The following is a 285,935-nucleotide window of genomic DNA, read 5'->3' as shown; positions in this document are numbered from 1 at the left end:
AGACCCAAACTTTTCGCGTGGTCCAGCATTGTCCGTCATGTTGTGTTTTCTGTGTCGCTGACTTTTTTGTTTTTTCCGTGTATTACGCGCAACGCACCTGTTCAGTTTGTGTTCCCGATTTCCGGTGGCCATTGCGCAGCACCCGACGCGCAAAGACGCAGGCGCCATTGAAGAGGCAGGCTGAGTTATAAGGCCGCTAGTTTATTAATTTATTCATATATATATATATATATAATATTTGTATGATTATTTATCTGTTTGTTTGTTTGTTTTATTTTATTTTTTGCATTTTACCCCATGGAGTCTTTATTTTTTGTTCCTGTTATATTGATGAACTTACTTGCCTCTGAATAAAGTTTTGGAAAAAAACAAAAAATAAGAGAGCAATTTTATTCATTTTTTTTCCCTTTATCGTTGTTTACGCTTGAAAATAATTGCACCACAGGCCAAAGCTTTACGCAAGAAAACATCCCCGTCCACGCACGCCTCAATATACAAGGTGTACTGGATAGAGGCTGCAAAACACAGTTATTTACACAATCCATTAATGGGTTCTTGTGGATTTTTTTACCCACTGCAATTTCCCCCCAGAGCCCGCCAAATTGCTTGTTTGGTTAACCCAAGTCGGAACAGAATACCAGATTTGTGTTTTTGCGTGCGTCCTTGAAGTGGGCAGGAGTCAGCTGATGAAAAGATGCACCACGCAATCAGGATACAGCGCTTTCTTTGCATGTCAGGTCTCTTTTGTTGTTGTTGTTGTTTTTCTTTACGTGTGCATGTTTTCTATCAGACATAAAAAGGAAAACGAACAAGCATACAGAAGTCCTGATGAAGATCACTGGTTGAGTTTTGTGGTGTCGTAAATAATAACTAAGAATCATCATCCCATTAAAGACAACAGTCAAACTAATTAGAGAAACAAATTGTTAAAATCCGGGTCTTTTGACAGCAGTTTAAACACATACAAATGCTGGAATTTGTCAAATATCTCCTCTCCATCATCGACAAGCATTTTGGTGGTTATGAGCCCGCAGTGGGAGCCCTTAATTATAAGCACTGGGGGTGCGTTGTTGAGAGTATCTGAGTGTTCTAGGGCTCTTGTCGGGTCTAGAGGAGGATAAATCACTCCAGCGGCACTTAGACCTCCCAGAGTGCTTCCTGCATACCTGTAACTCCACCACCACAGCAGGTTTGGGGTCAAAGATTGTAAGGGTTATACACTGAACAAGATGAACAGCAGTAAAACAGATATATTCACGTGCTATCTTGTAAGATATGAGAGCACTAGGAGCTCAATAATCTCAGAGTATCACCCTCCGACGAAGCATTTCTAGTCCACATGTAGAAGTAGTTTGACGGACCTGAAACATCGCAACTCTTTGGGTTTACCTGTGTTGGTCAACTGAGAGCTATGGTCCGTGCCGGTTAATTTTGAATCCGGAACAAAATTAGCCAAGGATGAAATATTACGTGCAAGCTGTGGGGCTGCCATAAATGAAAAGCTGCATCACTGTCGCGGACACAACACAGAGCAATAAGGAACCGCAGAGAGAGCAGTTCATTAAAACATGAATACATGGAGACATAGATGGACACTAATGAAAGAATATTTCATCACCATCGAGGGTTTATAAAAAGGCCCACCACTCGGCCCACCGCGATCGCCTAATCTGGATGTAGGGGATTTGCGCAGAGTAAGATGGACAAGGGAAATTAAGGCAGGCACATTTTACCGGCTCATATTGCGATGATTTGTTAATAAAATGCAAAGAGACAGGCTAGATGTGAAACAGCGACTAAAGCGTGGCCATGATTTAGACTTAATCCGTCATTATCCCGCCTTTGAAGTGACCTCGCTGTGCATGTTCCCACTGTGACCCCCAGAAGCACACTCACAGCTTCTTCATTAGCCGGGATGAAATAGAGCCACAGCATACATGACTTTGATGTCCTGTCCTGCTCAGACATACTGATGCGCACACAAGCACACACACACACAGGACACCTACGCACACGCACTCACTCACACATCACGGATATTTTTTTATCACTGACTACTCTGAGGCAAAACATTATGGTTTTTAATCAATTACGGCTCTCAACTTTGGGCCAGCACATTCATTTCATATGGTAGCAGCAGCTAAGGGACAATATTCCAACTGCGTGCTGAGATTGAAATGAAAGAAATCGTATGGTTAGAGGGTAGACAAAGACTGCAATTTCGTTCAGCTGAACATCCGCGGCCGGATTTACATATGCGCACACAAAAGAGGCCCCATACCGCAGTGATTTCACCGATGTAATTTATATGTACCCAGTGATTTATCGCCCTCGGATCACCGTGTAGAAATCAAGAGCAGATATCCTAAAGAGGTGCACACATGCTGCCAATAAATGATAGCTGTTATAAAAGTTTATCATGGCAATGAAATGGGATGAATGAATCAAAAAAGGCTGCAGGTTGCTATCATGCAAAAAAATGGCGCGCAATCAGGGGTAGTTAGGAGTGTGCAGCAACGCGGCCTCTCGTAGGAAACCAATCAGAAATCTCATATACTGTGAAGTGCGCAGGAGAGCAAGTGGCAAGGAGGCAAAGGAAAGAAGTTTCTGATAAAAAAGAAGCACTCCCGGTGAGGTGATAATTGGTGATAATGCACGTGTAGAAGGCACAACTGTCCAATAAACAACAGGCTAAACGATGACAGAGATTGGTTGTTGCTGGGATACGTTACCAGATCAACAAGTGAAACCATGCATTCAATTCACAACAACAAAAATGGCTGCAAGCAGACAGGGTGTAGGACAGTATTTGTTAATTTCTTCCTGCTAAGTATGGTATGGTTTTTGCAAGTAAGGCGCGAAAGGCAGCTTGAATTTGGAATTTGAGCTGTAAACAGGCAAAGTGCAAACACAATCATTTCATTTGACACAAATACATTACATGCATTAAAGTCTGGGACGAGGGATGACAAAATAAAATCAATACATTCAGAGTCAGCTTTTTATTTGGTTCAGATATTTCCATTAAACAGGTGACAAAGTCCTTATAAAATGCTGGGATTCGCGCCATGCTGTATAAATATCCACATAACTTCAATTTTCCTGTGATATGCTTTCGGAAACTAGAAAATTTAATGTCTACGGATTTGCAGAGATCGCAGAAAGAGTACAGTGTTCCGTTAGGTGGTCCAAAAATCTTCATTTCAGATTAGTCCAGGCCCTGAACTTGGACTGGGCGATTGTTTACTACATTAAAGGGGAACCACTGTTTTTTACAATCTGGACCTTAATTCTGGCATAAAATACGATTGTTTACTCACCCATATAACTTTTGTGTCATTTGTAGTCGTTCGGGAGATATTTAGATCTGCGTATATCCATATAGTGGGAGTGACTGGGGCACCGAAAGGAAGCCTCTAAATAACGCATTATCTGCCGCGAAACTCAATAATTTCACCAATATTTTGTTATCGTACGCTAGTGTGAGGTAGCTGTTATCATCATCCGTGGTCTGTAGGTAAATCTACAGACCACGGATGATGATAACAGGTAATGCTTTATTTAGAGGCTGTGTTTCGGTGCCCCATTCACTCCCACTATATGGATATACGCAGATCTAATTATCTCCCGAACGGCTACAAATTACACAAAAGTTATATGGGTGAGTGAAAAATCATATTTTATGCCAGAGATAAGGTCCAAGTTGTAAAAAACAGTAGCTCCCCTTTAAGCTGCTACTGCACGGGTGGACACAGTGAATATGACACAAGTGAATTTTTACATCAAATCAAGTTACTAAACCAAACAGAAGTTCAACTTTCCATCTTCCATCAGCTTCATTATTGCTCAGGCAAATAAATAACTGAATATCTTAGTTAGAAAATGAGCACATTTAAACTATGCCAGCGTATCTGTAACTAAATATCAAGAAAATAAATTTCTCACGATGTAAATGAACATGTACGTAGAAATAATATAATTGCATACTCAGGCTTTCTACTGACAAAACAGGGATCCTTGGAGAGCAAACCCATCTGTGCATTTGGCGCACGGCCTACTAAAGTCTACGCCCCGACAAAAAAAAAAAAAAAAGTGTGAGCGCCCATGCAGTCAGCTGCACTACACACATGTACGCTGCACGGTGCAGCAGTAGTAGTAGTAGTAGAGTTCTTTCCCCAGGCAATGGCCCGTCAGGCCAGACAAGAGGGCCGGGTGTTAAAGTGTGAGCCGGGTGCATGGAGTAACAACGCAGCCATCTGCCCTGGGAATGCACACATCCATCTTACTAAAGACAGCCAGTCTGGGAACAGATAAAGAAGAGAGAGAGAGAGAGAGAGAGAGAGAGAGAGAGAGAGAGAGAGAAAAGGACACAGTAGAGAAATAAAAAAAATAAAAATGGAAAAGCAAATATGCTGACATATGTACAATATTCACAATGTTGGTGTTTGATATGACAGTAATCCAGACTGATAGGATCATTTAAATCCTGTATAGGCTTAAAAAAAATAAACGTCTGGGGTGGACATTAACACCGCACACATTAACAGAATAATAACAGCTTTAAGCTTTTACCCACTAAAGCAGATAAAAGCATGGTTGAATTACTACAATTCAACACTCTAGACCTCAGGAGAGTAAAAATTCAAAGTTAAGCAGTGTTCTTATATACATAATTCACTAATGTATTCGCAAAACAGAACGTCGCTGCCTTTTATTTTATTAAGCATGACATCAGCGGAGGAGAGGGCGGCAGCGGTAAGTCTGCTCCATAACCATCTGGTTATGACTCAAAACACCGCCATCAGCAATCCGGCTTCAGTGATATCATCGCGCGTTCGCCATTTGTTTTTATTTTTAGACCGTTTCCTCATCCTTGTATAATCACAATATACGGCCCCACTGATGTAGCACTCTTTTACTCTGTCTCCTTTTCTCCCTCTGACTCCACATTACCTTATCACACTGAGAGCTTTTAGCAGCGCTCCCAGCCATTAGCCTCCGACAGAGGGGTAGCTACCAGGCTGGAGCAGAGAGGGAGGGAAAAGTGGCCTCCTGGTGGCTCTGGATGATGTCAGTTGTGAAAAGGTCTTTTTATAACACCACCTGTCCATCTCGTCTGATAGGAGGCTCGGTGCGGGTCTCGGAGCACGTACAGAGCCTCTGTATAAAATGACCTTCGACAATTTTCATTTCACTTAGAGGCACGAGAGCTCATGGACGCTTTTGTCTCATTTGGCCTGTGGCGGGGAAGTGCTGTAAAACTTCTGCAACAGCTGCTGCGTGCCCTTGAGCAAGGCAATGAATCTAATGCACAAAAGCAACCCATTAGCTTGTGATGCAACACAGCTGTAGAGTTACAGCTACCCTGGTTCTTCCATATACTCTTCCGTATACTTGTAATATCTACAGTATATACAGTAGGCTACATCAGCTCTAAGTGCTGTGAGTAAGCTGCTTCTACGCCAATCCATCATTTATAATCACTGCAATTATATCACAGTGTGGGAACAGAATCAGTGCACGCCTTGACGACTTCCTGTGGACCCCCTGACTGAAACGGACCCGAAGCACTTCAAAGCCCCATCCAAAGCAGAATCGTTGATTTACAGTAGCACACGGCGAGAGCAATTGTTCAGCTGCCCACCGAAGCGTTAGAGCCGGTCGGAGTGCCCGCCGCGGAATATGACTGACGTGTTATTGACAGATGACCGGGGCTCCCGTCCTCCACGGGAGACCTCCAAACAAACCGCCGCCGCACACACCGGGGCGATCGCCACATCATTATCAATCAATTATTCACATATTTGTGCCGGGCCCCCGCGAAAAAAAAAAGGCAGCTCGACCGCCTTTCATAAGCGCCAGACCGACATGCATTTTGTAAGAGGCGAAGGGAGGGAGCTCTTCTATTACCCTGCGTTTGATCCCGGCAGTTGAACTAAATTTCGCACTGTCACAGCGTGACACAGAACTCCGATTAAGTGGGTCAGTGATTCTTATTGTCTGCATTACAGCCATTAGCTTTTATGGAGGGATACATCATGCGCAACAGTTCCGTATTTGAAGTAACACGCCGAGGAGCCTGTTTTATTCATTTCGAAAATTTCTTTCGCCGTAAAAACCGAGGTCAACTCCCCTGCACACTAAGTGCATATGAACTGAATACATAACGAGGGGAGGAATATTATTATTGTGTGGGCGTCTCAGTTGTTATGCCGGAGAGGAAGAAGTGGCGCTGGTGCAAGTGCTGTAGTTATACAAGCAGCTGTGCCCAGTGGCTTTGCGAGCACTTGAGGGAGAGCTAGTTTATTATTCCTTGTTTAGTCAGCCTCTCCGGACTTTTTCCTTGAAGTGCTTTGTATGAAGTTTAAAGTAAAGCACTGCGACACTGTGTTTAAAATGAGGTTTGCTTCAATACATACCATCACACGCTTTCCCCCCCTCGTGTTATGCACAAATATGAAAGCTGCGCCTCGAGGTCAACAGCGGCGGCCTTGTGTTCTTCACATCGCCACTAGGAGATGCAATGATCCTCTCTCTACTTTTTTTTTTTTTTTTTTCATCCACTCCAATATCATTAAGTTATTAGCTGATTTCAGTGGATTTAATCAGCATAGTAATTCCTCTCCATGGGAAGATAAGTCTCTCTCAAGAGCAGTTACACCGTCCACTACGCCCGCTGATTAGACACGAGCCCCCCAAAAAATAATTCATCTGAAAACTGCAGAAAAAAAAAAAAATAATAATTTATCAAAAGTGCTTCTCACAAAACCCGCTCAGGACCTTTGCTTCTTAATAATTAAACTCCGCAATTAGGCATCTTACCACGCGCTCAGTGTGAGGCTCCATGCAATATTCATAACCACACATAATTATGCAATATATTCGGTGAAATAAGAGGCCATATATTCACGGTGGGGCTGTCAAGAGGCAAGACATTTTTATTTGCTTTATAACACTGTTTCATCTTATACATGAGCAGCTGGCTTCTGGAGACGGAAGAGAACGAGGACGTCTGGTCCTCGGCAGTCTTGATATTGTAATCTGTGAGTCTGAGATGGAGAGAAGGGGTTTTTTTGGAGACAGGGCAAGGGAGAAAGGATAGGCACTGAATGGTAATGCTCCCACCGCGGGGGGCACTGATATCAAAGTCTCTGGACACAATAAAGACATACCTTAGTGGTATCGTATAGTGGCCGCAGTCAGTATATGATGCAGAAAGACAGAAAAGGCATTAAATTAAAATGGAGTCGAGACAGAGAGTATGATAAATTATACATAATGCTCATCCCGGCATGGTAAAGAACTATATAAAAAAAAAAGAATCATCCCAAAGCCCTTGATGGCGCCTGAAGCAAATAAGCAACAGCAGCAGTCTACAGTGGACACACTGTGGACAAGGTTGGCTTTCATCTTGAGACGCAGTTCAAAGCTATGGGCTATACGCACAGAACAAACCGGCAATCAAAGCTAATGTGTAACTGGGCAGTGGTGCACTTCACAGAGAACTGTCATCTCCAGTGCAGAGGAGATCACACGCAGACGCCTTCGCTCACATCACAATGGCTGATTTTCAACACGCGGCCTTTGGAACTTATTATTTCTCGAACGTGGAGAAAAAGGAGGACTGGGCTCTCGAAGGCGTCTCGTGACATGTGTATGATGAATGAGAAGAAAGGCATACATTCTCCTTTAACTTGACTGTAGTTAACAAAGGCCCTCGTTCTATTTTAGTGATGGATAGCGTTTGCCGGGATAAAAACTCCTGGGCGAACGAAGCGGAGGGAAAATGTACAGTCTGTGTTGTATTATGAGCATTGTAGTGGGCTAACATCCGTGGAAGATGTGACTACTAAAGTCTCATAACTACTGTGGAGCTCTTTGCGGAGGGATTTCGTGAGCACAGTACGTTAGAATAACATGGAACATGCTGTGTTTCCATTTGATTAATGAACGCTACTGTGCTCCATAGAGAGCTCTACTGGTCTGCATTATGTTTTATGCCATTGAGATATTAAATGATACTATTCGCTTGGTACGTACCTTTTCAATGCGACAAGCAGATCATAAAAAGCAACATTAATGTTCCACTTTTTCTGTAAGAAAAAAAAAAAAGACGGGATATAAAGGAAATCCGTTTATGCCTAAACATCCAGCAACAAGCAAGACATAAACACTTATAACAAACATAACCGGTGTGATCTGAGTCGCCGTCGCGTGCTCGTCTGCAAAACAATGACCTTTAGGAACGCGACACAGCTTTACTGCCGATATAATACAGATGTGATTAACATAAATAAGAGTTAAAGTCAAATAGGCGTAAAGGTCGTCACTCAGGACTAGTCTCGGGCCCGCGAGGTGATTTACAGCAGCTTAATTTGACTGTGAGGAGTAATTTATCTGCGACAGAGCAAGCCGCGAAACTCCCCGCACGTCGGGCCGCGCATACAGGCAACAATATGCCACGGCTGCGCCCGTCTCACATCCTCCCAATCAGTCAACATGTTTTACAACTTCTGTCAGAGACCCTTACAGTTCTCATAAATTACGAGGACATCGTGCGTGGTGCCAATAACTTTTGAAGGAGAATCTCGAAGCCGAACTGAATCTGTTTGTATCACTTGCAGTCAAGACGGTGCGCGCCGGGTGAAGCGTACGAAAGAGGAAGGGTGAATACTTTGAAGGTAGGCTCGCTTTTTAGAAAAAGGGGCCTCCTATTTTCACTCGGCTGAAAAATTCCTCTCAAGGATGAAAACCGTCCCAGATACTGACGTTTTGCTGCAAAGCCGGTGGCGGGCAGGTTTGATTCTGTTAGCGATAACTTGCGTTTCCCTTTCACATCCCACTTCCCTCCACTACGCCTCTGAGTCCTCCAGTTATGCTTTGCATCCGTGTCATCCGCAGATCCGCTGTGACAGCTGCAGAGCATGAGGCATGAATGATGCAGAACCATTCATAAACAGCAACAACAATATAATGTGATAGGGACAGAGAGAGGGAAAAAAAATAAAAAATGAGTGTGCGGGTCTCGAGTCGGCAAGCTGTAATGCGTTGTGATTTATTTTTTCGAATGCCCCCTGCAGTGGCCATTGATATTCTGCAGGGACGCCATAGCCAGCGCTGGAGAGCATAAGTCTGCATCTCGGCGTCTACTGCTATCAAAGCGAAGATAATTGAAAGAGAATACATGTGCGTACGCAAAAATCATGGGCAGTTGTAGAAGAGAAACGTTCAATATAAACTGCTGCCTGTTATAGTCGATAACTGCATATGCGCGAACGCATGCGAGTGCGTTTATGTACTTTCTTGATAGCACGGGTGACGCGTGAGTGAGGTAAGGTGCCTGCTGTTAGCGCAGGATGCAGTGATTTTCCTGGTGTCACTCCGACAGAGCCGGCCTCAGATTGAAGGGCAGGCACTGATAACCACCTGCAGGGCTCCGCATCCCGTTCCATTTAGCCTGCATTGGAATTTTCACAAGGGACAATAGCGGATGCTGGGGGAATCACTGAACGGGCCTCACAGCCGAAGCCTATGTTTTGTCGGCAATTAGAATGAAATTGCCTGAACCAAGCGAAAGGCACATTCCCTAACAACGGAGAGTGTAAAGTTTGCATCATTGCTCTGGTTTGGGTTGTTATCCTTTCTCCCCGTAATCAAAAGTTTATAGCACTTATTTTCTTCTTCTCCAGATCAGTAATAACAAGACCATACAATTCTACTTAAAAACAAGAAGCCATGGAGGGAGAAAAAATATATTTCCACTGCAACGTAGTGCATATCCCTCGTATTCTTGTCCAAGTGGTTCCAAATTGCAAACAACATGAGAAATATAAAGAGTGGGGGGAACAATTCCAGGCTCTCAGCATGGCACACCTTGATGTGCAGGTGCCTTTAATACTGGAATAAGTCATCTGAGATTGGAGAGGCAAAAAAAAAAAAAAAAAAACACTCAACCAGATGGTCTCCATAAAGCACGACATAAAGCTCTCCCAGATGTTGAGAGGTATAGTTGCGGATCCGGTGACATGCGATGCGATAGAGGGACTGGTAATGCGGAGTGTATTAGCGGTCTCTTTATGGTTGCATTAGGTGCTGCGGAGGGGAACGCAGGGGCCGCTGCCGCCGGTGCCGCCAGTGAGCTACTACCGGGCTTTACGCTTTGATGAACCTACCCTTGAAAAACCGGGACATCCGTGACCGCATTCTGCCGAGCCCAGAAGACTCCTCCTTCTCTTTAGCCTCCTGGAAAACATAAATCAGTTTCTCATATCATCATCTAGTCACATTCGATGCATATGCACCTCCAATCAGTAAATCTGCCGGCTTTCACCCCTTTCAGTGATATATCAGATTCGTAATACTCTCCCGCATGTGCAGTAAATCTCTGCCAGAGCCTATGTTTCTTAAAATTCAAAGACGAGGCCGCGTGAAGTGAGGAACTTCACTGCTTGAGCACCGGCTCAGTCTGGGGTGTCTCCGTACTGAAAGCTCCAGCGCACTCCAAACCGCTAAACAGTGGTCCATACAGGAAGCCGGGAATAAATTTCCCCAGCTCATTGTCCCCGCTGAGGACTAGCAGAACATCTCCGTCTGATTAATGGCTGTACACTGTCTAATGAACAGTAATTGAATGGTATAATGCAGCAGGTCCTTAAAAGCCCAGAGGAGTCGTCTTCCTCTGCCTGGCTCTCTGGAAAAGCAAGGCGGTGACATTGTCTAGAGTTGATTATGGTTGACCTTGCATGGGTAGACTAAGGCCTTTGAAATGGCTAACCTAAGCTTCGGGGAATAGGAGCATGGAAAAACAGATGAAAGACAAATGAAATGAACTCGCATCGGAAAAGAAAAGGAATGGATCAATGCGGCGGTCAATAACGATTCGATTTTTTATCACCAAATTCTTACGAAGAGGAAGACGATTGATCAAACATCCCTCGTCGCATTGGCATTTCTAACAATATTAATTAAGAAAAAATGCTTAGCTGACTGGTTGATAAATCAGCCGATATTGTTAAATCAAAACAAATGATAGTAGTAAACACAATGCCACGCCGGTGAGCACACATCCACCCTTGTCCGCGTTTTCCTCAAGCCGCACGACATCCGCAACACAGACGGAGCACGGCGTCACGAAATCAATCGGCTCCTTAACGGAGTGCACTCTAAAGGAAAAGCCAACCTTCGCAGGGCCCAACAAAAGTCAGTCAAGTCATTAAAAGAAAAGCTTTGATAAATGTGCATCAAGCTTTAGCCCGTCATTCTTTGTTCTCTACCGCCGAGGCCGCCTGCTTTCACTCTCGGCGGACATCTCCACTTGGCAGAGATGCTGAATCTCGTTATTCTTTATTTGGCCCGGACCGCACAGGTCAATATCGCGCGCGCCACCTCCGCCTCACCGGTGCACTGTCTGTAAATGTATTCGCTATTTAAATCCGATGCAATAAATCATTTAAAGCTTCAGCTGAAAATGTAATCATGTAATTGAATTTGGCCATCAATATCTGCTATATGCGCGCACGTATACAGAGTACACGGGGCATTTCACAAGCACATATGAGCGCCGGAGTGGGAGGAAATCTGTCTGAACTCGGCTCAAAGTATGAGTCATAGCGGCGCAGTTATGTCTCATTATTATTCACAGCCCTTTAAATGATGAGGTTGCCGACAACGAGACAGCGACAGTCTGTTTGGCCTCAAAGGGAAAAGAGGAGAGCAACGCGTGAAAGATGATTAGACTTTAAGTTAGGAGCGTCTCACCTGCAGAACTACTATTTCTGGTCTGACAACAACATTTAAAGATACTGTAATCCCTGATGAAACATGAAGGACTGTGAAACAAACCAACACTCTTATGTCAGTTTGCATTGGCTGGCAAATCAAAAACTGCTTGGCAACGCGTTTGTTGCAAAAAGCAGCTGAGTCCGTGCAGAGATTATTATTATTATTATTATTATTTCCCATTATCTAATGGTCATTCCCTGCAATCCATAGCCAATCTGAATCAGCAACATTCGCGCAAGACAAAAAGCGATAAGTAATGAATTAAGCTATTGATGGGGTCTTTAGCCAAGGTCATAACTGGCCCTCAGAAGTCAATAATTATCCCGATAAGAATATCTTTATTGCAAAAGTGCATACGGCAGCAAAATCATCACCACACCAAAACATTCCCCGATGGTGTAATTGCCACTGCCTGAAATTATAGTTTTCATTAAAACGAAATGTTCGAGGTTATTGATTGCTTAAATAAGACTCAATATCTTCTCATTTCAAAGCCGAATGAAATTGCCGGGAATAGTAATATCACCCAACTATTGTGAGCATTCATCACAGTTACACGGCTTCATATCGCCGTCCCTGGAGGATTATTAGGGCAAAATAAGTGTATTTAAATGAGTGTAATTTCTGGGAACCACAGATCCATGCAAAAACATCTGTATACACAGCTCAGCCCCACTTCATCACCGCGAATGCGCATAATAACCGGAGTAAAGGACAGACATCAAACACAGCCGCATATTTTTATGGGCCTCTGCATATGCATGTTGCTGTGATCTACTGCAGAGTCCCCGCGACTGCGACTGAACTCTCAACAATCACTCCACATACAGTTGTACCTGGGGCGCAGGTGTCTTTATTCCTGCGTCTGCAGTATCAGTACTGCGTCTTGTACCCTTTATTGACTCCCATTGCCCTGCAGAAAAGCTGTGCTGGTAAATACACAACACACAGAGAGAACCACAGAGACAGAACGAAAACAGGTTACACACACATATCAGATGAAAGTACAGTTGCTGGATACAGATCTGTGACCCTCTCACAATTATGGAAATGGTGTTTACTATAATTGCCGGTTGCGCCATTGAACCTTTTTTGTGTCACCTAATCCAAAAGCAAATGAGAAAATTGGACATAATAATAAGCCGAAAACGAAATGGATGTGAAACAGCAACTCCATGAAACTTTTAAAAAAGCATCCTTACTTCCTTCCCGGAAGCTGCACACGGAGACATGTGCAGAGCATCTGAATCATGGAGGGAGGCCTTGCAGAAACTCACAGAACTCCCATCTTCGTACTCCTCTTCAACTATCTTGGCCTCAACCTGCAGGGAGTGGAAAAAAAAACAAACAACAAAAAAAAAAGACCAAAATCCCCTTTGGCTTACACTGTACTCTACCGCAGTATTGATTTTTCAACATTTATATATTTATGTAGCTTGTTCTACTGAGCATTCATGAGCCTTATTCTGAGCAGACAATGTAATTGTGCGGTAGGAGCTGATTCCCAATTCAGTTTGAAGCTGAGAAACACACAAAGGTAAAGTTTGATGCAAGGAAAATGGGAGAGTAGCCTAATGTCTGCAGACATGTTTTCTCATCCAACCCTTCATCAACTTCATCAAGATTTGCTGCAAAGTTCTTATGGACTGTATGCTTATCTACGGCGATATTGTGAAGAATCAATTGTTACTTCCTGACTGATAAACGGGCCGAGCCGTTCAAAGACTGCATGCTAAAGACCTCATCAGGCTGCAGTGCAGCATGGGATTGTGTTTTACCTGATCAATCGGCAGGTCCACCTTCAGCTGGCGGTCTTCCTGCACCTCCGCTGCTCCCGCCATCTCACTCCTTTTGTTTTGTGCATTGAACACGCTGCCCTCTGAGAAAAGTGATTAATCACAATTACCTCATCTGCTGGCAGTCGCCGGCTCATTCTCCTGCACGCTCTCTTTCCCTCTGTACCTCTCCATCCCTCACTGCCCTCCTGTCCTCTCCCTTTTCCTCCCCTGTTCAACTTCACGAGAGATCAATGTTGCTGTCAAGCCATTTATTTATTTAGAGCGGTCCCACAGACGAAAGGGCCACTGAAAGCCACAGCTGCCCTGCCACAAATATGGCCAGCCAGCGTGAACTTTCAGTCCGGGGTTAGATCTCGACAGTGACAGGTTGCTCCTGATGCATGTGGGGAATAGCTCATATGGTAACGTCACACTGTTTCTCCCTTGTAAACAAATTCCCTTTTGTCTGCGGCTGCAAGATCTGATACGGGCCGGAATGTGAATAATGAAACACACAATTGGGCTTGAATCTACTTCAGTTGCCTTAAGTAATTTAATTTAAATAATAGATAGCCTTGCATAGTAGATTAATCACAGTTAAGATAAAGAAACAATGTATAGAAACACACATTTGGTTCCTATGTTTAGCTCAAAGCGGTAATTAGGAAAAGTTGTATTATTATTTTTCAGTCAAGAATGACCTATGGTTATATTTCTCACGTATGATACAAAAAGGGAAAAGTGATCAAAGAAAAGCAGAATCCTTTACCAGATGATGTTGGCCTGTATTAAAACCTCTAAGAGGTGATTCAGTTACAAAAGAAGATGTGAAATGTACCTTTAAACAATGTCCAGGGACGATTGTGGTGTTGTATAAAATTCTGAATTAGAGAAATAATTCCAAAATGTAGGAAGGAAACTTTACTCTGGTCTAAGTAAAAGACGACAGCAGCATGGTAATCCCAACAGGTGAAAGTTAAAAAGTTACTTCTGTTTAACCATGACAGGTCAGTTGTAACATATGAAGGGATGCCATGATTCCAATGGTGACAGTAAGGTTATGGTCAGTATATAGGGTATAGGACTTGTTTTGCAAGTCAAACTTTACTCTGCTGGATCCATTTGACACCACTAGATTATACGCATTTTGCCAGTCTTCAAGCTATAAAAGAGACAAAGTCCCGCCCCTTCAGGTACACACAGTGGTACCTCAGTTTGGAGAAAATATTAATAGAAGTCAATGGCTTGAGACAAATAATGTTTTGACCCTTCAGAATCATGCCATGAATTACAAACACGGTTTTTATTTCATTTTAAAAACTATTTTGCAAGTCAAAAAACACGTCAAAACCAACATGGCTGTCAACTTTTCATCAGAGGTACCATTGACTATCTACTGTATCCATCTACACTATCAATTGGTTATAAAGTCCATCTACTTATGTATCTTCACAGTCTTAAGGCTCATTTAGAGTACTGTAGGACATAGATGCCGTAACCTATGCACGTAACCTACGCTGTTGAAATCCATTTATACCTGTGCCTCGTCAGTCTGGCTCGCTCTGTACAAACACCACACAGGCACTAGTCGGTGCTGTGTATTGTTTGCCAGTCAGATTAATTTTTGTTTCTACTTCCTGCTTCACTTTCAGCAATGGCGACTGAAAGTCTCGCCAATGTTTCGCCAAAGACGAGTCACACAAATGTTTGTATCTCCGAACCTCCTCCTAACCTCTCCTCGATGTGTTCCATCTTTGTTGATCCAACAGTCAGTTAGAAAATTGCGGAGACGGAGATGCATCCGGACATACTAAAGCGGAAATACGCTACTACCAAGCGGTCTGCGTTGCCATGACGTGTGTGCGTAGCATCTGGGCTATCGCTCTAGCAGAAGCCTAGACCGCCTATTATACATCAATCTCTCAGTCTCAGATATGATGATACAATTAAATGGGATCAAAAAATTATTCTCGCCGTCGACGACCATAAATACGTTTTTTCCGTAGTAAAGTCCCATGGCAGCACACAAAGGGGCATTTGTGGTGCAGACCGATTGACATCCTGTGCGGATAAAACTGAATGCTATGGCCATGGTTGGGTATGTGAACGGTCACTTCACTGGTTAAATAGCAAATGCCAAAACTATGTTTCAATGGTAAACCTACAAACTCAACCATTGTCACTGCAACAAATCAAACTTGAGCTGGCTTTAAGTTTTTTCAGCGCCCCAGTGATGCAGGGACGTGACAGCCAATCATCTGTTTGTTTCACCAGCTCCACTTCTACCTCACCAAAATATTTGGTTTGGTTCGTCCGAAAAACGGCAGAAAAAACATATTCGTCTTTCAAGTTAGCCAGTTTCCAGTACTATTTGACTCTGCCCGTTTTGTTTTTTTGCAGACATTGAGAAAAAGAATGCAGCCTGGCAGAGGGTGGCGGTTACAACATAAATGTGCACTCGAGCAACTCTTCAATGACAACTCAGGGACAATGTTGCTTGCCAGGCTTGGACCATTTTATAACTTTGTCACTTGCTGTGTAAACACAGGGTCTTTCCAAATTTTTCTTAGAGAGACAGCGAGACTACATGAAAGCTTTCAAAGCTTTCAAAGCAGTGATGATCAGACAGTACCTAAACACAGTGATGGTTCGTCCAATCACCTGCCAAGAATAGTTTTGAAAGTTCAAGTTTCCAAGGACAGCTTTTCAGATGGTTTCCGTGTAGTAAACTACTGTCGATCAAGCATAACATTATGACCACCTGCCTAATATTGTGTAGGTCTCCCTTGTGCCTCCAAAACATGGGCCTTCTGAGGGTGTCCTGTGGTGTCTGGCAACAGGGTGTTGTTAGTGGGGGGGCTTTTGGGTACTATGGGCCTCTGTGGATCATCCCACAGATACATGATCATTTTGGGATCTAGTGAATTTGGAGGCCAGGTCAACACCTTGCGATGTTTTTCATGTTTTTTTGAGTTGCTCCTAAGTCGTTTTTGTGTGTGTGTCTGTGTCAGGCTGCATCCTGCTGGGGATGGCTGCTGCCATCAAGGAGTGTCATTGCTATGGGGTGGGGGTGCCTGGTCCGGTCTAGGTGGGTGGTACATGTCTAAGTAACATCCACATGAATGCCAGGTCCAAAGATCTCCCAGCAGAACATCGAATTGTGGTTAATGTTATTTACTTCTCCTATCAGTGGTTTCAATTTTGTGGCTGATCGGTGCATGTAAAACCAACTGCCCCGAAACTACTGCATAACTAGATAAAGAAAATCAAAGCCAGAGCTACCACTGATTAATGATATACAGAGTATCCCTTTTAAACTGCTGCATTCTTAAAAAACTAGGCAAGTTTATAGGAATATCTGTCACTTTATGATCCTTTGTCAGCGATGCTTATAATTAATAACTCATTACCATTTTGATTCCCACACCAAGAGAGAGACAGCGCGTTTTGTTTTCCCCTACATAGTTAACAAGGCTTTCTCGACACATATAATCAGCCAGACGGCCCAGTTCAAATCTTTTACAGCTTAGGCCCCCATGGCATGGAGTTTGAAGCCTTGTTCTGTTTAATATTCACGCGAAAGGGCTACTTTCAAAAAGCAGGCAGCTGAGTTTCGTCTGGATTTTAACGTACAAGTCGAGAATCCTAGGAAAGCTCCTTCACCTGCCTAGTGGTGGATTTTATGTATTCCCAACACACACTGGGCTCATGTCTCTTTACAGACGGAGGAATGTACAGTAAAGTGAAATCAACGCCTATACACATGCACCCACACTGTAAACCAGACTAGTCTTCAAAGGGCAACAGGTTTCTTTCTATCACTATAGCAAGAAAGAAGGTGATTCAGGAAAAAAATATGGGGTTGCTGGAGACAGAAAGAAAGAGAAGGAGAGAGAGAGAGAGAGAGAGTGCCCTGCTTACCCCCTGTCGAGAAGAGAACTGGGTTTCTGGACACCTGCCTCTGTTGTTTGGTTCTCTCCTGCTTGCCTGTGTGTTTCTTCATCTGGCCCCTGGCTGTGTGCTCAAGGTCCTCTCTCCAGCCCGTGTGAGCGAACTACTCAGTGAGACAAAAGAGAGGAGAAAGCAGGGGCACACTTTATGGCATATTTCCTCAGATTTGCCCGTGATTCATCACTGACTTTTTTGTTTTGTAAAGAGGAAGAAGGAAAAAAAAAAAAAAACATGACATGGAAAACTTGTTTCTCCTCTCTTTCCGCTTTTTATTTTTTTTATTTTTTACATTTTCCGTTGACCTCAATTTTTCATGAGCTGATATGTTTTGCAGCTCCCCCGTGACTCCTACTGTATTGAATTCATCTGGTTCCAATACATCCCGTGCACAACCTATCAATCACCGGGGAGCGTGGCAAACTAATCATTTATTGATGAAACGGGGCAGCCATGAATTTCTAACTGCATTTGTCTTATTTATCAAGCCAGATCAAACAATGAAAATCCAAACAAGCTTAAAGGGAAAGGGAGGGAGTTGCAGGGAATAACTTATTCCTCGGCAGCAGACAGCAGAAGGTTATTGATGGAGAAGGGGAGGGAGGGGAAAAAAAAAAAGGAGGTCTGGGGCTCTGTTGCGTGGTGGGAGAGCGAAGGAGCGAGAGTGGAAGAGGAGAGGAAGAAAGAGAGGGAGCAGTGGGGAGAGTTCAGTGTGATGTTCAGACAGCAGGGTACACATCTGAATTAATGCTTCCACAAAAGGCAATTTTCTCCTCACCGTCTCCTCATCCTCTCTGTAGGTAGCAAGGTAAGATATGTCTCCCTCACAGAGACTGAGAGACACAGACACACAGAGCGGGTGAGGGAGCAGACTTAATGTTTCTTTTCAGCTACAGTGCTCTTTACTGCAGGATCCCTGGGCTGGCTCGGGGGATAGTGTAGTGATCTCAGGCTTCCACCAGAATACACTTCTAGCAGTGGTGTTTGCAAGCTCACTAACACGGAGTCGGGGGAATAGCAGTGTTGTTTCTTCACTTGTTTGCTTTCTTTAATGCAGAGGCAAAGTCTGTTGGTATTCTTTTTAATTTCTACCGCCGTTTGCGGGGCCGAGGGAGAAAGATAAAGCAACAAAAGAGGAGTGAAGTTTTCTTGGTGCGTTTGCTGAAGGAGAGTTGAAACAGAGTTCACGTCCCAGCGCCGGATCGTCCACGGCCACATGAGATCAAAGCCAAAAAAAAAAAAGAGGAAGATGTGTCACTGTCGCATCGGTAAGCTGTTAATTCCGCAACCTCAACCGATGTGCGAAACAAGTTCTCGACAAAGTTCAGAATCCGAATCCATCTGGCCGATCAAAAATTGAATAGCTTGCTTTTCCGTTGTCGGCGGCAGCGGCGGTGGGATGCAAATAGATGATATTTAAATCAACAAAGCTGAATCAGGGCTGTCTCGCTCGGGGAGGGTGGCGAGGAGGGCGCAGAGGAGGAGAACAGCAGAGGACGAGGAGGGCTGCCGCTGAGCCGGGAGAGCACAGTGCAGCTGGAAACACAGCGGCGGAAAAAGCTGAGGTCATCCAGCCTCTCGTTCTACATTACATATCTACAGTACCATGTCCTGTGGGAGCAGACAACTGTGTGTATCAGGAGGCCCCAGAGAGAGAGAGAGAGAGACGCAGAGAGAAAGAGAGAGTTAGCGTGAAGGGGGCTCAGGGGGGCCCGAGCGGCAAGTAATCTGTGGCCCTCTCAAGTGGCAGGGAACAGGAGTCAACAAGAGGACAGTGTGATATGATAGCCAGGGGAAAAAGGGGGGGGGGGGTCCCAAGCAATTGCACTGACCAGCCTCCGGCCTTAGACAGTGGTATCAGTAGGAGCCACTCCCAGGGCCGGGTCCTGGGTGAGCAGACACGCTGGCAGCAGCAGCAGCGAGGGGGTAAAGTTTTCCTCGAGGCATTGCTGCTTCCTCCAACCAATGAGATCATCCATGAAAAGCGGGGAAGCGGGGAGCAGCGGCAAATCATCACCGATGTCAGCGAGTGCAGCTATTAAAGGTTTAGGCAGCCCTTCAGAGCTCTTTTCACACGGCGCTTTGTGTGAAGTACAGCTCATTATGATTACTATAATGTGAAAGCACGTAGCTTGATGCACACAATTATTCTCTTTTCCTCCTTTTTTTTTTTGGCATTCCCCTCAACCCTATTAATCTTCTCTTTTATGCTATGTCTACCTCAAAAGTTTCTACCTCATCATGTCTGCGAACGCCTAACTCAGCATATACGCTCCGCTTCCAACGGGGGAGCGCGGTGCACGCAGGAGAGCTCCGGCACTACACTCTGCAGAGCCGTCAGTTTAGTCGGTGGCTGCTCCACGCCAGATGTCCCATTCGGCGGTGCACACAGACCAGGACAGGACAGACGCCGTTCCCATGCAGTGAGGTTGCACGAGCAAGGTTACATTTTACGCAGCCTCACTGGGCACCTTTAAAGGGATGTTTTTATAGGCGTTTGAAACCGGACTGCTGTTGTTTTGTGAGGTCAAACTGAAATTAATGATGGACGCGACCCTATAAATGTATGCGTAATCACTGGGCTAAACAGCTGACAGATCAAGACGGAGGGGGGGTAATTTTTGTCACATGTATCTTCCCCCTCTGAAAGGTCCTTATTAACTGGTCACATCGTGTTTACAGATTCATGAGGGATCAGACACAGAGGTAGGGGAAGTAAAATGCGGCAGCATCATGTCTAGTGAATGACTAATACTACAATGAGCTGGTGGATGCAAAACACGCCATACTTCTGTCTCTGTCTCCACCTCATGGTGCCAAGTGAAATGGCAAAGACTGCGGGTCTGTAATGCATCAGTTAAACAAAGTCTGATGTCATTTTCATCTTGCGTTTGATCCCCGGATTTCTGCTAAGATGACGAGACCTTAGAAAAGCACCGGGACTGTAAAGCATTCTAATGTATTACTGATAAATATTCATCTTAAGGTAGTCAACCACAGATGCAGCCAGAGATAAGGGACATTTTTCTCTATCTAAAAAAAAATTGGCATCTGCCACAGCATTGTCATCTTTCATGGTTAGAAAAATCAGATGTCAGACGCATCTCTCCAAGGAGGCCCCCCATCTCCACCTCAACCTGCTGAGTGAGCATGTTCTCATCTCCACCGTGCCGATCCGGCGTTCGTCTCGCGGCCCGCACCGGCGCAATCCTCATATGGATTCAAAGCATTTTACTGTCTACTTAATCACAAAACAAATTGTCCCGGTTCTGGTTTGAATGAGAGATTTTTTCTTCTTTTTTTTTTCTTCTTCTTTTTTTTTTCAGTGAGTGAAGTCCCCCTGGTGCATATGATCTGTCTATGAGGCTCACTGCACTTGATCAAGTGGGCCAGCCTGTCTCTGTGGGGATTACCCATCAAAGTGGAAAGCTACGGTAACTCAATGCCTCCTGCAGACAGTGATTGATGATAGTGCTGTTTCATAACGAATTGCGCCCCCACAACAAGTCTCTCACGTGGGAAATGTTAATTGAAATGCTGTGTGTGCAAAGATACGCTGTTCAACAGTGATTCTGCCGAGGTGTTACAGCAATAAACTAGAGGGAATTTATGGAATAAAATGTTAAGCATGACGGGAGAAAGTGAAACAGCCAGCTGGCAAAGAGCATCCAACTCCAGAAAGCAGCATCAACTCACCACATCCTTTGAATGTCTTTTGTTTCTAATAGCAGGCAGGATGTCCTGGCTGCGGGGAAGGAAAGGGAAAACCAATATTGACAAACACATTTTTCTCTTTTCTGTCCACAACAAAATAAGAATCTAGTGTTTAATTTATACGTACCTTTCGGTGATGTTGTTTTCTCTGACTAAATCCCTGCAAGGGACGCGCTGGTCATATGGGAGAGCTTTAAACTTCTCTGCACCGACTGCAACATAGTGCTGGTTGTTCGCCAGTTCGGAGGGGCCGCAGACAGGCCTTCCATCTAATGTGCAGAGCCTGGAAAATACCGCCATAATGCAACATATAGTGATTGCTTCAACTGTACCTACTGTGAGTGTTTTCAGTGTGGGTCTAATAATGCTTGATTCATCGATTCATGTTTAAAACTCCATTAAAACAGTCTTCCAGTAACAAGAAATTCTAAATGCTGCATGGTTCCTAATTTACTGATATCAGACATTACCTGAAAACGGCGCCAGTGCGTAGACGCACTTTCTCCGTCACCATGGCCAAAACATTTTCCCAGCTCCTAAGAGTGTACTTAGGGATGCGTATCCGAGCTGGGGGCACCAGCACGTCTCCGTTGGTGAAGACACTGTGAAACAAAGATTGCAGAGAAAAAAAAAAACATGTTTCCTCTATTCCCACAACACAGGAGAGAAGATTATTCTTTTTTTTGCATCGCGTCCGGTTCAAAATCAATACTCACTTTATCGTGCAGGACTCGTCGGTAGTTCTCTTCCAGCGAGCAGAAACTATAATTCTGCTGTGGACAACTGGAAGGATCTGGAAGTTTTGCAAAGAATAATGAAGTATTTTTCAGTGTACTAATGATGCGGCTGCTTTGGTCTCAGCATGACCCTTCAGGCTTTTGGTCACATACGAAATGGTACGGCACATAAAAAATAAAAGCTTGAAGTCTTGGGTCAAAAACAGAACAAAACTGGTCTTACCTGTTCTGTTTTCCTGCTCTGTGGTTTCTTGGTTGATATCTCACAGTAGCTAGAAGGCATTAAAACAATCAAGGGCAATTCAAATGAGGTTTCGGGTGCTACATGGAAACATACACCGATCAGGCATAACATTATGACCACCTTCCTAGTTGTGACTCATCAGAAAATGGACATGGGCCTTCTCAGGGTGTCCTATGGTGTCTGACACAAAACACAATGTTATTAGTGGGGGCCTTTTGGTCCTACGGGTTGAGGTGAGGGGCCTCTGTGGATCAGGCTTGTTCCAATGCATCCAACAGATACTTGATCAGTTTGGGATCTTGTGAATTTGGATGCCAGGTCCAAAAGTTTCCCAGCAGAGCATCGAATTGTCATAAGATAGTCAGTGATTTCATATTCTGTCGGTGGTCATAATGTTATGCCTGATCGTGTATCTAGCTCCTGATAGTCCATACAGATATATAGAAGCTATTTCTAGATGTGTTTATTTGAACTAATTCAAATAAAATAGTACAAAACTAGTTTAACAGAAAAAAAGGTAACATTATGCCAACTAGACAGGAGTAATATCGTGTTGGGACGTCCCATTTAACCCCACAGAAAGCAGAGTCTAAAGCAAATGTGGGATATTCATCCTTTAAGCACTTGAGAAGCTGACATATAAGATAGAACCTATTAATTTCCACCCAACAAAAGAAGAAATAAAATCCGAAAACCCTTTAACTGAATAGACCATACAAGCCACAAACGGTGACTCATCCTTGGTAAAAGCCTCCAGTTATATTACAAACCCACACACAGCCAGACCAGACGCACACCTGACAACATGATACTTACTCCAGCTTCTTAAAGTGCTCATTTCCGGCTGCAACATACACACCCCCGTGTTTCAGATCATCAAAATGCTGCACTTTGCTGCCCTGTCCGGGAGTGTACAGCTTCCTGACGGCGCCAAACGGAGCCTCAATCCCTTTGGTCAGAGAGGTCAAAAAGTTGTCAAAGGTCACCACCTGCCTCGTATTCACCACGACCTTCCTCCCGGGGAAGAAAGCATCCCCGTTCCTGTAGACGATTATTGTTTTCGTCGGCGGCAGGTCGCCTCTCCCTGATGTGCTAGGCATGCTCGCGTTAGCTAAAAAACACACACACACACACACGAACAGTGGTGGCGTTTGGTGTCAAAAGTAAATGTGTCACAGGCAGCTGTGGTGAGCCTCCGGAGACGTAACTGGAGATAACATCTGATATGGAAACCAATTCTTCCACATGAGAGGTGTAGCACTTACCCACCGCTGCTCTATGCTGTAGTTTTCTGGGCTCCTTATTTTGTGCAGTAAATGTTTGATTTTAAAGTGTTTCCAGGGCAACCGTTAACACCTTGGAAACGCTTCAGAATCGAACATTCCATTTAATTTGTTGGTTTTGTTTGTTTCTTCTACCTATATTGAAACTTCCCTAGCTTTTAATACACATTTCTTTGTATTATAAGCTGAGCCCTATGATTAAAAGAGCCTTATAGGACCAGTACCACACGAGTTTTGCTTTACAATATAACCACATTACCATTTTTAATTTCCAATGAACGTATTTGACCAAAAGGGTTACAAATCATTATCAACAAGCTTTTTGGTACATGCATATCCAACACAATAAAGTGGGGTACCTAATGTATTGGGTCATCTTCAGCCATGGTTTGGTCCCCTGTTATGGAAATCTATTTCTTTTAGGACAGAATTTAAACATTTGTGGCGTATTTTTTCTATTTTTTGTCATCATATATGCAGATGATGTTATACTATGCATCTCAATGACGTTTTTCAGCCTCTATAGTCTATAAAGTATATTAAAACACATTACAAAAGACAAGAAATACTGTGGAAAGGAAAAAAAAGAAGCTGTTTACTTTTATTTATGTTGTGTTTTATGCTTTATTAGATTTTTTTCCTTTAAATATTAATTGTATCCCCGTGAAAACGCAGGTTCTTCTAATGCAGGCGCAAACTAATACTCATTTCTTTGGCACGGAAAGATATTTCCATTCAGGATATAGAAGTGGATAAAACATCAGACGCGTTGGTGGCCCATATCTCCCATTCGCACGTCCCTTTTCACGACAGATTGCCTCCCCGATCGCTGTTAGACAGAGCTGTCCCAACTGCTCACCACAAAGGTAACCAGAGATTGCGCCAACAATGGCACCTAATTGGTTTATGCCAGACAACTCTTGGTCAATTAAATGCATAATTCATCTCAGCATTAATTATTCATCTCTTAAGGGACTGGTGCTGTGCTTTATTAGGTGAAATGCATCATGCATATTCAAATTCCTCTTCTTAGTGGGTTGCAAAAGGATATCATCTCTGCCAGGATGCCCATCCGAAAAACAATTGCTGTCAGGGCTGCAAGACACCTTCTATTAATCACGCAACCGTAAACCATAGAGGATATTCAAAGAGGAAAATGTCAGACTAATCTACGCTATGTAATGTCTTGTTTTTGTCATTGTCATATCGCTATAATGTGTGATGTGTTGTTGTTGCTTTAAACCCTCTTGGGTTCAGACAATGCTGTCAGTATTAATTTAACAAAGTATAAAAAAAGACCACTATTAGTCTTCAGGATCCGTTCATCCAGACATTTTACTTAAAGTCCAAATAAATATCCTTTAAAAACATCCCAGTTCAAAAAAAATGGCTCCTCCAATTTTACTGGAGGCTGTCATGTCTTTTCAAGCGGAGAACCAGGGGAGAAGCAGTGGGTGATTCCTTTGACACTCTCAAAGGTCAGCGCCACCCAAACTCTCAATGCATTACAGTACAGTATGTAATCACAGTGAGCGCGCAGTGTTTAAAGCTAGACTAGGCCAGAGAGTGAATGTTGAGCAGATGTAAGGTGACTCGGATGTAATTGGGCTGCTCTCTAGATAATACATGAGCCGCAGACTTTGTTCTCCCTTAAGATGCAAAGGACTTTTGCATACTGTAGTGGGACGTCTTTCTTTTTCTTTTCTTTTTTTGTTGTTGTTGGTGGTGGAGGTCGCTTTCTGTTTGGAAATAAAAGCAGGTTTTCAGATTTGTGGCTCGGACTTTTCATGCAGCAGATGTAAAAACAGACTCAGCCCTCTAGTTAGTGCTATATAGAACGAATAGTAGGAAAAGCATAGGTGTAAATAATACATAATAATATGTAGTGATGGCAAAATTTAGAAGTAACACCTTTGCTTTTGTTTACGTGACAATTCAAATAGTGTCCTGTGACAGCAGACACTAGTTTCCTGTCTTGGGGTAAGACATGATCACAGTGCAGTGCTCCTCCACTAGATGGAGACATAATTCCACAGCTGGATTTAACTGCTGCAGCAAATAAGTGCAGCTGTCTCAATAATGTACAGACAACATATTTTAAATTATCTGTGAATTTTTATTAACAGCCACATAATTTATTACATGAATATGAATGTAGAATAAATGCTGGTATTATGTGATTCTGATAAAAAAGCACCCAAAAGCACTCATGCATAATCTACACAGCCTTGTTTGCCAACAGCAATGTTACAGATGTTACTTGGTGGATAGTTTGCATGACACAGCCTTGGCGTGATACTGGAAACGAATGAATCTCAGAATATGAGATTAACGTTGCAAACTGCTAATAAAAGTAAGGTTGTTTGTGAGTTCGGAAAATAAACATCTTGTGAACTCACAAGGAAAAAGAAAAATGGGGAAGAAAAATATACTCGTTTGCACAAGCATGAGCACTTGTGTTGTCATATTTACACATGGAAGATACAATCTGAACAATACTTTTGCTGAATTATTCATTCCTGTAGCTTGTGCCTGAATTCACACGCTGTCTTTGTCAAATTCACAAACAAAATACATGGTGGGATGGCACGCCACGTCAGTCCACTCCCCGGAGGCCACCATCTCGGCGCAGTCCTCGTCGTCGTAGGCGTTGTTGGGCTCCCCTTTTCTCCACCTGCTGAAAGTGGTCATGGGGGAGCGGTCGACGTAGGTGAAAAGGCCCTCGCGGTCGAGGTCATGAATGCCGATGTAGACTCGGCTCAGGCCCGCTTCCGTTATGTACCCCGCTATGGCCGCGTTGGCTCCCTCATCCTTGGGCATGGCCAGGTGCCCTCCCCTCGTCTGACAGTAGGCCTCCGCGTCGGTGTAGCGCTTCTCCTCCTTCACCAACAGATACACCTTACTGTCTGTCTCTTTTACGCCAGCAACAGCTGCGGGGGAGGGCAGTGCTGAAAAATGAGCACTTGTATTTCTATAAATTTCACATTGACATGCCCTCCAAATGCAGTTCTACAAGGATCACGAGCAAAAACGTATACAGATACTAATAGTTTTTCAAAGGATGCAAAGATCATACCATTTTTAATGAATTTTAGTTCAGAAGAAAGCTGGGCCACGAGAATGTCCATTTCTCCGATCATCTTTCTCATTGGTGTGCACTCACATGGAACACCTGATAAGGCAAAAATGTGGGGGATTACCACGAGGTTGATTGAATTAATTTTCAAATTCCGCCAAACGTGTCGGTCTAATCCCGCAGTAATCTGTTTGACAAACCGAATGAGTTTAATATCTCACCTGGCTCTCCGTTAGGGCCCCTCGGACCGGGGTCGCCCATGTCTCCCTTGACCCCTGAGACAGAAACGTAATTATACGTCAACTTTAAAACACACTTTTAATATTTTTTATTAATTAACAAGCTTGTGTGAAGTACGCCTCTGCAGCACCTTTCACTCCACTCGGGCCAACTTTTCCATATCGCCCCATGATGCCTTTCTCTCCTTTGAGCCCAGGCTGGCCTAAAAAAAAAACAGGAATGTACCAGGTATATTTTGTTGCAATCTGTTTTTAATTTGACATAAATCAAAATGATGGATCCGTGTTGTCTCCTTTTTGAGAACCCACTCCACTCCTCATTAAAGTCTTCAGTAAACACGTCCACAGCTCTGGTTTGCACAAAACAGTTCTCCTCCAACCTCTCACCCGAAAGTAAACACTCGTCCATCTCTGGATGGCCCGGCAGTGATGTAACAGCACATTATCAGCACCCAAGAAATGTGATCTTTACCCCAGTTTTTGCTGTGTCGGTCGAGTGGAAGCGATGAGAAATTGAGGAGATGTGGACATTTAAGCTTAAAAGCATATTCTTCATGCAGAAATCTATTTCGAGGAAATGCACAGTTGCTCGCAAAACTAAATAAAATGCCAGTTCTTTGCTGTTTATACAAAAAGTATACCAATCTCTCCTGGAGGGCCGACTCTTCCCGGTCTCCCTGGTGAACCTTTTTGCCCTTTTTCTCCTGGTTCTCCTTTTGCAGAATAAGACAAAAAAAAAAGCATATTTTCCTTTTGTTGTTTTAATCTGTAATGTATTATATATATACATATATATTAAAAAAAAAAAAGCAGGGAGAGAAACATGCCTTTGAGTCCGGGGACAAGGATCTGAACTGTGCACGACTCGTCTGACAGGTGTTGTCCATGTGATGTACATGATAAAGTCATCATCACAGAGATTAGAATCACCGGTAGTAACAGTTTACCTCCTGTCATCCTTCCACATGGGCAGGGTGCTGGCCTATACTGGACAAACAGAATGACAGCATATTAAGAACTATTCACAATACAACTAAAGCTGTATATCCAAAGAAACACAGTGTTTCTGAACTAAAACACCTCCAGAGAAGCTACAAAATTCCTGAGAGAGCACGCCCTGCTGCTCTAAGTCAGCTCTCCGTTTTATCAAGAACTGATTCAGTGCATGTAGCATTTATTTATTCATTTATTATACAAATATCAAATAAAAACTGCAGGTATTACTCTTTTTTTAATACACATTTGAAACCTAAGATCCTAGTTTAACTACTTTAAGGAGGAAACCTATACATATCCTTTCGATATAAAATATTGTTTGACATAAACACACAGAAGCCACATCTTGAATTACATTTCCTGCACATAAACCAAATACATATCCAGTAACACCATAATAGTCTTAGCAATACATGGAACACTGCATGCCAAAACAACACAAACTATGGTTTAAAAGAAAAACATATGCCAAAGTCGTGATCACCTACTTGTAGGAGTATTTCCCAGGCAGAAGTAAAAAGAATTGCCAACTTGCAAAGCTTCACGGGCGCTTCGAGCACTGGTGGTCCTACAGAAACATTTCATGTTCCTCCACAGAATGTGTGTGATAGGACATTTATAAACAGTCCTGCAGATAAGGTCCAAAGCAGTCGGGGCCCCTGCAGATAATTGGCTGGGAAAGCGGCGGAGTGATTGACAGCAGGGGGGGGGGGGGCCCGATAAATACACTGACTTAACTTTATAACGCTATCAGATAATTAGAAGAACAAATTAATCTGCAAAGCCTGTAGTTTAATTTCAGCATTCGTTGTAACAAGTGACTGTAGTATTCCCTGTGCTTCTCTTTGCATGAATTCCTTCGCAAAAGATAAAACGTTTTAAAGTGGGACAGATGCTAAATACTATCTTTTAATAGTATTCTTACTCTCCTTTTGCTTTTAAAATTAACTCGGCTAAATACTGTATGTGTGCTTGCCAGTTCTACAGTTTTGTGTGATTTATTTTAAATTTAAATAATGCCATAATCTCATAGATACCGATACAACAGAGACAAATATTTCAGAGGTAAAAGCACAATTTTTGCCACTTTATTATAACACAATTACTCAGATTACACTGGGTTTATGTGTGTTAAGGGAAACAGCCTTATACTTTGGTGTACAGGAGCTGAATCTACACTACTCATATTTCTTTTCAATGGGAGACTTTTGCTTGATTTTGCATATGACTTTTCCGCCACAGCCGTTTTCCCCAGAGTGCACGGGTTCTTTGTGATGATTCGCTTTTCAGTCCAACCCTTTTGCACACTTTACACTTCTCCTTCTTCGTGTAAGTGATCTGTTTAGTGATTGGTTTGGGATTTGGTTGCAGACACCCAGACATGTTTCTCCACAAAGTGACCACATGAGGGAGCCATTGTCCATGCCAGCACAGGAGTGGACCTCCACATGAACTTAATCTGGACCTTAAATGTAAAATGCATCGTGCGTATCAAGTTTCCTTTCCCATAAACTCACATACCACATGGTCAGCATAATAAAACATCGTTCTGATTATTGTTCAGGGAATGTGCACGCAAAACTGAAATGTGTTTTTTTGTTGTGAATTATTTAGGATGCCTCGCAATTACTAACTTTTAAATTTGTGGACAAAAAAAAAGAAAATGTCGCGTTAGTGTTTACATCCTGTCATCTAGAGTCAAGTAATCAGATATGGTCCAGTGCAGCGTGGGGTATCGCATGTCCTAATTAGATTTAGAAACCCAGTGGCAGCCAGTGTTTCAACTGTGGATTGGGTGTCTCCTTCAAAAATCGCCCCCAAAAGTTTTAGATTACCCAACCTCTGAAATATTCATGGCTCTCAAGGCTGCAGCACTTGCAGTCTTTTTCATTGCAGCCGGTGAAGTATGGGTCAGTTGCTCCCGGGTCGGTCCGGTTTTAAGTTTAGTTTTGTGAAGATGAAAGACAAAATAATGAATTAGTCCACGATTATGCGATGTTAATTATTATTTTTATTGTCTTAAGTGCATGTGATGTATAGTATGTCCTAGCACAATTCTTCCGACCTTGCCCTGTAGTAACCTTTTACTCACAACATGTTAAGAAAAAATCGCCAGATGAATTAAATCCGTTTTATTGTTTACAATACTGAAGAAAAATGTGATTTGAAATGTTATAATTATTATTATTATTATTATTATTTTATTATTTTTTTAAATGGCTCTAGTGCTGCTGATTATTAGAACAGCTACTTGACACGGGATATTACGAGCGACTCCTCAACGCACCTTCAGTGCTTTACTGACGCGCTGACGTCACCGGTGCTCACCGGAGCGCGAGCGACAGCCTGCTTCAACCTCATCCGTCCTGTCCTGCTGCTGGAGGAAGGACCGAGAGAGCCGGACGAGTGGCAGACATACTCCCGTATGAGGGGCTTTAAAGTCAACACTGTTCCCCTGAACGCAAATTTGACTGTCTGAAGTTTACAAGTCGTAAGTTTGACTTCTTCTTCTTCTTTTTTTTTTTTACTTTTTACCAAATAGTACTTTATATTATTTTGCGGCAGTCGTCTGTATATGCTAACTACTACTATTTTGTCTTACATTTATGGGTAAAACTGTCCTGTACAGAAGCCTTACGGTTAATTTCTAAAGAGCTAAGTACCATGACACTCTTGTAATATATGCTCAAGTTGACGATACAAATTCACCTAATTATAAGGGTCTGTAACACCAACCTCTTTTATACTAGAGTGACAACACAATTCCAATTATTTGTATCCTTCATAGAGTTTTGTCATGTTTAAAATGTCCGTACAGGAAAAACAACAAAACAACATGTCTTTTTTTATTTTCTTCAGTTTCTAAACAGTCTTCTATGTTTTTTTTTATTTTTATTTTTTATTTATTTTTTAATCTATATATCTGAATGGCTGTGTACATCTCTCTTCCTGTTGCTCTGTTGTCAACGTCCAGTGTATTTTCCCTGTCCCTCTTGCCCGGTCGAGAACAGGAAGCAGGAGGCAGGAAACAAGAGGCGTGTTTTATTTTTGCATGTCCTGCTTTAACTCTTAAGCCAGTGTCCATCCATGTGTGCCCTGTCTGTGTCGAGGTACTGTGGTTTCGCTGGCGCCCGTCTGATTTGCATCATCTCCTAACTGATCACTGACTTTTATTTGTTTGGCCGGGATTGCACTTGAAGCGTCTCACCTCTCTCTCTCTCTGTCTGGATTAGGGTCAGATACTAAGAGGATTTAATAGGGCTGCAGAGTCAAAGTTGCGCGCGAGGGACTGGTCTCGGTTCCGTCGAGAGCAGTCAGTGACGGCTTTGCTTCCTGATGCAGACTTTTAGGTGGAGGGTCATCCCCTTAAGTGACAGACCAGACCAGATAGTCTGGAATAGCTCACGGCACATTAATCAGTGCTGCATTTTAACAAGATGTGCGGGACTGGCTGTGCAATATAGCAAGCCAACATAGATACCCATGGCAAATAAGAATACATTCCCTGTATGTAATCAAACTCAGAGTGAAGTAAGGAACTGTACAGCTTTGTGGTTATCAGTCATCTAACAAAAACAGTCTGGAGGATTCCCCCTCCCCACCCAGCCTTGATCTCACACTTGCTGAAGATAACAGACTGGAAAAGTAATCTTATCCTCTTTCCTTCTGGTGCTTTTTCCCCTGCTCTTGTTTGCCTCCAGTTCATGCCTGTGTTGAGTAAATTCACCAGTTACAACCCTACGGTTTATATGTTTGATAATCAAATTGGTAGTTGGCTGCAAATTTGCATGTGTAAATAGATACAGAAAGGGCCTTTTCACTCGCCGCCTCCAGATCTAATCAATATATTCTGATTTGTGTATTGACCCAGAAAGATTGCTCAATACATCCTGTCGCTTTAAATATATTCATTAACCAAAGTTCAGGAAGCTTCCGTCTTATTGGATATAATTTTTCTTCTGTGTTATGAATCCAACAGAGAGCTTTTATAAGCCATGAGCCATTAAGCTGTACACTCAGTGAATAGTTTTAGTTCTTTTTGTTCCAGACTTGGCCTTGATGGTGGGTCGGCCCTTTGATAAGTGACATCGTCCCCTTGCTTGTCTGCTGGCCTACTTTGAGAAAAGACGTCTATTGTAAACACGAGACTGTTGCGGTATTAATGGATTGGACACAACAATAAACATCTAAAAACAGGCAATTTGCCTTGACGTGCATACGCTTTCTGAGGCAGCAGTTAAAAAAGTTTTTTTATTTAGTGTAGTAGTCTGTGACTGACAGCGACTTTCTGCGTACTCTGATATACAATGTGTTTTCATTCGAATGGCCTTATCATCTGAGTCTTGTGTTACAACATCCTCCATATGGGACCAAGGGGAATTCGCTTGGCACTGACGCAACAGAAGTCAGTTTGAAGCTCGACACTTGCAAGGAGCTGTCCGTTTGGTTCAAGAACAAAGAGGATACGGAATCGGGAATCAGATATAGAACAATCATTTCCACTGCAGTGTTTGGGAAAGTTGAAACTGCGTCAAAATGATTAATATTATCTGATGATAATACCCAACATAACGCTGAGTCAGTTTACCTGAGTCAGTGTTGTGTCTGCGTCAGCAGTATCCGCCACCTTTCCTCTTTGACATTTGACCTCAATCCTTAAAGCTCATTGGATGCTCCAGCATAACGTCAGCACTTTTGCTCTGAGGAACTTCGAGGCTGTTGGATTAACTGAGGTCAACCGCATGCGCGTTAAAACCCAGGTTTCACATTCGAATGAAGATCAACAGATTCACGCAGAAATGTTCTTCTTGGTTGTAGTCTGCATCTGCCAGACTCCAACTGCTGCTGCCAATGCACTCAACTAGCATTTAAAAGATGGCTGGTTGTGATTTATTTGATTTATCTACACATATCATGCACAAATTACTATACACATGCGCAGACTAACCAGTGGCACACTGTAAACAATAAGTCCAAAATGCGAAAGCTCAATAGAGTTCTCTCATATTTAGCTGTTTCCAATCTGGATTATTTGACCGGACTGTTCAGGTTTCTTGGGGTAGTAAAATCCTCTCTTTCAAGATCAGTAGGAGCAATAAAGAATAAAGAAAGTGAAGCAGACAGGAACAGTTGGTCAGGTTCAAGTCATATAATACAAACGACTAAGGAATGTCTCCACAGATCAGTTTAAAGAGCACTTTATTCTCTTAATTTCCTTTGGGGGTAGTATAAGTCATACTTTGCTATTTTGACGTAGTCCCGTTGTCAAGTTTTGCAAAGACTGTTACAGTTTTAGGGACACATGAACTTACTTCTGTGCAAATAAAGATCAGGTAGACAAGAAAAATACACCACAGTGACCCTAAAAAATTGCCCTCAGAGAGGATTTAAGTTTATTCTTTAAATTCACGATGCTGGCATCAGCTTCTGCGTGTTAGAACCATGATTAAATTTTAGGCAGGAGGGTAGAAGCAGTCTCTGTTTGTTTGAATTACTTAAGCAACAATGCAAAACAGTGTATTGTACTTTGCATATCTATTATAATGCACACACAGTATGTGCTCTCCTTCTGCCTCTCTTCTCCCCACAGTCGCGTGGCCTTGCTGACTGGAGGTGAGCCATGGAGGACGGGAAGCCAGTGTGGGCGCCCCACCCCACCGACGGGTTCCAGCTGGGCATCATCGTTGACATAGGAGCCGACGCGCTCACCATAGAACCGCTGAACCAGAAGGGCAAGGTGGGTCATCACACTCAAACACACAGCTCTGAACTGTATAAAAAAATAACACAAGTGACAGGCCAGGGTAAGACTGATGCTTGTTTCCCTTGGTGGAGTTGTGAATTGCGCATTCACATAATTTGGCTGCTGTTGACGTAAATCCCAGGAGGATCATCGCCATGTATGCAAATACACACATTTATGCGCTCATGAGAAAGATTTTCCTGGAGACACACAATGCAGCGGAATAGTTATAGCATCCTGTAATTTTCAGGCTGTCTGAGTTTAGGTAGAAAAGGCGCCGGTAAGACAATGTGTAAAAATGTGAGAAACATGAGAGACCGCATGTACCCAGGCATGAATAAATAAAGAGTAGCAGCAGGTGTGCTGATAGCGTTGCCCAGAGGGAGAGCTGCTCATTAGGAGGTAAAGGCCACCTGTTACACCTGAGCCATCATGTGTCCCCGGAAAGCCTCTGATATTTACAGCAGACATCCACTGCAGCCGCGGCTTTTGTTTTGTTTGAAGAGTTCTTACCACAGTTCCTACATCGACCCAGTCTCACGGCATTACACTTGTTATAGCAGGCGACGGTCGCTGTGTTCCATTTAGGTGTGTCAGTGAGCCAGTGAGTGACGTAGCACGCATTATAAGATTTTCTTAACAGAGACTTTTGAATTGTAGCGGGATATTACTAAAACACGAATGCTGATTCTGTCCAGCGTGATTAAGAGCCACTATGAACAATACTGAGATTCAGCTAAATGGAAGTCTGCCATCGTTCATTTTATTATTTAGACATGTGCTTCTCTTACTGGTGCAGTCATAGATTATGTGTTACATCCCAAAATATGTCCACTATAAAGGCAGCCTGTCGCTATATAGCTATACCACCATTCTTTACTTTATATTCGTAAGTATGATGCTTTTGTCGCGATAAAGGATTTACCCCACACCTGTTTGATTAGTTTTAAGTCTTAACATCCAAAATGAAGGTGTCATGTCTCGAGGATAGTTTTCCTTTTTTGAAATTAAGAGTCTAAGTATTGACCGTGCCTCTGTGCCGCAGAGATTGTGTTGCCATTTCGGGCAAATCTGTGATTAATGAGTGTAGCTTGCATGAGTAAGGTTAACTCAGCTAATATAATGACGCAATGTCCTTCCAGGAAGATGAATATTTTAGAGGATTCTTTAAAAAACAGAGAATTTGAGTGAGTTATAATCTTTTACAAGCTTTCAGTGATCATCATCAGCTTATTCCGTGTTGCAAGACATAACCTCTCTCTCATTCACTGAGCAAATGAAAGGCCCATTGATTTTATTTTTTTTTTTTACTGAACTTGTTAGTGCCTCTGCTCTGTACACAACCCCCAGCCTGGCTACCCGTCTTTTTCTGTCATTTTTATTGGTTAATGATTTCTCACATGGTTGTTAATGTGGTTGTTAACGACTGCGTCTGTGCCAAGATACTGCAGCAGGCACACAAAGCGCATTCTGTTTATGCTTGACGACTGTTTGTTGTAATAAACTATGCATCGCAGCACGGAGTGGGTCACTCTCACACAGGCGAGCAGTGGCATGCATACACAGCCGTGTGTAATGAACATTAAATGCAAATTCAAAGAAAAGACAGCTCAAAATAGTTTTTTTTACAGGCGCCACAACCAGTAAATTCCCAAAGCCTGTTGAAATATTAAGAGAGATTGTTCTAGTCATATGGTGACTTACAGGATCTGCTCAGAGCCCCGTCATCATCTTCTCTCCACCAAATACACACCGCTCACTTACTCAGTCAGGTGTTCAGATCCTGTTGCTCTCCCACCAAATTATTCATTACCCTGCCATGTCTCCCCTTGTTTCTCTCACAGCCGACTTGTTCCATTGAGTTTATTTCCATTAACTCAGACTCTCAAACAATAGAGTGAGAATATCAGTAACTAATTTAGCCCGGGAACATGTCGCTTCAAACATCATTACTGTGATCTTTAAGCATGATAGATGTTCCATGTTTCCACGCGCTCTCTTTAGTCGTTCATGAAGTGCATGTCTTGGTTTTATGATTATAATAAACATTTGTTTTGTGTCATAAGCTTAAGTGAAGTAAACAAGGAATAATCTTGTACATGATGCTGGCGGGGATTAGCAGAGATCGTAAAACTGTTCTTGTTGCAGACATTTCTTGCTCCGATGAGCCAAGTCTTCCCAGCAGAGGATGATGTCAACAAACATGTAGATGACAACTGTAAGTCTTTCCTGGAAAAAAATATAAACTTTGTAAATAATGTCATTCTTAAATGATTCTCATGCTTTAATTGTTTTTTTTCCCCCTTTCTGTTTTTTTAGGTTCCCTCATGTACTTGAATGAAGCCACTCTTCTCAACAATGTTCGAGTGCGGTACAGTAAAGATCACATCTATGTATGTTTTTGTTTCTGTATATCCGCCTTAGCACACGTACATATCCCTCACATATACGCTGTGCAGTGGCACAAAGACATTGCAGTCCTGTTGCATCATAAGGAGACATAGTAGCAGGTTGGAGGAGAGAAAGAAAGGATCCCTGTGTTCGTTTCCCTGGGGAAAAGTACCAGGTGGTAAAGAGGGAAGCTAGAAAAGGGTCACACTGGCAAACCTGACCTCAGTCACTCAGGAAATGAGGGACAGCTGGTAGATAAGTTAAGGTGTGTCTCTCCCCAGCCTCCGTTGCGTTTCATCGTTCAATAATGTATATGTGTTATAAAACTCCTTTCAAATGCGGTGACCCTGTGATCGCGCTTGTATTTCTTTCTCCCGCAGACGTATGTGGCTAATATCTTGATAGCCGTAAATCCTTACTATGACATACCGAAACTGTACGGCCCAGAAGCTATCAAGTCGTACCAAGGGAAGTCACTGGGAACTCTGCCGCCTCATGTCTATGCTATAGGTGAGATCTCAAATCAGATACCTAAAAACAACAATTCAGATGATGCCCTTATTAACCATTAACCAGTTTCTTGATGTGGTGCATCTTTATCCATCCTTAATTATGTTAAGATACTACTTGTGACAATAATTCCTATATAAATACACTTAAGTTGAAGCAAACGCCTTGTCATATTGTTATGCTTTACAATGATTGATAACTACTTTGAAAAATGTCGCCATGGATCATTTGATCTTAGATTATGCAAAAAAAAGTGAAGTAATGTGTGTTATTATTTTTATTTGTTTTAGCCGACAAAACATACAGGGACATGAAGGTGTTGAAGATGAGCCAGTCAATCATAGTTTCTGGTGAATCTGGTGCTGGAAAGACTGAAAACACCAAGTTTGTTCTCAGGTATGAGTCCATCATATCCCCACTACCTTCACCTTTAGTCCTCCCCTGTGTGGTTCAGTTGAGTTTAAAATAGTTAATTTCGCCCTCGAAGTGTAATTTTGCTGAAAACAAAGCAGTTTACAACAAATTATACAGAAACACAGTTTAAGGAATAGGTAATGCACGCAAGGAAGAGTTAAAATGCACAAGGATCAATAACGGTGTCCATATGTGACCACCAACAAAAGTGTCTCTCTACACAAAATTAAGAATGACAGTCAAGGTGCTTCATTATTGTTAGTAATCAGAGCTGTTTTGTCACTGCGGTAATTGTTAAACTGTGTCAAATGTGCTTGGTGTCGTCTGTTCTTTCATTGTCACCCTGCAGATATCTGACTACAACATATGGAAGTGGTCAGGATATCGACGAGAGAATTGTAGAAGGTAATACAGGAGCAACTTAAAAATAAATTCATCAGTAATTAATGAGCTGTTTGGAGACGGGGTGATCTTGATCGTATTTGTATTGCTTTTAAACCTCAGCGAATCCCCTTCTCGAGGCCTTCGGAAATGCAAAAACGGTGCGGAACAACAACAGCAGTCGCTTTGGGAAGTTTGTAGAAATTCACTTCAATGACAAGGTAAGGAATGATGACAGATTTAGTTTTAGTTTGTTTTTTATACTTGTAGAAATCTGCTACAAGTTTAAGATTTGAATTTACTCTCGTGCCTCCAGAATGCAGTTGTGGGCGGTTTCGTCTCACATTACTTGTTGGAGAAGTCAAGGATTTGCATGCAAAGCAACGACGAGAGGAACTACCACATCTTCTACAGGCTGTGTGCCGGCGCTACCGATGACCTAAAGAAGAAATTGCATCTGGACTCTCCAGACAGTTTCAGGGTCAGTAGGCCTAGACAGAGAGCAGAAATTTGCATTTTAAAGCCGTTTTTATTTTAATTAAATTAACTTTTTGGGAGTATTTAGGAGGCAGCATGGTTTGGCACTTCTGTGGTAGCCCACTAGGTGTCACATATGCTTATCCTTAGCCCCATCTTCACACACATCTCAAACTTCTCCCAAGTGAAAGCAAGATTGCCTCAGTGACAAAATATTTCACAATTGAATTCCGTCTCTTTTGAATGCAATTATCAACCCAGCAGGGGCAAAGTCAGAGAGCATAAAGGTGTTTACCCCAGCCTTTATTTTCCTGTACAAGCTCTACAAAACAACACTTAACAGAACAACAAGTAGCTCAAGCTGTTCCTTTAGATGTTTATCATCATATCTCAGGTCCCTGAGGTGACACCCACATCAACAGAGGCAATTACACAGCGCGTTTCACTCCTAGTCAGCTGTGGAGCAGTGTTAAAAGACAACAGAGTAAACCTTTTCAATAATGAAAATCAATACAAATATCCCCAGGAGGTTTGCCACCAGGAGTGAATGAAATTAATCAAAATGCTAAATATGTTAAAATGCTTCTAAGTTGATTCCTCTTTTTTGCAGTACCTGAACCGAGGATGCACCAGATACTTTGCCAGCAAGGACTCCGATAAACAAATCATGCAGAACCGCAAGAGTCCTGAGGTAATGTCCCGTTCTCTCCTGGCTTAAATCTCCTAATACAAAACATGATTATATTACTTCAGGGAACCCATTTGAATTTCATTCACTCAGTGTGTGTTATATTAGCCTACCTTACGGCAAAGTGCCTAAACAGCACAAAATGCTAATGCTAAGAAAGAAAGTCACACAGTGTATTGTAATATAACACTTTTGTATTTAGATATACGTCTACTGTATATACGTATACTTTGAAAAAGAAAAACAATCCAATGCCACATCCAAAAAAAATCAGCTGCCGAGGTGAAAGGACAATAACAACCTTATATGCCAAGAAAATAGTTCAGGTTTGTGTATTTGATAAATTATGCGCGGCATGAAAAAAAGTCTGCAGGAGACGTGCAATTAATATCGTGAAACAATTAGAAGAATAAGTGTGACGTGGCGCTCTCTCAGGGACTAATTATGCATGTTCGTTTCACTTCTTGTTTCGGAAGCTGGAATAATATCTTATTTGTTTGATGTTCTAAGTTACAAAGAAATCAGTAGTACTCTGGCTTTTTAACCACTTTATGTGTTAATCTTCCAGAACAATGTGCATTTATGTTAATTATTGTATTGTACATTATATATTAAATGCCGTAACGTCTATGTTTAACTTGCCTGTAGTTTGTACTCACAAAATCTACTGTTTTAGTAATTTAATGATGGACTCCTTCTCTACATTTGTAAGTAAAAGTTTGTGTCACATGTTGCTAATTAAGTCGTTGTACATTTGTCTTTCCCACCACATGGCCGTGTTATTTTTAGGACAATAAGGTGATGTTTCTTTTCTATTCAGGGCTTTGGGCTCCCCAATCTTTACGCTGAAGCTCTTAAGATTTACGAGCTGCTGTCCGTTTCAGAGTGCAAGCTTTCTGTTTGTCTGCATGTACATGCATGGTTTGGATTTGTTTTGGGCATAGGGGATATGTCTTTAAATGGAAACATATTGAGACTGTTTTTTTTATTTTTCAGTCATACAGTTCAGGGCTGCATAATTATTTTCTATTTTAAATGGTGGATGATTAATATTTTATTTTCAATGTTCACTATTTTTAATATCTTAATACAAAATAAAAAAAAGAATATGTTCCCACCATAACAGTAGTAAGGGAATGTTCTGTTATAATGCATTAGTGTACATTGAGTCATAATTGTGCAGCCCTTGTTAATTTCTATTGTATAATTAATCTCAAATCTTGACTCCAGATGGCTCAGGAATGAATCCTATTCCTGTTCCTCTTGCTAGCATTGGATATTTCAAATGTATTAATTCAGAAGTTATCAAGACCGTTGAAGACAATCAGCATTAGTTCATAGAATGGTGTGCTTGCTGTGTGCTGCTGCTGGTGGTGGGTCCTAATACATTATTGTGAAATATTTAGTTGTTTTTTTCACAATGCTCCATTACTTGTGGCTTTATAGTTAAGTGTGAGTCCAGTTTACTTCCAAATCAGATTTACTCAATACTAAAATACCTATTCTAATTTATATATATATTAGAAAAGATAAAACAATTCACAAATGATTGAACACACGATGTTTGAGTAAATCGTGATTTGAACTGAATCCAAGCACAGCAATGTGTCTTGACTGTTTCTAACGCTCCTGTGTCTTGTGCAGCATGTAAAGATGGGTGCTCTGAAGGACCCTCTTCTTGACGACCAGGGCGACTTCAACAGGATGTGCGTGGCCATGAAGAAGATTGGTCTGAATGACACGGAGAAGCTGGACCTGTTCAGGGTTGTCGCTGGCGTTCTGCACCTGGGCAACATTGACTTTGAGGAAACAGGAAGCTCTTCAGGTTATATTTACAATTACAAATGTTTATGACACTGTTGGCCTTTTCTATGACATGCTTTTTTGTGTTACATTTCGTACGAGCTGCACTTTGCATGTTGCACTGAAGATTGTTTTGACTGTTTATCTTTTCAGGCAAAGTGTCTTTCATTGTTCATGCAAACCATCAAAGTCACTCAGGTTTTCCCTTCTATTGTGCTGCCCCTAGAATGAACTAGAAAAAATAAATAAAAGTACTCCTTTTGTAAACTATTTCATGAACTGAAGCAGCTCATTGAAATGACCAAGTGGAATGTAGCCAAGTATGTTTACTCAAGTACAAGTATACGTAAATTAGAGCTACTTGTGTTTCCTCTTCATGCAGCTTGCTACTTGTACTTCACTACATCTTTAAGGGAAAGTTTGTACCGTTTACGTCACGACATTTATCTGCCACATTTAGTAAATACCTACTTTACCAATTATAATGTATGCACACACAACATATAAATAACTTTGCTATAAATTAAATGGCCCAACATTAGTGCAGCATAGCTAAGATCCTTAGTCGATTAAATCAGTCAACTTTTTTGATAAACCTGTAGAGATAAACCTGAGTGAACCTGTGTCTAGACGTGTGAAAAACCATCCAACCAACTATCAGTCTGTTAATGGGGAAAATAATCAAGAGATTCATCCATGCAGTAAAATCCATATGTCTAACTAATGGTTGCTAATTGCTAATACCTTTGTTAAAATGGAAAAAAAACAAGTTGATATCAGTGTGTTCATTAAATGTAATTAAATTAAATTGCTGTTTTTTTGTTTTTTGATGTAACATGTTAATGAACAGAGCTGTAACCTTCACTATATATCACTATAGTTTACGTTAAAGTGATAAAAAAAAAAAAAGGCTGTTAAATTGGCAACCATTTGCTCTGCTTTTATTTAACCTCACCTCATCGTATAAAGTGTTTTTAAGGCTTGTGTTTTTGTGTGTTTCAGGAGGTTGTGTCCTAAAGAATCAGTCGGACCAGACTCTGGAGTATTGTGCGGATTTGTTGGGCCTGGATCAGGACGATCTGCGAGTCAGCCTCACAACAAGGGTCATGCTCACTACAGCAGGGGGCGCCAAAGGAACAGTTATCAAGTAAGACGCGTTGAGCTCCCAGCGCCTTGAAACTTTCTATGATATTGTCTTTGTGGAGTTAAAATAATCCATATTTTGCAGTGAATAATGGTCATTGTTAACTGCCGAATGACCTTGTCAACTGAACTCACTATTGAAGGCAGTAAACTCGTGATAGATCTGAAAACAGCTCAATTTTGCGTAGTCAGATTAGTCACGAGAAAGGCAGATATTAATCCGGATGTTATTACAACCACTGCTAAGAAACTCAGTTTGTGCAACTTTTGCATCTGAGCTTCAAAGTGAGCTTCAACTGTAAGTTGATTTTTTTGGAATATTTTGTTTAAGTACACTTCTATTGATTGATTTTTGAAAAGAATATGGTGTGTGCGTGTACGCTTTGGTGGTGATGTGGAGTTTGAGTGATGGGGCCAGGTTTGGTAGATAAATATTTCAAGAGGGCCAGATGCTGGCCTGGCCTGGAAGTGTTTTCTCCACATAAATAATGCATCCTGTATCTGAGGAGGCAGGGGAGCATAGCTGCAGTACAGTAAAGGCTCGGTGTCTGGGGAGCAGGTGGAGCGAAGGGGACCGGCTTTGTCATTAAGCTCCAGACAAATCCACTATACCCACGGGAGGTCGAGGGTAACAGCAGGGGTGGTGGATGCAACATTATCAGGGATGACTGAGTCTCTTAACTAGTGTGAATAAGAAACATTGCAGCAAATAAAAGTGCCTGTCACTGAGATAGATTGGATCCTGTGGGTTTTCATTGCATTTAGACTACAGCACTCTCCGGCAGAACAGACTTCCTTAGCAGTACTACAGGTGGACTATTACTCTCTGTAATAGATGCAGGGCTTTTTTGAACACCTGTGTGGGTGGAATATCAAAAGAAAATAGTGGGTGGAGACGTATCTTAGCAAAACTGAGACCTTCTTATAATTTTAAATTCAACTTCGTCCCAGCTGGGGCAGCCGAGTTGAACTCTTGGTCACTGTGGAGCTGCACTTTGTCCGATCAGTCAACCTCTTTAAATAATTTAGTCATAAATTGTGTTAAAGTGCCATTAGAGAGCCTAGTAGAGTTCAAGGTTCACAGTTTAGTTTTAATACATTCTCTTCGATTTAGAAACGCTCAATTTATAACAATCACCTCTCACCACCGCTGTAGAGATCAGGAGGGGGATAGCACTATGCGGCAAAAAGTATCACAATCAACACAACTAAACGTTTGCTGCCACTTGATAATTGGGTTGATTTAAAAAATAAATAAATACATAAAAAGAGGGAGGTTAAATAAGAGACTAGCTTGTCCCAGATTCGGACTGTCTCTCACTGCCCCACTTTGTGTGTCCCCTCCAGGGTGCCTCTGAAGGTGGAACAAGCGAACAATGCCCGCGACGCCCTGGCCAAGGCGGTGTACAGCCGCCTCTTTGATCATGTGGTCAAACGAGTAAACCAGTGTTTCCCTTTCGAGACTTCTTCTAACTTCATTGGGGTGTTGGACATTGCTGGGTTTGGTAATGAACTGCAGTTAGCGTTTGATACGGTGTGGAAGCGTCAAATAAACAATACGTGTAATCTATAATTTGTTTGATTCTGCAACGTCCCAGATTTACTGCAATATGCTCATATCTGGGAGTTTTTTTTTTCATTGCTGGGTTTAGAATCCAGTCCGCTAAAGAGACACTTGTCTGTGCAGCATGTTCCTTAATTTAAGTACCCTAATGCATATACACACTTCATTACCGCGACTCTCGCTTGAGAAATTATTTTCCCCACCGCCATAATTAACACAGGCTTTGCGAAATCTCTCATTCTGGGAATTAATTGAAATGTGTGTGTTTCCTCTCGTTTTCCTCCGCTTAGAGTATTTTGAGCACAACAGCTTTGAGCAGTTCTGTATCAATTACTGCAACGAGAAGCTGCAGCAGTTCTTCAACGAGCGCATCCTCAAGGAGGTGAGTGAGCAGCGCGCGGATTAAGGTGATTCGGCGAGCTTTCTGCCTCTGCCCTGGGAAACCTGCCACACAATGTCACCGACAAGCCAAACCTACTGACTTTTTCATGAGCCGGGAAGAAGTGGTTGGCACTCTAAGCTTCTCTGTCTCCCTCTCTTTGTTTTCTCACTTATATTATCCCTCCATCTCTTGTGCGCGCTCTCTCATTAGAATGCTAATTTCTCAAGGGACGTGATGAGGCTTGTTTCTCTCCTGTGATCTCTTAACGTTATTCCCTTCCAAGGTCTCCAATTAATCCTCCACAATTCTGGTTTTAGCCTCTTTCTCATTATCCTGTTGCCGGCTCGATGTTTTTTTGGTAGTTTTTTGATATTATAAAGCCAAGTTTTTAAACAAATCAAAATAAACTACACCAGGACATGTACGGAAAGTTCTTTTTAGTGCTCATTTTTGATGTTTGGTCGTCTCTTTACAGGAGCAAGAGCTCTATCAAAGGGAAGGCCTCGGAGTGAACGAGGTGCATTATGTTGACAACCAGGACTGCATAGGTAAGTGTCAGTTTTTCTCCAGGGGCCATGTTGAGTGTCTTTCCCTTCTTAAAAATGTATTATTTCCCTGAAAATGTCACTGATAAAAAATAGAGCATATCCCATCTGGTTCATCACTTTAAGCACATCTCATTTTCAACCTGATGGGATGGCCGACTTGTTGGTTTCAAATGGCCAAAATCAAAAACCTGGTCCTGACAAACAGGTCCGCGTACTGACACACGGGGATGTCATTACGATCAAGCATTGCCTCCGAGGGCAAAATACAGAATGTGCTGACGGAGATGCAGCTGGGTGTAGAGCCCTCACACTGCAAATGAACCGACGTTGTTTCACTAGGAACATCAGCTCACCCACATCCATTTGGGACCATTCCTCTGGGCTCTGCGTCAGAGAAAATACACCAGTCAGGGGGACGAAAATACAGACTTCTCATTACTTTCAAAGCTGGCATATTTGTGTGCGTGAAGGGAACAAGCGTAATGAGTGTATGTGGGTTTTATGGCCTCTTTTTGTGTTACGCTGTTTTTCTTGCCCCCCCCCACCCCCCGTCCTCGAATGAATCCTCGAATGAATGGGATGAAGTAGTGCCCGTATCAAGGTGAAGCCTTTTGATTTGTATTTCAAAGGCTGTGATTATTCAGGTGCGAGGTTAACTGACAGCCGTGAATAACATTTTTGACTTGCAAATGACCGTTTGGGCCGGCCATTAATTCACTCATCAATCTTCGGGATTTATGCACAGGTGCTTGTTCATGCAAATTTTATCTAAGGTCCTTGGCTATTAGATTATTTTTCCAAACACAGCATATCGTATGAATAATTCATACATGTGGCTAAATGAGCATCCTGATGAACACGTTTTGTCTTTTGAATATTCACATTCAGAAACAGTACACAGTGGAAATTTCCAATAAATCTCCTATTCACACTTGTCACACACTGTGTCACAAGGGAAATACTTTTTCCCTTTAATAAATACTCAACAGGGATTTACGTGTTTTGTTGTTTCTAAAAAGCAAAGAAAAACTTGTGGTGAATAATTAGAGCGTCAGAGCTGGACTTAAATACGAATCTTAATACCGTGACTGACGGATAAATATTTGTCATTTCCAGATCTTGTGGAAGCAAAGCTGGTGGGAGTCCTGGACATTTTGGATGAAGAGAACCGCCTCCCTCAGCCCAGCGACCAACACTTTGCAATGGCTGTTCACAGCAAGCATAAAGACCACTTCAGACTGACGGTCAGACCTCGTATCTGTGCTCTCTTTCCCCTCCTCCTTTTTTTCTTTCTGCTCTTGTTCTCTTTCTTTGTAAAGTTCTTTTATTAGACATGTTAGATGTAATTGCATGTTGCTTGAGCCACATACTCTTCCTGTTTGATGCAGTGGTTTTGTGAATGACGCACAGTCCCTCCCGCTGTCGCTGTCTTTGTGGCTATTGTTTGTCACTCTGCTTGTATCTCTGCAAGCATAAAATCCCTTCAGAAACGTGGCCTTGACACAAATTCAAGCTTGAGATAAGACGTGGCTGGCTGCAGTTACTCCACTTAACACCATTATATACGTTTAATAGAGTGAAAAATCAATCTAATGTGCCTCAGTGTGAGCTAACATTTATACTTTGCAGTTTTCACAGGGTCATTTATTGTGGCTCTCCTCACTGATGAAGCTAATGGAGCTTAAAATTCTTATTATGTTATATTCTGAAAAATAATCGATTTTTGGGGCTTTTTCTAATGTATGAGCTAAACAAGCTGAACATCATTCATACCGGTAAACATGTTAAATAAATACAAACAACCTGAAACAGAATTTATGAGTTTATATATGTATTTATTACATTATGTCTGTTTTGTTGTGTCATTGTTGTTGTTACGTCTCACTGCACTTCAATTCACCTAGCGTGAAATCAATAAATGTTCGTTTTAGCACTCCATGATTTGCTTTTTTCCTTTCCTGCTTAGGTTCCCAGGAAGTCAAAGTTGACCATTCACAGGAATCTCCGGGATGACGAGGGTTTTATCATCAGACACTTTGCCGGAGCAGTCTGCTATGAAACAGTAATTTTTAACTTATAGATCTTATTATATTTTGACACCAAATTCCTCTGAGGAAAGTAATGTGACGTATTAGCTTACTGTTAGCAATTATTTGTGTTGTTAAATGATTGACTAATCATTTTTTGAATACTCTATTCTTAGTTTGATTAATAAAATGTCAGAAAATACTTAAAAATCCTAAATTGTCTGCTATTAAGTGTCTAAACTTGGAGCTGTAACATGTTTATTGTCCTGGTATAAATATTGCAACAATATGTGAATTATCCCCTACAGAAGATGGGGACTGAATTTTACAGATATGTGTAAATGTCTGCTACTACATAAATGTACCCGTATGCGTGTTCACAGACTCGGTTCGTGGAGAAGAACAATGATGCCCTCCACATGTCCTTGGAGAGCTTAGTGTCTGAATCGAAAGACAAATTTGTCCGAGAGCTGTTTGAGAACTCCAACACATCCAAGGACTCCAAACAGAAGGCGGGCAAACTCAGCTTCATCAGCGTCGGCAACAAGTTCAAGGTCAGAGTGACTGTTGAGTCATTTTGGATTGTTAGAGGAAGTACTACGGGACATAGACGCCGTAATCTGCGCACGTAGGCTACGCCGGTGCGAGCCATTTATACTTGTTAGCTTGTCAGTCTGGCTCTATCTGTAGAAACACCACCCGGACGCTAGTCGGTGATGTGTCTTTTTTGCTAGTTGGGTTAATTTTTGTTTCTACTTCCTGCTTCACTTTCCACTTCCTGCTTCACTTTCCACTTCCTGTTTCACTTTCAACAATGGCGACTGAAACTTTCGCCGAAATTTTGCAGAAGATGAATCATACAAATATTTGTATCTCCGAACCTCCTCAGTTAACCTTTCCTTGATGTGTTCCATCTTTTTTGATCCAAAACAATCAATTTGAAAATTGTGTACATGGAGAAGCAGCCAGAAATACTAAAGCGGAAACACGCTACTACCAAGTGGACCAATCACTGCTCTTGTGGTCTGCGTCACCGCGGCACATTTCTGGGCAGGTGCATGTCAGTTACGGCCCTATTAGTTAAACCTGGATACAGTCTCCACATTTTCTCTATAATATAGTGATAATAATAAGATATTTACATTTCTTCCATGGTAATGAGAATCCACTAAATGTTAACACTTAGATGCCACAATACCTTGTATTATTGTTGATTCTAGCATCATTTATTATAGTTTTAAGGGCAATAGTTTTACAGTTTAAAATACACTAATCTGTTGCTGTATTAGATGTTGTTTGGGAGTTTAAACGTGTAAAATTCAGGGTAATATTTTTCAGACTTATAATAAAAGAACTCTAACTCTCCAGACCTTTTCTGTAACTTTTCTCCCTTCCACTCTTCATCCCTTCCCTGTTTGCTGTCCTTATTCAGGGTTCCCCTCTTAGATTCCCCTTCAGTCTCCCACCTCTTTCCTCTGAGAAATCTTTCCTGGGCGGATAAAGCTGGATAAAGTCAGCTTGAGGTATAATAGCAAGGAGTTAGAGTGCAGGGCAAGGGAAAAACGTGAAACAGAGAAGGGATGAGACACGCAGCCTTTCTCACAGAAGTGTATTGAACGAGGCAGAAGTACACAACTTTCAGCCACATGTTTTATGTACCAGCAGAACAAGCAATTCAACTCTGCTCTTTTGTATCTGCCACTTAGATTAATGGGTTTCTGTCCTTTCCATCGAATAAGCAGCATTTATGCGCCTCTGTTTCAACTTTTTTATTCATGTGTCTTCTGTACTTTCCTCACCGATTCATTCGACACGGACTCAAGCACACAGATAGTATGTGTGTGCGTTTTAATAAGGCACAAACAACTTGACTCTTATATGGAGAGGAAATGTGCAATAATTTGTCTTCATTTGAAATATGTGTAGGATACAGTAAATATAATCTGCCATAACATTTTCTAGCCATATTAAGCTATTTGTGTAATCATAGATTCATTAAGTTTTTAAGGAGCAGTGTTTCTTTTTCTACATTCTTGTTTATGCCCGATTGTGAGCATGTGCTTTTGCCTCCTTGACGATCGCTAACCCTCACATGTTGACCGCAATGTGCGGCACCTCATTTAACACATCTCACCTACTCTATCTTCATTACAAATCAAATCTAAACTAATATTTAAACACTTCTTTTTTTGCTTGTTCACCCAGACCCAACTGAACCTGCTGCTGGAGAAGCTTCGCAGCACTGTGAGTAAAATTTACATCTTAATTTGACTTCCGGCTGAGAAACACAGTATAACACAAATCACCCTATACAACAACAACGGAAGAAGGTGTCCACTTATTACAGCACCACTACATACGTGGCATACATGTTTTATTCAGATGCCAATTAGAAAGATGGGCGGCGAAGACTGTGAAGTCCGCGTTGGACCAATTTTCCTGATCAATCTGTGTGTGTGCAGGGCTCGAGTTTCATCCGCTGCGTAAAACCCAACCTGAAGATGGTCAGCCACCAGTTTGAAGGGGCACTGATTCTCTCACAGCTGCAGTGCTCAGGTAGGACCAGTACAGTATGTACAATATGTAGTATCAGATTTTTAAATGTTGTTACAGTTTATAGTCTTAAGGATGAGTACATTCACTAAGGATGTAATCAACTGATTTAAATAGATTCACATCGCTTGCATTAAGTACTTATTGAATGCAACATCTCAGCAATGAATGAAATTAATTAGTTTTGTATTCTTCAAAAATATAAGCATCTAGTCTGTAAGGAATGCAGAATAACAAGATTTACATTTCTTCCATCTGCGTCCCACAAAGGCTGAGCTATAACAACCCTATCTGGAAAAGCCTTGGAGGGCATTTGACTTTTTATTATGCAGTTTGATCTTGTTTGGCATATTGCACTGGATCCCATCATGTTATTTCAAACGGAAGTCATTTTGCCTCACCTCCACTTTTGAAGCTGACAGTAATACTTCTTGTGTAGGCTGGTATCTGCTTTGTATGTGCTTATAAAATCATAAAACAGGTTTTATATGTTTTGGAAACAGTGCACTCTGCTATTGCTGTGCAGCTATTGATGCAAAAGTGAATGTGATCCTGCAACAACCTTTGTGATTGTGTTCACCTTAAATTACTTTACAGTGTTTGCGCTATGTTGCCCCTGTTCTGTGGAAAAGTATGTTGTCACATAGATATATGCATGAACATAACAGACAGAGAAATTAGAAATGATAAAGTAGTATTTCTATGTCAAGGCCATTTTTTTTTCTTTTTGCGTTTCCCTTGATTAGGGATGGTGTCCGTGCTGGACCTGATGCAGGGTGGGTTTCCCTCCAGGGCCCCTTTCCACGAGCTCTACAACATGTATAAGCAGTACATGCCGGATAAACTTACACGACTAAATCCAAGACTCTTCTGCAAGGTGGGCTTAACTGAACAGGTTTTTCCATGTGTGCTCTTGGGTTTAAATAATGAGCTAATCTGTTTAAAAGAAACCCTTATTAGTTGTGTAATGTATTCAGTGCAAAACACCTAAAGCTATAATGACCCATTTGTGAAATGATTAACAAACATAAACAGTTTAGTGGTTTTAACTGTAGCATTGCTGTGTTGCTGAATGTAAATCTCTTCCTCTGTAGGCTTTGTTCAAAGCTCTGGGACTGAACGATAATGACTTCAAGTTTGGACTGACGAAAGTATTCTTCCGGCCTGGAAAGGTACAATGTTGTTTGATGGTCACTGTGTTTAAGTCTTGCTCTATATAATACACTATCATACGCTAAACTACAACGTTCATAACTTGATGTGTGACTGTGTGTGTGTCAGTTTGCTGAGTTTGACCAGATCATGAAGTCTGATCCAGACCACCTCGCTGAGCTGCTGAAGAAAGTCAACCAGTGGTTGCTGTGCAGCCTCTGGAAGAAGGTGCAGTGGTGCTGCCTGTCCGTCATCAAACGTAGGTTCAACGTCGGAGTTTCCTACAGTTTTGTTATTTTTATAGACATTATTTGACTAACTTGGGTATTTGGTGTTTTTAATATAGATAATTTGCCATCGTGTTTGGACACACACGATTAAACTTCCCTTCTAGCACTTCACTTGCTCAGTATATTTCTGACATTGTGGTGCTATATACCACCTGCTCAGTTTGAAGCATCCTCTTGTAATATGAAATAGTAAAATAGTACTCTAAAAGCAGTTCCCTGTTCTGTTACACACTATTGATTTCCACCATTTAACAAAGTGCAGGCTAGCTTCTGGTTATTTGTGCAAAAGCACCAAACTGAATTACATTTGCATTATATTTAAAACCAAAAACAGTGGTCCTCATAACAAGAGGGTTTTGGGTTTGATCCCACCGGCCTTTCTGTGCAGAGTTTGCATGTTCTTCCCGTGGTTGCAGAGGGTTTCTTCCGGGTACTCCAGCTTCTTCCTACACTCCACTTTAGGTGTGCGTGCATATGCAAGAGACACATGGTTGTCTCTTTGTGTTAGGCTTGTGATAGACAGGCGACTCGTCCAGGGTGTACCCCACCTTTCGCCCAATGACAGCTGGGATAGACTCCAGACCCTCTGTGACCCTCTAGAGGACAAGCACTTACGGAAAATGAAAATAATTTTACCTCTGCGTGGCCACACTGTCCTTATACTGTATCAGTGACCTGAGCAAATTTATGCCCCTGGTCCCGGTCATTTATTACCTCAATACCTTATTATCGAATGTGAGAGACTGTGCACAGTATATTGCTACTTATTTGTGCATGCCTGATAAATAGTACCGATTATAGCAGTTAATATATCAGTGTACTAGTATTCGTGTACTAATTTTAGCTTTACATTTCCAGGTCAATTATGGCTTTTTTTTTAAATGATCACATCTTAAATTTTGATTGAATCTTGCAAAACCTTGTCCATTGAATACCTATTTGCGGGACACAATCTCTATGACCTTAAGAACAAACAAGCATCTAAATGAACTGAGGAATGCAGTATCTTTGTGTGTGCGTGTCCTTCATGAAAAAGTAATTTTGTTCCTTTTTTATTTGTTTCATTTTTTCAGTCAGGAACAAGATGAGATACAGAGCTTTGGCCTGCATTAAGATTCAAAAGACGGTCCGCATGTGGTTGTGTAAGAAGAAGCATAAGCCACGGTAAGTCTCCTCCTGCTTCTTGTACTCAACCCACACAAAAACACAGGCATATTCCCTCTCATGCACAGGGATAAGTCTTTCTGTTTTGTCTGGGCCCTTTGCTCTCGCCTTACTTTCTAACAGCCTTCCTGTGTTGTTGTTTTTCTTTAAGCTGACTTACGCTGGGTGGGTTTTGATGGTTTTTCCACATCATGCATTTTACAAGTTCAAATCAATTTAGAAAGTCATCTGTGGACTGTGGAGAAATGAAGTCTCGCTGTACTGCTTTGGGAAACGCGACGTGTCTTGCTGTTTTGGGTTGCCTTCGGAAGAATAGCTTCAGTGAGCGCAGTCTTTCTGATAATGGGTTTTCAGATAGTTTTGTAGAATTAGAATATGATTGTGAGTGGTATCCTGTTGGAGGGATATATATTTTATACAAGCATTCACACATGTTCAGATCTTCCAAACTGTAATTTATCTGTTGTAAAGAAAATACAGTAAATAAGGTTTTTCTGTCTCTCTTCTCACAGAGTTGACGGCATGGTGAAGGTTCGAAACCTAAAGAAACACATGGATCGGTTCAATGAGGTGGTGAACGGGCTGAAGGAGGGCAAACAGGAGATGGCCAAACAAGTTCAGGAGCTGGCAGCCTCCATAGACGCTCTGTTAGCGAAGATAAAGGTGAGATACTGATGTCTCTTAGAGTTTCGACACATCTTTTCATCTTCTGGTGATCTGAACCATGATGCATTATACATGGAAAGTTTCCAGGGAAGCTTTTTTCAGAACACAAACCTTGCTTTAAGCTTCACAGACTCATATTTATAAGGCTACCTGCATTCACACCTGTAGCGCAATCTGACTTATAGAAAAAGACCTCATCCTGCTAAATCCACTATGGCCTTTTGTAAGACTGCAGTGCCCTTTTCTCATTCTTTCTCTCACAATCAATATTTTCAATCACCTCCGGATAAAAAGAACAGCTAGGTGAAGTAGAATCCCCTAGTAATAATATAATTTAGTGATCAAACTTGGTTAGTGGAATCCCAGCTCTCCCTGTGCAATAAGCACCCATCTTATTGCACCCTCTAGATACAGGAAAACATCACAAACTCATATTCACAGTTTGGACTGTACACAGTGAACAAGTATGATTAGAGTGCACATAGGTTCCAACAGAAATTGTGATTGACACTAAAAGACCAGCAACTCCTGACCCTTTGTCCCCACTCATTCCTAATCAGCAGCTCCTCCGCCCCAATATTCATCTGTTAGCCTATTAGCATCCCCACTGTCAACACTTACTGCTCTCTAAATGCTTAGAAATTGCTCCTGGCATGGCATCTTTCACTGAATAATGCATGAGATGCCAATGGCTGTCATTCAGACCCCTATACGTTGGGGACAAGACCTTGTCATCTTCCGTCCCCGTGTCACCGTTAGAGACTCACACTAATGAATCTTCACAATACAGTGACCTCTTCTACCACCGATGATTGTCAGCCAAGTATGTGGAGAATTGAGCAGTGACAGACACAACGTCAGTCAGTGTCTCCCTTCTCGCCACATGGGAAGGTTGCGCCGTGGAAACACAGAAGTGTGTGCGGAGAAATGCTAACTGAACTCAGTGCCACTTCCTGAGAGTTTCTACTTCTCTTGAGAGTTAGCACAGGACACGATGTTATTTCAACAACCTCTGAATAGCATGCTAGCGCCTTGTTAGCATCATTTTTAATTATCAATAAAAACTTTTTGGTAGTGGTGTTCACAGCAACTTGTGCCTTTGAACTCTTTGAACTTTGAGGACAAACCCTGTCATAAATATTCTTTTGACCTTTAGGCCAAACCAATGACCTGGAAGGAGATTGACACAGAGTATCAGGGACTGGTGAAACGCTCAGAACAGCTTCTCTCGTCCATGCAAAAGAAGAAGCAGGAGGAGGAAGAAGGCGAGAGGCTGAAACGCATCGAGGAAGAGATGGATAAAGAGAGGAAGAGCAGGGAGAAGGAAGAGCAGCGACGCAAACAGGAGGAAGAGGACAGAAGGCTGTGAGTGACGATGGAGAGAATATTACCGGGCGGCTGTGTCAGTGTTGAATAGTCTTGGTACAATTTTTGTCTCCCTTTGTTTTAACATTTCAGGAAATCAGAGATGGAGCAGAAAAGAAAACAGGAGGAGGAGGACAGAAAAAAGAGAGAGGAGGAAGAGAAAGCCATGCAGGTTTGCACCTTCTTAAAATACAATCTAAGAAAACCTTGATACACTTCCGTTGAAACATTTAGAAGACCAAAAAGGAGTATAAAAGAAAAGTGACTGATGAATTTCCCATCTGTGAAGAACCCAGTATCCAGGTTGCACACATAAAATAAAAAGGTCAACATACTGGCTTTCTCCCCCGCACATTTGGAACCAGGAATCATACAATGAAAATAAATAATAATATTTAATTAGTTGCTGTCAGAACAACAAGTAACCTGGTAATCATTTGCAGCCATTTCATCAAGAAAAGCATTACATTTTGGAGATCTGATACTGTCTCAGAGGTTGAACAAAGAGCCAACATGTTTAATTCGTAAGTTATAACACAGCATGATATGAACTTATGGGAAAACAGTACCATGCTTACCTCATAACTGACTTCCATAGTTTCTAAGCATACCAAAATATAGGCATGGTCATAAAGTTGCCCTTCACTTGCAAACACTACCAGCAAGTTACAAGAAATTCATTCATTTGTTCTGTGGGTCATGACATTGGTCGGACTCCCGGTGGATTCTTGACTGATGAGTTCACTCTCTGCTAAGTTTCTCCGTAGTAAACTTCTTTTGCTACCACGTACAATAGTGTCCTGCATCTCAGGCCTCTTAATCTCATCTACATGTTATCATCTTTACTCAGCTCTTCCTGTTTCACATTTAACTTGCCACTTGCCACCGTTTCGTTACTAATTGTTTTCACTGCCTTCATGTGTTTGTCCACAGTTCTGCATTCATGGCTCATGTTTCCTTCCCATTAATTCATCCATCTGTTACTTGTACATTGCATATACCTCTGTATAATCCAGGGGCTTTTTATGCAGTTGCACCAGTTACCAGTTGCACATTTGCATGCTGTCTTTTCGTCCTACTAGTGAGACTGCTGACCCCAGGCTGTGGTAAGCCACATGCCTCAGGAGGCTGTTTTGCAAAGTTTGTTTATCTGCTGCGCTAAGACACAAACAGTACCAGTAAACTTTCCACGGGTGTGACTTTGATGGCATTTGCCCCGTGTTCTCTGCTATTATCTGCTGTGTAGAAGGTTAGTCAAGCGCTTTATTCCTGTCTTCGATTCAGCGTTTATTTTCTTCAGAGAACACCGACGAGACTTCTCATGTGGTATTTCCATAATTCGCTGTAGTATAATAATGAATTACTTCTGGAGCTTCCGCAGCTTTTGTGGATCTTTAGTTCTTGTATGTTACTCTGGTCATGTAACACAGCGACTGATTAGACCATCCGACATCAATAATGCAGTATTTTCTTACCTGGAGAGGTATTCATATTTAAAGCTCCTCTGAGAAAAGAATCCATTGTGGGTTTCGTTAGTGGAGTCCTATACTAAAATATATCCTTATATAAATGGATTGATAGACATAGATTGTTATTGTAAAAAAAAAAAGAAATAGCTAAACAACAACAACTTAAAAAACGGGAACTAGAAATTGGGTTAAGCCTATTAAGATAAAAATCTTGCAGTTGTTGTTGAAGGTTTTTGTGCTGTATGCCCTGCTGTGTCTAGACAAATGACCGGTAAAGCTTTATTAGCCGCCCAACAAGCGGGATAAATAGGTCTAATCAGGCTTGGGCACACAGCAGCTCTTTACTTGTTATGAGCTGTATGGCACACAAGGCAGCATTAGTGTTTTGATAGGTTTATGTAGACCTGATACAGTCGCATTAAGTACGGAAATGCTGTGGTGTGTGTTCACAGGCGGAGCTGGAAATCCAGTTGGCTCTGGAGCGCGAGGAGGAGGTCCAGCGCGCCACCGTCGTGGAGCAGGAGAGAAGGGACAGGGAGTTAGCCATGAGAATCGCTCAGAGCGAGGCAGAGCTCATCACAGAGGAAGGGCAAATAGATCCAAGCCTGCGCAGGTATTGTATATGCAAACGCAATGCACACCTTCGCGTGACACACGTGCGCAGTACACAGTGAAATAAGCATCCACCTCATTGTGCATGCATAACTGCCTTTTTTCCTCTTGCTGTGTTTTCTCTCAGTGATGAGTCTTTTACAGATCTTCCTATCTCTTCATCCTCAGCCAGGTCCATGTAAGATATCAGTACACCGTTCTACTGTGTGACTGCCCACATCCAAGTGCACCTAACAGCAAATGTAGTCACTCACTCCCCTCACTCTCTTAATCCCTCTTGTAGTCCTAAATCTCTCAGTTGCTTGAAATAGATCCAAGAGTATACCAGCAGTCCGAAGCCGGCATTATACAATCACTGATTCTCAAGAAATCTCCTGTCATGTTATGTTTCTCTGTTATGTTGCACACATTCTGTGATGGGATTCAGAAGAAAAATTAGCATTTCACAACAAACCAAAATAAGAAGTTGGATGAGAACGTGTGAGTCTGTGATATTTTTGATCTTAATTGGCTCTGCATGAGTCTGCAGCAGTTTGACTTTGTCTGCAGCCTTTGTGGTGCTGGTGCACAGCTATCACACACACACCATCTGTTTCCTCTATCTCTATGTTTACATTTCTTATCTAAGTTGACACATGGTATTTACCTCTAGCTACAGGAACAGATTAGAATGTAATTTCATGATAGTCTACTAACTTACTAACTTAAGTCTTTCTTAAATCTCTGGTGAAATCAGTGTCTGCTAATTACTAAGAATCTTTCAGATTTTTTTTAAGCAAATTCCTATTCCTAACAACAGTGCATAATATTACATTTTTTCTTAACAACTTAAGCACAAATTGTACTAAATTTATTCACAATTCTCAATTCAACTGAGACAGAAATAACAAAGAGGGTGAAGGCAAAGGCAGTGTTTCATTATTATATGTATCAGCTCACCTCAGAATATATTGTCAGATGCATCCTATTAACACTCATCACAGAGAGTTGTGTCAGTTTACCTGAGGATAACCCATCACAAGTGCCTTGTCGACATGTTGTGATCAGTGCAACCAAAACAAACTGCATCCAAAATAAACTCCTCATTCACTTTCATAGTAAACTGAAAATGTGGATTTCACACACTTCAGCATTACAAGATGCAGATTTTGCTTAAAAGGCCATAGACCGTACTTTTTTCCTTTCAGTTTTGGAAATCGGCACCTAAGTAAATAAAGTGCACAATGTAGGGATTTTTAGACATTGAGCCAGTGACTAAGAAAAGTGTTTCAACTCGAAAATACTGAATGTTTAACAATTCTCAGTGTCATATCTGTCTTACTCCTAAACTTAAGCCCTTAGATATATTAGATATCGTTTGTTTCACTGTTTTAAAAGTCAACAGAGGTCTTCCCAGTCTCGTCAGCATTGGCTGCAGGTGTCTGTTATGAGTCAGCTGACCATTTACAACCAGCCACAGATCTGTACATTAAAGAGCTTAAGTACATTAAAGATGTTGTGCAGTAGAAGTATACTGCAGGTATAACAGCTAAGGAAGAACCAAAAGACCTGGCTTCCCTCCATCTTCTTTTTCCTCCAGTCATTCATTTCATATTTACCTACTGCAAGAAGCAAGGCCCCTTCTATTTTCCATCCCTGCAGTGAAAGTACCACTTCTTCTCTAGATTATCACCATTACAGACTGACCCCATGTCACAGCCAGAAAGACAATGAGCCCAAATCAGTTTAATCTTTCCAGTCAGTATGAAATATAAATGGTAGTGGTAATCTAGCTAATGATTGGTAGACGAGAAATCCTCTACTTAGAGACATTAGCAGCTGTGCCAACTGTAAATAGAGGAGGCAAATCCTTTGTATTATTGAATTAGCAGCCTCAGCTCAGCAGGGGAGCTGAAGACATGAGCTCAGAGCACTGCGGCAGTCAGTTAAGTTGCTGAAACTTAACTCATCAGCTGCCATTAACAATATTTACTTCTTTTCAGGTGTCATTCCTCTTAACATAAGCTGAGAAAAATAAAATTCAAGGTGGCACTCAAGGTGCCAGCAGCAGTAAACTAGTACGGAACTAGTTGTAACATTAGAAGAGCTGTGTGCGGAGCTGAAACTTTAGGCAGCAGTCTGCTCCTCAACTCCTCAGCAGACTGGCTTTCAGCTAGTGTGAGTTTCATACACTGAGACAGGAACCGATTTCCTGGTGATTGTCACGGTTTCTGGTGCAAGACACTAAGGGGAGGCAGGAGTTGGAAACAAAATGACTTCAGTAGAAACTCACAAACTAGGGAACAAAAGGCGCTGTACGAAAGGTAGGGTATCGAAAAACACTAGTCCAAAAACAGGTAAGGAAGCACAAGGAATTTAATAGCAAGACAAACAGAGTAAGATCACAGACGACTCGACAGGGAACTAAGAGAAAGGTTGGGCTATATATACACTCAATGGGCAGAGGAGTTAACAAGACACAAGTGAAACTAATGAGGGCGGAGCACACAAGGAGAAACCAATCCCAACAATCAGAGGGGGGGGGGACACCAGAAGTAAAACAAAACCACACCAAGGAAGAACTTTACTAAATAAAAAACTGGAAACACAAGGAAAACCAAACAGGGTCACAGAAAACACCAAAACATGAGAGTGATAAAATACAAATCAATATTCCACTAATATTACCATTGCCATGCAATGTTTCTTTTACTACTTTCTGGAAAAAAAATATGTGGGCCTATCCAAAAACCTAAAATCCAAGTCCTTCATTATGTTAACAGTAAAAGTATATAAGTTCCTCCTTCTAGCCAGATATATGTAGGCTTTTCTTTTGGACATGAATCTCCACTTAAACCTTGTAAACTGTCAGCTGGTTATGTTACTCTTTGTTTACTACACTGACTGTAAGCAGGCAAGAGATTGTGTATCATAAATTGCACAACCGGGACTCTTATTCCAAATGAGTTTTGTACTTGTCCAAAGAATGCTCCTCAAACCTAACAAATATCAGCATATCCTATTTTCTGTTTACATGGCACTTCCCAATTATGGATTGTGGAAGGCTTGTTAAATTCAGTTTTCTCCTAACATTCATTCAATTAAAGTACCACATCATTATGCTTGAATATGATTACCTCTAATCTCACATCACGTAGTCTTCTGATGCTAGTTATTGTGTAAATTTGTTTCTCAAGTGAAGGTCTTAGCCCGGTCTTTTTTAGGAGCTCTTTCTCTTTTTCTTTTGGAAACTGACACCTCCCTGAAATGTGAAACTAAATAATCACATTCAGTGTTGAAATTCCAAAATCTCCTAAAACGTGACACTCCCACCTTGTCACACTTTCTTATCTGCACACTCAGCTTCTTTTTTTTTTTGTTCTTTGTTGTTTCTCCATCACCCACGTTCATCTGTTCTTTGCCATAGGGGTGCTCAGGTGCAGGCCACCAAAGCTGCTGCTGGTGTGAAAAAGTACGACCTCTGCAAGTGGAAGTACGCTGAGCTGCGAGATGTCATCAACACTTCCTGTGGTGAGAAATCCCAAACACACCACCATTTCGGCGCCACGCCGCCTGTCCACCTCTATCAACAAGACAGTGTGTGTGTGTGTGCTCGGAAGCAAACATTACAAGCAGATTCATATCTAATTCGTTTACAGTTTTCAGCTCCCACATTAAAACATTCAGCATCAGCTCCTGTTTTGGCACTTGTGATACCTAAGACCACGCGACACCAAGCACAAGCTTTTCATCCGCACTTTCTCACTCAGTAATTTATTTTTTTTTGAGTTGCCAAAGTGGCTGTTAAAAAGCTGCGACCGCAGCTGTACGGAGACGCGAGGATGTTCCCACAGCTGCTATGGCTCATCGGCTTGTGTTTTAGCATTGGAGAGGGGAAATTATCGCCATCATTGAGGATGGCTGACTTTTGCTCTTCCCTAGTCATTCCCAGCCAAACCTCTCATCAGTCAGCATGAAAAGCAGATGCCTTTCTGCTGGCTCGCTCACTGATGCCTCAATAATTGCCGCTGTATACAGTATCGCGATCGCTGCTAGACACTCTGATATCCCCTGCGGGATTCCAAGGACATCTGGCTAATTTGTGGAACCCATTTGATTCGATAGTGTTGGTGGTGTTACCAAAAAATCTGTGCTTGAAGGCTTAACTGGCTATAGCCTTATGTTCACTAACAACATTGTATCCTGGGAGAGTTTTTCTTTGGATCATTAGAAAGACAACACGTCGTAAGGCCAAAAACATCGTATTTCATCAAAATCAAAAACCAGTTTACCTGTATATAGGCCAGGTCTGTATTGATTACTGTATTTGCAAACAGCTGAGCCAGAGAGCAGAGTACGAAGCTACAGCTGAGGCCTGAGTCTTGCAGGGAAAGGGTGACAGACGCAGTCTTGCTGAAGAAAGGATCATATGGATGGGTGAATCAGAAGTCGGCATGGCGGAGCGTGTGGCGTTGGCCATTTTTATTTTTTTCCAAATCACATTAAAACCAAATAATATTACTTTAAACTGGCCCAAAGACAAGCAACATTAACAGACTGGAAGAGGAGGAAACAGCAAGTCAGGCTCAAAATGTGCCTCGCCACACATCTGAGACTCACTGATTAACAATGTGTACCTTGTTTGTGATAAAACTCTTTTGGAAGTGTAGAAACATCATGTTTTATAATGTACACAGCTATTCTGCAATATATATTCATATTGTAAAATTACATCCTGATATTAGAAGCTCATCACAAACTGTTTCTGCATATGAGATTAATCATCTCTGTCTCAAAATGCTGGATCTTCTCTGCTGAAAAAAGTAGAACGTAGTAACATAATGCGTATATGTGGGTCAGATGTATCACCGTTACCGTCGTGCCATCAGTTTGTGCTTGCGGTGATTTCTTACTGATGCCATGCTGTGTGGACAGACATTGAGCTGCTGGCAGCCTGCAGAGAGGAGTTCCACCGTCGTCTGAAGGTCTATCATGCGTGGAAGTCCAAGAACAAGAAACGTAACGATGACGGGAGTGATCAGAGGGCTCCTAAATCTGTCACTGACTACGGTGAGTTTACTGATTATTAAGTATTATCCTCTACATTTCTCTTGTGTGTGATTAAGACTCCAAATCTGCACATAAACAGTGAATAGTAAATAGGCATCCACACCTCTCTGCAGGCATATAATGTTACCAGTGACAAGTCTTTAGCCCCATTGCCTTCATTGGAGGGGATTAATGTCCTGCCCAGAAATAACCTGCCTGTGTTTTCCAACATTTAATTAGCCGATGAAACGCTCAGGACGAAAAAATTCAGCCTCCCTCTGTCTGACTCTGTCAGAAATATTTGTCCTAATTAGCAGGTAACTGCCAGCCATGCCTTGTTAGGTTCGGTGGCTGCTGGTATGACAGCTTTTGCTTTGCACATTTCATTCTCGACTCAACCAAGCGTGCTTTGCGCCACAAGCACACACAAACACACACACACACAAATGTTATGTAGCTGCTTGAAAGCTCACTGGTGTGCTGCATTTCTTTTTCATTATAAAAAAAAACGTTAGGGTTGATGGGCAACAGGGACATTAGATGTTACTTCTACTTTCACTATATTTACTTGCCTTTCTCCTTTGATATGATAGCTATTGAAAGCTGTACTTTGCCTGCCTTCTACTGTATTTGGATCCTGTTCTGGGCCTGTACTGAAGCAGCAGGGGTCTTACCAAGGCCATTTCATTATCTAAAAGCTGCTCTACCTGCCTTTTCTATGTGGTATTTACTTGAGCATTTCCTGGGTCCTTTTTGATCTTGGATATTTTGAAAGCCTCCTCCTTTGTTTTCTGTTCTGAGCAAAGTTATTGTAAGATTTCATTTATTCAAGACCAAATAACAGGGGCTTTGTTGTAGATGTTCCCTGTAATGCTCCTCTGCAAACAAGCAGCAGTCTCTTAATATATATCTATGTTGTAAATCATGTTTTAACGGTCACACTCTGCTTCCTCTGCAGCCGAACAGAACCCAGCTCCTCCGATGACAGCGCAGCATCAGGAAGTGGCCATGAACCGGCAGCAGCGTTATTTCCGCATTCCTTTTATCCGGCCCGCTGACCAGTACAAGGACCCCCAAAACAAAAAGAAGGGCTGGTGGTACGCCCACTTTGATGGGCCCTGGATAGCCAGGCAGATGGAGCTTCACCCAGACAAGCAGCCCATCGTGTTGGTCGCGGGTGAGCGAACATCTTTTTGTTTTTGTCTTATTAAAACAATATGCCTCGACAGATAGTCCAAACTCCAAAGAATCATTTAGTTTATTAGGATATAAATCAGTCAAGTGGTGATTATGTGCTTTGTATAGTGATGTTTTGAGATTCAAACTAAGTACATGGATGACATTGGCTAACAAGGTCTGTGCTTTAAAGACTTGTGAACTAGCCTGTGTACTATTCCTCCGCCACGCTCAGGCAAAGACGACATGGAGATGTGCGAGCTGAGTCTGGAGGAGACGGGCCTGACCAGGAAGAGAGGGGCGGAGATCCTCCCCAGGCAGTTTGAGGAAATCTGGGAGCGCTGCGATGGAATCCAGTACTTGAAGAAAGCCATCGAGAACAAGCAGGCCCGCCCGACATACGCCACCGCCATGCTCCAGAGTCTCCTCAAGTGAGCCGAGGGATGAGGGCGCACACGTTTGCTCTGCACGCCGAAACGCTACACAACATAAACATGCACACTCAAGGGCAGCACCGTGTACCTGTCTCGTGTGTGGGAAGTAACCACAGACAAAGATGCGCCCAATCCTTCTGTAGGCACCGAGATTTTCTCCATAACCCCCTGTTTTTGAAATATCTTTACATTTTGCAGTGTAACACCTTATTGGTGTAGCGTTAGCATTCGTGTTTAGCCTTCCTCTCAGTCTATGCATTAATGGAATATGAGGCCTTAACCTGCAATGTCACCACACCACGGAAGCCTTCCTTGATTCATAGCCTTAGCAGCTATAAGCCTGAAACTTTAAGGAACAATGCATTATACAGAGATAATTTAACAGAGCGTAACTGTCTTGTCATGATTTTATTATTACAACTATAATTATCATTTAGTGACTATAAATATATCTGATGTGATAAGGAATAATTATATTTTTCACACATAGGCAGCTTATATGAGATGACAAAAAATATATTTAAATGAAGTACTTAAATACAATAATTATGACTAAGATAAAAAAAAGTTTTCTAATCTAAAAACAAAGTAATAACTAAAAGATTAATTCTCTATTACAGAGCTGATGCAACAGCATCAACAGTCAAGTGCTGGCTTACTCTTTTTCAGTGATGCTCATAAAACATCTCCATGTCATTCATTATTTTTTATTTTTTTTGCTGTGTTCACAGCTCTCTCGACTCTTGAAAAAGTTTTTTGTATTGTTGCTCATTTGCTATGGGAGAGGGAAACATTTTCATGGTTGCAGTTTTGTGGGTTTGGGGTTGTTTTACAGACCATAATGTAATTTGTGCGCGTGTGTGTGTGTGTGTATTTCGTGTGTTTGTCCATGTAAGATTTTCTTAAGCGGATTACTTGACTCTTGTGCTTGTTTAGCGGAGGAACGTTTCAGTCATCTCATTTGGTCAGACTCACTGATTTTCTGAAGAACGCTGTAGTCTGCTGAACCGTTCCCTTTCCTAATCTTGTGTTGTATGTCGGCCTTCGCACTGGAATACTGTAGAAAATAAACATATTCCCGGATTGTTCTCGATTGCTTTTTTTTTTTCCTTCTGAATATATGCTTTACCATTGAGCTAAGAGGTCGGTGCTCTGTAAAGGGATCTGCCATCTTAATGAAAACATGAGCTTATAAGATTAGTGTGTAGATTAATTAAACCCCAAGGGCTAATGTACTGCAGATGTCATCACTGAGCTTATGCTTAGGTGACCAACAGGATTAAAACTTCTGCTTTTGTTCTGATATTAACACTAACAAAAAGCGATGGATGGTTTGGTGCAAAATTCCCCAATATTGTATAGTTTCAGCTATTACAGTGAATTTCCATTATTATTCTGTCATAAATATTAATAAACACTAAGTAGATTGTCCTTTATTTGACTTCAAACCCATGTCTTTTACCTTATTCCCACCAAGATGGTTGACAGCAGCTTTTAGTCCCAGCCAATAAACAAAGAAAACACTTATTTTCTTAATGCAAAAGAACATTTTATTCTCTTGTTAGAGTGTGTATAAAAAAATGTCCACAAGATTAGTGATTGAAAGTTGGCGTGAAAAGGTCAGATTGATGCATCTATAAACGGTATGTCACAAGCAAAGTCAGCAGCTTATACATTCATTCTCTTTTTGGGACCCAACAGTGTTAAAGAACGACATTAGAACAAACAGTCTAAACACGAGATACCGCCGAGTGTATCAGTTTGTCAATAATAAACACCTCATTGTGAGGAAAGAACAACCTTTTACCAAGGCTATACAGGAAATGTTCCTACCATTCAATATATCAAATAAATATTAGGTTCCACTTAAACACAGCCTAAGTCCACCTTAACATCCATAGCTCTCCGTCTAACAAGACACTTTCATCACTATGAACTCGAATCACTGGTCTATTGTACCTGCATCTGTACATGAAACCAACATCCAGCAACATCGGTCTTTGTTTTGCTCGTGCCCGCGCTGGACGCTCCGCGAAAGAACGAGGCGTCATCAGAGAACAGTAACTTCAAAACACTCGTTATCTGATGCCCTCAAAAGACGACACGTTCTGTATTCACTTGGTAGCTGCCACGTCTGGAAGAGACAAGAGAAGGGAATAAAAAAAGGCTTCTTGCAGACGTGTCATAAACGACAGAATGTCCTTTTAAGAAAGGTCATTTGCATTGTATAAATCAGCGTCTTGCATGTCGCAATATCTGCATGGAAGTTGCAGAAGCATTAATCAAAGCTACTTTAGTATGAAACTCTACGAGGTTAAAGCATTAAATCATTTTAAGGACGTATTTCTGGTAGTGACCAATGATTCGGTTTGTGAGTGAAAAATCAGCTGCACACAAAGACATTTTACCTTTGCATACGTCATAGAGCTGTAAAACAGTTTATGTTACAGTTATTTAATTGGTATTGAACATTTAATGTGTGAAATTACCTTAAAAGTACTGCATGTCTTAATATATCTTCGCTTCATGTTGTACATTTCAAGTGTAGTCCATTATAACACCTACAGTTTCTTAGTTTCCTCCAGTTTTAGGTTTACTTCAGTCCTTACCTCATTGTGTGGTATACAGTGATGGAAGTCCACCATTTCTGAGACTAACTTTTCTGATCTTGTTGTGTAGAGTTGTCTGGGGATCTGTGGAGACAGAGAGCAGACAGGGACAATGTTTACAGTGCGCTTCGTTAATGTATTATTGAACCAAGGGCATTCAAGTGAAAGCAAGCGCTTCCCTGAAAATCCACTGCAGGAGATTCTACCTACAGCAACTACTGCACAGCTCAGTGTACTAGTGGATTTGATTCTGAAACGACTGAAGACACTCAAGACCATCCACACAGATTGTTTCGGCAACATATCGTCATACAGATTGTTGTCAGCTTTTAATGGAGAATGTAGGAGGATGTGGGCAAGAAAACAGTCGTTTATTAGTTTGTTAGAGCAGATTAGCCTACGTCAGATTAAGGTTTGAGATTAGTGGTTTAGTCATTTGTTCGGCACAGCGCAGTGTACCTCGATACTGAGATGTATATTTTCGATTGAGGCAAAATGTTCTTGCTCAGACTGTTGGGACCGGGAGGAAGCAGAACTTGAAGGACATGGTAATGTGGACATTTGAGTTAAGACCCCATCGTCATTCTCAAATACTGGGTTCACCCTCACAGTATTCTCAAAGGCATACGGAGCGAGGGTGTGCCTATGATGTGAAGGAGATCAGACGTTGAATACAAATGCTGGTGTAATAGTAGGAAACACCTTGTGGAATTAAAAAAAAAAAAGTTATATAAACCATGTGCAAAAACACGGCTTATACTTACACCAACGTTACAGCCTTCCTGGTTCTTATGCATTTCTTGTTTATGAATATTAAAATGCCAATGACGGCACAGACGAAGCAGAGGCTCCCCACGAGGCAGATTACAATGAGCTGAGGGTCAACAGGCAGCGACACCAGCTCGTTACAGCGTTCTCCGTGGTAGTGCCAGTGTTTACCTACAGGGCACCTGAAACAGAACAGAAAAATAAGTTAGAGTGGCGTCCATTTACTGTAAACTTCACAATTCCAAGCCGTCTATTTCAAATAAACACACTTTTGTAATTAAACTACATCTACCACCTCGTGGGTAATGCCTCCACCATCTGGTTGCAGTTTCCCTCCATGTCTGTCCAGTCGCACAATATATGTAGTGAAGTCTTTGAAGGATTTGAGAAAGCTTTTGATATTAACCAGTTTACCCTTGAGTTCAAGTGGATGCCAAATTTAAAGAAATTCCATGAAGGTGTTGATGAAATTTTGCATTTGAAAGTTGAGTTATGGCCAAAAACTTGTTTTGTTGGGCAAAAGTGACCTTTGTCCACCAAATTTCAATTAGTTGACAGTCTAACTCAATATTTGTGTTCCTCCAAGGTCTTCTTGAGATATTGCGTTTTCACCAACAAATTCCAATCAGTTGACCTTTGAGTCCAAGACGACATTTGTGCCAAATAAAGTTGCCTCTGAGTTATTACGCCAACAATTCAAGTTATGACCAAAAACACGTTTTGTATCGTCACGTGACCTTTGACGTTTGACCAAATTCTGATCCATTCCTCCTTGAATCCAAGTAGATGTCTGTGCCACATTTAAAGCTATTACATAAAGGCATTGCTTAAGTTTTGCATTTAAAAGTTGAGTTGAGATTAAGGATGTGTTTTGTTGGGCCACAGAAACCTTTGACCACCAAATTTCAATCAATATTTCACAAATTTCAATGAATATTTGTGCCAAATTTGAAGACATTCCTCCAAGGTGTTCTTGAGATATTGTGTTCGCTGATTGAGTTATGACCAAAAACATATTTTGTAAGGTCACAGTGATCTTTGACTTTTCACAACCAAATTCTGATAATTTCGTTTTCCTTTAGTCCAAATGGATGTTTGAACCAAATGTAAAGAAATCCCTTCAAGGTGTTTCTGAAAATTTGCATTGGAAAGATGTCTATCCATCTTTCCAAAACTTGTTTTGTTGGGACAAGGCGACCTTTGACCACCAAATATGAATCAGTTGATACTTGAATCTAAGAGAATATTTGTGCCAAATCTGAAGAAATTCCTCCAAAGTCTTCTTGAGATATTGCGTTCGCTGTTTGATTTGTGAGCAAAAACAGGTTTTGTAAAGTCACTGTGACCTTTGACCTTTCACCACCAAATTCCAATCAGTTGACCCTTGAGTCCAAGACGACATTTGTGTCAAACCTGAAGAAATTCTGTCAAGTTGCTCCTGAGTTATTACGCCAACAATTCAAGTTATGACCAAAAACACGTTTTGTATCGTCATGGTGACCTTTGACGTTTGACCAAATTCTGATCCATTCCTCCTTGAATCCAAGTAGATGTTTGTACCAAATTTAAAGCTATTACATAAAGGTGTTTAAAAGTTGAGTTAAGACCAAGGACATGTTTTGCTGGGCCACAGCGACCTTTGACCACCAAATTTCAATCGGTTGAGACTTGAGTCCAAGTGAATATTTGTGCCAAAGGTGTTCTTGAGATACTGTGTTCGCTGGTTGAGTTATGACCAAAAACAGGTTTTGTAAAGTCATGGTGATCTTTGACCTTTCACAACCAAATTCTGATCAGTTCCTCCTTGAGACCAAATGGATGTTTGAACCAAATTTAAAGAAATTCTGTGAAGGTGTTCCTGAAAGTTTGCACTGGAAAGATGTCTAAAACTTGTTTTGTTAAGACACAGCCACCTTTGACCACCAAATACGAATCAGTTGATTCTTGAGCCTATTTGTGCCAAATTTAAGGAAATTCCTCCAAGGTCCTTCTTGAAATATTACGTTCGCTGGAGTTGGACCAAAAACATGCTTTGTGGGGTCATGGTGACCTTTGACCTTTCACCAAAGTCTTTCTCCAACTTCCTATATTAAAACATTGAATATGCGTGTACACAAAGCCATTTCAAAGTAACATTCATTTACTGTATGTCAGCTTCAAGACTATATGCTGACATCTAAGATTTAAGATTCCTCTCTACAGTTTTGTGACTTGCGATCCATTCCTTTAATTTCTACCTGGTCATAATGACATATTTTAAGAATGCACTGTTTCTCAGTAGTCGACTCTCTTGGACACCGGATAACTGTGTTTCAGTAGAAAATAAAAACCCATTGAAAAAAAAACATGATGGATGACCATTCTTAGGTTTCTGCAAATTATGACACGGACATGAATTAAAAATAATTGCTTTCAGACAGAAATATATTAGTAAAAGAAATAAGGTTTTAAAACAGTTTGCAATGACGTCCTCTGCAAGGTCATGTTGTTTGGTTGCCTTCCACTCGTCAGCTTGTGCATACCTGCAGGTGGCTCCATGCCCTGGGATTATTTCACACAGGCCTCCGTTCAGGCAGTAGTTGGGCTGCAAAGTGCAGGTGCTCTGACAGGGCAAGCCGTCCACGGTGCTGTACCCGGGATCGCACAGGCACTCCGCTTCTTCGGTCCAACTGTTCACCACGCAGCGCGAGAACTCATTGCATGCCAGGAACTTACAGGGATCTGCTTGGTCAGCTGAAGGAAACAGGGAGGGCGTGAAGAGATAGAAGAAATGGAAAAAAGAAAAGAGGTGAAAGAGCATTAACATGAATGCAGCCTCTCGAGATCTAGGGGAAGTTAAAGGGCGTTTTGATTGATGTGTCTGCTTTCAGTAAGGTGTGTTAATAATGAGGTCACACGCAGTCGTGAACTTGTCCAACCCAAAAATATGCATTAGATTTATACAGCACATCATCTATAGGCCGCTTACAGACAGCACAGTGTAGATGTGAGCTGGGGACAAGCACTACGACCTTGTGGCATGGATGAGCATAATTCAAGTATGGACTATGGATTTTTTTTTTTCTTCTTCATGCGGTGCCTGCATCCTGCAATCACATCTTTCAGAAAGGCTATATTTCACTTATCCAACAGGGACTCAAATGTGACTGCACTTTTCGCTCGAAGACGCACAAATTTAAGGTCATTCAATAATAGAGCAGGGAGAAAGAAAATCACAGCAGTGGCGGAATGTTTTCAGGACCGGGCAGTGATTATACAAGCAAGGGCACCTCACCTGGCTCTACCTCCAAGGAGCGACTGTCAATCTCGATGTCGAGGCGTTTAGAAGCCGCGTTGCAGAAGTCCTCGAGCACACAGTGCACCGCCTCAGTGACGTTATAAGGCACCGGCTTGTCCAGTTTCATCCTGCTGTTCACCACAACGCTTCCGTTCCTGAAGTTTAGAATTTCCAGCTGCTTGAAACCAGTCAAATTGGACTGTAAATACGGCAAAAGCTGTGGGGAATGAGAGAGGAGGCCGGTCAGTTTGTGAACAGTTTCAGTTTTATCTTATAATTTTAAATATCTTGTGATTAGTGCAGTTAGTGGATCAGGGAGAGAAAAATACTTGTCTGCTGCTTGTACATAGCTGAAAAGGAACTGCAAAAACAAGACTGTTTTCGTTAAGGAGGACAAAGATTTCCACTCTGATATTTAGGTTAATTAAATTACGCCACATCCATGTGTCAGCAAAGATCTGCGTCCTCCTGAGAAGACGACCAGGGGAGCAGAGAACACTCTGAACGCCGCGGTTTCGCCCCAACAACGTCAAAACCCGAGGACGTCACTTCACGGCTACACTTTTAATCATTCGGGTCACATTTTACAGCGCGGTTGCTATGAATAGTTCATAATTAAATTTTGATGCAAGCATCAAATCCTGACAATCCTGCGCCGGCTGGGTAATCAGTCACAGAACTTAATTGGGGTCGGGTTTACAAGCACAAGAACGCGGAACGTGCTCACAGCAATCACAGAAGAGTCGGAGAGAAGCGCCAGAAAAGATCAGGAGCTGAAGAAATACTTGCATGACAAACAAAACTCAAACAGATCTCAGCTCCAACCGAAATCTATTATTTACAGCACGCTGTTTGGTGGAAGCAAATGTACCTTACATTAAAGTTCAACATGCACTACATAGATCAAAGGTCAAAACTGATTTCTGAACAGTACATTTTGGGGGGAAACAAAGACAAATAAACAAATAGCAGTCTGGCTATATGCTAACTGAAGAGAAGCTAAACAAATGGCTGTGTTAAAGTAGCTCACAAGCTTCTGTGTTGAAAAGGAACACCTGCTTTAACAAAAACCATACCTCCACAGCCACATTTTAACTTAAACTTAACTTTCTGCGTTGTTACATAATAAGTATTTGCCCAGGCTCAGACTTGGAGCTCAGATAACCGAGAAGCCAATCTATTAAGACAGTTTTCCGAGGACGGCGGTACAACTTAGGTGGTGAGGGAGTCAACCAGCTCATGTAAAGGACCCGCGCCGATGTTCATTGATCTGAACCGCGCCGCTTCCAGCCACCATGTCCGCCACAGATGGGGGCGAGCATCACATACCGCAGTGTGAGAGGGAGAGATTACGGTGCTTTAGCGGGGCTGGCTGTCGAGTGGGAGATAAGAGGCCTTAAGGAGCTCTGCTGTGATCGGGTTACTTCACTTATTACTGACAGACACTTTACCGGGGGCGAGTTCCCTATAGCGAACAGGCTCCCAGGGGAGAGTGGAACTACAAGAGCGTCCAACATCCTGAATAAAATGGGCAGCAGCTTGTAGTACAACTGGACACACAGCTCGGTGTTCGGCCGTCCATTTGTCTCAATGCGGGATGCCGCGATGTTATACACGTCCACTACAGATTACCAATCTGTCCCAGTTGTCTTTCACACAAGGTCAAAGTTTAGTTCCTTCACAACAAACCTCTGCAGAGCCAGTGCGGTGAATTAAGAGATACTACAGATCCCTTCGTTGTCTTCACACACTAAACTTCTGCAGACAATGGCACAAACACATCCATCGTTTCCTACTTTTTTACAAGATCACATTTGCTTCTCTACGGTTACACATGTATCTACTGGTTCTTGTTTTGGAAAAGCCAGCGAAATGTCCCCTCGCTAATGTCTGACAATGAAATATTAGGCTGCCGTGAAATCATTACAGAAAGTCGTCCCAACCTCCATGTCCAATTTTATTGGTTGCTTCACAAACCAGTAGGTACAGGAGTAATGGAGGAGTGTGGCAGAAGAAAACAGGGGAATTGCAAGCTACTGTAGGCTAATGGTTTATATATATTTATATAAATATATATGTATATAAGAGACAGTAAATATACACCGTCACAAATGGGCTTCAATATTCAGCAACACATTAGACTATGTCCATTTAAATGGGCTGCGTAATGTATAATAGTTGACATTTGTTCAGTATAACTCACCCATTTTTCAGAGATATATGAACCACCTTATATAGGTTTGAAATGTGTGCTCCAGAGTGTTCCTTCTTTTCTCAAATAGCCCATTTAAAGGAAGATTTATTGCTGATTCCTAATGGGTTACTGACAATAGATACAGTAAATACTTACCAGTTCAAACGTCTGACAGCATTAGCTTTGCCAGGAAGCTAAATAAATCAATTAATAAGGAGAACCGCAGAAACCACGGTTTGGGCAACCATTAAAGATTGGAGATGGAGAGTTATATTTATCATTGCTTTGGGATATCTGTCTGTAATATCTGTCCTTGAGTGTGATTTGTTCGTCCCAGAACTTTATATTCTATTCCCTGATTCAGTGTAGTCTGTAGGAAAATCGTTTGTCCTGTTTCGACTTTAAAAGATCAATCATCAAACTGTTTAGAAATTATTATAATGCATTATTTCTTAACCCTAAAGGCTAGGAAAAAAAACTACTCCCACTTGCCCCAGTAGCTCACATTCCCTCTGCTCCTTGTCATTGCAGCAAGCCCACAATCCAATTTGTATCGATGCATCGCCTCGGCTTGAGGACTTTTACGTAACACAGACTGCAGGGCGTCTCTGACCAAACCTAAAAATATGTCCCCTCTGTCAACCTGAGGGTAAGCCTTGAACCTAAATGGGAATGTCAAGTGATGGGTCTTTCTTTGATGCAGGCTAACAGGTGCGGGTTTAAAGACACATGATGTTCTGCGTGCTCACAACTAATACAAACTGAAATGTCCTTCTTGCAGAAGCAGAGGAATGTTTTTTCACATTTATCTTAAAGGTGTGCATTTCTTCCACACAACTGATCCCATTCCATCCTAATTGCTGACCTTAATAAATTTGGGATCTATGTTACTCCAGTATCTTGCTGCCTATAGTAGTACAGGTATATATATAGTGTATTAAACCAGGTAACCTATTCAGCGATGCTGCTGCAACTTGCATGCAAACACAAACTTGACTGACACTGCACTAAGCAGATTTAACCATTAATAGCTCACTGTGTGTGGTGCTGGAACTGACCAGAATTACTCAAAGCTTCTTACCTCCAGTCACAAACCACTGACTAAGGCAGACCCAGGTCTCATGATTCAGACTACCCCAGGATAGTTTGCTCTCCAGCGTGTGCAAAGCAACATACAATGAAGAAATCTGTGTAATGTTTGTATTATATCTATTAAGCACATTATCACATTTGTCTGCCCCACATTAATGAATTTACTCATTCATTTACTCCGCAAGGCATCACACACGCAACCATATATACCAAAAGGTGCACAAAAATAAATTAGCCTATATAGACTTTCACTGCTAAAGAAGAATACAACGTACACTTAAATACAAACTTTATAGTCTGACACATATTCACGAGTGCTTGTTACATTATGATACAAAGCAACTTCGGCCTAAAGCACATTTATAGTACATCACACCAGAAGTTTTAACTGTACAACGCTTATGTCCTTTCAAGGAATAATATACGTGTTTGATTTCTTGCTGTGAGTTATATGGACTATTTTTTCGGTTTACTGCAGAGACTTATTGAGGCAAACAGGGCATAGCACGCACAAAAATTACAAAATATGATGCTCATTCATAAGCTCGGGCTTAAAATGCATGAATGACACAGCAAGTAATGAAGCTAACAACCACATGGGGAGATGGTTTCCAAGGACCAGCACACCACCTCTGGAAAACGATAGCAGTGTTGTGTGCATCGAGCCACTTTGCTTTTTAGACATTCATAGAGCCAGGGCTGTGTGCAAATGGACAGCTCGGGGACGGTGAGGTGAAGTGCATTTTTCTCCTACTTCCTATCAGATTTCATAGTGCATCACTTTAGACAAATCACTTATAGACACAGATTAAAAATCAACAACTGCATGCTGAAGATAGAGCCCCGAGATAATCTAGACAGGGCCCGAAAACACTTAAACTGTAGCATAATTCAAAACATTAAGGCAAAACACACAAAGAACACGCCAACATTACATCCAGACTCACAGTTAAAAACTAATAAGCATTAGAAACTGCAGCAGGATGTCCTAATTGATTAATGAAAAGTTGAAAGCGAAGCTAAAAAACTAAAGCGGGGTATTTTAGAGATGTTAGAAGAAAAAGAAATGTTGGTGCTCTCAGAATGTTTAGATACTGCATTCGAAAAGGTTAGTAAGAGGAACGAAAAGATCGTGCTCTCTCTGAGGCATTTGAGATAATAGTTCCAATATGGAAATTAAAAAAATAAATAAAATACCGGTATGGAGGCTAAAGTCGTCTGTCTCCTAGGCCCAGATTTACTGGAAGCTCCAGGGTTTGGCGAGTGTCTGGACCCAGAGTGCTGTGTCTAAGTGAAACAGAATAATTTCACCAGCTTTATACTGCTGACAGAATGGCTCCTCTGAAATGAAAGCATGAGCATACTGCAGATTTGACCCTGAAATTTGGCGATTGTTCATAAAAAATAAAATGTACTGATTAAAAAATATCTTTAGGTTTTTAAAAAAAAAAGACAGTGGTGAGGTTAAGGCTTGCATAGTGCATCCTCACATTGCAGGACAACATAATTTGGGGCACCAAATTGGGGCTATTTCTTAAATAGAAATGGTTAATATTAAAATTCTTTTACTCTTTTCTAAAATTTGATCTAAGAACCAAAACATAACAATAAACATTGCACAAATGTGTCTCACATTCCTGCTTGGGGTTACAAAAGCAAGTATGACAACAAAGCATGGAGAAGCATGATATCCAGCACAAAAGCTTGTGTACCTACCAGTTCAAGAAACGTATTCTCCAGTGACTTATATTCAGGGGAGCTCTTGTTGAACAGGTCATCAGAAAACATCATGTTGGTGACCCTTAAGCTAAAGAAAACCACTAACTCTTTGTTCTTATCCACTGCTGCCATCAGAGGTGTGCTGGCCTGTCTCATGGCCGGGGCGGCCGTGGATTCATACGGGTGTTCATCGGACTCAGAGGCGAATCCACTTCCATTCTCTTCTTCGGTCAATTCCACCTCCGTCCCGTTTCGACTTGGCCCTGCATCCTTTTGAATGTTGGAATTATCAGCAGGAAGGTCCACTGTTACCGGGATCGCTCCACTCTGCCCTCCATTCGAATCATTTCTATCCTGTGGGACTTCGCCGCTTTCCACTGGGGCTGGCAGTGATTCCTCATCTGTTTCTGGTTCAATAGCTTGGACTGGGTTTTCTTTAAATAATGGAGTAGGAACTGGGGTTGTGGCAGCGTCCATGACAGATACCTCTGGAACTGTTGGTTCTGTAGGCTGCAGTAGGTCAACGGTAATCTCAGCAGGTGCATCAGTAAGCACTGGTTCAGGCTGGAAGTCTGGAGTTGATACAGAAAGGTCCTCATTCACTGGATATTCCTCATTGATCCCATCAGCTGGTTTAGGTTCTTGTAAAATAAAACAAAGATTTTATAACCAGAAAGAAGTATTTTTTTATATGTACTCTACATGATTGCAGTACAACCAGGACACTCAGTTGTCATGGTATGCAGCAAACAGGCAGCCTACCAGAACCTATTATATCTCAGTGCATTTGACTGATTGTCTGAGGACATGTCAACCACATTTATTCAGTTTTTAGCTGTTGTTGTTGACCATGGGAACCTCCATTCACCTATTTTACCACTGACTCCATGTTTTCCCTTTTGAAGCAATTAGCCTAGCATAGTTTACGCATGTAGAAACAACATATAACACATAGCACGTATAATAACATCAATTTATGGCTTTAAAAAGAATAATGCAGAGTATATACTTAAACCTTTCTTTGCTAACAATGGTTGTGAAATCATTTTGTAGAGTTTACTGAGGTTTCCAGGAAGCTAGCAAAGACGCTACACAATGTGGAGAGTAATGTGTTCTCTTGAAAAAAGACTAGCGTTAAACTTCCCCTAAAATCACAAACTGTTGTTTGAACATTATTGTCCATGTACAAATTAAATAAATAATGTGTAATGTGTTGATAAGTTAGCATTAGATACGCTTTTGAGCTTTGAAAATTACCGGGTTAACTGTTTCTACGTAGCTTCCTGTGTGCGTGCTAAGCTAACCTAAGCTAATCACTATTTACCACACAGAGGTAAATACACTAGTAAAGAAAGTGTATTTCTCAGAAGGCTGGGTTGGTTTAGTGTTCTTAAAATCGAATACCAACCGACAGTGACATATTTTCTGCATGAACTTTTTCTGACATGTCACTGAAGCTATAAAATGTCAACACTATATATTTTTGTGACTGCGCCATCCCATCAAAACATAGTGTAGATGTGTCACGCTTCATTTTATACACATTTCCCTCCAAGCCTGGGGTACTCGCCTGACATATCTGTGAAAACTCCACTAGAATTTCAAATGGAGTTTGACAAAGTTTGTCCGCACAGCAGGAGTCAGTAATGAGTTGACCATGGGCAGGCTGCTGCTTGTTATTGGGTTTTAATAGGACGTATTGGCCCAGCAGGGAGCATCTCCATGTGCGACACCAAACTACCAAGTCTAATTCTGCAGCCATTTTCTATTTCCTGTGAGATCTGAGTGTTTATGAGAGGTTTGTAGTGGAGTAAAATTAAGTTGACATATTGTTTATTTGTGACCGAGTTCAAGTTTCTCTCATATTTGGGAATAGGATTAAAAAGGTTAGAGTGAATAACGTTATATAATATGTAGATACACCTAAAAATCACAAATTATTTGCTGTAAATGGAGTCCACGTCACAATCTGATGTTTGGTTGATCATAAAAGCTTTGAAAACAGAAATGTATCTCTGCCTAACATCCTGCTTTATAAGTCACATTAAACCAGAGGAATCCTTACCGTCTGTCACCAGATCCTCATTTTCAGCCTCACCTCCTTCGTCTTCTTCAGTCGGTGGTATGTCCTCCACCTCTGTCTCTGCGTCCTCTTCCTGCTCTGTGTTAGTTTCCAGTTTTGCGTCTGGTGGTATAATGTCTTCGGCCTCCTCAGCAGCCTCTCGTGCAGACTCCTCCTCCTCCTCCTCCACTGCTGCCATTAGAGGAGCCTCCGCAGTGGTGGCAGATGTGGCTTCTGGCGTGACGTTGGGGATAAAAGGCACAAAGGTGTGTGTTTCCGCTTCAATGGTATAAGCTTCTAACGAGTTCTCAATCACTGCGACAGTGGGGAAGAAACTGTGAGTGGGAGTGCTGTCCTCTTTCAGCGGCGGTGTGGTATTGGATACTACTGTCTCAACAGGGTTCATGCCAAGCTCCGCAACCGGATAAACTGTGGTTACTGCAAAGGAAGAGTTAGAACATATGTACACCTTTAAACTCCCATTTACAGCATACAATGTGAGTGAGTTAAATGTGAGTGATATTTTGCTTACCAGCCTCAAAGCTGAGCGTCTCTATATCCAGAGGCAGTGATGGCTCCTCTTTTAAGGCCTTTGAGATTATGTACTTGAGTTTAGGAGCATTGACGTCCTCGCCTGTCTCTGTGTCTGCCTCCTCTAAACCCTCAGGTTCATCGTTGAGCTCCGTTTCTCCGTTAAAGACCACAGCGTAGCGCACAGACACATCCTCCGACCTGATCAGCACGACAAATCATGTCAGAAACCGTCACAGCAGACAGACTGCACTGGTAATGGATGTTGGTTCAGGCAGAAATCTCTGAGCCATGCACAGAAAGAGGATACATTGGGGGATGTCATAGTATCTCTTGTGACAGGAGCAATGAATTGCTTCAATAAAAGTAATTTCAGGAGGAAAGAAACAAGAAATTTATGCTAGGAGGTCTCATCTTTTTTACTGTGTTGCTTTTTTTCCTGAATCATTCACCATTACCAAGCAAATCAATTGTGCCAAGCCTTTAATAAAAACCTTTAATGAGACCCACCGAAAGCCCAGAACACGGATCTCTTTGAATCCTGGAACTTTTTTGAACACGTGAAGCATCTACAGAAAGAAAATAAAGTCAGAATAAATTAAAGAAGCATTTGAACCTGGTCATTTGGTCAGGATTGATATCGCTTTGTAAATTAAAAAGATTCTACAACGTTATTCCTACATCTCAGGCAGAAAACCATTTGAATAAGTTAAGAGTTGGGGTGTCACTAATCATAATACAGGCTTTTTGAATATTTTCATTGCATAGTAACATTAACTGCAAATTTTTTGCAGGTAATAGACCTAAACACATGATCATCAGCAGCAGGTAGGACATTCCTTGGTCTGATTTTGGCCTTTTACACCATCAAAAGTAATTCTTAAGAGCCGTGGTTGAAGTCTCTGTCAGTGCCTTCTTAGTTAGAGATAATTGATATGATTTGATGGTCATTTTGAAGTCTCATCTTAAGCCATTTGGTGGTCATAGTGAGATTTACACCTAATAATATAATAAAATAGAAGCTGATCATCTTTTAGTTATCAACCCTGCCATCAAGAATACCAGGGGAGCATGAGACTGAGAGGATTTTGTTTGAGAAGAGGAAACAGGGTGTTGGATTATCAAGGCTGGAAGTATAAAGTTTTAAAAGCTGAGTCGGTGGAAAGATAAAAACTCGCCTTGTCCGTGAGCTCTCTTGTCATGTCGCTGAACTGTGGAGCCTCGGGGTCGCTGAGCAGTTCGCTGTACGTCCGGTCCACAATGGTGACGCTGAACTCAACAATGTATTCCTCGTAGTTCTCTTTTATCATGTTGGGATCCTCTTTAATCTGGCAAACAAGAAGCCAGGTGACACTAGTATTGATTTTACATGCGTTTATACCGTGAAATACACACTTGAAGGAGTGGAATAGGACTTTGAGGCTTAAAACGTTGATAACTGACCACATCCGCCTCGGTTGGAAGCAGAATCAGAGGGGGAGTCCAGGTGCCTGAGAGAAACAGCAGCGCCCCATTAACATTATGATGTACAATACAAATCTACTGACACCTGTTGAGTTAATAGAGGCATTAACAGCTTGATTTGAAGAATAATGACGTTTGTGTGTCGAACTTACATTCCCTGTCTGGTTCTGCGGTTCCACCTTCAATACTGGAAATGAAAGTATATTGATCGTTAGGAATCTAGTTTCATCTTTAATTAATAAATAATAAATAATCCAGTTATAGAGTAAGATTTATAGGACATGGGACAGAATACAAATATTATTTTTTGAATATGGTTCGAAAAAGATTACTTCCACTCAGAAAAAAAGAGCTGAGATGATCAAAGCAAATCAGTGCACATACACATAGAGGAAACTCATATATACATCCAAATTACCAAGGTAAGTTCATACCTACCTTTCACTTTCAGACTGCTCAGCTACTCTCTGGAAAGAACAAAATATATATCAGCCGTTACAGTTTCAACATGTGTATGTAAAGGTTTTGTGATGGTGGTGTGCTCACCCTGGCCACCATGTCCAGGTGCTCCTGAGAGCTGCTGAAATTCTGGGCCAGGTCGTCCATGCACAGGTTCTCATGCTGGCAGGTGTAAACCCAGGCTCTGTACTCCTCTGAGTTTGGGACTCTGTCCAAGAAGATTCGAAATGCTTCCCAGATCGCTTCCTGGCAAACTGAAGATAAAACCCATGACGTTTTTCAGAAAAATGCATCAAAAGTACCAATGAGTCTGTACACGACATGCTGTCTAATCTCATGTAGAACAAATAAAGAGAAAGAAAATGTTTTTAGAAGTCTTGTGTAGTTGAAATAGGGACAGACAGGGTGAAAATTACACTGGTGTTCAAGGAAAGTGCATTGTCGCTCTTTCCCTCTGGATCTCCCACTGGCCTTGCAGTGGCAGTGAAAGTGCCTTTGGGTAGTGCATGGGCTTAATTTGTCTTAAAGGTATAAAGGCACGCCTGCAGAGATCTTGTTCTTTAGTGATCTTGGCTGATGTGGCGTACCTGTGCATGCATAAAGTCAGCACAGGACGAGAGGATCTGTCTTATGTTGTCCTTTTGGGGTTGCATTGTTGTTTTATCTATTGGTTGAATAGGGAGTTACCATCAGCCCTGTTTTGGTTTCATTAATTTAGTTGTGTGATATGATCTAATGTCTTCTCCTTCTGGGGCTCCCATCTCCCTTACCCTAAAGTAGTCGATGTAGCATTATTAAAGCAATAAATTTTAACTTCAGCTGTGCAGCATCTTTTATGTTATGGGTCTTCTCGAGCCATGGGGTTAAGAATTTAGGAGCCTTTTTTTTGCAGTAACTCAACTCACAAATAGAGATCTAACCAATATACATTTATTATTTGCTACTAAAATTTGAGATGTGCTCTCAAACTACTCAGTTTTGATAAAGACAGCATCTAGGATCGTTTAGGTTTGTCATTTTAAACATCCTGGTGCCAGAAGATGGCGTATGCCTAACCTTCTAGCCTCGATTGATGCCGGAACAAATACATGTGAGGGCAGGAGCCTCTGTGGATCAGGCTCATTCCAGTACATCTCACAGATACTTGATCAGTTTGGGATCTAGTGAATTTGGAGGCCAGGTCAACACCTTGTGCTGTTTGTCATGTTTTTTGTGTGTGTGCCAGTGCATCCTGCTGGGGGTGGCTGCTGCCATCAAGGAGTGTTATTGCTATGGGGTGGGGGTGCCTGGTCTGGTCTAGGTGGGTGCTACATGTCTAAGTAACCACATCCACATGAATGCCAAGTCCAAACGTTTCCCTGCAGACCGTCGTATTGTCACAAGATGGTTATTTATTTCTCCTGCCAGTGGTTTTAATGTTGTGGCTGATCAGTACCCGAAAGTCTGATGCAATATCACATAATCACCTGCTCTTGTAAATCATATTCAGATCTACTTGTTGCTAGAATTAGTTACTGTAACCTTGACAACCCCTGCCACTTCCTGTTGCCCCATTTATTCTGCCTATTTAAAACTGTGATGCACTTTCTTTGAACACAGTGTTCAGTATGAAGAAGTCAAGTAACTGAGAATAATGAGGATTGTTGCTATTGATTGTGGCATCTCTGCAGGTCAGAGTAAGCCATAATTCAGAGAATATAATTGTTTTTTTACTCCCTTGGACTCACAGCACAGTACACAATACATCTTATGTGTGTTAAAACATAGCAGAATGAATGTGACGGGGATAGCACAGAGAGGTAATATTGCTCATTTCTTGCTCATAAATGTCAACCTGTGTGTTTAAAATTCATTGGATGTTCGAGACATTTTTTTGAATATTAAAATCATCAGCAGAAAGAACCCCAAAGCCACAGTGTGTATTTATCTGCCTCTGCGGGCGAAACAAGCAAACACATTGTCCAATATCTTGATGCCTGCGGGAAATTTATTTTTCGGCAAACTCATTTCTGGAGCGATGCGATTACCTCCAATACACCAAATTAATTAATCCGCCTCATTTTAAAATCATATGCCACAGCAGCTGCCGTGGAACAGTTTGTATTACAAACCAATTATAACAGCCAAGGTGGCAATCTTAGCGTCTTAAATCACCCACAATCCATCTCTTTCGAACAAGGGATGCTTTCATATGAATTCATTAAGTCTTGTGTCTCTCCCTGAAGTCAGAATAAACAGCTTCAGCGTTTCGAGCCGTGCCATGCTTTAAATAATTAAAATAAACATCCACGTCAGCTACGGTCGTGTGTTTGCATTCATTGATGAGGTTTAGAGAATCACACATATTTGAGGGGATTAAAATACTTTTTATAACCTTTGCAAAATGTTCTGACTGCAGAAAACATCAAAGAAGACTTCTTTTGACCATCTTGTGACAAAATACAATGTTCTGCTGGGAAACTTCTGGATCTGGGGGATGTTACTTAGACATGTACCACCCACCTAGACCAGACCTGGCACCCCCACCCCATAGCAATGACACTCCTTGATGGCAGCAGCCATCCCCAGCAGGATACAGCCAGAAACAGGCACACACACAAAAACAGTTTAGGAACGACTCAAAAAAAAACATGAAAAACAGCAAAAGGTGTTGACCTGGCCTCCCAATTCACTAGATCCCAAACTGATCATGTATCTGTGGGATGATCCACAGAGGCCCCTCCCCTCAACCCATAGGACCCAAAGGCCCCCCACTAACAACATTCTGTTGCCAGACACCACAGGACACCCTCAGAAGGCCCATGTCCATTCTCTGATGAGTCACAACTGTTTTGGAGGCACAAGGGAGACCTTACACAATATTAGGAAGGTGGTCATAATGTTATTACTGATCGGTGTACATCAAGTTAAAGCTTCATAATCACATTACAAGCTCACATTAAAGTCTTACTATGTTTTCTCTTACCTCTGAGCTTGTAATAAGCCCGGTGGCTGCCGATGACTGCTTTCATTGTCTCCTGAGGACACACTTTGACACCTGTGGTCAAGACCGCCGACCTCTTCGCCCGACGGCCGTCCTGCTCTCCTCTGACGTTGGTTGCATGCCTGATCGGCCTGGAGGCTTCCAGAAAGTGCCGGTACCTCACATCCCTGAGTCCAGAAAAGCCATTGTCGCGGAGGTCTGCCAGAGTGGTAGAGTCACAAAGTTAGACAGGAATTTCTCACTCGTCCCGCAAAAAAAGAAAGAAAAAAAAAGAAAACGCAGCACACATGAATAATCAAACACTCCATGATAAGTAGCTGTAATTTGAGTTGGTGTGAGGTTTCTCACTCAGCAGTACGAAGTGATGATTGGCGTAATTAACAGCTGATGGGTGACGAGCCAAAATTGCACTCCGTGTACTAAATGCTCTGTAGTTAGTGACACGCTGTGCATAAATTAATTGGAATGGTTTGTCTTAAACTTGTGCATGTTTCTTGGAGAATTAAAAGTTTACGTTTCATTGCATGTTGCATAAAAGATGCAAAAACTGTGGTTGGTGGCAAAAATCCACCACGCTGAATTAGCCATTGCACTCATGGTTGACTGGCAACACTGTAATTTAGACTAACACTTGCGCCAGTGCTTTTACATATCGCCCCAAGATGTGTATTTTGAGTCCCCTAACCCTAACCGTGTTGTATAGTGTTGTCATGAGTGTTACCTGTGATTGAGCTTTGAACAGATACTGAGTTTTGAAGTGGTACACCGTCATCGACTTGCTTAGTGGAACTACAGAATCCCATGCTTTTAGCGTGTACTTCGCTGTCTCTCGCGCGCTTTCCCAGATTAATACAAGTGAAATGCTAAATTACTGGAACGCCCATGTAAATAATAACCTTTGTTTGTTGCGTACAATCGGAAATCAGGCAGCTAACGCTCACAACCGCTGAGGATTACTCATCTTGGCAGATACTAAATCCAGCAAGGTGCCTCGTGGCAATTGTCCAGGTCTCTTACTGTAACTACTGCTTACTTCGCCGCTGCTTATAAACAGCATCCGGCTTTGCTGTTAGAAGTATATTATACACGGAGGTTCTATTTTTAGGACCGCATAAGACAAAGAAATCCTGTTAGTGTGTGTGGATATTATTAAGAACGGTGAAAAAATGGAGATGTGCAGAGAAAGTGAACGAGCGTGACGTGAGGATGGGTTTGTACTGGCCAGCGTCCTGGTGTGAATGAGCAGGAATGCACGTCTTCGGATTAAGGTAGTGCGTACACAAAAGCAATCCCGCCACATGAAGAAATTAAGGCGTGACTGTTTCCATGAATTAAATCGCGGAGATGCCGCACACACGATCTGGGAAACTGCCCTAATTTTCTGATCACCTTAGCAAAGCTCAGTCACACTGGTAGTGCTGCGCTATTACAAAAGCCAGTGTGCCAGTCAACACTCGGACCCCATTGAATAAAGCTATTTTAGAAGAAAGGCACTCATTGTGATGCCAGGTGGTAAACCTCGGAGGACTTCTTAAGACAATAAGCCAGGATTTATGAGCCCCAAAACACAGGCTAGAGGTTACGGACCCCAATAACAAACTGTGCCTCACCGGGATTAGGAAACAGAATGAAACAGAAAACTGTAAACAGCAAGTAAGTGTAAATAATATGATTACTGATGCAATTGTATTTGACACAGAGCTTTTAGTTAAATATGCTGCATTTTCTGGGGCGATAAACAACAGAGCTGTGATGTGTCTGCCTCTCTATAACACTGCAAAACTGGACCGCAAGCGACTGCATAAAGAACAAGACAGACCCAGCGCATGGTGGGAGAATCTACAGTTGGTGGAAAGTGACTGCAATGCAACATAAGCAAAGAGGAAGACCCTATTGATGCAAATGTTGCATGGGGATTATCAATAAAATACTTTGATATTGAGATGCTCCTTTAGTCCTGCACCTGTGATGTGTGATCTTGGTATATACCATGTATGTACCAAGTATGTACACATTATACTATAAAAGTTTAGTTTATAAGTTTGGTGTGGAGATATTTTGACACTGTGCTGCAATCTGAATACATACATACATCTCGAACATTGATGTGCATGGTCAAATACAGATGCATGAGAAAAAGACCTAACAGTGATCATGCCTGGTATTTCTTTGCATTGAGTTTTAGTCAGTGTCAGTGCTGTTTATAAATCCATATGTTCCCCTCGGGTCTTATTCAGCTAGTTATTTGAGTTTTGAGCGCCTTGTTTTTGTACCCTAATTTCGGGGTGGACTTCGGTTTTGCTGACCTCTTTTAAGGGCCCAGTTTAGCTGAGTCCATGTGTGCCTGCTCGTCCTGTCGCTGCTTCCAGAAAGTTTTTCCTTGGATTTGAGTAGTGCCGTGCATTTCTTTAAATGCAGAACGTGAGAGCAGCAACGAAAACAGCAACATATTACGCAGAAAATTAACTTTTAACCTGCACCATTGCTTGATCTTGACCTGCTATGAGATGGTAGAGTGATTATAAAATGTTAGAAACTATTGACTAACCTAATTAATAGTGGTGACATACTGTAGATGACTGTAATAATAATAATGACAAATTTTATGATAGAAAATATCTAACAGGATCCTCCAAGGTGCATGTATTTAACCTTTAACAGAGCATTGTTTTAGCCGTAGTGTTTGCCTGTTTAAAATTTGATGTTACCTGGTGTGCTGTTATAGTGTTAAGTGACTAAATGCTGCAAAAGAAACCCTATGTAAATGATTTATGTGTTGATCACAGTGTTACGTTGACTTCACATAGGAAATATGTTGTGATGGAGTAGCTGTGAATGAGTTTCTAATGATGTTTGTCGAGCTTATAATGCTTTGAAGTGACACTTTTGCGTAGATGTGTGTGGTTGAAAACTGTGTCCACCATGTGAAGTAGGTATGTTTCATTGCTGAGGAATTAGAATAAAACTTCGGAAATAAAAAGGCTCCAAACAAAGCCATTCATTGATGTTTCGCATGAAAACTGTACTATACATAAATAATAACCTCGACAATGAACAATATTGTTTTCCTCTAATCCAAATTTGGCCTGACATCAAGCACATGCAAAGAATGCGTGGGCATTCACATTGCGATCTGCAGCTTTGTGGGTAAATGTCCCCCCAGTTTAGCGGCTGTCAGGCGGACCCATTCAAAGAAATGATTTCCAAACCTTTCGGCAGGTCAAAGGAAGGACTGAAATTTTGGCAAATCGCGTGCGTCGTTTTGAAGAATCACACCACCGGGAGAGCACTTGAATTGGGTTTTTTTTGGGGGGGCATCTGTAAGCCCGAAGCCTGACTCGCACATGCAGAGACACGAGGGCCCTGCCAGAGAGGAGGGAGTGTTGAAGCGGGCCTTAATGCCTGGTGCTGCGGCAAAAAGGCCTCGCAGCAGAATTACGAGCCAGAAAAGATTAGCGTCCTGCGACACTAGGAACAGAATGGCTTTTGTTTCCTTCGGGATAATGAGCTCACCCGGGCACATCACGCTGTACGAGACACCCAGTGCAGGCAAAACATTTTTTATCTCTGGTGAAATTATGAGAGCACCTTTTGTACATCATTTAGATGAATATTCCTGGTCATAAAAGTGAATTGCAATCTAAGATCTTTCTGTGGATAAGCTGAATTTTTGTCGAGTTCCTTAGATAGCAGAGAAGCATTCACTTCCAACTGGAAAACACAGTTGCTCCAGAAGAAGATCACTTCTTTATGCTTTCTCCCATGCAGTAGAAGTTAAAATAGATAAAAAAAAAAAAAACAGTTCTTCATGTCAGGATGATTTGTCATCGGGTAAACTGGATAAAAAGTGACATTTTATCTTTCATTTTCTAAATTTCTGTCACTTGTGAGGCCAATGCGATGAGGAAAACTTGTTAAAACTAACAAGGGACTGTTCTCTCTGGCACCCTCACATGCAACCACTGAAATGTGCTGTATGTTAACCAAGTAAATAAATAATAAACCGTTCTCTATAGGATCCTTACCTTTGATTTGACTTGCTTGGAGCGTAAACAGACACAAAGTGAGGAATAGTCCTGACTTCAAAAGCATGATGGGCTAATTTATGTCTTATTCAAGCCTGAAGTTATCATTTGTATAGAGATAGTTGCAAGCCCACAACAATAAAATCCACAGTCTCTTTATCTCAAGTCCATGTGTGCACAAGTCTCTTCATGGGCGCTGGCAAGCTCTTAGCGACATCAAATTAGGGATTCCAATCCAATCCTATATTTGTAGTTCCAGGTCAGTTTCCCCAGTGGTTAGTTCCTGGATGCTGCCGGATTCCTGTAGACAACAGGCGTGGCCGCATGAATGAATGAGCAGTGGGAGCGAGGTAGGGAAGGAGAGCCGTGGACGAGGTGGAATTTTGGCTCAGGAGTCTCCGTCTACGCTGTCAGTGTGACAACAGTGACAAGGTTAAAAAAGCAGGCTCCTGTTTTGAGTCTAATCTCTTTACCTTCTTCTTGTTGCTTGTAATCCCTGCGGGACCACGTGGCCGCCTGGCCTCATCCTGTTAGTCACCTTCTGGACCCTCATCTGTCAGCTGAACAAACTTGGCCAACGCCGGAACACTACTCCCCACAGTCGCCACAGCTTGATTGCTGACACCGATTGCCTCTTTGTGTGTTCTTGTCCCCCCTCCACATGCCACTGTCACACTGGCTAACTCTTCCTCTATTCTCCCTCAGTCTAGACTAGAGCCCTTCCCTCTGGGTGCCCACAGTAAATCTGTGCCTCTCAGGCCAGTGATTTTTGGTGTCAAGAGAGGTGAGGATTGCAGTTATGTTCTGTCCCGTACACCGGTCAAACAGTGAGCCTCATTCTTGCTCTAGCTGCACAGCCAAGTTCAGCTGCTCCTCTGACTGTAAAGACCAGTGTTTGCGCAGAGCCCTCCTTCCTTTCTTCTTATTTGATCTTCCTCCTCGCTAATCTTCTCTGTACGATAGAAAACAATAGTGAGGCAGTCTCCTTCAAGGTGAGGCTGCAACCAAAAGAAGTCATTAGAAACAGCAGAGTCGTGTGGCCCTATGGTGCATTGGAGTGTATCCGTGATGTTAGTCGCCACCCTCTGTGAAGAGGATTAGCTGCCCATATTGGTTGTTAGCAATTTCCTGCTGTAAAAGACGGCTCAAAATATTCCTAATCCATCCATGTGGTTTTGTAATTTTATTGCTCAACTTTAGAGAGACGCGTTTTAAAGCAGTATTGATTTATTTTTTGGCCAGCTGGGGGCACACTTCCACTGGAAGCAAAACTAATTCTGAATTGCACCACCTCACAAAGTTTTTATGGCAAATTCATGGGCAAAAAATGGGTTATATACACATTCACCAGATGTGGAACAACATGTTTTTTTATCCATCAGATCAGCTAGTTGTCAATTTATCACTGCACTGTGTATTTGCACTAGAATTTTTATTTGCTGACAACGTCATCTGGAAACGATGCTGATAAGAGGGTGATCAATCTTACTTTGCAAAGCACCTGCAGTTTTATAGATGTGCGCGTTAGGTTAATTGGTGATTCCAAATTGACTGTATGTGTGAGTGTGAATGGTTGTCTGTCTCTCTGTGTTAGCCCTGCGATAGACTAGCGACCTGTCCACTGTGTATCCCGCCTCTCGCCCAATGACAGCTGACCCTCCAGAGCACAAGCGTTTACAGAAAATTACTGAATGAATGATATCCTATGACAATCTGTGCAGCCAGGCTTCAAGTTTTAAGTTTATGGACCATTCAGAAATACTGAGAGCTATTAAGGCTACAACATTACATGTGACATATGCATGTTAAGAATAAAACATAAAGTATGGTGTTAGGCACAAAACCATCAAACTTAAATCAGGATTACTTAGCAACCAGAAAATATTTTGATGTTTCTATTTGGGGGCGAGTTCAAGTGCATTTATCTGGTTGAGAACTAGTTATTTTTCAGATTATTCTGATTTATTATGTCAGAAAAAAAATATTCACAGTAATGAGTGGTCAGAGGTCAAGATGGGGGTAACTACAGTCTTTAGCAATAGCAATGCTCTGCTGCACCACAGAAATCACATTTCCAAATACTTGGCAAACAGTACACCCCCATTCAAATTGTTCCCATCTGCAAAAACAGAAACTCTGCATCAAATACCACACTGCTGAGTCCTCTGCACAGTTTGCATGTGTTGTATAATGAAACCCAACAGTTCCAGTATGTTTTTTCTGTTTATGACCATGACCCAAATCCTTCAGGATTACGGTCAGGGTCACAAATCAGGTCTCAGTGAAGCTCAAGCCAAAGACGTAAGGGTCACAGTGGGGATTAGGAATAACTGTAACATATAAATTAAAGTTAAATTCTAAAATAAACTGACACTAATGCAACAACATTGTTAAAAATGAACCATTATGTGTTGCATAAAAGCAATCTAATCTTGTAGCAGAGGCTTGTAAATGAATAATGTATTTTTAGCTTCGCCCTGTATTCATGAGTCACTTTGATATTTTTCCCAAGATAAACAAATCTTTGTCAGGCCCAACCGGGGTTTAATTCAGACAAGCTTGACCTTCTCCCAGTGGCTGATGACTTGAATCATTGTCCAATTAGAGAGGTCACTTTAAATTATTCAACGGAGGGAAAGTGGTACTTGCCATCTGTCAGGAAGGGTTATTTCATTAGGAAGAGGACCAGGATGTCTATGGCTGGCAGAGACTGGCACAGAAAAACACACCTCTGCTATTGCCTCCATTATTTGTGGCTTTTACAAAGGTGTTCATTTGAATATCTATATAGTATTTTGTCCGGGACCGATTTACGGTTTTTGGAACAACATCATTTTGTATTTCAAACTGTGATGGCCAGTTTGACTGAACATTGACAAATTAACATTTACCCAACAATCACAAAACTAAAACTAAAGAATCCACAGACAAAAATAATTAATCTTATTTATTATCACAGTATTTGATATTTGATTTGATCACAACGTTTAATAAAAGCTTTCAAACTAAATTTAATCTCTGAATGTGAGTGACCATATCAAAAGGCATAGCAACAAAATATGAGGCCACACAAGAAAAAAAAAAAAAAAAAAAGTGGATTGTAATGGATTAATGATGTGTAAACTTGCCATGAATAAATAATTTCCTTGAAAATTTTTTGATATTGTTACAAAAATGCAGACAACGATAAAGCAGATTACGAACAAGGTAGCTAGCAGCTAGCTAGCTGGAGACAGGTGTGCTAACTTGACATAGCTACAGCTACAACTAAATTCACTTAGGTTCACTAATTGTTAACCGTGACCAAAGACATATTTTGATATTTTTGATAAGCCACTTTGGTATTATCTAAAATGAGATGATAAGTAAACCAAACCTAAACCAAACCATGCAAAAACAAGCTAAACTTTTGCTAACAAAAGCTGGCTAACAGTTACAACAAACATTTTACTTTGGTGGAATTCATGGTATTTAATGCTGAAGTTACATTTAATGTATTATGTGCATTATATTTTATGTATGTATTATTTAATTTATTCAGTATGTGATTATTGTATGAAATAATGTGAAAAATAACGCATTTTACTTGGTATCAGGTTTCCCTTAAAGACTCATCGCATCATTTCTGCATGATTAGATTCTTGTGTTCAGTAGCAGCTTCACAGATTCGTACAAGGTGATATATTAAAAATCTGTGTGACTTATTTCCACTAGGTCCTGACTTTTAACCTTCCCTCAGAGAGCAGATGAGAAGATGGATGCCTCGAGGCTAGCGGTCTAATATTAGAGTCACGTTTGTCGTAACACTCCTCTTTGGGAAAATCCACTCTGGGCTGATTATCACGGTGATCCACTCTACTATAGACCTGCGGCAGTGAAAGTGCCACAGTCAGTACCAAGTGCCAACGTCAACTCTCTGACCTGGTACAGAAGTTCACTGATGTTCTTACATAATCTATGGTGAAGATCGGCTCATGAGTGTAAAGCTGTGTGGACGGTGAACGTTAAAGGTAAGCTTCTTTACGTGGATAATCATTAGGATGTGCATTAGCTGTAACATATACTTGATGCATTATTCTTTATGCATTTGACGGCTAAATCAAGGTCAACCAAGACATATAGATTGTAAGGACAATCTGACATGAGCAAGTGTTTTCTGACATACTAATTGTGTATTTAAAAGCTTAATTATGCTTAAAGCAATAGGTATTCTCTAGGCCACCTGTCAGCAACTTGTGAAAATTTTACATTATTCAAGTTAATATCAAACTCAAATAAATCAAAATATATGTAAATAAGAAATATGAGAAATATGACTGGATGAATCTTTTAGGCAGTACTGATATTTGAAAAAGCAAAAATTATACAGTATTTTCATAAAAAAAAGCATAAAAGTATGCATCATTGTTAAAGCTTAACTACAAGAATGTGTAAAGTTAGAAAAGTTACCTGGTTTGTATTAGGAAATATCTCATTGTTACGTCCCTAATTGGGTCTAGGGGAATTTGGAAACAAACCAATGAAGTCTAGATGTAAAGCAAACTTAACAGGGCTTATTTAAATACAAAGGTAACTGAAAAACTGCTTGAAGCATACACAGCAGGGGAGGATTGGACCAAGTATTTGTGCCAAACAAAATGATTCAGCAAAAAAATTGACCTGGCCAACAAACTTCTCCAAGACAAAGAAAACAAGGCCTAACTATCTTCGAGCAATAAAGCGGTTGAGCAGTAACAAGCAGAGCAAGCAGCAGCAGAGAGCGAACCCGCGGCTGGGTCCCTTTTCATGTAGGCCCTGGATCGCAATTGGACGATCCAGGGCTGAAGCAGCCAATCGGCAGGCACCACCAGACTTCCCAGGTGGAATCCAATTGCTTATAATCAACACCTACAGGAAGAGACAGGGGAGGGGAGCGAGAGAAAAACACAGAAAATACGTCGCCCTCTGCCTGGCATGTAACACTCATCAAAGCATTGTTTTACAGGTTTAATAAATCTACAAAGCATTTTGTGTCAATGTTATACATTTCATTGCTATAATGACACTTTCAGGTGGTCAGCAGAAATGCATGCTCATACTCAAAGATTATGTGGCCTGTACTCCACATACATCCAATATTTACTACATGCACCTCCCATTCATCCCGTCCCAGTTTGATGAAACACCAACAGAGGGCAGCATGTAAAACAGGCAGAACCTCAACTATTTGGGGTCAGTGAGAAGGAAAAGTATGCTGAAGCTCTGCAGATTCACAAATAATTCATCCAAAAATAAAGCTCTTATTTCCAAAGCTACTTTTACCGAAATCCCATGACGCGCTCTGTTTTCTAAGCACTCAGTAGGAAATATTTTAGAATGATGCGGAAAATTCAGTTACTTCTACTGACTAAAAAATGTAATTGGATGGTGTTTACGAAATTATTCTGAAAGTACAAGATGAACATAATCTATGATAATATAATAATCTGGAGCATTGGATTACAGTGCTTCCTCTCATACGGTACATTTCGTATGGAATCCCAATATAAGTGAGCGTGCAATACAAAATCAAATCCCTTTTCAGCATTTTCTGCTTTTACTAAGGAGTTCCTGACGCAAAGCTAACAGAAAACATTAGGGGAGAGAGGGGATTAGATGCACCGAAGGTCCACGACTGAAACTGTTGATGCTGTGATTAAAGTACACCGCCAGTGTCTTCATGTCCTTGGCTACCGTAATGCACACTCTGATGGTCCTGTGATGCTAACAGATGACCCCCAGAGGCTTGTTAGACTGGAAGCATGCTGGAAATCACAGCCAGCATTTTTGTCTTTTGAATCTTGGCAAAGTAGATCTCTCATATCACTCTGCAGTGATAATGGTCATAATAGCATGTTTTCCTAGAAGGACTAACGGAAACAAGAGTCTCTCTGGAATACATAACATGCGTTGATTTGGGAAATGACAGTAATAAAAGGGTGTTGAATATGTAGTAAATGGGCTAAAACCGGCAGAAACACAAATCAAGTAAATAATAATGTTCCTTCTTTAAATGCTCGGACTATAAAAATGCAAAGTAGCTGAAAATGACTCCGGATAGCGACTGATGCAGTTCAGAATACGAGCACCAAACAGGAATGTGACAAGAATGAATGCCTTACTCATTCACTGCTGTGTCCGGAACAATACAATAGAAGAGAATAGGATGCAAATAAATGCGGGTCTATAAAGATCTTGAGACACTTTGGATTGTTACTGGCACTACATTAATAAAATTGATTTACTGCACCAGAGGTCACTGATTCTGTTGTTCTACCAGTAACTGCTGAGATTGCTATGTAAATCAATTTTATTTTTAAGTCCAATGGTGCGATGCAAAAACAAGCAGAAACAAGCAAGAAAATGTTCTCACTCAAAGGAATCGAAAATGAAGGTGAACAATGAAATTATACACAGTTGTGATCATAGTTACAAACGTCTTCACAGAACTTGCTGAAGCTACAGCAAGATGTGACATAAGGATATTTTGCGATTTACTTGAGTTTGTCTGTCTGACTTCTTTGTTTATTGGTAGACAGGACACGGGGGAAAGGGATGGAGGGATGGGAAGGGTTGAAGGGAAGGCATGGCGGGGGCAGAATGGGTAGATGGATGACGGTAGCAGAACCCTGGGGAGTGAGACTTTGGGTGGGGGAACATCTCAGGAGGCTTCTTCTTGTCTCCCTAATTCCTGTAATGGAAAATGGTATAACATTATGACCACCTTCCTAATATTGTGTAGGTCTCCCTAGTGCCTCCAAAACAGTTGTGACTCATCAGAGAATGGACATGGGGGTGTCCTGTGGTGTCTGGCTTTGGGTCCTATGGGTTGTGTGTGTGTGTGTTTTTCATGTTTTTTGAGTTGTTCCTAAACAGTTTTTGTGTGTCCCTGTGTTTTGTGTGTCCCTGTTGCCATCCAGGAGTGTCATTGCTATGGGCTGGGGGTGCCCGGTCTGGTCTAGGGGGGTGCTACATGTCTGTAACATCCACACGAATGCCAGGTCCAAAAGTTTCCCACAGAACATTGTATTGTCACCAGATGGTCAATGTTATTTACTAACTTTAAAAAGTTTATCTCACTTACAGGTCCTAAAATTGCAAGTAAAATAGTGCTGATGCAGTTCTTAAAAGACAATGATATAAACAGTACCCCTTAAGGACCAATGGCAGAGTCAACTTCTTGCGATACGTGATGAAATTCCTGAGTGAGATCACTCTGAGATGAGATCTGTTAAATATGTCACGTGTAATGACAGCTTAAAAGGACTTGCGGCCTTTCAGAGGGATTCCTCACCCTGTTCCCTAAAGTTGACAGCTGCAAGTCCAGAGATTTATCTCTCACATCTTTGTTCTCCAGATGAGGTGCCAGTGTAGAAACCCAGGAGGCTTCCCCTCCAGCTGGCCCGGGCTGAAGAGATAAAAGGCTGTGTTGCCATGCTGGCAGAAGGGAGATGGAACTGTGACTCCTGGAATCCAATAAAATGGAGCCCGTCGATCATGTTCCCAGTGGGCAGGTTTCATTTTACCAGAAAGCAAGGGAGTAACGCAGCAGGAAAGACAGTGATGGGGAGGAAGATGACATAGAGAAAATGAAGGGAGAAGAGAGTGAGGTGGACTTGAAGAGAGGAGAATAAAGAAAATAGTGGGATAAACAAGAAGGATCATGAAGAAACAGCAAGGGGGTTAAGGGTGAGAAGCAGAGAAGGAGGTCAGGTCAACTGACAGCCCAATGGGGATACATTTCTGTCCCAGCATATTAATCCACCCCTGCTTACAGTCAACAGCAGCACGACAGAGGCAGCCCGGAAACCGCGACTAAATCAGCTGCAGAATATAAACCCAATCAAAACTGAATCAACACGTCGCGGTGGCGTTCTGGGTTTTGACAAGCTCGACAACAGCATAGCTGAATGGGAAAACTAATTTAGAGACTGATGTGTCACTCTCAGATTTTCACACCAGTCAACTTCCAAAATATAGAAGCGTACGCCGGCTGTAAGAAAGGTTATCTGCGCCCTTTGTTCGTGCGTGCATTTAGCTCATTTGTGTGTGTTTTCACGTTGAGATTAAGTGGATCGGACGTTTTTAATCACATTAGCGGAGCTTTGCTAAGAGTAGAGAGCGCTCGCTTTGTCTGAGGATGTCCTGCTTTCCGGTTGCATTTGAATTCTGTGTGCAGAAACGTGGCATTCCTTATTCATGTAAAATTTTGAGATTTAAAAAAAAAAAGATGGGATGACCTAAATGTTAACCTTTAACATTTACAGTTCATGGCAGCATACTAATTTCCCACAGAGTGGAGCTTTGTGAGAAATATAGACCTTCTTAAATTTAGCTCTGGGAGAAATTGACCTCAGCTATGCACATTTTTTGGTTGTCACAGCTGTGACTTTATTGGTCAATCATCCCAGACCTGGCAGCCGTGAGCGCTGGATGATAACCAGAACCGCTCAATCCGGTGTCACAGAATATGTTGACCTTAAGCTGTTATATTTACTGCCATTTGATATTAGGTCCTTTCCCATTGGCCTACATGTTCCTCCAGCTTCAGTCACGTCAAATCAGTTACATACTAACCCATCATAGTCAGAAAATGTGTTAAGGAGAAGCATCAGGGTTGGCCAGTCAGATTCTAGGCTAAAAAAAAATATATATATATATATGTCTTCACGGTGGCTGGCCTCACTATAATCAGGAAGGACCTGCACCTCCAGACTGAGACATTTTAGATGTTTGGCATCTCTAAGTACGAACTCTCTGGAAAGAGAGGAAAGATTACCAAATAAACTATACTGCATCCACGTCCTGTTTTGACAGCTTCCATAACGGATGATCACGAGTCCGAGGTGTTGGTATGGTTAATTGAGTGTGTGTTGGGGCTTAGTTTGAGTCTCGGGTTTAGATACGGTCGCCGCAGTGTGAACTCCGGATTTAATGACGCTGTGAGCACCTACACCGTCTTAAACAGATGCGGCATTTCCCACACGATTTCACACTGACAGATGAAACTCATGCTTCATTTAGTGATTAGTGGCAAAGCTGGGGGAAAACAGTTAAACATAACTAATATGAAAGTAGCTGTATTAATCAGGAAACTGTAAAAAATATATAACTTCCTACTTTTACTATTGCTCCAGTGTCATCATGCTGTCATATTATTATTTTCTTGTGTTATTTTTAAATTACATCTTAAAATACAAGTAGTCAAGGAAGGAAGGACCCCTGTTGACTCACAATGGTGAATCAGATCCAAAACACTATCAACTAATATTTTGATCCTTATTAAAGGACAGAAATCGTAATATAATACAATTATTCATTGAAATTAGTTTTATAAACCTTCATTTTTAGTGTCACTGACAAGACATCATCAACCAAACCTGTTTAGGTCGACTTTAAAAGCTGAGGGAAACAATATAAGATAAACATTTTAATACAAGCAGCTTGTTTCTGTGACTTATACAAAAGTAGATGAATTTTCTGGTTATGTCAATTTTTATTTTCACGTAACTTGTCATATAGTATGTTGCTAACCCTATTAATTGTGGCTGTATTGGCCAGGATGTTCTTGTTACGGCGATTTTTAATTTTAGTGAATTTTATCTTGGTTAAATATAGGTTATAATGTTTATGTTCAACAGATATGTTAATGATTGTACAACACATTCTTACAGCTTCATTGGGTAATCAGAAAGTGTTCTGGATATTAAAACCTTGATTTAGGAAAGCTTTTTTTAGTCAGGTATGTTCTAGAGGTTGCACGAGTTAGAATTTTTTAAAGTCAACTATTATGTGGCGAAAGTCAAGTCGACACGGACCAGTCGCTGTTAACATCACCGATAAAAACACAATAGGAAGTATTGCTTTGCAACAATGAAATCTATATTCTTCACCTGAATACGTATGCTGAGAACAGATAGCTCATGTACTACATACTGCGTACTGGAGATATGTATAGCCTGTATAAAAACAGGCAGCAACTCAGCACCATCAATAGCATCTAATAGTACTCCACAGCGTGCTGTAAGATGGGATAGTGCAGTCGGGTTAAAAAAATGTGGTAGTTCTCTGAAGCCTTTCCCAAATACAGCAGCTAAAGGTCTAATAAATGTACAATGAAATTCACCAGCAAATTGTTGATGTGCAGCCTCCTTCTCCCTGTTACCGCAGGGCGTTTGGTGAAGCTGTTAATTGACTGCTGTCGAGTGGGTTTGGACCGCTCTGCTAGCCTTAACGGATGCCTTTTCAGGTGAGTGTGCATTGCAGTAGTACTATTGTTGTATTTCAGGACTGACTTACCTAGTTTGCTGAAATGACCCACTGGGCTCCTCACCCGTCTTCTTGGAGATGTTATTGTCACGTGATCATTGGCTAGTCGACATGATGCTTAAAGCGTCACGGCACAGGAGTGAAGTTGACGAACCGACTAGTTGACTAGTCTGTACAAGCCCTAGTCTGTTCAAAATATCTTTAAGGTCTTAATTACATCTCACTTCCCCTTCCATTAAAGGATTTGTGTTGCAGCTTCAGAGCAGAGTCACTGTCCCACTGTGCCCTTTGAGGAAACTAAAAGGCTTAAAGGTGTTGGAGGTTTAAGGTTAACAGGTGCTTATTCTAACTAAATAATTCCTAATGCAGTATTTAAATATCAAACCCGGGTTAAATTATCTGACGTGACCAGGGAGCTCGGTTTGTAGGCTTGTGGGAGGAGAAAGTTGGATATTGGAGTGACACGAAGCTTCAGGGTTTGCAGACGAGCGGAGGGGAAAAAAAGGCTGAATTAGGTTGTGTCAAGCAAATTTCATGCTAATAGCTTCACTGACATTTTGTGTTGTTATTGCCTGTGAAAACAGGAAATTACAAACATGCTAGTCAGGTTTCCGTCTCAATGCACCTTCTCATGCTTAATATCAAAAGGTTAATAGACAATATGTAAATTATGCCAGAGGTGAGGGGAAATCCTCATTTGTATTCTTCCAAGCTCTCGATGAAACAGAAATCCATCGGAGCGTGATGTTCTTATTCAGTGTTGCAAAAAAGGTGCATTAGTGCAGCCAAATATAAAACAAATAAAACATGTATGTGATCGTACGCATTATAGAAGACGCTAATCACCAGCTGCTAATGTAATTTAGACATAGTGCTGGAGAACAGGAAGGAGATAAATAAAGAGAAATAAAACAACCACTTATGATGAGCTGCCATCTTCTCTCTACTAGCGAGCTCTGCTCTCTGCCTTTCGAACCAAGACTGAACAAAGTGTGGCCGGTGTGACCTCTGAGCAGGAGCAGCTGGGTTAAGGTTAGCTAAATAAGTTAGCTTTATTGGCTTGACTAGCTTATCAACTTGTATATCTTCCCTTTATATATTCTTTTATCCTCCTTCATAATATATTGTGGTAGAAGAAGTTAGAGTTGTAGTTTACGTCTGCATACGTATGTAGAATCAGTTAAAGGCAATGAATGCATATAAAGATAAACATACACATAGTGGCATCGCTGTTAGGGCTTCTGAACAGTAGTTTTGTGTGGGTGCTCTACTATTTGCCATACAAAGGCCAATTAAAAAATTGCCAAAGAGGTGGAAAATTAGTGAAATTAAAGTCAACTACTGACCTGAGATGGCAACCACCTGTTACTCAAAGCAGCCATGCCCTAAATTATGTTGAACCCGTACAAAATTTACTTTTTTACGTTTTTATTTTTTTACATATATATATAAAAACAGATGTCATCAATGGATATAGATATCTAGATCAAAAACGTTCTTTGTGCCAGTCTGCGAACATATTTATTCCTGCTGTAAAGTTGAAAACTTTAACATGGAGCTCTACAGTGGTTGACTTACTGCGCCACCCTCAAGTGGTCATTCTTAGAACTGTAGTTTTTTGCACTTTTATTGTTGTTGCTGTTTGTTTTGTGCCAGAGTCACACTTAAATATAGGACTACAGCACGGCCATGCTTGACATCCAAGTTTTAAGCTAAGCTAGGCTAATCAGGTCTCAGGATCAGGTTTATTCATGGATATAAAAGCGGTAACAATCATCTAGTCTATTCTGGATAGAAAGTGAATAGGCGTATTTCATAAAATATCAAACTGTTCGTTTAAATACACACATTTAAAACTCCATGTAGTGGATTGTACATAGTGTACTCGCTTTTTTTCCCCATGTGCAACAAAAAAATAATAATTTGAAAACTCCATGAGAAACCCCATTTAGCAAGTTTTTAATTAAGTCTAATGAATATAGTAAAATGATCTGCTTTTCTTGAATAATCATTAAACAAACATGTCACAATCTAAAGTTATGACGTTTTTGCATGGCCAGCGTGTCTGTAAAAACAGGACACTCTCCTCCCTCTGGGAATTGAGCAGCCATTACCAGTGACGCACACACAGTGTAGTTGGATATAGCAACCGAATGCTCAGCAGTATGAACACCTAATTTGGTGATATATTGCTTGTCAAGCCAGAGCTGTTGTTAAGTGTGATAGATTCACGAACCTCCAGTAGGAACATTCCCACATGTGTAAACATGGCCAGTCAATTGGATCCCCGGGATGTTGAGACCATTTTACTCACTTTTCTTATTAGAAGCATCCACGTGCAGATTCTCGCTTTTTGGACACATTATCAGACATGTTGGTGAGGTAGAGGTCGAAACTAACGCGGAGTGCTGTGAGACTTCGAACTAACCCACTGTGGTGAAAGGCAGAGAAAACGCTCGTGGCCATGGATCGGCTGTGAAGCAAAGAGAGAACATGCATGGGTGAAGGCTGTGATTTAAGACACACACGCATCCAATGACACGCACTGTTTCAGTGGCACCTTCATCCGCACATGAGCTGAGATGCCTGGAGTGTTTGTGGGCATGAATAAGGCGGTAAATGGCTTCACCTTTAACTCTCCTTTGCAATTTTAGCTCAATATCGATGCAGAAATTGATCAGATTTATAGCACTGGCAGCAGGTTTTGATTACAATTTTTTTAGACCTATTCTGGCTGTAATGTCTGAGCAATTACAAGAGGTTAACCAGATGAGGAAGATGGAGAAAGAGTCAAACCCCACAACTAATCCATGTTTGGAAAAACAAATATGCTAACTACTTGTTATTCTGCCTCAATCTTCTTACCTTTCCGCATCGCCTCATAGATGACTTGCTGACTTATATTCCTTCCTGTCAAGGTCAATCGTTATCACCTTGGCGAGGTAATTTATTAATAGCAGATGGCCCGTTGTGCCTCCATTTTTCGAGTGATGAATGCTGCGGACCTGCCTCAATCAGAAAGGGTGAAACAATAAAGCTGCTAAACAAAACAGCATTCAGCGAAAGAATACTTTATAGGTTCATTATCCATGTGTTCAGCCTTGCTAGCTGTTACATCAGCAGCGTCCTTCCCTCCACAGATAGACCTGTGGCAGAAAAGCAATGCAGCGCATTAGGCTAAAAGAAAAAAAAAACGAAAAAGGGGTTGTATAATTAATGTATTTGCCTGCACAGCGCAATCATACCGTGTCAACAAGAGGATAATATGTACTACTCTGCAGCTGGAGCAGCACTGTTAACTGCATGAGTCATGCAACACTTGGTTGGATACACAGAATCGTAAGCCCTGCTTGTTAAACACCAACAATCATCTAGCATGAAAGATTTATATGATTCATTATCAGTCAGCTTTGTACCAGCTTCTCCCTGCTTTCGGGTGATGTCTGCAGTGCATGCATCTGTGCTACAGGGGACTGTGTGTGCAATGAGATGAAAACTCTACTAAGTTACAGATCGAAGTCGGGTTACAGGTCTTGGGTAGTGCTACTGCATTTAGTGGAAAAATGTTGGATAAATCCTTTGCAGAGAGCTCAATAAAGTCTGTTAAATTAAGGGATGTCACTTACATCAGTATTGGTAGGGAAGGAAAAAACTATGAGAAAAAAAATCTGGAGGTGTGAGGAGACAAGTTTGCTTACCAGATTTATGTAACCTGCTCCTCTTCTCTGCTTGAGGATGGTTTCTTGACACTGCATCAGACCCTAACTTAACACAGATCCACCAAGACAGCCCGGCTAACCAGCCTGCTGTCAAGCCGGATTGCAGGTAGGTTCTGTTAGATAGATTTTGAAAATAGTTTTGACTGTCCATCTTGAGTCTGACGAGAGCATAAGCGTGTAGCTTACGGAGACAAAAATGACAGCTCCCACTGCAATCGGGAGAGCACACGACATGCACTACCTGCAAAAGTAATAACCACACAGACTGTGCCCAAACGGGATGTAACAGATGACGAGAAACACAGCAGAACATAATATCCTGTGTTTGTGTTGCCGGTCGAAGATCATGCAGGCGCAAGCCCTCAAAACATCCACTTGGAAGCAGCTTCTCCTTTTACTTTATTGCAGAGCTATGCACCATAAACCAAATCAAATAGACACAGCATCACCTCCTGCTGCTGCATTCAATAATAAACTGTCTGCACGAAGTCTGATCCTGTTATTCGCGTTAAAGAGGGATAGCCAGATGTTTCTTTGTTTAAATCCAATACTCACAAGGAAAGGTGCATGACAGAAACACAAATATAATGTGAAAACTACAGCACAGTATTTATGTGTATCATGTCAAAAGAAATCACCACTTATTCAGACTTTAACATGTCTGTAACTGATAATGATTTAAATTGCTCAAGTGCAGTCCTCGTGCACGCATGACAAACCATACGAAGACTCACGTATGGAAAGTAAGGGCGTGTGTGTGTTTCAGTACGTGTTGACAATATGAGTGCTCCCCTCTGCGTGTGTGAAGTACACTTTTAAGAGGATAGCCCACTCTCTTTCTCATCACTTATTGAGCTGACACCCTCAGAGCGTCCTCCTCGGTCTGCAGGGAGACAGCAGTGATGCTGAAAGGATAGGAAGATGGTGAAGAGTTCAAACGAAAGTGAGAATCACAGCTACAACTCAAGTCTCGTAGGGAACACACACGAGGAGGAAGTCTTATGAAATGACATGGATACTTCTAATTTAATCTCCTGAGAGTGCAAGAGACTAAACAGGCCGTTATAGTGATGTTAGTCTCTCAGTGGTTCATTCAACATCCCAACAAAAGTGAAAGAAATATGGATTTACTCCTGATCTTGACTTAAAAACTCATACAGAACAGTTACACCGGACAAACACTTGAAAGCCTTTATTGCACAGCGTCTCTGTATATGAACAAATCATTTCCTAGAACAACACATTTTTATTCCACACAAAGCCGGAACAAATCCTCCGCACTGTTAATCTCCGCAGGCCCGGACTCTCGCACTGAAACCAATCTCTGCGGCCATGAGATGGCAAACCGCGTGACACATGGAGGTAACATGCTGCAGATACAGATTTAATGTAGCAGCAAACAGACCCACGCGCACACAGTAAAACAAGGCGATGTTTGTTCAGCAAAATTGAACTTATCATGAGCGCACGGCTCTGCTGGGTAAATATCAGCCGCAGTTTCTTTGTTTGACGCTGATACTGTGTGAATCTTTTTCTCCGTGCCCGGCTCAGCAAGCAGAGGTTTGACTCTGTTTTCCAACCCGCATGAATATGCCTCTTTTAGAACAAGGTGACATGGATAGCAGCGAGCAGTCTATGGCTGTAATCAAAATATATACCTATGTTTATTTTTCCATGAGTAAAAAAAAAAAAAAAAAAAAGATTTCTTATTTGTACACATGTTGCAAATAAAAGGATCACCCAGTATATATGTATGACTTACACATTCGTGACAGATGTTAACATGATTCCTGCTGCTTACCCTGTTTATTGGGTCAGTTATGCCATGGGAATAACGCAGTGTGCTCTGCATGCTGTACTATCTATAGAGAACCACTCAACACACCATTTCCTCCTCCTGCAAAGCAAATATGCCAATCAAAATGAGCTTATACAGGATTCAGTGATGTGTGAATGGTTCTACTCCATCACTATCCAAAATGTCCATATTCACTAATCAGCTTCAAACTATATATTTTAATATGAGCAATCATGTTAAACGCATTTTACGCATTCATCATGTCATATCCGGATATATATATATATATATATATATAATATATACATAATATATATATATATATATTATATATGTATAATATGGGAGAATGCCTTTCCTAAAACTGCATTTTTTTAACTGAGCCAAATAAAAGATGAATAATTGTTTCTTTCCCATGCGCAGTCTCAGAAAATGTCATGATTTGTAGAATTGTTTTCACCCAGCATTGTCACGTTTAGTTCAAAACTCATATTAAAAAATAAACACATATAAATAAATCTTTCTGGACACGGAATGGACAGTTCACGACCTGCAGCATCTGAAGCGCACAAGTTTGTGAAAAGCCTTCTTGAAGTCCTCGTTGGACATGGTGTATATGATCGGGTTGATGAGGGAATTCAGGTATCCCAGCCAGGTGAAGAAGTCAAACAACTCGGGTTTCAAACATGTCTCACACGTGGCCACCAGCAAGGTGTATATGAAAAACGGAAGCCAGCAAACGATGTAAGCGCCGAGGATTATCCCCAAAGTCTTCGTCGCTTTTCTCTCTCTGGCTGCCGAGATCCGCTTTTTCTCCAAAAGCGCGTCCGAGACCGTGACTTTCACCTGGTTCTCGCTTGTTGAAGACCCCGTGTCGCTGGACGGGGTGTCGTGTCTCCCGCAGTGCATAGAGGTTGTGGACGCCACGGATCCTGGGGAGTTGGTGACCAGGTGCGCCGAGGTGAGTCTCTTCCCCACTTTCTTCGGGGACTGCTTCAGGATGCGCTTCCGAGCCTCCACGTATATCCGTCCGTAGAGGACAATCAGTAACAAGGTGGGGATGTAGAAAGCCCCAAAAGTGGAGTAGATGGTGTAGAAAATGTGATCCGTGTTGACGCTGCAGCTGGTCAGCTCCTCCGCCTTCACCTGCCTCCAGAAAAGAGGCGGCAGGGAGATGGAGATGGCGATGACCCACGCTGTGGCCACCATCCCGGCCGCGCGTCCCGTCGTGCGCTTTTTGGAGTACTCCACCGCGTCCGTGATGGCCCAGTACCTATCCAAGGCGATTACGCACAGATGGAGGATGGACGCGGTGCAGCACGTTATGTCCGAGGACAGCCAGATGTCGCAGACGATCTGGCCGAGGGTCCAGGTGTGGATCACCGTGTACAGGACGCATATGGGCATCACCAGAATAGACACCAGGAGGTCGGTGACGGCCAGAGAGGCGATCAGAAAGTTCGCGGGAGTTTGCAGTTTCTTCGACTGTGAAATTGTTGCAATGACGAAGGCGTTCGATAAAGTGGTGGCTAGTGTGATAACAGAGAGAAGCACAGCCAGGCTGATCTGATAGACGAGGCTCTCTGCGCTCTCATCCACAGCCGGTGCTCCTGTAATGGAACTGTCGTTTGTGGTGTTCAGCGGCAGAGTTGGCTCGACTTGGCCGGAGAGCTCCATCACTTTTGGTCACTTTTTGGCACGTTTCATTTCACACTCTGATGTCTGATATCTCAGGCGCCCTTTCTCTCTCTCGGTGAACGTCGTCCTTACCCGTGCCATCCGGTCCTTTCTTTCCCATTTTCTTCTCTTGCGTCAGGTTTTAACATGCAGGTGGACAAACGTGGACGCAAATATCCATCCATCGCAGGGATTCAAACTTTTCCGCCTTTTAGCCATAAAAGAAAACTTCCTAAGTGGGACTGCGCTCAACAAATGAGAACAGGCGAGGTTTCTGTGAATATGTTGAGCGGTGCGTCCTGATGCCCCAACATCTGGGTAGATGCCACAGATAATCCGCATGTAGGGCAGAAGTTCTCCAGAGCTGTGCCTCCTCGGGCCCCTTGTGGTTGAATGGAGAGCCAACCCAAAGTCTCGGTTTTATACAGACTCTGACATCAAACCAGCACCGCTGATCACAGCCTTGTTTTTTTTTTCTTTTTACCTCCCTCTCTCCTGAAGAGTAGGCTATCTGCTGGGTCATAGTGCTCAGAGTGTCTCATCTGTCATCAACTGTATTCAACTGAAAGCTGTTGCCACTCTAACATACAGGTGCCACATGCCTAAATACTGTAAGGAAACTAATAATGGCAAAACCAGTGTTTGACATTACAGATCCACCGTGAACCTCTACCCTTTCAATAAGCTATAAATGCTGCATCAAGAAACATTAAGGCAGTGACAACCATATTTCTTTCAGTAGGTGTGGACTGAATATAAAGATGGACGAACCTTTCCGTGACGTCGTCCATAGGATTTCCCGAAGAGAGGTTTTGAAGCTCAGTGAGGGTGACACGGTTGTCGTCATCTTGGAAAGCACCTGACTTCGCCTAAAGCTGGGGACACACAACACAACTTTCAAAGTCGTTACAGATTTTGAAAAGACTAATGGTGCACACTAACAGACTGGCTTCAGCAGATTTTTGTATGACCACTGAAAGACTGGGGATCACACACATAATCACCTGACTACATGATTTGTCAAACCAACCTAAGCCAAATGAACGCTTCAAACTTTCGTGCAAACTCTTGCAAAGGCAGCAGTTGTGGTATGCACTGCAACCAACATTATATAAATGCTCCTGCCACAATTCGATTAATCTCTCCTTAATTTCTTTGATGCAGGTTTGCATCAAGAAATAGTTGTTTTGATATTCCCGCTGCTCCCCATGATCTTCCGGCGCTACTTCCTGTGTCCCACTCTCTGTTTTCCATTGGCCGTTGGCTGCACGTGTTTGCAGTTGGGTCAGTGAACAGTATACGCTGCCAGATTTGGCTCAAAAAATTGAAATTGAGGTCGGGTCGGGTTGAACTGAGGTCGGGTCGGGTCGGGTCGGGTCTGTTCTCCTAACGTGGCCGTAGATTTGCTTCCTCACCCCTTAACCCCCTACCACACTAACAGATTTGTCCCCAGCTAGTGCAGACTTTGCCCATTTGGGTATCGTGGGTAAAATCTGGCTAAATATCTTGTAGTGTTTCACCAAAAATTGTCAAAGGGGTGGAGCTGTAGAGGTCAGGTGAGGCTGCAGACGACTAACACCAGGCTGTAAACATGTTTCTTTCTGCTGTAAAGTTGAACATCTTTACATGGAGGACTGTGGGGATTGGTTTGCTTTTGGACCCAGCCTCAAGCACCCACGGTGCCTAATTCAAAAATGGGCAAAGAAGTGGAGTGTGAGTGAAGTGGAGGAGTGTATGTGACATCAAAGCATCAAGGCCCACCCCCGCACATGACGAAACCCACAAGAGCTTACAGTTGCTGACAAATTAAGAGGAAGTTGAAATAAATGTCAAAAATGTCTTCATATAATTGTGCATTACTGTTCACCTAAAACAGCCTTATAATTGTGTGATTGCATGTTATAAATTACTTATTAGGTGTCTGTAAAGTGCTTAAAAACGACAGGCTAAATAAGAGGACAAAAAAACATATGAGACACTGAAAGGTGATGGAAACATGGTTGTCCCTGACTTAACGTTTCCCGATGCAGTATTTAGCTTAAATTTTTATAAAAGCAGGGGAGAAAACAAAACCAAAAACCAAGGGCCGGCTTAACCGCCACTCCAGACCAATCCTGGACTGATATGAATTTGCAAAAATCCTCAATCTTCTCCTTCAGAATAAATCATATAACATGAAAAGTCATCAAGCCATTATTGTACACAAGACGGTTCCGGTGCTTCAGAGCGTTGCGATCAAATTTAATTTATTCATGACAGATTATACTCATTATAAAATGATTCGGTAAAGCCATTGATTGAGTATTATAAGCCTTTGCGACAGCTTGGATTTAAAAATGGATTTATCAGACATGGCGTTACAACGTGTTGATGCTTTTGTCGATTCATGGTTGGGAGATTTACTTGCATGAAGAGTTCACACAGTGAATCCTGCCACTTTTGGCACGTCCGATGTGCGAAAGCAGCTGTCATTGATATCGGCATCGGGCCGCTGCAGTGACACATGAGGCGGCGCTTGAACCCCTTGCTCTCATTCAGCAGTGCATCGTGCCGGAGCTCAGGTGCACTCTTTTTCCCTGACTGAGGCTGCAGTGGGCAATAACCCATTCAGCAGCCGAATGAATTTTAGTCTGGTCAGGATATATATCTATAAATTATGCAATCTGCCTCATGAACACACACCAGGACTGCCCCTTTTCCAAACTGAGGAACTCAAGCAACTACAAGTAATGAATCTGCTGTTATATATTCTTTTCTCATCTCCAGCAGCTGGAGCAGTCACACGCCTTTCTACACCAGAAACTTTTAATTGAAATTGACTTTGACACAGCGCCGACCGGGATTCTGATTCCCAATTGACTGACATCTGTGAGTCTCAGCTGGTTTGGTTAAGGCAAGATTGGAGCTAACATTTTAGAGCAAATATAATCTTTTTTTCTTTTCTTTTTTTTTGCGTGCCACTTTTTCAGACTGTTTAAGTGATTAAATTAATTTTATGCAGAGACGAGTTTAGGATTCGAAGCATAATCACACCCAGAAACAGTGTGTGAGCCATGATTTATCACGGTTACGTGCTTAAGGACACATTTCATTTTAACACGACTGACTTTTGCGCTCACTCCATAATTTATTAGGCCCAAAACCAGTGCAACACCACAGCCTTTCAATAAATATAATCCACAAAGCTCATATTCTGTGGGCAGCAGACAATAGTGTTACAACCTGGCTCGAGGGCCACAACATAAAGTGGAGGCACATTACAGAGTTACATAAATAAGGGGTTTATATTTCATTAAAAGGCAACAGGTGACGCATGGTGAGCCTCTGCAGGTGAAAAGCGGTCGTATTAGGCCTCTTCAACGAGGCCCTTTATTCAGTCCTCTCAGATGTGGCTGGTTAAGGTGATTAAGCGCAAGCCAGAGAAGCCTGCACAGCCACCGCAAGGCCAGTAAAGATGCAGAGGGGTGTAACAACAGTATATTTCCTAAATGGACTTTTTCTGCTAATTTAAATCTTTTGATTTAATCGTTAATCCTTCCTGAGTATCTAATATATATTTACGTGTCTCTATTTCTTGTACATTTATTCATATGCTAATTTTGTAATTTTTTATGCTATTTTATTTTACCAGATTTTTGCTGATATGTTTTAAATTTTAATCTTATTTTATCATGTGGTTCTCAAGCTACTGTGACTAAGCAATTTCCCTTGTGGACGTCTGAATAGCATTAAGTGATGCATTTGAGTGTTTTAATGACCAGGATCACATCTTATAAACTATAGCCCGTTTGGTTTAGATGACATACACTGCAGTCATTAAGAATTGGCTTACTTTTTGACCAGTCGTATGTCGCAGTCTTGCATACTCCTCACCAGTTTATCAGGTCAGCAGGTCGTGATCTTGGAGTCCTTCCACTGCATCACGTGTGGCATAAAAGGGCTTGGACGGCTGGCTCAGATGCTGTTCTGTGGACAGATGTGGAACAGTGACGTGAGCCGAGGACGTCAAGGCCAGGACCAGATGAACTAAGAACAGACTGTTGAAAAAAAGACATCCAAGTGTGTTCAAACAAGTCCGCGTGACGTTACAAGAAATGTCTGGCTCGTCTTTTCTCTCTGCTTTTTATTATAAATATATACATTTTCTACCTTTTTTGATGGTGGGCACACAAGGTTGAAATTAAAGTTACGTGGCCTTTGTCCTCTGATAAAACTAGAGAGAGACCATTGTGTCAAACAGTTATGGTCTGATGTAGCATGAAGGAATCTCACAGAGCTTTAAAGAGTGCAGGAAACCAGCAAATGGACCAGAAAAGTAATGCACCGCTGGTCAGAGGCCCTCTAGTAAAATGTGATGATTTAAAATAGAAACTATATTTTTTAAACTAGTATAGTAAATCAGTGCAGATGTTTGTGATTAAAATCAGCGTTCTATAAAAGTGTGTTTTCAGTTTCTGAAATAAACATTTCCAGCTGATGGTGTTTTCCTCTTTTCGTATCTGCTCTCGAGCACAAGAGTCAAACAACAGTTAAAAGGTTGAAAAAGCGCTTCACATATCAGTGAACAGAATGTTCTGAGGAGACCGAACGTGACACAGTTCAGGAGTACGTCTTTCATCCGCTCATAATCCACACGCAAATACCTCTGACGCCTTTGAAAACTACATTAGCAATTACCTTTTCCTCTGAACCCAGCTAATTGCATTAATGCTATTCATGGATTCTTTCTGGGGGAACTGACTGCATCTGTTGCAAGAAAGCTTTATTGAATTTGCGCTCAAACTTAATAACGCTGTATATTTTGCTACAGCTCTTGGCATTTTAATGAATACCCGGCGTATATCTGCATACGAATTGCGCGGTTTAAGACTTGAATTCCAAATATAGGCTGGGAAAAAAGCAACACTCGCTGGTTTGTGGCCGCGCTCAGCAGAGGGTAACCTCAGGCACGGCTCAGTGAGACAGACCCTCCCGTGTGTTCGTGATTGTACCCCTTGACTGATCACGAGTGGCTAATGCACGGGCACCAAACAGCCAACAATGTCACAGTTCCCACAAAATAAATAATAAAAAAACATGTTGTTTTTCACACCCTCAATTTCACTCAAAGAACGGAAACACATGAGGTGGGAGCAGCCTATTTGCAGCAGAAGGAAGAACACTCAGAGATACGAATGGAACTTGCGGAAAAAAACGTATGAGCAAATTAGAAGAACGTACAAACTTGTGTTTCAAACTCCATCAAAAAAAGTCCTAAAGTGGTGTTCCGTTTTTGTCTCCTTGTCTTAGTTTTCTGTGGGAGAAGCTCCAGCGTGACCCAGTTCGGCATCGGCAGCAGCGAGGGGTGATTTTTGTGACTCAGTTTCTGTTATCCCCTCTCATCTCTAAAGTCACTGCTGCGCGCCACAGTAGCAGCGACCTCCAATCTGACAAGGCCCCGCAAAGTCCTATTTTTAGACGTGTAATAAGGTAAGCCTCAAAGGTGACACAGGGTGTCACGCCAAGTGCGGACAATTTTAGAAAGTAATTTTTTACCTACAATAACGCATTTTGGTGACACTTTCTGATCTGATGTTCACTTTTAATTCTGTCATATTTCAAGTATATAGTCAATAAATGGACTGAGGAGCATCCAGGGGAGAAAATATGTGGTGTGTAATGGCAGCTGTCTGTGGCTTGTGCTGTACTTTGTGTTCCAGGTTGAACCATGTGGTCATTGTAAATCAGAACGCCCTCTACCTTTAAGCTGTTTAGTCTATACCAACTCATTTGGAAAATGTCTGGTTCTTCATTTTCCATTTTTCGCGGAAATTTATGGAATGAACACCTACAGTACATGGATGCATAGGGATGAGGTGAACTGCACGCACCGTTTTTTCTTTCTAAGAAAAATGGTGCATCTTTAGACAAGCATCTCGTAAAGAGGTGTGTAAAAAAAATATTTGATCAGAGTGAGGAACATATCGCTGTAAAACCAGTGAATCCTAACTAATGGAAAAATGGAAAATTGGCAGTGAGGGAGGCAGGAGCGGCGCTATTTTTGTTTCTTAATCAGAACTTCAGTTTCTATGACACATGGACGTCCGTGTCTTCCGTTGCCAGGCAAATTATGATACAACATGGGAAAGCCACAGAAATCATCACGCAACCAACCTGCATGATGATCTGCCGGGTAACATATGTGATCTCAGCTTGCTTCAGGGACCAGGGGCCGTATTCCTAAAGATTTTTAGGGCATAATTCTAAGAAAATTCTTAGAATCATGATGTTTTCCAAGAATTTCCCCTCAAAGTTAAGAGTAGATCCTGGTAAAGATAAAAGCTATTCCTATTTCTTAGGCACAATGACTTCATTAATTAAACGCTACAGATCGGATCGTGCAGGAATCATGTTTGTGGTTGATCTCATTAGAGATGCGCTTACTTCTCTGACCTAAGCCACAATCGCAATATCACCAGACGTGAAAGTCATCACGACACTGAGGTATTTAGCAACGGGAAAAATGCAGCAATGCAGTAGAGGTGACACTGGGGTCAAATCTACCTCTCAAAACACTTTTATTCTCACTGACCAGTTGAGCCAGAAGCAAACACTGTTCCTCTGTCCAGTTGGGTTTCCTACTTCATTTCTCCTCCATTGCTGTTCGGTTTGTGGAAGATTTGAATGCCAACCAACACTGCTTCTTATCAGCCGGTTAGCAATCACAGAAACTGATGAAAGCTGAGCCATTTTACCCTCGTTAATACCATATGGATGAAAAATGACCAGCATGGTAAATGAATGGAAGCAAATAAATAGAACTATCAGCATGTGAATACTGTGCAAGTGGGAGTTTTCACACATTTTGTAGGATATTTTTTTAAAGTACAGCTTACTTTTTATTTATTTTTATGTAAAATATTATTTATAATTACACAGTCTTCATAGAGATCAGATTCTATGATTAAGTCTATTGATTTGACAGTCCATTCTAGGCTCATTATCACCAAAAGTGTATTTTTATCTAGCTTTTAGGATCAACCAATCGCACCTCTTGAAATGATGACTCATACCTAGCAACGGGGTCAACCACAGTTCCTGAGAATTTTCTGGAATCACTCCTAAGCTAAGACTCCTAGCTAGGAATGTTTAGGCTAAGTTAGGAGCTCTCTGAGAGGATTCTCACAATCTTTAGGAATACGTTCCCGGGGCCGTATTCGGATCGGATCGTGCAGGAATCATGTTCGTGGTTCTCTCATTAGAGATGCGCTTACTTCTCCAACCTAACGCCACAATCGCAATATCACCAGACATGAAAGTCATCACAACACTGAGGTATTTAGCAACAGGAAAAATGCAGCAATGCAGCAGAGGTGACACTGGGGTCAAATCTACCTCTCAAAACACTTTTATTCTCACTGACCAGTTGAGCCAGAAGCAAACACTGTTCCTCTGTCCAGTTGGGTTTCCTATTTCATTTCTCCTCCATTGCTGTTCTGTTTGTGGAAGATCTGAACGCCAACCAACACTGCTTCTTATGGCCGGTCTTCATAGAGATTAGATTCTATGATTAAGTCTACTGATTTGACGGTCCATTCTAGGCCCATTATCACCAAAAGTGTATTTTTATCCAGCTTTTAGGATCAACCAATCACACCGTTTGAAATGATGACTCATACCTTGCAACGGGGTCAACCACACCTCCTCACTCAGAGTTCTCTGAGAATTTTCTGGAATCACTCCTAAGCCAAGATTCCTTACTGGGAATTTTTAGGCTAAGATAGCAGCTCTCTGAGAGGATTCTCAGGATCTTTAGGAATACGGGCCCAGGCCTCCTGGCCTTGCCATCGTCTGATGCACGTGCTTAGGGGGCCTCATAAGTCCTGTGTGAGGAAGCATAGGCGCAGTAGAGATGTGCGTGTTATCCAAAAAACACAATCCCTCTTCCAAGAGCTTCTACCATGTTGCACTGACTTGCTATCCCATCTTGTGGTAGAATATTACAAAATGAGGCGCTTGCTAGTTAGCATGCTAGCTTTAGTGCAACACATTATTGTAACTATACATTTTCAGCTGACTGTGGTGAGGTATTACAGGTAAAAATAAGGAAGAGCAGACTGCCCTGCAATTTAATTACACGTTTTGTTGCACTTTCTTGGTCTGAAGTTCATCAAGAGAACTTTAAACACATTTTCCGGGGCAACCTTTTTAGTTATTGTGGCCGTCTCCCTATTTCCTTGACAACTGACAGCTGCATCAGCCGAGACCAAATAGGGCAAACCCAAATCAGGGCAGATCCCCTGTTGTTATGACATTCAACCCATCCTCTCTCCACTTACCCCAAACCAGCGCCGTAGGGAACGGCTCCTTCTTATCCGAGTGTTTGCGAGACGAAAAACGGGAGAGGAGTCGGCAAGCTGAGCAGCTGGGTCAGCCGTGTTTGGAATCTGGGGCCTAGATGTTGCGTAAGTGGATATTACGGATTCACAGAGGGAGGTTTATCATCGTTAGACCTGACACGCACCAAGTCATTTACATTTCTTTCTTTTTGTTACTTTTTAACAAACATGATATAAATAAATGTTCAAGGGTTAATGTATTTTGTTTAGTGCTGCTATGACAGATGGGGCCAAACTCCTGCTGTAACGTGCCCGTTTCCAGGCCACGGGTCTCGTGTTATGGTGCGTGCTCCGCCCGTGTTGGCTTTGTTGTTGGTCAAGGTCTAAGATGTTGTTGGGCGTGGGAAGGCCACTCATGTTGGAGGCATTGTGTGTGACGCGTGTTATTTTGTTCTTATTGGACGCAGTTAACGAGTTGAAAAAACAGAGGAAAGAGCAGAAGAATGGGTTGAGTCACACTTTTGTAGAGCAACAACAGAAGGTGGGGCGGTGGGGCGGTGGGCAAAAGAAAGTGCTTTGAGTTTGCGGACTCAAGAGAGTCTGAGTGTCGTTTACTGCGTGTCCTGGAGTTGTTAACGACCAGATATTTTGTCTTTACTACTTTGTGTGGCACTTATGTGTAAGTAAAATCTGATGACTACATTCTGAGTACAACGAAAGAATCAAATATAGGACACATGTTGACATACAGAAGCCATCTCCCTGCTCTGATCTGACAGGACGCCTTCTGCTCCGCCAACCAGCTCTCAAAGGCCTTCGGCTAAAAATGTATTGGGTGAGATACGGCCTTCTATTTGCAACCGGAGGCTTTCTGGGCTCTGGCTTTCCAAATCTGATTATCGTATGAAGTCGCTGTTGACCCCGTGTTGGGGGATTGTGCCACTTTTTGGAGGTCTCTGCCCCATTTTCAGGACAACCACGCTGTGCACATTCCAGCGAGTGTCTGCTCACTTGTGGAGCATTTCGGCGCGCAGGAGAAAGGAGAACGTGTGCGTTAAAAGCACTCTCTGGAACCGTGAGGAAAACACGTGACAGGAAATGAGCTAAGTGGTGATGATGAGTGCTGACTGATAACGGGCTGGTATTGCTGCGGTCAAGCTCATTTTGGCTCGAGTAGAAGTGGCCAAGTCCATTTAGAAACAAGATGTTCACATGAGAAACGCACTGCGGGGACTTTTATCAGCTGGAACCGGTCCACAGTCTGAGGAGGAAAAAAGCAAGCGTGGAATCGATTTAGTGAGACACGGCAACGATGCTGCAGTGATACCATTGTGTCACTCACTGAAGCCATGTTGCATAATGCATATCACTCTCTCTCATGCAACTACGGCATCACAGATGGCCTCATTTTAACAATGAAAGGAAGATTACCCGGCGGTATAGATTGCAAATATTGCAATTGACATGCTGCTCAGAGATATGAGGAGAGGACCTGATAATATAAGTATGTGAGATGAGATTTCCCTCCTCCTGGAGGTACAAGCTGTCACATTTTGTGTGTTTATGCTTTCTTACAGAGACCCGGGGTCATAGCAGGAGGAGGTGACCATGCTTAATCCACAGCGGGCAGACAGGTGTTAATAGCACACATCAGTGCTGGTGTGGGTGTTGCCTCACGGGGTGTGAAAGGGAGAGGCTACTGAGCAGGACGGGCACAGGGTTCATGCACAGAACAAGCATCACTGAAATTTCATCAGCTTGTCAGCAGTATCTGAATATTGAGGCCGTGGGTAATCCTATAAGCTACGTAGTGTAATGTAATGTAAAAATGCAGGGTTGTTGTGGGAGCTGCATTGCAGAGAGCGCGTGAGCACATGATTTACTGGCTCGCTTCCATGAGGGATAGCAGAAAGTTAGCCCACTTTATCAGAGATGTATTTGCTGAAGGTTTGAAGGTTTGGTCCTCAAAAGGAACACTGAAAAATAGAAAGAAGAGAATGGGAGGGAGGGTTTAGTGTTTCTCAAAGGTTGGAGAAACACAACATCATTGCGCATGGGTGTGTGTGTGTGTGGCAGCTGTCTATCTGTGTCAACTCATGTGTCAAACTGCACCAGATGCAAACTCTGCCAGTTCTGGCAAGCACTGCGAAGCTTTTGCACATCACTTGGTGAGCTGCTGGTGGCGGCAAAGAGCGGCCGCTCACTGTTTAGACTCGGCCTGATGTACTCTTCAAGCAGCTGACCTGCACTTCGGTTGTCAAAGGCTCCGTCACCAGAGGCACAGTGGAGCAGAGTTTTGATGAACGGCACCCTGCTTGTGTCTTCTGTGCACTCAGTGTTGCACATGTACACATTACTATAAATTACCGGAAGGTGCTGTTGGTAATATGTCAAGAGGCACGCATGCAACATCATTTAAACATAGCTCACCCACACGACAATAACAGCTGTTCATCTCTCTGTGCTGCTGTAAAGCGTTCACACAGATTAACGTCTGGATTCCTGATCTGCAGTCTCTCAGTAAACACTGGAGAATGCTCAGGTGCGATCGTCTCAGTGTTCCTGTCAATCTGTTAATGAATTGAAGCAGAAATTGTGGTCCTTTCATTATGCATGTGTGGACGTTTGTATTAATGACTAATAACGGCAGGTCATTTATGAGTGGCTGATACCATTAGGTTAAACCCTTTACATGCCACATTGAATGCTCGTCATTGAATAACATTTAGTGTTTTTGTCCTGGTTTGTCCACCAAGGGGTGCTGATGGATGAACAGCATGAATTCAAAGAACTGCTTTCTGAGGGCGGGGATTCACTGGTTCATGGAAAAGAGGAAACTCTACAGGACTTCCTCTGTTAAGGTTATATATAAAACACTAGAGATATGAGAGACATACACAACTATAATGTACAGAATATTTTGTACGTGATACATGAGTCTATGATCACATTCTTTTAATTAATCTGAAAGGTTAAATAAAATGTTTTAACCTTTCAGATACACAGTCAAAACGAAGCCTGATTGTAAACATATGCTACATAATTAAAATCATTTAAAAAACATATCCTGAAGCAAAGAAAATAAATCCTGAACAAAAACTCATCCTGTATATCCTGTATAAGATGAAATTCATTTCAAAATACTTAAAAAAAAAAAAAAAAAAAAAACTTAGGATACTCAGCTAATCTGACTTCTTATTAATTCACAACTATAACTTAACAGTTGACTGAAAGTCATAAATATTATCCGTTCTCGGACGATCTGTATAAATGAATTTAAGTCCCAACTGTTTTTATTAAGGATGAATAAATCTTTGACTAGAGCAAGTAATAAAACCAACCTTTGTGTTATCATCGTGGCCAAATGGAGGGGAAAGGGAAAGCTGCCTGACAATGCCACCTGGGGAACTGCACTCTAACCAGCACCCTTACCAACAGAAGGTCACACAGATACATTACATTCATTATTACGGACTTCCAAATATAACAAAGATTTATTGATTAAAAATTGTTTAGAAGAACACAGAGATGCTAAACATCACAGCTTGAGTGTCAAAATAATGAACCACTGTTAACTGCAGTGGAAAATAAACAAATGGCAGGAATAGGGCTAAGACTTAACTTGGCAGACAGACTAAAGAAAAAAAAGAAAAAAAAAGAGGGCGGTACAACTCAAACCAAACCCCCCCGTGCCACGCGCCAAATTAAGGGAAGTGAGAGGGGAACCACCACCGGGGAAGTCTGCCGTGCCAGCTCCTGTCCTGGAGAAGAAAGAAAGAAAATTACAATACTGCTTGTGGTGGGACACTCAGGTAGATAGGTTGTACAGCTAAAGACAGGAGGCCGGAACTGAAACACACACCCACATGAATGAACCTAATAACCTTAGTGCTGCTGGGGGACGATGCACCAAACACGTGTCCTCCTCCTTTCTTCTCTCTCCTCTCTCGCATCCTCCACTTTCTTTTCTCTTGCTCTCTAATCTCCTATCTACTACTAGTCATGCAATTCTGTGCTATTACTGTATAGAGAGCCGAAGTCCCGCCCCTTCCGATTGCCTCCATGGGACCTATCTTTCGAAAAAATATGAACGGCAGTCTATGGCGAAAGATAAATTATTTTCTGTTCCCGATCGACTTGTGCCTTGGATTATACATATATTGTTTTTCAGAATAAAAAATGATTTTACGTGTCAAGAATGTCACAGTTTGTCGCAAGATAGTTAAGTAAAACGCTATGGAAAATACGTAATTAAACGAACTACAAGTCCAAGTCGCTTACCGCTTACCCGCATGCTGGCCCGTACAGAACCGACCAAAACTCCCTTCGTGTAACTACAGCTCTCGACATGACCCGATTTATAATGATTTTCACCTCGTTTGATGCTTCTGCCTTCGTCCTGGAAGAAGACGGTAAAGCTCAACAAGGAGACAGCCATAGTTCTCTAGTGACGTACATTGTTCGAGACGAGAGATGTAGTTACGGTTACGTCAATCGGCGGTCACAAAACTTAATGTGGAATCGGTGTGTAAGTTTGCTAAAACTATGTCGGACTCCGTAGTTTTCTCTGGTCGCCTGCCCAACCTGACCAATGATGACATGTTTAGTCGCACGTCGTCATTCCATCGCTGGTTATGTCCAGCAAACAACGTGGCCTTCATTGACAATTGGCACACTTTCTGGGGAAAGCCTGGTCTGATTAGGCGAGATGGCATCCACCCCACTTTAGCGGGTGCTGCTCTAATCTCTAGGAATATGGCCGATTTTATTAACCCCCCCGAAACCATGACAACCCAGAGTTCAGACCAGGAGGCGGAGTTGTAGTCTTACACACTTCTCTAGGACTGTCTCACACCCTAAACTCTATCAACTCTATAGATGTTCTGTCTGCTCCCAGATTATTTAAACCAAAAAATAACAAAAGAGGAGTTTCTCATAGGAACCTTATTCAAATCAGTACAAGTTCATTGGTAGAGCAGAAGAATAGGAAAATTAAATGTGGTCTTTTAAATGTCAGATCTCTCTCATCCAAATCTCTTTTAGTGAATGATCTGATAACTGATCATCAGATTGATCTATTTAGTTTGACTGAAACATGGCTACAGGATGATGAATATGTTAGTTTAAATGAGTCTACGCCACCCAGTCATAGTAATTATCATATTCCTAGAAGCACAGGTAGAGGAGGAGGAGTGGCAGCAATCTTCCACTCTGATTTATCTATTAATCCTAGACCTAAGGAGAGCTTTAATTCATTTGAAAGTCTTACTGTTAGTCTTCCCCATCCAGACCAGAAAATACAAAAACCAATTATTTTTGTTGTGGTGTATCGCCCACCTGCTCCTTATTCTGAGTTTTTAGCTGAATTCTCTGAGTTTTTATGTGATTTAGTTCTTAGAACAGATAAAGTCATTATAGTATGTGACTTTAACATCCATGTTGATGTTGTCAGTGACAGCCTTAGCTCCTCATTTACATCATTATTAGATTCAATTGGCTTTTCTCAGAATGTAAATGGATCAACTCACAGTTTTAATCACACCTTAGATCTTGTCCTAACATACGGCATAGAAACTGAAGGTTTAACAGTATTTACTCATAACCCTCTTTTGTCTGATCATTTCCTCATAACCTTTGAATTTACAGTAATGGATTACACAGGAACTGAAAAGACATTTCATTACAGTAGATGTTTATCTGATGATGCTGTAACTAGATATAAAGAACTAATTCCTTCTTTATTTACCCCAGTGCCATGTGCCAATGTTGTGGACGACAGCAACCACAATTTAACTCCTGCACTAATAGATTATTTTGTCGATGGCACTGCAGCATCGCTTAGTTCAACTCTAAACTTAGTTGCTCCTCTGAAAAAGAAGGTCATGAATCGGAGGAGGCTAGCTCCCTGGTATAATTCACAGTTGCGCTGTTTAAAACAGGCAGTCCGAAAGCTAGAAAGAATTTGGCATTCCACTAATTCTGAAGAAGCTCGCATAGCCTGGAAAGATAGTTTAACAACTTATAAAAAAGCTCTCAGTAGTATTAGAACAGCATATTATTCATCATTAATAGAAGAAAACAAGAACAACCCCAGATTTCTTTTCAGCACTGTAGCCAGGCTGACGAAGAGCCACAGCTCTGTTGAGCCATCTATTCCTTTAGCCCTCAGTAGTAATGACTTCATGAGCTTCTTTACTAATAAAATTGTTGGCATTAGAGAAAATATTCAAGGCATCCTTCCAACAGCTGTTAAAGATGTAAGTACAGTGACATTAGAAACTTTTGTAAGACCTTATCAATATCTGGAATCCTTCTCCCCAGTAGATCTTCTTGAGCTCTCTTCAACAATTACAGCATCTAAACCATCAACTTGTCTTCTAGATCCAATCCCAACTAAATTGCTCAAAGAAGTTTTTCCATTAATTAACACGTCCATATTGAACCAGATAAATTTATCTTTATTAACAGGATATGTGCCTCAGTCTTTTAAGACTGCTGTAATTAAGCCCTTACTGAAGAAAGCCACTCTAGATCCAGATGTTTTAGCCAACTATAGACCAATCTCCAACCTTCCTTTTATTTCCAAAATTCTAGAAAAAGTTGTTGCTAATCAGTTGTGTGACCACTTAAACAAGAATGGTCTGTTTGAAGAGTTTCAGTCAGGTTTCAGAGTTCATCATAGTACAGAAACAGCTTTGGTTAAAGTTACCAATGATCTCCTCATGGCTTCAGACAGTGGACTTGTCTCTATACTTGTTCTGCTAGATCTTAGTGCTGCATTTGACACTATTGATCATAATATTTTACTACAGAGACTTGAAAGTGAGGTCAAGATTAAAGGAACTGCATTAGACTGGTGTGAATCCTATCTATCTGACAGATTCCAGTTTGTTCATGTCAATAATGATTCCTCTACTTATACAAAAGTAAGTTACGGAGTTCCTCAGGGTTCTGTGCTAGGACCAATACTCTTCACGTTATACATGTTGCCATTAGGCAAGATTATTAGAAAACATGGCATAAACTTTCATTGCTATGCAGACGACACCCAGCTATATTTATCCATGAAATCAGATGAAACTAATCAGTTGGTTAAACTCCAAGCATGCCTTAAAGACATAAAGGCTTGGATGACCTGTAATTTCCTACTCTTAAACTCAGACAAAACAGAAGTTATTGTATTCGGTCCTAAGCATCTCAGAGATTCATTATCTAATCACGTGGTGTCTTTGGATGGCATTACCTTGGCCTCCAGTACTACTGTAAAAAACCTTGGTGTTATATTTGATGAGGATATGTCCTTTAAATGTCACATAAAGCAAGTGACCAGGACTGCCTTCTTTCACCTGCGTAATATCGTCAAAATTAGGCATATCCTGTCTCAGAGTGATGCTGAAAAACTAGTTCATGAATTTGTGTCGTCCACACTGGATTACTGTAATTCATTACTGTCTGGCTGTCCAAATAGCTCTTTAAAAAGCCTCCAATTGATTCAAAATGCCGCAGCAAGAGCATTGACAGGAATTAGCAAGAGAGATCATATTACTCCAGTTTTAGCTTCTCTTCACTGGCTCCCTTTAAAGTCTAGAATAGAATTTAAAATCCTCCTCCTTACATACAAGGCCCTTAAAGGCCTAGCTCCATCGTATCTTAAAGACCTTATTGTACCATATCATCCCAACAGATCACTTCGGTCTGAAAGTGCAGGCCTAGTTGTGGTTCCTAGAATTTCAAAAAGTAGAATGGGAGGCAGAGCTTTCAGCTATCAGGCTCCTCTCCTGTGGAACCAGCTCCCAGTTTGGGTTCGGGAGGCAGACACTCTCTCTATTTTTAAGGTCAGGCTTAAGACTTTCCTTTTTGATCAAGCTTATCGTTAGGGCTGGACTAAACCATCCCTTAGTTATGCTGCTATAGGCCTAGGCTGCAGGGGGACGATGCACCAAGTCCTCCTTCTTTCTTCTCTCTCCTCTCTCGCATCCTCCACTTTCTTTTCTCTGGCACAGAGTTCTTGCCCTCTAATTTCCTATATACTACTAGTCATGCAGTTCTGTGCTATTACTATGTAGAATGTGTACTGCTGTGTAATTATGATCTCTCCTTTAACTCCCGTTCATATTTTACTGCTGTGTGCCCCCCCCCCCCCTGTGAGTATCTCTGGCCTGGAGTTGTGCGTTTCCTGTGGAGCTCTATACTACATCTGTTGTCGTGGTCTCATCAGCCTGCCCAGTCTTCATGGAATCCTGCAGTTATCCACTCCTACCTGAATGAACAATTCTCCAACCTGCCTATGACTCCTCTTACATTTTCAAACTGTCATGTAACATCATCAGTTTGTATCATAAGATTCCACATGTACGCTTTAGTCAGATATGTGTATCTATGACAGATGTATGTTTATCTTGCTGTTCTCTTCTCTCTTTCTTCTGTCTGTACCCGGCTGGCCTTAGGCAGGTGGGTCCCTCCATATGAGCTGGGTTCTGCTCAAGGTTTCTTCCTGTTAAAAGGGAGTTTTTCCTTGCCACCATCGCCTTCAGGCTTGCTCTGGGGGTTTTAGGCCGGGTTTTTGTAAAGCGTCTTGAGACGATTTGTATTGTTATTGACGCTATATAAATAAAACTGAATTGAACTGAATTAATAACTAATTGAATGACTGGAACCAAATACAAATATACAACAAAAAAAAGTAACAAGACAATCATGAAATAAAACAAACTTTACACCAAAACTCAGCTGTGTGCGGGGAGTAGGAGTAGTAGTAAACATATTAACTGAATATTAAACTAAATAAACAAGAAAAAAATGTGAAAGCTCCAGCAGCTTATGTTGATGGACGGGATGTATGAACATCTATTGTAGGGTGCACATTTAAAAACAGGATCCAAACTACAAAAAAAACTGGTTTGTGGAGGATTTTCCTACAGATAGGATAAATACATTACAATCATAAATAACAAATAAGTCTACTTTCTTAATCCAGTTACCACCCAGTTTATAATAATCTCAGTTTAACTAGTTATGCACACAGCAACCTAACAAAGAACAAAAATGGCATTACTGGAATTCATACTCAAACGCAAAATGCACAAACAAGCACCAGTAATTATTCACTCACATGTGAAGTCTTCGTTCTTTTGGAGGGAGAAGGGTCTCAAGGTCTTTTGGGAGGCCTTGTATAGGTTCTGGAGGAGTGGTAAAGCAATGACATCACAAAATGCAGACAGGAACAGCAGGACTGAAGCTAGCAGAAGTTAATAATAACAGAGCAAGCCCACCAGAGCGAAGAGACCTCAACACACAGCCCAAAACAGTCACAGCCTCGCGGTGAGCGCAGAGAGCAGACGCCACACTCATCAAAGTCCCCACGAGGCTGCACGAAAACAGCACGGCCAACCCCTCTTACAGGTCACAGCTCGGTACCCGCAACCGGAGCATAGCCAGATAGAGCCCTCACCGGATGAACGCCAGGCGGCAGGCATGACCAATTAGGCAGGTGGCACCACTGCGCAGTCAGACCCAGGTGATAATAATTGAGAGTGGAGGTGGAGCAACACTCAACCTGCCACATCACGATTGGTGACGTTGACTTTATAAATGTATCATACATAAACGCTTAATTGTTCTTTTAATTCATACATTATGGCCCAGATCCAGATGCACTCCTTTTTTTTCAGATGATAACAGCCAACCATAAATATTTTTCTTGGCTTAATAGGCTTTCTCATATTCTCTAAGTGGAAATGTTCTAATGTGCTCTTACCTCAACATCTTCCTGTGTGCTTCACCACATCCCGTTTGAGGCCGGAGAGCCCACGCCTATTTCGTGTGCTATACATTCTTGGTCTCTGGCGCGCATTTACGCACAGCGACGCGATGGGTTTCTGTTCTCATCCGCGCGCTCTCCGGAGCTCGCTCTGCCTCGTCCTGCTTCTAAGCTGCTGGAGCGCAGCGTCGACCTTCGACTTGACGATACTCCACACCAATGACAACCATGCACGCATCGAGGAGACCAGCGAGGACTCGGGAAAGTGCCCAGAGCAGGGTCCCTGCTTCGCTGGGGTCGCCAGGAGGTTCACGAAAGTGACGGAGATTCGGAAAAAGGAGAAGAATGTGTTGTTTCTGGATGCCGGAGACCAGTTTCAGGGAACTGTCTGGTTCAACTACTATAAAGGAGCTGAGGCAGCTTATTTCATGAACAAACTTGGTTATGATGCCATGGTAAGTACTATCGCACAAGTGTTTTTTTTTGTTTTTTTGTTTTTTTAAAAAAAGTGCAGTCATATAGCTGAATATGCATTGCATTATTTCTTTATATATATATATATATATATATATATATATTATTTGATTAAATAGAGTCCACGAGTTAATGAAAGTCTTTGCTGTAATGTAGGCTTTTGGAAACCATGAGTTTGACAACGGAGTGGAGGGTCTGATCGAGCCCTTCCTCCAGAATGTAAACTGCTCTATAGTGAGTGCCAACATCAAACCTGACGACACTCTGGCCTCAAAACTGAGTGGCTACTACCTGCCCTTCAAAGTCTTCACTGTGGGCTCAGAGAAAGTGGCTGTGGTTGGCTACACCACTGTAGAGACCCCCTTCTTATCCATGCCAGGTAAATACCCAATCTGTTGATTTGTCAGTGAAGCTTTTAACCGGTTGCACACTGTTGAGGTAAAGCTTTGCTTCCCCAAGACATGTTTTCAAATGCACTATGGAGATTTATCTTTTTTTATCCAACGTAAGAATGTAGTCTCTGATTATGCGCACTCCTCTCTCCTCCGTGTGTCAGGACAACACCTGAAGTTTGAGGATGAGGTGAAGTCGCTTCAGGTTCAGGTAGATAAGCTCAAAACTATGGGCTACAATAAGATCATTGCCCTGGGACACTCCGGCTTTGAAGTGGATCAAAAAATAGCCAAGCATGTGCGAGGCGTTGATGTTGTTATTGGAGGACACACGAATACGTTCCTCTACACTGGTATTTATTTCCTGATTCTTATCTGCTTAAGTGTTGTTACGATTGAATAGATCGCTTCACTGTGAGAGGAAGTGGGAAGCGGTGCACTGCAAAATGCAACTTTTTTTTTTTCTTTTTTTTTTCTGCAGGAAAAGCCCCATCCACTGAAAACCCAGAAGGTCCATATCCATTTATGGTAAGGTCTAATGATAACAGAGAAGTACCCGTGGTCCAGGCCTTTGCCTTTGGGAAGTATCTCGGATACTTAAAAGTCACCTTTGATGAGGCCGGTAATGTGCAAAAAGCAGTTGGAAACCCCATCCTAATGGACAGCAGCATAACTCAAGGTAGATCACAACAACACTCTGCACTTTAATAATTACACATATCCCAAGAGCTGTGTCACAAGTCAAAATGATCACCATTCAATCAACCGAGTAAGATGCGATTAAATGGGTATGAACAGCTAATGAGATCCCGATGCACTCTGACATATCTGATTCAAATTTCTGAGATATCTAAAACAAAGTCAACTTGGAGACATGCCGTCCAACAGGCTCCCAGACTCTAGCTATCTCTCGCCGACAGTAATCCCTAGATTTGTTTTAGATAAACCTTGACCAGGATTCCTGAGAACCTTCACAGACTTAATTACTAATTGCGAGATTATCAGGTCATCATGTTGCAGTGCGATAAAAAATAAAAACACTAAAGGCACGATCACAATCCCCTGTGTATGTGTTTCTGACTTTCAGATCCTGGCATCCTTGCTGATGTTGAGGAGTGGAAGATAAATTTGACTCATTATTCATCGGAGTACGTTGGACAGACCTTAGTCTACCTGAATGGGACGTTTGAAGAGTGTCGATTTCGGGAGTGCAACCTCGGAAACCTGATCTGTGACGCTATGGTGATAATTACGCCACACTTTACAATACATCTTATCATTCACTCATTATTTTACTGTCTACCCAGAAATTGTCTTCACTATGAGAGGTTGTAATCTTGTGGCAGGTTATGCCTGTGCATGTTCAGCATTCACCCTAAGGTGGGAATTAGTAGGAATCAAGGGTTAGGGGCATTTTAAGAAGGTTGGTGTAAACACCACTTTACAGATCTTTTTAGGGACAGCACAGGTTACAAGCACGAGAGAAGGGATTTTTTTTACTGCCGTATAACATCTCCCCTTTTCATCAACAGATTTATCACAATATAAGGTATTCAAGCGATCTGCAGTGGAATCACGTGAGCATATGTATGCTGAACAGTGGGGCCATAAGGGCAGCGATAGACGAGCACTACAAAAACGGTACTACTGTTTTTTCTATTCTGAAATACTGCTTCATTATTAAGGCCACTTTGCACCGGCTTCAGTTCTCTTTGGTATTTACCTTTTACTTCTAGGTTCCATAACGATGGAGGAGATCCTCACTGTAATGCCATTCGGAGGAACCTTTGACTTGGTCCAGATAAAAGGGTCAACGGTGAAAAAGGCGTTCGAACACTCCATTCACAGACACGGAAGCAAGTCGGGAGAATTTCTTCAAGTCTCAGGTTTGTCTTCAGGCTCCTGTGCTCCTCCGCCAACACACTGTTTGATAATCCAGAGACGGACATAATCACGTTAATTGTTTTCTCAGCTCAGGTTTTGTATTTGAGAAATGGTTTTGGAAGGAAATATTCTTCTATACCCACCTGCAGAGGTGTTTACCGCTTGCATGAATAGATAACGGCTGCGCAGCAAGTTCCAGCGTTTACCAGCTTGCTTAAGATTGTATCTGCACATGCAAAGTTAAAAGCAAACTTAAGATGAGAAGATAGAGTCTAAGGTCTAAAACCGTTGCCAGCAAGGGCTTAGCTTAGTTTAGCTTAGCTTAGCTTAGCTTAGCTTAGAGACTGAAATGGGAAAAAGAGCTAGCCTGGTTCTCTTCAAGGTTGATCGTGTTACTTCCCTGATTTACAGTGTTAATACAGAAGTGAAAGGTAAGACTGTGAGGTTCACAAAGTAGCTAGCAACCGTTCAGAAGAACTACGGAAAAATGGAAAAGCTGTGACACAAACAGCTCGAGTGTTTTGGAAGGCCCATTGTTTCTCTTTTCCATAGAGGCTAAAGGCCTCCCAGCCCCGTGCCAAGTTAACCAGCAGCAGTGTTGTTTCAATACGTAGATGAAGTATCAAACCTCAAAAGTAATCAGTAATGATCAGTGTGACATGTCGCTATCAACGGCCAACATTGCAATTATGTTATTGCCACTCCATATATTGCATTCCCTGCCAAAAGCAAATTGTTAAAATGACAACTTGTGGTTTTGTGCAGGTAGCTGTGAGCTAGCTTCACAGTCTTTATGTTAAGCTACCCTGTGCAGACCAGTTGTTGTCTCCAGCTCCACACGGAGCAGAAAAAGCTATTGTTCTCAACTCAAAAGTTGCATTAGTGTATTTTTTTTAATAACAATTTGTCATTTTATTTTTTTCTTGGCTTCTTCCAGGCATTCACGTAGAGTTCGACCTCTCCAAGCCGGTGAACCAGCGCGTGGTATCGTTGTCGATGCTCTGCAATGAGTGCCGTGTGCCTAAGTACGAACCGTTAGACCTGCAGAAGACATACACCGTGGTCATGCCTTCGTACATGGTTGGTGGAGGCGATGGCTATAACATGGTCAAGGAGGAGCTGGTGAAGCACAATACAGGTGGGCAGCGGACACATGCGGTAATTATGCTCGTGTGTGGTGGACAAGAGAATTTACGTGACATTATTTTTGATGTGCATCGAGGCAACCAGAAAGAAGAGCTGAGAGAATGGTTAATTTGCTTTTTGGTGTCACTGCGTGTTACTTAAAAACTAAGCAAAAACACAACTTTTACAGTGTCTTATTCAACAAATTCCTCAAATTTGGCAGACTGTTAAAAAGGCTTGCACATATTCTTTAAGAGAGTCCTTCCCTGCTTTTCTTTTTTCTTTCCTGTTGGAATGAGGCTGCTTTACTGTTTTTGTTATTTTTGGAACAATCGTTTAAAAGGGCTGGTCAGCACTCTCCACATCCTCTCTGACTGGACTTTCTCCCGGAGTATTTAGAAGGCGGAGAATTCGATCTGACCACTTTGACCGCGCGACAGTAAGCAGGTCCTCGGATTTAGATTCCTGCGTTTGTACTAACGAACTTGGCACTACACGTCACGTCAGAACATCCTCCCAAAGGAGTCAGGAAGAGCTTGTAGGAAAAAGACCGAAGGGATGCAGCAAGCTTGAAACATGTTGCACCCGGGCAGTTTTTATTCCAAGCACATGGAAGATCACTCAGTCGGATTGCCACTTTACTATACAACTACAACTACTAATAATACATTTCCTCTCCAATTTCTGCATAAAACCCCAAATTGTTTATACCAAATATGACTATTCCATTCATTTCTTGCAGGTGATATGGACATTTCTGTATTGGCCAAATACATCTCTGATATGAAGCGTGTGTACCCCGCAGTGGAGGGCCGCATCACCTTCAAGACCTCGGGTGCCTTTACAGTCCACAGCCACAGCTTGTTCCTGGTGAGTCTCTGCCTGTCTCTGAACCTCTGACTGGATCTGGACATCAAACTGTGATCAGCCGAAGGGTTCTGAAACTACTTCCGGACTTGGTTAACCACATGCCATATTTCCATCGCACCGCCTTGCCAGAAGAACAGCTAGCAGACGACAGGTCAAGCTCAGCCTCAGGGTAAAATCAGCATCCATACGGGAACATGTTTTATTGTTTCAACCCACAAACAAGCTCAGATAATTAAATCTGCAAGATGAACAAAGACAAAAAAAAACACATCTTAAGGTATGGCTGAATTAAAAGTGCACGTGAATATATTGTTGTATATGTAATTAGGGACAGAAACAAGCCCGTATCAATCTATTCATTCATCTCTAAATGTCTCCCGACTCACATCCAGGTCCACTCCACTGGACTTTGTTGCTACTTCTCCTCAAATCTAAAGTTTATAGAGAATTATATATTAAATTACACACACAAATATATTGCTGCAGTAAAACAGTGTTGGTGTGTCATATTTATCGGACTGCATCTGTACCTGCTGTTTGTCATCCCCTGTCCTTTTGTAAGGTTGTTGTAATAAAGTGAAAATTCAGGAAATTCAACTGCATCCTGGCATTAATCCGAAAGAGACCACATTCCTTTGAATCGAGCTAATAAGCCTGCAGTTCACAGGTCATTTATTTAGTATTATTAGACAAATAGTGGTGGTTTTAATTGATGGTATAATGGGGACGTGCACAAGACTGCCTCAGCACGTACTCAGGTTTGTCAATTCAGATCCAAAGTGTGTGAGATTTGTGAAATGAGGTGATAGTTTCATAGGAGTATTCATGTTTGGGAACAAAATAAAAGTATATTATACCAATGACACTAATTACACAAGGAACTCAGTGTCAGTGCAACACTCATTTATTGTTAAGTTATAAAATTTACTTTACAAATGAATGACACACACCAGGAGAAGTGTTTAGTTCCCTCTTCTTGCGACAGCAGGTATCAGATACTGTAAATGTTAGTTTCAGATTCACAAAAGAATCTCTGGATTAGTGTAGGATGAGTTCATGCGTGTTAGACATGTTAGCTCATGTTCACTTTTTCACATCCATGGAGCCATCACAGAGGTCTCCTTCTGTACTTGCTGAGGAAACAAAAGCACAGCGTTAGCACAACAGTCAACATAATTTGGTGCTCCATTTACATTTAATATAGAAAGACATGACTGCGTACTATTTTAAAGAAAATCCTAATCTCACTGTCCTAGTACATTATTCTCAGTGGACCTACTATACAAGTAGTTCTGCACTTACATGCAAAATGACTGTATCAGGGATCATGGTACAGTTTCACATGTAAATTTATATGAGGCATATAAACGTAGGTGTAGGTGGTAAAAACGTTTTTTATGTCCAAATATATTGGAAGCCCTGCAAAGAATAAGAGCGTATAAATGATGGGTGACTGGGAGGATGTTCTGCCACTGTATTTCTTTGGAATTCAACAACAGCATCTCTTACCTTGTTAAGTTCAGGAAAAAGTTCTTGAATGGCGATATCCAGCAGCACATATGTCAGCTGGAGGTGGGAAAAAAGCAGGAGCCCAGAGTCATTTTCCTTCATATTTTAACACTCACATCTTGCCTTCGGTCAATTTTTTTGTTTGTCGGATTCTGTTTTCTGAGGAATGCTTTCTCTGTGTGTGTGTGTGTGCGCATATATATATATATATATACACATATATGTGTGTGTGTGCGTGTGTGTGTGAGGGTTCTTGTACCTGTTTATTAAGAACGGGCTGCTGCAGTCCATCGAAGAGAAGACGTAAACCTTCATACTTGGTCTCTTCGCCGATACATTTCCCCAGAAAGTCTAGAGATAAATGGCTCATGAATTCTTAGCCAAGACATTAATAACAGACTATTTGCTCTCACTGCTGGACATTTGTCCTGTAGTGTATGAAGTAAGGTGGTCGACAAATTACAAAAACAAACTACCAGGAAGACTTGGATGAATACCTGGAATATAGCTCATCATCTCCTCAAACGCCTTCTTCGCCCTCCTTTGCTTGTCCTGGGCCGAGCGTGGCGTGCTGCTTTCGCAGAAAACTGTGTCTGTGAGGGAAAAATAACAGCACATCATTTAATTAAATAAATAATCATCCTGTTGTAAAAATGCAAGAATGCAAAGAGAATCAGTCTCTGGCTGATTAACAGACGTGTACCTCTGAGCAGGGTGATGAGTGAGACAAGCCGGTGCTCCTGGACCACCTGGTTCAGTTTGCACTGAAGGTAAAAGTCTACGTAGGCCTCCAGTGTGTTCTTGAACAGGATCCTGCCACCCATTAGCAGGTGATGCAACCAGTCAGGGATGTGGAATACGACTCGGGCTGACAACCATGAAGAAGAAGGCAAACAGTGGAAGATAAAACGTGAACGTGAGCAAATAATGGTACAGCAAGTCAGGGGCCCGGTGATTCTTAAGAAAACCCTCATCATCTATGCTTAGTAGGCTATAGTTCTGCAGCAATGTTTTACATTCTGTATTTTATTTATATTTTAATGTAAAACCTGTTGTTTTTCCACTGTCGACGTAAATATGGATTTAACAACACATACATACTGTAAATTAAATTGCAAATCCTAAATATTTACTTCACAATAGCTTTCAAACAATCTCAAACCCCAAGGAACTAATAGTGTTAGATTTACAGTGGCTTGCAAAAGTATTCACACCCCTTGAACTTTTCCACATTTTGTCACATTACAACCACAAATATGAATATATTTTATTGGAATTTTATGAGAAAGACTGACACAGAGTGGCACACAATTGTGAAGTACAAAGAAAATTTTACATGATTTTAATTTTTTTTTACAATTAAAAAACTGAAAAGTGCGGTGTGCAAAAGTATTCAGCCCCCTTTTCTCTGAGTGCAACCAGTTTCCTTCAGAAGTTACCTGATGATTGCTGAATGATCGAATGTTGACCTAATGACTAAATAGAGTTCACCTGTGTGTAATCTAATCCCAGTACAAACACAGCTGTTCTGTGACGGCCTCAGAGGTTTATTAAGAGCATATTGGGGAGCAAACGGCATCATGAAGTCCAAGGAACACACCAGACAGGTCAGGGATAAAGCCGCAGGGAAGTTTAAAGCAGGGTTAAAAAAGGTTTCCCAAGCTTTGAACATCTCACGGAGCACTGTTCAATCCATCATCCGGAAATGGAAAGAGTGTGGCACAACTGCAAACCTACCAAGACACAGCTGTCCACCTAAACTTACAGGCTGAACAAGGAGAGCATTGATCAGGGATGTGGCCAAGAGGCCCATGGGGACTCTGGATGAACTGCAGAGGTCCACAGCTCAGGTGGGGGAATCTGTCCACAGGACAACTACTGGTCGTGAACTGCACAAATCTGGCCCTTACGGAAGAGTGGCAAGAAGAAAGCCATTGTTAAAAGAAAACCACAAGAAGTGCCGTTTGATGTTTGCCAGAAGCTATGTGGGGGACACAGCAAACATCTGGAAGAAGGTGCTCTGGTCTGATGAGCCCAAAATTGAACTTTTTGGCCTAAATGCAAAACGTTATGTGTGCCGGAAAACTAACACTGCACATCACTCTGAACACACCATCCCCCCTGTCAAACATGGTGGTGGCAGCATCATGTTCTGGGGGTGCTTCTCTTCGGCAGGGACAGGGAAGATAGTCAGGGTTGATGGGAAGATGGATGGAGCCAAATACAGAGCAATCTTGGAAAAAAACCTGTTGAGGCAAACTCAAGGTCAGCCTTTCACCTTTTTTTCCGCTTGCAACCACAACTATATTTGTATTTTTAAACTGGAAGTGTCAATCTGGTCCATCAGGTTCTTTCCACGGCGTTTGACCCTTATCTCGGAGGATGTGATTTTGACGAGACGATGGTAGATTACTTCTGCGAGGAGTTTAAGGGCAAGTACAAGCTCAACGTGCGGGACAACCCGAGGGCTGTGCTGCGGCTGTACCAGGAATGCGAGAAACTGAAGAAGCTCATGAGCGCCAACTCCTCCGACCTGCCTCTGAACATCGAGTGCTTCATGAATGACATCGACGTTTCTGCAAAAGACTTGAGAGTGGGGCGGAGGTTCACCTTTCAGGAGGACAACGACCCTAAACATAAAGCCAGGGCAACAGTGGAATGGTTTAAAACAAAACATATTCATGTATTGGAATGGCCCAGTCAAAGTCCAGACCTAAGTCCAATCGAGAATCTGTAGCAAAATCTGAAAACAGCCGTTCACAAACGCTCTCCATCTAATCTGACTGAGCTGACTGAGGTGTTTTGCAAAGAAGAATGGGCAAAATTTGCAGTCTCGAGATGTGCAAGGCTGGTAGAGACATACCTCAAAAGACTTGCAGCTGTAATTGCAGCAAAAGGCGGTTCCACAAAGTATTGACTCAAGGGGGCTGAATACTTTTGCACACCGCACTTTTCAGTTTTTTATTTAAAAAATAAATAAATAAATAAAATCATGTATAATTTTCTTTGTACTTCACAATTGTGTGCCGCATTGTGTTGGTCTTTCACATAAAATTCCAACAAAATTTATTTATGTTTGTGGTCGTAATGTGACAAAATGTGGAAAAGTTCAAGGGGTATGAATACTTTTGCAAGCCGCTGTACCTTCAGCTGGCAGCTATTACATTAAAATATTCATGTGACACGTACAAAAGTATTGCTTCACTGTGTTTTTTCATTGTTTTTATCTGCTATTGGAATATATTCCATACGCGTCAGTGAGTGATTTTGTAATAATTCGCTCATACCTCTAAAATATATAATTAAACATTTCATGGAGACATGCAAGTGGAAACTGTTCAGTAAATTCCTGGATGTTTTTTTCTGTCAGCTTATATTTATTTTTACATAAATCACTCCTTGTATGCCTGTGAGCTTTATGGTTTTTTGAATGAAGCAAATCCTCTTTAACACACTTTCCAGTGAATAAAAGCATATCAAACATATAAAAACAAACAAAAACTTAAACAAACAAATACAGTACATCCACTTACCCACATACATTAAGTAGTCATACACCCCTTCAACTGTGATCATTTCCATGAAGTAGTTCTGATTGTGTCTCTTCTCTGTCATCTCTGATCGACCGGCATTGTTTTTGAAGAGGTCATTGAAGAGCTGCAGGAAAGGAAGTGACATCAGTTTTTAAGACCAGAGCCATTTAAAACATCCTTTGACTATTTTTAAGCCTGAAGAGCTTTTCCAGTTACAAGAGACTGACAGAACAAATGTTAAAATTCCATCTAATGTTTTCTAAACTGTGTGACAAAACGTTAACTGCATTTATCACTGCAAAGTCAAGATAATAACACGTCTGTTGTGGTACGTCAGTTAAGTGGACCCCATATCATTTTTGTGTAATCAACCAGAAATGCACTAAATTGTCAACACTCCCATTAGTTCACAAGTTTTTTAAATCAAATGCTCAAAGCCTTATTTGCCAGGTCTAATAACATGTCTTCGTACGAAAAATGAAAACTGCCACAATCAAAGATAAATAAAGAGACAATAAACAACTGTTTAAGTTGGCTTCTGTAGTTATTCAGCATCATATTATTTCCCTTGTGATTTAATTAGATATTTTATTTTATTCATATTTAAATATATTTTTTTCTGTATGTATCAATGTATTTATTTATGGAAGCTACTTTGCACAGACACAGACACAACTCCACAAACACACAGTTCCTATGATGATGTCTTAGCTCACATAAACTGTATAAAAGTCTAAAACAAGTTGCAAAGCAAAATATTAGGAATAGAACATATTGCAAAATCAATTAGAGGGGGGGATATTCTAAAAAAACTTTTACAAAGAGAATCGTTTTGGATCTATACTTTAAAAGCAACAACATACCCAGGACTGAATCTTGAACTTGATTTCTCTCCTTTTCTCTAGGTTATTTCAACATCCCAGGTTATGCCCACATTAAATGTGATGGAGATTAGTCTTTCTGTTGTCTAGCTCTAAATTATATGATAAAAAATGACAAAGTGCTTCTGTATTTTGATAAATAGTGTTGCTTTATGAAATGTTTTGTATTGATACCAATTGTACTTCTTGTTTAATATTTTCTTCTTTTTTAACATGGATTGTCATGTGATTTATCAAGCAGGTGATTTCTGTTAGTCATGTGACCTGCTTGATTGATCAGCTTAGAAAGAGTGGCAAACACACAGCCATTTTAGAACTGCTCTGATGAAGGCCAGCTAGGCTGAAACGCGTAAGCATGTTTAAGTAGTCTAATAAAAGTTTTTATATGCATCTTTTTTGAGTGCCTCGGATCTCTCTTCTTTTTCAAGTTGCAAAGCAATTAATTCCAGTTGCCCTTGTTGTCAACTTTTTTGGATACTATGAATTAAATTTGGAGTGAGGACTCCACTGTTAAAAGAACAAAATTCCTCTGGCCTGTGCTTGTACAGAGTAAGAGAGAAAATGAAAGTTATAACCACTGACCTTTTTATCATTTTCTGAAGTGGGGCTCAGGATAGTAAGCTCAGGGCGGCTAGGTTTGGGTTTGGGAGATTCACAGGAGTTGAAGAAAGACTGGATGAAAGGCTCCAGATGCTGCCCTTTCTGGCAGGAAACACAGAAAACAGTTTGTATAATTTAAAACGAGAGTATTATTTCTCATAAAGATGTATCTGTCATACACAATTCTTAAAATCTAAAATTACACAATACAAAAGTGACATTTACAAACATCTGTATCTTGCAGTGTCCCAGCGCACACACAAACAAACACAGCACAGTGAATACATTCCTTACCTCTTTTATCAGCTTGCTGGGAACTGACTTAATGATTTTTCCTGTGAAATAGAAACACTTTATCTCAGTGATTTATGGTTCTGTCACACTTATCACTTCACTGCATCCAAAGGTCAGCCTGATCAAACATTTTCACTGTGTGTTTGAAATGTTGTGTTGTTAAATATAATCTATCTTCCTCATACCGAGGTTAACGTCAGGTAACATCTTGTCCAGGAACTGAGACTCCATGCTGTGAGGAGACAGGAAGTCGGCCAGCAGCTGGCTGTTGCTCAGCTCCGGGTGCTGCAAAAGTTTCTGCAAAGAATGGACAAAAATATCTTCTTCGTTTTTTTTTTTCTGTATCAGACCATCAACGGGAGGAAGTGGAGCTTTCAAAATACGTTTGACTTTAAGAGGAAAACTGAGTGCAAACATGTTATTCAGGCTTTAACCGAGGTTATCCAGCCCTTCAAAGCAGCCTGTTCTGTCTGTTAATTCCACCATTACATAAAAGTCAACTGGTAAAGACTTCCATCACAGCCAATATTTCCACAGTTTTTTTGTGTGATCGTGGAGCGTAGCATGTTCAGGGAAGCTCCAGTTCAGATACATTTGATTTGTGAGAAAAATCTCCTTCAATTTGTGCAGGGTGTGAACTAGGTCATTTTTCTACATAAATGTCTCAAATCTTATTAGAGAGTCCTTGAATGCACCACTTAAATGGGTCTTTAAAGTGCACCAAGTTTGCTTCTGAAGAGTCTGAACCCATTCTGTCATTTCCTCTTTGTCTTGAACAACTGCATCTGCCCACACAATAGCCAAGTGCAGAATCAACCCTTCTCTGTTTCAATGTGATTTAATCCGTCTTCTGTTCTGACTCACAGTTTCCTTACAATCATTCCTTAAAGGAGTTTCTCTGAAACGTGGTTCCTGATTTAATCTTGCTGTCTGAAGCAAATTTAAACTAAAAGTTCATACCCTATTACAGACTGAACTGTCACTGCCAACGAAACACTTCACAGGATTTCTGCTTCATGGAAAAGCTGGTTTATCTCCACCCTAATATATTTACTAGGGATGGCTCGATCCAACTTTTTCATGTCCGATACCGATACTGCAATTTGGAGTATCTGCCGATACCGATATCTATCCGATACCTTCTTTTCTCCTCTGTTAAGTTGTTTATGATACATATAGTTTGTATAGATGTACTTTGCTTAATATGGACATCTAAAAACACCATGGTCAAACTGCAACAAATATTCTGCTCCCCTAAGGGAAGAAATAAAACAGCCCACAATGTGCCTCAAGCCATAAGCACTTTATTTAAACTTCAAATCAGTGAAAACTGCAAACTTGAATGTTTCTTCTTTCACATGTAACCTCTGGGGTTGAACTGTATGTAAAACACCCATATCAAACTAGATATAGAATGGACTTAGTACCATTGAAGAATAGGACAGGGGTGCCCACACTTTTTTGGCTTGCGAGCTGCTTTTACAATGACCAAGTCAAAGTGATCTACCTGTGTATCCTAAGTCATATTAATTGTTGCTACAGTGTTAAAAGCTCTATCCATCTTTGTTTTTATTTTTATCAAGAAAAATTGGTGCACTGCACCTTTAGAAAAATAGCGCTGTCTCTTTACGAAAGACGGTAGTCCTGAGTTGTGGTTGAAGTTGTGCGTGGCTGTGGATGTGTGCCGCTGAACTGAGGACATGTTGCAAATTTAAAGTAGAAATAAATAAAGATGAACGTTTGTCTTGCTGTTTGTTTTGGAGGTGCAACAGTTAATTGTTAAGCCAGACTAACATCTAAAACATTTTATTTTTTCCAATGGCACGCGATCTACCCGCACCGGTCGATCGCGATCACGTAATGGGCACCCCTGCTATAGGACATATAGCTGCTTTAAGTGACTGCTAACTTTAAATAACTGTCACAAACACTTGCGTCCGGTGCTGCTGCCACCCCTTGAGACACTCGCGTTGCACAAGTTCCATTCGGCTGCTTTACACTTCTCTTCCTTGCGTGCAAAGTAACTCCACACAGCTGACATGATAAGAGCGCTAGGCTAATTCACTGTCACAATTGGTTCTGTTTACACACACTTGCAGCAGCTGCTCTCTGTTTACGGCATGTCGCGCAAAATTAAGTTGAGCATTTGGGCTTAGGTATCGGATCGGACGGGCTATAGTTATTTTTTCCGATATCCGATCCTGAAATTTTGACCAATATCGGGCCGATACCGATCCTAAGTATCGGATCGGGCCATCCCTAATATTTACATGTATAAAAGACTTAATATCTTGTTGAATTCTGGCTCTTCTCCAAACCCATTAATCTACATATACTCACTCTTATACAATTCGGAGGCAATAAGCAAGTCTCAGTCTATATTCACCTGGAGGTACTCCTGGAACTCCTCTCGCTTGGATCTGAGAAACTCATAATTCTTGGGACCAATTATTCTCTTCGAGGGCAATTGCGCGTCCGGAAATGAGCCTACAGAAGGGTATAGGATTTTACAAAGAGGAACACTGATAAAATACTTAAACAAAAAGCCTTTCTTTTATTGCGACTGGAAAATAACAACTGTAAGCCGAATGGGGCCTTTCTGTGTGAAGTTTGCATGTTCTCCCTGTGTCTGTGTTGGTTCTCTCTGGGTACTCCAGCTTCCTCCCACCGTCCAAAGACATGCTCGTTAGGTTAACTGGTGATTCTAAATTGGCTGTAGGTGTGCATTTGAGTGTGAATGGTTGTCTGTCTCTCTGTGTTAGCCCTGTGATAGACTGCCGACCTGTCCAGGGTGTACCCCGCCTCCCACCCGAGAGTGCCGGGAAATGCTCCAGTCCCCCAACAACCCTTCACAGGAAAAGTGGTTACAGAAGATGAAGATGAATAACGACTTTGAGTTTTCCAAATCCTTAAATGATTCTTGGAAGTTCTATGAATTCTCTGGAGTCCTTAACACTGAGAAAATTACTTCCTTTCCTGCACAGTGCAGAGGCTTTCTTATTCTGCACATAAACAACAATACGAAACACAAAAAAAACCTACCATGGAACTCAGTGAGCTTTGATTCAAGGACATAGAACTCCAGATATCTTCTGTACACAGACCAGTGCTCAGTCTCGTGTCCAACTGCAGGAAGACAGACATCCAGACTTAATAAATTACATCAAACCTTAGTTAGCACATACTTCAACACGTCTCTGTTCAGGAATTTCAGAGAGTTCCACACAAAGAGCTGCTTTAGCAGGCCTTTGGTGATGTATACACAAATGACAAAAAGACAAAAGAGCAAAACTGACAGTAAAAACATCTCTAAAGCTGTTTTTGAGACAATATTTAACACCAGAGTGACAAATATATCTGGTGTTGTTTTTCCAGCACTGTGAGCCACAATAAGGTCAGCTGGATATGTAAAGTGACTCAGGACTCCCTTCCACATGCACTGTGGGATTGTCCTGTCTTATAACTGTGAGGCAGGGCTTTACAGTGTATGAGAATAGGGGTCTTGTGGAAGGGTTGAATAATGCAGAATTTAAAGTTGCATGTATCGGAATTGTTTCAGAGCTTGGATTAGTCCCCAAACACTGACAAGGCTTGAAAGGCCTTCCTTTAAAAAGTGTCTTGGCTCTTTAATAAAGATTACATCTTATCAAATAATAATGCTCAAAAACAGTAACAGCAAAGTTGTAATCAATAGGTGGGACGGACTTATTAAACAGCTCAAGATACAAGAAAAGTGGCCAGTTTGTGTACTATTTCTTGCACTGTGCGTCGTGTGTACAAAGTATACAAGCCCAACGTTTGTATTAATCTGTCTTCTCTGTGTATGCATGTTCAACTGTTTATTTTAGCGTGAGAGTTAACTCAAACAAGTCCAGCTGCCTTTGCTTTAGTCTTGTTTTAGCTATACTGTGACCTGGGTGATCTGTATACTTATTAGGTGATGACAGTGTTTGAACTGTTTGTTGCTCTCTTACTCATGAATATTTATTCTTGCAGATAAAATCATCCAGTTTGAATTCATTCAGCCAAAACCTACAGACAGTAACACTGCAAATTATTGATCAAACTCTCACATGAAATGCAAAATTACCTTCTGCAGAGAAGGTATACACACCATGCAGCAAGGCAGAATGCCCCCCTAGATGACACGAGAGAAAGAAAACCTCAGCACAGCCTCACCTGCTTTCCGGTCGTTGCGCTCCACATCGATACAGAACACAGGAATCCTCTCCCTCTTTACATCGTCATCGTAGAAATCAATGTAGGGGATCGTGATGTTCCAGGCTGAGAGGTTTCTGGGGGTACTGGGGGTGGAGGCTGCCTCCATGGGGGAGTCATCCTCCAGCACCATCATGGCTTCCTCCACCTTGAATGGGGTGAAGTGAGAGACATAAAGGACAAGAACAGAATGAAAAGATTTTCATAGCTGATAAACAAAGCTGCTACTGTTAAGGAAGGAAACGCTGCAGCTCAACTCAGGAAAATTAATTGACTGTTTGCAGTCTCACAATCACTACTGGATAAAGTACTAAAACAGCTGTGCCTTGGGCCACACCAAAGGGAAATGCAAAAGTAAACACAGGATATCCTCTTACACTAAATACAGGACAGGTATTCACAGACAGCAGTAGAGGTTTCAGCGGCTGCAGCTATTGAGTCTGTGAGATTATATCTGTAAATATGATAGAACTATACAAACAAAAACTAAGCTTTTTCATTTGTTTCATTTAGTAGTTTTCTCATGTAGTTTCCTCATAGGCAAATACTTAAATATTATTTTAAAGCACTGTTGAAAGATCTATATTGTTTATCAAGATCCACTGTCCCTTTGCCATAATCGCCCAGACATGTAACTTTGATTTTATTATTAGACTGAACATAACTGATAAAGCTTCGATGGAGCTACACTCTCACACTCTCTCTACGCATATTATGTCTAAACTGTGTGGAAACAAATGTTTGTCAAACTAGAGAGCAAAGGTAATAAAATAAAAGGCAGTACTGAGACACATGTAATGTTCAGTTGGTTTTCCAGAACACCACATTCACTTCATCAAAATGTAAAACTTTAGAGTTCACACAAGAAAGGCAGATATGAGAAACTATGAAGAAACTTTCTTTCTTTACTCATCAATACCCCCATGTGGCCATGATATTAATATCGTTTCAGTTTGGAACTGGGGTTTTGGCTGTGCTAAATGATTAAGAACATATTTTATGACTTATTGTAAATATGACATACTGCTTTAAATTGCAGAATGATCCAGAGATATTTCCACATTTCTAAATATGCAAAAAACAATCTAGACACTACAGGCCACTATTAACCTGTGAGCATAACAAGCACTTTCATGATGTATAAATTACATTTATTTCAGATCTGTCTCACCATATCATCCTCCCCCTCTACTAATCCGTAGGACGGCAGCATGGCTCCTTCCATAGTTGTGCTCTTGAACACTCCTTTGATCTTACTGCCAATGCGGCTGATCCCAAAGGACTCACCCCTCTTTGACGTGCTCCTGTAGTTCGAACAAGGAGGATATTAAACAATAAATGATGGAGAAGACTGGAATGGCTTCAGCAAAGCGCATGCAGCTCGAGAGAGGTCACAGGGTAGGAACCACGGGGGAGAAGAAGCGACATACTGCATCGGTATCATGAAAGCACACAGGAGGGAAAAGCTGAAGTAGCCAAACCCAAGCCAAGATGACACTTCACAGTCGTCTTACAATGAAATGCCTGCAAGGCCAAAAGCAAACGCAGTACAAAGCAGAGAGCAGTGATTTCATGAACAGATGTTTGGTTTGAAGGGGATCATAAATTTTAATGTTCGCACAAATGTTGAAGGTGCCATCAACCAGAAAAGAAACACAACATCCTGGGTACTATGTAGGATACAATAAGTGACATAAATACACGGGTGAATTTGAACATAGAAAAGTTACTGCAATGTGATAAACAATAGGAAAATCTTTTACCATAGCAAAATTGGAAAAAAGTACACATAAAATATACAAACTCATGCAACGGCCCCACCATGCACGCATGTGGCTGGGAATGGGGGGGGGGGTGGGGTCACGTGGGGGAAATTGGACAGCATGACACCACACTGAGCAACCTGTGACACACAGATGGACCCTGACTTACTTGGGCGATGGGTGGCGGTGAGATAGTGAGCCATATGGGAAGTTTGTGAACGTGGACTGGGCATGGAGGGAGTTAAAAGATGCAGGTGAAGAGCTGCCAGAGGCGGTGAACAGTGAGGATGGGGACTCGGGGCTCCAGTCCCAGGAACTATAAGCAGAACAGGGTCACATCCCCATGGGCAAGACGAGGGAGAGGGCCGCGGATCATACCAGGGCAGGCAGTATGGTGGTTACAGAATCAGAGTGGACATACAGTCACAGACACAACACGGTGGTGGCAATACATAGATGGAATAACAGGCAGACAAATGGGCAGAGTGGAAGGGGTTTCTCAGTCGCAGATATGCAGGGAGATTAGGCTTGAACTTGGTTAATGAAAGTGAATGTGTGAAAGCCATTTTCTGCTATTTCCTCTATCCTCTTTGAGTGCCATAATAGATGCTGCTTTGAAAACTGCCTTCATAACAAGACTAATAACCAAATGAAAAAGCTGAAGAATAAAAAAAAACTTTACCCCCTGAGTTTTTTGGAAGTTTAATTCTGCAATTTTGGAAACAAACAAACTTGATTTGCTGAGAAAATCATGAAAGCCTAAACCAGCATGACTCTTGATTAGCTTCATTAACATGTAATTAGCGGTGGCTCGAGCTATGGTTAGCATGATTAGCTGATTACACTTTTCTCAGTCTTCTCTAATTTGCATCTACAGCAAAAGTCCCACATAAAACATGCATTTTTAGATTAGCAATAAACATTTTCATATGATCAACTAGTGCTCACTGAACTGCGACCCTGATTGCATTGGGCCCAGGGTACAGTGAAGTTGTTAAAAAGGCAGCACATCGCCCTCTTCAGGCAAGAATGGAATGTCTTTTGTATCTTGCGTGCAGCACTGCTCAGCCAGCCACTGTTTCGATCAGCACACCGATGCCTTATACTCACCGAATGTCATCCAAACTGAGGCTATTTCTGGAACAATATGCACAAGGAGTTAGTGGCTGGGCGTCAAGGCCACATACACACCACACCTCGTGAAAGAAAACATAGACGTTGAGATCCCTGGGCTCAAGTCAATTTAAGTTTCATTATACTGCAGAGTAAAAAAGCTCTCATTTTCATGGCTAATTTAGAGCTTATTTCAGACTGTATTAAGACTGAACTTGAACTGATGTTTATATTTGATGCACCTGTCACATACTGTATCCTGCCTTCACAGTGAAGTGGCTATGGGGACACAGAGTGTTGTGACAATAAAGATAATTTCATAACAAATCAGTGAAATCAAAAAGACAGCATTCATTTTGGCCCTTGGAAAAATAAAGAGCTGCTTTGTGTTTTAATGGTTCTCCGTTTCTAGAGTATGAAAAGGCACGTGTGTATCATAAAACAAGGTTTTCTTACACAAAAACACAAAAACTGCCTAAGTGAAATCTACCTGCTCATCTTGGAATTCCTGGCAGGGGATTCTGCACCTCTCAGAAGCTGGCGAAAGTACTGTAGAAAGACATGGATAAACGAAATATAAAGTTCTTAGCAATCAAACATAGTCTGCTGAAATCTGGAACAGTATATAAGCTAAAGGGAAGAAACACGGCATATGTTTTAGCTTGAATAAGGAAAGGGAGGAGCAACAAGAGAAAAATGTGGTAATAATCATTTTCAGACACTCTATTCATGCAGGGCAGTGGCCTGCTGTGGACAATGGTTGAGCTCTGGTCCACCCAGTTGTATTCAATGAGACTGCCTCTGAGGGGTGAAATTCAACTTGGCAGCTTGGCATAACGCCAGCGACAGCTCATTGGTCAGTTGTTCGTCTGGTATTGATGACAGGGCCGATAGTGGTTGGTTGCAGACGGATCAGAAGACAGAGGATAGCACAACAGAGTCAACAAATTCCAAGTTAGTTCGAATTTCAACATTTAGCAGATAACTTCTAAGATATGTCTAAATACTAATGTTACAAAATATCAGCCTTCCGTCTCTTGTAAATTAATCGTATTTTGGAATGTCTATTTAAATGTGAACCTGGCAAAGAAAGGTTATTGATAAATTGGGTTGAGCCATGTGTTATCAAGGAGTTGGGTGATAATGAGTTGAGTAATTTGTTTCTCGCTAACCTCATCACTGTGACAGAACATGGGGGTGAAAACATTCTCCAGGAGCGAAAGGACATGCTCATAGGCTTCAAACAAGCAGCGCATGGTCTGCAGTTTCACCACCTGTGCATACGGTCCCTCAGCAACTGGAAGTTAGACAAAAACACATACATATACTAATTAATATGAGTAATAGGTATGTGAGCTTGTTGAAGGAATTGCAGTAATTCATAAATGATCCATGCTGCATACTGTTGCGTATCTCTTCCACTATGAAGGGGTCGAAGCGGATCTTGTCAACGCTCTCGTCCAGACAGTAGGTCTCATAGATTTTCTTCACCTCCTCGTGAAGCATCATCTTCTCCGAGTCAGACAGCTCCGGGCACAGGATCCTGTCGTTGAATTCCTCTGAGAAATTAAGAAGGTCGGACATCACAGTCTTGCTGTTTAAGAATGTTGCAAAATGCGTAACTGTGACATCAGGAGTGTCATTATGAACAGTCTACGGGGAGTTTTGCTAATAATTTCAGTTGTTTGCAGTTTAAAACCGTATTTAATTTACCCCATTGTGGATGGGGCGCAGAGTAAACGCAGTCTAGTGGCTATTATCAATAAAAACATAACCAGATTCAACATGATTTCTGAAGGTATGGGAAACACTTACCTACTGCAAGGCAGAACTGGAGTACATGGACAGCACCTTCTTGCTTCAGGAAGTTCATGAAGCGAAAGAGAAGATCCTGCTGTTCTCTGATTTCCTTCAGCTCCAGCTTTAGAACCTGATGTGTGAGACCACAGCAGGAATACCACAAGACTGAGCAGCAAACAGACACCGCGTTCCTTAAACGCATCTTGGATATGATCCTCCTATTTCTTGGTACGCTCGGTGAAGCCTACATACTAGACAGCAAATTGTGATTAGATTTGTACCTAATATTGTCACATAGCGTATCCAGTGGATCAGATAAAACACTTACTGAGGGCTTTTTGCTGCGAGTATCTGAGTATTTTTCTAGGAAAGGAACTAATGTTGAAGTGGGCTCTGAGGCTTCTTCAGGCTGTTGGGAGAGCGGAGATAGAAAACATGTTTCACCTATAAATATTAAACACTCCGCATCACCAGGTTTAAATACAGAATATAAACGGAAACGCACATCAATTCACAGTTCGTCATATACTTACAGGGGAGTTGTCGATGAGTATCAAAATTAAATGATTTACTGTGTCCTGAAATTAAAAAAAGCAGCCAGTAAGTTCACAAAATTAAAGACACGTCTTTGTTTTCCTTTGAATGCTTATGCTTAACACTGGTAACCAGATTAAGAATCCAATTTAGACTCAGACTGAAATGCGGTATTAGCAGGGGGCTTCAAGTGACAACAGCTTTGAATTTCTGCCCTTAATATGTCTACACTCACAGGATCAGCCAAGTAGTCCATTGAAGGAAGGAAGACAGAACCAGCCAAGACTTCTCTTATCAGGAGAGTAAGAGATCTGAGAGGAATGAAGAGATACAGTAGCAGGAAACGAGAGAAGGAAAGGGTAAAGATGATCCTTATCTTTTTTGTATAGTCTCAGTATGGCAGACTTTTTCCTAGCAGGACAATGTAGTACATTCATGCTGTGCACTCAGCTCGAGGCTCACTTAGGTAACTATAAGATGTGTTACCTGCAGTCTGTAGCCTTTGGCGGCAGGATGTAGGGGAAAAGCATCTCAGTCAGCTTCCTGAGGTAGAGCAGCTCATCTCTGCGACTGCGAAGGGCCACGTGGAGATCAGGACCATATTCCTCCAGGGCAGCTTGCTGAAGATACTCTGTGTTCTTTACTACATGTGAAAGATATAAAATCATTAATCTAATTGTGAACACAATTTAAACGACTGTGTGTGTGATCAAATCAGCCGTACTTTTCTGTCTTGCTTTACAAATAATTTCAATGTGCTTCATGGAAACTTTAAGAAGCTTTCGTGTGATGAGGGATGCCACATCCACCTGAGGGCAGAAATGAATCATTAACATTGTAATCATCAGCATCCAAAGATGAAAGATGAACCGGAAACAGGCTAATTATCACCTTCTGGGTTCGGCGAACCAGCACAGCTGCAAAGAAACGCAAAGTCACTCTAAGCTCGTCTACAAATGCCTCATCGTCTGTGACGTCTCTGAAAGAGAAATACTGCCCAGTCATTTCCATCAAGCCACATAACATATTATACAAAAAATGTATTATGACAGGTAAGAAATAGCTCACCTATACCAAGGATACACAAAATTTTCCAGGACAAGCTCTAAAATCTGAAAAAAATACATTATGAGACAATTTGATCATTTAAGTTCATACACATTTTAAGTAGATGTGGTTAATGCGTGTCTGTTTTACCTCTGAAAGTGAAGCATCCACCTTAGAAGGAACTTTAAGGTCAAGCCATGGCTGGTAGTTTTCCAATAGCAGAGTTGGTCTATCAATAAAAAAAGAAGGAAAGAAAAAATTACAGTATTATTTACAGAGAAATGCGTTAGTGTCCTATTTGACCACTTGAGGGCAGTGTAACATCTTCCATAAACTGATAAACAACTGAGCTGAGCATCCTTGATTCCCATCAGCAAAACTGTTTATCTTCCAATTCGCTTTTAAATTCATTCCAATGTAATTTTATTTTATTTTTTACTTCGCTGCATCACTGAGAACATCCACTGTGAGTGTAACTGCAGCTGATATAAATTCTTGGGTCAGAATAGAACAGAACACAGATATATCCTCACTTACCGCTGCACCACCACGTAACCGTGTCACTCACCTGTGCCTTTTGCATTTGATTTTTCCACATACAGCACAGCTGTGGCCCAATGGGAACAGCTCCTGTTGATATGACTGCAAAGGGAAAGTGAACTTAGATTAAGAGCAAGCATAATGCATAACTGCAGATGCTGAAGTAACTGTGTCCTGTCTCTTGATGCATCTCTTGACCCTTTAGCATCAACAGCAAACATAACAAATAATTATATGAACGTATCCATTACACTTGAGCCACTCTGAGAGCTCGAATCTGTTCACTTGCCTTTTGCCCTACCTTGATCTTTGGTTTAATGGAGACTAAGATGTTGGGCAGCAGAGACTCGGGTCCCAGTGAGCAGTAGAAAGTGACGACTCCGGCCAGAAAGGACCAAAACACCATTATAATGTGAATATATCTATGAAAACAGAAGAATGCCGTTAACAGAGTAAACATTCCAGCATATGAAGTGAATAGGTAAGTGTCAGGGCATTAGTGATGGGTTCTTGCCTATTTAAAAGCACTGTGGACAGCAGCAGGACCAGCAGCAGAAAGCAGAAGACCGGATACTGTCGGCCCAGCTCCCTGACCCGGTCCAGCTTCATCCTGCGTCTAATTTTCTGCAGATAAGCCCCGATGCACCCCATCCTCGTCTGTGAACATCTAGCCTACAGATTCATACTGTAAAATAAACAACGCATTATGAAGATTTTGTCCAAATAAACAAGGGCGTGTGGCAGCGACACAGAACTCCCATCAACTCACATGCGTAGGTCATTTTACGTGTCTGCTTCCCTTTACACACAACAAACACACTGACGGGATTTTATTTCTTGACTTCAGCACTTACTGTAAGTGTACGGCGGGCGTCATGGGCCATTTTCCACGGTAGTCCAGCAAAGACACCATCATGAATTTGCAGAAAAGGTGCGCAGGCTGTCTTGTTCGTACGATCACCGTAGGACATGCGAAGTGGCGTAGGCTACACAGATGTAGGATTAGTGTTAAGCACACAGCATCATTCGTGCGCAGACCGTCCAGCAGCTCCGGTGGGTTACTGTTAGGCTAATGGCTGCGGGGCTCTTGCTGTCATTTCTATCCATAGAGGGGGGGGGCAGCGGCTGCTGTTTGGTTGTCAGCGCTGGAGACGCGTGATGTCACCTCCGCTCCCAGAAGCCGCTACTGGCTCCTGTAGTTTAGCTACAGGATAACAAGTGTATTAGCTATATATAGTAATAAATAAATACATAACAATAATAATATACATACATACGGCGAGGTATCCTGGTTGAAGATACTAGGTCGAAAGTGTAACACTCCTCGTAGCAAGTCGGTTTGTGATATTTTGTCATATAACGGTACCATAGCACATTAGCGTTATTATCAAAATATCTCAAATAACTTAAAAATGACCCTTTAACAAATAAAACTACACATCTAAATCGTAAAACCTTGCCCTTTTTTTTTTTTTTTTTACGCGTTTCGTCCAGCCAACGTAGACTTTTCTTTAATTAATTAGCGAGTTGCGATGTGGTACCTTCTTCAGTTCCGTTGCCATGGTTACCTGAATTTGAGGCGTTTCCGTCGTCCGAGCAAAACATATCGGGAGTTTACCTGACGATTTAAAAAAAAAAAAAAAAAAAAGAGGGTATTTCTGGCCTCATCTGTCATATCTATATGCAGCTGACTCAAACTTGAACACGATTATAGATGTATTAAATTTAGTACAAAGATCGAAATTATCAAATGTAGCTTAATGGGTTAATAATATAGTTTTTAACACAACTACTGTTCTCTTGGCTAAACTGTAATGGCCAGCATTTTTTTTTTGACCTCTTGTGGGCCTCATTTCCTTCGGACTGACCCTTTTACTTATTTTTAACACACAGCAGTGAAATTTGGTATATATTAAAGACCCAGGGCAGAAGTATTGTATAAAAGATGATAATTCACTTATATCGACAGTTAAAATATCACTGATATACTAACATAAGTCAGTGTCAACATCAGTCTGATCTTAAATCTACAAATTTCAATGAAAAAAAATCATGTTACAGTATCACCAAAACCCTGTCATGTTCTATTGTATATCTTCACATAAATTTACTAATAAAAAAGTAATTAACTGCTGCCAAACACCACCCACTTGATGGAGTATCTGAAACTCACAAAGCTTTTATCGAAAGAGTAAGACACAGATAGAAATCAAAAACTTTATTACAAAAATAAGTTACACTCACCTCCATCTTACAGTATAAAACAATTTATTTGCAGGAATGCAAAAAACGTTGTTGGCCACCAACAATAGTTTAAAACTGCTAACATCTTTTTTTCAAAAGGTGGTTGTTATGATTTTATTGAGGGAGTTAACTGTATAGAAAACTGGGATTGAAGAGCAGTTTCCTTTATGCTATACCTGGAAATAGAAATCGTTCACTGCAGTATCCCTTCTACCACTATCAGAATATGATCCCTAACCAAACCATAGCAGCTAACATTAGGCACACATGCTCACTGGTTGGGCAATATGGCAATTCAGTCATCCATCAAGATTAACTCCAGAGATCTTCTACATAGTTGCTGTCTTGGGGACTGGGAAGGGATCATTGAAGATTAACATGATCTTAGAAGATAAAACATTAGGTTATTTTACATTATTCTTAAAATGGGTTTTATTCTTTTGTTTGAAAATGTTTTTTGTTTGAAAATGTGTTTTATTTTTTTTTTAGTTGAAAATGTGTTTTTATTCTTTTGATTGAAAATGTGTTTTATCAATATAAAAATCAAACCCACTGGAATAATACAGTGGCACAAAAGGGACACTGCAGGGCTTTATTTTTGTTTTTTTATTTTTTTAATCAAAGGCAGTTGGATGCCTGTGATGTTGAAGCCTTTACAAAAGTAACAATTTCCGAAAAACTATACACCAGTAACTACATACTCTGAAGAAGCAATGCGGCTAATTCAGTTCAAAATAGGATAAAAGCAGGGCTTGTTCAGACTCATCATATGAGATTGTTTTGCATGCCCAGTTTGACTGTTTGCAGTCTGCAGAGCTGCAGCTAAAATGACTATATTACATTAAGTACATTGTTTTTATGCTGCAGCTCTTGTGCATATTTTGTATGAAAACAAGCCCTGCTTTCATCAATATAGTTTCCCTATTTACAGTACAGGCCGGGTAGTTTAGTCCTCTGTACTGAGGTAGTCAACCAACCCTTTAAAGACAAGTTCTGAAAAGAACCACTTTCCTGGAATGCCTGACTTATCCATGCCAGGTGGGTACACCCTAAAACCCTGCAAATGTTCTCTTTCAAACATCCTGATCAAACAATTAAGATTAACATGGATATTCCGACAATAATTGCAATTAGCACAAAAATATACAATAGCATCAAGCTCCTTTGAGCCACTTCAAAACTAAAAACTTAAAAAGTGCAATTTCTTCAATAATTAGTAAAAAAAAAAAAAAAAAAAAAAAAAAATGGCATGTTCGGGGACAGGGAAGGGGCAGATTGTAAGGGCAATTCATAGAGCCCTGTATATCAGGGCTCAGTACAGGGACTCAGGGCAAAGAGGTTGTAACGAGTATTCAGAATCCTCTGGTGAATCTTTAAAGGTATACTATGCAGGATTTTCCTAAACGTATGGACTTGTACGGGAGTAATCCCTCTCAATAAGCTTCTACTTTTTTTTTTTTTTCTTTTTTAAATGCACATTAAAGTGTGTGGCGGTGTATTTATCTGCAGAGAATTTTGCGGCGTCTGTGACATTTCGGGGCTACAAACTTCGGGCAGTGAACGTGTAGCCCAATAACAGCGTGCAGGGTGGCAGAGCAGGACTCTATAAACATAGTGACAAGGTTACATTGCCAATCTCTCTCCTCTGCTCTCCATGCCAAAGTTGTGTAAGAGCAGCAGATTTGTGTTTCTGTTTTATAGAGGGGGTGGCTAAGCCGTACGTGCCCAGAGCAGAGAGGCCAGTGGACAAGACAAGAGTGTATGTACTTCAGCTGCATTCACACAAAATCTGCCAATACGACACGAGGTTGTGAGGAGATGTGGGTGTGTTTGTGCTTCAGAACGTAAACCGCGATAAAATAATAATTAAAAAGAAATAATAATTCTCTCTTATTAATTGCTTCGTTCTCGCCAACCCTTCTTCCTCTCTTCGTTCAGTCTCTCTCAGGGACCAAGTTTTAATGTTTTTACAAAGAACAACTAACAAATCCTGCATACTGTACCTTTAAAGGTGGCAGTTTCAGAAAAACTAAATTGGAAACAAGCACAAAAAAAAAAAAAAAAAAAAAGTAAAGAGGAGGGGAGATGCTTCTTCTGTAAGGCTGGAATATCATTGGACCTTTTTGTCATGCTCGTAGTTGTTTCGACATCCATTGCAGCTTATGGTGTAACCCCACACATCAAGTCAGTATCCGCCGTTGACAGGTCAGGACCGCCCTCGGCCCCGTTTCCCTGCTGGACAAATGAAAGATAAAATTAGTACAAAAAAAATAAAAAATCCGTGTTGCACACATTCTCCACCAATGAGAAATTTCGACAATGTTTTGCCACGGGTGCTGGTCTCAGCTGGCCGCCTTAAAAATATAGTATGTTGTGTATGAACTCAGTCTTGGCTGGCTGAACTAAAAGATGTCAGCTTAGTTACAAGATCAATAAGCAGGTGTAACTGTTCAAGTGCTGCCTTGTAATTACACCAACATTATTTCAAGATAATTAAGACTGCACTGCAGGTCATCAACTTTTGATTTGCCCAGTTATATATTCAGCTTTTAAGAGCCCCTCCACCCTTGACACTGAACTTACTTTGTGCTTTCGTAAAAAGTGCTGAAACGAAGTGAGCCACAGGGTCTTTGTAAGTTCTTTTCATCCAGTAATTATCTTGAACAGAAAAGTCTGGCTTCACTGGTCACCACAGTGTGACTAATCCGATTTTAACCATTTGAAAGTTATTGTGTGACACTGTGAAAAACATCATCTACCTCTGATTGTTCCAAGGCCTCCTCGCTGGGAGAAGCCCACTCGGCCCCTCGGTGTGATAGCACCACGGCCCCTGGTCTGACTGGCACCGCCACGGACTCCTCCCCTCGCTCCTCGGCCTCTCCCGGACCCTTGGAAGTCCTCGTAGCCATAGTAAGGGTCATCGTAGCCGCCCCGGTAGTTGTGGTAGTCATATCCATAGTAATCATAATAGTCTTCATAGCCGTAGTAATCAGGAGCGTAAGAGTAACCTCCGCGTCCGCCTCGCCCTCTGCCTCTTGAAGGTGGTGGCATGTGGGGAGGCCCGTAATAATAGTATTCATCATACCTGAGGGACGATACAGATTCCACATTTACACTTCATCCTGCAATACAACTAAATTAAATCTCTGATAATAGTGCTTCTCTCTCTAATTGGTCACATTATCGCTAGGTTCAATTGCATTCTTCTTGCTTACATTTGTGTTTTAGCGGCTTGTCTCTGGGCTTTGCGTTCCTTCCTCTTCTGGTCAGGGGGCTTGGCAAAGACAATTTCAATGTGCTCTCCTTCAAGGTCCTTGCCATTGAGATCAGCCAAAGCCTGTCAAAGTCATTAAGAAACCATTCAAAGTTGTTGTCACTGCAAATTCAAGTTTATGCTCAGCAGAAACATTTGATACTGTCTACCCAGTGAAGTTTTCTCACATACCTTCACAGCACCATCTCTTTCCTCAAAGTGGATGAAGGCATAGTCTTTCAATTTTTTCACTCGTTCCAGCTTTCCAAACTGGCTGAAGGCCTTTTCAAGTATCTCCTCTGTAACAGTGCTTGCTAAGTTCCTCACAAACAGCACCTTGACCTGGAAGAAGAAGAACAAGATACAGGCTTTTTGAAGAAAAGGTTGGTCACAGGGGGTCAGTCATAAAGAAAAGCACATTACACTGACGATGACCTCTGGCTCTGTGTTTTACCTTGGCCATGACCTCTGGGTCTGGGTCCTCGATGGGGTCAGCCCACTCCACGGTGACCACATTTCCCCACACCTTGACCTTGCCGCTCATTAGTCGGCGGCGAGCCTGAGCTGCCGTCTTGTGGTCTTCATATTCCAGGAAGCAAAAGCCACGATTTTTCTTCTTGTCGTCTGGCTGGTGGTACAATATGACATCATTCAGACCCTCTGTAGAGACGAGGAACGGGAGAGAGGTGGAGAAAAATTAGCAGGTGATAAAGTCGTTTAAGACAGAGATTCCAAAATAAAAGCTTCAAACCATAAATGATCAAATGTGTTTCAATATTCTTCATTTGAGACATCATACCTCGAGTACCCCCCCACCACCCCAGAAAAAGAAAATCAAAATGTCAAAAGACTAATATTACTATGTTCAGTGTTCAGTCAGATCTTAGCGGTAAACCATCAGAGTAGCATGAAGCACTCCGGCACGAGATGAGATCATCATTTGGACACCAACAGGAAATGCTTTAATAATCTTTACTGTCGGAGCTTCTGCTACTGATGTGAAGATTGGATATACCCAGAATTGCAATTAAACTATTTTAACATGTGCTGTAGGAAGGCAGCTGATGAACAAATACCGAGTATGACAACTTAAAAGGCTGGTGCTGACTCACCTGTGACTTTTGCAAATTCTTCAACAATCTGCTCTTTTGTTTTGCTCTTGGGGATGGAGCCAACAAACAGTCTATTATTGGCCACAGAGATGCACACACCAATGTGTTTGCCCGGTCGAATTTCATTGTTGTTGCACTGCCGAAGTAGAGAAAGTAGTGTAAGAAACAATAGAAAAGACGGGAGAATTTACACCATAGTGTGTCGTGGTTGTAATATTTCACAACCTTTTATCAGTCACTAGCAAAACCAGTATATTTAAAATATTATTTCCACATTGTGAGCTGTATAAGATTCCTTTGTACTCTCCTTAAAAGGCCAGAACAAAATAGTCTTGCGCTTTCAGGTCATAATTGCAGGAGCAGACCTACCAATTTGACAGCCTGCTGTGCAGCTTCTTTAGTGCAGAAAGTGACAAAGGCGTAGCCTCTGTTCAGGCCACTGAGTGGATCCATCATCAGGCGCAGGTCCCAGATGGGGCCAGCTTTCTCAAACAGTGGAACCAGCTCATCCTCAAAAAGGTCTCTGGGGATTTTGCCTACAAATATCTACGAGATTGATAGGAAAGGGAAATGTGGTGCATGAGAGCAACTCTTTCATTTGAAATGTAAGGCAAAAACAAAGCATAGATGGCACTTTGGTAAAAAGGTATCCAGTCAGATCTTAGCGGTAAGCTATCAGTGTAACCAGGGTTACTATAGAAGACAAGAAAGTTTCATCATTTGGACACTTAATACCCGAATGCTCTCTCAATTTAAAGTGATCAATTAAAAATGCAACATTCTTGTATTATCACACTTAATGAAGATGAAAAAGTTCTGTACCTCTGTACCGATGGTTGGCTGGGCTCCTGAGTGAGCAGACTCTGGTGGGGGACCACCATACTTCCTCTGTCCTGTTGTCACATCGAGTGTGTAACCAGTCCTTTCCAGCAAAGCCTGACAGTCAGACAAACAAGGCAAATGAAAATGATTACTGATTACTCAGTAGTCGTAAACGTGTCTTGTATTGAAGCATCTTGGTTTGATTTATTTCTCCAACCAAAAACACTCACAATTTAGACATGATGTCCCAAGAATAAAATCACTTTCATTGTAATCTCTAATGTACTATCAATTCTCACTTTAATTTTGGCTTCATCTGGTCCTTTATTGGTATCCGACACTTTGGTCCCTTGTTTCTCTCTCTGTCTGTACGTCTTCATCACGCCACAAAGAAAGGCACTTTTGTTCTGGGGAGGAAAAAAACAAAACAAAAAAACTAAGTATAACCAAAAATATGCTTAAACATATCAAAGTCATTGGGACTATTTCTGATAAGGAAGAAGAAGAAGCAGGTAGAATTGGCAGGTAGTGCATACCTTGTAGATAAAGATCAATGGGAACTGAGAACTATTGCGCAATAACAATACAACTAAATAAGGCTGTCATTCGTCACACTTTACAAAGGACATTCACAAGGTATGAAGACATCAGGAACAGACTGAACAATAAACCTGTAGTGTCATATGCATACCTGAACATGTGAGAGGTCGCTGTCCTTGAATTGCAAAAGGACTTGAAGAGCACCTTCTTCGTTGAATTCTTTCAGAGCTTCAATTGCTCGATCATCTAAGTCACTGTGTGACACCAAACCTGGAGTTTGAACAACACAGAAAGAGAAGATGAGCTTCTAACATCATTATCTTGTCAAGCACAGAATTTACAGTACAAAAGAGGCATTTCCATGCGGACTGTTGTGCACAACTACTATCTTTTAAATTACTAATGAATAAATAATGACTACTACAATTAGGAGTGAGGACCAGCCCAATCTAATGGAGCGGTAGGCAGGCTGCACTTTACTGTCCAACCAGCACATTTTTGCAGAACTAATCACAACAGATGTGACAGTGCAACTCGATATGCCAGTGCCCCTCTACCCTGTGGCTGCGAGTTTCTAATGAGCCGGTCTGCATTCTCCTCCATGGAGGGGCCGTCACCTGTCCCAGGCAGGCACACACCAGACAGCTGCTGCCATTGTTTCTGCCTCAGTCCCATCTGGCTCAAAAGGCCAGACCAGTACTTTTCTAGATGTGACAAACCAAACAAGTCCTAATATGACCCCGGAACTTTGTTAATACAGCCCATCCCCACGCCAACTTGTAAAATCTGACAAAAATAACAGATATTTAAGCTGTCACTGACAACATATGTGGCATACATACTCTTCACTCTACAATAATTTTTGAGACTTCATAGAAATTACAGACGGGACTAGATAAGTTCATCAAAAGACTCCCAGGGAGAGACAACTAATTCGCCCTGACACCAGTGATCATGCAACCATGTGGGGAATGCAAATGCTGCAATCATTTACACATTTTCACGCTGGTAATGTGTAATTTAATATTTTGTAGCACTGCAGTACCCATTTTGGTAGGAAACCACAAAAAGTTGCTTCAGGATCCCAATTCCCCCATTCAAAAAGGTGATAAAAATGACAGTACATGCAAGAAATTGATAAAACATAAAATTTGCATATTGAATATGCAAGTATATTCAGGGTGCCTTACCTGCTATGTAAATTTCATCTAGTTTTTCAGCAACTTTCTGTGGTAAACCAGCTTCTAATAAAGTCTGGAAGTGCTCAGAATGGGTAACTGCAGCAGAGGTGTCCATTGGTTCTTCTGGACCATTTCCATTAATATGTTCTGTGGCCATGTCTCCAGAAATCTGTGTAAATGCAATGAGCCAAATTAATCCTGGGTCAAGGGCAAGACTTTGGACGTGTCCAAGAGAGTGTAAAGTCTCAAACTTGTCAGGCAAATTATTTTTGAAAAACATTTTAAAAACAAAATGTTTGACCAGTCACGATCTTGACGTTGATATAATTTATCCCAGACCATCAAAAATGGGATGTTTACTAGTGCCAAAGAAGTTACTGTGGTCATGTGATCCTTCATAGTCTGGAGACTTTTCACTATCTTGACTTAACACTTGTAGCTTTCTTAGCTTGCATGAAGCAGAAGCCCCCAAAACCTGGACAAAACAGATGTGACATTGTGCGCAAGACAGACAATGCACATACCAAATTCCCCACAGAAATCAGTTCAATTGCATATTGTAAAACTACGGCGTCTGTGTCCATGTGGCAGTGCTTTCCACTCTGGTTTATTCTGGGCAAAGATGTTTGCTAACGCCTGAATCTCGGTCCTCTTGGTTGCCGCTGTTGTAGGAGCCTTTTCTGCTATGGTCTCTAAATTACACGTTAGCTTACCTTCTCACTGCTGACTTCAGCACAGGCTAGATAGCTGATACACGTGTTCCAACAGAGAATGAGCTCTGGTTTCCGGTGACTGACCAGTGAGCAACTATGCACCCTTTAGCATTTTCTTTAATGACACTTCCGCAGCACATATTGTGACACTAACATAAATACTCCAAATGTGGTATTAATGACCACCCCAGGCATAAACGTCCCTTCCTTCTCTTTGTAGTTACTGATACTGGGGGCCATAACTTGTGCAGAGCAGCAAGCAAACCCGCTCTCTGCTCTCATTACTCTATCCGGCTGGACTCAGCTAAACGTGGACGACAATCTTCTGTTTTGGCCTAATATTACCATTTGCTAATATTAGCTTAACGATATCGCGCGACCGATTTCTCGTAGTGTCGGCTAATCGATCTCACCATAGCGTAAGCACGTGCTTTCGCTGCAGTTAAAAACATTTCTACAACCCTAAAATCTGGTCGTTAATCATTCACACATACCAGCCATTGTTTTTTAATCCGCGGCGTTAACATATTTGTGGGAAGTAAATATTTTTCCTCCAACTTTTATAATAATCTTACATTCAGCGGGGAGGGACCGACTCGCACACGTTGAAACAAGCTAGCTAGCGGGCTAGTTTGCCCAGCTAATGTTTTAGCAGCCAAGCTAACTAGAGACCTTCATCAGGACAATAACATGAGGTGCTGGTATGCATTTTCTAAGTATGCAACAATATTTGTTAATTTAACGGGCAACAAAAATATCCGATAGTACAGCAGTAAAGCACGATCGCCAACGATTGCTAATATAGCAGGCTTTTACCAGCTAGGTGCGGTTAGCATACAATGACAATGAGCATGTCAATTCCATGATCTGTCAAAATGGGCTAGCTGAAGCTAGCATGCTAATACGAACGGAATTTCACTGAGGCCATTGTTACAACGTCATTTGTCGGTATGGACTTTACCAATTGACAAAGCATTGGTTTTAAATTTCATTAGATTCAGCGAGGCCTTGAAAGCTACCGATTTAGCCTGCTGGATGCGTGGTTTGTCAACGTGCCGCCACATAGGAAGAGTCCATTTTCAAAAAGCCGGTCTGGAGAACTCGTTCCCAACCACCACCAGTTTCCACATTGTTTGAAACAGCACCGCACGATTCAGACTTTTTAGCAATCAATTAAGCAACAATCACGTGACCAATCAGAAGCATTCGCCCTACCTGCCGCTGGCACACCAACGTGTATGGTGTTGATTACTTAGGAAGATAAATGTGATATTTAAAAGACAGAAAAAGTGTAAAACTCCCGGCACTGGTCCGGCTTCAGTCATTCACTCTTGATGATGTAAAATGGCTGCCACGTTCACGCCTCGAGTTTTGTCTCGTCGATGGGGTTTCTTGGACAGCCCTGCACGGGCTTGCCTTGTATGCATTTTACAGTAGAGCAGCAGGTCATCCGCAGCATCCATCATAATTACCGACGATGAGTAATTTCACAACAACACGCCCGTTTATTTGACGGTGCAAGCTTTGGTTAACAGAACAAATCAAATCCAACTTACAAACAAACAAAAGAACGAGCCTAAAAGGCACCTAATGCATGCACAATAATCAGGAAATACAACCAAAAATTTTCACAATAAAATATATATTCTTTCATTCATTAATTATTCACTAATCGCTTATTTTCACCACCTTTGCCACTGCTACCACTTCTAACACTAACAGCAATTATAAAAGAAGATAATACTCTATTTTCAGACTAAATGTTATCAAATGCTGGTCCCTGTGTATTTAAACCTAAAGCCACATATGCAGACCAGCACTTGCAACTATACGTGTGTTTGTTTGGAAGTTGTGAAGTAGGTCCCACTTTCTACCACAGTGTGTCACTCTTCTCTTATCACTCCCCCATAACATGAACAAAAGAGTAGGTCAGAGAGTCTGTGCACCTTTATCACATTTATTTGCGTTTACAACAGTGTTATTATTTGTTTTATACAAGCAAGTTCTGGCGAAAAGGTTTCCACTACTGGGAAATTATTCATCCATTCATGCAAAATGACTTAATAATTTAGTTGGCGAAAGAATGTCTGTTACACTGCAATGGTAGAGAATTTATTTTTTGTCATCATGCATTCATGAGGACTGTGCTTCTGCATGCATTTGTTGTAGTGTCGCATAAAAATGTTGTTCTACATATTTATTTTTAATTTGCAAATTCATAACTGCAGGAAACCATATTCTCATGTCAAGAAATGATAGAACTTTAGTAGGTACCTGAGTCGAACAACACTGAATTACACAACAGAATTACTTCTTTTTGATATTAGCACATCAGTAAAAGTGTTTCACACAAAAAATGCAACGTACTTAACAAAATACAGAGACATAAAAAGGCATAAAAATATTCTAAACAAATTGTACACATTGCCGAGAAATAAATGGTATGCCAATAAAAGTTGTATTTCTTGTCTAATCATCACACTGTGCGGAAAATATACTCTACAGACTCTAAATATAGTCCACGGTTCATCCTAGCAAAAACACCATGCTTCCATTTTTTTGTAATGTATTATATGATACAAGAGGATAAGTGTGTGTCCAAATATGTCTGATTGCTCCAGTCTATTTGCAGGGAAGGACAGTAAGAGAAAGAAAGAATTATGTACAAAAAAAACCTCTATGATATCCAATTGGATAGGTGACGCATTCTGAGGTAATTTGTGTTAACTTGGGAGAGCCAGGTATCCCAGAATGCATTTCACTGGTGTCATCATGTATGCATGTATTCCAAATCCAGAATGATCATACTGCGTCCCCCCATCTGTACCTCAAAGTCAAACCTGCCTAAAGTTCCCTCCCAAGAAAATCCACTGCCTTCTGTTCTCTTGCACATGTGAATCCATGTTGTACCACCATGTTTCTACAGCAGGCCAGGACAGACGAACTAAAATACTTAAAATACTGTTAATGGAGATTTTACATTGGTACATTTAGTTTGTAGCAATCTGCAATCTCACCACTAGATGTCAGTAAATCCTACAGACTGGTCCTTTAATATTTTCATTAGCTCCATAACCAAGAAAGAAACAGATCTCAGCTCGTCTATGGTGCCACTAAAAGCGATAACATCCACACCTTGGGTTTGAATTGTGCAAAATATAGGCTGAGTATAGCCACGACCTACCAAGCTCAGAGTCTCACAGAGCAACGGTCACTGTATTAACTCTGCAGCCACTGAGAATATGCAGTATGTCAGTGTTTCAACAACCATGTAGGCAACACCTTTTAATCCACATCTTCTTGCCAGAACAATGAGGAGAGAGCTGCAGTACTACGGAAAACTATGTAAGTCTGATGTATTTTGTTATAAACTTTAGGGGCACTTTACACAGAAACGATTGGAGGTGAAAAGCGCAAAACATTTTATCGGATGTCCTATATCGTTTAGATGGTGACGGCGTTTTTGGGGGTTGAAAACGCAAAAAAGTGAAACCACCCTCCAGAGTGGAAATCTTAAAAACGCTCCACCCTCGCGTCACCGTGCAAAGGGTGAATAACGCAAAACTGCGTTTCTCGTCGAATAGAAATGACGTGACAAGCATGCGACAGGACCGGAAAAACAAGTAAACAACATGTCGAGCTCCTCGATGGAGGTTCAACAGGCCCTAGCCGCAATAATTTGTATCCAAGTGGTTGTTTTGGTTAATGTATTTCGTGCGCTAAGCGTGGAAAAGTAGAAGAAAAGTAAATACCTCTACGCAGGCACTCTTGGGAGTGTTGCCACCTAGCCATCTGGCGGTATACTGCATCTATGTGTATGAAATTTCACACACTTTTGCGTTTCCGTTTGAACACAGATTTGTTTCAGAAACGCTCGTCTAAATGCGGAGTTAAAAGTGAAAACGAAACGCCACTTTTGCGCTTTTGGTTCGGATAGTTTCCGTGTAAAGGTAGCCTTAATTGATTTTGATTTGATTTGGTTTCTGTACAAGATAGCAAAAGTTACCGGAGTCAAATTCCCTGTATGTGCACACATGCCAATAAAGCTGATTCTGATTCTGATTTATTGCACAGCAGCCATCCTTTCAGGTGTCAGTTATCTTAGCATCTCATAACATTTATAGCATTGTTCACATACACTCATCTGGCTTGTTCACATATACTACACTAACACACTCATTAGTCTTTACTGTGATGATTTCAAGTAGTTATTTTAGACACTGCTACAAATAGCTAGGTCTGATGTTATGTAAGAATCCCAGGCAAAGCATGAAAGGGTGAGAAAGCGGTCAGATCTTGAGAGATATGATGTTGATGAGATTATGTTTCTTCAAGCATGAAAAGGCCATCTTATATAATGTTTCTAGTGTGTCTATTTTAATTGAGACTACATGTACCATGACTAAAAAATAAAAATAAATCATTTACTTTGAATTATTATAAGGTTTACAACTGATATCTACAATTTGAGCCACATCAATTGCTATAATAAAATCTCTTAACATTTCTCTGATTTCACATCTTGGCTTCCACACTTAAGGAAATTATAAATCTTAGGCCAAGGATTTATCACCAGCGCAACCAAGGGCACAGGATGGCTTCTTGTGTAATGAAATCCAAAATAAATTCATATTCATCCTTGACATTTCAGATGTCGGAGGTGGACAGATGGATACTCCTTAACAACTATCAGATGTCTCTTCATTTATTCATAGTTTATTTCATCTAGTCCTTCCACTGGTTTTTAAGAAGTCATTGCACTGAAACTATTGGTTTTGCATCACTGAAACTAGGGAAATGCACACCTAAAATAAACAGATGAAATCTTTTGTTTGAGGTAATTCCCACTTTGTTAAATAAGATAGTGGGTGCTCACAAAGTCACATGTTATATCTGTTTAATCTGCACAAATTATACATATGTGCATGCTGTTTTATAGAGCTATGCTAAAAGGTAGCCAGCTGAGTGGTGTGTTTATAACTTCCTGTCTTTCATCTAAAAGGACAAATAGAGCCAATGCTGCTTTGAAAGGTAACAATTCAGCATCATTTATACACTCTTGCATTTCAAAAGCAGAATTAAAATATTCTTTGGCAGCTCATAGCCCATACAATTGATAGTTCTGCTGTAAACCAAAATGACCAAGAAAATCCCCATCTTCGGTCCCACCTTTTGCCATGACATGACAAATAAAAACAACCCTCAGTTACCAAGTAACAAAAATCCAGGGATTAAATGTAACATCCATAGTCAGGGTGGAAGGTTGGTGGAAGTGTGTTTCCACAGTTTGTTCTTATCATTTTGAGGTTTAAAGGGATTAGGGACAAGAGGGCAAAGTGGCCTTTGAGTCACTGAGATCATTGATAAGGTTGGTAGGTTTCATGTAATTTGGGAAGTTGCCTGGAACGCTGGTATAAAATGAGAGGGATTAGCCGAGAAAGTCCTCACTATGAAGGAGTCCCATACTGAGCTACAATGAAGGGGAAGCTTTCTTTCAACATGGTAATACTCCAATAATCACTTTAGAATTTACTCAGTTGTTGATTCACCAGATTTCTGACTGACCATTTTCTTTTGTTTTTATGTTATTAGGTACCAACCACGATGGGCTCAGTGAAATCAGCTGGAGTACCTTTTCTCCTGTTGTCTTTTCTTCTCTACATAGCTGATTCATACCCCAACATTGACTTGTCGAACAGTAAGAATTATTTACAATGCAAGTATTAGTTACATATTAAGACAGTATTCAAACCAACTATCTAACGCATCATATTCTTCTTTGTACGTCTTATAAAGCGTCCATAATTCATAGCATTGGTTTCCGCTTTTTCAAAAATCTTTAGTGGGCTGTGTGGAATGCACACTGAGGAAGAACGAACTTTTCTCAAGGGATCGTCCCATCTACCAGTGCAGTGGCTGCTGCTTCTCCAAGGCGTTCCCGACTCCTCTGAGCACCATGAAGACAATGACGATCCCAAAGAACATCACCTCCGAGGCATCGTGCTGCGTTGCAAGGCATAGCTATGAGGTACAAGCACAGAAGACTTATCAGGCAGATGCTGCTCTCTATATTTTGTGCATATTTACCATAACTTATGCCAATGGGTGAAAAGTAATAATTAACTTGAGTTCAATTTTGAGGAACTAAATTATGCTGCTTTACACGCAGATCTGACAGAATATTCTCTCATTTACTTCACTGCACGTATAAAACACTACTGGTAGTACTATTAATTCACTTATGATATGTCACAGGCGCACTACGTTTATTTGTGATGCCTTTTGTGATAAATTTAGAACTTTTAATTGAGGAAATATACACAGATCAGAGTCCTCTACCTCTACTTACTTACAGCTTACAACAACTTACAGTTTCTTCCATTCATTTTTTCATTTAGTTTCCTGTCGCTTCTGGTTTTAGTGCTACGCAGTGGAAAAATCAACCACTCATTTGCTGCTGTAGAGTCGCTTTGACTTTGTTAATTTTCACCCCTTTCTATCGTATCTGTTCTTCTTTCAGACAGAGGTAGGTGGCGCCAGGGTGAGAAACCACACAGACTGCCACTGCAGCACCTGCTATTTTCATAAGATATGACAGACGGGCAAAGGAGGCAGCTCCGCGACTCTCAGCTTGGCGACGCCATTGATTCTTTTAATATGCACAGTATGCTCCTCTCTGTTTTAAAATTTGTGTTCTTGCATTTAATGCGATAATATTTTTGAACTTATTATTTGTCTGTGATAGTTAACTAGCCTGTGTCTTTTTTTGTTTTTTTTTGTTTTGCCTTGAGAAATGCATTTGTTCAATTGTGGGTCTGAAAAACAAAGTCTGTACGGGATGATCATGAACACGTCTTGCATTAAAATCCATGCATGCATGCATGTGTGTGTTTGTTGGAGGTTTTTTTGAGTAGCTTTGAACCAGAACGTCTGCCAAATAAATATAACGGGAAGAATAGCAACAAGCATAACAAGAGGAAACAGACAGTTAGCTTTGAGGTTTACTACAGACATGTGCCAGAACAAATTTGAAGTTCCAATCTGAAGTGGAAGCCAAAATACACTCAAATAGCCAATAACTAATTGACATATAAATGAAAAGTGATTTGGGTCTCTGACAAATGAGAAACTGATCCTGATGAGGATTTTGTAATCTTATCGAAAGCTCAAGAAGAGCTTCGGAATCACTCAATTATTTCATATTAAATGCCTGTTTTGTGGTGTGTGTGATCTGAAGGAGTATAGGGTAACTCCATTAATTTATTTGTGAAATGGAATGCGGTCAACCTTTGTAGCATAGCTCATATCACTGTAAGTACCTTGCAGTCACTCATCTAGATGATATTGCGGCATTACTCTTTTATAGTTTTGCCCTTTTTAATTCAGAAACTTAATAACCATACATAACGCCACTTATAGAGTAACATGCTCAGTTATATGTTACCTTTTGAGTCGGTCACCAAGGCCAGTAGTCGCCTTAGTTACCCTTCTTAGTGAGCATCTGCCTTACGGAAGTCACACTGAATCAAGCCGAGCGTAATGCTAATGAATCTAAAAAAGGATTATACTATTTTAGGGAGTTATACATTATAGTTTTTGTGAAAGTGCAGCAGATTTGTATTCATCATGGAGTTGGATTGTCTGAGCATAGTAGGCTAACCACCTGGAGGTAATAGTTTCCATACATTGTTCATAGAAACCCAGATCAATCATCCCGATGCGTAAATAGTAAATATGTGGGCTTGTGTGCGGGGTGTGATTTTGTTTTATTGTAAGGTCGCAAGCTGCTTTGTTGACATCAGGAGTATGTGGAGCACACCGTGTGCTCTCCCCTCCCCCCTGCGTGCGCGTGCGTGTGCGAGTCTGGCAGCGTAACATCTGTGCGTACGCGGTCGTGATTGTTGTGAAGATGGCGGAGGGGGAGACAGAGAAGGAATATGACACACGGAAAGCTATCGAGGAGCTCCGAGAGCGGTTCCAGGGTTTGACCACGGCTTTGAAAGAGAGCTCGCAGTCTCCGCTGGAAGCCTCCCTGCATTTCTGCCAGGAGTTTTGCCAGGTTAGCCCGCTATGCTGTTGCTCATCCCGGGCAGCCTGCAGCCCCTCTGGCTTCCTGGCCGAGGATGCGCGTCTACGTTTGCTACAACAATGTAGCTAAGGAGCTAGCTGCCTAGCTAGCTGCCTGACATTTTTAAGATGGGGGGAAAACTCCACGGTGCCTTTTAGCCATAATCTTAATGCTGTTTGTCCGTGTCGTGCAGCTATTTAGAAGTCTGGCTACCTATGCGGCGAGAAGGCACGCCATTGTGTCCTCGCTGTGCATGTATTACTCGTATTTTCCAGGCCAGCTAGCTAATAGCAGATGAATGCTGCTAGCTGGTATGCAGGGTCCCCCTGTCCTGTGCAGTGGTCATGCTGTGCAAAAAATGGATAGCTACGTTAGCGAGATTTTCCTGGGCGATTGCATTAATATGCACTGGAGCATTTACGTGTATTTGCTGTGAAAAATATTATTTAACCGCCATGCCACTTCATCTGGCTGATTGTAGAGGTTTTGGCTGGGTGTAAAATTGGGTTACTTTTGTGAAGCTGTTTCATTGTACGGGGAGAGCAATGATTTTTTTTTTTTTTTTTTTTTTTCCCCAAGATGCTAGCCCGGGCCTTTTGCACTAATTAATCCAGCTAAGCACATCAGCGGAGATGTTAATTACTGGATTGTGGCCATCACCAGCAAATGATGTTAAATTGATGGCAGTGTAATAGCAACCGAAAAAAAAAAATCCTGCAGCTGGCCGAGAGAGAGAGAGATTTGAAGGGGAAAGTGTTGCAGTGGTCACTGACTCCATTACACAGCCTCCTCATTAATTAGCCCTGACCACGTAAATATAACGCGAGGTCTCCGTTTACCGGCGATGCAGCATGGATTATTGTCACCGAATGAGAGCGAGGCCATAAATTAGTTTCTGTTTCGCACACATCAAACCGGCTGTGAGGAATTTGTTCAACCTAAAAGTTATTTGGGGGAAAAAAAAAAAAGCCATCGAGGCTCGGGCTTGTGTGCTGTGCCTGTGTGCGGTTTAGTTGAGATGTAGGTTTGTTTCAGAGGAGTTAAACTGTGGGAATAATGCAGGATTTCAGGATGATGGATCCTTATGAATATTTGGTGTCGGGATAATGGGTGCTGCATTTTTTTATTTTTTATTTTTTTTGTATTGATGAAGGTCCACGCATAACTTTGTTGGTTAAAAAGCTTCTGCATCTGGACTGAATTATGTTATAAGTATATAATAGCATAGATATTTGTTTTTAAAGCCCATATTATTTGTAATAGTATTGCAGTGATTTCTTATTTATTTATTTAAGTTTATTATAGCTTTTAATGAAATAAATCTTAATTCAAACCATCATAAATTGCGCTTTCACCTTAGTATTTAGTGCCACTATAGAAGAATTACATTTTTTTTCTCACTATATTTTATTTGCATGTCTTCATTTTGGCTTTTAAATCCATCAACATGTAATTACACCAGTTTGACACGGTTGAGCTATAAACCAAAATTCAAATCACACCTTTAACTAACTTATTTTCATCATTGGTTGATTGGTAAAATAGATTTTATTTATGTTTTTTACTATTTAAGTCTATGAAAGTACCAGAAAATAGAAAATAATGCCGCCACAAGAGACAGAGTTGAATATAAAGCAGAAAAAACAATAAATATTCACGTCTGAGAAGCTTGAAACCAGAAAAGTTCTAATTGTTTTTGTTGATGGGTGATTTGAATGTTTAATTATTAAAGACAACATATTTTAAAGGTACACACATTGTTTTCTTTCGGTATTTTCGCAAATATATATAGTTTTTATTTTCACATAGCTGTAGTAATTTAATACACTATCTTTTTGGTTCATAGTATCTGAAATTATTTGTCGGCCGGTACATTTTTCTAATTTGTATGTTTTCCTCAGGTGCTTGTGGAACATGCTGGTCGCTGGAAAACTGATGAGGATCCACTGCCCTTGCTGGAGGTTTACACCGTGGCCATCCTCAGCTTTGCTAAGGCCGCCTCCTGTCTCTCCTCCGAATGTGAAAACGTGCCACTCCTACTTGAAAAGTTAGCACTGTGAGTATCAGCTGTGATATAGATGCAAATAACTCAAATCCTATATTAAACTTCTTACTTTTGAAGAGCACAGTTTTTATAGTGGGTGTTTCATTTGAATTACATTTACATAGTAGTACATTTATAGTTTGGAAAAGGCATTTGCATTCAGTCGTGTCAAGAAATGGGTCACACAGGTTCTGAATCTCTACATAGCGTATATTCATATTCACTTTGTAATTCCACTATCATTCATGTTTGAGCAGCTTTCTCATTAGTCATTAAGAGCAACTGTAATCTGCTGGGAGAGATGCACACTATTTGACAGAGAGAATAAATAAATCCCAGAGGAAATTTAGATATGAAAAGTTTGTAAATACTCTACAGTATTACATTGTACAGAAGCCACTCAACTATTTGCACAGCGTGCTCTTATGAAGGCAAAGTCCTTGAGGCTGTAATGCAAAATAGAAATGTAGGTGATCTCTGGGGGAGCGGCATATTTGGGATGATGTATTTTGCACATGAAGGCACAGCCAGTACACAAAACGAAGGAAGTGGTTATTACAGTATAGAATGTAGCTTAATTTAATATAAATACAGATTTTGATCATTCTTGACATTAATTTTGTTTTTCATTGCTGACAAATAAAAAAGCATCAGTGAATATTTAACTACTAACTCATTACTACACTGATGAATGTGTTTCACTGCTGCTAATTTATGAGCCCAATTTTTCCCGTTGATTGTCCCTGCTTCCAAAATACCCCACTGACTTTAAAGCAACACATTTTGTTGATAGTTGTCCTCGTATGGTTACGCCTGTTTTGTGGAGAGTGTGCACATCCTTGACCTAAATCAGGCTTTAACAAATGACTGTGTGGGATCCACAGGAGCTGTGCGGAGCTGCTGCTCTTACTGCCCCAGCATGTCCCTGGTGCCTTATGGGAGGAGTTTCAGTCCTCCATGAAGGTCAGTATCCCCAGGGCTATTAGCAGAATATTTTTTTTTCTCAAGCCTATCTTTGCAGTGCTAAGCAATGACAAGTTGTTTAGTAATGAGGATGCATTTAGGTTAACTCCGCATTGAAGTAGTAAAACATACGAGGTGAAATGTTGACACGTGAATACAGAAATCTAACTTCTCTGACTCGTATTTTCTGCAGTGACATCCTTGTTTTAAGCATTCGGCACTTATTTAAGTTTAACATATTTTTTGTCTTCTGTTGCAGTTGGCACACAGCCTTTTGCAAGAAAGTGGAAGCACACAGCTCTGCCTGCTCTCAGTTCTGGCACAGCAGGATGGCGTATGGTCCAACACCACATTAAGCAGCATCTTATCCAATCAAATTCCTCAAACTGAGCAAGGTTGGTTCTTTTTTTTTTTTAGAAAAAAAAATCTATATTGGTTTACATCATGTGTACAGCTGTAATTTCATAAAATTACTAGGGTTAAGTTTTCATAGTAATTATACTCCCTCGTATGTGCAACATGTCTCATCTCTTTTCTTTCTGCCTCTTAGTCCACGAGTTTCTTGAGTTGGAAGGTCCCACGCTTCTTAACATGCGAATAAAGCATCTTATCAAAGTGGAGAGCGTTGATAAAGCTGCCGTCCTTGCAAAGATGTGTGCTGAGTATCCGGGATATGAAGGAAAAGGGAACTTCAAGCAGACCTACTTGCTTTGCATCTGCATGACAAAAAGTCAGGAGCAGCTAATGGAAGAGGTAAGAAAGAACACAAGTTTATTGCAAATATAATAAATTGATCAGCTTGGCAAATGCTATTCTGTTAAAATAATGGATCAACTTACTATACTGATTATTTCTGCAAATGAACAAACCTGAATTGACACTGTTATAAATTAAGCAAATAAAAGCGGATCAAAATTGACCATGTTTTTGAAAACGGCACCGGAATTGAATTCAACAAATAAAATCTGCTAACTGGTTTGCACTTCCCTGATATCTGGCAATGAAAATTCACACAATGCTACGTATTTTCATTTGATTTCATTTACATTGACCATTCCTTTGTTTTTTCTTGTTGTCTCCCCAACAGATTGCCTCAATAGACTGTAAAGACGCGCTTGAAATGATCTGCAACTTGGAGTCAGAGGGAGATGAGAAAGGAGCTCTCTGCTTGTGTACTGCCTTTCTCAAGCGACAGCTTCTCCAAGGAGACGTTTATTGTGCCTGGTATGTTTTGCTGTGGACTTTTACCAAGACTGGAGCAATTCATAGTTTCAAAGATCCCCTCATTGCTGAGTAGCATGGCAGATGCTAACTTTATATTGATTGCAGGGTCGAAAAGTATAGCTAGGCCAAATGAGAATGAATGAAAAAGGAATATGTGTGACTGTTTCAGAAACTTTTGAATGGAAATTATACATTGCCTGTGAATTTAGACTTAAAAATCTTGACCAGTTCTGTTTGTGAACTTTTACAGGGAACTCACACTGTTCTGGAGTAAGCTACTCATGCGCTTAGAGTCGTCTGCTGATTCATTTCTTGGCCGCAGCAAGGAGATGGCCCTTCTCTGTCGAAGTGTCTGTCACATTCTGTTTCTCATCAAAGTGATCCAAAACGAGGTAAGAAAAATAGCCTATGCATTTGTTGCTAAAAGCAGAACTCTGATATTATCTCTCACACCAACAGTGACTCATAGTCTACAACGGTTAATTGCGGCTTTAACATAAAATCCTCTGCATTTATGTTTATATTTTCTTAGGTTGGAGAAGTGGGGCTTCCAGTGTGTGTAGAAATGTGCATTCAAGCTCTGAAAATGACCTCCAGTGACCATAAAGACAGCAAATCTACCATCTGCAAGACTATTTCCTGCCTCTTGCCAACTGATCTAGAGGTGAAGCGTGCGTGCCAGCTGACAGAGTTCCTCCTCCAGCCTACCGTTGACTCGTATTATGCTGTGGAGTCGCTGTACAACGAACCTGACCAAAAGCCTGAAGAGGATGGGAGTCTACCGGTGCCCAATTCTTTACGCTGTGAGTTACTGCTGGCCTTGAAGACACAGTGGCCTTTTGATCCAGAATTCTGGGACTGGAAAACACTGAAACGCAACTGCTTGGCACTGATGGGCGAAGAGGCAGCTATTGTGTCATCCATTGACACACTCAATGACACAGATGAACAGGAGGTGGAAAGTGCACTTGGCAAACTCCCTGAATACAGAGACCTGGAGGATTTTCTGTTAACCACTACAAATGAACTCAATGAAATCACAGATGAAAAGGAGAAAAACAGAGAGGCTAAGAAACTTCGGGAGCAGGGTTTTGTGTCTGCTCGGTTCCGAAATTGGCGAGCCTACATGCAGTATTGTGTTTTATGTGACAAGGAGTTCTTAGGTCACAGAATAGTTCGCCACGCTCAGAAGCATTTCAAAGATGGAGTTTATCTTTGTCCAATTTGTGCAGATAGTTTTGAAAGTAGGGAGGTTTTAGAACCACACGTAGCATCACACGTAAAGCAATCTTGCAAAGAGAGACTAGCAGCAATGAAAGCTGCAAGGAAAGTAGGCAAACCACCTCAGTCCCCTAAAAGTCCATTAAAAATCACCAAGGTTGCTGCCAAGACTAACATGAGCCCTGTTAAAATTGAATCTCAAATTGGCAATCAGTTGGCGTCCCCTGTCAAGACGGAACAAACCACATCTGATACACAGATAAGTCAAGACTGTTTCTGTCCTGTTAAAAACTGTTCTAAGGCTTTCAAGTTTTTCCGTAACCTCATGGCTCATGTCAGATCTCATAAGGATGACGAAGAGGCCATGAGGTTTTTAGAAATACAGAAACAGAAAGTGGTGTGCCAGTATTGCAGAAGGCAGTTTGTTAATGTCAGACATCTTAACGATCATTTGCAGATGCACTGTGGTAGCAAACCATACATCTGCATACAGTTGGATTGCAAAGCCAACTTCAATTCGAATTCTGAGCTTCTCATGCATAGAAAAACACACCCAGAATTCAAAGCCCAGTGCATGTTCCCAAACTGTGGCAAAGTCTTCAGTGAGGCCTACCTGTTGTATGATCATGAGGCGCAGCATTACCTTACTTACACATGCCAAATGGACAACTGTGGTAAAATATTCTACTCACAGTCTCAATTCTTGTCTCACCAAGAGAATCACAGTACAAATGATCCAGCGAATAGTTTTTCACAAATCACAAATCAAATGCCTCTTGCTGCTGCAAATGTACAGCCACCACCTGATTGCACCCCAAGCCAGGAAGACACATGCTCTGCTGTTGTTTGCTTTGAGAGGATTAATACAGACATTTCTACAAAAGAAGCATCAAATGCAAGCACATCACCATGCACATCACCAGAGGTTGCTAAAGAGCCTGGTGCCCTGAAAGTGAAACACTCAATTGCAAGTATCCTGAATTCAGTGGCAGATCCTGAAGTAAAGGAACCAGAGAAATGTTACACTCCAATGACCAACACCACTCCAGCTCCAGCTGATGCTAATCCACCACAGGAGGGTCCACACGTGCACCATACTGTTGCTGCGCAAGTTGAAGTTCCTCCAGTGTATCCTGCCCACAGCTCAATGAATCCTGTGGCAAGCCAGCAGGAAGAAAGACAACCTATTGTACAAGGCAGCGAATTTCAGAAGACAATGCCACAAATAATGTCTCCAAGTCAAATCAAGACAGAAATCCCTTGTTCGCTGCAGGGATATCCTTCCAGCACACCTACTGTAACTGCTGGCAGTGAAGAGAATCTGCATTGCTGCCCATATAATGACTGTACAAGAGCATACAGTACAAACAAAAGTCTGTCTAGGCATGTGAAGAAGCAGCACCCAGAGATATTTGAAGATTGGAAATTAGCAAAGAAATACAACAAAGTGACCAAAATTGCAGCAAAAAAGACACCCAGTGTACCAGCTAAACCGAGTCAGTCTCAGAACCTGGGGAACCGGCTGTCAGATCAGCCAGGGACACTATGCAATAAACCTGGGATGCAGCAAATGGATTACCCAACAGGATGCTCAACCTCACCTGCCCAATGTTATCCTGTCTCAATGGAGCCTGTGCCTATCACTCCGATGGTGAATCCCACAGTGTACCCATCTTGGGGGAGCCCAAACAATCCCAGTGGAATGATCCAGTCAGACATGCCTCAGTCATGGTCTTCACCCCCTATGAATAACAGCTATCCAGATGCCTTTAACATGAATGAGTACCCATCCCGCACCTATCCTCAGTGGCAGGCAGACCCTTACCAAACCACATCGTCTCTCCCGACTGATAGAGATCATTTAGGGGCAGCTATACAGGGTCCCGCTACGTCACATGCTCCTTCAGATTCAAGTTTGATGTCTCAGTACGTGTCCAGTTCTCTGATGCTTGACAATGGAGGACAAATGCATAATGGAGGACATCAATATGGAATCTTGCATCCTGTGGGAACTGGAGACAATGTAGACGAGAGAAAAAACAGTGCAAGTATGACAGGACAGGATAATGGAAACAGTATGTCAACCATTGACAGCCTCCCTGAAGGAAGTTACAGCACTCCATATGCTCAGAGTGAAAACTCTTGTCTTACTCAATGCTCATCAGTTGATATACCTATGAAATGTCTGAGCCCGGAGGCTCAAGTTCCGTTAAAAGCTGCTGATGAAATAATTAAAACAGAAATGTCAACTCCTGGTTATGAACAGATGGAGAACTCTAGGGATGGCATGCTCAGTCCACAAAGTGTCATTCCAACAGAGTTCCAATATGAGGAGGACTCTTCTAATGCTGACTGTGAGACCAACCCTTCAGATGAAAAGACAGGTGAACCTGACACACAGAAAGGAAAACGCAACAGGCTGAGCAAGCGAACCAAATGGCCAGCAATCATCAAGGATGGCAAGGTCATCTGCAGGAGATGTTTCAGAGAGTTCACAAGTACCAAATCTCTTGGTGGTCACCTGTCTAAGCGCTCACAGTGCAGACCTTTAAATGAAATTGACCTAACGGCAGATCTGCCAACATCATTTCTTGATTTCCTCAATGACCCCCATGTTCCTGACACAAATGGATCAATGTTCAACATACCAAATGGCGAGTTCTCACAGGAATCTAGTAGCTTGGCAACTTGGACTTCACCTACAGTATTGAAACAGGAGCCCCAGCATACAAATATAAAAGACTATTCAAACTCCTTCTCTGTTTCTTCTGAAAACCAGCAAGAGAAGGTAGTAGACTTAGCTAATCCATCCCCTGCTGTACCTCGTCAGGAGGACCACCTGATGGAAATTTCACATGCCTTTCAGAGGTTGGATTTGATTGAGGCTGCGCAAGAGAAGATGCGGAATGCTTTGTCCTCACAGCAAAATGTTAGTCTTTGTGACATGGAAAAGAGTAAAATACAAAGTAAAAGCGACGACAAGCCCCTTGAAAAGTTACCCAAACCTTTTAAATGTGACCAGGACGATTGTGAATACTCATTCATGACAAAGGAGGCATTATTCAAACACTTGAGTAAAATGCATGATTATTCTGTCGAGATGATAGAAGAACTTAAAAGAACCCCTTCCAAGTTGTCTCCATATCCTTGTCAGATTTGTCCTAAAACATTCACAAGAACAACAGGATTGAGAATTCACTATGAAAAAGTCCATCGGTTGTCAAAGGCCGAAATACTGAAGCTAAAGATCAGTGCTCGAAATAGACGTGCATTCAGGCTTAACAAAGATGTGGTAATTAGCCGCGTACCCACTGATGCCAACACCAGTAGCACAACAAGAAGTGCAGATGTAATGCCTGTTATAAAACAAGAACCACTTGATGTTGCAATTGCGCCTCAACCTGACAATGAGAACAATCCACAAGTTCCTGAAATCACTTCAGGAGATGTAGTGAAACAAGGCTTGACACCTGAAGTATTAACTGTTACACGACTACCATCACCTCAAAACTATTTGACTGAAAGTCAGTTTGGGGAGGCGACACCATCAACTCCCACAAACGCTCCAGAGCCATCTCTCGTGTCTGTTGTAAACATGAGTCCAGACGGGAACGTGAAAACCAGCTTGAAAGAAAAACTCAGTCCTGTTGGCAAAGCAAAGGTGCCAAAACAAAGATCAGATGTGCCCTTGAGTAAAGTAAAAGAGCCAAAGTTCTCTACAGAATCTGCTTCATCCTCTCCAGAAAAACCCAGCAGCTCCAAAAGCACACCAACAAAGGAGGAGAGGAAAGAGAAACTTCAAAAAAGGTTAAGCCTCAAAATGTGTGACACAGACAATGCCTTCAGTCCATACAGACCATATCGCTGTGTTCATGAAGGATGCACTGCGGCATTCACCATCCAGCAAAATTTGATTCTGCATTACAGGGCCATGCATCAGGCATCCCTACCCCCTAGCAAAGCTGAGTCTGAAAAGACAAGTGTCGATAATGGACAAGAGAGCGATCAGAGCATAGGAAAAGACCATGAAGTCAGGTGTCAAGTGAAAAACTGTTCAAGGGTGTTCATGGGAATCACAAGGCTGGTGCAGCATTACCTCTTACTTCACAAGTTCACCCGTGACAAAGCCACCGCCATGATGGCTAGCATGACCATAGAGACTTTTAACTGTGACCGACCAGAGTGCGCTCTCCCATTCAACTCTGTGGAAAAGTACATTGAGCACATTAAGAATTTCCACAAGGAAATCGCCATCTCTGAGAGCGGCTCAGTTGATCCAACTTTCCGGTGCGAGTATGAGGGATGCGACCGTGTGTACACTACAAAGTCAAACCTCCTCCGCCACCTGATCAAAAAGCATGAGTATGTATATGATCCCAAAACAAGTGATGGAAGAAGGACTAAAGCAATGGGTCTCTTTCCAGGGATTAACAATGGAAAAGAGAATGTAGAAAGTAAGTTCAAAGTGAAAAAGAAAAACACTAAAAAGAAAGATGGCAAGTCCACTGAACACTGGACTAGTTTTGGAAAACCTACACTAAAATCTCACGAAGAGGCGTCGGCCATGTGCACCAAGAAGTTCCCCCTGCAGTACCCATGCATGATCATAGGTTGCGATGCAGTGGAACGGGCAGAAAGAAGTATATTTAAGCATTACACCACTCATGGCCTCACAGAAAGATACATTGAAGATCAGAGGAGTCAGTTTATTTTCTGCAAAAAATACTCGCGCGCCAGATTCAAAGATGCAAACAAATCGGAGGGCGCTTCAAGTTCATCTGCAGAGGAGACGGAGCCAGAAGAAGGCGCAAAGCCTAGTGACCACAAAACGGATGAGCTGGTAGATAGAATAGGCCAAGATGACAGCAAACTTTCCAATGACGATAGTGCAGAATCTCAAGCTTCCACTGGGACCGAAGGTGGAGTTAAAAGGGGCCGTCCCAGAAAACCTGCACAACCTACACCAGCTTGTCCAGAGAGGATGCAGACCCTAAGGAACCGTTTGACTGTTAACAGTTCAAGAGAGAACTCAAATCCTGGTACCCCTACAGCCCAAGATCAACGTGACGACGGGGTTATGCCAGGGTCTTTCAAGCCTTTAGGACTTGAGGACTCTTTCCTTAAGTTCTTGGAAACCTCAGAGTCAACCCACTCTTCCAAACGTAAATTAAGTGATAAATCTAGTGCTGAACTGCCGTCCAAAAGACACCAAACTCACAGACAGAAATCTTCAATGAAAAACAAAATAACTGATGAATTTAGTGGCTGTGAGAGTCTAGTAGACTTTAGAAATCCCCTGAATCTCAAATCTGTGAGTAATGTTAAGATCGTCATGGATAAAACATTTTCAGACGGTGCTGATCTTTTGCTGAAGCAGCTACAAGATATGAAGCCCATAGTCATGATAAAAAAGTGGCTTTATAGCGGATCATAGCCCGATCTTTTGTTTTCAACTCAATCTCACTCAGGATTTGAGAAGTTATGCTGCAGAAATGGTTTGTTTGATAATGCATAAGATTTCCAACAGTCATTGGTCACAGTTAACGATGAAATGGCCTATTTTGTACTTATGAAAAAAAAAAAAATGTCTTGGATGATTTTAAGTATGTATGTTAGTTATAATAACCAGGTAATCTATAGGGCATAGATTTTAGAACATGTTTGTATTTATGCTTAGTACTGAAGATGTTTTTTTTTTTTCTTTTTTTTTTTTTTTTGCTAAATGGAGACTTTTAAAGAAAATATGTTTTTATATATCCCTATGGGATTTCAAGTTCTGTTTGTATTTATTTCATCCTTTTTTCAACACTAGTAGACCTATCTGTAATATTTACATGTCTTCCACGAAGTGTTCAATAAAATGTTACTGGTTCTTTTTTGTAAAACTCTGACTGCAGATCTTCTATATTTCCTAATGCATTACTTGTTAAGTTTACATAGTTAGGTTTACAATGTGGTAGTTTTGTTCTTATGCATAGTTCCAATGGGTCATAAGAAAATTAGTCAACATTTTACAGATAATGTTATATCTTGATGAAAATAGACATTTAGTGAGTCCAGGTTATTTGATGTCTCATTACTAGTAATTACATACATGACAAAGCTTTAAATTGTAATAAACTCGTTAGATTACTCAATTTTATTTACAGGTATTTTCAAGACTTATTTTCAAAAGTAGTTCTTATAATATAGCTTTTTGAAACAGTCTAGTGTAAGTGTGAGGTCTGTTTTATAATTTTAATATAGAAAATCAAAGTTATCCAAAAGAACTAACTAAATAAATGTTTGTATGAAGATATTCTCAATTGACGACATAAAAATGAACAAATATGTGTTGTGTGCATAAGGCAAAATGTAAAAAAAAAAAAAAAAAATCAACATATCAAGTATGTAGATTATGTGTACTCCAATTAAACTATTTAAATAAATGTTTAGATTATGTGTACTCTAATTAAACAATTTCAGGGAGCGCCATGATCACATCTTTACTATTTCCATCGTTTCCAGCTTTAAACCTGCTTCTCTGTGACCAGAGAAGCTTTCAGGGCATGTTCAAGATCAGCAATGTTAACAAAAACATCCACAGGATTTCCGCAGGAAAGTGAACTTACTGTTCATAATTAAATTAAACAAAGGTCAAAAATCATTTACCCTTCTCTTTATTAAATCGTGAAAATCAGTGTGTGTCTGCTTGAAGAACTTAGATCTTGTTAAAAAAAAAAAAAAAATATGAACACGCTCCCCTCACTGTTTACTCGTTGAACATACCCGCTTCCGTAAACGTCACATTGGCGCGAAGTAGGTAAGCCTAAACGCAGCCGTCATTTTAAGTCTGTATGCGAGCTGCTGTTATTTAAACCTCATCTCTGGACACTGGTTTAACCGTTACAGGTGTCCAAAGCGCAAAACAAAGATGTCTACTTCATCTGTGTCAAAGGTAACGTGTTATACGTTATGTGTTATGCGTGTTAAATACAGTTCACGAGGCTACAGTTGACACAACATGGCCACATCACTGTGTTGCTTCTTTGTTTATAACTTATGGTCGTTGACATTGCAGGGCTGCTTTGTTTTCAAGCCCAGTGCTAAGAAGAGGAAGACTCAAAGTTTGGGTGAGACGTGTTGATATTTAGGGTAAAAAAATAAAAATAAAAATAGACGAGCAGTGAGAGGATTCAGTTGTCATTTAATGAAGTTGATGCCATTTCTCCTCAGAGAGTTATTTCAGTCAAGGCTGTGAGGCTGCAGAGAGCAGCGAGACACGATTCAGACTCTGTCAGGACCTCTGGGACAAAATCAAAACAGACACAGAGGTAAGAACAGGTGTGGTCTGTCAGTGTGAAGTATGCACAAAAGGTTGAGTGGGATTGTACAACTGGACTTGTGTAATTTATAGATTTTCTTGTGGGTCCTGCTATAGTTGTTGTTTTTACTGTGGCTGATACAGAGAGCTGCTCAACTGTATTTTGTTTTTGTATTTTGTTGTTTTTTTAACCAGACAATGACAATAAAACTTCTCATTCTTAAAAGAGTGATGTCACAAATTGATGTATTTTAATTAACATCTAAGAATACATCTCTGAAATGTACCTGTGTGAAATAGTCTATCTGTGACGAAAACAAAAGATCGTCTAAGTTATTATGAAGAGCATCTTTTGCAAAATAATGACTTAGTGTTGTTTAAAATAACGACTCAGTATCCTTAACGTAATGAGAAACCTTCTCAAAATAATGTTTTAAAACAAAAATGTGAATATCTTAAGTGAAAGCGCCACTATAGCAATATAGTTAGTGTCTTAAAATAATATGCTAGCAGCTGAAAACAAATATCTCAAATTGATGAGAAACGTTCTAAACTTACTGAGTTAATATCTCAAAAAATGTAATATATATGTAAAATTTAATATTGTTAAAATACTTACTTGGTATCTTTTAACAATCACGAGAAACTAATGTATTAGTATGAATATCTCAAAACAATGAGTTAGTATTTCAAATGTATGAGTTAGTATCTAGAAAATGATGAGTTGGTTTCTCACATTAATAAGTTGAGATAAATTGTAGCTTTATTGATCCAGGGTGACACGGCAGCATTAAGAAAAATACAGCAATCTGCACATATTCACGTTCTACGGAAATAACAGTAAAGTTGTCATTGCACAGATTGAATATGACCATATGCAGTCTGTACAATAATTATGAAAACACACCTCCAATCAAATTTATCTCCCAACAAAACCTACAAATGAATTCTTTGATTTGTGATGCTGTCGAATAAAACAACTTGATAGAGCACACATTCATTTGGAGAAAACGTACTATTTAGTAGACTAAATGTATTTAGCAAAAAGTTTGAATGCACTGTCTTTGCATATTAAGATTTTACAGGATGAGCTCAACCGAAAAATCTTGGACAGCTTGCTGGAGTTCACCAGGAAGTGCTCTTCCACTCGTCAACACAGCGACTGGACGTCCCACATGAGAGCCAATGAAATTCCCACAGCAGCTCTTGTTCTCGGTATGCTGGAGACGAGGCAGTAATATCTGACATCATGGTTCATAATTACTGTATATTATTAACATTTTCAGACTACCGTAGCTTCCGCAGAGTTTTAATATCATGAAAACAAAGCATTTAAAGTGTATTTTCATCTTGTGATATACTCAATCTGACCTTCCTTTGGTTATCTCAAATAGGTGTGAATGTACCAGATCATGACATGACCTTCCAGAGTCTGTCTGACCTGCTCCAGCAGTCTGTCACTCCTCATGTGGCCTCTGTGCAGGCCAAAGAGTGTGGAGGTAAGACGTTAAGACAGCTCGTCTATTTCAGAGTAAAGGCAGTGGTCAGAAATGATTTTATTCTCCCACTATATGTTCCTCTCTCATATTGTTTTATTTATCATTTCAGCATTGAAGCATCTGATGAAGAAGGTCCTGGAGAGGTTGATGGATACAGTTGTGGATGATGATGACGATGATGATGGTGGTGAGGGGGAGAGTGAGCAGCCTCAGCTCCAGAAGAGTGTGCACTGCTCTCTGAGTACACTCTGTGATTGGTACATCACAAAAACTACGGTGGGGGTGCACGGATTTTACATTTTCACGTAGGTGCATGAAATGAGTTATGATTAGAGGGCACTGAAAGTTTCCCCTGTAATTTAGAAATCCAGCAGCGGTACTCCTGGAAAAAAGCGAAGTTCTCCAGCCAAAGATGAGCAGCAGCAGCAGCAGCAGCCTCCTGTCGTAATCATTTTCAAGGATTTGGAGGCTTTTAACCCGAGAGTTCTTCAGGACTTTATACTCATATGCAGGTAACTAGGAGCCCTTGAGTTGAACAGATATTTTTAATTCTGCAAACTCTTACAGAAAGAAATGGCAGACATTTAGTCTGAAGCAACATACACCCGTTACACCACATGTTCTTCAGCAGTATCTTTACTGAACTCTACTCCACAGTCGGTACATTGATCGTCTTCCGCTGATGTTCATCTTTGGGATTGCCACGTCGCCCAGCACCATCCAGCACATGCTGCCCCACTCCGTGTCCTCCCTGCTGTGCATTGAGCTCTTCCAGTCCCTGTCCTGCACGCAGCACCTGGCCACAGTCATCGACAAGGTAGTTTCAGCATGGTATCTACAGTATATTACAGTACGGACCAATCTTTAGACACCACAGTGTTGTCACATACATGACCTAATTCAAAATCCAGTTGCTGTATTTGAGTCTCACGTATGTGCAAGATTGTTAAAATACTCACGAAAACAAACTTGTCCAGGTGTTTAACTCTTTACCTGCTGCAGTTGGAGTGAATGAGGTTAAAATGTGCGTTATTCTCGAGCATGAACCTAAACCCAGCAAGTAATTATTTTTGTCTTGCTTGTTTTCCAGTTGGTCCTGACGCCACACTTCCCTTTTAAGCTCAACGGTAAAGTGATGCAGGTGCTGATGAGCATCTTCCTCTACCACGACTTCTCAGTGAGAAACTTCATCAAGGGAATTCAGGTGAAACGTCTCCTCGGTGTGCCCTCTGGTGCCTCCCCTTCTCTCTGAAGATGTGGTTTTGGTGTAAAAACGTGTGAGATAAGATTTCTGTTTCTGTCCCTGTGCAGCTGGCCCTGCTGGAACACTTCCACTCTCAGCCTCTTAGTGTACTGTGCTGTAAGAAGAAGGAGGCTCTGCATAACGTGATGCAGCTCAGTAAAAAGGACTTAGTAAGGATCAAGCATCTGCCGTCGTTCACGAGGTATGATGTGTGGTGTGACTGCACTGTCAGTGTGAATGCTGTCATCAAAACTTTCTGGACTCTGGATCGCTTCCAGACAATCTGATGCAGCTTGACTAAAATAATAACGAAGCACAGACCAGATACATACGTTCTGTACTTGATTTTGTGATTTAAAGAGTCCGAATACTCTTGCACACCTTTTTCTTCTCCTTTGGAGGCTGGAGTTGAAGCCGCTGTGTCCTTGCAGCATATCTGTGTGTGTGCGATTTCTGAAGAATTTCCGCCGTTGTTCCAGCTTTGACACCTTCATAGATTTTTCAAGCTCTTTGTAAAATACCACCGCAAATCCAGTGAGTGCATTTAGCCCAGCACGCTGCGTTGCATTTGAAGTTCTTTTATTTCTCTCGCAAAATATACATCATTAAAGCTTTGCAATCAGGTTGTGAACTACTAATCCAAATGCCTTCTGTTTTCTATCTATTGGTTGGATGTTAAAAATGCCAGTTTGAATGGGAACCTGGACCAATGTATAATTTTCCTCTTCAGACCAAGAGAACAGTATTGTCACTCCTCACTCCACATTTCTTTTTTCAGTTTTTATCTTTTTCCTCTTCAAACGTAAAACTCTGCCTCTAAATCTGTGGGTTTCTCTTAGGTATCTAGAGGAGCAGGAGCCACAGGAACAAGCCAACCTGACAGAAGACGCTCATTTAAAGGTGCATTCGTTGTTTTATCTCCACACAGACTTCCTGCAAAAAGCTGACTTTTCAGGTTTTTGAAAAAACGCTTGTTTCCTTTGTGTTCAGGAGGTGTGCCAGAAACTGATAAAGGATCTTCACAAGTACCACAAGAACTATTATCCCACCCTGAGGTGTCTCCACACTCTGACCTCCTCGTTACCTCGATATCCTATTGGAAAACAGGCAGGTTTTAGGTCTGAACTATAAGTTCAGCTAGGGCTAATATTTTTGTTGGTGCATAATATCCTGTAGTCTTGATGTAACTGGATTTTTGTGTGTGTTACAGATCAGGGAGCTCCATTTAATATGTCTGGAGAAGAATATATGGGAGAACGAGGATTACCAGTCAGCCATGAAGCTCCTAAAGTAAGCCTGGATAGTTAACGTCACAGAAAGTGTTGACATTTTGTGCCACGTTTCTACAGTTTTACGGTTTCAAATATGTACATGAGCATATGCTATTTGCACCTTCTACCACCAGAGGGCGACACATTCTGTGATATTGAGAAGGTTAATGCGCCTCCTGGTGGCCGAATAGTCATTTATCCAGTACAATGGTGTTAAGCCTTTTGTGAATGACACTTACAACAAACCCAGACTCAACAACAACCCATTCAGAGGGCGTGCTGCTGTGTCATTCAACTGTAAACCTGTCGTGCTTTCCCTTCAGGATGCTGGCTAAAGATGAGCTGATTGCTTCGCTCCAGAGGTGTGCGGAGATTCTGCAGCCTGTCAAGTCAAAGAAGATGAAGAAAGCTCTTGTCCAGCTGGAGGAACTACTCGCCAAATTCAAGCAGCTGGACAGTAAGTGGTGCAAATCATTACAACAATGTATAGTTTTTACGATTGTGTTTTCAGTCTTGCAATTACAGCATCAGATCATTATTTATTATAGAGGTATAGGCTACTTAAATGTAATTTATTCCCATCTGTTTCGGCTACAGCAGCTGCCTCTGAAGTAGCCCCCATTGACGACGACGACAGCTTCACCTCGCCGGTGAAAAATCTTCAAAAGAAAACGGATCTGTTCCAGCTGCAGAAGGTAGATCTTCAGTACGACCGCAACCACCTCCGTAAAACTTCTGCTCTGTTGATGCAACTCTCTGATTGTCACCCTGAGCGTAGACGCTGCTGGAGATGAACGAGACTCGGAGATCCAAGAAGCTGAGTCCGTTTGAGATCCTGAGGAACGAGGCACTCAAGTTTATCGACAGCTTAGTGAAGTAAGACAACGACGCCCTGGCTCAGCTGATAGTTGGACACAGCATTTGTTTATATGTGACATAATTTCATTGTAGAAATGCTTAATCTAATGTTACTCCTTTCAGGAGTCATCTGTCTCCTCCAGAGTCTCAGACGCTGCATGAAGTCTGCTACTACACCTCGTCCGCCACCGTGAGACGTCACCTCAACGCAACACCTCGTACCTGTATTCAGGCTGCACTCAGCAGGCCCTACTATTACCTCCAGGTACATCCGCCCCATCTTGTTATCTTCAGTAATAATAGGACACGTGTGCTGAGTTTAAGCATGCACAACAAATCAAAAAACACACAACGTGACCTTTTTTCCCCTCTCACCGAGCACTTTAATTTTCCTCTTAGAATGACAAACTGAAGACCGAGGATGGGTCGGTCTCTAACGCCGCTCCCGATATCTGCATTGCGTACAAGCTCCACCTGGAGTGCGGCAGGCTGATCAACCTCTACGACTGGCTAGAGGTGAGTTTAAACCCCAAATAATCTCAAAAGCATGTAATTTAGCAAGCGTAATCAGCAGCAACTCTGAACTTTGTCTCACAAACTTTACTGGTTGGAGCTTTTTGTTTTTCTTCCTGTACAAGTGGCTTTATTGATCCTGATGAATCCATGTGCCACATTATTGATCTGAAGAACAAATATTGTCTCGGCAAGACTTGGACACTGACATGAATGTAAGTCTGTGTTTGTTATTGTTTTCAGGCCTACGCCACCGTGGTTTCTGCAGCGGAGGGTAACGATCCAGATTCTGACAGTCACGGGAAAGTGGACGAAGTCAAACAGTATCCTTCTATATCATATTACAGACTTTAGGTTTGTCTCTGCAGGTAATATAAGACACAGGAGATTTTAAGTGCAATAAAAGACTTAAATTAAAATGGTAGTTAGTAGCTAAGGCACTCTTCACTTACAATATATCAAGATCAAGATTGATAATATTTACTCCTGGGATATACACTGATCAGCCACAACATTATGACCACAGGAGACAGGAGAAGTGAATAACACTGACCATCTTGTGACAATTCAGTGTTCTGCTGAGAAACTTTTGGACCTGGCATTCATGTGGACGTTACCTTGATGGCAGCAGCCATCCCCACCAGGGTGCAGCCTGACACAGACACACACACACACACACAAAAACAGTTTAGGAACAGCTTAAAAAAACATGAAGAACAGCACAAGGTGTTGACCTGGCCTCCAAACTCACTAGATCCCAAACTGATCAAGTATCTGTGGGATGATCCACAGAGGCCCCTCCCCTCAACCCATAGGACACAAAGGCCCCCCACTAATAACATTGTGTTGCCAGACACCACAGGACACCCTCAGAAGGCCCATGTCCATTCTATGATGAGTCACAGCTGTTTTGGAGGCACAAGGGAGACCTACACAATATTAGGAAGGTATTTGGCACATGTTGTGGCTGATCAGTGTGTATAACGCAGATTGATGTTTGATAAAATTGCATGACAAATGTGTTTGTTTTGCAGATATCCTATAAATCCCCAAACTGTTTCCATTTGACAAGAGGTTAAATTAAGTTTTTCAGTCCTCCAGGTCATGGTACACTTATAAAATGAAGCTAACATAAAGGCAGCTGGATTTTTCACCCCTCGCCTTCGGTTCTAAAAGACTAGTGAGGAGTTTATGTTTTTATGTGGAAGAAACTGGGCTTGTGTCAAAAGCCCTGAAAGAAAAACCTTGAACAGACGGAGAGGAACAACTAACAATAAAACATTGTCATCCCTTAAGTGTCTGTAAGTATCTGAAAAACTCAGAGGAGGATTTTTAAAGAAACACTGCATTCCTGTGCACTTCAATGCCAGTGACACACTGTTGCAGAAACGTATTCACCCCAAGGACAAAACACCCTGAGAAATGTAGTTTACTTCACAAACGCATGGCTCAAATGGAAAACCAGTCTCTGACCAGGGGAGGTGGACTGAAATACCACTTCAGCCACTTAGAACATAGTTTTAATGTCTGTCCCCAGAAAGTTTCGTCCCCTTTTCACATCTTGGACAGAGTTTCTGACCATTAACGAGCTGTTAGAGTACCACTAATTGTGAAAAAATCAGGACAACACCCAGATTATTCTGAAGGTTATCCTCGAACTGCAGTATTAACAGAAACTAGTCATGAGAGTGTCTGGTTTGCATCACCACAGATGTTCCTAATGAAAACATAAACACTCCCACCAGTCATTTAGAACTGAAGAAGCCACTTGGGGTGAGTGGTGAAACATCTTCAAGAAATTAAACAAGTGCAGTTCCTTTGTTTTACTTGCGCTCCCACAGTTGAAATGTTCGGTTCCTCAGCTAATCCCTCAGCGCTCGTTTCATCCGCGCCGTGTCGGAGCTCGAATTTCTGGGCTTCATCAAGTCCACCAAGCAGAAGACCGACCACGTGGCTCGACTCACCTGGGGAGGCTGCTGACCACGACAACGAGAGAGAATAACATGTACAGCTGTAGAAATTTGACTCATTTCAGTCCCTGTTTACTTTGACAAGGATTTGTATTTTCGACTCTATTAAAGATAAGTGCCTGATCATGATGGTGCAGTTCATAATGTTTTATCCTTAGTGATGTATTGAGCAGAACTCTTTATGTTAATTGAATCCATTAGAAGATAGAACAACCATGCTGGGTGTCCCAAGAAAAGCGTGTGCAGGATTTCTGCAAGAAAATCATGGACTATAGTACAGCTGCATAAAAATGGATTTTCACAGAAGTCCTAAAAGTGGACAAAGATGTCCAAAGATGTCAGGTGTTGTTCAGTTTTACGTTTTGTTTTAAAAAAAATCAGGGATTTGTCACAGTCTGACCTTTACAGCACGTGTTTGTGAGTGGCGGCACAGACGTAGGAGCTTTCCGAGGAGCTCAGAGAAAGAGTTGTTGTTGATTATGAGGCTGAGAAGGTTATAAAACCATCTCTAAAGAGTTTGGAAAACACAAATCCACAGTCAGACAGATTGCAAACAAATGGGAGACTTGAGACAACTGTAACCCTCCACAGGAGGACCAACAAGAATCACTCCAAAAGCAAGTAGTGCAATAGCCCGAGATGTCACAAAGGAACCCAGGGCAACTTCTAAGCAAATGAAGGCCTCTCTCACATTGGTTAATGTTAATGTTCATGAATCCACAATCAGGAGAACACTGAACAACCATGGTGTGCATGGCAGAGTGGTAAGGATTAAATCACTGCTCTCCAAAATAAATATTTCTGTCGGTCTAAACATCATTTTGACAAGCTAAAGGACTACTGAGAAAATGTTCTGTGATCAGACGACACACCAAAGTAGAATTGTTTGGTTTAAATGAGAGGCATCGTGTTAGGAGACAAAACAACGGTGCACTCCAGCATCAGAACTTCATCCCGTCCATGAAACGAGGTTGGTAATGTCCTTGTTTGGGCCATATGGGCCAGGGTGTCTTGCCATCATCGAGGAACCAATAAATTCTGAATTATACCAGCAAATTCTAAAGGAAAATGTGTCGATGAGCTGAATCTGAAGAAAAACTGGGTCATGAAGCAAAATACCCCAAGTCCTTCTACAGAAGAATGGTTAAGGCCAAGTCAAAGTCCTGACCTCAGTCCAATAGAAATGTTGTGGAAGGACCAGAAGCAAGCAGTTCATGAGAGGAAACCCACCAACATCTCAAAACTGAAGCAGCTCTGTCCTGAGGAATGGGCTACAATTCCTCCAAGCTGCCGTAGACGACTGGTCAGCAGTTACCATAAATGTTTAGTTGCAGCAGATACTGAAAACAAGGGTCACATATCTGTGCACCTCACAGATATGTCCAAATTATAAATATTAATCACGTGCATCGTGTGCACATTGTTTCTCTTTGTCCACTTTCAGGACTTCTGCTTATTTCTAAGTCATTTTTATGCAGAAATGATTGCAAGCGCTTTGAACTATACTTCGTCAGGACACCATCAGAGAAAAGCCTGTGATCCTGATCTTTAGTTCTTGGTGTATTATCTCATAGACATGCTCCACACGAACCAAAACAATTCTCAACTCTTAAAAGGTTTTTATTGTTTTTTTCCAATAAGTACATTGGTTTCAAAGTAATACCAGCAGAACAAAACTCAAAAATAAATAAAACACTGGTAGGAAGAAAGAAGAAAAAAAAAAAAAAAAAAAAGAGAAGCAAATTAGCCCACTTAATGCTCAATTTAAAAAGCAACGAACAGAGGACGAACATATTCTCTGTTTAACTTCCGCTTCCTTTCAGATTGACCAGCAAACCTTGTGTAAAACTCTGCGCCCGCTTTATCGTATTTACATGTAACAAACAGAAACGAGTGACGAAGCCTGGAATGCCGGGAATCATTACAAAAGTGAGATAACTGTAGATACACGTACAGCTTGCAGGAACAGAGGCCACTGGTAGAGAGAGGGTCCATTAATTTACATTAGGAAGCACCTAGCTGCTTACAACAGAGTGGTAACGACTGACAACAGCTTCATATAAACTTTTGCCCAAAGACGGATATATGGCACAGTAAGAAAAGTTTCATTTAAACTAGCTAAACTGAATCTCTTACAATGATGAGCTTTTTTTTTTATTCATTTCTTTTTTTTTTTGTTTTATTCTCGAGATATCACATGACTTGCAGCAAGAGAAGGCCGATCTTGCAGGGATTCTGTGCCACACTCAGGAAACATCTGGAGACGATGGGAAAGGCAGAAACCAGATTTGTTAGTTCAGACTTCAAAAGGCGGCGCTCGAATCCAAGAGCGAAAAGAGGAATGTGGAAATAATGCGAGGCGAGAAATCTAAAAACTCACAGCTTGCAGGTTGCTCCCCGAATCGTCGCATTAACTGGTCGTGTGTGAACTTCACAAAGGTGTCGTATTGTTCTGAAATTCAAAGGACGGGAAATCACAGTTACTTCTCTTGTACAGCCTCGGGGACGATGTGCATTATCGGAATTAATCTCTGGTCCTATTTCCACATTCAAACCTGGCTTTGTGAATTAAAAAGCGCTCATGGGGCGCAATGATTGACAGAAAACGTAAAGACAATTCCACTAATCACTGAATCGATTTAGAGCTAAACAGTACTTCATGCCTTTTACGAACCAAATGATTAGTTTTGATAATTTCTTAACCAACGATTGATCAAATCTGACAGTCAGCTGACGATAAAGTTGAGTGCTGAGGGGGGCAAAAAATGCTGCTTTCTGTTTCTGTGTCACACCGAAGGGTATATCAAACATCTGCGCGTGTACCAACCGGCCAACTTCGAAGTCATGGTCTCCTCATATTCCTCCCGCACCTTCTCTTCCCTTTCTTTCAGCAGGCGTTCGCAGATCATACCGACTTGTCTGAGGGTGAATAATGGCTGTTCTTTTCTAGTCGGAGAGACGCCTCCGGAGGACGTTCCTGTGCAAATCGAACAATGAAAACCTCTGAGTCCTTGCGCGGGTGGCATTTTTTTTTTTTTTTTTAGGGATTCTGTGCGTTACTCTGAAACTTGTCTCTTAAAACCCACCTGGCATGCTGGAAACATTCATAGTAGACGACTGGGAGGGGGACTCTGGAGAATAGCAGCACTCTGACTGTTGGTAGCCTCCATCTAGATGCTTCCTCTTCTGAATGCGTTTGTACTCCTGTTTGATGCTGTTCAGGATTTGTTCTAGTGGGTCAAAGACAAAGCAAAGAAGTGACTTGTGATCAGCTGTCCAGCCACCAACATTTGCTGTGTGGTTGGTGATGGCTGTGGGTCAACATGTTGGTGATTCCCCTCAGGTCTGTGGCTGGTCACCAAGCAGGCCACCTCAGCCAACATTACCTGCACTAAGTCTCGACGACGACTCCCCAAATGGCGAGGGCTCCATGCTAAGGTACTTCCTAGGGGATGAGGACGAGGACGACGGGGAGACGGGGACGCATCTCCGTCTTTTGGGGGACGCAGGACTCATGAGCGGATCGAAATCCATGGTCCTCTTGAGGGTGGCTCCACACGCCATGACTTCAGTTGGTTGAAAGAGGAGGGGGGAGAGAGAGGGGAGTGCAAAATGCCGAAACAAGACAAGAATGAGGCGATAACATCAGCCACTTCCAGATAACTGCGAGCCCTTGTTATTCTTTAACATGCCTCGCTAATTACGGCGTGAGCCCTTGTGATAATATCTATTTCCTTTGCCGATGAATGCACGCTAAGCATACTGCGCAGCTCAGCCTTTAAATATTTGCTAGCGAGCTAACGTTAGCTGCGCTTGCTAGCCAATAATCAAAAAGAAAACAAAGCTAACGTTAGCTCTGGCTACCATTGGTAGGTATTGCTACGTTCTGGTGTACGTTTGAATAAAGCGGTTATTGTTTTTTACCTTTTTTGTGTGGGGGGGGGGACGCTGCTCTGTCCAACTGCGTTCACCAACTCGTGTTGTTGTAAAAAAAAAAAAAAAAGTTGCTTCCCAAAAGTTGAAGTGACGATCAGCCAGCTGCGGGCCAACTGTGTGCTGTGAGATAGGGGAGAGCTAGCTAACGCAGCTTAGCAGCAGCCTGTTTTTGATGTGAGGTTGTCGGCGTCTCCGGCTCGTGACGTCACGTGTGAAACACCGCGCAGTGCACTCTGGGTTATGTAGTGACGCGTTTAAAAAAAATGGAACAGAACGGCCTGCTGTCGTCCAAAACACAGCCCGCATTATTGGAAAACACACAGTTTGAATAATACGCATTTTAAATTGGACCCGGTTGCATTTTAGCCATATTATAGCGTCTCATAAATCACAATTATATCCGTTAGTCCGTTTTAAATAATGATGAGTTTCTTGAGATCTCCACAGGAGGGCAGTGTAACACACAGAAATACAGGTAAACGTTGACTTCACTCTTCAGGGCTCCATTGAAGATGACTGAAGGGATTAGAAAGGGTTCATGTGACTATGAAAAATATTATTTTATTATTATTATATCACTTAAGGTCCAAAAGTTCCGCTACTTGACACTTTGGCCTGTGACAAGGAGCCACGAGAACACAAGGTTTATGGGGCTATGACCCGAAAGATAAGGAAAAACAGCCATAAACACACATATAATACATTTTTTTCAACTTTGAAAAGAAAAAAAAAAACACGCCTCTCATTTCCAGTAAAGAGTCGCAACTGCTGATGAGCTGTTTTCATCGTTTTATTGAAAAGGACACCAGCCACGTCGACAAAATTATGATTAAAAATAGACAAATTTCACATATTTACTGAACGCGTGTTCTTGTTTATACACACCGTCATGGGGGGCGGGGGGGGTACAATGGCACAGCTGATGCGTCACAGAAATATGGTTGTATAGCTTTGCACAAAATGCTGTAACAGTTTCATAAGCACGGTGTAAAATGTAAGAATTAGCAGATCACATCAAGCCATTCATGTTTCAAAAGCATGACTCACCATTTTGCTTTGCAGAACAAATAAATAAATAAATAAGACTTTATTAAACTCGACACACTTCACAATGTCGTGGTCTGACAAAATCCTCCAGGAACAAATCAGGTCTCTTTTCTTTTAAATGAATATTTTGCATGAATGTAGACACAGTTTCACCATTGCCATACAATATAATTGTTTTTTTTTTTTCCTTAAAGCTGAAATCTGCACATTCAAACCTAAGCAAAAATGACAACGCACACCTTTGTCTTTCTAATTGTTTTTAATAGAAAAATGCCCTTGTGCAAACTGGCATTTGAAAATGCAGCTATATTATTTAGTGAATTCATTTAGATTCCCAGTGTCAGTCATTTCCTAATAGGGATAAATACCGCATTTTTAGAGTTGCCTCATCCCACCATACAGAGAGTACAAATGGTGTAATAATATTACCGGCTCAGATGAAAAAACAAAAAACAAAACCCTCTGTACCTAAGTCATCTTTTGGCACATGTCACAGTCACAGAGCGGTGCACTAAGAGGATGAGGGCTATTCTACACTATCTTGACTTCACAGTTGTTCTAGAGAAGGGAAAGCCTGTCTTTTAGACCGGCTCGGCTGTAGAAGTGTCACTTCCTCCGGAGAGAGTAGCCTGGGCTACTTTCACTTGAGACTTTCCACAGCCGCCTCCGTCCTTCTCCGCCCCGCTCGCCGTTGCCCTCACACTCCTGCTGTTCCAGTCGCTCTCGGCGCTGTTGTCCAGGGGCTGCGCCGCTCCCCGGCACACGTGGCAGATGTTGATGAAGGCCCTGCGCAGGTCCTTGCTCCTCATGGCGTAGATCACAGGGTTCACGGTGGAGTTGAGCAGGCAGAGCATGCTGCAAAAGGCAAATATGGTCTTGATGAAGTCGTTCACCTTCCCGAAGAGGTCGTAAACCATGATGCTAAGGAGTGGGCCCCAGCAGATGATGAGGGCCACAAGGATCAGGACCAGGGTTTTAGCCAGACGGAGGTCCATGCGGGCCTGCTCAGGCCTCACTGTCTGCACTCTGGTGCCTTCTGCGGTGTAGACGATCACACTCCTCTGGGAGGTGCGGCTCAGCATGCGGACAGCATGGTGGTGGGACTTCCACAGGATGAACATGTAGGCGTAGATGATGAATAACACCAAGATGCTTGTCATTCCAATCCAGAACATTAGGTACTTCTGGTCAATTAGTGGGAAAATGTCTGAGCAGACAGTGCCGAGGCGTTTGCAGTTCCAGCCGAGCAGTGGCAGTAGAGAGATGATGATGGAGATGGTCCACATCAAGCTGAAGGCAATGACCGCTTTCGTCTTTGTGACGATGCGCTTGTATGCCATAGGCCTGTATATGGAGATGTAGCGGTCAATTGCAGTGAGGAACAGGCTGCCCACGGAGGCAGTGAAGGAGGCGATGACCCCGGCCAGCTTGAAGAGGAAAACTTTAGGGGTGTCCTTCCTGTGGAGGACATGAAAGTCCAGGAAGCTGTACACAAAAATGATGCTTCCTATCAGGTCCGCCACCGCCAGGCTGCCTATGAAGTGGTAGGACGGCCGAGATCGAAGTGTTTGGGAGTGCAGGATCACACACAGCACCATGAGGTTCTCCAGCACCGTAAATGTACCCAGGGTGAGAGCCAAGATGGCAATGGCGAGCTGCTGACCGGGAGTGAGGATCATAAAACACTCCATGTTGTCCACAAAGTTGTCCCCGCACTGGGCCGCCCCTTCGCTCTGCACGGAGGTGGCGTTGCCCATCATAATGTCTGACATGTTGGTGGGGAAAATGGGAGGGATGACACTGTAAAGGACATCCTTACTTCCAGGGACGAGCCCGGGGACGGAGCTACTGATGTAGGCGGAGCGAGCTTTCTCAAAGCGGAACCCGTCCTTGATCAGGCTCGAGTCCACGGAGGAGTCGTCGTAGCTGGCGTCGTTGGAGCCGAGGTAGCGGACACCTGTTGTTAAGGTGCTCATCGTGGTGCCGGCTATCCTGTGCAAAGACAGCTTCATGACTGCGGAGATGCTCAGTGGTGAGGTGTGCGGTAAAACTGCATTACACTAAAAAAGACATCTACAAAGAAAAGAGAAAAAAAAAGATTTTCCATTAAGAATTTTAATTTACATCTTGTCACATTTAAAAATATTCCAACACATGAACAAAAATCAGCGTTTATTGATGGTTAATGGAAATTAACCTGCTGCTGGGAGATATTGGGGGAATGTGTGCATCAGCCAGCTGACTCCAGAACAGATGCATCCCAGACAATAGTGGGAAACTGAACAGTTGATGACAAACCTGTGCAAAGCCTCAGGGGGGGGAGATCGCTGCATTAAGTATGTAGGACAGCCAGGGCTTTCTTATTAATTAAAGGAGGTCATTAAGCATTAAGCTTTTTTTTTTTTTTTTTTTTTCCTCAGTAATCACTGGATTAATTAGGCATCAGAGGGGAGACTAGATAAAGAGTGAACATATCTGTCCAGTGAACCATGTGCATTTGGATGTCGGTAATGATGGCGCTAATTATCAACAATCAAGTTCACACAAAGACGCTCCTTGAAGAGGACGCACTGTAACAGCAGCAGCAATAATACAACTGTAGGAATTAATTAATAAATGAATCATTTGAGAGGAATAAAGATAATAGTAATAAAAAAGAAAAATGCCATACCTTATTTATCTTTGCAAATATCCTGCACCGATCCATGTTGCAAAAAAAAAAAAAAAATACAATTGAACTGCAAAGTGAAGTGGGAGTGCGCTCTTGGTTGTCTCCACTCTTCGCGAACAATGACAGCAGCTCCCAAGAAAAAGAAAGAAAAACAAAACAAAAGGAAAGAAAAGATGGGGAGTAAATTTACAGTTGTTGTTTTGATGATTTACCAGGGGGAATAATCCTGAGTCGACTCCCCAGATACTGGTGGTGTTTAATACAGTGAAGCCAGGCAGGGAGGCAGGGAGGCAGGAAGGCGGTGAGGTGTGTGTGTGTGTGTTGGAGGGAGCGGGCGGTTATAAGGCTTTGTGCGCCTGCTGGTCACGTGGTCTGAGGTGTTTGAGCGCAGAATGAAGCGCGTCCTTGATAGTCTGTAGTCCCACATCACAGATAGATAGATAGATAGATAGATAAGATAAGATAAGATAAGAAAAACCTTTATTCGTCCCACAATGGGGAAATTGCAGTTTGCAACAGATTGATTTTACTGAGTGAAACTACTGTCGTGTTTCTGCAGCAACAATAAGAAGACCAGGTGTCCACGCGTGTATGTAGCCTGCAGATGTTGGTGCAAAGAGTGTGTTCACCTGTCACGCAGAGGTGAGCCCATGTTGGAAAATGAGCTCTGCTGTCTTTGCCAGCGTCGCCTATTTATAGGTGATGCTGTTGCTGCAGGGACAAAAAACACACACACACACACAAAAAAACAGCTGTGTTTTGTTGAGATTTACTTCCGCGCTGTTCACCACTGTGTTACTGACTATGTGTAAAAAAAAAAACAACAACAAAAAAAAACAAAAAAAACCCCAACAACCATCCATCTGCTTCTACCACAGACAGACTAGTCTGTGTAAACTAGTTCACACCCTGGGGTTGTGACCACTGCAGTCTCTGTGATTGTTCACGTTATGCATTGTCGTGCTGTAATGTTGTATGATCAATTATTTTACATAAATCACAGCAGGAGTGGGGATTAAATACATGCAAATGCAAATTAATTTTTGAGATACTTGTACTTTGCTCATGGGTCTACATTTGATGCTCTTTCTACCCCACTACATTAATCTGACAGCGTTTGCACTGCATCATTTTATAAATTATGACTAGCTAACACTTAGACTGCCCCTAAATGTGCCAAAATAGCTAATTTGGTGAACTAAAAGACTAGAACATCTCTGTGTCACTTCATTGGAATCAGTCCTGGCACGAGTGTTGTATTTCTATTCCGCTTTCAATGAATCTGACTCACTAACACACAGTCTGATTTTTGCACCTCTGCAGTTAAAGTGTTACCTCTATTAAAAAATTGCACGAATAAAAACATGTAGCCGTTCAGACATACTCTGTTTAATTTGGGGCACATCTTTTTCGTGCACGAGTCTGAAGCTGGGTTACAGTTTCAGTGGCTAACCAACGCTGTAATTAACTTGACAAACAGCCTCGTGATCGCGCCGCTTGCACGCACATGCATCGGTATATTTATAAAATCCAGGGCCATTCTGCTTAACAAGCTCTTTTACTTCTGACATTTTGTTGTTGAGGTTATTGTTCTTGAGCGAAAATCAGCACACTAAACCGTCGAGCTGATGCCCTTCCTGTGCAGGGTAATTTTAGTGCAGTCCTAAAGTGACAGTGCTACTGAGTCCATTCAGAATATCCTCCACTATTAACTTATTTATTTACTGCAGTCGGGGGTTACATGCACACACTATTAAGAGATCTTTTCCTGTCCTGCGCAGCTGCGCAATTATTTCCGCCATGCACTCCCAGCAGAGCTATCTCCCAAATTACATGTATCTTGTTGTGGAAAATACATGACATTTGGCGATGCAACATCATGAGAAAACAATGAAAGACGCCGGCGCATGATGCCAGAGCCTCCAGTTTTGGCAGAACAGAAGAGGCTGAGGAGTCATCCAACTAATTGCTGAACACTTGTTATGCTGAGTTTGAGGCAGATTCAAGAAGCCATTGATCACTTGTGGCAGAACAGTATATCCAATATGCTCTTTTCGTGAAGATAGTTTGCATAGAAGCAGGCAGGGCATGTAATACATCTTATTAATAACCAGGGAGTGTGGAATTTATCTGTAACTAATTCAGATGTGTGTAAAGCGACTTCTGTTTGCTCTTTGACGGCTTCCATTTCATCAGAATCAAGATTTAATCAGGGCTCGCCTTCTGTCTTCTCACCAAAGCAGGGGGCAGAGTGTGGCAATCCACATCCATCATAATAATTATCGTCATTATTTCCGTGACGGAGGGAGAGATGTCAAAGACAAAGCTGCCTGCCATGACAAAGGGCCTTCTTGCGCCGCAACTTGCAGAAGTTCAATTTCTCGAAGGCTTCTGCCGCTGTTTTGTGTCCATCTGGCTTTGAGGATGAATATTGTGAAGGGTTTTACAGTGATTGATTTGAGCGCGATTGCACTGGAAGCACCATAATGCATCCCATTCAATATTGATCCTTCTCCACTTATGTTATTTGAGCGGTCGTCTGCGTTATGGGATCATTACATTCAGTCCACAATGGACAAAAAAAAAAAAAGATTTATGCATAGAAAAGCATATATATATATATTATATAGTACACTGTGAATCCATAAGATCAATATTAGAGCAAGCTACTTATTCTGTGAAATCAGAAAGCAACGAGCCCAAAAATATAGTGATTACACACAGCGTGTTTCCAGACGAGACTTTAAAGCAGGCTGTCTGTCTCTGATGTGTCTGTTTCGAGCGGCTGGGAGAGGAAAGAGTGAAGGGGGGGAGGAGGAGGAGGTGGTGAGGGAGGATGGGTGAGGAGGAAAAGATGCATAAATAGAGAAGGGGAGGAGGAGGAGGAGGAGGAGGAGGCCGTGGCTGACGGCTCTTAACAGTTCCCCTAATCTGCCACTTCTGTATTCCGTTCCTCCCCAGCTGGAGACACTTGGTACTGTAGCCAAGGACGTAACTGAACTTATGTCAAATCACTTCAGCCGGGAGTCGTGTGCGTCTTCATTATTCACTTCATCAGGCAAATTTTATGTATCGACATGGCTCCATTACAGTAGTCCAACTTGAAGGTGTTTGCTGATCCCCTTTGCACAGACTTTCAGTCAACCAAACAGCTCCACACTCGGGAAACAGCATCAGAGAAATTAGAGGAGAGAAGACAATTGAATGCCTTCTGTGAAAGCAAAATCAATAAAGACAAAAACAAATAAAATTCTTTAATTTCCCTCGAAACGGTTGAAGCAGATTTTACCGGCGGCAGTACATAATCACCTATTGTGCAAATGGTGGACTTTCTCAGTGCAGAACAGACAGAGTAACGGCGTAATGGTCAGTGGGTAGAATCTCCTTCATGCACCATTTAGTCATGTAAAGACCTTTTTTATCTCAGCGGCACACAGTGGTAATCACAAAGACTTAGCAGGTGGTTCGTTGGATGCTCACTTGCACAAACTCTATGCAAATGAGTGCTCCGGGCGCACATGAATTACTCAGGCAGCAGAGCATAGCCTCATATCACAGCTCATCTGAGAGTGTTGTCCTTCATGGTTTTCAGGAAAAAAAAAAGAGTGATTCATTCGTAGCCATGTGGCCTCAGAGGAGATCTGTCTCTCTGTCTCTGTGTGTGTGTGTGTGTGTGTGCAACTTTCCTGACTGAAGATATACTCATGAGATGTTCACCAAATTCCGGCCCCATTAAAGAGAGAGAGAGAGTATAAAATCTGGAGTCGCCTTGCTGTGCCACGGGCTGAGTCACAGCCAGAGAGTCACTCATCTGCCCCTACTCGCAGCTGCAGAGCTTCACAGACTGACAAAAAAAAAAAAAAAGCAAAAAAATAACCAAATGGACCTGACTGCCATGACACCAACAGTCACTTTACCTGTAATCACATGCCCCTTTTCTGTCAGGACGGAGAGGAGTTGTGAAATTGAGCGTTTATTTTTAGCCCCTCGCCATCCTCATTTCCACTACACACGTCCCTCTGAATATCCGCGGCTCTTTAAGCGATTGATGCCGCGACGAAGGTTTCTACAGTCTGTGCTTCGGAGATATCTGCCGAACTTAGAATAGCCCGCGCTTTTAAACGGGGTCGCACACACCTGAGGTACTCGCAGTGTGGTGTTTGGAAATTTCACGCCGCTGTGAGTACACATTTTGTGAAGTTTTTGGAGATTCTCCGAGAATCCTTGAAGGTCATGGAAGTTCAATTTTCAGAGGATGGTGAGTTGATACACCGATCAGCCACAACATTAAAACCACAGACAGGAGAAGTACAAAAACGGTTTAGGAACAACTAAAAAAAACATGAAGAACAGCACAAGGTGTTGACCTGGCCTCCAAATTCCCTAGATCCCAAACTGATCAATTATCTGTGGGATGATCCACAGATGCTGCTCCCCTCAACCGACAGGACCCAAATGCCCCTCACTAACAACATCCTGTTGCCAGACACCACAGGACACCCTCACAGCTGTTTTGGAGGCACAAGGAAGACCTACACAATATTGAAAAGGTGGTTGTAATGTTATGCCTGATCGGTGTATATTGTAATTCAGTGATATAGAGATTTCTTTGTAATTTCACAATATGTTCGACAATATTCCCGACAGTCTTATCTTTTCATTGTGAGGTTCCAGCACAATATTCAGTTACCTGGTTGCTAGCTTGCTAAGCTCTTAGCCTTGGAGCCCCTAGTTACATGTTCTCACAACTTAGAGCTGATGTTACCACCTTGACCCCAAGCATTTTGTGTGGGCCTACAAGTCTTCCACGTCATAATCATAAGCCTTGGAGTTCCATTTCAAGGCAGCAAGAAAGTCAGTGCTGCGCCGAAACTTGCCTCAGTCTAAGATGAGAGGAGAAAGACGCCCACAGAGAGTTGTTTTTGTTTTTATTGTAGCGAGTCAGTGAATGAAAGAGTAAACGTAGCAACGGATCAAGCTCTTGCCACTCAACCTTGGGGCAGGATGGACGGGAGAGCAGACTGGATGGGATTTGTTTTTAGCTTAGCACAGACCTCTGTCCTCTCTGTCAGGCCTCAGCTTCTTCACACATAGCTTACAACGCCCACTCCTCTGGGCTCTGCCATCAGACAACACACTGGCCCGGAGACCTGGTGTCTGCAGCGAGTCTCCAGTAGATCATATCTCAGACTGAAACGAGAAGCAACAGCAGCACAGTTTAGGTGATGAGTGGTCGCCAGTTTGACGTATTTTTGCCTCGCGGTTTGTTAGCAGTTACTAGTTTTATACACATAGCCGTTTTTAGTCTGCTTCTATGCTAGTTTAAGCACCCTTTGACTCACTAATAAATAATGTAGCGTGCACAATACCACAGGACATCATGATAAAAGTGGTCTCTAATTAACTGAAACAAAGGCAACCCTATCTGGAAAAGGTACCACAACTTAAAAAAAACAACACTTGAGATGTACAACATCTCAAGTGTTGCATGCCGCTTTTTGGTGTGAAACACAGCAATTGTGCTCTGCTCTGGAACAGATTGAACCGAGCCAAGCCTGGTTAGACAGAGCGGTCTTAGCCCAGTTGCAATTACTCCCCAGAGAGCGTCTAGTTTGCAGTGTAAACACACATTACCCACGGACCGATACGACTAGCTCATAATAATTTAAGCAAGTCGTTTACCTGAAGCGTCTTTGGAAGAGTGCACACCCAACAGGACTGCTACGCATACGTAGGTGCCTGGTCGAGCTAAACCCATTGTTCATTTACAGAACAGAACAGCAGCAAATGCTTGAGACCACACTCGCTGCTGTTGCTCCACTTTTGATTTATGTCCTAATTTTCTAAAATCCAAATTTTCCCGACCAATCACCAAACTGGTTTCCAAGAACCAGAACCAAGTTTAAATGCAACACTGTAACAATTTCATTTATATCCATTTATTGTGCTAATTGCTCGTGAAAGTACCCTGACCTTATACAGGGTGTTACTGAAATCCAGGTGCAGGGCCTCAAAAACATGCTACGATCACGACACCGACATATCACCAAGTTTCGGTGCTTCAAAACACCAAGCTGACGGTCGACCATCCAGCGCGTACCGCACCATTGGCACTAATTGCCACTAATTGGCACTGCTTTTCAGCAGAACGAGCCGATTAGAGAGCCTCTGTTCAGACACCGCTTGGCTGTTCAGCTTAGAGAACCGGTGCACGAGAGGGAAACAGAAAGTTCTTCTTGTTTTTCATCTTCTTCTTTTGCTGAACGTTCAAATACGCGAATATTTTCACAACAACATGATCACCTACATTTACTGAGACCAGCTGGTCAGCCTGATCCAGGAGAGGTCAGGGTTGGTGCTCTTCATGGCTTCCTATGGCCTCCCAGCTAATAGTAGCTCTTCCAGTTTCTCGGAGGAGTTATTCCCTTTTCAGGCAGGTGCAGAGTGTATGTGCAAGCTGGCCGTTTGATGCAGGCTGTGTGGTGTTTTCAAGGCCAGCATTTTGTGCAACGTGAGGTGACGTCTGTCTTTGTTGTTGTAGTAAATCTGTGTCCGTTTGATGTGTCCATATCTTAAAGTAAGTATCACAAACATTAGCAGCAGATTTGGATGAAGATTATCATTCATGTTGACTGACTGAACACTACTGAAATCAACTGTTGTGTGCACAAATGTAGAAATATCTCCACCACTGTCTCTTGTATCGGAATCACTGTGCGAGCTCTCGATTCCAACACTTCCCTGCAAACATTTCAATCCCACATTATCCATTCTCATTCTGCTCAGTCCATCATGTTTATACACCCATTACTGGCAAATGCATCCTGCAAACTATTTCAGAGTGCTCTCACATCCCGGAAGAGTTCCTTTATCACGGAGACACTCATTGTGGATCAGCTTTTAGCTTTATTGCAAGACGAAGAGACTCGTCTGACAATGAAGATCAGATGGTTTACAATTCGATCTAAATGACTGTGTTTCTTGGTCAGCACGGAGATGATTCGAGACCTTTGAGGTTGAGGTAAATGACAGGGAAATTTAAAAAAAGAAAAGGAAGAATGGTGCAGAATATAGTGCATTTGCTTGCATATGGCTGGAAGAAAAACAGACACTGTCCACACCATCAATCTAAAAGCATATGTGGTCAGCATAAAAGAGCAGTTTGTCTTAGCTGGTCTTTTATGATGACTGTTGGAAAGTGTTGCCATCATTTACATACCAAACATTAGTACTGGTCACCGCGGGTTTTGTGTGAAACCATTAGCACTGACACAACAAAGCCAAAATGGCTCCATGAAAGGAAAAATAAAACTTCCATCAGCTCCAGATAAAAGTTTCCCCTCGCGCTTTTTAACATCCCTTGAAACTCCTATCAAAACCTTCACACTTTCACGCATAAACGTGCGTCCGGCGAAGAGATAAATCTGCATTCTGATGTGCAATCAATTATGAGACAGCCTTTTGATCCGGTAATGGGCGAATATTTCATTCAAGCACGGTCCTCGGGGCAAAGCAGCAAGCCGCAGGAGGTTGAGCAAAGTCTGAAGGTCACAAGGATACTATCACATACGCTGGATGCCAGACCCCCTTTGTAATCAAAGGTTGGGGTTAAAGGTGAACAAGAGTTGCAGGTGACCTTTCAACTAGTTCAATAAATGGCATTTTAACCACTGCAAGTTCAAAAATCAAGCTGCTGTGTTGGGTTTTAAGATGGGTCTCTATTTAAAACACACACGTACTTTCATCTGAGTGCATTTGGTTTATTGCAGAGTGATAAGTGCAGGAAGCAGGCTGCTGGTTTAGGACATTAAAAGGAAATGTTTCATTTTTCTGGTTTTGCAGGGTCAGCACTGGAGGATGAGAGGATGCTGGCCAAATTGTGATCTCAGCCTCCATCTGTGAAGCGGCAGCAAAGAAGCGCATTATGAAAATAATGGCGCATAAAGACAGATTTGATCCCGATCCCTGTCAGGTAGAGCTCACGTCTCCCACTCCTACAGCAATCACAGCCATCTGGGCTGGAAAATAGATCGATGACTACAGAGCATAAACAACCCCGCTGGCAGCCCGCCACCAGCCATCACACCCGAAGTTGGAGAACGATTCCCTCACTTTACGCCTATAAACCCCCCCTCCTTCCACTTCTTATCGCTTCACAGCTTGTGGCCTAATTGACTCCAGGCTTCCACGTATGTGGGGTAAACTTCAAATTATATGTGAACTATCACACTGAGACAGCACCGCATTACAGATTCAGCACAGGTGCATATTATAAAGTAACTCGTCTGGGGAATGCTTTTAAAACGCAGCCATTAATCACATTTCATTCCTTTTAAAAATGTTCCTTTTGAGCTTGTTTTCCTCACTTAGCTGCTCTCATTAACATATCAGACTATTCCTCATTCAATTAAGAAAATGATAACATTGCAGCCCTGAAGGAAAATGTTCTTTCAAGATTGGACAGGGACAATTATTAGTCTTATTACGGACTGAGGGTAATATAAAAGCTGCACTGTACCTTTGTTAGCATTTCAGGTACATCACCATGGAGATTCTGCAGCATCAGAACTGCACAAGGTCGCCTGTGTTGTTTCGTGTGTGTGTGTGCATGATTTTGTGTATATATTTGTACATATAACTCTGCAGAGACTCTGGAGCAACACAAAGGAAGTAATCCACAGTTGGCAAAAGTGTGTTTGAGGCGCATGTGAAGGAGTTGTGTTCAGGTTCTCTTTATTATTTAGGGCTATTTAGCTTTTTCTTTGCTTTTTGATGAAGTGTGCCTTCTTTCAGAGTCCAAGGTTTACTGAATTACTGGTAGAATAATTTCACATTATCTGCTTTTTCACTTTTTCTGACATGGTGGAGCATGTTTTTGCATCTCCGTTTTTTGGAGCTTGAGCCTTTTACATGAATACATGAGAGTGACAGGGGGATTATCATGCTTGACATTGCATGAGACTTTGCAGTTTCACCAAAAGGTCAGTACCCGGGGTCATGGTGACTCACTGCTTTAAAAACGCATAGAAGTTTATCCAAATATCTCAGAGAGAGCGCCTTTGGAAAAGGTTGTACAATGCGAGCAGCTCATCCTTGTGACTTGTTATTTTTACTGAAGGTATAAATGAAGGTATACATCTTCCGTGCATCACATGGAGAAGGCTTCAGAGAAACACCGCTTTTTTTAACCCAGCTACACTATCCCTGTCACGTTTCTGGAGACGTAGGACCCAAATGCGGGACACAGAAGGAGGCAGGAGTAGGAAGCCAAAATAACTTTAATGAAAACTCAAAATCCAGGAAACAAAACATGCTACAGGGATGGCAGGACAATCCGAAAACACTACTCCAAAAACAGGTAAGGACCAAAACGAAAACTTGGAAACAGATGAAACACGGGGAACTGAACAGTTAGACAAACGGGAGTAACACAACAGACAACGTGGCAGAGAACAAAGGCAAAGGCAGGGCTATATATACATGGGTTAAGGTGACACAGGTCAAACTAATTAGGGCGGAGTACACAAGGAGAAACCAATCCAACAATCAAACACAGAAAGTAAGACAAGACAACACCAAGGAAGAACTTTATAAAATAAAAACAGGAAACACAGAAAACCAAACAGGGTCACAGAAAATACTCAAAATACAAAACCCTTACAACGCACTGTGGAGTACTATTAAATGCCATTGACAGTGCTGAGGTGCAGCATGTTATTATTCAGGCTATGCGTATCTGAAGCGCATGAGCTGTCTGTTCTCAGCATATGTGTTCAGGTCAAGAATATAGATTTAATTTCTGCTAAGCATTACTTTCTACTGTGGCATTAAAAACTCTGAACTTGTGCAACCCAAACATAGTAAGAAATAAGATATATATACACAAAAAGCATATCAAGAGTCAGATTTTACATGCCACATGGCTGCATGTTGTTAGCTATGTCAACATCATAGTATAAAAAAGTGATTTTAAAGGTTAATGTTAAGAACTGTCGTTTTCACGGCTAAAATTTTACAACAATAGCCATAAAAATGGAACAAATCATCGAAATATGTATGGAGAGCAAAGACCCGAACTAAATGATGTTGCTATGCCAACCGCCAGCCAGCTATTACGTCATTTCCGTAGTATGGGTGGTGCAAATGCAAACAGAAGATATGCAGCAGTAGTTCTCAGGCAGCTCTCTTGTGGTAGCTACACTCAGAGAAGTGTCGTCTTTAGATCTTGTTGCTTCAGCTGGACAAAATAATCTGGTAATGCAGGTTTTAATAAGGATAATGATTTCCTAATACAGCGAGACATTGTCTTCCCACAGTTATGGTAGTAAATAGTTGGGCTGGACGTTTAAGAAAGCGTTAAGAAAGCAGCCTTACGTGTTCTTACAATGATGGAATAAGCCACATTTAATATAACTTAATGCAATTTGCAAGATGAAAACATGTAAAGTATCACCAGACATAGTTTGCTTGAGGCTCTTTCATCACGTGAGTATGGTAGGAGGACCATTACATCCGCCTTGGCTCTGTGGTTTAACCCCATTGTGGGTAAACACAGGTCCGACCCTCATCAATCTCTCTCAAGTACATGTTCATGGATGAGGGCAGGGGTCATGACCACCGGAGTCGGGAGATCATTGTTAAGTTTTGATTGATTAATGACGTGTCACGCGGCAGCACCTGTTCCCACAGCGAAATCAGCATATTATCTGTTTCATTCCTGATCACTGTGCTTCCAGACGTGCCGAGCGTGACGCTTTATCTCGGAATATCTCAGCTTGCTTTGCCAAGGGTGTTTGTGAGTTTGCTCATGTGTTAGTGTGTAAGACGGTTAGCGCGCGGGGGTCTGTGTCATCATAGAAGGTGTCTAAATTGTTTCTTTGATATATGAGCTCTGGGAGCTTGAGACTCGCGGTTTAATATTACGTTATTAAAGCCAGCGGTTTCTGACTGCGGTCATTAGGAAAAGAAATTTAAGTGACGTCTTAACGTGTGCCATAAACCCGTTAGCAAAGATTTGTCTTGTCATTACTGTCCAAACATCCATCTGGTTCTCATTTTAGAAAGCTGATTGTGTCTTTTATTTTGAGTAGCAACACAAAGAGATTTTAAAGTTCCTTATCCTCATCACCTTTTTTTAAATTAAATCCAATTGCAATAATCTTTTTAAAACATGCAGTTACTTAGGTGTTTATTAGCTTTCTAGGTGAAGGAAAATGTTAGTGTGCGCGCTACATCTGTTAACACTGACAACATGACTGTTTGGATTTTATTGATTGTTTTTCCCTCAAATCTCCAGGGAAGCCAGCAGCATGATCACAACAAGACAGACTGCTTTATTACAGTCCAACAAAAAAAAGAAAAAAAAGAATTGTCAAACGCACACACACAAACAAAGGCCAAAACCAATCAGGCTGTTGAAAAGACAAAAACACAGGGGAGGTGGGCGTGAAAGGTGGAATATGAAAACATCACTGCTTCTTTATTCTGTCTGTCTGCTTTTTTTCTGGTAAGTTGTGTTACCTTGAAGCTGAAAGCAACCACGAAATAAAGGCAAGAAGTCACTTATGAGTAGAGCAAACTGCACGAGTCTGCTCTTCTACAGACCTCAAAAGTATTGAAGCACAGAATGAAAAGCCTCTTATCCAGATGTCTCCCAGGGTTCATCCTCAGGGAGGCGAGATTATGTTCAATAAATGTTTTTTTTTTTTTACATGCTGATATTTTACATGTACACTTCGAAAAATTAAATGCACGCATACTGGGATATGATAACACCACAGTGTTATGGTTTAAACTTGTTTATTGCGTACAAATGGAAATGTTGGGTCTTGAAATCTGAGCTTGAGAGTAGAAGCCACTGCTCCTTAATGCCAAAAGAGGCCAGTTGAGATGGTTCGGGCATCTAGTGAGGGTGGCTCCTGGGCGCCTCCACGGCCAGCTGAGAAGAAACCTGCAGAAATTGCTGGAGGGATCATATATCTTGTCCGGCCTAGGAGAGAATAGGGATTAACAATGAAAACAGATGTGTGGAATGGATGTTGAGGCCAAAAACAAGTCTGCAGTCATCAGACATAATTATAAAACAAAATGTAATCATCAACAATATACCAAAATCAGGATCCCTTTCCAACAAAGTGTATAGGCAGTGATTACGCCCCTAATTATCAACTTGGACAACGATCAACGATCAAATCGTTGTGCGGCTTTTAGCGATGATGAACAGAAGAAGAGGTAGTCTTACACGTCATCTGAGCGCCGTGGAGTTGAATTTGTTTACAACAAAATGGCTGGGAATTGTTTGTAGGACTATCCAATTACATGAAGTGTTTTTTTTTTCTTCCTTGTACACTCCCCATAATGAAATCCCACTGGTGTGTTACCGGACTCCTATTGTGATGATCTAAAGCTAATCACAAATTAGAATTTTGGATGCATCTGGTGTTATCAGTCCCAGATAATTAATCTGACACAATCGCTGCCACTCCGATGATGTGGTATATTAATGTGTCGTTTTCATTCGAGGTGCCACTGTCGCAATCTAGGCAGCAGGATTGTCAGCACAATATCAATGGTTTTTAAGATCACAGCCATCTGGGCTGGAAAACACCGCGGCACAGTGTACATTTTAGACAAGGAAATATAACAAATAAAATAACAATTGATGACGATTCATTCAGTGATACAAACACAGAAGAAAAAACATGAACTGTGTGCATATGATTGTTTTTTTACTGACTTTACACAGATTCACATTTGGTAAAACTATCAGGAAAAAAAATCCATATCCTTGTAAAACAGAATTTAACAAGACATAAAAAGGAGCTGCACACATGTTTGTGATCATCTCCTCCAGGTATCAATAGTGAGCACATTTTGTGTCTTCTCATTTGTTCTTCTTCTTTTTCAAATCGAGCTATTATCATGCAATTTTTTTGGAGGGATAATCAATGATTGCCCCAAAGCAGGAAACATTTTTCACAATAGGCTCCGTATCTGCTACTTCCCATTTTAATCAGGCTGTACACAGAATCCCGTGGTGAGTAATCCTGTCTTCGCATCCTGTAGGATGATTTTCTGCTGTGGCTGCGTCTATGATAGTAATCAAACTCTTGTTAAGTGCCTCTTTCTATAAATTACAGCTGCAGTAACTTGTAGTTATATCATTCATCTTTATTAAACCCTTAAATAAGAATTCTATTGCAATGGATAACAGCATTAAAAGATGAAAATGATAATATTACTGACAAATTGTCTCATCCCCTATAATTACATGGCTGTTTTGTCGCTGTAATTCTAGCATGGGCTAACTTATTGTTGTATATTGTACCAGTGGGTATCAGATGAAGCTTCTTATGGCATGCTTGTAAAGCGATAGAAAAATCAATGCTAGTTCATGCTGACATTGTTTTGACTGATAAATATTGATTAATATCTTAACAGATAGGCCGTGCAATAATAAATCAATTAATACATCAGTTGAAACACCATATCACGGAGGCACATCAGGGTGTGGTTAATCTCCGTCAAATATGAGATTAAAAAAAAATAAATGCAATATTCTTATTAGGAGGATTAGCGTCTTGTGACAGTATCGTCTACAAAATCTCATTAGACAAACGCAGTTTCACAAGCGCGCATTATCTCACTTTCAACTAATGGTGTGTGTAATTCATGCATGCAGAGACACTGCTTTTCAGCTTCAGAATATTATTAGCCCTGTGGGCAACATAGTAGTGGCTGAATAACATTAGCAGTTTATCTTAAGTGAAATATGGTTAAGCTAAAACCTTTGAGGAGTGAAACTGATCAGATTTCTCAACACAGGATCAAAGGCAAACCACTTACAGTGATCTTATTCACCCTGACCTTTCTGGGATTTAACTATTGACATCATTCTTAACTGATGGGCTCATTTAGAGGAATAGTTTGGCATGTCATTGGCTTTTGTATTGACAGTTAGATGAGAAGATAAAATAACAAGCTAACACCAGCCGCTGCTTAGCTTAGGACACATACTAGAAATGTGGAAAATCCAGCCAAAGTCACTTCTATATCTTTCTTGTGTATTCTGTATCAAGGTTTTGTTATTTTGTCATTTGTCATTTGTGCTAAGATAAGCTAACCAGCTAGAAAATTATTCTTTTAAAAAACTTGCTTTCTTAAAACCAATTAGAAGATTGTATAGGGTAAATATGAAGCTACAGCCAGCAATGGATTGGCCCATCATAAAGTTAAGAGCTAATTAAGTTGATAGCTATCTTATCTGTATTGAGCTAAGGGCAGTATTTTCCTGTCAGTACTAAGCTAAACTAACAGGCAGCTGGGGGTCGACTTTTGTAGCTTTAAAGATTATAGGTAGTATCAATCTTTTCATCTAAGCATAAAAGCATGTTTGACAAAAATATTCTTTTGAAAGCCTACTTTGCAAACAAGTGTAGTGTATATATGAAGCTACAACCAGCAGCTTGTTAGTTTAGCCTATTGTAAAGAAACAGCTGGCTTCCTCCAGGCAAACATAACGAAATCCAATGAGTAGTGCCTATAAAGCTCATTAATTAGGCTAACTAATTAGAATACGTTATGTTTGTTTATCTGTGTTGAGCTATGGCCAGTATTTTTATTTTTTTATATATGTACTAGCTAAGTTAACTGGTGGCTGGTAGTCAGCTTATTTACTTTAAATAATATAGATATTATCAATCTTCTCTTTTAAGCTTAAACACATATTTTTCAAAACAATTCTTTTGGAGTCTTAACTTTAGAGCGTTTATGCGGTAATTATGAAGATACAACCAGCAGCTAGCTAGCAGTTAGCTTAGCTTATCACAAAAAAGAATCGCTGAGTAGCATCCCTAAAGCTCATTAATAAGGCTAACAAATTGGCCTGCACCATCGGCCAGAAATTTCCTGTATGTGCTAAGCTAATTGGCTGCTGGCAGTGGCTTATTTAGCTTAAAGAATAGATAGTATAAATATTACCATCGAAATGTAAAAGAATATTTAACAAAACTATTCTTTTGAAAACGTTGCTTCTGAAAATATGGGAAGATTGTCTGTAATGACTCTACAACCGGCAGCGGGTTAGCTTAGCTAATCGTGTAGCTAGGAAATTGATAGCCAGTTCTTTCCAAACATAACAAAATCCACCGTGCAGTGAGTACCCATTGTTAATGAGGCTAACAAATTAGGCTATGTCATGTTTGTTTATCTCTATTGAGGCAATACAGGTATTCCCTATCTGTGCTAAGCTAAGCTAACAGGCTGCTGGAAGTGGCCTTGTATTAATTATATTGAGTGGCATCAGTGTTTCATAACTGCAGTTCCTTCAAATGCCTGTTTAATATAAAAGATTTCCCCAGAGGATTTCTTCAGATCATTCACACCCGACAAGTGTCAGAGCTGGTTTCATTTGACCCTGCAACAGAGCGACCATCACAAACATAACTCTGTGCCCTGTAGCACAATAAATCCAGATGTGTCAGCTGGGGTTTAATTTTTCGAATGCTTAAGCATTATTCATGCACAACCCGGTCACAAGACTTTGTAAGGAATATTAAGTATGTTCATTATTCTGGAGTCACTATGAATCTGAAAGCCGTAGCAATCACATTAGTCAATAAACACAGAGGACAAGGAAGACGCCTACGAGTTCCCGCGGGAGAGCTTCCAATTAACACTCAAGCTTTTCCCCTGACGTGTTGGCTGGTTTGAGAATGTGAAGAGACAGACAGAGAGAGAAGGCGGGAGTACTCATACATGGAGGATGTGTATTGCTTTTTAAATGTGAAACGTATAGTATATTGACCAGTCACAACATTAAAACCACTAACAGGAGAAGTAAATAACATTGACCATATTGTGACAGTTCAATGTTCTGCTGGGAAACTTTTGAACCTGTCATTCGTGTTACTTAGACATGTAGCACCCACCTAGAGCAGACCAGACACCCCCACCCCATAGCGATGACACTCCTTGATGGCAGCAGCCGTCCCCAGCAGGATTATTTTACATTGCCTGCAGATTAAAATAATTAGTTTTTCAAAGGTTTTCTTCTGCTTTTTTTGCACTTTAAATCCTTGCTTGCAGCATGGCTCAAGGACAGTGCCAGCTGGCGAGTCAGTCCACACTAACACATCAGACTGAACTATCTCATCCACTGTTGCATGGATTGCCCTGAAATTTAATTTTTCATCAGAGGATGAATTCTAATGACCCAATATTTCTCTCGTGCCACTAATGGACTGTATTTTAAGATTGATGAACGCTTTGTAACATCATGTAGCTACAAGTTTCACAAAGGGCGTATTTAAGTCTCAGTACGGTGGCTCCGGTCGTTGTCATTTTGTTAATGCCTTCAAATGGAACTTGAAGCCCTGGGTTACAATTTGGTGACAAAATGCTTGGCATTCAAGTGGTTGCTAGACAACATCGGCGTCACCAAGGCTAACAATTTAGCAAGCTAACAACGGGGTAACTTAATGACTGAAATGCAAAGGAATAAAGCTGTTGGCAATATCAACATTTTCATTAGGCATATTATAGAATGACAAAGAAAAAACTGACAACATGAACTCTGACGTTTTGGTAACTGAAAGCGCCATAACTCCAAAAAACGGGCAAAGATCTGGAGACGAAGCAAGTGGGTGATGCCTATGTAGACACCTAGTGACATCATACAGGACTAATTGACCACGCCCATAATTATGTTTAACTTTATGGGGGAATTCATGACTCAAATCATTTTTTTGCACCAGTCTGTAAACATATTTCTGCTGTAAAGATATTTTAACGTGAAGAGTCTATGGGGATTGACTTGCCTTTAGAGCCACCCTCAAGTGGTCATTTTAGGAACTGCAGTTTTTGGCAGTTGCACAGTACTCACATTTTTTTCATTTGCATTACTGACTGTCTCGTCAACTATACTGAGATACAAATGCATTATAAAGTTTTATTACTTTGATGATTTCTTAACTTTTCATTTCTTGGAGTCTGGTGCATAATGCAGATAATGTGAAAAACTACATGCAATGAAGTCTTGCCATGTGATGTTTACCTGCAGTGGAGAAACATCTCTGGAGGAGATTATTGTAGTTTCTGGGATACCTCCCTCATGTGTCCTTTTACTTCAAATTGCAGGTACAGACCAACATCCTGTGTGACACATTTCTGTCAGTGCTGTGAGATGCTTATTTACACCATGTCTGTAAAAGTTACTTGCTAGTTTGTGAGTGTTGAAACACCCACGACGATGAGCCAGAAGCGGAGGAGGCGGTGCCACACGATTTGCTTGCCGTCAGTGGGCATTTAGTGTTGATCTTGTTACTCTGTCACAACTATAAACACAGACAACAGTATATGCGTACAAAATTTAGTGAAGTGAAATCTATTGAATGTGCATTTATTTATTTGGTAAATATGATTGTGTCGAATGTGATTAAGTGTAACACTGATTGTCACATTAACAACTTCTAGCCTGGTTTTTCTTGTGAAAAGCTTCTTCTTTATCTGCCTGTATCTCATCAACAACAGCTCCCCTTGTGATTTGCCTCACAAAGACCGTCACGTCCATTCTGACGCAGCAATTTTCCGTACTGCCTCCTTGAAGTGTTAAAACTGCCATCTCCTTTGTGTTGTCACAGGTCTTTCCACTATCACAGAGGAACACTGATCCGGCTTGATCTCGCTTTCGTCAGTCGTTTAGACCCCTAAGCGTAACCATGTTCTATGTTTTATTTAAATGGTTTCTGCTTGAGGCGGTTATCAGAACCAAGGACCCTGTGAAGGGAAGAGAAGGAGGTGTTTCTCACCCTCCTCTGGAGAGGAAGGCTGAAATTAATCCTGCCCCTCAGGAACTCGCCCAGTGAATTCTGGAGACCGCAAATTAAGCTTACAGTGAGCCAAGGGGAGTAGCAACTGTTCAAATTGAATACACAAGTGCTGTATGACCGTCACGCTAAGTTGTGGTCTGTTTTTCACAATATTCTACAACAAAGTGTTTCTATAAATGTATTAAAGTCACTTTTGAGTATGAGGAATTAAGTATTTCAGTTCTTTTTCCAAAGCTAAATTTGTTATTACTCATGCAATAGTTATTATAAAAGACAATGCAGTGCAACTACTTAGTTGGACAACTTGTCAATTCTGCACTCCGGCTCCACTCTGCTCACCCTCTGCTGATTGCAACTCCTCAGTGGTTTCAGGGATTACTTGTACTCCCACAGTTCCACACTCTTCCCGCAAAGGTTGATGTTATTGGGGCTGACAGCAGCCTTTTCAGTGCTGTCAAACAAAGAAAGGGCACCGCTACCGCAGGGTCGCCTTTGAAGCAGCGAGGGCAGCTGTGCGGACATCTCTACAGGACAGACTTGAAAATAAAACTGCATCTGAAGACAGGGAAATTGCAATGTAGGTTTTGTATGTTGCTGAGATATTTATTGCTTTTTTGCACTTGCCAGATAGCACCGACATCTCTTCCATTATTTGTCTTGCTCCTCAGTTGACCCGCACAGCAATAATACCTTTCACCAGCCGTACAACGTATCTTCTTCTATCCGCTACAAACAAATCAGTTGTCTGCTGAAGTTTTAGACGAGAACATGTGGCACTACCCACATGTCAGATCATTTTTCCTACCAGGGTGGTGAAGGAGCAAATGTGAAAGCTTCCATTAATTGAAAATGTGTTGACGCAGCCATTAACTGTTGCAACCAGTGATCCAAAAAGCACTAAAATAGACACTGATTTATATGAAAACATGGATTATGGCTCATAAAATGTCAAATTTTAATAGAATTCACATACATAAGCCCTGACAGCATGAAAAATAATAATTGTTTTTGTGGTTTTGCGTGCCTTGCGAACCAGGATTAAGACACACTCAATCATAAACCATCACGCATCACAAAAACAAGAACAAATGTTGTATAGTGTCATCCCACCCCCCACTCCCACCCCGAAGAGGCAGGAGGACTTGATAAAGCGAGGTGTTAATGTATTCCAGCTTGGAGAAAGCAAGAGCACACTGTGTGCACTGATGTGACATTAATGACAGAAACAGGACTGTCGCGTTGCACGTGCACCCACACACACACACACACACACGTATGTACACATTTTCTAAAGCCCTCTGGGGATATCTTTTAACTACCAAGCGACTTGCTGTGCAATATCGAACACTGCAGCCTGGATTTCCGGGGCACTCCTAGAAGGGTGCATTTTTGTGCTATAGTGATGCTGACAGGACGGGGCAAGCTCGACTAACGCGCTGTCAGTTTCCGTCAGTCAGCTGGAACCTCATGTTTAAAAATCAGGCTCATCAACGGCATGTGTGGATTTGCACTTGCGTTGAAAATTCACAACAAAAAAAGGGTAGAGTTGAGGTTAATATGGAGGCCCATTTGTGCCGGAAAAAAAGATTAAAGTTGTATTTTTAAAATACCGTGGCATGTCAAAAATATTATATATGACACAGCTTCTAGTGTAAATATGAGAGAAAAAAAAACACCTGCAAATCTCTAAAGTGCAGTTTGAAAAATGGTTAGCCGTGAAAAGTATGTGATGGGTTGTAAAATAACTACAAGGGAAGCTTCCCGTCTGGGCTTTTGAATCCAAGGACTGATGAAATATCAACCATAAAAACATGTTTTTCTAAAGAAAATGATTTCTAGTGTTTGTGGTCTACTCAGTACATTACTAGCTTCTAAAATAAAAGCCTTAAATCTAAGCACCGAGGAGGGACTGCAAAGAGACGTCACTTTGCATTAAAGGTGTTAGACAAATTTACACCAAGGTAAATGTTCACTTGGGTGTTTTTGTGTATTCAAGGAATGAATCCTGGGTTTAAAATTCAGGCGCATATATTACCATAATTTCTGACCTGTATACTTATGAGGGTTTTATGCATCTACTTGCATTAAGATTTTTACATTTTTTGGTAGATGCAAGCTTCTGTAGTTTATGGGTGTAGTTGAAATACAAACACATAAATATGTGGACCACACTCTCACAGTGGCCTTACACAAACACATACCCACCCAAGTATAGTCCGCCGTTTGTTTCATTTCCCATTTCAGAGACATGCTGTCATCAGGAGCCCATCCATTTATTGTAGCTGTCAAGCCAGCCTTCCTTAGGGGCGCCCTGCTGCTGCGACGCCTGCATGCATATATATCATAACTCGTGCATCACTCTGGCCTGGCGCGATGGCTAGTGGCTCAACCTAAAATATCTACGCTGCTTGAAATATGGAGGCTTTTTAATATAATGCGCTCAGAGCGTCATGAGAGCAAACAGAGGTTTTTTATCAGCTGCATCGCTCATAAGATACTATCAGTTTAACATTCACAAAGGACAGTGCCTCTCTTCTTGTGAAGTAAGTCACCCATCAGGCACTTTGAAACATGGATGACTGTCACGGTTATAGGTCTAAAAAAGTATTCAGACAAATGAATGCCTTCGAATTCTTCATTGGTGGAAGCACAGGCCAAAATCAAGTATAATCATGTGAAATAAGACACATGGTCACGGGGCAAATCCTTGAACAAGACAATGGGGTGACACATGGGTCCCTCCCTTCACTTAATTGATACACAATGGAGAGTGTCAGCGTCACCGGCGGGGCGTAAAGTAAGCTGACAGACAGGCTATGTCAGGAGGCAGCGGCGGTGTCAGCTTGCTGAGCGCTGTTCAACATGTCTCCTCCTGTGACTGACAACCGCCCCCAATTAACCTCCAGCTCAAATACAGACAGAAACCACATACATGTACACCTGCTCTCCCTCTCTCACACATATTCATACACGCACACACACACACATGCTGAGCGTGTGACAGCTGTGGAGCTTCGTCTTTATTCATACAGCACTAATTGACCTTGTTTTTCAGGGCCAGCTCTCAGATCGGCCACAGCACAGGGAAGCTTTGTGCGCTCGCTGCACTGCCATGTAAACAGCTGCAGGCGATAAATGAACAAATAAATAAATCCATTTCCCTTGAGATAACTGTCCATGGTTTTTGTGTTTTGTTTTTTTTATCTGTATTCTGCTGGAGGCTTTTTCTATTAATTCTCAATTCACTAAACTGTTCAATGTATAACACTGAGAGCTGCAGAAGAACGATGATTTCTTTTACCAAATGTGTCTCTGGGTCCCTCTAGTGTAATAACAAAGGGATAAAAGTTGTGATCAGTCTCATCCATTCACTTTACACCAGTTAAATTCTTTAGGGGTGATCTTTATAAAATGAATCCCAGTGATTGTATGTGGGTGTTGTAATAATACTGACTTATAGTGTTATCTTATATGTTCATCATTTATATACACTGCCTGGCTAAAAAAAAAGTCAGCACCAAGAAAAAAGGTCACAGTCTAATATTTTGTTGGACTGCTTTTAGCTTTGATTACAGCACGCATTCGCTGTGGCATTGTTTTGATAAGCTTCTGCAGTGTCACAAGATTTATTTCCATCCAGTGTTGCGCTAATTCTTCACCAAGATCTTGTATTGATGATGGGAGAGTCTGACCACTGCGCAAAGCCTTCTCCAGCACATCCCAAAGATTCTCAATGGGGTTAAGGTCTGGACTCTGTGGTGGCCAATCCGTGTGTGAAAATGATGTCTCATGCTCCCTGAACCACTCTTTCACACTCTGAGCCCCATGAATCCTGTCATTGTCATCTTGGAATATGCCCGTGCCATCAGGGAAGAAAAAAATCCATTGATGGAATAACCTGGTCATTCAGGATATTCAGGAAGTCAGCTGACCTCATTCTTTGGGCACATAATGTTGTTGAACTTAGACCTGACCAACTGCAGAAACCCTAGATCATAGCACTGCCCCCACAGGCTTGTACAGTAGGCACTAGGCATGATGGGTGCATCACTTCATCTGCCTCTCTTCTTACCCTGATGCCCCCATCACTCTGGAACAGGGTAAATCTGGACTCATCAGACCACATGACATAATGCACTGGGCAATTCTTAACCCAGTGTTAGTAGTTTCTACAATCTCCTTAGATTTTTTTCTCCGCTTGATGCCAATGATTTGACCCTTCTCAAACAGACTAACATATTTTCCACGACCACGGGATGTGTCTTTTGACACGGTTGTTTAAGAAATGAGAAGCTACTCATTGTATCAGTTGGGGTTAAATAACTTGTTGCCAGCTGAAAGATAATCGCCCATGAAGTAATTATCTAATAGGAGGCTCATACTTATTTGCTTAGTAAAATCCAGGTGGCAACTTTTTTTTGGCCAGGCAGTGTATATGTGAGTATATAAATAGCCAGCAGATGGCAATCCATCCTCATCTTGCTTCCAAGAGACTTTTCCTGGCTCATAGTATTTAGTCCTAACCTCTTGAGGTTTATTTATTGTAAAGGAAGCTACAGGACAAAAGACTATAAGTAGTCACTAAATAAGAACAAATAATATCCTAATGTTTGTATAATTCAAAGTAGGATATAGCTGATGGCAGCATCTACTCATATTATTTGCTTGTATAATTAGGAGACGTACTGCATGCAAAACTTAATTAAATTTTTAAGCAGGCTTAACCTTAATTTCCCAATTTCAAGGCATACTATATAAAAATAAATAACTCTGCGAGTAAAATGTTACCTGTTGCTTTGTTTTCATGTCCTTGATCAGCTTACAGGCCACTAAACTAACCTATAATTAATCATAAAATTAACACATTCCTTTCTTATTCAGGTTATGATAAGAGCAAAATCTCTAGAGATCAATAGTGCTGAGGCATCTTTGCACCAAAGGACTTTGTGACAATAAATAAGGAATAAAGTAAAAGTATGCTCTTAAAAAGTTGTTAGATAGTTGTAGTTGAAAAGTTAACACAGCAACAACATGTTGTTTCTTTTCTACTGCCTCCTAATAGAGGTGAAGCTCAACATTTCAAAAGAGAATGAAGAAATTCCCAAGTCTCAGTCTGGTACATGTGTTTTTCTGGCGTGATGTGCGGAGGAGTGATTATGTGGACGTTGCTGGAGCTCAAAGAGACTGAGAAGTCATTTTTGACCGTGAGTGACGACGATTCAGCTAAATTTGGTCTTTTAAGTTGGAAACAGGAACTTTGTTTTCAGTGTGATTTTGGTATTGGAGAATTTTGTATCATTGCAAGAAACTCTTCAAGACCAGAGAGTTTTTTTTTAAATCTAAGATAGCTAAGATAATTTAAGCTAATTTATCATGTTCTTAATTAAAAACTATTTATTTAATTTAAACTACTTCCGGATTGAACCCCATAAGCCCCGCCCACTTTGTCTTTGCGATCGCTGTGCTTTTTGGACTCTAATAAAGCCTGCAGACTGTGTGTTGTGTTAAAAAATAACTACCGGCTGCCTGGGATGGAAAAACGACAGCGGATGAAAGACAAACTCCAAGTGTTCATAGACTCACAAAAAGACGAGCTGCACAGTCTGAGTCGGGACATTTGGAGCCGTCCAGAGCTCGCCGGTAACGAGACCCATGCGCACGACAGGCTGGTTCGTTACTTCTCTCAGGGGGAGCAGACATGGTCGGTACAAAGCCACTACAAATTGCCCACCGCTTTCCGGGCCACCTGGGGTCCCGTTGGAGGCGGAGAGAAGGGGGAACACGTGTTGAATGTGGGCTTCCTGTGCGAGTATGACGCGCTGCCCGGTATCGGACACGCATGCGGACACAACCTGATAGCGGAGGTGGGAGCCGGGGCCGCTGCGGGGCTGAGAGCCGCTCTAGAGGAGCAGACCGAACTTCCGGTCCCGGTGAAGGTAAACTGTCTCCAGGTTGGGGCGAATTATTAAATCAAAGTTCACCTCAACGAGTGCAACACACTGTCAAACTTATATAAAAAGAAAAATATTGTATTATTATTTTAGAATGAACAACAATAATAAAAAAAAAATAACCTAGGACTTTGTTCACTGCGAGTCCACAGATGTGTCCAAAAATGGCAGCCAGAAAAGCTTTAGTGTGGTCAAGAAATTTTTTTAATACCCAATAAAATGGAAGAAGTTAAAATAGCTATATAAATATGTGTGTGTGTTTAAATAAAGAAATTAAAAACTGCAGCTTTCAGCTCTATCTTTAAGTCCTCCTCAGTTGGGAGTTTAGTCAGTTACTATGGAGATGGCTCCATGACAGCCTAGGTCATGTGACTTCAGGTGGTATGGACATTGTTTACCCCTGTGTCTGTTCAAGAAAAGTTACTGATCTAACAATAAGAAGCCTTTGAGTTGTTTTTTTTTTTTCTTTTTTGTCAGCAGTGGACTAAAGAATGAACTTCAACGTATGAGGCTAAAACGATTGACTTACATAAACACATGAGTGGATGTTTATGTTAAGTATCTGAGCACTTTTTCTTCCAGATAACTGTTCTGGGAACTCCCGCAGAAGAAGAATTCGGGGGAAAAATTGACCTGATCAACGCAGGGGCCTTCGACGACATTGACCTCGTCTTCATGGCTCATCCAGCTCAACAGGATGCTGCATTCCTGCCCACCGTCACAATCGAAGAGTAGGCTCCTTTTTTTTTGCACTTTTCGCCTCCTTTCTGCTTCCTAATGAACGTCTAACCTTTACATACCGCTCCACAGGGTGTCAGTGAAGTACCACGGGAAGGCATCTCACGCCTCCGCATACCCCTGGGAGGGAGTGAATGCTTTGGATGCCGCTGTGCTGGCTTATAACAATCTCTCTGTACTCAGACAGCAGCTCAAACCGGAGTGGAGGCTTCACGGTGAGGAGCAGACAGAAGCTGTGAAAGATTAGTTCAGCTTTATAGTTCAGTCTTGACCTTCAAAGAAAAAGTTTACCTCAAGGAAGCTTTACTTTTATCATAACATAGCGTGATATGCTTTGAAGTTAATTATTTTAAACTTAAATGCTTCCCAAATAGGAAAACCTTCATCAGCTGAATGCTCATACCCTAATTTATCTTGGTGTTTTCTGGCTTTATTAGATAGTAAGTGTGAAGAGAGACAGGAAAAGCAAGGAAATGACATGCAGTCATACAGTAAAGGTCCCCCTATCTTTGGAAGTTAACCCACTTTTTTGGTCATGTGGTATACGCCCCAACCATTCAGCAATTGGGTCATCCCATACTTTAATTAGTATTATCATTACAGTCATGCTAATTGCTTTGTGAAGCTGTAAACGGCTCTCACCATGACAATTCAAGTTCACCATCTTAGTATTCAGCTGGCTAACATTTGATAATTGGCTCTGTACACTCGCTACAGCTCAGGCTAATGGAAATGAACCGGGGAAATAATGATTTCAACCAAAGGGCGACTCAAATGTCAGAAGAACCATATTTCTTGGCAATCTATTGAGTGGTTGTTGAGACATTTAACTCTGAACCGCAAACGTTTACCTTCTGCGGTGGTCAGGTGAGAGGTGTTTTGTGCAGATTAACTCCCACATTCATTGCTACCGTCAGTCGAAGGAGAAATCCAGTCCAGACCTTGCTTGGGGCCGAGGTTGTGCCAGATTATCTGGTAATGTGAAGGGTTCACAGATCTCAGGCTCATTGGTGTACCCCTGATTAATTTCAAACACATTTTAAATTTAGGATTTAGAATCTTGATGATTATTTCGGTGCTCATACAATAGACAATGAGAGAAACAAGGTTACAGAGCAACTGACTGAGTCGTCGAGCAGCAAATATTGTAGCCCTCAAGGCTAACGTTAGCTAGAACATAGCTGCTTACAGATGTTAAAATCTCATCCCCGGTTATTGCTGAAGAATAGGCGCCTTGTGATGATTGCGTCTGTGTGGTGCATTCACTCCTTGATCTGACATGATAGTCCTCTTGCGCCATTATTTTCAAATCATCCAGTTTGTGCAAGTTTGAGATTAAAGAGAAGAATATGTGTGAAGTTTCTCTTTCAGTGTGTGATGCAACTTGATGTCAGATTCGGGCTAGGATTTGAGAACTCCTGTAGTCTGAGCACAGCCTTATGGTGGCATGTCTTGAGGGCATCTGTGAAGCTCATGATCATTCGGATTCGTCATCTGGAATCCGCGAATGCCTGCAAAATATCATGGCAATTTGCCCAAGAGTTTTCAGTATCAACTGAGCAACAGACTGTCATTGCTGTTGTGTAGTTTTCTCAATGGACACAACGGAAGGAGAACACTAGGTGTCTGTGTCAGACAATTTTTCCGAGCATCTGTAACACCAGTGATCAAAGCATCCCTCTGCCTTATCAAATGTAGAGGATCTTTTAAAATGATTTGATGCTCTCCTTCTTATCTTCCGTCTTTTTTTTCTTTGCTACAGGCATCATCAAACACGGAGGGGTGAAGCCCAACATTATCCCTGCCTACACCGAATTACAGTTTTATTTGCGAACGCCGCTGCTTAAGGATCTTTGTGACCTGAAGGCCAAAGCTGAGGCTTGCTTCAGGGCAGCTGCGGTGGCAACCGGTTGCCAAGTAAGCATACTTAAAAAAGTTGTTTTCCACTTGCTTTCCTTAAAGTCTGGAGACACATAGCCCTGATTTACACTGATCAGCACATTAAAACCACTGACAGGAGAAGTGAATAACATTGACCATCTTGTGACAATCCAATGTTCTGCTGGGAAACTTTAGGACCTGGCTTACTAAGTCATGTACCACCCACCTAGACCAGACCAGACACCCCACCCCATAGCAATGACACTCCTTGATGGCAGCAGCCATCCCCAGCAGGATGCAGCCTGACACAGGCACACACACAAAGACGGTTTAGGAACAACTCAAAAAAACATGAAGAACAGCACAAGGTGTTGACCTGGCCTCCAAATTCACTAGATCTCAAACTGATCAAGTATCTGTGGGATGTACTAGAACAAGCCCGATCCACAGGGGCCCCTCCCCTCAACCCATAGGACCCAAAAGCCCCCACTAACAACATTCTGTTGCCAGACACCACAGGACACCCTCAGAAGGCCCATATCCATTCTCTGATGAGTCACAACTGTTTTGGAGGCACAAGTGAGACCTACACAATATTAGGAAGGTGGTCATAATGTTATTCCTGATCGGTGCAGGTGCAAAGTGTGTATATTGATATAGTGGAGAGAAATCCGCTCTTATATAAGGTTGCCTTTTTTAAAAAAAAACAAAAAAAACAACATATTCCTGTTATGCTCTGAGAGGTGTTCTTGTTGTTACATAATTTAGCGTTATCTTCAGGCAGCTTTTCTCATTCTCCTGCATGTGCTTCAGGCAAGTTTAGCTCACAGCGTGGCGTGTGTATTGTGTAATACACTGCTACTATACGAAAGTAATCTCATATTCTTGCATGGGTGCTTTATGAATGCAGATATACATGTGTTTCCTTTAGGTGGAGATAATCTACCCAACCCATTCCTACTACAACACTCTCCCTAATACCACACTGGCAAACCTGTATGAAAATAATGGAAAAGCCTTGGGGATTCAGTTTCCAGAAGAACCAGCCGACTTCTCTGGTAAGTAAAAATTAAATTTTTATGAACAACTTTCTGTTCCTGCTCTGCGGAAAGAAAAAAAAAAAAAAAAAAAACATAAAATGTGAAAATGCAGAACTGTGATCTATTTTCTTTCCACACATTGTCTGTTTTGTTGTTCACTGAATCAACACAGAATCATTATCACAGTAAATTTATAATTATCTGGCAGGTTCTACAGACTTTGGCAACGTATCATTCAAAGTCCCTGGTATCCATCCTTTCTTCTACATCGGCACTGAGGCGCTAAACCACACGGAGGAGTACACAGAAGCGGCAGGTAAGGCAGCACGTGGCTATTGGGAACAGATGTTTCTCGTAATGAAGTTGACTTTCACTGCGATCAGATAGTTTCAGAAATCGTCTCATTTCGGGCCACTTGGTCTGTTTATGTTGACTGTGGGCTTCACTTTTCCTCCGCTGCTCTTCTCTTTTTTTCTGCGCCAGGAGCTGAAAAGGCCCAGTTGTACAGCCTGAGGACAGCCAAGGCTCTGGCTATGACAGCTGTGGATGTGCTCTGCTGCCCAGATCTGCTTAGGCAAGTCAGAGAGGACTTCAACCTGGCCAAACTGAAACAGGAAAAGTGACAAGAAGGAGTCGGTACGGCTTTGAGAGCTCCTGAAAATACAATGACTTTAAAATTATTCGCAGGAAAAAGACTTTTTTGTAGTTGACAGGTTAGTCATCGTTTGAAGTCATGCTGGCCGAGAGCAGTTCAAAGAGTTGGGATGGACAGAGCTTTTAAACAACACCAAAGAGTAGAACATAAAAGATTACCTTCAAACTTGCCTGGGTTCAGTACCAACAGAAGTGCTTTTTCATTTTAGGTTCTGTTATTCCCCTTTGAATAAATGTCTTTAAAGCAGCTATAATTAGTAACTTTATAGTAAAAACACATGAAATGATCATGTGAATTGGGTCGCTCATAGAGATGAACCTAAAGAGAATCATCACGTGAAACTGCAGCTCCAGACGGAGCTGTGTGGCTCTTTGTTCAGCTGTCCACCCACAGATTTACTGTCTCAGTTCACTCTATCCACTCACATAGCGTTGATTCTGGCCGTCTGAAGGCAACTGTTTCCACAAACAGACTCTGCTATGCGCTACACAGCAGACCGATACAGTTAGCAGCTAGCGAGGGAACACAGTTGGCCACTTAGCAGTTTAGGCTGCTCGGTTACTACTGGATGCTGGAAGCTACATTTAAATAATAAGTGAACAAAACTGCTTCCAAATACAGTGTCACAGTGCTGCTATTGTGGCCTTTTTGTTTTCATCAGACTGGAGTTTGCTGATGATGATATAGGTATATACATTATCATGTTTATTTCTGAGTGATGTGTTTTATACTGCACAGACGGGGAGAATGCCCCCAAGACATTCACCACTTGTGCACATGTGGTTATGATGACAATAAAGTGACTCAATCAGTTTGGGATCTAGTGAATTTGGAGGCCAGGTCAACACCTTGTGCTGTTTTTCATGTTTCTTTTATTGTTGTTCCTAAACCGTTTTTATGTGTGTGTGTCAGGCTGCATCCTGCTGGGGATGGCTGCTGCCATCAAGGAGTGTCATTGGTATGGGGTGGGGCTGCCTGGTCTGGTCTAGGTGGGTGCTACATGTCTAAGTAACATCCACAGGAATGCCAGATCCTAAAGTTTCCCAGCAGAACATTGTACTGTCACAAGATGGTCAACGTTATTTACTTCTCCTGTCAGTGGTCTTAATGTTGTGGCTGACGGGTGTATATTTCTCACCTGTTCTGGTCGGAAAGTGGTTTTGCTTTGAGCTCTACATCTTTTAACAGGCGTACCACCCCACTCACTGATTCTGATTTGTAGGCATACTTTCATCAGCTGCACAGGTTGACTCAAAATCTGTTTCCCAAGAGTGGTCACAGTTGAGGTAGAAAATCAGATTCTCAACATCTTTTTGATGCTTTATCCTGCTCTGCAGGCTTTGATGCAGCGATGCCTTTGTTCTTTTTTTTTTTATTAGAGGATGGTGCACAAAGTTTAAATTGTCACCGCGCCCTTTGGGACGTTGCTTAAAAACAAAAAGTTTAAAAAGAGCAAAGATTCTTCAACAGAATCCACACGTTTGCCTTTGAGGGATCAGGGAATTAGATATATACAATATATGCGTGCTGCTTCTTACAAGTGAGCAGTTAATGGCATTACAAAATATGCGGTTTATATGGTTTATTATGATTGCTCATCAGGAATCAGACCGGTGCCAGAGAGAGGAGAAACCTTGGTGCTGGTAGCAATCCAGAGTCTAATAAGTGTAAAAGCGTATCCCCGAGGACTGTTTAAATATACTAAATAAGACAGCAGGAAAATATGATAAAAAAAAATTGGAAGCGAGACTTAAGAGGTCACGTGGAAAAATGTCACCATCGACTTCAAATGTCAAGTGTCTTAAGTTGATTTTAATGTCTGCAAAAAGCCATTTTAAGCCATGCATCTCAATGCATTCATGTTTGCTAAGTAAAAATATATACAATGCTGAAGCTCAGCTCAAATATTTTTCACATTTTCTGAAAACAAAACATTTATTAAGCATTTCCCCACACAATGACATGTTTAATTAGTTTAATTTAACATCCGTACGCTTGGTCATTAAATTGCCATAAACCACCGAAATAAATTCTTTTAATATATCCTTTGCCTAACAAAGTATAAGATGTAACAGACGATAAAACTAGCAACTAACGGGTCACAACGAATCTCAAAGCCTCACAACACCAAACAGAGGAGATGAGCTTCAGTTGTATTTAAAAAGAAAAAAAAAGAACAAAAAAAAAAAAGAAATAAGGACATTTAAAAAAAAAAAAAAAAGTCAATAGCATAATCAGTTTTTTGGGATTTACTAAACATACATCTTTACATTTTTTGTCATTTTAATAGACTGCATTATTTCTGCCTTTCTGCTAAACTTTGCCGACTCACAAGTGCAACCCAGTAGCTTGACGGCAAAACAACTGCATTGATGCAAACTTCACAAGAAAAACAAAAACTGAATCATACTAGCATGCTGCAAAAGAAAACAACAGACCCTCAAGAACAAGAGTAAACTGAATCATTATCTCCGCATTTATTTACTTTCTCGCAGACTTAGATGCGGAGTGATGCGAACCTTTGCGTCTGTACAGTAACTATGAAGCTCCAGTTGGGAGACTGTTAGCTTAGCTTATCACGGAGACAGAAAACTGGGCGAAGGGGGAGAAAAAATCTGCACGCCAGCACTACAAAAGCGCACTAATCAATTACGTTGTGAGTCATTCATTTAGTATGCATAAAAACTAAGATGTAAAAACAACTAGTTGTTGTCGCATGACGTTCCAAATCATTTCTCGTCGCTGAGCATTTGGTAAGCAGTCAGTGCCAGAAAGTTACTAGTCCCAGCCAGAATTTGCCAGTCACAGTAAAACTGGGTTTTTATGCTGGTTTTGGTGCTAATTAAACAAATATATAACTTGTTAATCAGGGAACTGTAGAGGTGCTGGTGGGACAGAACCAAATATCTGAGCTCTTTTGTTTACAATTTTTATGCTAAGCTAACTGGCTTCTGGTTGTAGCCGCACATTTAACGGACCAAACTTTCTACTTTCTCAAGTGAATAATCACATTTCTCAAAATGTCGAACTGTTCCTCTGAAGATTTTTAGTTTGCTGTTGATTGTCAGGAGCAGATCAAATAAAGAAGCGGGAGGATCTGTCCGTACGCCGGCGACGCCAGTCGGTGTCGGTCCGTTTCCAGTTCGCATTTCCAGATTTGAAAATGCGTTTGGAGTCACTGCATTGAGATTTGATTTGAGACAAACTGCACAGTTACAGGAGTTTGTGCACTGCTGTGAGTTCTTAGATGACAACAATATCCAAACACCTTTCCATCAGCAATGCTGTAGTCGAAACATGAAACCGCGCAGATTTGATGTCAAAAACAGTGACGATGACTGTTTTCCTGTAGCTCTTTTTCAATGTCGTCACTTTTAAGTGGCCGGGTCAAGAAGGCAATGGTCACCCGTCTGTCAATGGTCCCCATGCATCTAATGAGCAGTTTCTGAAAAGCGTCGAGTGCAAAAGTCATTGTCCCTGCACTTGGGCCGAGCTCATGTTGTCCCCTCCTGGACGGCTCTCGCGGCCTTTCCCGCATCCCCCGTTATAAGTAAATGGACCAGTAGATGATGTTAAAGAGGATGTATGCTCCAGGAAAGACGACCCTTGAGTACTTGTCAATGGCGTGGGTGTCTATCCAGATGTTCACGTAGCCTCTGGATGGCTTCACCTGGCCCGTGATTTGCGGGTCATTCAGCGCCACCTGAGCCAGAATTCGCTCTTGGCGCCCACCGTTCTCTGGCATCCCATAATTCCCCGTGTTGTTGATATCGATAGACCCGTAGCCAGTGATCTGGGGGTCGATCATCATGTCGTCAGGGTTTCCAATGCCGCAGGTACACGGCAGCTGAGCGAACGTGCAAAGCAAAAAAGAAAAGACAAAGCAATTTAAACGCTTATTTTCAACTTTCAGTCACAGACTAGAATAAGAATATAAACACATTAGTTTCTTAAATGTTTATCATTCCTCTCCGCACTCGGGGGCTTTAAACAACTTTGCTAAGAAACGCTGATTGAAGGATGTTTGTGCTGGAAATGTTCCTCGGGGTACGTGGGCAATTTGGCTCCATATGCCGCAGCAGTTGGCAGACGAAGAATAGCAACATAGTGCACGAGCTGTAGTCCCAGAAATAATTTGCCGTAGCCCTGAGCTTAGAGCTTAGAGAGAGCCAATTTAGAAAATATTTATCTGTTTATTGGAAATGCACATAAATTATTCATTTGTGTTTCTACCAGTTTGGAAACATGTTCACGTGTAAGTGTGTAATATTTTATTGTAAAATCAGGTCAGTCCCGTGTGTGTGTGTGTGTGTTGATTTACAGAGAACTATTAATGCCTCTCTTTAACTTACACGAGACGTCTCTTTTATTGCTTTTAATGAGGAGGTCTTTCTAATTTGTAGCAGTTCAAATTCTGTCTTGCACCATGCCCCATTTAGGACGCTTAATGAGGCAATAGAGAGCTTTTAGTCTATATGAATTGTGGAGAGCTTTCACAGGCTGCTTATACAATGAAAATGTGGATAAATACCAACATACAATCTAAGCAATGATAAATTAGACTTCCATATTACCAAATCTCTCTAACCTAGATCCATCTAAGAGGAAACACGTATTCCAACTGTGCAAATTGATAAAATTGTTATAATAATGATAAAAAACACGCCATAATAAAATTATATATTGACTAGATTTTGTCCCTTTTCTCTGGAACATTCTGCCCATTAGAGGACTTCCTTAAAATTGAGAAAAGCAAACAAACACACCTGGCAGCAGTACATGAATTAATAAAAAGAACATAAATAATAACACTTACTCGCTCCCTCAGCTTCCTCTCTTTCCTCTCCTGTACGGTGGAGAGGTAGTTGACCGCCGCGTACTCTATCACCGACAGGAAGACGAAGACAAAACTGACCCAGAGGTAAATGTCCACCGCCTTTATGTAGGAGACCCGTGGCATGGAGGCGTTGACCCCGGTGATGATGGTGGACATGGTCAGCACAGTGGTGATGCCTGAAGCGGAGGACGCAAACACTTTAGTCACAGCAGTGTTGTTATTTACTCTGGCTAAAACTGAACGTCATAGTAAGGGTGATACATGAGAATATTTTTTCGTTTGTTTGGTGAAGTGATCGATATTAATGCATATTTAAAATGTTCTAGTTTGTTTCTTAAATTGCACTTTATTGACCGTGATAAGATTGTTGTGTTAAAGCTCCCGCTTCAACAGCAAGGTCAAAGGTCAAAAATGAAACATGAATGATTCATTTACATTTCTGCTGCTACTGACAGCTTGAAGGGGTCACAGTATAAATTTGAGGGGTCAAGACGTGTTTAGTGATCGGCAGAAAACCAAGACGTCCTGTTAGCGTGGCTTTATGGGTCGTAATGTTGGTTTGTCTGTCAGTCAGGTCCGACATTCAAAAACCTCAATAACTGTTGCATTTGACATTTCGCAAAAGCATTCATGGTCATAGACTGAATCTTAATGGCTTTGGTCTTATCACCTTCAGGTTGATATTCATGGTTTAGGGAGAAGATTCTCAACTTTTGGATGAACTGTCAGGAATTTTAGTTGAGACTTTCACGTTTCCTATCACTATCACCATTAGCATATGCTAGCCTGCTAATACAAGCATTTGGCAAAGCAGAGCTTTTGGTTGTGTGGCACACTGTCAGTTTTGTTCTCTGATCTTTTCTTTATTTGTGTTCATTTAGTTTCTTCCTTTCAGTATTTTTAATGTTATAGCTCATGATCTTAGACGTCAAAGACTGTATGTTATGATGGACCAGTCCTCCATGACGGCTTTCTGAAGAGTGGTTGAGGTTCAGTGTGGTGATTTTGATCATTGCCGTCTTGGTTTTGACTTACGCCTCCTAACCACTGGCTAATTCAAAAATGGGCAAAGAGGTGGAGTTGAGGTGGGCATGTGATGATAAGAGTGGACGGATATCAACCTGAGACGGCATCCACCCCACCTGTCACTCAAAGCAACCTAATCATGCATTGCTTTAAGCATTGATATAATTTACAATTAACACCTGTACAGTTGTCATGAACGGGGAAACTTGTCATACAGACCAAAACCTTTTTTTGTTTCCTGGCATTTCACATCACGGTCTATGGGGATTGACTTGCGTCTGGGGATTTGAAGAACTGTAAGCCTAACCACGCGGCAACCCTTACCCCAGCAGTGTGGCCAGATCGGGCATTGAAAAACCAAAGTGCATTAAATCTTAATGAATGTGTACTTCTTGTGTTACTTTTTAAAGAGTAGAGAAGCACCCCATCTCCCTTTCAGTGGACGACATGATGTCTTCCAATGTCTTCATAGTAGCCAGATGTGAGTAGTTGTGGTGGTTGGCTTCTGCACTTTGTTTCTTCAGCCACTAAGTTTCTTTGCAGCTCATGCAAAGAGAAAGCCCTTTCATACCTAGTGGTACCCTGGCGGGTACGGCCCTGCGGTCGATCCAGAAGGACACCCAGGACAGCATGACCATCAGAGTCGCAGGGAAGTAAGTCTGCAGCAGGAAGAAGAAGATGTGGCGCCGCAGAGTGAAGTGGATGTACAGCCGATTGTACCAGCCTGGGAAGAAGAAATAGCACTGTTACACGCACACATTGTCATGTGTTAGCTGCTGATACACCGTATCAACACTTGAAGCAGAGGTTTGCAGCTATTCTGGCGGAGAAAGATAGGACGCAAAATCCTTTTTATGCTTCAGGTTGCTCTTGTGAGCTGTAATCTGACATGTGGGTATAAGAAGGCTGCGAGGCTTTTACAGTGGCTTTCCAGCAACACACAAGTGGTTGGCAGGGAGGATATCAGTACGTTCTTCTAGGTGTAGCATTCAAGGGACACTGATTTCAAGTGACCTTATCCTTTAGTCAGAAAATTTGCACAAGGCACAATTTGGGATAATTTACATAATCAGTTTGCTGTAGTGTGTATGCATTGGAAGTGGATGTGTTATGGATTACACTACAGTACCTGTGCTGCTGTAGAAAGCCAGTTTGGTGGTGGTGTGAAATTTCTGAATGAGGAACTGGGACAGAGATATTCTTTCATCGGTGTTCAGGGACTCGTTGCCTTTCTTCCAGTACAGCATGAGATCATCGTCTGTGTACGCATCTGGAGAGGAAATATGAAATATAAAAATAGAACGTATCACGACAAATTTAGTGCGAACAAGATGGCGTGTTAATGTGAACAAAAAGTATGACAGAGAAGATTTTTTTTTAAAAAATAAATCACTTCAACTCTAAAGCCCTAGAGGCTGTGAAGTCTGTGTAGTGTCTTCATACACGCCATGATTCTGCCAGTCTTTGAGCCTCTCCCGTGGTGGAGTGGTGGGAATAGCACGAGAGGAAAGGGTGTTAAAATTAAAGCATTACATTCTCTTTGAAGCATGAATTAGCGCAAAAACTTCCGAGGCACGATATATCTGAGATTTCAAGAGACGTCTGGTGTGCGAAGATGACATTTTGGCCTGAGGAGAGTGCAAGAACAAAGCTCCACCGAAGCGTCCAAAAATGGATATCAGGGTTTTTCGTGTACAGACTTCCTGAGTATTGCAGATGCAATTTACTAAAACACATTCTTCTCCTGTTAATAATGGAGCTTTGCAGCAGAGCAGGAGCAGAGCAGGAAGGGAGCTGTGGTCGGAGAAGGAGCTTTGGGACTGCGAGGTCACTGATTCGATCTCCTCTACGTCCGTGGCTGAGGCACCTTGAGCAAGGAGCTAAACTGCTCCCCGGGTTTACTTGCTTACTTGGATCGAATGGACGGATTAATGATATCTGTTCACATGAATCCACTCACAGCTCTCAATCTCCAGTGAGCAGGTTTGGGTGTCCAGGGGGAAGCGACTGAGGTCCATGTTGCACATGGCGGTGACCGTGACTCTGCGATGGAAAACAAAGAAAACATCCACTGTAACATGACATCTGAGAGAACAGGGGAGCGGAGATTAGGGTCACAAATTTCTGGCTACTTAAGTTAAGCTAAACCAACACAAATAAAGACTCCAGCTGTGTGTGTGCTGAGCTTCACAGTGAGGTGCGTGTGTGCGGTGTTATTTTTAAGCCGCCTTTGAGTCCTCAGCTTATGACTATGCTACTCTCACGTTTCTTTTTATAGAGCCGCTTTTGCAAACAGTTCCCATTTAAAATGTTTTTTTTTTCCAGGTTCCTCCTTGTGTTTGATCAGGTGACTTTGTGCCGGTGAAAATACACCGAAACGAATTACGAGCTAGCATGTGTTTTATAATCTCCTCTTATTAACCGTCTCCACAAAATGTTGGTGAAAACGCTGTGAAGGTCAACACAGGCAATCAGCAGCGAGTTTTTCCACTTTTTAGTTAAGTCGTTTTTTTTTTTTTATCTCTCTGTTGAAGAATATTTTCAACAGACAATTTGTTCATTACAGAAAAAAATAAACTCTTCCCTCCACTGCTGCATTAATATATAAAATGCCTGCAGGAGCAATTTGCAGAATTATAAAAAAAAAAAAAGTCGCAGAGGCACAGAGAAGGGTGAGTTTTCTGTCTTAATTCAAATGAGTTTTAAAAACAAGCAGTGGCGTTCACCTCAGACTGTAGAGCACGTTGCCGTCGGGGTGGACCCTCAGCATGACGTTGTCCGTGGTGGTGTCGTGGATGAAGGAGCGCTTGGAGTGGACGAAGAACATGTCGGGGACCCAGATTTTCTTCACCAGGCGGCTGTCGAAGGTCATGCTCTGGTTGTTGGTGCTCGGGAACGCCAGCCGCTCGTCCTTCCAGTAGTGACGCAGGTACAGCGTCATGGTAAAGTCCTACAGAGGAGAAGAAAGAGAAGAAATGATCCTTGCATGTGTAAGCGTCATAGTCAAGGATCACGCCAGCCAACTCACACTGACTAGTTCTCCACCTCCGAGCTCCAGTAACTTTATGACTTTACGTTGCATAACCGCTAAACTCTTCTTTTTATCAACATTTTGAATGCTGACTCAATCCATTCGTTTTAATCTCCCATGTATCATGCATGACCTAGTATCGTGCACTCTTGTTTGTATCAAATATATAAGCTGCATGCATGCTGCGTCTCTCTTCTCGTCCTCTTCCTCTTTCACTTCCCTCCCATCTCCATCTTTTCTTTCTGTCTCTAGCCTTGTTCTTGCTCTGGGGGTTTCAGTCTCTGGGTTCTGTAGAGCGTCTGGAGACAACTGTGATTGTTATTGAACTGAATTGTACTGTTGTAGCTAAGGGTGGAGCTACTTTGAACTACATTACACAGATTTTGTCGCTCAGTCCAGTGTTTCCCAACGTGGGAATCTTGCATGGTTTGCGAGATGATCATTAGAAAAGGGAATGGATGAAAAAATATAATTCTGATGCATGCATTTAGATTATTTATTTGTTGTTTTGTTAAATATTGGAGAAAGAGGCCTCATTACTGCTGAAACTGTTTCTTAAACCCATCTGAGAAGTCCAGTGGGTAAAATATCTCCCAGCAAAATGTGGTTGAGAAACAGAAAACAGGACAAACTGGAAATATTCAAAATATCTTGTATCTTTAACCTGCAGTGTATTATTTAAACAAAAAAAAGAGAGCTGTTTCATGCTTACCATGTCCACCTCAGAGATGGTGTCCAGACTTTCAACCTGAACATCAACTCCAACAGGGATTGGAGGACCTGGAAGGAAATGCCTCAAAAATGTTATTTTCCTGCATAAAAGCTGCTTGCTGTTTGATTATGCATGTGAAAGAGGGCAGAGCGGTAAACATGACCATGACTGAGACTGTCTGAACCTTGTTTTGCTCCGCTTTGAAAAACAGCAAAGCACACAAACACAGAGCAGCAGCAGCAGCAGCTCGTGCCACGACCGTCACGATCTGGCTCGGATTCTTCTTTTGACCTATTTCAGCCCTTCTGCTCTGCACCGTCATCATCAGCCAGCAGCACACAAAATACAATCAGGTCAGAATAATGGATCAAAGTTGATGCGGCGATGGATGAAATCCAGCTTTCTTCCAGCTGAGATGCGGTTGGCGCTATAAAAAGCGGACGGCGGGATCCAGCGAGGAGTTGGTGTATTTTCAGCAGCAGATTGTTGTGTGATTAACAGTGATCTGATAAAAACAGCACATGTTGTTAAAAGCCATGGCTGATTTTTTTTTTTTCCCCAGTTAAATACAGCTTTAACATTTGTGGTCATTTGCCTCAAAATCCAAATAAAAGATAAAGGCAGCAAAAAAGATTTATTATTGCTCTCTTATGAAACAAAAGCCACGTTTGATTTTATCTCAACATAATCCTGGAGTCTAAAAAGCTGACATCAAATCCCTCTAATATACAGTGAGGCAAAAGACGTGTATTAACACTTGTGATGTAAAGTGCTGAGCCGCAATTGGAAACTCAGACTCAGCTTACATGGACGGAGTCACCGAGGTCTTCGAGAGCTTAATGCTTACAGGACGCTTTGGTCCAACACCATTGACAGGACCCTGCACAGATCTTAACCAGCTGCACTCGATGATGCTGCTCTTGCCTGTCTCGGCCTGTCTGGGCTACGGGTCAGAGGACAGCGAACACTTTTATTTAAAACTCTTTAATCACAGCCGCTGACCTCCAAATGCTGGTCTCATGGTGAAATCGTGGTCGTCTATTCTCAGGAGCTGCTCCGATTTGGTCATTGGAGACTTGGTCATGTCTGGGCTTCGTTTATAAATTGGGCTGCAAAGCAAAAAAATAAAAAATAATTAAAAAATAATAATACCGGGGGTGATAATGAACCCTCGGTGACGCAAGAATTTTTTTATGTAACATTTTAAGCCTTTTAATACTTGCCTCCCAGATTTGTGACCTCCACCCCCCTCCATTCTGGTGTCTCTTCGTGACCTGTTAATTAAAAGCAATAGTTGAGCAGAATACCTGAGAGAGCAAAACAGAACATCATAAAAAAAAAGACGTTTTATTCTGTATTTTGTTGGAAAAAAACAAAAAAATCACCTGTGAGATATACACCATTTTAACTAGAGCTAAAACACATACATATTTTAATCAAAATATCACAAAATTTATTTGTTAGTCTTCTACAGTTTTTCAGTTTATTTGCTAATTATATATAATTTGTTCGTCATTCATTGTGTCCATCGTGTTTGTTTTTCGCTTTATTAATTATTTGCCGTCTATGCTGCTCCAGGGTGTTTTTCATCGTTCATTTTTAAAGCTGTTTGCACCTTTAGTCTTCGTCTGGGACGGTCAAGCGCGGCTTTAACACTTGTAAGTTACACTTGCTAACCACTACACACACCGTGTTTGTGTATTAAAGCCACTGGCTTGGGGTACATTTCAACACCTCGGTCAAAGCATGCTGCTATTGTCAGATAAACAACCCCCAAGTAAGGGTGCAGCTTCTTAAATGTGAGGATTTATAGCTATTTAGGTCATATACAGTGATGACGTGAATATATGGTAGGCTATTGTCGATGCATAAAACATGAAATCCAAACATGCCGCCTTTGGTTCTGGTGAATTAAATGTGCATGGTTCACTGTTTTCTGATATTTTACAAACAAAATGATGAACTGATGCATAGAGAAACAATCAATAACCTGTGAATAAATAAAAATGCAGCATTTTAAAACTTCTCTTTCTTACAACAGCCACAACAACTTTGCTTTTTTGTGTTTTGTTTTGATGTGTCTCACGTCCTGATGAGATTCGTACATCCGCTTACATCACGCTCATTTTCAAATCACACAAAGGGCAAACAACCCTTTCCTCATCTAGCTAGCTTTTTTTTTTTTTTTTTTTCTTGGTTACACTTTTCAAGAGGGCTGCCTCTGTGTTCTAGGCCACGAGCAGAAAGCGAGAGAGAGAGAAAAAGAGAGAGAGAGAGAGAGAGTGATGAATTCCAAAAACCCTAAAATGGATTAATAGAGTAGAGCATGCTGTGACAGACAGAGCCAAATCCCCGTGACAACCACATACATGCATGCAAGGAAACACCACAGAAGAAGAGAGGGGAAGTGAAAGGAACTGCACAAAAACAGAAAAATTGAACAAGAGCAAAATGAAACAGTGAGAAGGGGGGGGGGTTTCACTGGGTGCTGGCTGCAGTGATCTGATGGGCAATGGGTGCTACTCGGCTGTATCTATCCAGCAGCTGGTTCCTAATCCTCTTGGCAGAAATGCCTCTCCAATCCCCTCTCTGCCTGCCTGCCTGCCTGCCTGCCCCGCACAGCAGACCGCCCGCCTGCACACCGCTCTGCTCTGATTCCACCGTTTTCTGCAGCCGTGAGCCTGCGTGCATGCACAATCACCGATGGCTGCGGGGGTGGGGGGCTGCGTCAGGGTTAATAGGCCACCTTTGTGCAGAGGTCGCTCTGGACGCGGTGATGTTAGCCCGCCCCCCCCCCCCCCCCGAATGCGGCGAGCAGAAAGAGAAGCAGAAGTTGGGGAAAAGGAGGTTTAAAGATTACGGACTGTTACAAACCAACAGATGGACATGATGTAATGTCTGAATTTGATGTATTCCCAGACGCAAACACTGATACAGACTAATTTTGGGGAAAAAAAACATAAAAGCCAACCACTTTTAGTCACCAAGTGATTAAAAAAGAATGCATTCAGTCAAGTATAGGTGTTTCAGTCTCAGCTAGTTAGAGTTCGGCTATATTGGCTTCATTCAGCATGCCATTTCCATTTAATTTAAGTGTATGTATGCTATAAAAACATTATTCAACCCTCAGGTTTAATACGCCTGTAGTTACTTCACTCTGTGTTTGAGCAAAGAGCAATTCATCTTTCCCACTGAAATGAGATTTTCTGCAACCACTCATCTTTTAAAAGCTCGTGAGGGTTTTCTCCTCCTCCTCCTTCTCATGTGGGTCCTACACAAATCTCGGAGTAAGTGAGCGTAGTGAAAACTCCCACAACCCACGCCAGCAGCGCCCCAGACGCTCTTGCAATTTCACACTCAACAGAGGAGGAGCGGAGCGGTGAGGGACAGGGGCGCGGAAGAGTTCGATTTGTGCATGAGTACATGAGATTTTCCTCCTGCTAGAAGAGGAGCAGGGAGATTTACATTTGATTTGTATTCAGCAAGTGTGAACGTCAGCGGAGAGGAGGCTGGTGTGAGAGGGTTTACAGCAAGTAAGGGAGAGAGAGAGAGAGAAAAAAAGAAGCAGCAAACACTGAAGCAAAGACTTGATAACAAGACGACGCTGCCATTTAAAGATTACACAGCGGCTTTGAGCCACTTGTGCTTTCTGTCTTTTGCAGATTCTCCACAGACGATTTCGATTGTGCTCCTCTCGTACTTAATGATCATCTTAATCACCCTCGGGGGCTCGGATGATCATTTCAAATGACTGTAATTTAATTTCACGGCGGATTGTTTGGATTTAAAAAGACAGCTTTTACCCCACACTGCTTGACACAGTTGCACCTTCAACAAGAACAGACTTGCCCCCCCCCCTTCCCTCTTCCGCTGCACCCTGATGGTTTGTCAGAAAACCCAGCAGGTACTTCACGTCAAATGTGTGTTTGGATGAGAATCCCAGCAGACAGCTGTTTGACGTCGCCTCTGATCTATAAATAACGGCGGTTATAGCATGAAAAGTGATACTGTATCTAAAGGCAGGGGGATTATGATTTGACAGGGTTTGTTGAATATATTAAGTGGATGCAAATCATTCAACGCTGATAGCATTATGAAGCGTTACAGCGCTGCACTTTGCCAGCTTGGGAAAATCTTATCATCTTCACCAGAGATTAATACCAAGACAGTTTTTGACTTGGGGCTGCGGGCTATAGTTGGACTCCGTGCTAATATTTCTACAAGAGAGAAAAAGAAAAGAGTCTACAATCTACAGTGGTCAGCTATGGGAAGCAGCAGCTTAGTATTTGCTCATTTATGAGTATCATAAACAGCAGGTATGTCAGGGTACACTCTCCAAATAAAGACCTGAAATAAGTTAATCAATTAACTAAACGACAAAATCAATAAGCAAATATTTGATTAAGAATTTCAGCCAAGAAAAAATTCCTCATCTGACTTTTCAAATGTAAACATTTGCAGCATTTCTTCGTCTTAAATTGCAAATGGAATAATCTGAGACTGTTGCTCAGATGCTGTGTAATTTTCCCTTGTTAGAGAAAACAGGAAGCGACTGGCCATGTAAATGAGCTGCTGATTGCTTTCAACAGATGTAAAAAGTATCTTGGATTTATAAATGTGCTCGCAAATTATGATAATTGCACGCCAAAATTGCACATCTGAGAGAAATTAGGAATTGTATTTCCACAGATTCTGCCAAGCAGTGAATTAATATCTGCTTCTATTTGAACTAAAATCATACATTTCCGTCCAAAGTGTATCTGACCACACCTACCTCCTCCCTGGCATTCAGCAACAGAGGTAAGTAAGTCGTAATCAGAAAATGAATCTGCAGCAATTTCGAAGTCACAGAATCCTGATCCATGCTTCCTAACTATAAATGTGTAAAAATAACTGTTACCCAATTTGAATACCTTACAACAATCTGACAAGCATATTAAAGGGATCCCGCCACCGTCTCGGCACACATGTCATAGAATGTTTTCATGCTTCAATGCGTGCTGGAGATTTATTTATTTCGTTTTTGTGCAACATGCCTTAAGCTGCATATATGGGAAAACCGACAAACGCACTCCTCTCTGTTTAAACTCCCTCCGAAGTAGAAGCCAGTACAATCAATAATTTGCTGAAATGAGGTTGCTTTAATGATTCCCAGGTCTGGTTCAGTCCTGACTAAAAACATCTAATCCAATGGACGCATTAACAAGGCACCAATTAGCCTAAATAATCGCATGAACATGACAATGACTACAGCTGTTGCCGGTGGGGGAAATGGTCATTAACTGGCCTGAAGCAGTTGTGGGGCAAGAGAAGCATTTACCAGTAGTACATAAATAGATGTGAGGATTTAGGTCTCCCTCTCTCTCTCTCCGCTCTCCAATCTGCCATCTGAACAAGTCAGTTTTCAGAGGGGGAGGGAGCACCACAGGTGACACGGGAAACTGTGGATAACATTGTGTGTACCTAAAATAACATGAACATAATGAAGTCCCTGGGGGGGAGGGAATAACTTTTACAGATCAGTTTATATTTTTGCATTAAAAGCTTAACTCAAATATAGAAACTCGTCGTTGCATTTAACACATTCAACACTTTATCGGCATTACCTGCTTTGTTTGTAGGTTTCCAGCTTGTGACCTCTCGGCTGGACCATCTTCCCGGCTGCGCCCACGAGCCAAACACACAAGAAGAGCACAAGGACGGCATCCACCTGCATGGTTCACATTCCCCAGAGGACGGACCTCTCCTGTCAATCAGAATCTACTCCCCTCCAGGGTCTGGAGCACTCTGCCTTCCTGAGTCATTCCCTTCTCCAGCGCCGGAGCCGACAAGAGGGAGGAAAAACAGCAACAGCGGCAGCAGCTACACTGGGCTATTCTACGGCCTGAGTGGAAAACATCCTACGGTGCTTAATCTCCACAGTGGGAAAAGCAATTTTGACTAAACCCATAAATCCTTGAGCGTCAGATGGTACAGATTTGATCCCTCCAGCGGCGGATGTGCCTGCCTCTCTGTGCTCTGCTGTTCTCAGATATCCTGCACTGTGATGTGCTCTACTCCACTTTGCACCGCCCAGAAAAACCAGTTCTCACAATGATGCAGCATGCTCATTTGTAAGGTCAACGGTTTAGAGATACAGGCGCACCGAGGCAGGAGACGGGGGCTCTGTGTCTGATCTGAAAGGAATCTCAGCTCCCTCTGATGCTGGAGCCTCCTGCTGACATTCAAATTTACAAAGATGCGTTTGTGTTTGTTTTGGGATGAAAGGTTAGACACGGTGCTCTGACTGCAGAGTGATTTTGTTGGCCCCACTGTGGTGTCTTTCATGTTTTTTTCTTCTGCGGATACAGATTTGAGAATTTTATTTTTGATGCCCCAAAAAATATCACACAGGCAGACATGTCGGCACATTCAACGGGAATAGATCCAATATTATTTCAGTGAGAAATACTGTTCGATGGAGTATTATGTCAATAAAATTGAAGGTGTTTTAATATTTGCGGCATTTTGCAGCAATGATTTGTACACATACATTCTAAGATGATAAAAAATACACACATTTGGCGCCATCAGACAGCATACAACATGAGTCTAATAAGCCATTACATCTCAATCTCCTGCAAAAAAATAAAAGAACAGAAAGAAAACAATAAAAAAATGATTAAATTTTGCAGCACACCAGAGGTCCCACCAGTGTTTGTTAAAACGTGCAGTCTTTGGGAAAAAAACAAGTCAAAACAGGTCCAAGCCCTGACGTCACCATCAGGCATGTGTTCCCCTTTGTTTTTTTATTTTATTTTTTTGTTTTTTTAGCAGACTGAACAGCTGGATTATAAGACCATGAATTTGGGTTAGCTCTATCTACGTCAATCTAAAAACCGGTGTAAGAAATGTTAAGCATAGTTTATGTTTCTCATTTGCGGATCCTTCTTTAGCGTTAATGGCTACCAGCTGCCGAAGCTAACACAAACAACTTTCACATTTATGTTTGGCTTCTTCCTTATAATGATACTGACATTTAAATGTTTACTTTTAGTAGCTATGAAGAGTCAACGTGAGCCTTCAAGGGAATTTTACAACAGAATTTTTCAAGTCTGAAATACAATTCTGACTTAAAATGTTACTGACTTGTCTAATTACACGATATGATCACAATATGAGTAAGGAGCTAGCGGTGATGGCTTCATGGTGCCAAAAACCTGCATTTGAAAACATCATAGAGACTACAGCTAACGGCTAACTAGCATGCTCCAGCATTGACCGTATAGGAGGAGGGTTGAATCCTCCGTGTTGTCACCCAAAGGCTTTGAGAAGAGCAGTTTTGAAGCTTAATGTGGACGGCGTCGACAGTCTTCATCTTGGCAGATGACTCCACCGAGGCTAACCAACCTGTCAAAGCAGTCATGCCCTTATTTATGAATTATATTACATAAATACAACAACTAACCACGTGGTCATATTCATCATATTCATTCATATTCATATAAATATAACTAGCAAATTTTGGTGGACATTCAAATCAGCGAGCTAGCTCATACAGTCTATGCTAGGTTAGCATATGTATACAATGTGTTAGCATCTTGTGGTTAGAATCACAGCTCTAGTTTTCTCATTTAGTCACTGTATTTGAAAGATCTTTCTCTTCTGTTTGTTATCTTAGATTAAAACGGGCAGTTTGACCTCCACCCCAAGAGGCTAAGAGGAAATATAAATATGCAAAATATTGCCGAAGGTGATTTCAGCATTAGATTTTAGTTTATTTTATTTTATACGGTCTATACGTGTATGTCACACCGTGGTGAGTTTGTTTTCCTCCCATTTCAGGTCACTTGCCATTCCCTCATGTGTCACTGGTCTGATTGTCTTCCCTGATTCCTGATTGTTTCCACCTGTTTCCCATTACCCTTGTGTATATATGGTCTGCGTCTTCGCGTCTTGTGCCGGAGTGTTTCGTCTCTTTGTGCACCCCAGCCATAGTTATTAATTACATTGAGATTCTTTTGCCTTCTCAGGAGTGATTTTTTGTTTAGTTATCCTTGAATACTCAGTTAGTTAATTACCACCTTTGAGTGAAGTCTGCCTCCTATTTGGAGTGATTTTGTGTTGTTCAATTTTGTTTTCTCGATCTCTCTTTTGAGAGAGTTTTTTGTTTCTAATAAAACCTGCTCTTTTGTGAACCATCTCTGCTACTGAGTCCTGATCTGAGTCCTGGCCTGACAGTGTAAGCGCGTCATGGACGTCTTAAAGTTTCTTGATACTGTCTACCTGTTGACTTCACTTGAATTTATTTCAAGTTATTATTTAACACTAACATGGACCCCATTAATAGTTTTTTCTCCTGCAATGAGACTTTCACTTTTGTATTTCTTTTTCGTTCTGCGGTCCAGGTTGTTTCACTAACTAAAATTAAGAGGAGGGCTTGTCCAAGGATATCAGGGCTGTAAATGTCTCAGCTTGCAAATCATTTATATCTATTCATATAATAATATTTACATTTGTCCAAAGCAATTTAATATGACTAATCAGAAATAAAAATAAAAATAAAGACCTGGTTTGCTGCTCTTTAATGAAAATGAACAGATGTGCTAAATGTCATAACACTAGAAATCAACAAACTGATAACAAAACAGTGCAGCTTCCACTACTTTTAAATGCTTTTAAATGGTTGTTGACAGTAATAAAATATTAACTGAATAGACAGTTTTTCAAGAACGACTTACTCCTCGGCTAGTGCAAAAAGAACATACTGAGACTACTGAAAAATGAATACCCAGTAATCCCAAATCCACCAGTCATGAATATCAAAGACAGCATGTAAAACTTCTAACTTTGCTTCGTAAAAATTTGACTTACAGCTGTGATTGATTGAAGAACAATTTATCCTGTTTCTGTGTAGCTCAACAATATGTTTCAAGTCAAAGCATTCAGATCATAATGTGTATTATTCATTTAGTCTGGGATGTAACTAAGCACATTGACTCAAAATACCCATTTTATGATACTGCTATTGGACTTATTTAAAATGCTCAGTATATTACAGTATAGTACAAGTATATTAGACCATGACGCTTTATGTTTATGCACCACCGCATTTCAGATATATTTACTACTTACACCTAACAGCTGCAACTAGATTTTTGCATATTAAACACTCATTATAACTTATATAACTGTTGTACATATTGCATTTATTATTAACAGACTCTCCTCCTTCAGTCCAATTGCCACATAAAATATACATCACTGGTTCTCAAATAGGGGTATGCATACCCCCTGGGGGTACTTTTTAAAAATATATATAACATCAATTCAAAAAACCTTTAAAATTGTTATTTAATAAAAAGTCCAATTGTAAGTTGTCAAATATTCCAAGTGTAAGTTCATAAAATGAATTTTATATTAAGTAAGCTATCCAATTTCATTATTCGAAAAAGAACAGTGTCCACAATAACAGGATGGTTTGACCCAACCTGGCACGTGCCACATGGCATCACCTGTGAATCAATGCTACCTTGAGAACTAAAAAAAAAAAAAAAATGGAGTCGTGGTTAAAGCGTAGCAGCACTGCTACTGGCAACAAGAAAGTGCCAATGGAGGCGAAAATTCTGGCAGTATTCAAAAGAATATGCATCGACAAGGTGCAACCCACCCATTGCATTGTGTTTTCTCTGCGGAGAAAAATTTGCCAACAGGGGAATGAAGCCAGCGCACCTTCAACGACATCTCAAGACAAAACATGCATGTCATGTCCGTAAGACATTTGAGGTTTTTAAGAAGAAACTTTCTGAATTCAGGCTGTCTCAAGCCACGATGCACAAAGCCTTGGAGGCCTGTTGTGCGGTTCCTTTGCTTGTAACTAAAGCCGAAAAACCGCCCACCATATGTGAATTCCTGAAGAAACCAGAGCTGTGGAGCACGGCCTATGCCTATGGGTGATTTTCTCTCTAGTGAGGATGTGGAGAGAGCTCCAGTCAAGTCGTTCATAGTGGGCCATTTGAAAAACTTGAGTCAAACTTTTTACTGCTCTAGTTCTTTCTGTGCCTTTTGCAGATCTTTCTTCTCCACCTTCAGTTCTCTGTTCTCTTGCTTCACGTCTTTTATGTCCTCCTCTGATTATTTGATTTCTTCTTTCTTGTCTTTCTTCAGTTCCATCCTCCTATTTCTTCTTCGCCTTCTTCGGTTTCTTCTTCTCCTTCTTCTCTCTGTCATTGTCTCTTTTATTTATTTTTTCATCCTCCTCCTTCACCTTGTTCACCTCCTGCACACGTTTAATGGACTCCTTCAGCTCCTTATGCCTCCTCACTGCCTTTCCATTCCCTCTTCAGTTTGTTTTTCTCCTACTTCATTTTTTCCTTGGCTAACTCAGGCACTTTCTACTCCTCATTCAGTCCTCCCTTGTCATCCCCCAGTGCCTCCTTCTCCACACCTACATTTCCTCTCTCTGCCTCTTCCTTTCTCAGTTTCTCCTCCTGTATTTTGATTTATTTTGATATCTACGCCTCATCTTTCTGAAGGATTTCATCAAGTATATCAGAGAGACCCTCATGCTCCTTGTTGAGTGCCAGGATTTCACTGTCCCTGTGGCGGAGAAGCTCCTCCAGCATGTCCAACTCCTGCCGGTATTCACTGGAGTTATTCTCCATCTGTGAACAGGGATCATTCTTCGGTTGATTATTGTCTGACAATAGCAGTTTTGCAGACTTTTTCTCGCTCCTTCTTGTACTCCAGAAGTTTTTCTTGCCTGCATATTGTAATTTTGGCTGCATGCACTTGCTCCAAAGCTCATGGACGCGCTTTTGCAACCTGTTTGTTTGTGGCCTGCTGCGATTGCTGGCAGTCATCTTGAGAAGGGTCAAAGGCTGTTCGTCTCTTACTGAGGTCATTCATGATATTTGTTTCTTATGCAGTGCTCACAAATTCCCCTCTGGGTCTTTGGCTGTATCCATGGGCCGTTGGTCAGCAAAACAAATAATCTATTGACATTTGACTATTTGTTCAGCATAAATATACATAGTTTATATGATAAAATATAATTATTTTCCCTGCCATTTTTTTTTTGTTTTCATGACATCTGACATGGTTCTTCCATCTCTTCTCAAATTTGTCCATGCAAATTCAACAAAGCTTTTCCTGATATGCCTGGTGAGCACAATGCTTCTTAAATTTGCTTTCAGATGTAGAGAGAATCTCAACACTTTGGTTTGGTCAGTGATCTCCTGTCGCTCACTGCTTCAAAAGCCTTCAGTTTGTGTCCAATGATGTTTCCGAACTTTTGGATGAGTTTCTTTATTCTGACACCATCCCCCAGCAGAGCAACTTCCTGGTTTTAACAGGACACAGATCCAGATGTTAGGCAGACCAAGGTAGGCCATGATGGGCCTCTTTACTGTTCTTCAAGATCATGATCCATCTTCCTCGCTGCCTTCAGGTGGTGGTTGCTCTGCTACTACTTGTTGCTACTATATATTTTTGCACATTATTATATTTTAATAACTTAGATATCTCACAAATTGCATTATTCTTCTGATATTTTGCACAGTACTTACTTATGTATATGTTTTGTATATTGTATATAACATATGTCCATATTTTATACTGTCACATACGTTATATTTATACATACCCACGCCCAGTAGTTTTCTTTAACTATATACTGTGCATTTCATATTACCACGTGTCTTCATACTCATAATCTTTCCTCATATATTTACTGTACATCGATATCAGTGGTTGTCAATGTCTCTTCCGGCTTCAGCTGCGTCACGTGCTGGCGTTGGCCAATTAAACGTCGCCATATGAAGAACGGTGTTTATTTACCCTGTGCTTTGTCTGTCAGTTTGAGAGAGACGCGTCCTGCTCAAACACAATACTTTATTCAGCGCCATAGAAAGGTTCTAGTTTTATCCGCGAAGATATTAAAAGATCTAAGAAGCCATGTGAAGGAGTTATGTTATTGCCAGGGTTGGATATAGGTGCTGGTAACCCCGGTGATAATGGCGGGTTTGTGCCTGACAGTCGAAAATGAGGGTTGAATTAGTCATTGGCTGAAGCATTACTGGCGGGGCATTTGCAAAGTTTACTGTCCGCTCAAAGCTAAAGCAGCGATCTGTTTAATAAAAGTACTAACGTGTAACGCCGTTATGTGTAACGATCCGATTAATTAATGGCAACTTAATCACCGGTGGAAGGGCGACGATGAACTGAAAAGTTTTGACAGTCGTGTAGCCAGCTCTAAACTAAACAAGGCGCGCTTTGTTGTCATCCACCACCAGCTGTAAGTTAGCTAGCAGCGCTACGAGCTGAGCCGAGATGAGCACCTCACGGGAAATCAAACGTAAGTTGTATTGCTTTATTTGCACACTTTCTGCAAGCTGGGAGCTGTTGGTAAACCCCCATTGTTTTGGATTGTTGGCACAACGCAGAGCTGCAGAAAGCAAAGAGCAAAGCACAGCATAACAACAACTTGAAGGAGGAGGCCAACATCTGCAATCAGCTAGGAGAGCTGCTGTCCAGGAGTGGTGAGTAGTTTATTTTTTATACCACTGTATCACATACTAAAGACATGTGCAAGTAAATGACATGTATTATATGCAGCAATTCGTAGTCTGGATAAAAGTGAATCAGAATATCCTTTTATTATATATATAGATGGAGAAAGTGTTCTTTTAAAGATTTTCTATGATGTTCATTTCTTTATGGATTTATAATACTTCTTAGGTTGGAGTTATTGCAGTTAATAAATAGGTTTGTCCTCAAGAACATATCTTCTGCCTTTCTTGCCACTTTCCTTCTGTCAGATTTTAATGAATTAATTTGTAATAATCCTGATTATATGCGTTTTTCATTAGTTCTACTGTTAATTTCTTTGGTAACGTTCAATGCTTTTTAGTTTTCAGAGTAGGTTTCTTCAATTCAGTTTATTTTGTAATATTTATTAGTTGTTGTTTGGCTTATAGTCTTATTTGACTAATTTGAGTCCCTCATACAGCCGTCGAGAGAGCCCAGTGCACTGTAGAAAAAGAAAACTCACTCAAATAGACAAAACACAAGCAGATTAATCATGGAATCCTGCAGTTATCCACTCCTACCTGAATGAACAATTCTCCAACCTGCCTATGATTCCTCTTACATTTTCAAACTGTCATGTAACATCATCAGTTTGTATCATAAGATTCCACATGTACGCTTTAGTCAGATATGTGTATCTATGACAGATGTATGTTTATCTTGCTGTTCTCTTCTCTCTTTCTTCTGTCTGTACCCGGCTGCCCTTAGGCAGATGGGTTCCTCCATATGAGCTGGGTTCTGCTCGAGGTTTCTTCCTGTTAAAAGGGAGTTTTTCCTTGCCACCGTTGCCTTCAGGCTTGCTCTGGGGGTTTCAGGCCGGATTTTTGTAAAGCGTCTTGAGACGATTTGTATTGTTATTGACGCTATATAAATAAAATTGAATTGAATTGAATTAAAAAAACATTTGACCACACATGGGCTGCAAATACCCACAACATCGGCAAATTATACAGAAAATGCAACAGAAATGTTTCCGGGACACCCCAAAAAAGTGATGAACCTGGTCTGGATGCGTTATTTTTGTTCAAAGTGTTATGACTTATCTTTATTAAAAAAAAACAAAAAACGGTTGCCATACATTTCTAAATACTACAAACGCAGTCAAGTTGAGCTGGCAAAGATTAAAACCAAAGACAGTTCCTGTATATATATGTATTATTGTGTATTACACAATTTATGCATTTGTTTAAGTTATAAAAAATGTTTTTAATCACCTCGACTGTAATCATTCTGTTTCTCTATTACATACAGTGTTATGTCTGTTGCATGTGCCTATGCTCTCTATGTCCTACACCCCTCTAATGATTTCCATTCATATGAAGTGTAGATTATGGTGTATTCTCAATATATGCATTCGTCTTTTGCATGACCTCTCCCTTCCTGACACCAAAAAAACAACACTATTTTCTGTTCAGTGTGAATTCCCTCTTCTGTTGCATAATCACAGCATTTCTGCCTTTTCGTCTGTATAATCAGGATTGTCCTGTCTGGTCTCTGTGTGTTTCTCAGGTAATTATGAGGCTGCCATAAGGGAGCACCAGCAGGAGTTGGCCCTCTCTGAGGTGCTGAATGATGTGATTGGACGAGCTGTGGCCAATCGTAAGATCGGGGAGTGCTACGCAGAGATGGGAAACATTGAGGCTGCTTTGAAAGTGAGTAGAATTATTTCGGCCATTAAACACTCTTAAAAGCTTTAACTCGGCTCTATTTAAGTACCCTGGTGATAATTCCACGGTGATGCTTAGGACTTAAATGAGCGGTTGTGCGTGTTTTCCTTCTGCAGCACCAGCGTTGTCACTTGGACCTGGCTCGCTCTGTCAGGGATCATGCCGAAGAGCAAAGGGCGCTGGCCACCATCGGTCGAACCTACCTTTTCCGTTATGAATCCGATCAATCAAGGAAAAGCTTAGAGCAAGCAGAGGAGGCCTTCAGAAAGAGCTTGGCCATTGTGGATGACCGTTTAGATGGTGTGTACAGTTTGTGCCGTCAGGAACTTGTGGAGATATTAAATTATGCAGCTGTATTTATATTACTTGCTCACACATTTTCTTATGTGCAGGGACTGTGCCTGCGCGAGAGATTAATGAGATGAAAGCACGTCTCTTCCTCAATCTCGGTCTGGTCTGTGATCATCTGGGGGATCCCAAACGCTGCAGCGAGTTCATCCGACGAAGTGTCTTTATTGCTGAGTAAGAAAATCCTAAACAATGCTTTATCTTAATGCACGCTCTTAGGCGGGAATGTTTTTTTTTTTAATTATTTTAACTATACATTGATGATACAGAGGCTCTCAGTCATTATACTTTATCTCTAAAAGCCGTCTCCATTCTTTTCATGTAAAGAAAGAGCCAGCTGCTGGAGGATCTCTACCGTGCAAACTTTAACCTGGGCAACATCTTCTTCCGTAACGGGCAGCACTCCAACGCCGTCCGCTGCTTGGAGCAGGCCAAAGAGTGTGCCAGGAAGATAAAAGACAAGTTCAGCGAGAGCGAGTGCTTTCACTGCATTGGCAAGGTAGGAAATCCACCTGCTCCTCTGTTTCCTCTCACTGTGATCCTGCAGTTTGTGATGTGATGTGATGTGTTGTCGTGGCTCGTGTCAACAGGTGCAGCTGTCTCTCGGTGACTTTCTAGCAGCGAGGCGGTCCCTGAAGAAAGCTCTCTTGCTGGGTTCCCAGCAACCGTTGGATAGACAAGCAGTGAAGAAAGCTTTCAAATATGGTGAATGAACCAGTTTCGGTCTTGCTGTTTTAAGCTTTTCACTCCATTTTTCTTTTCACTTCCTCTAGGATGGTGGCACTGATGCATTCGTGTTGTTGTTTTTTTTTCGTTTCACAGCTGACCAGGGTTGCAAATTAGAGGAGGAGCTGGGAGAAGATCAGGGCAAAAGACTGGGCTCCCGTCGGGCTGTGGAGCTGGCAGAGCAGCTGGGAGACCTCTGTTGTAAGGTTGTCTGCTACAGCAGAGCTCTGGATGCTTATCACGCTCAGGTGAGAAGCATCAGACCATTCACGTGGAACACATCACAGCTTTAGCCCTCTTTGTTCACTGCATGTTCATCTGTCTTTTGGCATTTCTTTAGTAGAGTCTGAGAGTGCTTAAGTATGTGTACTGATGTCTGTATTGTTGTGTAGCTAAAGGCTGCAGAAGCGCTCGGAAAACCCGCCAGAGAGTTGGCCGTCATCCACGTGTCCCTGGCTGCGACCTACGCTGACCTCAGACAACACGGCAAGGCAGTGGAGCACTACAGGAAGGAGCTGGCCTTAAGGCAGGGGAGCTCTACTGAGGTAATAACCAACAACCTGCGCCTTCATCTGGCTTTCTTTAAAAAAAAAAAAAAAAAAAAAGCAGTCTGTGGTGATATTATCAGTGTTTTATGGATAGGCCACAAATGAGTCATACTTGCATAATGTAAGATGTCACTGGTACGTATCTGAATGTCTCAGGAGTGCAGCACATGGCTGAACATCGCAGCAGCTCAAAAGGAGAGCGGTTGTGCCTTTGAGGATGTCGACAGCAGCTACAGCACAGCCTCACGCTGTGCTCAGAAGTCTGGGCAGGCCGGGCTGCAGGTGAGTTTAAAACTGCAATATTGAATTGGATGAGAAAGTTTTAACCGCCTTAAAAGTTTAACATTGAAATTGAGTTTCGTACAAGCAGTAACTGGCATCTTTGTGTAGCTAGAAGTATAGCGCTTTGAAGGCCGAGTAGAGATTTAAGATTTCTGGTAGATGTCTGAAAAATGAACGCCGTGCATGATGGCTGACACTTTGACGCCCACAGAAAAGAGTGCTGCGGCTCTGGCTGGCGTCCCAGAGGCGAAGCGGCTCCGCGAATGCTGATGACACTGAGGCGAGGCTTCGGGAGCTTTGTAGTTCAGAGGGCTGGAGTCCGGACGGGAGCGACGGCGAGGAGGATGAGGAGGAGGAGATGGACAACAGCGAACCTCTGGATGACAGCGACGTCGTTCTCTCGGACTCGGGTAGACGGGGAGCTGGCATCCACGAGAAGTAGGGGCTCAGGGAGTTTATGTGCGCGTCTCACATGTCTCTTCGTTTGGTTTCTAGATGATGATTTGGAGGGGTATGACAAGATGGTGTCAGGACGGAGGAAGGCGGGGAGGGTGAGTCATACATCAGTTGTCGCTTGGCACAAGGAGTCTCTGTACGTTTTAAAACCGCAATGTTTTCCCTTGTGCTCGTTTTAGTGGAACAAGAGGAATGAAAAGGGCGAGACGTCTCTTCACAGAGCGTGTATAGACGGAAACCTGAAGCAGGTCCAGTATCTGGTAGAACAGGTGAGGAAAAACAAGCTTGATTAATTTTGGTGTAAACACAGGAATGTTAATGATTGTGTAATTTAATTTCACGTCTATATGTCAGGGTCACCCAGTGAACCCCAGGGACTACTGTGGCTGGACTCCCCTTCATGAGGCCGCCAACCACGGTCACTATGGTAACTGACTTCATTTCATTGAAACACCTTTCAGACGTGTTTTTAATTGCAGTTGTTTTCAGGTCCCCTCCTCTTTTCTTTCTTTCTCCTCCTCCCACGGCAGACATCGTCGCCGTGCTGCTGGAGCGCGGGGCCAACGTCAACGATCCCGGCGGCCCCCTGTGCGAGGGAGTGACCCCGCTGCACGATTCCCTCGCCTGTGGCAACTTCAAAGTCGCGAGACTCCTGGTGGAACGAGGGGCCTCTGTCACGCTGCGCAACTCCAGGGTGTGTGTGTGTGCGTGATCGCATGCTTGTTAGCGCAAGCATAATCTGCAGCTGCATTTGGGCACGAATTACATTACAGTGAAATGTTCCTCCCCCCTAATAAAAGTCATTTTGCGGATTTTATAGGAAGCTCGTACAATAAGAAAGGGATATATGTCAGTCATTGTGCAAAAACCCAGCTTAGCGGTACAAGTGCAGGCCAACAAAGACAAAATCCAATCCATTCAATAATTTGGACTTCTTTCATTCTTTCGTCTTCTATAACCGCTTGTCCTGTGAAGGGTCGCAGCGTCTGCTGCTCCCAGCTGTCATCGGGCAAGAGGCGGGGTACACCCTGGACAGATCGCCAGTCCATCGCAGGCCTAACACAGAGAGACAGACAACCATTCACACTCACACTCACACCTACGGCCAATTTAGAATCACCAATTAACCTAACCAGCATGTCTTTGGACGGTGAGAGGAAGCCGGAGTACCCAGAGAGACTAATTTGAACTTGATGGACTGAAATTTCACACATTAGTAAAAAATAAAATAGCTCGTTTTACCAAAATTCCAATGCACATTTTATATTTGTGTAAATTGTCTCGACTGACGACATACTGTTTGCTTTTTTTCCCTACTTTCTTCCATTTAATTCAAAGCTCCCTTTCATGTTTTGTGTTTCTCACACCATTTCTCTCCAGCTGTGAATGCATTGGTGCAGCTTCCATCATCATAATTTATTTATAAATCTAAGAGCCAAATTTGAAAGGAAATACGATTAAAATTCAAGTACACATGCGGGTTTTTACGCTACAAGATTTTGATCTCTCTAATTAGGAAATTTGTCGATACAGCTTCTTTATTTTATGAAAAACCACTGAGCGGCGCTGGTCATTTTTAAATCGCTGCACCTCCTTTCAAGCAACGACTCCCGTCCCAGTGGCTCTTATGCATCAGTCTCATCCTCTGACCCTCTTCTGTTAGGGTGAAACGGCCATGGACACCCTGCGTCATTGGCAGAGGACGTACAGAAGGGAGCTGGACAAGGAAGCCAGGCAGGAGTGCGTCGCCACAGAGAAGCTCCTGAAGACGGCTCTAGCAGGGGGAGGTGAAGCTTTTTACACGATCGAACCGTGTCAGCTGGGGTCCGCCTTTTAACAAAAAAAAAAATAAAAAATGCTTCAAACACTTGTTTTTGTCTCTTATCTCTGCCAACCACAGTGCCTGCTGCTGCGGCCCCTGCCAAGCCTTTTGATGCCCTCCAGGACAGCCAGCTGTTTGATGCGGAGAACTCGGAGCCGCTGACGGCCACTGGAGGGAGCTGTTCCCCCGGCCGGGACCGGCCTCGAAATGAGAGGGGCTCGGAGCTGAAAGCCACCAGCCCCAGACGACGGCAGAGCAATGGCTCAACGCAGCGGCTCAGAGCCAGAGGAGCAGGATCTGCTGTTCTGTACGGGGTAATGTCTCACAAATGGATTCATTTAGTTTATGCGAGCAGAATTCTTCATATCCACAGTTATAATATTTAATATGTGTATGTATGTTTTAGATTGACGGTAGCAGCTCAGATGACAGCGACTATGACTGCCCGGTCAGTCCTCTCCGTCCCGTCCGCCCTAGACACAGTCTCCCCGCAGCTCAGACTCAAAAGGAAGCTCCCCCAAATAAGGAACCCGTCTCAATCCCAAGCTCGGGTCGAGAGAGTACCAGGGAGCCCCCTGCGCCGTCTGTGTTTGCACGTGAGGAGTACCACAGCGCCATCCGAGGCTTGGGCAGCTCCAAAACTCTTCACCAGGGTCTCGCACAGCCTCAGCTCTCCAGCACACCTGCCGTTTCATCCAGCAACAAATCAGCTCTGGTTCCCGAGGACGAGTATGTGGCTGATGATTGGCTGGAAGACGACATGGAGGAAGTTCAGCCCAAGAAGAAGAGGAGGCTTCGAATGGAGGACAACGGAATGAGAGGGGAGGAAACAGCTTTGTATTCTTCAGCAAGAAGTCAAAACAAGCAGCAGAACTCGGACTCAATCTGCAGAGGTATTAAATAACTAGTTTGTTTGTCTTTACTCCATCTTTTTCTTATTTCACCTTCTTAATGTTCGCCTTCTTTCAGGTGCTGCAGTTCCCTCCTCCTCCAGCAGGAGTCACTCTGGGAGAAAGAACGGCTCGCTGAAGCCTCACCAGGTCAAAATGACCCAGATGCCAGGGATGGTCAGGTTGGGCAGACGAGAGGTCAACAGGTCACACAGCCCCAACGTTACAGACGATGACGACACGAGACCAGACACACCTCCACCACCCCCACAAATTCACTACCAGGTCAGAAGACAGTGGAGGAAGAATTCACACTCGTATTCAAAAGTATATTTCAGTTTCAGATGATTTAAGAGCATTTACATCTCTTACTCGTGGCAACTCAGACTCAGCGAGACGGTGAGACGGTTATTAATGTTTCAGCGTCGCTAGGGACTATAACTTGAACAACTTGAACCTCAGGATGTGAATGACAGCGAGCTCATCAAGAAAGTTGTCATTTTGAGAAACAGCTCGAGCTTTATAAATGGACTTACATGACTGTGAAATCTTTGCGTAAATCAACTTTCACTTTCAAAATCAGGCAACTTGTGTCTCTTTTATTCCCACTTTTATTTGGTACATAGACAAAATCACTTAAGTTTCATATCACATCCTTCAAGCAGATCCTGCCTTCACGATGGTGATTGCGTTTAGGTTTTGTTGAATCTCTTTATTGAGGTGAAGCTGTATACATATGTCCTACAGTAATGGCCTGCACATGGATGTTTAATTTACTGTTGTGTCTTCAAAATCTTTATTTATTGCAGCCTCCGTCTCAGACTTTGGTTGCTCCCATGCCCACACCACTGCCTCCACCCATCAGAATGAGGGTCAGAGTTAAGGATGACGTGTTCCTAATCCCAGTTCCACAAAGGTTCGTGTGCAGGCTTTAATCGATGTTTCAAGTTGGTGTTTCTCTTGTTTTTAAGACACTTCTAATTGCGTTTACCGTAAACAATCATGCTGCTCTGTATTCACGTTCCAGTGAGGCAGAGTCCTGCACCGTGTCCTGGCTGTGTGAGCAAGCAGCTCAGCGTTACTACCAGAAATGTGGCCTCCTGCCCCGACTCTCGCTGCAGAAGGAGGGCGCTCTGCTCTCTCGGCACGATCCGCTGCTGGCTGTTTTGCACACCAATGAAGAGGTGAGGATGGGAGTTAACTAATAAATGTGTTTTACAAATTTTCAACAACCCTGTTGCAACTGACCAGAGGTACAGTACAGGTGTGACACACGGGATGAATCCCAACGTAACTATTACTGGGTAGGCTATGTGTAATTCCCTGATACAGAGAGAGCTGTGATGTGTGGTCTCCATTTTGACACCATGTCTGAACAGGGCCACGGAGACTTTAGTTTTTCCAGGCTCGATGCTTATTTTGTGCTGTGTTGCAGGTCCTGGCTGAGGTTGACACCTGGGATCTCCCTCCTCTCCCTGAGCGCTACAAGAAGGCCTGTCAGAGCCTGGCAGTGGGTGAGCAACCCACACCAATACACACGAGCATAGGGGAATTTTATACCGTTATAATGTGACACCTTTTTGTTTTTCTGTTTGTTTCCCCGCAGGCGAGAACAAGCGTGTCACCCGGCTGTGCGAGGTTCAAGATGGGAGCTCCTCCGTGTCTGTGTCCGGCCTCAGTCTGCCCCCCTCGTCCCTCAACCCGCTCCTCCGTGCTCTGAAACTTCAGGACAGCCTCACCGAGCTGCGTATTTCCGGCAACCGCCTCCCCGACAGCCTCCTCCCCGAACTGGTCGCCACGACGGTCACCATGCCTCGACTGCGGCTGCTGGACATTTCCGACAACCGCGTCACAGGGGAAGGGCTGGAGAAGGCTGTGAATGCTTTAAAGGGGCAGAGTCATCCTGCGTTCCCGGTAAAGCCCCTTACCTGGACCAGTCTGTTTTTATCTCGCCTGCTGTCGTCGGCCGGTCGCACATTTATTTCTATTTTGGGTCGAGGTTATGTTGAAATTTTACAGTTGTATTTGAATTTATAGTAATGTCAAGAAGGAATTTCAACCGGATACAAAATACACTGACGTACCTGAAACTGAAACCTGAAACTACTGCGAGGTCTAGCATGTACGCTGAAGTGGCAGCTTGAAAACGGCCGATGCCACACATATTCTCTGCTTTGTTTTTTAACACGTTACCAACAAAAGCTAAAAATGTCAAACCATAAAACCAACAGTGGTTGAGAAAATGTTTATTTTTGCTGCTGCATGAATCATATACTACGATAATAAGTCACTTTATATCCAAGTTCAATATTTTTTTTTCTCTGTGATCCACAATCTATTTTTTTATCTCTGTGACCTGCTGCTCAGAGAAAATTATTTCTTTGTAGTAGCGCCATTCAGGCATCCGTTTTGACACTGTGGTTAGTCTGACTAATCGCTCAAATCACAACTCCACCTTGTTCTGTTCACAGTGCGGTCTTCTTTTCCATCACCTCTCTTGTTTCTCATGAGTTTTTGCTACCTGTGGTTGTTTACTAGTGCTTGGAGGAACTAGACCTCGGCAAGAACCCGCTGGGCGACGGTGTGTCTGAGTCTCTGTCCTGTCTGCTGTCCTGCTGCCCTCTCCTTGCCAAGTTGTCTCTACAGGCCTGCGGTCTCACGGCTCGCTTCCTCCAGCAGCATCGGCTGCTGCTGGCCAACGCTCTGACAGGTAGCTCTCCTTTTAAGCCTTTTTGTCCGGGAGTAAATTATTCAGGGTAACTAAACTCTCACTGCACGTTCAGAGAAGAGATAAGGTTGCACATGCTTTAGAAGTCGGCCTTTATATATTTTCAACCAGGTGAGATTTCCCTTTGAGTGAATAGGAAAGATTTTATTTGACCATTTACCCAATTGGAGAAATTTGAGTTGGGCTTCATACTTGAGGGGAATATTTGACAGTAAGGTTGAGCATATGAAACCTCCCCAAATCTAGAAACTTCTTGTTGTGGTAATGATTAAAATAGTAGAGATCTGAATGATTAAGCTGGAAACTCCCACAGTCTGTTGATTAGTCAAGCAGGAATGAGGAATACTATCATAGTTTCACAACTTTTGATCTTTCAGGCACGGGCCACCTGAAATCAGTGTGCCTATCCCACAATGCACTGGGCTCCACCGGCTTCGAGCTACTGTTAAAGACGCTGCCCCTCCACTGTCTCACACACCTGGACCTGTCTGCCGTCCGCAAGGGTCCTACTGATTACCCGGCACTGGAACACCTCGCCAAAGTCCTGACACAGGTGAACACACACAGAAATCTGTCTGTGTCTCGGCTGATACAATTAAATTAACACTTTTGTTTTTTTGTTTTTTATAGGATGAGTGTTCGTTGACCCACCTGAGTCTGGCGGCTAACGGTTTGACGGATAGCAGCATAGCCGTCTTGGCCAGGTTTGTGTGCTGCAGGGAAAGGCCCATTATTTTGGTCTGTATTGATTCCATCTGTCATCCTGCAGCTGCTCATGTTTGGATTATTTTCAAGGTGTCTGCCATCTTCTCCATCCCTGGTGAGTCTGAACCTGTCAGGAAACCCGTTAGTCACCTCAGCAGGACTGTACAGCATCCTGATGTCCGTCAGAGAGGCCGGTCGACCGCTGACGCTTCTAAACCTCCAAGGTGTGCTTAGTTCAGAACGTACAGGTGAAACTATTCGCTGAACTTGCCCCTGGCACGGCTGCTCATAAAGTCATTTCTTCACCCGCAGGTTGTCAGGTGTCTGGGCCCTGGGACAGTGAATGTGTGGACGCTTTATCAGAGCTGGTCCGGGATCTCCGTCTTTGCTCTCAAAGCCTGAACAAGCTGGACAGACAGATCTTAAAGAAGAGCTGGGACAGGAGTCAGTCACTTGTACGTGTCCTCGACCGACAAACCAAGTGCCTGCTCGCTGCTGCGGCCTCTTCGTGAAGATGGTGTGAGATGGTGACAGATCTTTGCTGCTGCATAATATTTCTGTTGTTTCGTATGCATATTTATGTGTACATGTGAAAAGCTTTTAAGTGTGTTTGTATCATGATGTACTGTCACCTGTGATCAACTGTGATTTGATAAAAAATAAACTATTAAAGTGACTTACAATGCCATGCATCTGTTCTATATTTTAAAATGTATATAAATGAATGATGTCCGTTTAAAAGTGTGAGATATTCAGCGTGGATCGGAGGGTGTGCCGAACCCTGCTGGACTGAGCAGCCTTATTGTTTCCTAGCACGTTGCTGTTTTGAAATATGAGCTCCTTCAAGTTCAAGTGCAGCAGTTTCAATAACGTGTACGAGAATGAACTGCATGCATACGGCTGTATGTCCTGCACCACAACAGGAAATAATGGTTTCATATTCACCGGCCTCCTGACACTAATAATGCTGATGAGCAGCAGCTTTTGGTTTGGTTTTAACACTCAGCTTGACTGCCTTTAATACAAAGAGAAGAAAGTTTATTAAAGAAGAGCAATCCATACCGTCTAAAGAAACTCTATTCCTGAACACGTTTTAGGAGTTGCCAATGAAAGTGGGATTCAGCAAAGATTTCTGAGAAGCGTTTCACGTGTGCCCCATGTTGCATTCACACTTTTCTTATTGATTTTGGCGCTAACATTAAACATGACTGATATGACTACTTTTTAAAGGTTTATAAAAAGGAAAAAACTTTCTAAGGCCAGTGGTTGCTCTTCAGATTTGATTTAATGCAATTCAAGTGTATAATGATTCTTTAACATTACCCCTTGTGTCTCCACGGATATTTCCGCCTGCTCCTCGTCATCTATGCTGAGCTGTAAGGTTCTTCCGTGGACTGTCCAGACTGTAAAGACACAAACGTTTTGGTACACCTCACAAAATCAAGACAGGTCAAATATGCTGCGTTATGATACGAGTCATGAAAGAAAAGTGCATGAGAGGCCACAGACACACCTGAACATGTCACCAAGATGCACATGAGGAGGACTGAAGATGTTTCTATTGCTGGCGACGAGCTGTGATCTCTGTGTGTGAGCTTCTGTGGTGATAACACGGCTCTTATACGTGACAGAGGTCTATTGAGCCCCTAACCAACATCCCCACTCGCCACAACTTACCTCCACTGACGGCACGTATGGACATTCAAACCACAACCTGCAGATGATCACAGTGCATGAAATTTACACGTGGTTTCATCAAGACCCCGCTCTCAAAGTATTTCTTTCCTGACAGTGCTCTCACTCACTGGTATTAAAATAAACGGTGAGGTTTCAGCTACACTGTGTCACCATTTAAGGTTCAGTCATTTACTGACCCATCCACCCATCAATCAGAGATCAGAGGTCACACTACATGACAAGTAATTGTCCTGTAGTGTAATTGTCATGTAATTCATTTCAGTTGCTTTTAATGTTAGACCAGTATACTAATGTGTTATTATAGAGGCATTATGTGAGTGTAACCTAATGTCACACTACTTGTCTGTGTAGTCTCTGATTACATGCTATAAACTCATTTTTGTATGAGATATCTGAAATATACAGTTATCATACTGTACAGATAGGCCCACACCTTGCATCATTTCACACGTTTACAGATCCGCCTAACGCCACAGCAGTAACTCACTTGCATGCTTTGTTTGACTTGTTTGTTTGACTCACAACTACGTCATCCGTAGTTGTGATTTCCTTGTTTAAGGTTTTGAGCTGTGACCTCACAAGTTTGTGACATAAAGCCTTCAGGCGTCCGATTTGATTGCAGACTGTGTTCAGCTTGTCCGTCAGGGACTGTAAAAGTAAACGTGACATTAGTACCCCACTTGATCCCGTGGCCCCTGGATGGTGCCGCTCACTGCTGCGTGCCGTTGAGTGGATTTTACCTCTACAGAGGGGTTAGGTCACCTTGTTTAAAGAACACATCCACGCCCAACACTTCCCTGGAAGCTGGAGAGCAGGAGAGCAAAGTTTATAGCACACTATACTGTAGTTGTAGGGACTTTGTCCAACAATATGATAACTCTTTTTGCTATTTATTAATATATATGTGTAGTGAACCTCAGTGAAAGGTTGTGAATGCAACCCAGGTAGTCTCTTAAAGCAGAGCTGGGACAGGAGTCAGTCACTCGGACATGTCCTTGACCGACAAACCAAGTGCCTGCTCGCTGCTGCGGCCTCTTCGTGAAGATGGTGTGAGATGGTGACAGATCTTTGCAGCTCTTTATCGCTGACACAACTTTTATAGTAACGTGTTTGAAAAGACAGACAGAGATAAGAAGGAAGTGGATGGTATTTCTGTTGTTTCGTATGCATATTTATGTGTACATGTGAAAAGCTTTTGTTAAGTGTGTTTGTATCATGATGTACTGTCATCTGTGATCAACTGTGATTTGATAAAAAATAAACTATTAAAGTGACTTATAATCATGTCATACATCTGTTCTGTATTTTACATTTTATATAGATGAGATCTTCAGTGTGGATTGGAGGGTGTGCCAAACCCTGCTGGACTGAGCAGCCTTATTGTTTCCTGACACAATTAATGCTGATGAGCAGCAGCTTTTGGTTTGGTTTCAACACTGAGCTTGACTGCCTTTAATGCAAAGAGAAGAAAGTTTGTTTGACCTTTTATCTGAGTCATCCATCCCCCTCTCAAAGCCTTTCATTAAATAATTTATCCATATCGTCTAAAGAAACTCTACTCCTGAACATGTTTCAGCAAAGATTTCTGAGAAGCGTCACCACAGAAACCACCAGTTTCACGTTTGTCCCATGTTGTATTCACACTTTTCCCAGTAATTTTGGGGGATAACATTCATATGACTTAAAAAAAAAAAACTTTCAAAGGCCAGTGATTGCTCTTCAGATTTTATTTAATGCAGCAAAGAGGTGTAATACAGAAGTGGAAATTAACAATTCAGTTGTTGCAAAGAAAATAAAGCCAAGTAAATATGTAAATAAAGGCAGTGATATAAGAGACAATTGATTATATACTTTAAGCTACTGGTTGTCACTAATGCAAAGCTGATGTTTTTGTCTGTTTTTAGTTTTTATAAAAGCCCACACACACACCCAACACTTCCCTGGAAGCTGGAGAGGAGGAGAGCAAAGTTTATAGCACACTATACTGTAGTTGTAGGGACTTTGTCCAACAATATGATAACTCTTGTTGCTATATATTAATATACATGCATTTTACATTACAGTGGAAAACAAATTAATCATCTATAGATGCCCTATTACTGCTAAAATAATGTATTAAACTAAGGTGTTACTTTTTTGGAATAAAACATCACATCATTTTAAAGCAATGTTTGGTTGGGTTACATCTCTTTAAAGATGGACACCATGCTGTACAATTCAAGTGTATAATGATTCTATAACATTACCCCTTGTGCCTCCACGGATATTTCCACCTGCTCCTCGTCATCTATGCTGAGCTGTAAGGTTTTTCCATGGACTGTCCAGACTGTAAAGACACAAAAGTTTTGGTACACCTCACAAAATCAGGACAGGTCAAATATGCTGCGTTATGATACGAGACATGAAAGAAAAGCCACAGACACACCTGAACATGTCACCAAGATGCACATGAGGAGGACTGAAGACTTCTCCATTTCTGCCGGTGAGCTGTGATCTCTGGGTGTGAGCTTCTGTGGTGATAACACAGCTTTTATGTATAGCAGAGGTCAGTTGATGCCCCCAACCAACACCCCCACCCCCACCCCTTACCCCCACTGAAGGCATGTATGTAAATTCAAACCACGACCTGCAGATAATCACACTGCATGAAATTAACATGTGGTTTCATCAAGACGCCCCTATTAAAGTATTTTAGAGAGGGGCGCTATCTGGGTTGTTGTCTTTTCCGGGTAGTGCTCTTACTCACTGGTATTAAAATAAACAGTGAGGCTTCAGCTACACTGTGTCACCATTTAAGGTTCAGTCATTTACTGACCCATCCACCCATCAATCAGAGGTCAGAGGTCACACTACACGGCAAATACTGTGATCAACTATGACATTAGATTACGCTCACATAATGCCTCTACAATAATACAACAGAGTATCTGGCTGATGATTGGCTGGAAGACGAAATGGAGGAAGTTCAGCCCAAGAAGAAGAGGAGGCTTCGAATGGAGGACAACGGAATGAGAGGGGAGGAAACAGCTTTGTATTCTTCAGCAAGAAGTCAAAACAAGCAGCAGAACTCGGACACAATCTGCAGAGCTACTAAATAACTAGTCTGTTTGTCTTTACTCCACGTTTTTCTTATTTCACCTTCTTGATGTTCACCTTCTTTCAGGTGCTGCAGTTCCCTCCTCCTCCAGCAGGAGTCACTCTGGGAGAAAGAACGGCTCGCTGAAGCCTCACCGGGGCAAAATGACCCAGATGCCAGGGATGGTCAGGTTGGGCAGACGAGGGGTCAACAGGTCACACAGCCCCAATGTTACACACGATGACGACACGAGAGCAGACACACCTCCACCACCCCCACAAATCCACTACCAGGTCAGAAGACAGTGGAGGAAGAATATGTCACTCAGAAAGCACACTCGTATTCAAAATTGTATTTCAAGTTCGGATGATTTAAGAGCATTTACATCTTTTATTTGTGGCAACTCAGACTCAGCGAGACGGTTATTAATGTTTCAGCATCACCAGGGACTATAACTTGAACAACTTGAACCTCAGGCTGTGAATGACAGCGAGCTGATCAAGAAGGTAGTGTCATTTTGAGAAACCGCTCGAGCTTTATAAAGGGTCTTACATGACTGTGAAATCTTTGCGCATGTGCTGCAGGGAAAGGCCCATTATTTTGGTCTGTATTGATTCCATCTGTCATCCTGCAGCTGCTCATGTTTGGATTTTTCTCCAGGTGTCTGCCATCTTCTCCGTCCCTGGTGAGTCTGAACCTGTCAGGAAACCCGTTAGTCACCTCGGTGGGACTGTCCAGCATCCTGATGTCCGTCAGAGAGGCCAGTCGACCAATGACACTTCTAAATCTTCAAGGTGTGCGTAGTTCAGAACGTACAGGTGAAACTATTTGCTGAACTTGCCCCTGGCACGGCTGCTCATAAAGTCATTTCTTCACCTGCAGGTTGTCAGGTGTCTGGGCCCTGGGACAGTGAATGTGTGGACGCTTTATCAGAGCTGGTCCAGGATCTCCGTCTTTGCTCTCAAAGCCTGAACAAGCTGGACAGACAGATCTTAAAGCAGAGCTGGGACAGGAGTCAGTCACTCCGACGTGTCCTCGATCGATAAACCAAGTGCCTGCTCGCTGCTGCGGCCTCTTCGTGAAGATGATTGATTATATACTTTAAGCTACTGGTTGTCACTAATGCAAAGCTGATGTTTTTGTCTGTTTTTTGTTTTTTTAATTGAAAATGCAGCTGCATGTTTTTTATACATGCATAGGATGTCAGTGAAACACGTTGATTTTGGGGCGAGACTCCTCATTGACTCCTTTGGCCTAAAGAGAGAAAAACAGAGCAACATCAAAAATAGATGTAATTCATTTCAGTTGCTTTTAATGTTAGACCAATATACTAATGTGTTATTACAGAGGCATTATGTGAGTATAACCTAATGTCACACTACTTGTCTGTGTAGTCTCTGATTACATGCTATAAACTCATTAATAGCAGTTTTGCATGAGATATCTGAAATATATAGTTCTCATACTGTACAGATAGGCCCACACCTTGAATCATTTCACACGTTTACAGATCTGTCTAACGCCACAGCAGTAACTCACTTGCATGCTTTGATGTTGACACAGATGGTCCTCACGTCATCTGTAGTTGTGAGTTCCTCAATTAAAATGTCGAGGTTTGACTTCACAAGTTTGCGACATAAAGTCTTCAGGAGTTTGATATCATTGCAGACTGTGTTCAGCTTGTCCGCAAGGGACCGTAAAAGTAAACGTGACATTAGTACCCCATTTGATTCTGTGCGCCCCCAAATGGTGCCGTTCACTGCTGCGTGCCGTTGAGTGGATTTTACCTCTGCAGTGGCGTTAGGTCCAGCGCTTTTCTTCACCTTGTTTAAAGCCCACATGCACGCCCAACACTTCCCTGGAAGCTGGAGAGCAGGAGAGCAAAGTTTATAGCACACTATACTGTAGTTGTAGGGACTTTGTCCAACAATATGTTAACTCTTGTTGTTATATATTAATATACATGCATTTTACATTACAGTGCTAAATAAATAAATCATCTGTGACACTGTGCTGTACAATTCAAATGTATAATGATTCTATAACATCTTGTGCCACCACGGATATTCACGCCTGCTCCTCGTCATCTATGCTGAGCTGTAAGGTTCTTCCGTGGACTGTCCAAATTGTAGAGACACAAACGTTTTGGTACACCTCACAAAATCAAGACAGGTCAAAGATGCTGCGTTATGATACAAGTCATGAAAGAAAAGTGCATGAGAGGCCACAGACACACCTGAACATGTCACCAAGATGCACATGAGGAGGATTGAAGATGTTTCCATTGCCGGCGACGAACTGTGATCTCTGTGTGTGAGCTTCTGTGGTGATAACACGGCTTTTATGTACAGCAGAAGTCTGTTGAGGTCCCCAACCAACACCCCCACCCCTTACCCCCACTGAAGGCACGTATGGAAATTCAAACCACAACCTGCAGACGATCACAGTGCATGAAATTAACACGTGGTTTCATCAACACGCTGCTCTCAAAGTATTTTTGAGAGGGGCGCTGTGACAGAGTGGGTGAGCCCCGCCCATCTCCACCATCAAGTAAGCCTGCTGATAAGTTCAGAGCTAAATATATTCCAAGAAATAAAGCATCTTTTTCCTGTCACTCGTGTGGTCAGAAAGGGCACTTTAAGAAAGAGTAGCTATCCTAAGACAGCTATAGCAAAAACTACATGTGTTTTACTCCTCAGTTTACTTGTGGTGAGTTAGAGAGCGGAAATGTTCCAGAAGGCCAGGAGAAAATATTTGTGGTTAAGGAAGACAGGCTGTATCGCCGTAGTAAAATTTGTGACCAGCTAGTCATTCCTCAGAGTTTGAGGTCCACTATCCTTAACCTTAGCCATTCTATCCCTTGGGCAGGACATCTAGATCAGACAAAAACATTCCTAAAAATGATTCGCCGGTTCTATCGGCCCCAGCAGTTTCTGATACAGTAAAATATTGTCAGTCGTGTCCCCAGTGTCAGCTTATAGCTCGTGGCAGGAAGGATTATGTACTGTCATCCTCACGTCAAATAAACTATTAAAGTGACTTATAATGCCATGCATCTGTTCTATATTTTAAAATGTATATAAATGAATGATGTCCGTTTAAAAGTGTGAGATCGGAGGGTGTGCCGAACCCTGCTGGACTGAGCAGCCTTATTGTTTCCTAGCACGTTGCTGTTTTGAAATATGACCTCCTTCAAGTTCAAGTGGAGCAGTTTCCATAACGTGTACTAGAATGAACTGCGTGCATACAGCCATATGTCCTGCACCACAACAGGAAATCATGGTTTCATATTCACCATCATTCTGACACTAATAATGCTGATGAGCAGCAGCTTTTGGTTTGGTTTCAAGCTTGACAGCCTTTAATACAAAGAGAAGAAAGTTTGTTGGACCTTTCATCCGAGTCATCCATCCCCCTCTCAAAGCCTTTCATTAAATAATTTATCCATACCGTCTAAAGAAACTCTATTCCTGAACACGTTTTAGGAGTTGCCAATGAAAGTGGGATTCAGCAAAGATTTCTGAGAAGTGTTTCACGTGTGCCCCATGTTGCATTCACAATTTTCTTATTGATTTTGGCGCTAACATTAAACATGACTGATATGACTGCTTTTTAAAGGTTTATAAAAAGAAAAAAAAAACTTTCAAAGGCCAGTGGTTGCTCTTCAGATTTTATTTAATGCAGCAAAGAGGTGTAACACAGAAGTGGAAATTAACAATTCAGTTGTTGCAAAGAAAATGAAGCCAAGTAAATAAAGGCAGTGATATAAGAGATAATTGATTATATACTTTAAGCTACTGTTTGTCACCAAAGCAAAGCTGATGTTTTTGTCTGATTTTACAATTGAAAATGCAGCTGCATGTTTTTTATACATGCATAGGACGTCAGTAAAACACGTTGATTTTGGGGCGAGACTCCTCATTGTTCTGGTAAAAGAACACGTCCAACGACTCCTTTGGCCTAAAGAGAGAAAAACAGAGCAACATCAAAAATAGATGTAATTCATTTCAGTTTTTAATGTTAGACCAATATACTAATGTATTATTATAGAGGCATTATGTGAGTGTAACCTAATGTTACACTACTTGTCTGTGCAGTCTCTGATTACATGCTATAAACTCATTTATAGCAGTTTTGCATGAGATATCTGAAATATACAGTTCTCATACTGTACAGATAGGCCCACACCTTGAATCATTTCACACGTTTACAGATCTGTCTAACGCCACAGCAGTAACTCACTTGCATGCTTTGATGTTGACACAGATGGCCCTCACGTCATCAGTACTTGTGAGTTCCTCGATTAAAGTTCCGAGGTGTGACTTCACAATTTTGCGACATAAAGCCTTCAGGAATCCTATTTGATCGCAGACTGCGTTCAGCTTGGCCGTCAGGGATTGTAAAAGTAAAAGTGACATTAGTACCCCACTTGATCCCGTGGCCCCTGGATGGTGCCGTTCACTGCTGCATGCCATTGAGTGGATTTTACCTCTGCAGTGGTGTTAGGTCCGGCGAATTTCTTCACCTTGCTTAAAGCCCACTTGCACGCCCAACACTTCCCTGGAAGCTGGAGAGCAGGAGAGCAAAGTTTATAGCACACTATACTGTAGTTGTAGGGACTTTGTCCAACAATATGATAACTCTTTTTGCTATATATTAATATACATGCATTTTACATTACAGTGCTAAACAAATAAATCACTTGAACAACTTGAACCTCAGGCTGTGAATGACAGCGAGCTGATCAAGAAGGTAGTGTCATTTTGAGAAACCGCTCGAGCTTTATAAAGGGTCTTAAATGACTGTAAAATCTCTGCGCAGCATAGCCGCCTTGGCCAGGTTTGTGTTCTGCAGGGAAAGGCCCATTATTTTGGTCTGTATTGATTCCATCTGTCATCCTGCAGCTGCTCATGTTTGGATTTTTATCCAGGTGTCTGCCATCTTCTCCGTCCCTGGTGAGTCTCAACCTGTCAGGAAACCCGTTAGTCACCTCGATGGGACTCTACAGCATCCTGATGCGTAGTTCAGAACGTACAGGTGAAACTATTCGCTGAACTTGCCCACCCGCAGGTTGTCAGGTGTCTGGGCCCTGGGACAGTGAATGTGTGGACGCTTTATCAGAACTGGTCCAGGATCTCCGTTTTTGCTTTCAAAGCCTGAACAAGCTGGACAGACAGATCTTAAAGCAGAGCTGGGACAGGTGTCAGTCACTTGTGCATGTCCTCGACTGACAAACCAAGTGCCTGCTCGCTGCTGCAGCCTCTTCGTGAAGATGGTGTGAAATGGTGACAGATCTTTGCTGCTCTTTATCACAACTTTTACAGTAACGTCTTTGAAAAGACAAAGATAAGAAGGAAGTGGGTGATATTTCTGTTGTGTCGTATGCATATTCATGTGTGCGTGTGAAATGCTTTTGTTAAGTGTGTTTGTATCATGATGTACTGTCATGACTTATAATGCCATGCATCTGTTCCATATTTTAAAATGTATATAAAAGTGTGAGATATTCAGCATGGATTGGAGGGTGTGCCGAACCCTGCTGGACTGAGCAGCGTTATTGTTTCCTAGCATGTTGCTGTTTTGAAATATGGCCTCCGTCAAGGTCAGGGGCAGCAGTTTCAATAGCGTGTACTAGTGTGAGAGACCGAGCTGGCCAATGCAGGAGAACACTCAGGTGGTTTCAGGAAAAAGAAGGTTTTATTTAACAAAAATGGAAAAAAAGTAATTTACAAGAAACTACTCAAAATCTTGGGCCCATAAAAGAGGTCAAATTAATATAACGCAGCGTGTAACTGAGAAAAAACTAACAGCAACAAACTCAACAAACAGAGCTGACAAAATAAACACAATGGGGCACATATATGGTGGCTGATCAGACCACGTTGACACACTAGGGGGAACTGAACAACACCACACTAACATCACTAAGACTAGTACAACAATTAACATCTAACAAAAAAAGAGAGAATTCTCTAAACAAAGGCATTAATAAAGAAATACAAAAATTCTAGATATCCTAATTAACAAAATAGCCAAACTAAGCTAATCCTCCTCCCCTGGAGGTGTTGGGGAGTTGGTGCAGCCCAATCAGCCCAGGAGCCCATTTAGCAGGCCCGACCCCTCTGCTCAGCCTTTGCTCCTGGCCTCCTGAAGCAGCACCACGAGGGGACCCCACCAGCACTGGTAACTCAGGAAATAGAAATTAACATTACAACTAATAACTCTGCAACATAATATAAATGTGTTATGTAAAACAAACATGTGTCCTGTCTTATCTGTAAATTATGTGCAAAATAAACCAGCTAAAGCAAACACAAATGTAATACTAACTAAAAGGTGTCAGTGCTAGGGGGTTACCGACTTTTCACTTCTGTGTGGCTGTGGATGCAGCCATCACAACTAGAATGAACGGACATAACATTAAACATGACTGATATGACTGCTTTTTAAAGGTTTATAAAAAATAAAAAACTTTCAAACGCCAGTGGTTGCTCTTCAGATTTTATTTAATGCAGCAAAGAGGTGTAACACAGAAGTGGAAATTAACAATTCAGTTGTTGCAAAGAAAATAAAGCCAAGTAAATAAAGGCAGTAATATAAGAGAAAATTGGTTATATACTTTAAGCTACTGGTTGTCACTAATGCAAAGCTGATGTTTTTTGTCTGTTTTTAGTTTTTACAAATGAAAATGCAGCTGCATGTTTTTTATACATGCATAGGACGTCAGTAAAACACGTTGATTTTGGGGCGAGACTCCTCATTGTTCTGGTAAAAGAACACGTCCAACGACTCCTTCGGCCTAAAGAGAGAAAAACAGAGCAACATCAAAAATGGTTCAAATGTAATTCATTTCAGTTGCTTTTAATGTTAGATGTGTTATTGCAGAGGCATTATGTGAGTGTAACCTAATGGCACTACTTGTCAGCGTAGTCTCTGAGTTTTTCACTAGATATCTGAAATATATAGTAACTCATTCTGCACAGATAGGCCCACACCTTGAATCATTTCACACATTTACAGATCCGTCTAACCCCACAGCAGTAACTCACTTGCATGCTTTGATGTTGACACAGATGGTCCTCACGTCATCCGTAGTTGTGAGTTCCTCGACTAAAATGTCGAGGCTTGACTTCACAAGTTTGCGACATAAAGCCTTCAGGAGTCCGATTTGATCGCAGACTACGTTCAGCTTGTCCGCCAGGGACTGTAAAAGTAAACGTGACATTAGTACCCCACTTGATCCTGTGGCCCCCCGGGTGGTGCCGTTCACTGCTACGTGCCATTGAGTGGATTTTACCTCTGCAGAGGGGTTAGGTCCGGCCATTTTCTTCACCTTGTTTAAAGCCCACACACACGCCCAACATTTCCCTGGAAACTGGAGAGCAGGAGAGCAAAGTTTATAGCACACTATACTGTAGTTGTAGGGACTTTGTCCAACAATATGATAACTCTTGTTGCTATATATTAATATACATGCATTTTACATTACAGTGGAAAACAAATTAATCATCTATAGATGCCCTATTACTGCTAAAAAAAATGTATTAAACTAAGGTGTTACTTTTTGGAATAAAACATCACATCATTTTAAAGCAATGTTTGGTTATGTTACATCTGTTTCAAGACAGGACACCATGCTGTACAATTCAAGTGTATAATAATTCTATAACATTACCCCTTGTGCCTCCACAGATATTTCCACCTGCTCCTCGTCATCTATGCTGAGCTGTAAGGTTCTTCCGTGGACTGTCCAGACTGTAGAGACACAAAAGTTTTGGTACACCTCACAAAATCAAGACAGGTCAAAGATGCTGCGTTATGATACGAGACATGAAAGAAAAGCCACAGACACACCTGAACATGTCACCAAGATGCACATGAGGAGGACTGAAGCCTTTTCCATTGCTGCCAGTGAGCTGTGATCTCTGGGTGTGAGCTTCTTGGTGATAACACGGCTTTTATGTACAGCAGAGGTCCGTTGAGGCCCCCAACCAACACCCCCACCCCCACCCCTTACCCCCACTGAAGGCACGTGTGGAAATTCAAACCACGACCTGCAGATAATCACAGTGCATGAAATTAACATGTGGTTTCATCAAGACACCCCTATTAAAGTACTTTTGAGAGGGGTGCTATCTGGGCTGTTGTCTTTTCCGGGTAGTGCTCTCACTCACTGGTATTAAAATAAACAGTGAGGCTTCAGCTACACTTTGTCACCATTTAAGGTTCAGTCATTTACTGACCCATCCACCCATCAATCAGAGGTCAGAGGTCACACTACACGGCAAGTACTGTGATCAACTATGACATTAGATTACGCTCACATAATGCCTCTACAATAATACAACAGAGTATCTGGCTGATGATTGGCTGGAAGACGACACGGAGGAAGTTCAGCCCAAGAAGAAGAGGAGGCTTCGAATGGAGGACAACGGAATGAGAGGGTAGGAAACAGCTTTTTATTCTTCAGCAAGAAGTCAAAACAAGCAGCAGAACTCGGAAACAATCTGCAGAGCTACTAAATAACTAGTTTGTTTGTCTTTACTCCACGTTTTTCTTATTTCACCTTCTTGATGTTCACCTTCTTTCAGGTGCTGCAGTTCCCTCCTCCTCCAGCAGGAGTCACTCTGGGAGAAAGAACGGCTCGCTGAAGCCTCACCAGGCCAAAATGACCCAGATGCCAGGGATGGTCAGGTTGGGCAGACGAGGGGTCAACAGGTCACACAGCCCCAACGTTACAGACGATGACGACACGAGTCCAGACACACCTCCACCACCCCCACAAATCCACTACCAGGTCAGAAGACAGTGGAGGAAGAATATGTCACTCAGAAAGCACACTCGTATTCAAAATTATATTTCAAGTTCAGATGATTTAAGAGCATTTACATCTCTTATTCGTGGCAACTCAGACTCAGCGAGACGGTTATTAATGTTTCAGCATCACCAGGGACTATAACTTGAACAACTTGAACCTCAGGCTGTGAATGACAGCGAGCTGATCAAGAAGGTAGTGTCATTTTGAGAAACCGCTCGAGCTTTATAAAGGGTCTTACATGACTGTGAAATCTTTGCGCATGTGCTGCAGGGAAAGGCCCATTATTTTGGTCTATATTGATTCCATCTGTCATCCTGCAGCTGCTCATGTTTGGATTTTTCTCCGGGTGTCTGCCATCTTCTCCGTCCCTGGTGAGTCTGAACCTGTCAGGAAACCCGTTAGTCACCTCGGTGGGACTGTCCAGCTTCCTGATGACCGTCAGAGAGGCCGGTTGACCGCTGACACTTCTAAATCTTCAAGTTGTGCGTAATTCAAAACGTACAGGTGAAACTATTTGCTGAACTTGCCCCTGGCACGGCTGCTCATAAAGTAATTAATTCACCCGCAGGTTGTCAGGTGTCTGGGCCCTGGGACAGTGAATGTGTGGACGCTTTATCAGAGCTGGTCCAGGATCTCCGTCTTTGCTCTCAAAGCCTGAACAAGCTGGACAGACAGATCTTAAAGCAGAGCTGGGATCGGAGTCAGTCACTCCGACGTGTCCTCGATTGATAAACCAAGTGCCTGCTCGCTGCTGCGGCCTCTTTGTGAAGATGGTGTGAGATGGTGACGGATCTTTGTTGCTCCTTATCGCTGACACAACTTAGTACGTAACGTGTACTAGAATGAACCGCATGCATAAGGCCGTATGTCCCACACCACAACAGGAAATAATGGTTTCATATTCACCTAAATCCTGACACAAATAATGTTTATGAGCAGCAGCTTTTAATACAAAGAGAAGAAAGTTTGTGTGAGTCATCCATCCCCTCTCAAAGCCTTTCATTAAATCATTTATCCATACCGTCTAAAGAAACTCTACTCCTGAACACGTTTTAGCAAAGATTTCTGAGAAGCGTCACCACAGAAACCACCAGTTTCACAAGTGCCCCATGTTATATTCACACTTTTCCTAGTGATTTGGGGGATAACATTCATATGTCTAAGAAAAAAAACTTTCAAAGACCAGCGGTTGCTCTTCAAATTTTATTTAATGCAGCAAAGAGGTGTAACACAGAAGTGGAAATTAACAATTCAGTTGTTGCACAGAAAATAAAGCCAAGTAAATAAGTAAATAAAGGCAGTGATATAAGAGATACTTGATTATATACTTTAAGCTATTGGTTGTCACTAATGCAAAGCTGATGTTTTTGTCTGTTTTTAGTTTTTACAATTGAAAATGAAGCTGCATGTTTTTTATACATGGATAGGATGATGTCAGTAAAACACGTTGATTTTGGGGCGAGACTCCTCATTGTTCTGGTAAAAGAACACGTCCAACGACTCCTTCGGCCTAAAGAGAGAAAAACAGAGCAACATCAAAAATAGCTCAAATGTAATTCATCTCAGTTGCTTTTAATGTTAGACCAATATACTAATGTGTTATTACAGAGGCATTATGTGAGTGTAACCTAATGTCACACTACTTGTCTGTGCAGTCTCTGATTACATGCTATAAACTCATTTATAGCAGTTTTGCATGAGATATCTGAAATATATAGTTCTCATACTGTACAGATAGGCCCACACCTTTCATGATTTCACATGTTTTCAGATCCGCCTAACACCACAGCAGTAACTCACTTGCATGCTTTGATGTTGACACAGATGGTCCTCACATCATCTGTAGTTGTGAGTTCCTCAATTAAAACGTCGAGGTTTGACTTCACAAGTTTGCGACATAAAGTCTTCAGGAGTTTGATATCATTGCAGACTGTGTTCAGCTTGTCCGCCAGGGACTGTAAAAGTAAACGTGACATTAGTACCCCACTTGATTCTGTGGGCCCCCAGATGGTGCCATTCACTGCTGCATGCCGTTGAGTGGATTTTACCTCTGCAGTGGCGTTAGGTCCAGCACTTTTCTTCACCTTGTTTAAAGCCCATTTGCACACCCAACACTTCCCTGGAAGCTGGAGAGCAGGACAGCAAAGTTTATAGCACACTATACTGTAGTTGTAGGGACTTTGTCCAACAATATGATAACTCTTGTTGCTATATATTAATATACATGCATTTTACATTACAGTGCTAAACAAATAAATCATATATGACACTATGCTGTACAATTCAAATGTATAATGATTCTTTAACATTACCCCTTGTGCCTCCACGGATATTTCCGCCTGCTCCTCGTCATCTATGCTGAGCTGTAAGGTTCTTCCGTGGACTGTCCAGACTGTAAAGACACAAAAGTTTTGGTACACCTCACAAAATCAAGACAGGTCAAAGATCATGACAAAGTTGCTGAGTCATGAAAGAAAAGTGCATGAGAGGCCACAGACACACCTGAACATGTCACCAAGATGCACATGAGGAGGACTGAAGATGTTTCCATTGCTGGCGACGAACTGTGATCTCTGTGTGTGAGCTTCTGTGGTGATAACACGGCTTTTTTGTACAGCAGAGGTCGGTTGAGGTCCCCAACCAACACCCCCACCCCCATCCCCACCCCTTACCCCCACTGAAGGCACGTATGGAAATTCAAACCACAACCTGCAGATAATCACAGTGCATAAAATTTACACGTGGTTTCATCAACACGCTGCTCTCAAAAGTATTTTTGAGAGGGGCGCTGTGACAAAGTGGGTTAGCCCCGCCCATCTCCACCATCAAGTAAGCCTGCTGATGGCGATAAGTTCAGAGCCATTTTACTTGTGGTGAGTTAGAGAGCGGAAATGTTCCAGAAGGTCAGCGGGAGGAGCTCACAATAGGTGTGCTAATCGAGGACAGACCATGTGTGGCTCTACTAGATTCTGGAAGTAACTGTACTTTAGTCAGACAGGATAGTCTCCCTAGGGGTGTCAGTTTCTGTGGAGGAACTGTGGATGTTTTCTGTATTCACGATGATAAGGTAGGATACCCCATAGCTGAAGTACCCAGGTTGATGGTCAACACTACGTGTTATCAGTAGGGGTATTTCAACATCTACCCTATCTGGTGGTGTTAGGCTGTGATATTTCTATCCTTCCCGAGTTGATAGCCAAGCAGTCCCGTGAGGCCAGGGCCAGTGGCACTAGTGAAAATTTGCTAGCTGTCACCCGAGCGAAAAGCAGGCAGGAACAAGCTAGCTCAACAGTGGGATGGGAAGAGTTGCCATTTGTAAATGAGGAAGTAGCCGGCGCGCAGAAGTCAAAACAGCTAAAGGAAAGGAAAAGCAGGAGAAAGAGGCGACAGGACAGAGTACAGGGGACTATGATAGCCGAGTGTGTGGCTGAGCCTTTAGACTCTGATGTTTTTCCCATTCCGAGTGACATTGTGAAGCCACAGAGGGAAGACACCACACTTAAACCTGTGTTTGCTAAATGTGTGCATGACTCAACCCAAGTCACGGAAAGAGGAAATATTTGTGGTTAAGGAAGACAGGCTGCATCGCCATAGTAAATCATAATGTACTGTCATCCTCACGTCAAATAAACTATTAAAGTGACTTATAATGCCATGCATCTGTTCCATATTTTAGAATGTATATAAATGAATGATGTCCGTTTAAAAGTGCAAGATATCAGTGTGGATTGGAGGGTGTGCCGAACCCTGCTGGACTGAACAGCCTTATTGTTTCCTTGCACGTTGCTGTTTTGAAATATGAGCTCCTTCAAGTTCAAGTGGAGCAGTTTCCATAACGTGTACTAGAATGAACTGCATGCATATGGCCGTATGTCCCGCACCACAACAGGAAATCATGGTTTCATATTCACCAGCCTCCTGACACAATTAATGCTGATGAGCAGCAGCTTTTGGTTTGGTTTTAACACTGAGCTTGACAGCAGTTAATACAAAGAGAAGAAAGTTTGTTGGACCTTTTATCCGAGTCATCCATCCCCCTCTCAAAGCCTTTCATTAAATAAATTTATTACATTCTGTCTAAAGAAAATCTATTCCTGAACACGTTTTAGGAGTTGCCAGTGGAAGTGGGATTCAGAAAAGATTTCTGAGAAGCGTTTCACATGTGCCCCATGTTGCATTCACACTTTTCTTATTGATTTTGGCGCTAACATTAAACATGACTGATATGACTGCTTTTTAAAGGTTTGTAAAAAGAAAAAAAAAAAAAAACTCAAAGACCAGTTATTGCTTTAAATTTTATTTAATGCAGCAAAGAGGTGTAATACAGAAGTGGAAATTAACAATTCAGTTGTTGCAAAGAAAATAAAGCCAAGTAAATATGTAAATATAGGCAGTGATATAAGAGATAATTGATTATATACTTTAAGCTATTGATTGTCACTAATGCAAAGCTGATGTTTTTGTCTGTTTTTAGTTTTTATAAATGAAAATGCAGCTGCATGTTTTTTATACATGCACAGGATGTCAGTAAAACACGCTGATTTTGGGGCGAGACTCCTCATTGTTCTGGTAAAAGAACACGTCCAACGACTCCTTTGGCCTAAAGAGAGAAAAACAGAGCAACATCAAAATTCAAATGTAAGTTGCTTTTAATGTTAGACCAATATACTAATGTGTTATTATAGAGGCATTATGTGAGTATAACCTAATGTCACACTACTTGTCTGTGTAGTCTCTGATTACATGCTATAAACTAATTTATAGCAGTTTTGCATGAGATATCTGAAATATATAGTTCTCATACTGTACAGATAGGCCCACACCTTGAATCATTTCACATGTTTTCAGATTCGTCTAACGCCACAGCAGTAACTTACTTGCATGCTTTGATGTTGACACAGATGGTCCTCACGTCATCCGTAGTTGTGAGTTCCTCGATTAAAATGTTGAGGTTTGACTTCACAAGTTTGCGACATAAATTCTTCAGGAGTCCTATTTGATCGCAGACTGCGTTCAGCTTGGTCTTCAGGGACTGTAAAAGTAAACGTGACATTAGTACCCCACTTGATCCTGTGGCCCCGAGATGGTGCCGCTCACTGCTGCATGCCGTTGAGTGGATTTTACCTCTACAGAGGCGTTACGGCTGGCGAATTTCTTCACCTTGTTTAAAGCCCACTTGCACGCCCAACACTTCCCTGGAAGCTGGAGAGCAGGAGAGCAAAGTTTATAGCACAGTATACTGTAGTTGTAGGGACTTTGTCCAACAATATGATAAACAAATAAATCATCTATAGATGCCCTATTACTGCTAAAATAATGTATTAAACAAATTGAGAATAAACACCTAAGCGTCCACTATTTCCATTGAAGCGGTTTTAAATCAATTCTGCTTTCTCTGTCTGCAGGTCCCATTTCTACACTGAGTGAAATATTTAAACCGAGCAATCTCTTTTTGGCTGCACATTTCCATCAAATCGAAATATTTAACATGTCTGCTGCATCATTTTAGACACCAAATCAAGTTGATATCTGTGGACATGGTATATTTATATGTGTCACATTTCAAATCTTTTTCAAATACTTAGCCCTCAGATTCATCACATCATTTTAAAGCAATGTTTGGTTGGGTTACATCTGTTTAAAGACGGGACACCATGCTGTACAATTCAAGTGTATAATGATTCTTTAACATTACCCCTTGTGCCTCCACGGATATTTCCACCTGCTCCTCGTCATCTATGCTGAGCTGTAAGGTTCTTCCGTGGACTGTCCAGACTGTAAAGGCACAAAAGTTTTGGTACACCTCACAAAATCAAGACAGGTCAAAGATGCTGCGTTATGATACGAGACATGAAAGAAAAGTGCATGAGAGGCCACAGACACACCTGAACATGTCACCAAGATGCACATGAGGAGGACTGAAGACTTTTCCATTGCTGCCGGCGTGCTGCGATCTCTGGGTGTGAGCTTCTCTTTTATACGCGACAGAGGTCTGTTGAAGCGCCCAACCAACACCCCCACCCCTTACCTCCACTGAAGGTACGTATGGAAATTCAAACCGCAGTGCATGAAATTCACACGTGGTTTCATCACCCCGCTATCTGGGTTGTTGTCTTTTCCAGGTAGTGCTCTCACTCACTGGTATTAAAACAAACGGTGAGGTTTCAGCTACACTGTGTCACCGTTTAAGGTTCAGTCATTTACTGACCCATCCACCCATCAATCAGAGATCAGAGGTCACACTACACGGCAAGTACTGTGATCAACTATGACATTAGATTACGCTCACATAATGCCTCTACAATAATACAATAATACAATAATCCTAGTTTTTCTTATTTCACCTTCTTGATGTTTGCCTTCTTTCAGGTGCTGCAATTCCCTCCTCCTCCAGCAGGAGTCACTCTGGGAGAAAGAACGGCTCGCTGAAGCCTCACCAGGTCCTCACGAGCTCCAGTCAGTCTATGTAGTTTCTCTTGTGATGCCTTTTCAGTGCGCTTTGGCTCCCTCTTGTGGTTAGAATGGGTGTCAGTTCGCCTCCAAAACGTTCTGCCATCCTCATTAAATCAGTGCACAATTCACTAGCACATGTCCAAACAGTTGACTTTTCAGCAGCAAATGCGAATGTAATACTATTCTTCAAAGTGCAGAGATTATCCAAACATTAGATGCTTCCAAACGTCCGTGTTTTAACCAGACACCGCTGTCCATACTGCATGACTTCGTAATTAGCAATAGCAACGGCAGCTACGTTAGCGGGTCGCAGCGGCTAGGATAGCTTCAGTTTAGCTCACCTTTTCAAGCTTCTTTTCGGGTCTTTCCAAGGGTGTGCCAAACCCTGCTGGACTGAGCAGCCTTATTGTTTCCTAGCACGTTGCTGTTTTGAAATATGAGCTCCTTCAAGTTCAAGTGCAGCAGTTTCAATAACGTGTACTAGAATGAACTGCATGCATACGGCTGTATGTCCCGCACCACAACAGGAAATAATGGTTTCATATTCACCAGCCTCCTGACAGTAATAATGCTGATGAGCAGCGGCCTTTAATACAAAAGAAAGTTTGTCTGACATTTTATCTGAGTCATCCATCCCCCTCTTAAAGCCTTTCATTAAATTAGCGAAGATTTCTGAGAAGCGTTTCACGTGTGCCCCATGTTGCATTCACAATTTTCCTAATGATTTTGGCGCTAACATTAAACATGACTGATATGACTGCTTTTTTAAAGGTTTGTAAAAAGAAAAAGAAAAAACTTTCAAAGGCCAGTGGTTGCTCTTCAGATTTTATTTAATGCAGCAAAGAGGTGTAATACAGAAGTGGAAATGAACAATTCAGTTGTTGCAAAGAAAATAAAGCCAAGTAAATAAAGGCAGTGATATAAGAGATACTTGATTATATACTTTAAGCTACTGGTTGTCACTAATGCAAAGCTGATGTTTTTTGTCTGTTTTTAGTTTTTACAAATGAAAATGAAGCTGCATGTTTTTTATACATGCATAGGATGTCAGTAAAACACGCTGATTTTGGGGCGAGACTCCTCATTGTTCTGGTCAAAGAACACGTCCAACGACTCCTTTGGCCTAAAGAGAGAAAAACAGAGCAACATTAAAAATAGCTCAAATGTAATTCATTTCAGTTGCTTTTAATGTTAGACCAATATACTAATGTGTTATTATAGAGGCATTATGTGAGTGTAACCTAATGTCACACTACTTGTCAGCGTAGTCTCTGATTACATGCTATGAACTCATTTATAGCAGTTTTGCATGAGATATCTGACATATATAGTAACTCATACTGTACAGATAGGCCCACACCTTGAATCATTTCACACGTTTACAGATCCGCCTAACGCCACAGCAGTAACTCACTTGCATGCTTTGATGTTGACACAGATGGTCCTCACGTCAGCCATAGTTATGAGTTCCTCGATTAAAATTTTGAGGTTTGACTTCACAAGTTTGCGACATAAAGCCTCCCGGTGTCCCATTTGATTGCAGACTGCGCTCAGCTTGTCCGTCAGGGACTGTAAAAGTAAACGTGACATTAGTACCCCACTTGATCCTGTTGCCCCTGGATGGTGCCGTTCACTGCTGCATGCCGTTGAGTGGATTTTACCTCTACAGTGGTGTTACGTTCGGTGAATTCCTTCACCTTGTTTACAGCCCACATGCACGCCTTACACGTCCCTGGAAGCTGGAGAGCAGGAGAGCAAAGTTTATAGCACAGTATACTGTAGTTGTAGGGACATTGTCCAACAATATGATAACTCTTTTTGCTGTATATTAATATACATGCATTTTACATTACAGTGGAAAACAAATAAATCATCTATAGATGCCCTATTACTGCTAAAATAATGTATTAAACTAAGGTGTTACTTTTTTGTAATACAAATTGAGAATAAATCCCTGAACGTTCGCTGTTTGCATTAAAATGGTTTTAAATCAATTCTGCTTTCTCTGTCTGCAGGTCCTGTTTCTACACTGAGTGAAATATTTAAACCTAGCAATCTCTTTTTGGCTGCACATTTCCATCAGATCGAAATATTTAACATGTCTGCTGCATCATTTTAATCTGTGGACATGGTATATTTATATGTGTCACATTTCAAATCTTTTTCAAATACTTAGCCCTCAGATTTGTCACATCACTTTAAAGCAATGTTTGGTTGGGTTGCATCTGTTTAAAGACGGGACACCATGCTGTACAATTTAAGTGTATAATGATTCTTTAACATTACCCCTTGTGCATCCACGGATATTTCCGCCTGCTCCTCGTCATCTATGCTGAGCTGTAAGGTTCTTCCGTGGACTGTCCAGAGAGACACAAAAGTTTTGGTACACCTCACAAAATCAAGACAGGTCAAATATGCTGCGTTATGATACGAGACATGAAAGAAAAGTGCATAAGAGGCCACAGACACACCTGAACATGTCACCAAGATGCACATGAGGAGGACTGAAGCCTTTTCCATTGCTGCCAGTGAGCTGTGATCTCTGTGTGTGAGCTTCTGTGGTGATAACACGGCTTTTATGTACAGCAGAGGTCTGTTGAGCCCCTAATCAACCCCCCTACCCCTTACCTCCACTGAAGGCACGTATGGAAATTCAAACCGCAACCTGCAGACAGTCACACTGCATGAAATTAACATGTGGTTTCATCAAGACGCCCCTCTTAAAGTATTTTTGAGAGGGGTGCTGTCTGGGTTGTTGTCTTTTCCACGGAGTGCTCTTACTCACTGATATAAAAATAAACAGTGAGGCTTCAGCTACACTGTGTCACCATTTAAGGTTCAGTCATTTACTGACCCATCCACCCATCAATCGGAGATCAGAGGTCACACTAAACGGCAAGTACTGTGATCAACTATGACATTAGATTACGCTCACATAATGCCTCTACGATAATACAACAGAGTATCTGGCTGATGATTGAGCTCTGTGAGGATTTTCTTGAACCAGCTGAGGCAACTGATCCATGGTCTTGTTTAAATCTGCAATCCTGCAAAGTGACTTGTGAAACACTGTCACCCACATCTACTTTGTCTGATTCTGGCAAAACACCTGAGTACGTGCTTGAACAGTTTTCGCTTTCTTCAAGCTGGCAACTGACCCATTTTAAAGAATCTTCAACATATGCCTTTACTGCCATTCATTTATTTGAAAACCATTCCTGATCAGCTTTCCTTTCATCTTCATCCATCAAAGGAATTATGGAATCATTGAGCTCCACTATTTCTTCATGTAAGTTATATACATCATTTTGCAAAAGCTTGTGCACTTTGTATACATCATCATTATTTCTCTCATTTTAGTAGTTTTTTTATTATTTTTGAGGAGGAGGGAGATGTATCGTTGCTCTTTCAATCGTCCTTATTTTCTGATGACAAAGATGAAACAAAAACAATGAATGATCGGTTTAACCTCCCTCAAGCAAAGCCCCTAAAATGTGGACATAACACTGATAGATTCATTTGCATTAACCCATGAAATGAGGCCCAGTAAAGCATAAAAGCGAATTGAAAGAACAAAACTGCTCACCTCTCCCACAGAGGTCAAAGACAAGAGGGAGAGTTTTGGTGGGACCAGGGCTTTATAGAAACATGGGGTTCCCTGAAAAAGGAACACAGGGATAATTGAGGTTCTGCCTGAGGAGAAGTAGCTCACAATCGTCAGGTATGTAAACAAAGAAACAAAAAAATTGTGTAATTATTTAATAACATGCATAACCCCTGTTACACTGGCTCCAGTCAGTCTATGCAGTTTCTCTTGCGATGCCTTTTCAGTGGGCTTTGGCTCCCTCTTGTGGTTAGAATGGGTGTCGGTTCTCCTCCAAAACGTTCTGCCATCCTCATTAAATCAGTGCACAATTCACTAGCAAATCTCCAAACAGTTGACTTTTCAACAGCAAATGCGAATGTCCTACTATTCTTAAAAGTGCAGAGATTATCAAAACATTAGATGCTTCCAAACGTCCGTGTTTTAACCAGACACCGCTGTCCATTCTGCATGACTTAGTAATTAGCAATAGCAACGGCAGCTACGTCAGTGGGTCGCAGCGGCTATAGCTTCAGTTTAGCTCACCCTTTCAAGCTTCTTTTCGGGTCTTTCTAAGGGTGTGCCAAACCCTGCTGGACTGAGCAGCCTTATTGTTTCCTAGCACGTTGCTGTTTTGAAATATGAGCTCCTTCAAGTTCAAGTGCAGCGGTTTCAATAACGTGTACTAGAATGAACTGCATGCATACGGCCGTATGTCCCGCACCACAACAGGAAATAATGGTTTCATATTCACCAGCCTCCTGACACAAATAATGCTGATGAGCAGCGGCCTTTAATACAAAAGAAAGTTTGTTGTACATTTTATCCGAGTCATCCATCCCCCTCTTAAAGCCTTTCCTTAAATAATTTATCCATACCATCTTAAGAAACTCTACTCCTGAGCACATTTTAGGAGTTGCCAATGAAAGTGGGATTCACCAAAGATTTCTGAGAAACGTTTCACGTGTGCCCCATGTTACATTCACACTTTTCCTATTGATTTTGGCGCTAACATTAAACATGACTGATATGACTGCTTTTTAAAGGTTTATAAAAAGAAAGAAAAAAAAATTTCAAAGGCCAGTGGTTGCTCTTCAGATTTTATTTAATGCAGCAAAGAGGTGTAATACAGAAGTGGAAATTAACAATTCAGTTGTTGCAAAGAAAATAAAGCCAAGTAAATAAAGGCAGTGATATAAGAGATAATTGATAATATACTTTAAGCTACTGGTTGTCACTAATGCGAAGCTGATGTTTTTGTCTGTTTTTAGTTTTTACAAATGAAAATGCAGCTGCATGTTTTTTATACATGCATAGGATGTCAGTAAAACACGTTGATTTTGGGGCGAGACTCCTCATTGTTCTGGTAAAAGAACACGTCCAACGACTCCTTTGGCCTAAAGAGAGAAAAACAGAGCAACATCAAAAATAGCTCAAATGTAATTCATTTCAGTTGCTTTTAATGTTAGACCAATATACTAATGTGTTATTACAGAGGCATTATGTGAGTGTAACCTAATGTCACACTACTTGTCAGCGTAGTCTCTGATAACATGCTATAAATTAATTTATAGCAGTTTTGCATGAGATATCTGACATATATAGTAACTCATACTGTACAGATAGGCCCACACCTTGCATAATTTCACACGTTTACAGATCCGCCTAACGCCACAGCAGTAACTCACTTGCATGCTTTGATGTTGACACAGATGGTCCTCACGTCATCAGTAGTTGTGAGTTCCTCGATCAAAGTTCCGAGGCTTGACTTCACAAGTTTGCGACATAAAGCCTTCAGGAGTCCGATTTCATTGCAGACTGTGTTCAGCTTGGCCGTCAGGGACTGTAAAAGTAAACGTGACATTAGTACCCCACTTGATCCCGTGGCCCCCGGATGGTGCTGTTCACTGCTGCATGCCGTTGAGTGGATTTTACCTCTGCAGTGGCGTTACGGCCGGCCATTTTCTTCACCTTGTTTAAAGCCCACTTGCACGCCCAACACTTCCCTGGAAGCTGGAGAGCAGGAGAGCAAAGTTTATAGCACACTATACTGTAGTTGTAGGGACTTTGTCCAACAATATGAAACCTCTTTTTGCTATATATTAATATATTTGCATTTTACATTACAGTGCTAAACAAATAAATCATCTATAGATGCCCTATTACTGCTAAAATAATGTATTAAACTAAGGTGTTAGTTTTTTGGAATAAAAATTGGGAATAAACCCCTGAGTGTCCACTATTTCCACTGAAATGGTTTTAAATCAATTCTGCTTTCTCTGTCTCCAGGTCCTGTTTCTACACTGAGTGAAATATTTAAATCGAGCAATCTCTTTTTGGCTGCACATTTCCGTCAAATCGAAATATTTAACATGTCTGCTGCATCATTTTAGACACCAAATCAAGTTGTTATCTGTGGACATGGTATATTTATATGCGTCACATTTCAAATCTTTTTCAAATACTTAGCCCTCAGATTTATCACATCACTTTAAAGCAATGTTTGGTTGGGTTGCATCCATTTAAAGATGGACACCATGCTGTACAATTCAAGTGTATAATGATTCTATAACATTACCCCTTGTGCCTCCACAGATATTTCCGCCTGCTCCTCATCATCTATGCTGAGCTGTAAGGTTCTTCCGTGGACTGTCCAGACTGTAGAGACACAAACGTTTTGGTACACCTCACAAAATCAAGACCGGTCAAAGATGCTGCGTTATGATACGAGTCATGAAAGAAAAGTGCACGAGAGGCCACAGACACACCTGAACATGTCACCAAGATGCACATGAGGAGGACTGAAGACGTTTCCATTGCTGCCGGCAAGCTGCGATCTCTGGGTGTGAGCTTCTGTGGTGATAACACGGCTTTTATGTACGACAGAGGTCTGTTGAGCCCCTAACCAACACCCCCACCCCCACCCCTTACCCCCACTGAAGGCACAAATGGAAATTCAAACCACAACCTGCAGATGATCACAGTGTACGAAATTCACACGTGGTTTCCTCAAGACGCCCCTCTCAAAGAATGTCGTCTTTTCCAGGTAGTGCTCTCACTCACTGGTATTAAAATAAACGGTGAGGTTTCAGCTACACTGTGTCACCATTTAAGGCGCAGTCATTTACTGACCCATCCACCCATCAGTCAGAGATCAGAGGTCACACTACACGGCAAATACTGTGATCAACTATGACATTAGATTACGCTCACATAATGCCTCTACAATAATACAACATGAATATACAACAGCTACGGGGGTACTTCATTGCACAATATGCACAAAGAGTTGAATTATTAAAATAAAATAGTTGAAACAATGAGTACTTAAGCGTTTGAAGGAGAGCACAACCTGTACTATCTACAGACAGGAGAATTTCTCTTGCGGAGTTTCTGTTTGTCTAAGACCTTGTGCATTGTGAACTTTTTTTTTTTGTTCAGCTTTCTCCGGTTCATGTAGTGTTACCTTGCTGTGGTTTGTGCCACAAAGTTTGCTCTGCAAAAATGTGAGGGAGATGCTTCAACTGTATACACAGTAATGCCACGTTATAGATAGATAGATAGATAGATAGATAGATAGATAGATAGATAGATAGATAGATAGATAGATAGATACGTTAGCCAGGCCTAGTTTTCTTATAAATATTTCATTTATTTGGCATAACCACGTGGTCCAGTCCTTCCCCACTGTTTATGCCTCAAGCAGATTTTCAGTTACCTTTGTATTTAAACAAATTGATCGCTTTACACTAAGACTCAATTTCATTGGTTGTCCAGTCCCTTACATTCCCCTAGATCCTCCTAGGGACGTAACACAAGCTTGAGTATTTGGATTTTTCACCTTTTAAGATGAAATGCTTCCTAATAAACAGTGCATGACTTGTTTATCTGCTTTTTAAAGAAGCTTTAGTGGGTTTTGTGAAAATGCTGAGCTTGAATGTTCATCCCTGAACCAGGGAATTGGAAATAAATGTTGACATCAGCCTGGAAAGTCTTTCAGGAGTACGTACATAAGGGTAACGAAGTTAAAATCAACATAAAGTGTCTTAGTAAGTTGTTAGGCCCCCACAACAGCTTTAATGCATCTAGTATTCAACTGTGTTGCAATCTAGTAAGTTTGACCACGGCATATGATTGACATTACATTCATACTCATCAAACCATTCAGTTACTACATTCTGAACGAGACCACTCCCATCAGGATGGAAATATTTTTCCATTGGATGCAGATGAACACTTGTGAATTAATCTGAAGTAATCTATACTTCTAACTGCACAAATGAATCCAAGGGTGTAAGAAAGCCAAGACATCCCCTTATTGCAGAGCTCAAAGGTTACGGGCTTGTATTGTCCTCTCAGAGGTCTCATTGGCCAACAGAGAACTAGTTGGGTTGACCAAAAATAGGTTGGTCCAGAAATAAAAACACTGGGTCCCAGTAGGAAATACATGCCAGTCGAATCCAAACAGGAACCATGATGACTGGAGTCATGAGTGGGCGTGTACTAAACCTGCCAAACATCTGTGAGCAAAATGGAGAAGAAGTGTTTTTGCTGTTTGTCTGAAGCAACAATTTTTTTATTAAGACATATTCAGAACTTGTTGAGAGACTTATCAATTGTTCTGTCTGTGTATTTGCCACCTGCAGTGTGGAAAAGTGCGGTAGTGTTCTACCAGGTGGCTGGTTTCTGAGCAAAACCAGATTGTTTTGAATGCCAGACCTCAATAGTGTAGGCCACACATGCACTCGTTAAGGGTGACTAATCTCACCTCACTGCTTTTTTCCCACATGTCTACAGACTAGATTGTGTGGTGTCCATATTTGCATTAAAGTTTTGCACTGATAAAATATTTCTTTCTGTAAAGATTGTATCTGTCCCTGGGGTTCTGTATAAATCACACTGTACGTGTCATCACACATGTTCAGTCAGCCAAAATTTTAGACCATAGTAATCTCCAAAGGCCTCTAGTGTTATTATGGCATTTAGTTTTGTTGCTCACAGCTTTACATCCCCTAATCAGCTTTTGTAAACACTGCGTATGAAAATACAGCTGCTTCGGAGGTTCTTTATTGCAAAACCAAGACAATATGCACAAACAGTTGAATTATTAAAATCAAACAGTTGAAACATCGTGAGTACTTCAGCGTTTGTCTTTCAATAGACAGGAGAATTACTCTAGCAGAGTTTCAGTTTAACACATGTAGCCCCGGGAGAAAGATGTTTAGCTTTGAGATCAGCTGGTTTGTCTAACAACTTTTGCATTGTGAACTTTTTTTTGTTGTTCAACTCTCTCTGGTTCCTGCATGCAGTGTTTGAGACCTTGCTGTGGTTTATGCCACTAAATATCTAGATATTACTCATCGTTCTGCATAAATGGGAGGGAGATGTGACATTACTGTGTATACAGTAATGTCACATTATAGATGGACAGATAGATAAATTCCCATCAAGACACATTCAACATTAAAAACACAATTAAAAACACACATTTAGCGAAACTTAAAACACACGTGACTGGTGGAGTGTTGAAAAGTGCAGTGTCTATTTCAGGGTGTATTTCAGTGGTTATTGCAGATGGAATGAAGCATTTTCGGTCGATGTTTTTCTGGGCCGGTGGAACTTTGTACCTTCTGCCTGATGGCACTAACTGGACGGAGTGGTGAAGGGGGATGATAAGGGTCCTCTGTGGGATCAGAGCTGCTGTAAAGTTCAGACAGCAGAGTGTGGAGTGCACCGCTTATTTTGCTGGGCTGGTTTGTTAATCAGGAGAGTTTGATCTTGTGTTTGGTGGTAAGAGAGTTATACCAGGATGAAATGTTAAATGTTAGAATGGGTGCAATGAGTGACCGGTAAACCAGGGTTAAAATGTCCTTGCTGATGTTGAAAGGTGGAGGCGTTGTTGTGCTTTCTTATAAATAGTGTCAGTGTGCTGCGTGAAGGATAGACAGGTGTTAATCGCAGCCCCCAGATATTTAAAATAGCTTAAATACATATTTATATCTAAACTGGGCTTAAAGCTGCAGTAGTAGTACAATGTCTTTCCTTTGTTTCTCTCTCTCTCTCCCTGCCCTGTTTACAGTCGTTTCCACAACTGATTCCACCTGAGAAGTCTGACGGGGCCTGCTGATTGGTTGGTTTGGGCCCAGCTCATCCAATTACGACCCATGGCCTACATTAAAAGGGATCCAGCTACAACTGCTGCTCTGCATGATCCAGTCTCTGCTTCCTGCTTGCTTGTTTGCTTGTTATGCGGCTTCTTTATTGCTTGACTATTTTATTTTAATTCCTGTTGCCTACCTAGTTTGTGGTCAAGACGTGTGGACCTTTGCGTACCATTTATCTCAGCTATGATGGAAGGTGCGGACTACAGGTGAGATTAGGGTATGAGATCCCCTTATTGCAGAGGTCAAAGGTTACGGGCTTGTATTGTCCTCTCAGAGGTCTCATCGGCCAACAGAGAATTGGTTGGCTTTGACGAAAAATAGGTTGGTCTAAAATAAAAACACTGGCTCCTAGTAGGAAATACATGCCAGTCGAATCCAAACGGGAACCATGATGGCCGGGGTCATGAGTGGGCGTGTACTAAACCTGCTAAACATTCATTCATCTTCTGCAACCGCTTGTCCTGTGAAGGGTCGCGGGGGGTGCTGGAGCCTATCCAAGCTGTCAGACAACCATTCGCACTCACATGCACACCTACGGGCAATTTAGAATCACCAATTCAACTAACATACATGTCTTTGGGTGATTTGCCACCTGCCGATCTGCGGTGTGGTAAAGTGCTGTGGTTGAAATGCACCAGTTTTTCTACCAGGACACTGGTTTCTGAGCAAAACCAGATTGTTCTACATGCCCTCGATAGTGTAGGCCACACATGCACTCATAAAGGATGTTACATGTCTGCAGACTAGGTTTTGTGGTGTCCATATCTGCATTAAAGTATTGCACTGATAAATCTTTCTGTAAAGATTGTATCTGTCCCTGGGTTTCTGTATTAATCACACTGTACGTGTCATCACACATGCTCTGTCAGCCAGAATTTTAGACCACAGCCATTTCCACAGGCCTCTAGTGTTATTATGGCATTTAGTTTTGTTGCTCACAGCTTCACATCCCCTACTCAGCTTTTGGGATATATAAACACTGCGTATGAAAATACAGCCACTTTGGAGGTTCTTTATTGCAAAAGCAAGACAATATACACAAAGAGTTGTAATACCAAAATCAAACAGTCGAGACATCATGAGGAGAATTACTCAGAGTTTCAGCTTAACACATTGTTTAACACATGTCGCCTTGGGAGAGGTATGTTTAGCTATGAAATCATCCAGCTTGTCTACGTACTTGGAGACAAGATTCTGACATTTCTTCACCAAGAACCTTAGGGAGAGTGCTTTGCAGACGTTGTGCAACTTTGTCTTGATTTTTTCCTTCAAGAAAAGAAATTAAACACATGTCTGAGAGCAACATCTTCTGGGTTTCCACATCACAACTTGCATTATTCCTGAAAAGATTTTAATAGAACATTCATTCATTCATTCATCTTCTGTACCCGCTTATTCCTGTTAAGGGTGGCGGATCCTATCCCAGCTGTCATCGGGCGAGAGGCGGGGGTACACCCTGGACAGGTCGCCAGTCTATTGCAGGGCCAACACAGAGAGACAGGCACACTCACACCTACAGACAATTTAGAATCACTAATTAACCTAACTAGCATGTCTTTGGTAAGTGGGAGGAGAGAACCCACGCAGACACAGGGAGAACATGCAAACTCCACACAGAAAGGCCCAGTCGGCCCATGGATCCGAACCCGGGACCTTCTCGCTGTGAGGCGTCAGTGCTAACCACCTCGCCACTGTGCCGTCCTTGATAGAATATTCCCTTTGTGTAAATCTTGTGTCGCAGATTCACAAAAATCAAATATCGTCTTTGAAAATAAACAGTTTATTACTGTGTTGCGGATTTTTCCCCCCCGTCCTAATAGATCTTGTCTTTTTATTCAACTTGGAACCCTATTGTTCTAAAGGATAGGATTCATGATTCACAATTTTAATGTATGAATATCTGATACTGCCGTGTGCTATAGTTTGTATTTATATATTTTTTTTACCTTTGACATATCTTTGCCCAGATGCTTCTCTACTTTAGACGCAACGAACTTGCAAGCATCGCATATACCTGGAAAATCTTTGACCTGCAAAATGTTCAAGTGATTATATTGACATGACACAAATCTAAAAGAGAATGCTTTCAACATGAGTGTCCTTGCTTCTCACCTCCTCTTCATGGTGGTCACTTTTCGCCTTAACGTTGTTCCAATGGAAGATTCTCCTCCTCCTTCTCGGTTTGACCCTCCAAAGACTTCCATGACTCAACAGTGTCTAATAACAAAGCATCGCTTACAGAAGCACTTCAGTTATCAGAAATGATCGGGTCATTATTGCTGCTTGCTTACCACTGGGGAGCAGGTGTGCAGAGAGCAGAGCGATGCTGACGGCAAGACTCATGGTCAGTTTTCTGACAGAGCTGTTTCCAGCAACCGCTTCTGAGGTCTTTTATGCTCTTTTGTTGATTCTACGTATCAGCAACTCATGTACCACAACTGTGAATCTTGCAAAGGTGACAAACTGAATTTTTAAACGTTGCAGTGTGACGTATTTTCAAAGCAACAGCTCAGAAAACAAACAGTTGGGTCTGTGTATAATTTCTGTTATTTTAGCTTTAAACAGAACATTAGGAGAGGTCAAATCCATAATTAGGTATATTCTGAGAACAGAAGAACACACACAGCTCTGCGGTATATATAAAAGGAAGTGGATGATTCATAGTGAAGAAAAACCCCTTCACAACATGCAGATAAGTGAAGAACACTCTCCAGGGTATACACCATTTAGTCATAACATTATGACCATCTTCCTAATATTGTGTAGGTCTCCCTTGTGCCTCCAGGCTTGGTATGGGCATGCATGAGCGTACGTGGCTTCCACGGTGTTAGTTGATGATGTGACAGAAGCAGCCAGATGACTTCTGAAGTGTTTCTCTACTGAGATTCAGCCAAGTGAAGCAGAGTTGACTGGACGGTGCTTCATAGTAGAGAAGGACAACAGCCCAAAAGATTTTATGAAAGCAACCGAGGAGTTCTTGAAGATAACGGAGAAGGGTATTCTTGCAATGGCCGAAGACAGTTGCCTGATCTCAAGCCAAGCAAGCTCGCATATTACTAGCTGAAGACAGAAAAAACAGGTGAGGACAGCTGAAGTTAAGGCCTGGCAAAGCATCACAAAGGAGCTGTTCGATGATGTCCATGGGCTCCAGGCTTCAGAAAGTCATTATGTTAAATTGTCAAGCCACTTGAAACCTATTTTAAATGGTTGTAATTCCTAAACCTTTCCTCCAATCTGGATAGACTTTAGACTGAGGTTACGGTTAGGGTTAGGGTTTAAGCAAATTTATGTTGGTTTGTTAAGCAGAACTCTTACCGAAACAGATACTTATATACACCCCTTTTCAAAAGTCCAACTTGGTACATTGTCCGAAGTACATAGTCTCTTACTACTCCAACGATCAAATCATTTCAGTACTATAAGGTATGAACTCTCTGTAAAAGTGTGCTCGTAGTGATATGTAAAGTAACAGGTAACAGAGAAACAACTGGTTTAATTCTTTTTTGAGATCTCCAGCACCCTGTAGGGGTTAACTTTCTTCTGAGCAGGTGATATCGAGTGCAGACTCATCATTCTTGTAAACTGCATGAAGGTATTCTTGTAATTTCTTTGACAGAGCTGACAGGAAACAGCGTGAAAGGGAGGCGACAGAGTGACATTCAGCATGGCTTATCCTTAAGACACCGCAACCTATCGATTTTGGGTACCTTTTCTGGCCCTCTGCTTTACTGCTCTAATTTTAGTGTGCTGTAGGCACGATACATTCTGCCTCTTCCTTTTTTTAAACTTAAATCAAAAAGTGAGGCAGTGGGTTCGTGTGCCTGCTGCCAAGCTATTTTCACAGAAACCGTTGTTGTTTTAACACCATGTCGGTGGGGTTAACCATCTCTGCAAACGCTCAGATAGATCACAGATCATTTGGGTGTGTTTTAGCTGCCAAGCAGGGTTGCAGGTGGTTAGTCTGTCAAGATGAGCTTGAGGATGTACGCTGCAAAATCTGTCTATCAAAAACAAATAAAATCCACACTCTGATTAATAAAGCATATGGACACACCTGAACTCTGCATGCTAAAATTCCACTTCCTCGGTTTTGTCCACACTTGTAATTAAATGTAAAAGGTGTTTGATTAGTTTTCACGGGTAAGGCTATTGAAAACAAAACTGCCAGCTGACTCCTTCCTGGTTCACACCTACTAAAACTATGTTTAACACCTTTAACCGTTGAATAGTGAAAGTATTCGTTGAACAGTGAGAAAAATCTTAGAAGAAAATAAATGACCTGAAATATTTGCTGCCATCGCCCGTTTCAGTGCAGGAAAAGTGTGTGTAAATGTCAGATTAGCCATGTGAAATAACAGACATGGGGAAAATCATCAGGTGTATCTGAGTAATGGAAACGTCCAACTGAATGTTGTACCTGAATGTGGCACCATAGTGGAAACACAACTCCAAATACATCATAATGTTTCACTATGACTCTTTAGCTGCTAAATGCTGCGCTGTGTGCACCAGATAATTGTGTCTGTGTGTTGTGAGGTGCTGAGCAGGTAGTGTACGGTCAGTTTAAAGACCTTTTTGCTGAAAACAGCAAAGGCCAAAGACAGTGTTTAACCAACAAGAACCACACCATAATTGATGCACGGACATTTCATGACCGAAATAACCATAACCAAGGTATATGGGTGGAGGGAAGAGTTGAATTAAAGGGATGACGGGAGTTAAATACAGAGATGTAAGATAATCTCGAGACGGGAGAGAGAATGAAGTCCGGGGGCACATCTCAAGAATGTCTCTTAGTCCCCTCATGAGAAAGCAAATAAATGAGAGGGATGGTGGTTGCATGAGGCGTGGTCTTGTTCCTGAATCTAGAAGTTCTAATAATTTCATCATATGAATGCTGTGAACCTGGAAGTCCACGTGAACAACAGACTGGACTGGAGGGACAGCAGTGATGCTGTGTACAAGAAGGGCCTGATTAGACGCTACTTCCTGAGGAAGCTCAGGTCTTTTAAAGTATGCAGCAAGTTGCTGGAGACTTTCTACCAGGTTGTTGTTGTGGACGCCTTGTATTTTGCTGTGGTTTGCAGCACCAGCAAAAAGGTCATTGGTAGAATTGACAAATTGATCCAAGAGAGTTGGAATCCATCGGCTGACTGGGTCCGTGTGGAGTTTGCATGTTCTCCCTGTGTCTTTGTGAATTCTCTCCGGGTACTCCGGCTTCCTCCCACGATCCAAAACACATGCTCATTAACTGGTTAGTTGGTGATTCTAAATTGGCCGTAGGTGTGAGTGTGGCTGTCTGTCTCTCTGCGATAGACTGACAACCTGTCCAGGGTGTACCCCGCCTCTCGCCCAATGACAACTGAGATAGGATCCAGCCCCACGGCGATCCTCCATAGTACAAGCGGTTTCAGAAGATGAATGAATGAATGAGTTGGAGACATTTGTCTCGGTGAGGGACAGGAGTACACTGGACAAGCAGCTCTTCATCATGGACAATCTGTCACACCCAACACACCGGACTATAGAGGGACAGCGGAGCTCATTCTCCAACAGACTGATTCAGCTCCACTCCCACAGTGAACGCTACAGGACGTCATTCATACCGTTCTCTATCCAGCTGTACAACGACTCACCTCCCTGTAACAGATAACTCCATGTTAATGCACATTATTGCACCTTATTTATCCTTCCTATGTATATAATATAAACTCCTACTAAAATTGCTTATTTTATTTTTATTTTATTTTATCTTTCTTTTTACTTGCGGAGTATTTTTCTTCTTCACCGGTTCCATAAAGTCTCAGGTAACGAACAAACCGTTTAATCCTTTGATCCCATAGGGGTTAACTTTATTTTGAGTAGGTGATACCACGCGTACTACAAACTGCAGACTCATGATTCTTGTTAAGTGCATGAAGGCTTTCTTGTCATTAGTTTGAACGGGCTGACAGGAAATAGGGGTACAGAAAGGAAGGAGGGCGATGTTCAGCGTGACAAACCTTTAAATAGTAAATTCATCTCATGAAACACTACGTGCACAATTATTAGGCAAGTAGTAGTATTTTGACCATATCGTCATTTTTATTTAATACTTTCCAACTCCAAGCTGAATAAACTTGAATGCCTATTGGATTTAAACATACTAGGTGATGTGCATTTGTGTAATAAGGGAGGTTGTGGCCTTAGGAGATATCAGGTGCGCACAACTATTAGGCAAAATGGGCCAGTAAATAGAACAGACTTCAGAGGGATGCAGCACTCTTGAAATTGCCAAGATATTAGGATGTGACCACAGAACCATCAAAGGTTTCATTGCAGATAGGCAAAAGGGTCGCAAGGTGCGCGTTGAGAGAAAGAGATGCAAATTAATTGTGAAGCTACCAGGAACTGATCATCCTCCCGTGCTGTTGTATTCCAGAAGTATTCAGAAGTACAAGGTGCTCAGTGCTCAGAAACATGGCCAAGGTAAGAAAGGCTGAAACCCGTCCACCACTGAACAAGACACACAAGTTGAGATGCCATGACTGGGCCAAGAAATATCCCGAAGACAGACTTTTTTTTAAGGTTTTCTGGACTCATGAGATGAGAGTGACTCTTGATGGACCAGACGGATGGGCCTGCGGCTGGATCAGCAATGGGCAAAGAACTCCACTCTGACTCAGACGCCAGCAAGGTGGAGGTGGGATACTGGTACGGGCTGGAATTATTAAAGATGGGCTTGTTGGACCTTTTCGGGTTGAAGATGGACTCAAACTCGACTCCCAAACCTTGCCGCCAGTTTCTAGAAGACAGTTTCTTCACACAGTGGTACAGGAAAAAGTCTGCATCTTTCAAGAAGACCATGATTTTTATGCAGGACAATGCTCCATCTCATGCGTCAAAGTACTCCACTGTGCGGCTAACCTGCAAAG

At 41.7% G+C, this 285,935-nt stretch overlaps 18 protein-coding genes across 27 annotated transcripts; 7 read left to right on the top strand and 11 right to left on the bottom strand.

Annotated features, from left to right (window-relative positions):
- Positions 1-9,523: 9,523 nt before the first annotated feature.
- dcdc2c (doublecortin domain containing 2C) lies at positions 9,524-23,326 on the bottom strand. The gene is made up of 10 exons (XM_084569190.1): positions 23,019-23,326; positions 22,182-22,230; positions 21,938-22,014; positions 21,692-21,823; positions 21,349-21,504; positions 21,204-21,252; positions 17,481-17,613; positions 13,560-13,660; positions 12,984-13,103; positions 9,524-10,242 (listed from the first exon to the last, which is right to left on the bottom strand). The coding sequence occupies exons 1-10, from the start codon at positions 23,300-23,302 to the stop codon at positions 10,153-10,155; spliced, it is 1,191 nt and encodes a 396-aa protein (XP_084425316.1). The 5' UTR covers positions 23,303-23,326; the 3' UTR covers positions 9,524-10,152.
- A 2,697-nt stretch (positions 23,327-26,023) lies between these two features.
- Positions 26,024-27,882, bottom strand: colec11 (collectin sub-family member 11; the record flags this gene model as incomplete). Its single annotated transcript, XM_084568689.1, has 6 exons — positions 27,628-27,882; positions 27,442-27,513; positions 26,932-27,003; positions 26,783-26,836; positions 26,562-26,657; positions 26,024-26,415 (listed from the first exon to the last, which is right to left on the bottom strand). The coding sequence occupies exons 1-6, from the start codon at positions 27,755-27,757 to the stop codon at positions 26,024-26,026; spliced, it is 816 nt and encodes a 271-aa protein (XP_084424815.1). The 5' UTR covers positions 27,758-27,882.
- Positions 27,883-33,280: 5,398 nt separating this feature from the next.
- myo6b (myosin VIb) lies at positions 33,281-62,813 on the top strand. Of its 2 annotated transcripts, none has more exons than XM_084569647.1 (31): positions 33,281-33,533; positions 35,688-35,757; positions 35,859-35,932; positions 36,311-36,440; positions 36,731-36,836; positions 37,204-37,259; positions 37,359-37,456; positions 37,552-37,716; positions 38,323-38,403; positions 40,045-40,225; positions 41,206-41,350; positions 42,694-42,851; positions 43,201-43,292; positions 43,768-43,840; positions 44,957-45,084; positions 45,807-45,902; positions 46,251-46,421; positions 48,073-48,111; positions 48,330-48,423; positions 49,167-49,297; positions 49,515-49,592; positions 49,702-49,831; positions 50,936-51,026; positions 51,539-51,689; positions 52,849-53,057; positions 53,151-53,229; positions 54,979-55,139; positions 58,545-58,648; positions 60,053-60,187; positions 61,125-61,343; positions 61,578-62,813. In XM_084569647.1, exons 1-31 carry the CDS (start codon positions 33,417-33,419, stop codon positions 61,775-61,777), a joined length of 3,762 nt encoding a protein of 1,253 aa, XP_084425773.1. In that variant the 5' UTR covers positions 33,281-33,416; the 3' UTR covers positions 61,778-62,813. The 2 variants fall into 2 exon arrangements, with proteins under 2 accessions (XP_084425773.1, XP_084425774.1); XM_084569648.1 differs by having other exon boundaries at positions 54,979-55,144; positions 58,481-58,648.
- A 500-nt stretch (positions 62,814-63,313) lies between these two features.
- On the bottom strand, positions 63,314-85,145 carry impg1b (interphotoreceptor matrix proteoglycan 1b). The gene is made up of 18 exons (XM_084569232.1): positions 84,960-85,145; positions 80,917-81,132; positions 78,039-78,205; positions 77,931-77,959; positions 77,645-77,679; positions 77,472-77,518; positions 77,207-77,356; positions 76,539-76,597; positions 76,030-76,229; positions 75,501-75,935; positions 73,433-74,076; positions 72,914-73,003; positions 68,428-68,647; positions 67,676-67,886; positions 65,150-65,335; positions 64,845-65,028; positions 64,386-64,469; positions 63,314-63,910 (listed from the first exon to the last, which is right to left on the bottom strand). The coding sequence occupies exons 1-18, from the start codon at positions 85,024-85,026 to the stop codon at positions 63,827-63,829; spliced, it is 3,108 nt and encodes a 1,035-aa protein (XP_084425358.1). The 5' UTR covers positions 85,027-85,145; the 3' UTR covers positions 63,314-63,826.
- A 16,161-nt stretch (positions 85,146-101,306) lies between these two features.
- Positions 101,307-102,542, bottom strand: htr1b (5-hydroxytryptamine (serotonin) receptor 1B; the record flags this gene model as incomplete). Its single annotated transcript, XM_084569777.1, has 1 exon — positions 101,307-102,542. The coding sequence occupies exon 1, from the start codon at positions 102,438-102,440 to the stop codon at positions 101,307-101,309; it is 1,134 nt and encodes a 377-aa protein (XP_084425903.1). The 5' UTR covers positions 102,441-102,542.
- Positions 102,543-120,574: 18,032 nt separating this feature from the next.
- LOC311505021 (snake venom 5'-nucleotidase-like) lies at positions 120,575-125,293 on the top strand (the record flags this gene model as incomplete). Its single annotated transcript, XM_084568409.1, has 9 exons — positions 120,575-120,973; positions 121,149-121,371; positions 121,549-121,737; positions 121,866-122,063; positions 122,472-122,626; positions 122,917-123,025; positions 123,121-123,270; positions 124,206-124,406; positions 125,136-125,293. Exons 1-9 carry the CDS (start codon positions 120,629-120,631, stop codon positions 125,291-125,293), a joined length of 1,728 nt encoding a protein of 575 aa, XP_084424535.1. The 5' UTR covers positions 120,575-120,628.
- Positions 125,294-126,260: 967 nt separating this feature from the next.
- On the bottom strand, positions 126,261-144,153 carry LOC311505020 (sorting nexin-14-like). 4 transcript variants are annotated; one of them, XM_084568405.1, is made up of 31 exons: positions 143,950-144,153; positions 143,610-143,780; positions 143,397-143,517; positions 143,124-143,197; positions 142,706-142,784; positions 142,577-142,620; positions 142,400-142,487; positions 142,233-142,317; positions 141,995-142,151; positions 141,744-141,819; positions 141,508-141,552; positions 141,303-141,383; positions 140,990-141,104; positions 140,578-140,733; positions 140,347-140,471; positions 139,665-139,723; positions 139,172-139,198; positions 138,231-138,377; positions 137,470-137,602; positions 136,260-136,446; positions 135,123-135,206; positions 134,467-134,567; positions 132,266-132,377; positions 132,081-132,121; positions 131,769-131,888; positions 130,306-130,429; positions 127,476-127,640; positions 127,270-127,365; positions 127,032-127,123; positions 126,773-126,829; positions 126,261-126,396 (listed from the first exon to the last, which is right to left on the bottom strand). In XM_084568405.1, the coding sequence occupies exons 2-31, from the start codon at positions 143,744-143,746 to the stop codon at positions 126,355-126,357; spliced, it is 2,970 nt and encodes a 989-aa protein (XP_084424531.1). In that variant the 5' UTR covers positions 143,747-143,780; positions 143,950-144,153; the 3' UTR covers positions 126,261-126,354. The 4 variants fall into 4 exon arrangements, with proteins under 4 accessions (XP_084424531.1, XP_084424532.1, XP_084424534.1 ...); XM_084568406.1 differs by lacking the exon at positions 139,172-139,198; XM_084568408.1 differs by lacking the exons at positions 141,744-141,819; positions 142,233-142,317; positions 142,400-142,487; ... (4 more) ...; positions 143,610-143,780; positions 143,950-144,153 and having other exon boundaries at positions 141,995-142,002.
- Positions 144,154-145,298: 1,145 nt separating this feature from the next.
- On the bottom strand, positions 145,299-154,412 carry LOC311505714 (heterogeneous nuclear ribonucleoprotein Q-like). Of its 3 annotated transcripts, XM_084569435.1 has the most exons (12): positions 154,176-154,412; positions 152,257-152,416; positions 151,218-151,336; positions 150,826-150,933; positions 150,527-150,640; positions 150,074-150,250; positions 149,705-149,840; positions 149,047-149,252; positions 148,785-148,934; positions 148,555-148,676; positions 148,099-148,424; positions 145,299-147,574 (listed from the first exon to the last, which is right to left on the bottom strand). In XM_084569435.1, exons 2-12 carry the CDS (start codon positions 152,402-152,404, stop codon positions 147,546-147,548), a joined length of 1,635 nt encoding a protein of 544 aa, XP_084425561.1. In that variant the 5' UTR covers positions 152,405-152,416; positions 154,176-154,412; the 3' UTR covers positions 145,299-147,545. The 3 variants fall into 3 exon arrangements, with proteins under 3 accessions (XP_084425561.1, XP_084425562.1, XP_084425560.1); XM_084569436.1 differs by lacking the exon at positions 152,257-152,416 and having other exon boundaries at positions 154,176-154,398; XM_084569434.1 differs by lacking the exon at positions 154,176-154,412 and having other exon boundaries at positions 152,257-154,092.
- Positions 154,413-158,435: 4,023 nt separating this feature from the next.
- Positions 158,436-160,034, top strand: cga (glycoprotein hormones, alpha polypeptide; the record flags this gene model as incomplete). The annotated part of the gene is made up of 4 exons (XM_084568346.1): positions 158,436-158,462; positions 158,553-158,658; positions 158,804-158,988; positions 159,481-160,034. The coding sequence occupies 4 exons, from the start codon at positions 158,436-158,438 to the stop codon at positions 159,553-159,555; spliced, it is 393 nt and encodes a 130-aa protein (XP_084424472.1). The 3' UTR covers positions 159,556-160,034.
- An 835-nt stretch (positions 160,035-160,869) lies between these two features.
- On the top strand, positions 160,870-172,557 carry znf292a (zinc finger protein 292a; the record flags this gene model as incomplete). Its single annotated transcript, XM_084568961.1, has 8 exons — positions 160,870-161,019; positions 162,930-163,084; positions 163,957-164,035; positions 164,295-164,430; positions 164,586-164,788; positions 165,123-165,259; positions 165,510-165,651; positions 165,792-172,557. The coding sequence occupies 8 exons, from the start codon at positions 160,870-160,872 to the stop codon at positions 171,912-171,914; spliced, it is 7,125 nt and encodes a 2,374-aa protein (XP_084425087.1). The 3' UTR covers positions 171,915-172,557.
- Positions 172,558-172,840: 283 nt separating this feature from the next.
- Positions 172,841-181,834, top strand: orc3 (origin recognition complex, subunit 3). Of its 4 annotated transcripts, none has more exons than XM_084568740.1 (20): positions 172,842-173,417; positions 173,541-173,592; positions 173,696-173,793; positions 174,860-174,998; positions 175,178-175,282; positions 175,392-175,558; positions 175,646-175,794; positions 175,940-176,099; positions 176,373-176,486; positions 176,594-176,727; positions 177,365-177,425; positions 177,516-177,632; positions 177,736-177,815; positions 178,120-178,253; positions 178,397-178,491; positions 178,575-178,672; positions 178,778-178,919; positions 179,054-179,170; positions 179,411-179,490; positions 181,042-181,834. In XM_084568740.1, exons 1-20 carry the CDS (start codon positions 173,394-173,396, stop codon positions 181,145-181,147), a joined length of 2,172 nt encoding a protein of 723 aa, XP_084424866.1. In that variant the 5' UTR covers positions 172,842-173,393; the 3' UTR covers positions 181,148-181,834. The 4 variants fall into 4 exon arrangements, with proteins under 4 accessions (XP_084424864.1, XP_084424866.1, XP_084424863.1 ...); XM_084568739.1 differs by having other exon boundaries at positions 172,843-173,417; positions 178,394-178,491; XM_084568738.1 differs by having other exon boundaries at positions 172,841-173,592.
- Positions 181,835-182,742: 908 nt separating this feature from the next.
- Positions 182,743-185,260, bottom strand: LOC311505971 (akirin-2-like). The gene is made up of 6 exons (XM_084569815.1): positions 185,062-185,260; positions 184,524-184,703; positions 184,224-184,367; positions 183,965-184,114; positions 183,518-183,589; positions 182,743-183,394 (listed from the first exon to the last, which is right to left on the bottom strand). Exons 2-6 carry the CDS (start codon positions 184,699-184,701, stop codon positions 183,384-183,386), a joined length of 555 nt encoding a protein of 184 aa, XP_084425941.1. The 5' UTR covers positions 184,702-184,703; positions 185,062-185,260; the 3' UTR covers positions 182,743-183,383.
- A 681-nt stretch (positions 185,261-185,941) lies between these two features.
- On the bottom strand, positions 185,942-189,046 carry LOC311505930 (cannabinoid receptor type 1B-like). The gene is made up of 2 exons (XM_084569757.1): positions 188,792-189,046; positions 185,942-188,193 (listed from the first exon to the last, which is right to left on the bottom strand). Exon 2 carries the CDS (start codon positions 188,130-188,132, stop codon positions 186,702-186,704), a length of 1,431 nt encoding a protein of 476 aa, XP_084425883.1. The 5' UTR covers positions 188,133-188,193; positions 188,792-189,046; the 3' UTR covers positions 185,942-186,701.
- Positions 189,047-211,956: 22,910 nt separating this feature from the next.
- On the top strand, positions 211,957-217,697 carry LOC311505150 (peptidase M20 domain-containing protein 2-like). The gene is made up of 7 exons (XM_084568556.1): positions 211,957-212,555; positions 213,153-213,301; positions 213,381-213,523; positions 215,071-215,225; positions 216,121-216,247; positions 216,438-216,545; positions 216,713-217,697. Exons 1-7 carry the CDS (start codon positions 212,151-212,153, stop codon positions 216,850-216,852), a joined length of 1,227 nt encoding a protein of 408 aa, XP_084424682.1. The 5' UTR covers positions 211,957-212,150; the 3' UTR covers positions 216,853-217,697.
- Positions 217,698-219,122: 1,425 nt separating this feature from the next.
- LOC311505474 (gamma-aminobutyric acid receptor subunit rho-1-like) lies at positions 219,123-232,702 on the bottom strand. Its single transcript, XM_084569061.1, has 10 exons — positions 232,097-232,702; positions 227,714-227,764; positions 227,493-227,599; positions 226,491-226,558; positions 225,474-225,697; positions 224,708-224,790; positions 223,877-224,017; positions 223,319-223,471; positions 221,701-221,897; positions 219,123-220,731 (listed from the first exon to the last, which is right to left on the bottom strand). The coding sequence occupies exons 1-10, from the start codon at positions 232,204-232,206 to the stop codon at positions 220,429-220,431; spliced, it is 1,437 nt and encodes a 478-aa protein (XP_084425187.1). The 5' UTR covers positions 232,207-232,702; the 3' UTR covers positions 219,123-220,428.
- A 5,820-nt stretch (positions 232,703-238,522) lies between these two features.
- tonsl (tonsoku-like, DNA repair protein) lies at positions 238,523-249,996 on the top strand. Its single transcript, XM_084569585.1, has 28 exons — positions 238,523-238,824; positions 238,913-239,008; positions 240,567-240,709; positions 240,841-241,024; positions 241,117-241,246; positions 241,400-241,571; positions 241,663-241,777; positions 241,895-242,046; positions 242,191-242,343; positions 242,503-242,628; positions 242,840-243,038; positions 243,124-243,179; positions 243,264-243,353; positions 243,439-243,511; positions 243,615-243,778; positions 244,748-244,871; positions 244,985-245,220; positions 245,313-245,799; positions 245,876-246,081; positions 246,606-246,712; positions 246,824-246,980; positions 247,232-247,310; positions 247,403-247,710; positions 248,335-248,506; positions 248,902-249,077; positions 249,155-249,228; positions 249,320-249,453; positions 249,542-249,996. Exons 1-28 carry the CDS (start codon positions 238,800-238,802, stop codon positions 249,739-249,741), a joined length of 4,338 nt encoding a protein of 1,445 aa, XP_084425711.1. The 5' UTR covers positions 238,523-238,799; the 3' UTR covers positions 249,742-249,996.
- A 17,001-nt stretch (positions 249,997-266,997) lies between these two features.
- nkl.4 (NK-lysin tandem duplicate 4) lies at positions 266,998-269,591 on the bottom strand. Its single transcript, XM_084568674.1, has 5 exons — positions 268,707-269,591; positions 268,517-268,596; positions 267,946-268,023; positions 267,699-267,853; positions 266,998-267,421 (listed from the first exon to the last, which is right to left on the bottom strand). The coding sequence occupies exons 1-5, from the start codon at positions 268,753-268,755 to the stop codon at positions 267,346-267,348; spliced, it is 438 nt and encodes a 145-aa protein (XP_084424800.1). The 5' UTR covers positions 268,756-269,591; the 3' UTR covers positions 266,998-267,345.
- A 4,117-nt stretch (positions 269,592-273,708) lies between these two features.
- LOC311505112 (antimicrobial peptide NK-lysin-like) lies at positions 273,709-275,674 on the bottom strand (the record flags this gene model as incomplete). The annotated part of the gene is made up of 5 exons (XM_084568515.1): positions 273,709-274,254; positions 274,546-274,700; positions 274,793-274,870; positions 275,436-275,515; positions 275,626-275,674. The coding sequence occupies 5 exons, from the start codon at positions 275,672-275,674 to the stop codon at positions 274,179-274,181; spliced, it is 438 nt and encodes a 145-aa protein (XP_084424641.1). The 3' UTR covers positions 273,709-274,178.
- Between the last annotated feature and the right edge of the window lie 10,261 nt (positions 275,675-285,935).

This window comes from Chelon labrosus, assembly GCF_963514085.1.
Source record: "Chelon labrosus genome assembly, chromosome: 20".
Lineage (NCBI taxonomy): Eukaryota > Metazoa > Chordata > Actinopteri > Mugiliformes > Mugilidae > Chelon > Chelon labrosus.
Note: the sequence above shows the minus strand (reverse complement) of the source record. Positions and strands in the feature narration are given on the sequence as shown.

What these genes read in the sequence shown, in the direction of transcription:
- tonsl (XM_084569585.1), top strand. Translation starts at nt 238,800, where the DNA reads ATGAGCACCTCACGGGAAATCAAAC. An exon ending in CGTCGTTCTCTCGGACTCGG is followed by an intron (nt 243,039 to 243,123) that starts GTAGACGGGGAG and finishes TTTGGTTTCTAG; the next exon opens with ATGATGATTTGGAGGGGTAT. An exon ending in GACGGCTCTAGCAGGGGGAG is followed by an intron (nt 244,872 to 244,984) that starts GTGAAGCTTTTT and finishes TGCCAACCACAG; the next exon opens with TGCCTGCTGCTGCGGCCCCT.
- nkl.4 (XM_084568674.1), bottom strand. Translation starts at nt 268,755, where the DNA reads ATGGAAAAGTCTTCAGTCCTCCTCATGTGCATCTTGGTGACATGTTCA. An exon ending in CATCTTGGTGACATGTTCAG is followed by an intron (nt 268,597 to 268,706) that starts GTGTGTCTGTGG and finishes GTGCCTTTACAG; the next exon opens with TCTGGACAGTCCACGGAAGA. An exon ending in GTCAACATCAAAGCATGCAA is followed by an intron (nt 267,422 to 267,698) that starts GTAAGTTACTGC and finishes TTCTCTCTTTAG; the next exon opens with GCCAAAGGAGTCGTTGGACG.
- LOC311505020 (XM_084568405.1), bottom strand. Translation starts at nt 143,746, where the DNA reads ATGGGGTGCATCGGGGCTTATCTGCAGAAAATTAGACGCAGGATGAAG. An exon ending in TGGATGCTTCACTTTCAGAG is followed by an intron (nt 142,621 to 142,705) that starts GTAAAACAGACA and finishes TATTTTTTTCAG; the next exon opens with ATTTTAGAGCTTGTCCTGGA. An exon ending in TGGACTACTTGGCTGATCCT is followed by an intron (nt 141,553 to 141,743) that starts GTGAGTGTAGAC and finishes TTTTAATTTCAG; the next exon opens with GACACAGTAAATCATTTAAT.
- impg1b (XM_084569232.1), bottom strand. Translation starts at nt 85,026, where the DNA reads ATGCTTTTGAAGTCAGGACTATTCCTCACTTTGTGTCTGTTTACGCTC. An exon ending in GGCTTATTACAAGCTCAGAG is followed by an intron (nt 78,206 to 80,916) that starts GTAAGAGAAAAC and finishes TTTTATCTTCAG; the next exon opens with TTTGCCAGGAAGCGATCTGG. An exon ending in CTCCTTGGAGGTAGAGCCAG is followed by an intron (nt 67,887 to 68,427) that starts GTGAGGTGCCCT and finishes TGTTTCCTTCAG; the next exon opens with CTGACCAAGCAGATCCCTGT.
- LOC311505930 (XM_084569757.1), bottom strand. Translation starts at nt 188,132, where the DNA reads ATGAAGCTGTCTTTGCACAGGATAGCCGGCACCACGATGAGCACCTTA.
- LOC311505971 (XM_084569815.1), bottom strand. Translation starts at nt 184,701, where the DNA reads ATGGCGTGTGGAGCCACCCTCAAGAGGACCATGGATTTCGATCCGCTC. An exon ending in GAATGTTTCCAGCATGCCAG is followed by an intron (nt 184,115 to 184,223) that starts GTGGGTTTTAAG and finishes CGATTTGCACAG; the next exon opens with GAACGTCCTCCGGAGGCGTC. An exon ending in CATGACTTCGAAGTTGGCCG is followed by an intron (nt 183,590 to 183,964) that starts GTTGGTACACGC and finishes TTTGAATTTCAG; the next exon opens with AACAATACGACACCTTTGTG.
- LOC311505150 (XM_084568556.1), top strand. Translation starts at nt 212,151, where the DNA reads ATGGAAAAACGACAGCGGATGAAAGACAAACTCCAAGTGTTCATAGAC. An exon ending in CGGTGGCAACCGGTTGCCAA is followed by an intron (nt 215,226 to 216,120) that starts GTAAGCATACTT and finishes TGTTTCCTTTAG; the next exon opens with GTGGAGATAATCTACCCAAC. An exon ending in AGAACCAGCCGACTTCTCTG is followed by an intron (nt 216,248 to 216,437) that starts GTAAGTAAAAAT and finishes ATTATCTGGCAG; the next exon opens with GTTCTACAGACTTTGGCAAC.
- LOC311505474 (XM_084569061.1), bottom strand. Translation starts at nt 232,206, where the DNA reads ATGCAGGTGGATGCCGTCCTTGTGCTCTTCTTGTGTGTTTGGCTCGTG. An exon ending in ACCCGCCAGGGTACCACTAG is followed by an intron (nt 221,898 to 223,318) that starts GTATGAAAGGGC and finishes CCTCCGCTTCAG; the next exon opens with GCATCACCACTGTGCTGACC. An exon ending in AGAGGAAGCTGAGGGAGCGA is followed by an intron (nt 220,732 to 221,700) that starts GTAAGTGTTATT and finishes ACGTTCGCTCAG; the next exon opens with CTGCCGTGTACCTGCGGCAT.
- dcdc2c (XM_084569190.1), bottom strand. Translation starts at nt 23,302, where the DNA reads ATGCCTAGCACATCAGGGAGAGGCGACCTGCCGCCGACGAAAACAATA. An exon ending in GAGCACTTTAAGAAGCTGGA is followed by an intron (nt 22,231 to 23,018) that starts GTAAGTATCATG and finishes AATGCCTTCTAG; the next exon opens with CTACTGTGAGATATCAACCA. An exon ending in CGCACTGGCGCCGTTTTCAG is followed by an intron (nt 21,505 to 21,691) that starts GTAATGTCTGAT and finishes GGTATTTTCCAG; the next exon opens with GCTCTGCACATTAGATGGAA.
- orc3 (XM_084568737.1), top strand. Translation starts at nt 173,484, where the DNA reads ATGGCCACATCACTGTGTTGCTTCTTTGTTTATAACTTATGGTCGTTG. An exon ending in CAGAAGACGCTCATTTAAAG is followed by an intron (nt 177,426 to 177,515) that starts GTGCATTCGTTG and finishes CTTTGTGTTCAG; the next exon opens with GAGGTGTGCCAGAAACTGAT. An exon ending in TTTATCGACAGCTTAGTGAA is followed by an intron (nt 178,673 to 178,777) that starts GTAAGACAACGA and finishes TACTCCTTTCAG; the next exon opens with GAGTCATCTGTCTCCTCCAG.
- LOC311505714 (XM_084569434.1), bottom strand. Translation starts at nt 152,527, where the DNA reads ATGTTTTTCAAAAATAATTTGCCTGACAAGTTTGAGACTTTACACTCT. An exon ending in GCGACCTCTCACATGTTCAG is followed by an intron (nt 150,934 to 151,217) that starts GTATGCATATGA and finishes TTTCCTCCCCAG; the next exon opens with AACAAAAGTGCCTTTCTTTG. An exon ending in ACCCAGAGGTCATGGCCAAG is followed by an intron (nt 148,935 to 149,046) that starts GTAAAACACAGA and finishes TTCTTCTTCCAG; the next exon opens with GTCAAGGTGCTGTTTGTGAG.
- myo6b (XM_084569648.1), top strand. Translation starts at nt 33,417, where the DNA reads ATGGAGGACGGGAAGCCAGTGTGGGCGCCCCACCCCACCGACGGGTTC. An exon ending in GCGTCGGCAACAAGTTCAAG is followed by an intron (nt 46,422 to 48,072) that starts GTCAGAGTGACT and finishes TTGTTCACCCAG; the next exon opens with ACCCAACTGAACCTGCTGCT. An exon ending in TCCAAGCCTGCGCAGGTATT is followed by an intron (nt 55,145 to 58,480) that starts GTATATGCAAAC and finishes CTGCACACTCAG; the next exon opens with CTTCTTTTTTTTTTTGTTCT.